Below are 288,358 nucleotides of genomic sequence, written 5' to 3'. Positions count from 1 at the left end.
GTACTAGCACTTCTTTTAAACCTTGATGTAAAGAAGTCACCGGGAATTGATAAAATGCCAAATGCTTTTTTTTAGTACGGTACGCATTATGGTGTGCAAAATATCTGAGTTTACTGTTTACTAAGTCCCTGTCTCACGCCGAGCTCCCAAGCGATTGGAAATATGAAATAATTACATCAATACCTAAAGCAGATAACCGTTCAGCTGCATCGTCTTACAGACCGATATCAATTCTCAGCGGATCCGTAAAAATGCTAGAGCACATCGTATCCAAGCATATCACGAAGTTCGTGGAAAAACACAGTTTAATTAACAACCTGCAACACGGTTTCCGTCACGGTAAACCTACAGTAACGCAACTCCTTCTAACAATGCATGATCTCGCCGCAGCCTTAGACAGAAATAATCAAGTTGATACTATTTTTCTTGAATTCGAAAAAGCGTTCGACCGGGTATCTCACAAAAAACTATTGATTAAACTACGTCCAATACTACAAAATGAGTCCTTGCTTGCATGGATTGAATAATACCTTTCGTGCAGATGACAGAGTGTAAATATCCACGGCACTAGCTCCACTTCCACTGCGGTGAAGTCCGGTATTCCTCAAGGGTCTGTTTTGGGCCCTCTTTTGTTTTTGCTCTTCATAAACGACATTGCCGAGAACATCCCTGTTACAATTCAACTTTTCGCAGATGACTGCGTACTGTATCAAGAAATTTCTTGCGAAAAAGATCAGGCTTTATTGAAGGATACACTGACAAAACTAGACGATTGGTGCTCCACGTGGCAAATGTCTCTGAATAACCAAAAGACTGTGGCGATGACAGTAACCCGAAAAAAAACAACCCTTAAATTTCACATACAACCTAGCCGGGAAACCCTTGAGTATCGTCCATAGCTATATATATTTAGGAGTAATCATTACGTCTGACCTGCGGTGGAATGAGCATGTAGCGTATGCAGAAAAAAAGGGCACTGAAATAGTTGGGCTTTCTTAGACGATCATTGGGCAATTCTACGCCTGAGATACGACTTATAGCATCCGACATTTATCCGACCAATCCATGCGACATTTATCCGACCAATATTATGTAAAGGCGTTTGTTGCACGCAAGCGTTAGAGCCGACCGTTGGATCAGCTCAGGGAACTGCGGGCGCGAGCGGCGTAGTCCGAGCGATGCGCTAGCTGGAGAGCTTGACCCACTAGACAGCTCTGGTAAGGATGCCCCACTGCATCGTCCCTCTTCTTCACTACAATTAGAATATGCGGCATCTGTATGGGACCCTTGGACAGACACTAACATTGTGCAGTTAGAGAGTGTACAAAGGAAGTCAGCCAGGTTTATTTTCAATCGCTACAGTTGGCAAATATCACCATCCACGCTTCTACAAGATGCCCAGCTGGAGCAACTCAAAACGCGGTGGTATCACGAGAGGCTAAAACTTCTGTACCTATTATAACAATAATATTTTACAAATTGACCAAAACACGCTCATCGAACGTCTAACCTTTCGCACTACACGTTCTTACCACCCCAGGAAAATCGCTGAATACTCATGCAAAACAAAAACCTTTAAAAACTCATTCTTTCCTCGCACTATCTCCGACTGGAATGTACTGCCTGCAGATGTGGCCACGAGTCCAACAATTGATGTATTTTTGAGTGCACTTAGTGGTTTTGAAATGTAAACTTTCTACTAATACTGCTTCACATGGTATTCAGTAAATCTACATAGCCTCGTGTTCTTGCACATGTTCTTGTGTACTCCATTTGATCATTCCTATATGTAATACTCGTGTTGTTCATACCTGCATTTTTATTTTACCTACATGGTTTATTCAATATTAAACCGCAATTGGCATGTTTTTTTTGTGAGGGTTTGTGTTGTAGAACTTATACTCAAATGTGTCATTAGTTTTTTTTTTAGATTGTATTTTGAAACTTGTGCTGCTCTTTCTTTCTTGTATTTAACGTGTATATTCCTCAGAGTGTACGTGACAGCAAATTCTTGTGTTCTTATGCTTGTACTGGATTTTCGCGTCTTTTCTGTTACGCAATTAATCTTTTTCTCTTTTTTGTTACACTACTTTGAAATGTATTTAATACCCACTCCTGCCTAAGGCCGTAACTACGGGCCGGCAGTACTTAAATAAATAAATAAATAAATAAATAAATAAATAAATAAATAAATAAATAAATAAATAAATATTACGTGGGCTTATGAGCGCCGCCCTCTACACAAGCGCAACAAAACACTTCATCACGTGCAAGCAGTTTCTTAACAACTGATCTGCACACCGAGCACCATCCGCAAATGACGCTCGCGCCGGTAAAAAAAATTTCTCGTAGAAATATTTTGTGAAAAATGCGTTTTCTCTGAAGGGCAGGCCTCAAGTTTCTTTTAAAAATCGCAGACGGCCGAGCACCGAGTCGGGAACAGGTGGCATGGAATAAACTGTGCATGAAGCCGGGAAAGCATAGGGAAATTTAACATTTTCGCTGAGCTGCAGACCTTCATATGAAGAGATGAAATTCAGATAAAACTCATATTCCTCATATTCTTTATAGAAGACAAAATAAATTGAAGCAATGACAGCTTTCTGCTGACGGCGAACCGAAACCGGAGCCACCAACCACGTGGAACGTGCGATGCTCACAAATTGAGTACTTTGCTGTGCCACTTCAGTGGCACAGCCTTCGGCCTCAGTACTCCATATCTATCGCAACTACACTGCTTATCTCTCACGCGTAGAGTTGACTCACGTATAGCGGTCCTCGCCAAAAACTTTAGAATAGAACACAATTTGAAGCATTTTACTGACGTTGTGCTAGTGTTTCTCAATGAGAGCAAAGTGAATTCCCTTTTCCGCTTAGTTGTCATACCTGAACGAAAAGGTCACCACGCAATTGCTCTATAAATGCAAATAACTCTTGTTAACTTGGTTTAGTGCGATGTCATGAAGTCTTTGTTCATAAACTACTGAATAAGCTAAAAATTCACCGTTATAAACCGTGAAGATGCGGGTTATTTTTTTTATTCGCGAAAGGTATAGAACGTATCGGAAAATGTCCCTCACAGAGAAAATGCTTACATGCTCTAGTGAATCACCTCTTCGTATTCACCGTTCTTCTTGTGGTCATTTTTTGGTGCATCATTTCAGCCGGATCATTGGATATGTAATATGATCATCGCTTTTGTAAGAAGGTGGTATATTCTCTTAAACTGGTTATTTTTTGCCTTTTTTCTGTAAATATTATTGGCATTAAAGACCCATGGCTGCTGTTAACAAACGAGCGAATCTTTAACAAACAAGGGAAATTAATGTCCTAAAACGAATTCTTTGTGTTGCCTGCTATTGCGCCAGCAACATTACGGTCGTTTTTCTTTCGATTCTCCACTGCAAATTTATTAACCATTCCTGTGGATATTTGAGCGTCCCTTTTTAAATTGGGTCTGGTGGCGCACTGCAAGGCCACTTGACTGTCACCCTCATCCATGCGCGAGGACGCTGGGGTGGGGAATTGGTTACGACGTAGTGTCTACAAGAGGTCAGTGAAATCCCCCTCCTAATCCTATTCAAACAAACCTTTTATGATGTGAGCTGTAAATTAGTGTCCTTCGCCCTCGGCAGTTGTCAGTATTCTTAAGCACGGTACGTGAAAGCACCTTGCTCAATGTTGCGCAACCACTGTGGCACCACCACTTCATGCCGGTGGTATCTGTACGGGAACTGTTTGTTGGAGGGCAGCCGGGCGACCCCCAGATGCATGACGAGTTCCTTCGGTGTTTTTACTTGTCAGTGATACTTCAGGCTGAGGCACGTGGGGCGTAAATCGCTGAATGACGGAACGGCACATACAAGAGGCGCCTTCGAGGGCATTTTCGCACACAGGCTTGATAAACTCTGCTTGTGTTGTAATTTCACCCAGCACCTCCAGGGCTATTGTAAGACAGTTGTTCTAACAGCCATCGGCGCTCTTTAATCTACAACCACGAGGGACGCCAATCACGAGGGACGCACCGACGAAAAAGAATGATGATGAGGAATACAAAGTGCACTAAGAGCCCACTGTAGGCTGAAGGTGCAGCGTGCTCAAGGCAGCTTGCAGTCTCAAGTGTCGTGGTTACGCGCACACGATTTCGCCGTTGAGTGGAACTTTATTTCAACACAAATGGCTGGTGTGCGTATATGACTTTGGAGTGCACAAGAGGATGATTGTCGTGAGAAATATGATGCGTGCTTTTTGGTTGCCTTCTTCTCTGTTTTTTTTTTTTTGCGCGGGGTGGTGATCTCCGAAAAGCGAGCTCCATTTGTGAAGGTTTCTACCGGATCCTATTGGGAACCTTTGTGATGCGGCGCGTAGGCAGCACCCACTATGTTGGAGAGAATGGCTGAGAGTCCCTTTTGGTCGTGCAATGACAACATCAGCAGGCAGATGAGAGCCAATCCAGACAGGATTACCAAGAAGGACATCAGGCAGACGCCAGCGGTCTCTGCCTGCCACAGGGCATAGTTGTAGTCCAGATCTTCCTCAAAGCGCCTTGCATGGTGCACTGCGAAGTAGAGACCTCCGTATATAGAGCTGCTCCTGTATGCTGCTGTTTGGCGGTCAATAAAGGTTTAACTGGGGCCAGTTGGCTATACAGCATTCGGTTTGCTGCGCTGTTTTCCGAATGAAGCACAATACTACCAATGACAAGGACGGATAACTGCGCAAGTGTGAAATATTTATTGTACGCATGAACAACGTCAAGTACTCTTATGTATATAAAAGAACAGGTTGCAATGACAGGTTGATTGAAAAGTGATAAAATGGAGTAAGATCCACACTTTCAGTTTCGCAGTGGCAATGATGGCTTTATCTTCTTTTTTTGTCAATAAATTTAGGAGCTGGTTCTTCAAGCGGCCGGCAAGGTGTGCTCACACGCTCACCTGTGTAATTTTTTAGCATCATGTAAGCTTCCGAGATCTCTCGTACTTGCTTCGAACGACAGTAAGCCACAATAGAGGAGGCACCCTTCTATGTGGCGAATAACTAATCATAACACAGCATAGCTAGTTGTTCTTTGGTGGACAGATTCGTTCTCGCCCTGCCTGCTGTGAACGCGTTTGCGAACCCGAATAAGTCTGCCACTGACCTCTATAGGGCTCGGGCTCGGGTAGGTGCAGCGACGACTCGCTACCGTGGCGTTCGACGAAGCCGTTATCCGTAGCGTCGTCTTCCGGCTGGAGCTCACCGTCTACTTCGATGACGGCTGGCGACGAAAAGATCTCGGTAATACTCGCAGATTTTTGAGAGTCGGTGTCCATGTTACCAGCCATTGTTTGCTAGAAATGCAGAGTGCTTGTTCTTGGTCCCAAGCTTCGGCAATACCCACTGCGGGAGACTGGCAAATTAATAATGCTGTAGGCGAATGCAATATCATAACAGTAATATGAAAAGGAAACAGTGAAATAGACAAGAAATATTGATGTATAATTCAGCTATCAGGTCACTTGAATACGTAATTAAAAGAAAGTAAAAAGAACGAAAAGTTTCATATCGCAATTCCGATCACTAAAACAACTTGAAACGATAATAGTAGTAGGAATGCATAGGACACAATTACGCTCGTAAGCATTTTCTGGCTTGTAGGAAACTCAAGTATGAAACGCATCCTTGTGTTTAAGAACAAGAACTAGGACTCCATGGCAGAGTAGACGTAGCTGCAGAGCCTAGATGTTAGTGGCACATACCCACTCTGGGGGATTGGCCAACAACCGGGTGGTTCGATACAACAACAAGAAAGGAGAATTATAAAATAATGTAAATGTAATATTAAATAGAATGAAAGAATAAATGAACGCAAAAAATCCAGCTGACCCAATTGATTTTATAGAACATAAAGTAACCTTCAGTTTTGATTTTACGTTCGAATTGTTTCTGACCCTGCAATAAAATCCTGGATGGCATCGTCAATCTTCCTGCCGCTGTGCCCAAGGGTCGAGGCCCCTACAGATAGTAAATTTTGAACAGTTAGGTCTAATCTAGAAAGGTAGAACGATGTTCCTAATCTCCTTTTTCGAAATTCAGAATATCTTTGGCAATCAACGAGAAAATGATCTATTGTTTCCTGTTCCCCGCAAGAGGGGCAGTTTGGTGAGAAAAAATTTACAAATGGAAATCGGCAGCGTCGTCTCGTGGTTGCGACTTCGAGTGCTCGCATCTGACAAAGTTTACCATTCTAATAATGCGACAAGTGATGGAAATCAGACGAGTTTGTTAATGAAGAGGCGTGAAATTCACGCAACGTCATTTGCCTATAAGGGTGTCATAGCCCCTATAATGAAAGCTGATGCCGGTAGGATTGCAATGACTGGGCCATTCAGGGAAGCTTTCGTCAACAAAGCTGCCAATTCGTTTAGAAATAGGCCCTTATATGCTGGTACGGAAACCCATTAAATCAAAGCTGGGGGGGGGGGGGGGCACTATGGATTTGAAAGCTCGCAAAGCCTGTGAGACATCAGTAGGAGTGAGGGAGGAGCACAGAGAAAGAAAAATTGTCACGACCACTGTGAAACGTATTAATTTATTTAGTTTATGGAGTGCTAGAGCTGCAGCTCAAACTTCTACTGGAAAGATCGGCACTAAGTCTGGGCGGCGAAGGGAAAACCCATAAAGAGGAATAGGAGAAAATATTCCAGTTGTGCACTCTTCTTCATTTTTGGAAGCGTCAGTGGCAAGAGCTGTCTTGATCCGCATGTGTAAAAAGTTATCATTTAGACAGAGCTTAGCATGCGGTAAGATAGTGCCTTTGCACTATTTTTTAGGGAAAATATAATCGAACTGATCTTTAATGCAATTGGTGTTGCAACAAACAGGAGTCACCTCAAAAATTTGAACCCCAGGTGGTCCAAGTTATTCCGGAGTCCCCCACTACGGCGTGCCTCATAATCCAATCGTGGTTTTGGCACGTAAAACTCCATAATTAATTAATTATTTAGGACGTTTAACTAATCTAGGTGAGTTTGAATAAACATAATTTCAGGTATGTGGAATCGCGGCTGGTACAAGCTAAACAACTCCGGCAGGGAGATAAAAACTGTTTGTGAAGATAGGGCATATATAAAGCCTGAAAAATGTTTGTACAGCTAACAATCGAAACTGCGTAGCCAGAGAAGGGATCCGAGCTTCCAGATGTGAAATTGAATTGGCTAGAAATTTGGGTAGCCCTAAACATTGTTCCGAGGCCGTCTGCTCCAGAGCAACAAGGGGGTGAAGTTTATATGCAGGAGCCCCAGAGTAGAGTGCACATCCAAATTTCCATACCGGGCGAACATATACGTGCGGTATATTGATAACAGCGTTCTTCTGATCGACTATTGCTCAGCCTACGAAACAAACCAACCGCACGAACACCCTTTGCTGCAATATAGTCAATGTGCGCCTTCCAAAACAGAGAACAGTCGTGTATCACGCCAAGATACTTGACCGTCTCTACTTGTGGGATAGTATGTAGATGATAAGAGAGACAACTATAAATGGGATCCTTTAATGGAAATGCGAGCACCGAGAATTTGTTAACGATGACACAGAGATGCGTAGCATCAAGGCATCTTCCTATAGCAGTCAAGTATGTCTGTAATATTTTATAAAAATTTTGGATGTCATTTGCCGACGAGAAAAACGCCATGACGTCAGCCTACACGTAAGTATGTACATCATCATGACATGGGATGGAGCTCATGAGAATAATAAATAAGACTGGGGAATGTACTGCGCCTTGTGGAACACCTCATGCTTTCGTGTAGCTAGCCGAAAAAATGCCGCTGAGGAAACAATAACATTTAGTTTCTTAAAAATTCTGCAATCAATGCTTGAAGGTATTTTGGAAAGGTAATGTTCCGAAGCTGGGACTGAGTAATATCCCATGCTCAACGCTATCATATGCTTTTGAGGTTTCTAGGGCGACTAATGCCGCATACTGTCTTTGGCGCTGAATACTGCTTCCAAGGTCAATATCAGCCTGCCATATTGAGGACTGTAATCGGAAACCAGTTTGTTTCGGACTCAGCATTGAACGCTCATTAAGAAAATTTATCACACAGATATTTATCACTCTTGTAATCAAGTTTACGAAATTTTAAGTTAGCGCTATGGGCCTAATATTGTCTAACACATAACCGTCACCCGAAATTTTAAACAAGTGTATGACCTTGGCAATTCTCCACTCCAGTGGAAGCCCTGCCCTTTTGACGGAATAATTGATGATGTCTAATAAATATTCTTGTGATTTTTTATATAAAATTTTCAACTAGTACCAAGTTATTCCATCGGGCCCCGGAACCGCTGATGGAAAGCTTAGTAAAACGTCCGATAATTCTGACTCGAAGGTTTCCGTGAAATCTTCCTCACTTAGTGATATCATTGAAGCTAATGGAAGTTGGGAAGAAAAGCGAAGTTCTAACCATTTAGCGATTACCTCCAATGAATCCTTTATTGCTTCGTGGAGACAAAACTGCGGATTCGGCATTTATCGGCCGCGGAATCATTTTGGCGCGCAGAAAGCTACAGAGTCCACGTTTATTATTTGATTTAGAAAAAATTCAAAATGCTGAATGTCGTACTCATCTTTTGTCCACAACACCATGCGTCTAAAAGTTCTCGCTTGGAATTTATAATCCATCCAGTCTTGAGAGTTTCTTCCAAGCTGCCATCCTTCGCCTGTAGTTCCGCGAACAATCATTTATTCATTTATTTTCACATACTGTAGCCCTTGGTATCATCGTTCCACCAAGCAGAAGAATTTGTTTTAACTGATTGTACTACAAATAAAGATTTTTCCCGGGAATCTTCTAAACTGAACAAATGCTCAAGGCTTTCGATTTGAGACTAGCATCAGTCAAAGAAGCCAATTAGGATCGCAAAGAATTTTGAAATTTACTGTAATTTATGAAACCGCGCACACTGGAAACTGATGAGGTTACTGGACGTATAATATCAAAAATGACCGTTATGTGGATTATGGTCGCCATTTGTAGCATAATCAACTGTCGACATGACGGACAAGGAGAGGCTAGAGCTTAAAAAAGTTAAGTCTAGGGCATAAGCAGCCCGACCTCTGACGAAAGTAAGTCGTCCTGAATTTACACATGTAAGATTGTTGTCCTGAGTCCAATCCCACAAATGAGTGTCAGTCTATGTTTTTAAACCCCATGTAATATGATGGGAGTTAAAGTCGCCCGCTAGTAGAATATCCTTCCCGTAAGTAGTAATTATAGTATCCCTTCGGGGGTTATAAACAAACAAACAAAGGACCCGAGTTATGAACACTTGAATGAAAATATGCATTGGCTATAAAAAAAAAAAACTCAAAACCAAAACTGTTAGACCCCGTTTCAACTTGCTCAGAAAAGCAACTCTGATGATAATGATGATCGAAGATAATGGCACCTACCCACAGCGGAGGTTCCTAGGTTTTCCTACCAAATACGAGAGAGGTTATTCTGTTCTGCCGACAATCGTTTAGCTACAATAGCTACGATAGTACATGCATTTGTCTGACATTCATGCTTGTGAATTCAGATGCGATTGTGGTTTTGTTTAGTATGCTTTATTTGCCTTTATTAGTCTAAATTCTGAGGCCATACTTTCTTTTCTGAACGCAGAAGCTAACTGTGCGCAAATGCGGAATTATTGCGACTTGTTTCGTTTATAGCGTAATATTTTGCCGAAAGCGATCGGTTTCGCAAAGTCACTAAGCCGTTTGAAGCCAGAAGGACGAAGTTTAGTCAAATCGCAAGGGTGGCGGAAAGGCATGTTGGTGAAGTTGCATGTTTGGTTAGCAGTGCGATGATCTACATAGGAAGTGAGAGTAGTGACAGGAAAGTGCACTGAGTTACAATTTTTATTGCGCACATAAACCAAACTTAAATACCATGCTCTATCACAGCAGAAAGTATAGATGGGTGACCAGTGTCCGGAACTTTGCTTCCAACGAACGACATACATATCATGTGTCCAAATAGTCCACTTTATAGCACAGTGACAATTAAGGAGCACTTACACAGCGCTCTCCAGACTTGTGAATTTCATGCGCTTCAATAATCTCTCTAGTTTGTTTGCTTTTGTCGCGACCGATCATTTGTGTGACTTCAGATATGTTTGCCGAGTGTTTTGGAAGCGCAAACAAAGCGCTCCCGTCTTCTCAGTTGCACCGAACGCACGTCCCATTTTCCGGACTTCGTCCGGTTGTTGTCTCGTTGGCCATATTTTGCACCACCGCTAACCACTTGGCGTTCCGAAAGAAGTTATGTATTGTCATGTTGTAGTAATTGCGAAGAACTAGACAGTGGCAGAACTGTGAGTCACGAAACTAATATAAGGGCAAACTGGTGCACAGGTAAAGCAAGTAAGGACAATGAAAGCAGCGATAACAGTCGTCCATGGCACAAATTTAATCTACGGGGTCAAGAGCTGCGGCTCTGTATACACGACTCGTTGTACATTCCTCTGTAGTCGGTATATTTCTCGTGTACGTGATATTTGCACCGCACGCGAAATCTGTATACACAAGATTTCTCCGCTTCAGAATCGGCGACAACATTCTAGGAAGTTTCGATACATGAAGGCGCGTTGCCGCTGCATACTGCGACACATGCGTTGTCATCTTCCGGACGGACATTTATTTAATCCGTGCATTTTGCAGAGGTGCACACATACACATGTACTGCACGCTTCTTTGTACGGCCCCTCGTTATCTTCGTGTTGGTTTCGCTGGCTTAAGAAATATCGTCAGTCCAGCTGCGCGTATCCCCGCTATTGGTAACTGCTGCTTCGTTTTTTGTTCCGTTTATTTATTAGCTCTTCGGGGGCTTGGTGGCGGAGTAATACTATCCCATGGCGATTTGTCATAACGCTCTTCGCTGGGGGAACGGGAATTGCAACTTTAAAATTGTTACAAATGTTTATCATAGCGCTATATAGAAGTGCCGCGACGGTCTCCGGCACCAGCCTGGTGTGCGCATGCAACGAAAGCTGCGCCAATTGAACGCGTGGCGCGGCTCTGGTAACACACGCAAACCAGCTGGTAGTTGGCGGAGACGGTAGCGGCAACGGTATAGAGCGGCATAGGGTAAATGCTTGTTCAATCAATGTTCCGGTGGCAACCTGTGAGCTATCTGAATAACAAAATAAATTGAGGCATATGTGTGCCTATACTCTATCTCAGCGGCAAGTGTTGAGCAAGATCAGAGGATTGTAGCGTTTCACCGTCAAGCTCAAGCGCTGGTAAACAGAACGGTGCGTGAGAGAGTTGTTCCCTGTGATCCACATAACGACAGGCCAGTGTTATCACAAAACTAATTATTATCAAAGGCGGAAAAGGTCATTTCTCATTATTTGATGTCATAGACTTGCAGAAAGGTAGTTTACAGAGATCCACATTTCATGAGGCACCATTTTTATGCTGACACGAGGCCACATATTTTGTTCCATAGTAGATTGCGTATACTGCGATATAGAGTGCGAACAGACATGAAAGCCAGGTTAATAACGTAATGGTTTCAAGCAGTGATGTGACTGTCCATTGCGCTGGTCCTCGTGTTTAGTCCCAGTTTAGTTGAGTGTGCTGTCACCGCTAAGTAGGCTGAGTTTACTATTGGAGGTGAGGTTGACAAGAGGTGAATGCATGAATCCAGCGTCAATAACGATAGAAAAAGAGATTAACCTTTAGATCAACACACGGACGTATAAATACGCGTTTTATTCTGTGTACCTACCATATTTTCCAGTGTATAAGTTGCACTCTTGTATAAGACACCCCCCCCCCCCCACCCCCTCACAACAGCCATTTTTACGAGAAAGTTTATAAGACGCATGTGTAATGCAAGGGTACACCAGAATGCTTTTTACAAAGGCCGAAGGTCATTTTCTTTAAACGCGGAAGAAGCCGTCGTGTAGACGGGACAAGCGCATGGACCATCGCCAGAAGGACACCATCTGCTCGTCCATCCAGCCATTGTCATTGGTCTTGACTTTTACTTCTCGTGGAAAGGGGTCCTTGCGCATCATAAATCATGGGTGGAAGATTTGACTCATCAGCACAGCATAAATTATTAATTAATTATGTGGTTTTATGTACCAAAACCTGATTATGAGGCACGCCATTGTGGGGGGCTCCGGATTAATTTGGACCACCTGGGGTTCAATAACGGGTGCCTAAATCTAAGTACACGGTTGTTTTCTGCATGTCGCCCCCATCGAAATGCGGCCGCCGTGGCCGGGCATCGATCCCGTGACCTCATGCTTAGCACACCAACACCATAACCACTAAGCAACCACGGCAGGTGCGTCTGCACAATTGTGAAGTGAGATTAGAGTAAATTTCATATACAAGACGCACCGTTGTATATATAACACGTACGGCCGTAAATTTTAGCAAAGAAACGTATCTTATACACCGGGAAATACGGCATATTGCTCGCGTCTAGAGGCCTAAGTCGGGTACCAAAACGCGCTTAAGCTAACCGTTTCGAACGGTTATTGCTTGTGAACAAGGCGAGTACAGGTGAGTACAGGTGAGTAGGAGCGGTTATCAGTCATATCTTATATTCCTGTTACAGTTCATACTTTTGTCTTAATTACCTTTTAAGGTGCCGTAACAAGCATCACTAGCAAGAAGCTGAATTTTCTGCGGCTGCATCAACCTGTGCAACTGGCAAAGCCAGCTTCCTGAATCTTGAAGGGACCAAAGTGTAATTAAAGAGAGCCACAAAGCAAAACTCTCGAATATGCATTCGAAACATTTTACTTATGTAGTGGCTTGTTATTGATTTCTTTTATTAAAAATTCTTTGAAACCTATGGCTCCTGTGGCACTTCATTTGTGTGATTAATCATGCTTTGTGTTAAGCGTGGTACTAACATCTGTAATCACTTTTCTGGCCTTGTCAATATTTATTTGTTGCTATAGTAGGTATATAGTAGATGTACGTATGGTAGGTCAATATTTATTTGATGCTACCCTGTGCCTTATATGGCCTTCCCAGCTTCCACCCAATTCACTCCAACCCAACTTTATTCTTCTCTAAATTTCTTATTCATGATCAGGGTTCCCTGTGAGTAATTGACCTAGATAACCATACTCCTTTTCAAACTCTAGAGGCTGAGTGGCGATCCTGAACTCTTGTTCCCTTGCCAGGGTATTGAACATTATCTTTGTCTTCTGCATATTAATCTTCAAGCCTACTCTTGCACTTTCTCGGTTAAGGTCCTCAATCATTTGTTGCAATTCATCTGCATTGTTGCTGAATAGGACAATGTCATCTGCAAACCGAAGGTTGCTGATATATTCGCCATTGATCCTCACTCCTAAGCCTTGCCAGTCTGAGAGCTTGAATACGTCTTCTAAGTATGCAGTGAATAGCATCGGAGAGATTGTGTCTCCTTGTCTGACCCCTTTCTTGATAGGTAAGTTTCTACTTTTCTTGTGGAGAACCAAGGTAGCTGTGGAATATTTGTAGATATTTGCCAAGGTATTCACGTATGGCTCCTGTACTCATTAATTACGCAGAGCCTTATGACTGCTGGTCTCTCTATTGAATCAAATACCTCTTCATAATCTATGAAAGCCATATAGACAGGTTGATCGTACTCCGACGATTTCTCGATTATCTGGTTGATGACATGGATATGATCCATCGTAGAATATCCCTTCCTGAAGCCAGCCTCTGCTCTTGGTTGACTGAAGTCAAGTGTTGCCCTGATTCTATTGGAAATTATCTTGGTGAGTATTTTATACAGTACGGAAAGCAAGCCAATCCGTCTATAATTTTTCAATTCTCTAATGTCTTCCTTCTTATGTATTAGTACAATGTTGGCGCTCTTCCAGTTCTCTAGTATGCACTTGAAGTCGTGAGGCTTTGCGTATAAAGGGCCGCAAGCTTTTCAAGCAAGATATCTCCTCCATCTTTGATTAAATCGACTGTTATTCTATCTTCTCCAGCAGCTTTTGTCCTGGCCATGTCTTGCAAAGTCCTTCTAACTTCATCGCTAGTTATAGAAGGAGCCTCTGTATCTTGTTCACCACTACTTCGAAATAATGTAGCTTGGCTGCTCTGGGCACTGTACAGGTCAGTATAGAATTCTTTCGCTGTTTATACTGTCATGAAAATTGCAGATGATATTACCCTGTTTATCTTCCAGTACATACATCCGGCCTCGTCCTATGCCACGTTTTCTTCTCACTGATTTAATGCTGCGTCCATATTTTACGGCTTCCTGAATATTTCCCACGTTATAATTTCGAATATCCCTTACTTTCTTCATGTTGATCAGTTTGGGCAGTTTGACGAATTCTATCTGATTTGTTGCGTTTGACACTTTCATGCTTTGTCGTTTCTTTATTAGATCATTTGTACTCGGGAGAGTTTACCTACTGGTTGCCTTGGTGTCGTACCTCCCACTTCAAATGTTGCTTCTGAGATCAGCCTATTTACGGATTCATTCATTACCTCTATGTTGTCTCCATCTTCCTGTTCTAAAGCTGCATATTTGTTTGCGAGCACCAGCCTGAACTGGTCTGCTTTTACCCTTACTGCTTCTAGGTTGGCCTGTTTCTTCGTGACTAATTTTATTCTTTCTCTCTTCAAATTGAGAGAAATCCCAGACCTCACTAACCTATGGTCACTGCGCTTTACCCTACCTAACACTTCTACATCCTGCACTATTCTGGGATCAGCAGTGAGTATGAAATCTATTTCATTCCTTGTTTTTCCATTAGGGCTTTTCCAGGTCGACTTCCTGTTGCTGCGCTTCCTGAAGAAGGTATTCATTATTCGGAGTTGACTCCTTTCCGTGAATTCAACCAACATCTCTCCTCTATTGTTCCTAAAATCGATGGCGTAGTCGCCAATTGCTTGCTATAACCAGCCTGCTTTTTCCCTACTTTTGCATTGAAGTCGCCCTTGACTGAGTTTGCACCTTTCTCATTGCTAATTCAACATCTTCATAAAGCTGTTCTATTTCTTCATCATCCTGACTGGAGGTTGGGGCGTAGGCTTGTACTACCTTCATTCTATACCTCCTATTCAGCTTTATTACGACGACTGCTACATTATGGATTAGGAATCCTGCTCCAAATTCTCTCTTATCTGTAAGACTTCTGTAGCAGAGGACGTGGCCGTTAGTCAGCACTGTATAAGCCTCACCAGTTCTTCTAACCTCACTAAGGCCGATAATATCCCAGGCAATACCTGATAATTCTTCAAATATCCCTGCTAAACTAGCCTCACGCGATAGGGTGCCCGTGTTAAACGTTGCCGCGTTCAGTTTCCATGGGCGGCCTGTCCGGACCCAGAGATTCGTAGCACCCGGTGCCGCGTCGCAGGTCTGACCACCGCCTTGGTCAGTTGCTTCACGGCCACTGGGGACTGAGGGCCATGGGTTAATTGCACGAGTGTAGTAAGAAAGTAGTATTCCTACTTGGAAGAAGCCAACGCAAGACACGAAGAACTGAATGCGCGAGCTCATGATGAACGTGGATGGGAGCTCGGGGCCTTCGGAACGAAAGCGGCTGAGCTAGCGCTGCCAGGCTAGCCTGAGTGTGTACGGGTTCGACCTGAGGCACAACACGGACCGAGCCGGTGCTACCAGACCAGCCGGGACGAGACTGGCGTGTCCTACGGTGAACCTGTGTTCCGGCCAAAGCTGAGATGCAGACCAGGCTGAACGGGTCGGTGCTGTTCCTGCGGTGAACGAGCGTTCGAGCCCAGTGGTACCAGATGGCCTTGGTCAAGAGTGCGAAGTTCGGGCGAGCCACGTGAAAGGGTCCGGCACAACCGCCTGCTGGGGTCGTGGCCACGGTGCCGCGTTGCTGACCGCGTGGGCCCGCCGTGCTGTCGCGCGAGCAGTTCATCTTCTCGTGCGCTGGCCGCCTGTACGAGTTCTTCGCACAAACAACGCTGCGTCTGCAAGCGCCGACGCCCCCGCCATCGTCACCAGTATTGTGAGTGACCTTTTTACGAAATGACCGAAGGACATGCACTGTGATAGCTCGCGTGAGTCGTGGACTGCGTGGACCGTTATACAAATAGCCACAGTGTCTTGTTAACTCATCGTAAATGTAATTGTCGCCATCTGTCTTTGATAAAAGTTGGTCCTGTCTATGACTTTGCTTCCTGTATCCGAGTCCCTGGGCCCACGAACCACCACAATTGGCGAGCCTGCCAAGATTGCTTATTAACATCCAAAGCCATTACTCAGATACGGAGCTGGGTCATGGAAAAGGAAAAACTTTTTGCACTCGGCCGAGAGCTAGGGCTTGAGAATGCTGAGCTCACAGACTGGGTAGAGCGAGAGTGCGTGCAAGCTCGCGAATAGCGCGCTAAGGAACGTGAGGTGGCGAAGGAAAACGCATAGCGACAACAGAGACTTTTAGAGCAGCAACAGAAAGTTCAAGAACAGGAGCTTAAGCTCCTAGACCTGAAGCTTCGACTTCAGGAAAGTACGAACAGGTCACAGTCTACTGAGGCTGATGAACCAGGAGGATCTCCCATTAACACCACAGGTGTATGGGATGGCTGCAGTCCTCATAAACTGATACCGCCTTTCAATGAGGCACGCGACGACCTCGACGCGTACCTGCAGCGGTTCGAATGAGTCGCGACGTGTCAAGGGTGGCCCCGTGAGAAGTGGGCTCTTTCACTGAGCCTAAGCATGACCGGAGAGGCACTAACCGTGATAGGCCGGTTAGATCCGACAGCTGCGCTGAATTATGATCAGCTAAGAGCGGCGTTACTGTAGTGGTTCCGATACACCGCGGAAGGTTATCGGGAGAAATTTCGCCAAGCCAGATGACAACGAGTCCGGCCTGCAGTTTGCTGCTAGACTTTCCGGCTACTTTGACCATTGGCTAGAAATGGGCAAGACGGAGAAAAGCTATTCTAGCTTGAGAGAATTAATAATAAGCGAGCAGTTTATGAAAGGCTGTTCTCCAGCACTCAGAATATTTCTCAAGGAAAGAAACTGCAAGGGGCTGAGTTCGCTGTGTGAGACCGCTGACAGCTTTATGGAAACGCAGGCGCTCTCGAACCTAAGTAAAGAACGTATTCCCAAGGAAACAGGGCCGTCAGCGTCGAAGTCGGAGCCGGCGAGGAAAACAGAGAAGACCACAAGTCGTTGTTTCTTGTGCGATAAGAAAGGTCATAGAGCAGCTGACTGCTGGTCGCGGACCAGAAGAGGTTTTCCAGTGCATGACCGAAATGACACGCTGCCTCAAAGCCGTGATAAGTGTTCCACCGGAAGGGTAGACAAGAAGGAAGCATCATGTATGGTCTCTGCAGACAAAACAGATGCAAGCTCAACAGACGTCGAGGGTTACGTAGTTCTACAAGATGGAGAGAAGATTCCCGTCGTGAACACTACGGTGGGCCGAGGTGTTACAGCTGGTGGAAACGGGAACTTGCCCGTTGCCAAAGGGTTTCTGGAAAATATCATAGTTAGAGTGCTACGGGACACCGGCTGTAATACGGTTGTCGTGCGACAAGCCTTAGTTCCTAAGGAGAAATTTACTGGAACAACAAGCCCAGTGTATTTACTGGATCATAGTGTGCGGTACCTCCCGGAAGCCAAAGTCTTTTTACAGAGCCCGTTTTTTGTAGGTGAGGCACTTGTGAAATTCATGGAAGACCCAATGTATGACGTGATTTTGGGAAACATCAAAGGCGCGGCTTTACCGGATACGTTACTTCTCAATGAGTCACAACTTCAATGCTCGCTTGAAGATCGAGCAAGGACAGAGAATTAACTGCAGGAAAGATGATCGTGATAACGAGGCGCAGAGAGTATCCGCTGATCGTACAGCGACCCAAGCAAAACCCAAGGAGTTGCTACAAGATGACGCGTTAAAAACGATTGCCGAACCAGAGATAACATACGGAGGGCAGCGGACACAAAGAACGTGGAAGACACAACCTTACCTGTGATGTCACTGCCTGTTTTGCTTATAGGAAGCGATACGCTTAAAAAATATCAGGTGGACGATGAAACGCTCAGAAATTGTTTCGAGGCTGTTGGCAAGAAAAGTGTGTCGAACCATCGGGAAACGGTGTTCTTTCGTGACGGGATGCTACTCCGGAAACACAGATTACCTTGTCAGAAGGAACTGGAGCAACTCGTGGTGCCACAGCAACTGCGGGAAATAGTGCTGAAATTAGCACGTGAAGGCATCCTAGCCGGTTACCAGGGCATCACGAAAACAGTAAGCAGGGTAACCGGAGACTTCTACTGGCCCGGTGTCCAGTCCGACACAAAGCGGTTCGTGAAGTCTTGTGACGTATGCCAACGGACGGTTCCTTGTCACCTGGTGGGACGCGCTCCCTTGGGAACCATGTCTATCATCGACATGCCCTTCAAGAGAATTGGTATCGACATCATCGGTCCATTGTCCCCAACCTCTGACAAAGGGAATCGTTATATATTGACTATGGTAGATTTTGCAACGCGATACCCCGACGCAGTTGCACTACCCATAATTGAATCGAGGCAGGTTGCAGAGGGCCTCCTAGAAATGTTCTCCCGCGTTGGCATACCCAGGGAGATCATCAGTGAGCGCGGCTTTTCGTTCATGTCGACAGTCATGAAGGAATTCAGTCGACTACTGTCGTTGAAGCAACTGCCTACGACACCCTGCCATCCGATGGCTAATGGTCTGGTCGAGCGCTTTAATGGCACATTAAAACGCATGATAGGGCGCATGTGTCAAGAGCGTCCAAAAAGCTAGGACCGCTACCTTGGGCCATTACTGTTCGCCTATAGAGAGCTCCCGCAAAGTAGCACTGGCTTCTCTCCGTTTGAGCTACTATATGGCCGACATGTCCGCGGGCCCAAGGCTGTTCTCAAGGACCTGTGGACAAACGCTCGCCTGGACGAAGAGACAAAGACGACATATACCTACATGATGGAGCTTCGGCGACATCTGGAACGCACATGTGCACTTGCACACGAAGAACTACAGAAGGCGGGAAAGCTGAAGAAAGGCTATTATGACTAGAAGGCGAGGAAGCGAGAACTCTTTCCAGGTGACCGGGTGCTAGTATTATTGCCAGCCGATAAGAACAAACTGGTGCTCTCTTGGAAAGGTCCGTTTCTAGTTATCGAGAAACGTGGTAAACTTTATTACCTTGCGAACCTTGGAACTAAGGTCACGCTCTTTCATATAAATATGTTAAAGAAATATGAAGAGCGGAAAACACTAAGCCAACAAATGGTTGCAGGCACTATCACCGCTCGGTCGACTGATCGTGCGACAAACCAGGATTCTCCCCGTGACGTACCACATGTAACACCAGGAAAGACGCAGCCTGTGCTGAAATCCACAAACTTGCACAAGCCATTTGTTTTACGCACAGGTGTGTTTTCACGAAGCTTAGGGGCAGGACTGCTCCAGGAACATCAAGGTCGTCTGCACCGAGTGCCTTATACAAACAGGAATTTAAGCCGGTGTGGACAATGTCGGCGCAGACTATAGTCGCTCGGAATTTACTAAACAGTTGTGATGTATTGTCGTTGTACACACACGGCTTTATTCTTTTTAAATGATCGTGGTGTGATGACTTGTCCCGTGTAATATGTTAGTTTGTGTTGGAACTTGTGTCTCACGCCCAGGAACTGCTAGATATGTGTGTACAACGTACTGAAGTTGGGGGAAGTGTAGTAAGAAAGTAGTATTCCAACTTGGAAGAAGCCAACGGAAGACACGAAGAAGTGAATGCGCGTGCTCGTGACGAACGTGCATGGGAGCTCGGGGCCTTCTGATCTGTGCCGAGTATCTGTGCCGAGCAAGCAAGCTGCACGAGACGTGGCCGCTCGGTGATCGTTCCAGTTCGAAGGACGCTGCCTTGGTGTGCCCTGATCCGGTCCTCATCCGGGTTTGCTGACAAGTAGCCGGCGGTTACTTTTCTTACCTTTTTTTGTTTTGTTCTAATCCCCTTGAGAGACAGTGGTGGTTATTGATAAGGTGATGTCTGTCTCATCTCCAGGCCAGAGGGCTACCCTCTGGTCTGCTTCTATTCCCCCTCAGGATCTACCGGTGGAATGGTTTCTTCGCAGTGGAGCCAGTAGCGTTCCTGTGGCTTTGGTACCAAACAATGGAGGAATTATCCGTATGAAGAACCCCAAGGTTATTCAATCAGAACTTCGAGCTATCTCATCCCACTTTCAGCAGATCACCGATGTCAGACAGTTTGGACGTGGGGGAATCCTTTGCTGTTCACCAGACCAGACCTGTGTACAGGATCTACTCAAGTGCACTAACTTTGCCACGCAGCCGGTGAGATCTTTCATCCCTCCTCATCTAGCTTGCTGCAAAGGCCTAGTCCGCGGTGTGGACATAAGCTTAACTCCACAAGAAATCCTAGAGATATTTTCTGCAGCAGGTGTAGTTTCCGTGTACCGCTGTACCAGACTTGTAGATAATAAGAGGGTCCCTACAGAAACAATCATAGCGACATTTGCAGGGACGGCTCGCCCATCAGAGATAAAGGCATGGCCGTTAATCTACAGGGTTGAACCCTTAGCTCCACGACCACAACAATGTCTCAAGTGCTGGCGGTACGGCTAATGCCTGTCGTTCAATTGCTCGATGCCGATTATGCGGATAAGAACATGATGCCAACGATTGCACGTCTCAGGAGCAGTCATGCTGTTTATGCAACGCGAATCATGCTGCAGACTACTCCAACTGCCCTGCCAGATCCAAAGAAATCCAGGTGATTGAAATAATTCAGAGGAGACGGCGCTCTCGTCGAGAAGCTCTTGAAGAAATTCAGAGCAGGACCCAGGATTATGCCGGTGTAACAGCCCGTCAGTCATTCGGCATGGATCAGTCACTGCCCCAGGCAATTACAGCAGCAATAGAAAAAGCGATGGAAAAGGCATTAGAAAAAATTCTACTAAATCTCTCTGAATCTTTGGCTTCAGTAATATCAACGCAATTGGCTGGTATATCTCAGACACTAACAAACAGTGCACAAAATACGACCGCCCTACTTGCAACATCACCTAAATATCAGACACCTCTTCCTTCTAACAGTCACGATTCAGTACGTCCTTCGACTTCCGCTCAGGTTGATCATGAATGCCATTCCGATTCAGACTCTCTAGGCAATCGAGAGGTAGATATGGACACTCGAGTTCTTAAACGCACAAGATCGCCTAACAACAAAATGCCTCGTTCTCCTAACTCCAAAACAAAAAAGTGTGTGAAAGAATCACTTACGAGAACTGACTTTCTAAAAGACAGTATCCTGGAACCAGCAGTGGCGGCTGCTTGTATACCGTCAACATAGGGTGCCTAAGGATACGGCAGTGGAACTGCCGATCTATACTTTCTGCAACTACAGATTTATTATATTTAATCTCCCAACAGTCACCAGACGTTATACTATTACAAGAAACTTGTTTGTCCGCTGACCCAAGACTTTCATTTAAACAATTACAAGTGTTTTCGATTGGATAGGCCTTCACGAGGTGGCGGATTAGCTTTTTTCATTTCGTCTAAATTCTGTCATAAAGCAAAAATTTCGCATCATACCCTATCATCCGAATGTGAAATCTTAATATTAGAAATAACTATTCCGGGTTGCGCCCCACTCTCTATAATTAACTCCTACTTTCCCGCCGGAGTGCAAAACGTACGCCCACTTGATGTCGCAGTAACATACTGCAAAAAGAACCTATTGCTTGCGGGTGACTTCAACTCACATCATGTGTCATGGGGCTTCCGCACAGACTCATCTGGAAAACGTTATGGGATTGGGCTAATGTTAAAAATTTGACATGTTTAAATGCTAAAGTTGCCACTTTCGTGCGTTCGCAGTCGCGATCTGTCCTAGATTTGACATTTTCTAGCTCAGGCATTTCCATTTCTTCTTGGACTGTGGTGGATGCCGCCACTAGTAGTGACCACCGCCCGATTGTCATTGAAATTAACAACCCCCTCATTTCTTTAAATACACATACGCATACTTTCGTGGACTATTCAAAATTTAAAAACAATTTACAGTCAACCTTGTCTTCTAGAACAGATATGGAAACAGATATTAAAGCGATGAGTCTTAGTGCAATTTTGAAGGGTACTATTAAAAAATCAGAATTTGTAGTATCATCAACAAAAGAGCGCATTGATTGTCCGTGGTGGAATGTGATTGCGCACGAGATTATCGACGCAGAAAAGCTGCATGGAAGAAACTTATTTCCAATCAGTGCCCTACTAATTGGAGTAATTATAAATATGCTGCTGCTACGTTTAAAAGAACAGTTTCCTTAGCGAAAGATAATTATGATGAAAAACGGTACAACTTTTTATCGAAAAGTGATAATAAAAAAGCATTATTTAGGCTTCTTCGCTCTCGTAAGGCCTTTCCAGTGCCCACAAATATTGATTCAGTGGTTTTGCCACCAGAAGAATTGTTAGAATCATTAAATAAGATCGCAAAAGCCTTAGAAGAGCGTTTTACAACTCAGCTGCAAGTAAACTTCGTAGGGGTTCTATCAGGGGATGACTTTATTGAGGTATCAATGGAAGAACTTCAGGACGTTATTCGGCTGCTCCCTGGCACAGCTCCAGGTCCAGATCGCATTACATCAGGCATGTTAAAAATATTGTTTGACCTCTCCCCACGAGACCTCTCCAATATCGTTAACTCTCCCTCATGAACGCATGGATTCCTCCTGACTGGAAACTCGCAAAAATAATCCCCCTGCTCAAAAACCAAGGAGCAGGATTGGACCCAGATAATATCCGACCAATCGCATTAACCTCAAATGTTGTGAAATTAATAGAAAGGGTATTACACATTCGTATTATGAAATTTTTAACGGATAATACATTATTGAGCCCATGTCAGATTGGATTTAGACCCGGATGTTCGATATGGTGCGCCCATGTCGATTTAGAGGAACGCATTAAGCTTGCATGGCACAGGCGGCAGTATGCAGCTTTAGTGACCCTTGATTTAGCTAAAGCCTACGATAGTGTAGAACATGTCATACTCCTAAACGTTTTAAATAGCATGGATTTCTCTCGATATATTATCAATTGGATACATGAATTTTTAGAAGATAGAAAATTTTATTGTTCTCAGCGTGGCTTGGTGACACAAAAATATAGTCAAGCAAGAGGAGTTCCCCAGGGATCTGTCCTTTCTCCTATTTTGTTTAACATTTTACTAAGTTCAATCCCATTGTGCGGTAGTGTACAAGTATATGTCTATGCAGATGACATAGCATTCTTTGCGTCTGCGAGTGATATTCACTCATTACAGAGTACACTACAGTCATACTTGGGAACACTTGAAGCCTGGTTTGCGAATATTCGAATGTCGCTCAATGTTAACAAAAGCGCTTTGATTGTGTTTCCATTGAATGTACCAATTAATATCTCTCTCCAATATCATCAGGAAATTATTCCGCAAGTTGACTTTATCAAATATCTCGGTGTAATATACGACACAAACCTGAGCTGGCGAAATCACATCGATCATGTTAAATCTAGGGCGACACGCGCGGTTGGCATGATAAGCAAATTTGGCCGACATCGCTCTGGGCTACGCAGAGACACTTTAATGATGATTTATCGTACGTATGTTCGTCCGATATTGGAATTTGGATGCGTGCTATTCTCTGGTGGGCCAGCGTACAAAATTAACCCCCTGGTTCTTCTAGAGCGGGAGGCAATTCGGAATTGTTTCGGTTTGCCAAAATTTGTAGCCAACAATGTTTTATATCAAGAAGCACGACTGCCTACACTTCCCTGCAGATTCCGCATTCTAACGGTAAAAACATATTTAAACATGCATCTTCTTTGAGAAGATCACAATTTGTATTTATTAGGGAAATGAGGGCATTTTTCGAAGAGCATTGGTCCCGCCTACTTCGACCTCAAGTTTTGTTTGTACAAGCTGAGCTCGATCCATTGAATGTTAATATACGCGAGATCGCTTGCTCAGACAAACCCTTACCTAATATAATGATTGAATTTGACGATATATTTCCATCGAATGCCAAACTCCTGCCCACTGCATACTTAAACGGCATGTTACAAGATCATTTAACGCAACTAGGAATAGATCACGTGATCGCGACTGACGCGTCAATGAATGAAGAGAAAGCGGGTGTGGGTATTTTCTCCGAATCACTATCCTGGTCTTATGCAGTACGCCTTCCGGATTTCACACCCATATTTTTGGCTGAACTAGCAGCGATTATCTTAGTCTGCGGAAACTTCCTTCAAATTACTCAACAGTGGTTATAGTGACTGATTCACTGTCAGTATGTACATCGCTCACTTCATCTGCAGACACTACTGTAACCAATACACTTAAATTGTTAACCCCTCCTAACTTAAGTCTGGTACGATTGGTATGGGTTCCAGGCCATCGTGGTATATTAAATGAAATGGCTGACACACTTGCGCGGATATCTCTTGATGGACCAGTTATGTCTGTCATGCCTAGTTCGGCTTATATCACTGCGGCTAGGTTTAGAAAATTTTCCCTATTACAAGATTCTACAAAACTGAAAATCCAAATGTCGGAATTTAATCATTTTTCCTTTTCGTGGGACAATAAATGGTGCCCCACACGTAAATTAGAGATCTCCATAACAAAATTCCGCTGCCGAATGCCACCATTAAATTTTTACCTACACAGGTCCGGTCTGGCACCGTCCCCTCTGTGTCCTACCGGCCAGGAACCGGAAAACATTGACCACTTTCTATTATTTTGTCATCGCTTTAGGAATGAGAGGAAGAAATTCGAATTTTCATTCCGTAAATTGGGTATTTCACTAACTACTGAAAATATCCTCTCCTTCGGGGCTTCTTCAATGGGCTTTAGCCACAGGAACATCTGCGTGGCCCTCTGTGACTATATCTGTGACACAAAAAGACTACCCAGTTAATTCTCGAAATAAATAATTGGATAACTCATTAAATCGATAATTTGTGTTTCGAAATTATTCTAATACCACCAAAATTTTTGTGCTGTTTTTATACAATTACAATTATTTTAATTCTGTCTCTGCCCTGTAAATCTCTTTCCAAATTATCATAAACACTATACTTCACCCTGATTTAGTTTTCCGTCTAGTTTTTTTTCTCCATCTCCCCCTTCCGTTTAACCTTTAACCGCCGGCTTCTTGGCCAATCCCCCGTAGTGGATAAGCGCCACGGATGAGGATCAAGCAAGCAAGCCTTCGGAACGAAAGCGGCTGAGCTAGCGCTGCCAGGCTAGCCTGGGCGTGTACGGGTTGGACCTGAGGCACAACACGGACCGAGCCGGTGCTACCAGACCAGCCGGGACGAGACTGGCGTGTCCTACGGTGAACCTGTGTTCCGGCCAAAGCTGAGATGCAGACCAGGCTGAACGGGTCGGTGCTGTTCCTGCGGTGAACGAGCGTTCGAGCCCAGCGGTACCAGATGGCCTTGGTCAAGAGTGCGAAGTTCGGGCGAGCCACGTGAAAGGGTCCAGCACAACCGCTTGCTGACCGCGTGGGCCCGCCGTGCTGTCGCGCGAGCAGTTCATCTTCTCGTGCGCTGGCCGCCTGTACGAGTTCTTCGTACAAACAACGCTGCGTCTGCAAGCGCCGACGCCCCCGCCATCGTCACCAGTATTGTGAGTGACCTTTTTATGAAATGACCGAAGGACATGCACTGTGATAGCTCGCGTGAGTCGTGGACCGTTATACAAATAGCCACAGTTTCTTGTTAACTCATCATAAATGTAATTGTCGCCATCTGTCTTTGATAAATGTTTGTCCTGTTTATGACTTTGCTTCCTGTATCTGAGTCCCTGGGCCCACGAACCACCACAACAAGTCATGAGGGAGGTAGTGGCCGAATACTGCACTAGGGAGGCCAATTCCTGTTCTGGTGAGGGAGTGATTTGGTGGAAGCTTAGTGGGCTTTTCTGACAAGTATAGCCCCACTATCTCTCAGCAATATGTATTTTTTTCCGGTGTCAGGCGCCACTCTATGCCTGAAAATGTAGTGGACTGGAGGAGGATTCGATCTTACGACCTTCAGATTAGAAGCGCGGCGTTCTACCTCTGCTCCACGCCACCACATGCAGTTAGGAAATTGGCGCAAGACAGGGGTAATTGGGTACCGCAGGGAGAGGCCTTCTTCTTGCAGTGGAGATAAATATAGGCTGATGATTATGATGATGATGATGATGATGATGATGATAGTAGGTTGTCAGGATTGGGCCTTGGGCATTGGTGCTGCTGGTACGGCCACCCTTTTGTTCAATATTGCAAGAATAGGGAATTATTGGAGAATGTTTGTGTCATAAATATTTGTGTGTATGCCGAACATCCACACAAGCAAAACTTCTGTGATAGTGACCTGGAACGCCGTATATTATTTCGTCTGCAAATCTCCACCATTATTGACATGGTGTGTAAAATGATATTGCGCCTTTCCACACCATCGTTTATTTGCAGCGTATGCCGGTTGTCGCCAGAACACTGAAGCTAAGCAGCATTCTGTTGGACAGTTAATATCGGGGAGAGATCATTTGGATTGCAATGATGTGACTCAATTTTTGCTGCTACTGAATATTTAAAATGCCGTCATGTTTGTGCTAGCATTCCCTCGGACATTCCTGTTCCCGTGCACTGTGATTTGACATGTTTGGTAAAGGTTGCCCTTATTGCAACTACTCCCTTTCCCAATCAATGAGCAGTGTTTTCGAATTCATGGTTAAGGTGCTGACAGTTACATGAATATTAGACAGTCCTGACTAGGCACGGACCTGCTACTTCTTTAAAGAGCGTGTAAGTTGCTTGCGTATCTCACATTGCGGTCTTAAAATACCCGTTATTCAACAAAATCTAGGCATATATTAGCTAAATCACTGATTAGAAGGTGGTATACCATGGTCTTCCAAAATCGGTGTAAACCATTATTAAGAAGTTTTTGAGACAGCTAGAAAATATCTCGCGAAACGTCTTACAGCCGTTCTTAAAAGACGTCTTGCAAAAACGTCGTAAGTCTTCTTAAGGCGTCTTAAGTTTTCTTAAGGGGAACATCTTAAGAAGTAGCGTCGACGAACTGGCAAGGCGCAGGTGTTAGCGCCAGTTGACCCTACGTTCGCGTAGTGTTGCTTCTTTGAGCGCAGCCGCCGCGCTGGCTTAGTCAGCTAAGGCGTTGCGCTGCTGAGCACAAAATCGCGGGATCGAATCCCGGCCGCGGCGGCCGCATTTCAATGGAGGCGAAATGCAAAAACGCCCGTGTGCTTGCGTTGTAGTGCACTTTAAACAACCCCAGGTGGTCAAAATTAATCCGGAGCCCTCCCCTACGGCGTTCCTCATAATCAGAACTGGTTTTGGCACGTAAAACCCCAGCAAGAAGAAGAAGGTTCTTTGTGCGCAACCTGAGCTAAAATTCGATTACAACAGCTGGCGTCACTTCGCGGCCTTTCTCATCATTACGAGCTGTCCGCCTTCGGATGCGGACAGCTCATAATGGTCGTGGAGGTCGATTGAGCGTTGGCAAGAAGCGCTTCACTTCCGGCAAGCGCGATGCCTGAGGAGGAAGACGTGGAATCACAGAATTGGCAGGCAGAAAACTTCAGGCCGACATCCTCTGCGCGAGTGTGCGAGTCTCTCCTAGTAATAGTATATGTGTGTGGAGGCTTGCTTAATTTGCTGCGCGCTATAACTTGGTTGATATCATGCCAGAGTTAATTGAACATGTTGGGATTTCTCTACTCGTTTTTACACAGCTCTTGCTGGTTGGATAATTTGTTTTGTTGCTGGTGCGGCCACTCTTTTATTCAATAATGCAAGAATAGGGCCGTGTCCTCTTAAGCATGTATACGCCAATTGGCCCGAATTTGCGGACACGCGAGCACACGTGCGAATCCTTTATTACGGAACTGTTAACATCATTAGCAGAGTTCTTTTAATAGCACTTGAGGCTCGAGCGTTAAAGCTCATTTTGTAAAACCAACTGTACGTCTTTTCTGTTTAGTTGTTCACTTTATTTATAGCGAATAGCTTTCTTTGCCTCTTTCGCCAGTGTTCGTGGTTAGCGTTTGGTAGGTGGACTTGCGATACGAAGGCGCTGATGTAAAAGGGTGGTACGAGCTCTCACACAGCCTAGTTGCGGGCTGCGTTCATCGCCGAACGACTTCGCACGTGCTATGCGCCTGAGCCTTATAGAGGCTTAGATGCGTTAATGGAGCGGTGACTCGGCAAGCAAAAGGTGCGATCGCTCGCTTGTTTGTTCGCTCGCTCATTCACGAGTGCGTTTGTTAGCTCTTTCGTTCGCCCGCTCGTTCATTAACAAGTCGAACTTTATCCCTACGGAGCGATGGTGCTCGCACTTTCGAGCGAAGTGGAGATATAACGAAACGAGGAGAGGAGGTGCAGAGAGAGAAACAATGAGACAGACAGAGAGCGAGAGAAATAAATAAAACAAAATGAACTTTCTTGGCGAGGCGGGATTCGAGCCCGGGTGCCCACGGTCCGAAGGCGAGCGTCATAACCACTGTGCTATATACATTTTTTTCTTTATTGCCGTATTCGACGTACAAAATCAAGGGTTACAAATGATAAAACGTGCCAGCCACGCTTTGGCTAGCACAGTACTAAAATCTTTTCAGTGACACCAGTTCATCGAGTACAGACATCCATTGTGGTGGATCAGGCAGTACTTTGTACGCGTCTCTCACGTAAACAACACTCTCAATGAAGTGTTCTCGCACCGGTATCACAACGATGTCTGCATGTTCAAATTGCATGCGAGTTTTCCACATCGCGTGGAGGCCCAGGACCATAATGAGGTCATACGGTACTTCCTCTGAGGTATCTACTGGCAAGAAGCGTATTCCATACGGGTCCAGAGGTAACTGTTTCTTCAGCGTTCTCTGCAGAACGTCCCAGTGAAAGATCGGGTCCCAGCAATCTAGGAAAACATGTTCTATTGTTTCTGGTTTTTTACATAAAAAGCAGTCGGTTGTCCAGGGGATGAAAATACCCTTGCTATGAAGCGATGTCTTAACGGGAAGTGTGTTTGTATGTAATTTGAAAAAGAAAGACTTAGTTGATGGCCGTACTGGCATTTTCTTGACTCTTTTTAAAACGTCCTGTCCGGGGCCTCCACGGTGTGGCGAACGGTACAAAGGTACAGGTAGCATCATGTCCACAAAATCCCTCTACAATTTTTTCTTTGTAACGGTGGACAGATACTGCTGCGAAAAACGCACATTCAACATCCTATACGCCAGCACCACTTCACGCAGGTACCCAGTCAAGGTTCCCGGCATTTTCTGAGCCGACGTAACAACAAAACCCAGAAGAAGTCTACCCAGCCGTACTTGTATTAGTGTCCGAAGAAAGAGATCATTTTGATCCCGCAGAAACACAAAGCGTGACACAATTTGTCGCAAAAACAACGGAACTAGACCAAGCCCACCTTTCTTGACCGGGATAAACAAATTTGTTCGACTCGTCCTCTCCCAGGTAGAAGCCCAAATGAAAGTAGCGAAAATGCGGTGAATTTTTTGTACGCTTACCCGCGCAGCACACAACACATTCATGACATACCATATCTTAGAAACTAAAAAAGGGTTACAAACAGTGGCTCTAGAAAACATTGACAGTTGCTTTCCTCTCCAACCGTCAGCCTTTTCCTTTGCTCTCGAAACTTGGTCGAGCCAGTACGGTTCAGGCTCACGGTAACTTCCGAGGGGCCCCCCCAAGTACTGTGTAGGTAACCTTGACCAATTCAATCGAGAAAAGGTCTCCGGTGTGTCTTCCCAACTCCCATGCCAGAAGCCGTAGCTTTTATCCCAGTTTATCTGGGCTCCAGCTGAATCGCAAAAATTTTCGACTACAGCAGTTGCCTCTTTAATGCTGGCTTTATCTGTGCAGAAAATCGCGATGTCGTCGGCATACGCCAATATTTTGACATGTGCTGCCTGTAGTCGATAGCCTGCTATGCGTTCGTTGTTTTTAATGGCCAAACAGAGTGGCTCGAGATAAGCAGCAAACAGAAGGGGCGAAAGCGGGCATCCTTGACGCACCGAACAGAGCACACGAAAGCTATCGGTGAGCTCCCCATTAACAATAATTCGCGTTGAGCAGTTCTTGTACGCCATCATGACACCTTCCGTTATCACACTTCCAACATTCGTGTGTTCAAGTATGCATACTAGAGCCTTGTGCGAGACGAGGTCGAAGGCTTTTGCCAAATCGATCTGCATCATCGCGACGTAATCGCCAATCGCATCGCAACACTCTAGCACACTTCGAGCCACGTGCACATTTGTGGTAATACTGCGACCTTTAATGCCACAAGTCTGGTGCGGCCCTACCAGTGTTTTGATGACACTTTGCAGTCGTTTTCCTAAAACTTTCGTGAATATTTTATAGTCAACGTTGTTATCGGGCGATATGAGCCAGGCAACAAACGTTTCTTTTCATCATCACTCTTCGGGATTAGTACGATATGCGATGTTGTGAAAGACAAGGGCAATCTTTTTCGGTCGTATGCTTCACTAATAACTAGTTGGAGGACATGAGCCAGCGCAGACTTAAAAGTTTTATAGAAAGTGGCCCCTAAGCCATCAGGCCACTGTGCTATATACGCACGCTTTCAGAACATGCATTTATGGGAACCGTATGGTTGCATTGTACCGACAATTGCAACAAAACTTGCTATGTGCGAGAGAAAGAGAAAATGAGAGCGAGAGAGAGAGAGAGAGAGAGACTGAAAGAAAGAAAGAAAGAAAGAAAGAAAAAAAGAAGGAAAGAGAAACTGAGAGAGAAGTAACGAAAAACACTGCCTTAAACTACCGACCAATTTCGTTAACAATTATCCCCTCTCAGATGCTTGAGCATGTAATCTATTCTAACCTTATATCATTTCTTGAAACCAACTCATTCTTCAGCAGGTTCCAAGACGGCTTTCGTAAGCACCACTCGTGCGAAACTCAGCTTCTGTCTTTTACGCATGATGTCATCTTAGCGCTAGATAATAGAATTCCGGTTGATTTTATGTTTTTAGACTTCGCAAAAGTCTTTGATAAAGTGTCGCACCAACTATTACTACTTAACCTCAGCACGCTGAACGTCAACCCCAATATCCTCAAATGGATAGAATGCTCTCTGACGAGCCGCACTCAGTGCGTAACAGCTAGATGATTCTTCCTCCCATCCCTGCGCAGTTAAATCTGGCGTTCCGCAAGGATCAGTTTTAGGTCCTTTGCACTTTTTAACCGCGTAACATCAAGTCATCCATAAAACTGTTTGCAGATGAATGTGTCATGTACCGGAGAATAACTAACGAAAACGACAACTACCTTCTTCAAGCCGACCTTAATTGAATCTCTGACTGGTGTAGTACATGGCTAATGACCCTTAAGGTAAATAAATGTAAAATTATGGCAATCTCGCGTTTTTCTAACACTTTTGAACTTTTTACCTGCACCTTGAATGGAACTAAATTAGAGCAGGTTAGTACTTACAAATACCTTGGTGTTAACATATCGAATGATTTATCATGGCACGCTCACTTTAACTACATTACTAACAATGCTTGTCGTACTCTTGGTTACCTTCGCCGAAACTTTCGCCAAGCGCCAGCACACCTTAAACTACAGCTATATTGCACTTTAATCCGTCCAAAGCTCGAGTACGCTTCAGGCGTATAGGATCCAGGACAATCAACGCTAATTGACACCTTATAATTGGTCCAGAACCGTTCAGCTCGATTTATATTGAATAATTATGCTCGTACAGCCAGTGTCACCTTGATGAAATCCACTCTTCACCTTCCAGACCTGGTAATTAGAAGAAGGATTTCCCACCTCTTGCTTTTTCATAAAATTTTCTTTCATAATCAAGTACTTCGACAGGAGTTCATCTCAGAACCTGCTTACTTTTCATCACGTGTTGACCACCCAAATAAAGTAGCCGTTCCTATGTGCCGCACTAATCTCGTTTTACATTCTTTTCTGCCGAAGACAAGTAGAGAGTGGAATCACCTTCCCCCCTCCATCGCTGCCACTGAGGACCAAGCGTTGTTCAAGTCTGCAGTTGCTGAACAGATATTGGTGTAGCTGCAAACTAATATTGTTGTTTTCTTCCTGTGAATTCCTTTTATTGTTTTGTTCTTTATTTACATTGTACCCTCCCCCTCTGTAACGCCCTCTGGATCTTGAGGGCATACTAATAAATAAAAAGAGGTAGAGATAGAGGAAGAGACACACATAAAGAGAGAGAGAGAGAGAAAGAAGCAGACAGAAAGAGAAAGAATAACAAAACAATATAATCTTTCTTGGCGAGGCTGGATTTGAACCCGGGTACTCACGGTCCGATGGTGAGCGTCATGCCCACTAAGCTACACAGGGACTTTTTTTGTCCTTTATTCCCACATTGAACAGCACAATTGCACAAAAACGTACATTCGAGGAAATAGACTCTCGTAACTGGCTTTGCGCTATCCCGTTAATATTCGGGCATGTTTAACGATGCTTCAACTCCTGGGAACCATTCAGGCTCTGTGGTTTGAAACTGGTATGCAGTAATCATTGTATTGATGCTTTCCTTGAAATATAGCCATATCGGTTTCACGTCTGTGTCAGCATTCCGCACTGCCATCCTAGATCGCCAAATGCTGTAGAGACCCAAGAGCATACTGAGGTCAAATGGAATACCATCCTCCTTTTCAACTGGCAAAAATCGTATACCGAAAGAGTAAACAGGTAGGTCTTTCTTGAGAGTACGTTATAAGATATCCCAGAAGAGAAATGCCTCCCAACAATCTTGGAATACATGCTCGAACGTTTCTGGCTTACGACAAATGAAACAGTGAGTCCCCCAAGGTAAAAAAATCTCTTTTCTTCCAAATAAGTCCTCACATCTAATGTATTTGTATGCAATTTGAAGAAAAATGTTTTAACTCCTCCTGGTACACTCATGCTTTTAACTTGTTTAAGAAAATTTGCCCATGGTCCGGCATAATATTGTGATCTATACAAAGGAACTGGTAAGACAATATCACACAGATCTTTGTATAAGACAGCTAGTTAACCGATTCATGTTTTTGCGATGTATCAGACCCCTTTTTACGAACTGTTTGTAAAGTTAAATTAGTAAGGGCATTGCCAAGCTTTGTAGTCGCGTCGGAAAATAGGCCGGGAGGCCTCGGTGAATACCTAAAGGAGGTCTACACCCTTAGGTGGGTAACCCTTAGTATAGACGCACAAATTCACATTTATAAGGTACATTGTAACTAATACAAAATATAAGGTACATTGTTGCCGTTGAAAAATATGCAGCTTTAGAGGTTACGCTGTAGTCTTTTATTGTAACCTCTAAAGGACGAGTTAAATTTATGGGTTACTTCAGCAACTTATATATATATATATATATATATATATATATATATATATATATATATATATATATGGATATTTTTCTTTTTGATTGCATTCTATTTTTATAGCCAACCTAGAAAATTTACAATGCTCCACTACAAGGTATTTGCATCTCGAACTGGGCCGATATTGTCATGCCTGCCAGTTGTTTCACCTGATTTTTATGTTTCACCTCAGATTGTTATGCTGGTGTTTGAATTGTGGGACTAAAGAAGAGACTTCCACTGTCAATGCATTTCATTAACGCTTTGAAGCGAGCACGTAACTTGCTCGAATTGGTAATGCCGCAAACATTTTTCTTTCAGTCCCATAATTCAAACTTCTGCATGACAATCTGTGGTGAAAGGAAATCAGAGGCAACTGACAGGCATCGCAATGTTGGACCCATTCGAGATGCAAAACATTTTGAATCATGACGTGGTAATAGATTTTATAGGTTAGCTATAAAAATATAGCGCAATCACAATAAAGACGTCTGAATAAATAGCTGAAGTAACCCCTAAATTTAACATAGCTTTTGGGGTTCAGTCCCTGGTTGACCGCCTTATAACTGAGCTGTAGGTTTCAAACATAGGCGGCCTTTGAGTTAGTGTTCCTCCAAAATCTGTTGAAGCCAAAAGTACCTCGAGTTCGTAGAGCATTACTTGTGCACAAAAGCCGCTATTTATTAAAATCCATCTTCAAAAGGCACAAAATTACTCGAAGTACACACTCAATGAAGAAAAACACTTGGGGAAGCAACATCTTCAAGAGTATTGTAGGTTGGCTAGAATAATTTAGTTCAGGCGAGCAAAAGCATACTACAAAGCGCTGATGGCAATAATATGGTGACAATCAGTTGCTTAAATGTACTTGAAGGCAATGTCACTATTTAACTTCCTAACTATGGACCTGAGCATTTGTAATAAGCTGTTTCGTTTAATATTCTGTGAACGTTCTCGAAAATAAGTTGGAGTACTCTCAGGTATGAAATTCTTTATTACAAGTATTTTGTTCAAGATCTAATACAAAAAACACCATCCGTGAGACCTCCCATATACAGTCATCGAACCACAACTGTGTGAAATGACAAACATATCACAATTCATGCTATTTAATAACTGCAATACTAGATTTCTGCACAAGCGCAGAGATATATACCGATCTGCTAGCACTGAGCAAAGAAGGGCAAATAGAGTGCATTACTCTTTGCAAAACAGAACCATCTGCGTGGGTGAACTAAAGGCTTAACCTATGTTTATAAGAAATTCTGAGGCCTATAAATACACAAGTAAAACAAAATTAACTAGCCTTCACCTCAAGTGAGCGGAAGAAATGACTAGATCAAGTAAATGCACTGCTTGTGACTAGACGTAAACAATGTATGACGTGAAAAAAACAGCTGCTAATGGGATAAGCCTCTCCTACCTTTGAAGCTAACAGCATTGAAGTAAATCAAATATGTTGTTTTTTCTTTCACTTCACAGTTGCTAAAAGACATGGAAAACAGCGAGAACAGAACTACTCTCTAGATGACATTTTTCTTGCTTAGGAGCGCAAAGAGACGCTTAGTTCTGACGGGCAGTACTTTCACTAGCTTGTCTCCTGGTAGCACAACTTTTTGCACGAGGGCAAGCATTTGTTAAAACGCAAATTGATATTCTAAGTTCGTAACATATGTCAAAAGGCAAAAAAATAAGTGAACGTTGGAATACAGATGTGGAGACAGTGATCACTTGGGCTTGGCTGCCAGCAAAAATGTGTCTATTGTGGCGGTCTGGGAGCGTCACCGTGAGCAGGGTTCTTATTCTTTCCATGTCAAGTGATGCACCAGTTATACTTGAGGAGCTTAGGGCCTGGAAAGAATTTAATTATTTGCATAAATGGCAGCGCCCCTCTCTGCCCAGAATGTATACAAAGAAATAGACTGCAACACGGATTGTACCAACACGGCCAGTTGGTACGTATCTGAGAGTGAAACAGCGCAAAACGGGACAGCAGAAGAGCACACACAGAAACAGCACCATGCGCCCGAGTTCTCGTGTTGTCCCGTTGTTTCGCACGGTTTCATGCTCAGAGAAATAGACTTGGCATGATGTTGCTTCTAATGCTGATTAAAGACGTTAAGGAACAAACCTGTAGTTCAAAAGCAGCGTTCTCATTTGTAATAGTTCGCGGAGTGCCGGCGACACAACTAAATCTGCACTTTTTCTTGCCCGGTGCTTCCGGACCTTCCTTGCAACTGACAGCCTCCTTATGAACGCGCTCTACAAAAGACAACATTCAACATGTACAAATGCCCGATCCCTCAAAGAATGGCAATAAATATAGAAGCAAATGTGCCGACAACTCACGCGGCGAGTTGCCGTGCCGGTAACGTGGACGGGCCTTAAAAATTCCTTTTTGAGCGTGGCAGAAACACCGATGCGTTGCCGGTAAAATCGCTGCTTACCCTTTGCTTTCTTTTTTTCCACTTCCGTCTCCTCTGATGAAAGAAAAACTGCAGCCTATAGTTATATATTAAACACAGACAAATCAGCACAATGCAAGAACACTTACCAAGTTCGTCTATTCTTCCATGCGGTCCGGGGCTGTGGTCACAGTATTCGCAGCGAATGTTTGTCGAACTGAGCACACTGTAGTTCTCAAGTCGCAAAATGAATCCTTGCAGTGACCACACGCTATCTCAAACAAGTCCCGGTTCGTCACTGCCATTGCCACTAAGAAAATTGGCGCGAAACCAGCAACAAAACACACATGCTCAGCAAACGCCTCCTAATTGAGCTATGCCTCGAACGTGAGCCGCGAATTCGCCGCCCCACCATCGGATTTTTCTCTCTCCCTCCGGTACGGTGGCGGTCAGTCCTGCCGAGACATGCCGGCGCCCATGCCGGCGCAAGGGCGCCGGCATGTCTCTGTTAAAGGTTACATATGTGAGGTCTCGGTTAAAGGTTACTTAAAATTCTATAGGTTACAATATAGAGGTTACATGCTGGCAGCAGATCAAAGTAACTAATAAACAGCTCCCTTCGCACTCAGTTTTGTCATTGTACCCCTTAACATGATGAAAACATCAAAAGGATGGACGATGTAACCGTTATTTTATTCGTTACTCGTCTTTATAGGTATACTTATAGGTTACCAAGATTAGAGTGTACCTGTCATGTATTTTCTTGCAGGCTCGTGTTTCATTGGAGTATCTTTGGACTGTGTCGCGGAAAAATCTATACAGCCACGATTACAGAGCTTCGCTGTTTCATCAGATTACACAAGCTTGGAACTTGCTAAATGTTTTGTTTGCTTGTTTGTTCGTTCATCTACCTAGCTCATATGCCATTATGCGTCTGAGATGCGTTGTTTGAAATAAAACATGCAAACAATGCTCGTATTGTAAAACGTGTAGCTATGTGTACTGACTTGCGCATGCACATCGTTTGAATCTGATAAGATTGATGAGCACGCACAAGCTACATGAAGTTTCTTATTGTTATGTCATTTTGAGCACTACTACAACATCATTTCATTTCTCACAATGCGGGTGTGCTTGCGCGGTCAACAAGCTTACGAAAGTCAAATCGTGCAAATGTTATTTCGGAGAGAGCGCATCCGATTTCTATGGATGCCCCTCTAAATTATTGAGGGTGCAACTCATCGGTTCGCGAAATCAAGTTCATCGCTTCTTGCAGGGACAGGATTAAGCATGATGAATCGTAATCAATCACTAACCTGGTAAAATATACAAACAATTTTGTCACAGAATCTTACTCTTCTCTTTTCTTGCCAGCCAGTTACCGCGTTCACGCTTGCCGCATGCTAAAAAAACGAATTGCATTTTTTATGTACGCATAGTGCCGGCTAAACGATGGGCCGCACTTATTTTAGAGACATGACTGCGCACGCGCACATGCTTCGAATTTGTGATTATGTTTATAAGATTGATGAGAACGCATCAAGACAGGCAGTTGTTATCGTAGATGTAATTCACTGCAGAACCTTCAGAGCGATCTTCGTTCGTGCCTCCTGCCAGCTTATGTGCGCCATAGCTGCTACGCGCCGGTGGTTCACATGGCACGGACGGCGCGGATTATCTCGCTCTGTCAGTCAGCGCAATAAAGTCGGAACAATACGATGTGGACCGGACAGACGCCAGGTTGCAAGAGGATTTAATAGAGTCCGTGACGATAGCATTTGACTCTGAAGCTGTCATTTACAACCATTCGCAACCAAATCTTGCGACACCGGTTTGACAACTGAGTCGTCATCGGACAGCGTTAGCGTTTGCTCGGATACTTTCTTTGCAGAACACTTACCAAAATAGGAAAGATGCAGTTACTAAAGTTGAGAAAGCTAACGACCGAAATCCTGTGCTGCAGATGAAGTTAATCGGAGATAGATTGCTAGCGCGAACGCTTAAAGCGCGCCGGATATGCGCGCATTCACTCGACGAAAGGTTGTCAGCTACGCTGCAACAGAGTAGGTGGCGCCATGATTCTCGCCACATTCTCTTAATAACTAGAACTACAAACTAATAAATGGCATGTAGTCACATTATATGCTATTTGCACGTTTAGTAAATTGCAGAAATCATTTTTCTCACCCTTGCAAATTGGGCTGATGCTGTCTTTTTTTTTAATATGACTAAGCAATTACCTTACTATGTGCATTGCTACGAAAAAGGCAGCAGACTTCGCAGTATCACTGCACATGTACCCTCATATCATATGGTAGACATGCCTCTTTAGATATGCATAAGCTGGCCACAATCAGCCTAGTACCAAAACGAGATCAGTTACACAGCTATATTAGCGACACAGAATCCGATATCATCTTGCTAACAGAAACGTGGCTGAGCTCGGACATAGACGATAACGAAGTTTTTCCGTCTAACACAAACTTCACATTATACCGTAACGATAGACAAGGCCGAAGGGGAGGAGGCGTTCTTATCGCTGTTAGGAAGACATTATCATCTTACCTAATATGTCACGACGGTAACCTTGAACTTTCATGGGTATGTGTCTATAACAATGCGATAAAAACCGTTTTTGGCATTTGTTACGGACCACCTGATAAACAGCAAGCTTTCATTGATCTGTCCCAATCCTTAGCAAACATAAAACACAAGCTACCGAATGCACCGCTTTTTCTTTTAGGAGATTTTAATTACCCCCAGATTAACTGGAGTACGCTGTCTGTATCAACAGGGACCTTTTCCACTGAAGCGAAACAATTTCTTGAAGTAACAGAAGATTTCAACCTCCAGCAGGTGCCAGCATGTCCCACCAGAGGCGTTAACATACTCGACTTACTTCTTACAAGTCACCCGGACGACATTTCCGCCATTACCGCGTTTCCTGGCTTCAGCGATCATTGTCTCCTGCACGTTGTTATTCGTCTCCCACTTAGTAAGAAATCATCTACCCAAAAACTAATCATGACTACCGGAGAGGTAACTATGAGGCTATAAACAGTGGACTAGAGTTATTTTTGCAGAATTTTCAGACCACTTTCTTGTCACTCCCAGTCAACTCCAACTGGGAGCTATTCAGAAACACAATGTTAAACCTAAAGGATAAGTAGATACCCACTATTGTAGCAAAATCTGATTATAACAACCCTTGGTTCACTAAACGTGTAAAATCTGTTCTCAAACGTAAAAAACGTCTCTACAGAAAAGCTAATCAAAGTAATAACACTACAGCGTGGGAAAGGTATCGCGCGTGCGTAAAACTGTATATTCAGGAGGTCAGTCCAGCCAAACATAAATTTAACAGTCACGATCTACTGTCCATTCTCCAATCAAATCCAAATAAATTTTGGTGCATGCTCTCCACGAAAGACAGATCTAACACCATCGAACTCGTTGACCTCGATGGTGAACCTATTCTTAATGATGAATGTGCAACCGCCCTAAATAACTACTTTTCTTCTGTATTTACTGCTCCCATTCATGACCCTGACCTGCCCAAACTCACTGCTACAGTGCATGCTATGCCAGACCTAGAAATTTATGCGGAGGGCATATTTAACCTAATCAATAGTCTTAAACCATCATCTTCTGCTGGCTTTGATGGTATAAGTAGTAAACTTCTGAAGAACACCTCTCATGTATCAGCTCAAATACTTTGCTTATTATTCAACCAATCGCTAGAAACTGGGACCGTTCCCGGTGACTGGAAGAAAGCTAATATCTTGCCTATCTTTAAATCAGGTGACCGCTCGAACTTTGCCAATTAACGCCCAATCTCCCTTACAAGCATCCCCTCAAAATTACTTGAACACATCATAGCCTCAAGCCTAATGAAACACCTTGAGGCAATTAATTTTTTCTACCCATTTCAGCACGCTTTCCGAAAGCACTTATCGTGTGATTCCCAACTCGCCGAATTCACCCACGACATTCTGCTTATCATGGACAGGAACCTGCAGATCGACGCTGTTTTCTTAGATTATTCAAAAGCTTTTGATAAGGTGCCTCACAAGCTCTTACTGCACAAACTATCTGGACTTGGAATCTGCTATAACTTACTCAGGTGGATTGAACAATTCCTATCCGGGCGCACACAATTCACTTCCACAAACAATCACCGCTCACCTCTTACCGATGTCACTTCGGGCGTCCCCCAGGGTGCCTGTCTGTCGCCTTTATTATTCCTAATGTATGTGAACGATTTGCCTACTAGCATAAATTGTAAACTACGACTATTCGCAGACGACTGCGTAGTTTACAACACCGTTAACTCTTCTGACGATGTTCTTTACCTGCAGCGTGACCTCGATGCCATCTCGTCATGGTGCGAAAAATGGCATATGCCTCTCAACTTATCAAAGTGCAAATCGATGTGTTTTACCCGAAAGCGCAGTCCCTTTCAATCCACTTATCACATTAGCTCGGTAAACATCAGCGCCACTTCATCCTACAAGTACCTGGGTCTTATTTTAACGTCATCACTCTCTTGGATAACACATATCGAAATAATACGTCGCAAAGCTGCGCGCTCACTCGGGTATCTACAAAGGAATTTAAAAAAGGCATCCCCGGAAGTGAAGAAGCTGGCGTACGTGACATTTGTCCGTCCAAAACTCAAATTTGCTTCCGCTGTCTGGCATCCATCTCAAGATTACCTAGCCGCACATTGGAATCTGTTGAAAACCGAGCCACCCGCTTCATCACTTCAGATTATTCACGGTACACTAGTGTCACTTCCTTGAAGCAAGCAATAGGTCTGCCAACACTGAAATCACGCCGCATCATATCTCGTCTTTGTTTGCTGCACTCCTTCTATTACAATCCACGCTCAAGGCACCACCTTCTTAAACCACCATTGCGAACTTCCTGTCGCATAAGTCACAGCTCTGCAATAGCACGTTTACCCAGCCGCTCATCCGCCATGACTACTTCCTTCTTTCCTGATGCAATCGTTTATTGGAATGCACTCCCTGACCACTTCGTTACCTGTACTGACCGCAAAAAATTTCGTGAATACCTAACAAATCACTTTGAATAACTTTCTGTTCCCAGTGTACATCGTTCATGAACCCATCACAAAACACTCGTAATAGTCTACCCTTGTCAGTCCTTCCACCTAGTGTATTTTTTTTTGTTCACGAACGTATTGCCGCGTTGCTTATTTAAATTCGGAATTTTTGTTTCATTGTTTAAAGTCATACAAAATCAGCAATGTTTCTTTTTTGTTTTTGTTTTGTACGCAACCACTTTTACACATGTTTGTATGCCCCCCTCCCCCCTTGTGTAATGCCTTCGGGCCTTCAAAGTGATAATAAATGAAATGGAATGAAACTCTGAAAGCCGGCTGGACAGAATGCCAGATCATGCGTATGAAATAAATGCCTGTTTCATTAAAAGGCAGTACATCTGCCTGTAATATAATTATCAGTTCACAATATATATGGTACAAGAACAGAATATACAAGACAACACAATCAAGTTCCCTCTGAAAAGCTGTTTTTTGTCACTACTATATGCAACAAAGTGAGACTTCATAAAGCAAACTAGGGCTTGGGTGCATCTTTGCGCATTGTATAAGAAGTAGAGGTGGACTAATATAATCTTTGTGAGTAAGAACGGAACAAAAAAGTATGAATCGAATATTGAATAGTTTTACAACGACGTGCGTACTCCCAGTAGAAATATTTATTGCCGTATAATTAGAGCCCACGCCTCAACTTACAAGTGCAAGAAGAGAGCTAACTATCGGGGACAAAGGATAAGTTTTAAATGCAAGGCCCCTAAATGTTATTAAAAAAACGAAAGGAATATTCTATCAACAACTTTAGAGCCTGGTTGCAAACAAGCTTTTCAAGAAAGAATGACTGCTGTAGTACTAGCTTTCCAAAGCGCGCAATCAATGTTTGCCAAAAGGTATCAAAGTTGCAGAAAAATAAAACGAACAAGGCTTCTGAAGGGCCTACATGTCGTAGACACATGTAAAATGACCTGTTGCAAGGAAAACAGCACAGTCTTGTATCAATAAATATAAATCTGCTTGATGACTATACCATCAAAAACACTAAATGACAGACTACGAGCAAAAGTCACAGGCTGTCATGTAGGCTTCCACCACGACACCGAAAATAAGGCTTGCGTTACTCATTATTTTCTTTCTGCCTTGTTTCAAAACCTTTTGCTGTTCTTCACTTCATATAATCTGTGACACTTTGTTTAACACACGAAGAACCGTGAGCAGACTTTAATATTCGGTTGCTTCAAAAAAATTGGTTATTCAGCATTCAATAATAGCGTATAATTCCTTTTCATATAAGTATAGTTTGTGCATAGTATTCGAAATTTCGAATATTCGCACAACCCTAATAAGAATGATTTTATGCTGACGTGTGTAATCACACATTTAAGTTACCAGTCACGTGCATGTCCATATGCATGCCAAGTAATCTTATGACTAGTCTTTTGAGGAGATAGCGATTTTTGCTGTGTCTAAATTGGGGTAAAGTATGAGCATTTCATTGAGCGATCGTGATTGCTTGCATTTTAAGTACGTTAATCCCTCAACTGGCCAGAACAGAGCTATCAGAAGGAAGGGACATAATGTGCTTACGTGTTCCTGTGTGTCACATGAGCCGCACAAGTTATACAGTCTAGACACAAATATTCCATTGTGGACAAAACTAATCCTTATTAGTACGGGCACATTGGTTTGGTTGCCTTTTTTCACACACTTAAATATAAATAAGCGGAGTTGAGGTAAATGAGCTTCCATTTTCAGAGTATGAAAAAAAAATTATGTGTATCTGCTCATGGCTCTAATATTGGCCGTGTTTAGAACCATATCTGCTTATGGCTCTAAAGGCGGCAATAATTCGTCCGGTTGTGTAGTAAATTTGTGTTAAAAGAAAATGTAGGGCATTTTCAAAAACAATGTGGTTAATATATAGTCAGTGGATACTCGGCGGCAACTGACAGTCACACCAAAGAAATTTCAAGAGCAGCTCGTCCTCACTGGCTGACTTTGGTCATTTCACTAATGCTGGTGTATTTGCAAGAATTCCTGCCCAGAATATTCACACTGCAGCTGACATTTTGACAGTCGCTGAATTCTAAGGTGCAAAGCACCATGGCTGTGAACCTGTCAACAAATCAAAAGAGACGCAAACGTGTATTTCTTGTGTCCGACGGCGCAGCTGCAATTAGCTGGTTTCCCAAGCGGAACCTCGGCATATGCAAAATAAAGATGAACCGGACAGCCACTTGGATTATCCGGCATACTACACCTGCAAATAGTAGGCAAAAGCTAGGTGGAACCACCACGAGCAAAATACTGTACAGGCATACTCCATGGTTCTTTAGGACTCTGAGTGCCGCCAAAATAAACAGGAAGATAGTACCTAAAGCACTTCACAAGCAGATTACGCTGGTACTAGATGCAAATTTTGTTGGCCTATAATTGAAGGCCAATAGAAGAGACAGACGCTACGAACCACATAATGGACAACTAAGGCAGATATACGAAGTACAAGCAAAGTTTCCTTTGGGCGACTCTGCTGGAATTAGTAAGGTGACTACAGCTAGCCAATCAGTATGAATTGCTGGAAATATTTTTGTGAATCTGCCAGCACAGCATTCACTCCCTATAATCTACTTACAATACCTTGGTCAGAGACTTGCGTGTTTCTTTGTACATGTCTGTGTCTTTGTCAGGAAAGGCATATTTGTAAAGAATGAAAAGAAAACTGCCAGTTATCATCTATATTATGCTCTTCTGCCATGTCACTGGTCTCTGCAGAAACAGTTTTTGTACTTGGGCATCAGCATGAAGAGAGCAGTTAAGGTTCATATCATGCAAGCTGCTTGTATCCCACCAATATAAAGCTTCTTACTTTGCGTAATCTAGAAAAGTACCGCATAAAAAATGAAGGCTACCCTAAATTTTCATTTATGACACCACTGCTATCAGGCGAATCGACATGTTGGTATTAACTGCTGTATTGTTTTCTATTGGCTGAATTTATCATGTGTGCTAATAGATCTTGGTATATGCTCTGTACCATCGATCCTGCAAGAACCCCTGCTATTGGCGTTAGCAGTATTGTAAATAAATAAATTTCACCACACATCTAACTTTTCACTTGCTACCTAAATTCGCCTCAGCGAAACAGTGTATTATAAAGTCCAGACAACTTTCGACACAAACTTGACGTGTACCAAGCAAAAAAGGCCGGTTTGATAGACCTTCTCTACTGCGAAACCTACCGGCAACGCTTACGTTCAGAGAACACGCAGATTGCACAAAACGAACATTTTTAAGCCTAGCACCGCTGCGACACATGGCACGTATTCATTTTCCTAACACGCTTCGCAAGAACTAGCACCGAGCTTTCGAACTTGTCACAGTCTGTGGGTGTTCGAAATCACCATAACGCGTCGCAGCAGATGAAACAGCTCACACGGAGTAGCACATGGCGAATGACAGCGATAACGAGGCAATAAAGCTCGTCGCTACTGATCATATCGTAATTTCTTAAACTTGCAGAGGACTGGCGTTCGCAGACACAAACATACACGCACGCTGTTTCCTGCGATGAGCCGCATACAGAAAACACAAGCAAATCGCATGCGCTGGGTGTGGCGATTGCACACATTTCATTTCACCCCACAATGAACATATGCCCCACTTAGAATGCGCGTATATGTGATGGCCTTCGCGTTTGTTATGTACACGCGACAAAAAGGCACAAACCACACGCAATCGGCGGCTTCACTGCTTCCGACTTTCGCGTAAACACAAGACACTTCCTGCGCTCCATCTGTTGCCGTTGGCGGTCGCGCGCACTGGACAGTACAGGAAGGGTACAAAGGTTTGCCGCGTTCGACGACTATCTATGCGGGTGTGGGATCACTCTTGTAATCACAAAAATAAAAAAAGCTGCCGCTGCAGCCTAGGGGCCTAGGCCTCCCGCTCCTCTTCGAGCAAGCGCCATTTATGTTTCCAAAAATCGGGAAACGCAAAAAAATGTCAGTTTAGCCTATATTCAAAAAATGTTCACCTCTGTTTTGTATCAAATTTCTGCAGCATTATGCATTGTCATCGGCTATCCGTTACACGACCAAATGTTTGCATTATTTCGTACTTATTACAGAATAAAGCACTGTATAGTGATGTATAGTCTGCGGTGTTCGGCGCCCCCGCCACCTGCCTTCTAGATTGTCGCCACCGCGCAAGTATCAAAATAAAGAATGGTTTCCATTTGCGCCACGAACTAATAAGCAACCTCAAGTGCTCTAGAACAAACACAGGTGCTGTTTAAAATAAATACAAAGGCGCAGATGAATTAGCTCTAATTGCGGTGGCCTAATGGATATGGCATTCTCCTGGTGAACACCATGTCGTCGGTTCAACTTCCGGCCGCGGTGGCCGTATTCAAATGGAAAAAAAACACAAAGACACCCCAGTACTTCGATTTAGGTAAACGTGAAGTAGGACAAGTGGTATGATATCCACATACTCTTACTGGGGCGTTTCACATAGCCCCACTGTTGCTTTAGTTAACAATGAAAACACTCTATCGACCAAACAATCAAACCTAAATAATCAAGAAGTGAATCGATTCTTCTTTTAAAGTAGTTTTTCACACTTGCATCATGTATATTTTAGCATGATGCAAATACAATGCAGTTCTACTGCTTGAAAACTCAGTGACGATGGGTAGTGTAGGTCTTCAAAACGCAATAAACGGTGTAGCGTCTTGTGTACAGTGTCGTGGCATGGCCGCGTTGAGTCTTGTGACGCTTCTACTCGATGCATTCACTAAGAAGCAACTTGAAGGGGTTCAAAAAAAGAAGAAAATATATTTAAGAACCTTTAAAGGTAATATAAACGTGGCTAATAGTGGCGAAACTTTACCTCAAACGTCTAACAGCACCGGCTGACTTGATGCGCATGTAAATCGGTGATCACACCGTCCGATGTGACGCTATGTAAAAAAAGCCGGCAGATCCCACGCCCTGTGGGAATCTATGTTATGCGAAGCAGTGTGCGGGGAGCCTACCAAGTTAGCGAAGCGATCATGAAAGCAGGAAGATGTAGGAGGCTGTTTCATGACCTACATGCCACACATGTCATGATATTCATGTTATGGTCTCTCATTTATGTTGGCCTGACACTCTTCTCATACTACGCCAATTTTGGTACATACCAAGTTAACAAAACGACCATGAGAGCAGCCAGACGTAGGCGGCAAGATAGATATACAGATAGATACTCTCAAAGGGCAAATGTTAGCGAAGTGCCTCGCTTTTAAAAAAAATGTCTCGAAGTATATCTGCTGCGGTTTTCGGTGGTGTTGCTCTGTAAGCAGAACACCAAAAAGAAAAATAAGTGCGATGAAAGGGGCAAGTTGGCGGCGGTTCATAATTTCCTCTTGCGCTATGTACGAACCAAAAAGACGAACAGACTGGTGTAGCCGTCCTTGCGCACCATTCGTTTCTCCCTGTTTTCTGTATCTGTCCTTTCACCTGTTTGGTTTCGTACATAGAGCAAAAGGAAAATATGACAAAAACATAGTCTGCAATCCACGCTTTGAAGGCGGTTGGACAGCGAAGCTGTAAACAACCATAACGATAACCCATTGCGACGCAGGTTGAAATTATTCACGTGGCGACATTCACGTGCATTTTACCTAATTATTAGCCAATATAAGACGTTTCGACGGCCTGCCACTTGGCTTGCGCCACTACCTATAAAGAGTGGACCAGAGACAAGAGAAATTCGCCGCGCCTCGTATGTACGCTGCTCTTCAGGAGTCCTCTCTACACGTGGCCTTCATATAGCACTGTCACAACACCAATCAACTGCTAGGCGGGTTTTTCTTTTACGTACGAAACTGTAGTTACGCCACTGCCTGCTTCGTATGTTACAGTCAAGCTGCCGCCGCCGCGGCAGCTTGCGCAAGAGTAATCTTTACCGGGAAACGTATGCCAGGAGAACTACGTGCTTCGTATTGCATGTAGGCGCAGGAGCGCCTAATCATCAATTATGTGGTTCGAATGCTTGTTTTGAGCTTGTCCTTTATTGAAACGTATGCTGATCTGTATGTTGCATGCGTTATTCCAAAGAATGTATGCCCTGTTCGCTTCACTTTGCTGAGTGCTTGTAGCCTCTGCCTTGTGGGTATGAGCCATTGCATTTGGTGGTATGAGCCATGTACGATGATAGTTTCTGTATACCTCATGCCACGAAGAAATACCTGGATCATAGCTTTAGACAGCTTCGCTATAAAAACGAACATCTCAAATTCTCTTGTTCCAAGTTATATTGTTTCAGCGTGGTCGCACTAAAAAAATTCGGCTCTAGTAGAATTTGTTTCCGTGCAGCGATGCAATGAAACGGGTTTCTTTACTCGACCTTTGGATATGGCAGGCTTACACCTGCGGTCCCCTAAAACAACAAACCAGCCAGCCCAAATTGCGATCATAGGCATCGAGGCCATTCTAAGTATCCGTAGACTCGTATAAGCCGTTCTGGCAGACTGAAAAATGTATGAGATTAAGTGCGCAGAAAAAGCAAAGTCTCATCGCATAGGGAAACGAAGAAACAAGGCTGCAACATATTAAGATGGTGCCAGAAATTCAGGCGTTTCCGCTGTGGCAGAAACTGAGTCGCCACAGATGAATTCACTGTGTCCATGTCTGTAGACAACCCTGGTAAGGTTGTCTACATAAGCCTGGGAACGGTGCTTTGCGTTCTTGTGTGTCACGTTCCTGTGGCAGTCTGCGACGCATCTATTGCAGTACGGTCAGCATGCCTTTCATCCTCTCTGTCAACCAATCCCTCTCTCTCTCTCTCTCTCTCTCTGTTGCGGGTGACTCCGACATCATTTACCGACGTTAGCGCTCTGTATATCGATAGGTTACCTTAAATGATGTCTTTGGCATCTGTTATAGCCAAGCTCGCACGTGCTCCACATCGACTGTTTTGATTTTGGAAGATAACTTGTAATAACTGATTTTGATGCTGCTGTTGTTCGTATTCTACTTACAGAGCAACACCACAAAAATGATCAGTAAGTGTAATATGAGTCATTTGTTTTTCATCTATCATTAGATCTAGTCGTGTGATTACCACCACTGATATCCATGTGTGCCAAATCAGCCAGTGTTGTTAGACGTTTGAGGTAATGTTTCGCGACGATTAGGCCCATCGTTACCTTTAAATATTCCTAAACATATTTCCTTCGTTTTTTGCAACGCCGTAAGTTGATTCTTGACGAATGCATCAAGTTGCAGCCATCACAAAAATCCACGACACTGTAGACGAGCTGCAACAACGTTTGTTGCCTTTCGAGAACCTCCGCAAGCCCCCGCCACTCCCTTTTAAAGCTATAAAGCTTCATTTTTTAGCATCGTGTTAAGACATACACTATGCAAGCATAGTACATAATTGGCAAGAAGAATATACTGACTTTTTTAATGGAGTTCACCGTGGCTTGTGGCGTGCCATAAACCTTCATTATTTCTTCGCGCACAACGGTGCGGAAGATTTCGCGAAGGTTGTCATTAGTGTTTCCAATGGCTGTCAAAATGTCTGTACTCGCGTTCACTTGCGATCATAAAAGTTCGAGCGATGCTGAAGCATCTTTTCCATACTTACAATATTTATAGTTAATTGTTTGGTTGACAGTACGTTTCAATTGCCTGATAACAATATTGGGGATATGGGAAACGTCACAGTAGAAGCATGTGGATTGTATTATTAAATCACCTGTGCTACACTATGCATGCCTGAACCTAAGTACTAGGGTGTGTTTGCGTTCGTTTGTATTGATATGTGACGACCGCGGCCGGGGGAGTTGAACCTGCTACATAATGTTCAGAAGGAGAAAGCCATATCCAATAAGCCACCGTAATGAGAGCTAAGTCACGCTTTTGAAGTTGTTGTAAAAATCACATGTGTTCACTTTCTAGCACTTGACGTTGCTTATCAGTTTGTGGCGCAAACGCAATCCATAATTAAACTTGACGTTTGCACGGCGCAGCATTCTAAAAATGGGGCGCCGTACACCGCAGCCTATGCATCAAGATTCATTGCTTTCTTTTGTACTCAGAAGAAAATGATGCAATATGTTTCTCCATACAGCAGATAAGCAATGACAGTATATAATCCTGGGAAAACTTGATTGACATCTGACATTAAAGGCATTTGATTCGCACTTCTAATAAGAAGCTTAGTCATTACGGCATAAGGGGTCGTACAGTGGAGCTAATAAAATTATACTCATGTCATAGGCAACAAATTGTCGAAATAAATAAGTCAAGGTCAAATATTATGAAGGTACTTTGCGGAGTTCCACAGGGGAGTATACGCGTATTAGGTTCTCTATTGTTTCCGTGTTACCGTGTCGTGCACGGTCACGACACACTTTGCGATCTGTCGTGGAAGCGATGTCGCCAGGAAGATCGTTCCAGAGTAAGCTTACACGATGTCTGATGAGTTCGTGTCACGGTTCACGATGCTCACAACGGTTATTTTCCCTCTCGCCGCTATGACACGCTGCGAACAGATGTGGAGCATAACGCCCAGAATTGAAAGGTGTTCCTGACGGTCAATTTGTATCAGCACGCGATGGTGCGGGGCTTGCCGGGCGTGCTCGGCAAAACCACATGCTACGGTTATGACCTCTCGGGCGTTCATTACCAATGGTAGAGGAATAAGTGTGCAGAGCAGAGCTTTCAGCAGGAAACAACAGAGAGAGAGAGATAATCTTTAATAGGTGCTGGAGGTGTTTGCCTGATCATACACGCCTAGCAAACTACTCCGGGTGACGAAGGTGACGAACCACTCATGCGGATTGTACGCGCGCACACGCAAGTAACATGCCATAGCACACACGCTAAGAGACCACAAAAGTGTCTGGCTCTGGCCAGTATATATACCGGAGGAAGGCGCTTTGGTTTCCGCGCAAAGCACTATAGCAACGGTGCTCCAAAGTCTCAGAATTTGGTGCAGGCCCGCCGTGGTGGCTTAGCGGCTATGACGTTGCACTGCTAAGCACGAGGTCGCGGGAACAAATCCTGGCGGCGGCGGTGATCGCATTTCGATGGGGGCGAAATGCAGATTCGCCCTTGTACCGTGCATTGGGTCAAGGTTAAAGAACCCCAGCTGGTCAAAATTAGTCCGGAGTCCCTCACTACGCCGTGCCTCTTAATCAGATCATGGTTTTGACTCGTAAAACCCAGGAATTTATTTTTTATAGAATACTGTGCTGCAGCTCGAAGGAGCTGACCCGTAAATTCAAAGCACATTTCAGGACGGCTCTTGTGGTCTTGAAGCGAGTGCAGAAAGGTAACACACCAAAGCACGAAAATAATCAAGGCACTTTGCGAGCCCTGTGTCCAACCCCTCCTGGATCGACAAAGTCAGAAACCCAAAATCCCTCAAGGTAATTTTAGAACACGGGATAAGCACTATCCGATGTTCGTTTCTTTTCTTCTTCTGTCGTCCTGTGAGCGTAAATACAACACGTCACCTCTGCATACTTCTAACTACGTCCGCATAGCACTCATACCATCACTAATGCAGAAGAATTACCAGCCCAGCAATGTTAATGTTACACTTGCGCACATGTATGTCCATTTCATTTATTTTGTCCTTTGTGTGAACAGTATAGCAGAGTAAACAGAACAAAGCCATCCCAACTAGCCCCAGTCGAATCCTTATTGTTAAATTTAAACCAACTAATCTATCTTCTCGTAGCTACTCACATGCCTTCCGATTCAGTGATGGTGTTTAACGTCCCGAAGCAGCACATAGTCAATACAAGCTGCATTAGAATGCAGATAGCATTATTTGCCTACTTCGGCCATTGTTAGCCTATCCATGTTTCTATCTAGCCTCATACGCCGACCGAGTGGTCCAAGGTGTCTACCTGCTTATGCCTCTAGGTCGGAGCTCCTCGTCGTGATGCGTCGTGGGCCTTCCACTGTCATCCCAGCTTCGTGATATCTTACTCTCGTGATGCCGTTTGATGTCTTACTCTCGTCACGCAATTTCACCTTCCGCCTCAGAACGTACGAGTAATCCCCCGTGACGTTCCTTTATGGCACCCTCTGTTGGTCTCTTCGATTTGGCTGCACTTACTGAACTAGTTTAATTGGGGTGCCGTGAGAATGAAGTGCCAGTTCAGACAGTTCAAGTACAGTGCCAACGCTAGCGCTGCACTTTTGTTTCCAAAATATTTACATAGAAACGCGCAAGCCTTAGCGTCTGCTCGCTCAGCACGTTTGGCAAATTGTTGGCGTATTTATGTTCGTGGCGTCTTCCCTTATCGCCACAGCATTCCCTGGGTCTTTTCTCACTTAATGCCCGTGGTTCGAGAATTTTTTCGCTGTTAAATGTGCTGCGCGCGCACACACACACGAAGTCGGACTCTGCAGCAGCCGCCGTCTGTTTGGAAGCAGCCTATTCTGCTTGCTGGTCTGTGGGTAGCTGCGGCTACTTGAGCAGAGGTTCGTGCTTCCATTACGGATGGCGGAAGACGGGGCCTGTTTACTTTCCTTTGAATAATAAAAAAAACGACGCGTGATACGCCAGCCATGTGCACTGATATCAAAGAGAAAAAAGAAGCTATAACTTCTGAAAGAAAAAGTTACTTTTATGGAACGAGCCCTGGCAGCATGCGGCAACCGCGAGAAGTAGGACCAAAAACCCTTTATAGAAGCTGGTCACATGATTATTGTGGCGCCTAGATAATTCCACTTACTTGCTACTTTGGAAATGTATGCGCGTGTCCTTGTCTTACAGGCGAGCCGTCGGTGTTGCGGAGCCCAAAAACACGTCGCCGAACGCCGTTGACACAAAGCCACAAGCTAGCGGCTGTCATACGCTTCATTTCATTTCATTTATTATACCTCAAGGCCCCAGTTGGGGTATTATATGAGGAATGGGTTTTAATTTCAGTGAAAGAGTGATTCCAGTGATGCCTTGAATTGATGTGGATCGGAGTGGTGCAAGGCAGTTGTAGGTAGATGGTTTCAGTCCCGTGCTGTCTTCACAAAAAATGAGCGAAGATGAGTGGTAGATGAGTTCCGTTCAAAGCTTGGCTGCTGCTCGGCATGGACTACCCCCCCCCCCCCCTAAAAAAAATCACGCAGAAACTCCTCCGGGAGTTGTCGAAGTATGCGTAAGCATTGTGCGACCTGCTCATCTCCACGCAGCCCGGTGTCATTATCCAAGTTACGAAACGTGATCCGACCAGTGCAAACGACTGCGCCGCGGCCACACGAACTGCTGCGGTCGGCGGCGCAAGGGGAATTGATGACGCAAGCAAACTACTGCAGGTGGCGGCGCCAGATGCACTGATAACGTTCAAAACCTTACAAGCCGTTATCGCTCTTTAGTGCCTTATCCAACTGCGTCGAATGATTATGAACCGTGATCAGCCGTACACCGGCGGCGGCTGCGTATGGCGCGGCCGCGCGGGCCCTATTTGGAAAGCAACATGCGACAGGGCCAGAGTGCAGCGACTGCTGATAGCATCGTGTGCGCTGTGTTCTCGCCGCTTAGTTTGGCGTTGAAGCGAGAGGCAGCACGAAGGTGAATTCACTCTGCTGCAGGCCCTATCTTCAAAGCGATCGTCTTACGTGACGAACGGACGCGTTTCCTCGTTTCGTGGCCATAGAAATGCTTACGCATTTAGAAGGAACAAAAGAGCAGAGGGCTCAAGCTGCACTGGAAAAAAAGGCGTACTAACGTGCTGCATTGCCTGAGCGCTGCCAAATTGAAAAGACTTCGTTAATCAGCCAGGAATTACGCCACATGAAAAGTACCGTAGTCCACAACAGGTGGCGCCACTCCGATTTACCATTTCCATCTTTCCCTCGCTTACAAAAGCTGTGTTATCACTACGAATGACGAATTTGTTATTAGAAAAGCCTTATCTTCGAATCTAGTTCAACGTAATGTTTTCCTTTAGTGTCCTTTTATAACGTTCACCGAAAGCTCGGTACACGAGCGGTTTCGCATTCCACCCTTACTGAAATGTGTCCACCACCACCGGGAATCGAACTCACGACCTCGCGCTCAGCAGTAAAATGACATAGCAACAGAGTCAACGTGACGGGTTGTGCTCCGCAAAGAGCTCCATTACCCGAAAAGAGGACGCGAACCAGGCACCCCACATTGAAACCCCTTGCGCGTTACCTCGACCAGCAGTGACATTTCCCCCCCTGCTTTCTCCTATTTCTAGGGTTCAACGTTTTTGTTTTAAACCAAAGAACGTACGTGGAATATATGTGTATATATATATATATATATATATATATATTTATATATAATATGGCAATGTGGGTTTCGTCGAAAACAGCCAGTCAAAGCGAGTAAGCGACAGAGCTCAGACAGAAATCACTGCGCAGCTGAACCGACGAGACTACATGCACTTTTATACGAAGAACTGTGTGAGGTCGAGGTCATGCTTTGAAAAAGTTACCTTTACATTTTGCTCGTATTTGCTTGAGGTTTGCCTGACGCCAAGAGAAAAGAACAAGCAGGGAGTATGCGCAGTGGGGCCGGGGGAGCCCAGGTCCCTCTGCACTGCGGTCACAGCGGCCAATCAACTGGGCAAGTTAAAAATTAAATTATGGGGTTTTACGTGCCAAAACCACGATCTGATTATGAGGCACACCGTAGTTAGGGACTCCAGAATAATTTGGACCACGTGGGGTTCTTTAACGTGCACCTAAATCTAAGTACGCGGGCATTTTCGCATTTCGCCCCCCATCGAAATGCGGCCGCCATGGCCGGGATTTGATCCCGCGACATCGTGCTCAGCAGCCCAACACCATAGTGGGCAAGTTCAGTGATGGTAGCGCGGTGTCGTGCGTCTATTCTGTCCCCAAAGTAATTCGATTTCTGCTCAAAAATTAAATGCGCTTTCTCGATTCTTGTACTGTCAGATCGTTGTATGGATCGTCGTGCGGCATTGTGTCCGTCCGAAAGACTTTTCGATAACTTCGTTAATCTGGTTCTCGACGCTAAATGGCCCTTCACCAGGCCACATAGCAAATTTTGGTTATACGCTTGAAGTTGTTACGTGCCCTCGAGGGAGCGTTCGACCGCAAGAGCTTTTCAAACAGGTTGAGCAATAGCCGAGATGGAAATATTTCAGTGCCGCGAACCCATGATTTCAGGAGGCGAGCGTCACCGCCTAAAGCCCCTATATTTATAAAAGTAGCGCCATCCACTTCCCTCCTCCTCCGTTCCACTATCGCGCTCGGCGCGACCAGCGCGATCTAAAGCCCCTATATTTATAAAAGTAGCGCCATTCTTAGATCTTGCCGCCACCGCGCTCACCCCGGCGCTTCCTCCTCGCCCTCTCTTAGCCGCCTCCTGTCGCCCCAGCCTCCTCCGCTCCCGCATTGGCCAATCCGTGTCACGTGGAAGTTCGCGTCGCGCTTTTGTATATTTTTTTCTTTCCAGCGCGCTCCGACTGCCATTCTCGGGCCTGTGCGACGAAAGTGCTGTACGCACAAACGGATCAAACGTGTTAGGGACAAGAACTTCGTTGTGATGGCATGCTGCTGCGCCTTAAGTTGCCGCAACCGACAAGGCGAGGGCAAAAGGCTTTTTTTTGTTTACCATCCGGCGTGCGCAAACGCTTGCTGCACACTTGATATTTGCGCCGTCTCGCATCGTCGCGTTGCTACTTCCAAAACGGCATTATTAAGACCAGTTACTGACTGACGAAGCAAAATCGCGCCTCAAAAACGTCTCCGCAGGGCGCGATCGAAGTTTTCCTCGGATTTTCTCTGGTAGCGCGTTAGCTGTCGTCTGCCACGGCAGGCCCGACGCAGGCGGCGCCACTGTCGATATCGCGCCTCGATCGCGCTGGTCGCGCCGAGCGCGATAGTGGAACGGAGGAGGAGGGAAGTGGATGGCGCTACTTTTATAAATATAGGGGCTTTAGCGCGATCGAGACGCGATATCGGCAGTGGCGCCGCCTGCGTCGGGCCTGCCGTGGCAGACGACAGCTAACGCGCTACCAGAGGAAATCCGAGGAAAACTTCGATCGCGCCCTGCGGAGACGTTTTTGAGGCGCGATTTTGCTTCGTCAGTCAGTAACTGGTCTAAATAACGCCGTTTTGGAAGTAGCAACGCGACGATGCGAGACGGCGCAAATATCAAGTGCGCAGCAAGCGTTTGCGCACGCCGGATGGTAAACAAAAAAAGCCTTTTGCTCTCGCCTTGTCGCTTGCGGCAACTTAAGGCGCAGCAGCATGCCATCACACCGAAGTTCTTGTCCCAACACGTTTGATCCGTTTGTGCGTACAGCACTTTCGTCGCACAGGCCCGAGAATGGCAGTCGGAGCGCGCTGGAAAGAAAAAAAATATACAAAAGCGCGACGCGAACTTCCACGTGACACGGATTGGCCAATGGGGGAGCGGAGGAGGCTGGGGCGACAGGAGGCGGCTAAGAGAGGGCGAGGAGGAAGCGCCGGGGTGAGCGCGGTGGCGGCAAGATCTAAGAATGGCGCTACTTTTATAAATATAGGGGCTTTAATAGCACCACTATGTCAGCGCCCCCAAACGACCGATCAGTAAAGGCCTTTTTTCGAGGCTCACTCGCGTGCCCTGTCGCTATCGGACGCACAGAGCGAGCGGCGGTGATAAAGGTGCGTCGCGCTTCGACATGATGTGACATAAACATGTCATTCGCTCCACTTGTGGAATGGAGCCTGAAAACACAAGGCAAGAAGAAAAAAAATGAAATGAAGCTCGGGCTTGAGTAGATGTTGACTGCGGAACTGTTTAATCGGGAAGCAAAATGCTGTTGTCATGTTCTATTCGTTCGCTATCATATCTTACTAGCGACAGTGGCTGGCGCGTACCTTGCGGTCACCGTAAACCCCAAGCTCGTCCCGGAACCGCTGCCCGAATACGCGAATTTCATTTCTTGATCGATCGTTTGGCAGTGCTGAAATAGTGGCGCTATCACGTGGTTGTTTTTGTATTTCGCGGGCTTTCTTTAGAGGCAATTACAAGAAGCTCCATCAATGGTACTTTGTTGCAAACACTGCAGTCGACCATTTTTAAATGCGATCTACAACTTTCGTATTAGCACTTTCTTGGTGAAGCCAATATTTAAAAAGTTTGGGAATTAGCCTATGCTAATTGACTTTGCAAAGCGAAAAAATATACCACAGACTAGGACACGCGAAACTCAACACCACTGAGTTGGTTTGAGCCTCCTAACACACTCCGGCGTCTTTTTAACATTGGCTACTTTTTGCTGGGACACCCTACACACACACACACACACACACACACATATATATATATATATATATATATATATATATAGGCAATTCGGTATTCCATTCCGTCGTCGCGTTGCTACTTCCAAAACGGCATTATTAAGACCAGTTACTGACTGACGACGCAAAATCGCGCCTCAAAAACGTCTCCGCAGGGCGCGATCGAAGTTTTCCTCGGATTTCCTCTGGTAGCGCGTTAGCTGTCGTCTGCCACGGCAGGCCCGACGCAGGCGGCGCCACTGTCGATATCGCGCCTCGATCGCGCTGGTCGCGCCGAGCGCGATAGTGGAACGGAGGAGGAGGGAAGTGGATGGCGCGAATTTTTATATATAGGGGCTTTATCACCGCCAACATAGACACTCTTTCCACTTTCCCCCGTCTAGCTTCCGCCAGCGAAATTCCTTCCCTGCGTTCTCCCATATACCGCAGCTGGAGGATCGCGTGACGAATGCGTCACGGGTCCCGCCTTCTTTTTTTCTCTCGCTTTTCAGCTGCGCAACGCACCTCCGTTGACGGTCTCGCACCATGCTGTTTTCGTTTATCTCATTTCGCGCAGCGGACGATTTTGCGCACTGTGCACGAGAACACCTAGCTAGACAGCGCATAAGACAGTGCTACACAAACACTGAGGCAGACGCACGCGGATCACAGGGCAGCATCGCGGTAGAAAATGGCATAGTTTCGCTCTCTGCGTGCGCGACTGCATGACATTGGAACAAGAAGACGAAACGGAAGTACACCTCTCTTGCTACGGTACGAAGTAAAACAAAGAAGCGCAGACATTCGGTTCGTAGGTTTTATTATTTCTCTAAACTTTAATTTGTCTACTGAAGCGACAGATCAAACAAATAACTGCTGCTTACTTGAATAATTCTCAAAATCACGTGTTACTCAAAGTGACGTCACAGCCCGGTGATGTAGGTAGCGCACTTGCGCGATTGACGTCGACTCTCCTTCTGACATCGCGGCGCCCGAGAGGAGAACGGCAAACGACGTTTGGTTTGAAATTTCAGCTCTTGAAGCCTTTTCAAAGCTCTTGAAATTTCAAACCTTGAAGCCTTTCGTCATGCAATTGCTCAGCAAACTTAGGACTGTGTTTCCCGAGCACAAGACAATGGCTAAGCATATTCAGCCTTCACAAATATTTCCGAACTTTATATATAATGCACATATACCAAACAAAAAAAAATGACTAGGCCATCTGAAGCACGGAAACCATGGCTGACTCCTGAGCTTGTAGATGCGACTTACCAAAGACATGCTTGGCATGCGCAATTTTTTAAATCTGAACGTGAAGCCTTACTCGGACTTTAATAAATTTAGAAATACTCTGAGAAATAAGCTCAGGGCTGGATGCTTATTTTTTTAAGTATGTTTAGTGGCCCTGCTCGTCAACGAAGTGATGCAATTTGGCATAAATTGAATACATTGTTAAAGCTTGCTCACAATGCAGCTGTTCAGATATTTTGTATTTAGAAAGTCAGCAACATTCTGGGGATGCAATACCGTTCGCTTTTAATGAATTCTGCACCATAAAACCCATCAGTGCCTCCACAGCTACGCTGAATTCCTATTAGTAAATAGGAATGGAGCATCTCTACTCCTCGCTGTAATTAGCACTCCTGAATTTTTTTCTTGTATGAGCGCTGCAGGAAATAGCAAGTCTCTAGACGCGGATGGTATCCAGGTTCATCCCGTAAAGTATGCGCTAGATATTATAAGCCGTGTCCTTGCCCATATTTACAACATAATATTGTCCTTAGATACATTTCGCCCAAAAATGCAGTTTGCCCGCGTTGTTCCGGTTTTTAAACGCGGCGATAAGACTACACTAAATCATTATCGGCCAATTTCTATAAATCCTCTCTTTTCTAAAGGTATTCAGAAAATAATGCAATCCAGATTGCTGTCCTTCTTTAATCGCCACAATTTGCTTCGAGATTTTCAACATGGTTTTTCGAAAGCACCATTCAGCTAAAATGGCTCTCCTGGCTCAAAAAGAAACTATTATAGATACTTTCTGTCGTAACCATCTCGGCCTTAACCATACACATTGACTTGTCTAAGGCTTTTGAATTAATCATTCCATCCTTCGTAACAATTTAGAAAAGTACGGTGTGCCCCCAAGCGCCCTTGACATTCTTAAAATTTATCTTTCAAAGAGAACTGTTGTGCCCCAAATCGGCAGTGCTCATTTTTTTGGAGTGTTTCCCACGAAGCAGCCCTTTCATCAGCGCCCGCCCAGATACTGATGATGATGATGATTTATTGGCATCCCCTTTGAAAAACGGGGCGGCGACAAATAGTCACCTAGCCTGCTTGATTTAATCATGTATACTATACGTGTTCTTTATCTAGCATTTTTGTATACTTCTCATTATTTTTATTTTTCAAAAATTTACCTTGTACCGCTGCCTATGATTTTAAGAGATCAGGTCGTATCCATCTTTTCCCTGCTTTTTTTCCACCAGTACTCTAATCGTCTCTTGCTGATCTCTGCGGCTGATCTGTTTATGTTTCCTTCCACTTTAAACCCAAGCACTTCTGGGACTTGCACGTTACCTACGGTTCTCGCTGGGTGGATCCCGTCGCATTCCATCAGGATGTGCTGAGTGGTTTCTGGATCTTTACTGCAGCATACACATGTCTCATCTAGTTCTGAATATTTGTTCCGATATGTTTTCGCCCTTAGGCAACCGGCTCGAGCCTCAAATAGAAAGGCACTGCCCTTTGTGTTATCGTACAGATTTTCCCTTCTAATTTCTTTCTTCTCATTCTTGTAAATCTCCATTGTCCTTTTCGTTTCCATTCTTTGCATCCAATTCACGGTCTCTATTTCTCTCACTTTCTTTCTGATGACCCCTGGTTGTCTATTTACAGTTTCGATTATCCTGTACTTGGTTGCCAACTTCCTTGACCTCTTCCTCCATTCTGTGTCTACGCTTTTCATGTAGAGATACTTGTGCACTTTAGCCGCCCATTTATTTTCATCCATGTTCCTGAGACTTTCTTCAAAACTAATTTTTCTCTGTGCTTCTCTGACTTCAAAAGAGGCCCAACCCATGTCACCCTGCACTGCCTCATTTGTGGTATTACCGTGGGCTCCCAAAGCCAACCGGCCTACTGCTCTTTGGTTAACTTCCAAACCCGCCAATATATCCGATTTTTAGCATATAATCGCATTTGCGAATGTTAGCGCTGGCACCGTTACTCCTTTCCAGATTCCACGCACCACCTCATACTTATTGTGGCCCCACAGTGCTCTGTGTTTCATTATTGCGGCATTCCGCTTCCCCTTTCTTTTCAGATTTTCGTGGTGGTTGTTTGAGTAATTCTTTCCTTCGTTTATGTGTACGCCGAGGTACTTATATTGCTTCACTATGGATATTACTTGCTGTTGAATTGACACCACGAGTTACTCGTGTGTTCATTAAAGATCATAATTCCTGATTTCTCTGTGCTAAACTTAAGGCCTAGATTTGTCGCTGCATTCCCACAGATATTCGCAAGTATCTGTAAATCTTTTTCATTGTCCGCTAGTAGCTGATACGCTAGGTACTGGCGGAGCCCCGGCGCCCCCTGTTGCCGGGTTCAAAACAGAAGCTCCCTTCAAGTTGACAGCGACCACCTGATTCTGTAGACGCGGCAACAACCGCGAAGGTCAGGCTTCCCGGGTCTCTGCAAGCTTACCGTCACGGAGAGCCCACTAATTGGTGCAAGGGGCCAAAGTCGAGGACTTCCGTGGGAACTGCATCGACTTCAGGTTCCAAAATTGCCACGTGGTTGCCTCGTATTCGGGGGCGATCGCGCAACGTTGGAGACGGAGCCAGGTGGAATGGTGTGACGTCATGGGAGGGATTTTGTGAACGGTTCGACGAGTATGATTGGCCGAGACACAGTCATCATAATGCTCTCGTCTAGAGACCTTGGGAAGACAACTGTTTTAAAGGCGGACGCCTTTGGTGCAGTGAGTGTGTCCTGACGTGCTGACATGGGTGCGCTCATACATTCGAAGTGGTCCTACATGGAGTGGGCTTTCATACCCGGAGCAAGTGTAAATATACCAAATAAACCCTTTTTCCGTCGCTCCTACTCCCGGACGTACTCATCCCTGTGCGTGGATTCCTGGCCTAAACGCTACTCCGAGCTGCAACAGGCCGCAAATCGTTGATACCAATAATGCGACATCTGCGAGGGAGCCTGTCAGCGCTGGAGTGCCGCAATGAAGCATTTTGGGCCACTGTTATTCTATGGTGCAATTTCTAGAATGCGACGCCTTCTTCCTGCTAAGGTGAAAATTATGCTGTACAACGCTTTAGTCGTATCTTGCATGCAGTCCTGCAGCATGGGTATAAGGCACAACTGGGCCGGTATTTCCTAGCGATGCCTTTCCGGGGATAATGCCTTTTCGCGCTTTGTCAGTGGTCAAGCGACGGTCCGCTGGCGTTATCAACGGGATCAGCCGGCCGTGAGCGGTGGATGATAAGGCTAGTATAGAATAAGTCATAAGGCATCGCTACAAAATACCGGCCATGGTGTGACAAATTTGCGCGTTACATTTGCTACAGAAGAGTACGTTGCTGTACGTTGCATAGCTGATGTACAATGTACTTACCCAACAAAACCTGTTTTTTTTTCACATTATGAAACTGTTCTCGCGTTTTGTTTTTACAATTATAAGTTGACATTGTGCTACAAAGCTTTCGTTAAATTTGGTACTGATTATATGTTTCACTTTGCAAAACTCCAAGCGAAAGTGTTCGTCAGGCTAGACATAAATTCAATTCGTACCCGCTCCTATGATGAACAATATTTGTCTGTCACACTACGTTCGCTACTAAAGTCGTTAAGGCCTTGATTTTTCCTGTAACAAAACTATCTCAATTAAAGTTCTTTTCCAGCTTAATTATATGCAAGACTAGTACTATAAGCCACCTACCTTGTCTCTGTTTTTGTTGAACTCAGCTGTTCATGGTAATGCAATATGATGTTCATGCCAAGCTTTGCTTGTTTAGCCTTTATCACTTTTCTTCTGTATTAATCGATTCCCTGTAACACCACCCATATATTACATAATTCTTTGTGTAGGATTGGTCGTCACCTTGCTTTATTCCCAACTTGCAAGGGGTCAGGACTTTGGCAAGCTATTCATGCCTCTAGTCCTGTACTTCTCCTTATAAAAAGAAATAAAAATGATTGATTGATTGATGATTGATTGATGGTTCAATTTATTGAAACAGATATTTACTTACGCAGACAAAAAAAAACAGAAATAAAACAGTAAGCTCGACGCGAAAAATGTTCTCCCTAATAAAAGTGGGTGCAACGTCATCGAGAAAAATTCGCCGAAAACGAAATTCAGGGTGTAAATAAAAACCGAAATAAGTACGCCGAGCTCTGCGAAAATAGGATCCGAAACCGCTAAACGCTAACCCCCGTGTTCATAATGTATTTAGATCAAGTCAGCCAACACTTGACTTGATCTAAATGACGGCTGTCGTGAATGCGCCGAAGGAACGCAATGACTGTCTTGAGCAAGGTAACGCCAGGCGTCAATTATATCAACTCAAACATGCGCTTCAAGTTAAGATGCATTTCTGAATACGGGGGTAAATATATCGGAGGAAGCATATCCTTCTCATGACCCCCGCCAGCTTTTTTTTCCGTCTCCCTATTTTTTTACACACACACACACACACACACACACATATATATATATATATATATATATATATATATATATTTTTTTTTTCTTTCCAGCGCATTGGTTTTACACAGTCTGTGTTTCGCAGGAATCCACGAGTACACGCTGCTGCTGGCTGTCTAACTGTGCGCTGCAAACTGCTCGTGTGTGAGGTCATCTAGCTCGCGGTCTATGGGCTCACACAGAACTCGTGGTTTCGATGTTTAGTTGTCTTTGCGGCGTGCAGACACGATCGTCGCCACGTGACGTAGTACGCACCACGCTTGCCTGTTTGTAATGTCCCAAAAGTGGTGAGTGGCCCATTTTAATGGCGCCCAGATTGCGGGGCACAAAAGTATTTTTTTCCTTATTTTCTTTTTTTTTTTCAACAGCACGTCGGAATGCAGCCACCTCGGCGGAAATCGAAACCGCGGCATAGTGCCCGATAGCAGAAGGCCACAGCCACTGATGTACTGGGTCGATTAAATGACGGAAAGCAGCCAAAGAACAACCAGTAGCATTTGTCACAGGCAAGCAGAAATCTGTAAAGGAAAATTATGCAGTGGCCTAGTTGTTTAGGCATAATTAAAACTGTTGCGCAAAGCGACGAAGGTACGCGAGTTAAAATAGAAAACAAAACACGACACCCGAGCGCTCGGGTGTCGTGCTTTATTTTCTTTTTTAACTCGCGTCCCTTCGTCGCTTTGCGCAACAGTTTTAATTAAGGAAGTTGTAGTACGCTAAGGTTTTGGATTGTTGAGGCAGGCTGCAGTGACACCAACATCCGTTGGGCTGTCGGCCCGTTCCTTATATTAATGTGCTAGGTGGCACGAACATACCACAGATGATTACTCTATTAATGTTTTCTACGTTAACCCGCCAGGTATCTCCAAAGAGCAGATGAAGAGAAAGAAAACAATAAAGTGAATTATACCGGCCGATCTCACGCATAGCCTCAATGCTATATATCTAGAGTAAGAGAGCACAGTATATCTTCCAAACACTTATGTGTAATGTGAAATACTTAGAGCAGATTAGCAGCACATCTGCACCACCAGTACTGACTAGGCAATCTCAGTGTAAACAAAAAAAAAGGGGGGGGGGAGACAAATTCAGACACCAGAAAAGCACATTCCTTTCCCCTCTCCACCCCACCCCCAACACCTCCATGCGCCTATACTAGACAATTTTTTATAAACAAAGTTAATATTGGTGCAAGTTGACAGAAGCCTGGACAGGTAGGACGGTGACATACGGCGCGCGACCGCTGCCGCGCAGCTGTCACCCAGCTGTTGCTCTGTGCTTCTTTTTTTTTTTAGTGTTTACTGTTTGTTTAGAGGCGTCAGGGCAATACGGCCAAACGTGCAAAGAAGGCTTTCTCTCGGTCCCCCGATAAATGGGTCAAATGGCGGGTCCAGGTTTTCATAAATGCGGTGGTCCGTTCGGTACTTCACGAGTGTTAATCAGCACGGCAAAAGTTTCACTCATAGTTAGAGCAGACGCTTGCGCTGTTTCCTGCAACCTGTTCTCTCGGTTGGCGCCCGAACGAGCAAACGCTGAGGCTTAACCGCTAACTATGTATGTTACATTTAAGAAGAAAACTGAAGAGAAACGTGCAGCGCCGTAACTGTCTCTCAGTGTGAGGACACCTCACCAGCGCGGCACAGGGGAGGAGAATAGAAGAAGAGGAAGGAGGCCTCTCCCGTCGAGCGCCAAGGCCGACCGCCCGAAGAAGGCCATCCGCTATCTGGCTGCACGGGCTGCACGCAGGAGGGGCGTTCGATGAGGAAGCTGTGACGGGACGGCGGCCCCGGGGAAAGTCGCGGCAAACGGAGCGAGGCGTCCAACGCGTGCGGCAGAATGATTTCTTCGCGGGAGCTCGACATCGTCCTTTTCGGAGCCACTGGTATAGCGGGAACCTACGTGGTCGAGGAGCTGCACCGTGCCTCCGAAGGCCTGCGCTGGGGCATCGCCGGAAGGAGCGCCGACAAGCTTCGGCGCACTCTACGCGCGGCCGCCAAGAACCTCGACCTGCAAGGTGGGAAACTCGCGAAATAGGTGCTGACTGAGGAGCTCCGCGTGACCGCAGAGCTCCTCGGTCGCTTCGGAGACTGAGCAGCGCGCGCAGAATCGAAGCAGCGACACCTCGCGCTTGCGAGATTACAAATAGGTGACTGAGCCGAAGTATAGACATCAAAGCTCAAATACTTTGCAAATGCCACATCGCAAACCTCACGAAGAAAAGATAGACTGGCGGAACGCTATCAGTTTATCCGTGTGGGCGCTATGCAGGAAGGCTCGAATTTGGCGAAACTCGGGATATCCCTAGCTCTGGGGCAACACTTAGACGCATCCATGCGTCCAGTTCACAAGTAGGCGGCGCCGCCACACAACACCTACAATTCTTAGAGAAAGGAAACTGCACCTTCCACAGTTCAACACCCGCCGTGGTTGCTTAGTTTCTATTGTGTTGAGCTGCTAAGCACGAGGTCGCGGGATGCCACGGCGGCCGCATTTCGATGGGAGCAAAATGCGAAAACAGCCGTGTACTTAGATTTCGGGGCACGCTAATGAACCCCAGGTGGCCCAGATTATTCCGGAGTCCCCTACTACGGTGTACCTCGTAATAAGATCAGATCATGGATCAGACCCCATATTTTTTTAATTGTTCCACAGTGCAACGGAAATAAGAGTATCGGTGGCGTCTTGAACTCAAGTATGCGACCAAGAGATGGCGCTGGCAAAATCAAAGCTCCCAAATTTCTACCTTAATTAATGTAGCCTTACTCCGCTCTTTTCCACGCCGATATATACAAATCAGCTTTAAATTGCCGTTACAACTCAGGCATTTCGGATCATTATCGTTCGCACAGCTGAAAACGACGACATATATGTCAATGCTTGTGGCACGAAAGGTGCAACACACCAACCAGGCCCGACATCGTATACGTTGCTAAACACAGATCCGATGTCAGGAAAATATTGTGCCTTTGGCAGCAGTACGTTACAAAATATGGGGTTGTTGCATGCCAAAACCACAATCCGATGATGAGGCATGCCGTAGGGGGGGGCTCCGGATTTATTTGGGTCACCTGGTGTTCTTGAACGCGCACCCAATGCGCGGCACGCCCACGTTTTTATTATTTTTCTTTTTTTTTTATCCTCTTCCATTCTCAACCGCAACCGCAACGCCGTAGTCATGAGCTACCGCGGCGGCTGGCAGCAATACCTAAGTGGTAATCATTGTCGCGGCGGCACCGTTCCGTATAGCGCTTAAGACAGCGAAGCGCACGCGAATCCTGCGTAAGCGTGGACTTGAGTAACAGCTAAGTTCAATCCGCGTCTGACAGTGATGAATGAGCGGCGTCAAGTGGAAGCGCACACTTTTCGGCAACATTGCATTGTAGGTAGTCTCCACGCACAGACAGAAACACGCTCGCTCGCATCGCTGAAGGACTTCACACGGTCCCTCAGCCGCCGTCCGCAGGAAATCAGGGGACGAACGCCCAAGGCTTTCCGTTGCTGATTTCCACTGGCCAGCCCGCTTCGCTAATCGCCTGTCGAGCATGATTATTGCCTGGCGCCTGCTTTTACGTCCAAGTGTAAAGAGACGACATAGCAAGCTTGTGAGATTAACCATAAATGCACCCGATTGCAACCGATGCACCCGGGTGCATAAATGCACCCGTGCAAAGAGTGCAAAATCCACTCTTTGCACGGGGCAAAAAGATGAACAAGTGTTTCGTTTGCGCGCACAAGAAATACGTCACGTCGTCAACGGCAATCACGTAGGCCCGCAGATCTTCAAAAAAAGACTTGAGAGCTTATTGTGCGCCGATGAATGGCGCAGTCGGTGCTTTAGGATCATGCCCGTAGATAAAGGCCGGTCATCCATTTGTGCTAATGCGTAGGAGAGTGAGTATATTTTTGTCAAATTGACGACGATCACCCAACAGGTGGTCGATATCAATCGCCACAGACACATACACTGCACGCATCACTGTCAGCAATTCCAATGAGGCCGGTGTTGTAGTCATTGTAATCAGTCCTTGTTCAGGAATGCACTGTCGTTTAATACACGATACTGGCACGTGTGCTTGTTTATGTTTCACCAGTGAACGCTTTTCACCGGCTAAGAAATGTTAAACGTTATCGCTGGGCGCAGGACGCGCCTGCATGTATCGGAAGTTTCTCGAACGTTATCGATGCTTCTATCCGTTGTCTATTGTCACCGACGCTTATGTAATATGATTGTATGAGAGTCGCGAATTTTGTAGTACTTTCTCGAAGACACGCGGGCACCAGGGATTACTCCAGAATCTTCGATGACTCATGTATAAAAGCCGACGCGTCTCGCCGCTGATCAGTTTTTATCGACGACCAACGATTGTGCTCGCCGCTCTTTTTGTAAAGTGAATTACTTTCTTTGCTGGGCACAGTATCGCCCAATAAAGAATCAGTTTCGTCATTCACAGTTTTAGCACTGCTTTCGTCACCGTCACTACTACGTAACAATACTGTCGATTATTCTTCCAGTTACAGCTATACAAGTAAGAGCACTTTCTTTAAAATGTTACTATCTCATTAGACCGACCGTTATATGATACTTATGCACCAATTCCTCCGTGTCGTTCTGGTCCTTTCGTCTCCTCTCCCAGCCTCTCTTCCTTCGAGACGTTCTTCGGCAAAGCCAACCGAAGTTGTAAATTTGAGAAGCGTCGCCGGGTCCGGGAAGCCGTCAGCGGAGGGAATCTCGTTGCGTTCATGCATGGCGGCAGAGTATCGCAACTGACGATACAAACAAGTAAACAAAAAACACCAGTGCCTACATATTTATCAATTGGTGAAGTATCGCGATACTTACTAAAGCCGCGGCTTTCGTAAGCGCCACTGCGAGCCACAACCCATCACGGTAGAGTTGCCTCGTGACTGGGGAGTCCTGCTAGATGTCGCAGCTGTAGAGACGGGTCCAGAGGGTGCAGTGTGATTAGTAAAATCACACGGCCTGAGTAAAATCAACACTGCCCGAGTAAAGTTCGGGCGATTGCAATTCTCTACTGATAACGAATGAGCGAGATGAGGAAGTTAGTCCTTGAAAGTGGGATGGGAATACACTGGCTCTCTTCGTGTGTGTTCTGGCTTCACATGCACTGTCATTGCCAATTTTCCACATTGGGCTGGCAGCCACAGAAAGATAATCGCATTACCTCCATGTACGACGTGGTGACAGAGCTCGATAACTTGGACAGCTGCGTCGTAACTCTTCCTGGTAGTTCTGTCAGAGGACTGGCTGTAGAGATTGTAATGCTGATTTTGAGTCACGAAATGTGACCAATCGCTTCGGAGGCTCTCACCTAATAAACTGAAGAGCAGGGCAGCGTGTTCGGCGCTTAATGAGTCGTGCACGTCTCTTTCTCGGTGGTGCCTTAAGCACACTTTTAGGGAATCCCGAAGAGGTCTTATCTGCAGTGCTTCAGCAACTCGAGTTATTTTATTTGCATCAACAGTATTTGACTCGTGATGAATTAAACTTGCTGCGTGGTGGATTCCAGCCTAATCACGCTAGTGTCGATGGCTCCTCAAGTCGTCTTCTAGCCATTATTCCACACACAGGCGTGCATGGCGCGCATATCTTGCAGAGACCATTTATTTCATTGTTGCAGCACACTTATGATGGCCTTTCTGCCTTTTCCACAATGAGCAGAGGCAATGGGCCTAGAGCTGTCGTATGCGTTGTAATAGAACAGTGATCGTCCTTGACGAACGCGACCTGCGTTATAATCGCGCACTTCGTTGGCAATTTATGCTTCACTTTTTATCCGCTCATCGCTTCAAACACGTGGCGGAAAACATTTCATGATGTGCTAAACAAATAAAGTAGCCGCTGCAGGTTGCGAATAAAGTGTTCAAGCCACACTCCATCAGCGTAAATTTGTGCAATATTTCAGATTCCTCGTAACTAAATACAACAACGCGTAACAAAATACAACGCAAGTCATCGACCTCCGGAGATACGATCATCCGAAAATAAGTTCGAAGTCGGGACTGTTTCGAGGCAATGTATTCAACGTTCATAAGAGGAAGCTTTAGCTCGTGCCCAACTCCGATGCCGTCGATTGAAATACATGTAAAACGCAGAAACGCCTTTCTGAGATAACCCTTGGACTGAATTTAATGAAATTGGTTGCATTTGAGTGAGAAAGTTAAATTCCAGTGACTATTGTAGCGGAATTTCGATTTAAGGCCTGAATTTCTGAAAAAGAATTCTCAAAAATTCGAAAGTTCGAAAAACAAAATAGAAGCACGAAGTTTACAAATTAATATATCTGCATCAAGAACAGCTATCGCCCTTCTGTAAACGGCATCCATTAGATCATTAGAAGCGGACAAATTCGATATGTCAATTTATACCTTACGTGAATTCGTTACGTTGTGTACAAGGATTCTGCGAAGGCTGTATTTTTGTTAGTAAATTTTTTTTTAGATTCATGTGTAATATATCAGTTTTGTCCCCTTTAGATGTACTATTAGGTGCAATGTAGAGAATTGTGATATAATTTTTATTGCTGAGTTACAGAGTTGTAACCTTACTAGTTTCGTTTTCTGAAAATGCGCGATTTCTGCAAATCTTTAATAAAAACTTGGCGACCTAAATCATAAATTCGAAACCAACAGTCATCAGATTTTAACTTTTTCTTTTAAATGCAATGAACATCGTCAAATTTGCTGGAGTGGTTGCCGAGAAAAAAGAATTCTCCTTTTGCATGTATTTTGATAGGAGCACCCGAGCTAAAGCTTCCTCTTAAGTTCTAGTGTTTTACGCGCCAAAATCACGATGTGGTTATGAGGCACGCCGTAGCTAGAGACGCCGGATTCATTTTGTCCGCCTGGAGATCTTCAACATGCACCCAATGCACGGCACACGGGTGTTTTTGCATTTGGCCCCCATCGAAATGGGGCCTCCGTGGCCAGTATTTGATGCCGCGACATCGTGTTTAGCAGCGCAACGCCTTTGCTCCTATAAGCCACCGCAGCCGATTATTCTATGTTTTTCAACAAGCTCATTGTTGGCATCTAGAGTACTAAGCACATTTTTTTTTCTTTTTCCACGTGGATTAATTGTAACAGTCATTGTCACATGGAAGGCCAAGTCGATCAAATTTGCGCGGTTCATGGATGAGACACGTTTTCTCGCCATATTGGTGCATCGTATTACGTTCAGATGTGCTTTTTTTTATTTCTTTTGTCAGCTCATTTGAAACTGCCAGGGTTATCATAACTTTATTACGTCTCCAATACACCTTTCTCGGGCCATCCCAATGTGCTCCGCGGGCCCGCGATGCGCTATGCGGAAACAGTGGACGGCGAACTATATATCAGGCTTATACCCGGGTTCCCGTTTACAGTCGTGGCGCCGTGGGATTTCCTCACGAACAGAACTAGGCGCCGCTTCTTTCTTGGACGCTCCTCACGTCGTAAGTGCGCAAGCCCACAAGCATCTGCATTTGTATCTTTATGCATGAAACGTGAAAGAAATAATGCAGTCAGCGCTGCTATCACCAAGCGGCCGCCCTTTCACGGAGAGCTAATCTCCTCCGTAAATATATCGCCTCTATCGTTTAAAGCTTCGTTTACGGAGTGCCGCATTGTCAGACAGCGCGTAAGCAGCTAAACTGACCGTGACTTGCTCAAATAAAACGTGTTTATCGCTCATCTGCTGCCACAGTGACCCCATAAGAGAAGCGCATATACGGTGGAGGTTTTTTAGAAACCGCCAGGCTGCTCACCGCGGTTGGTTGATCTCAGGGCGGGCGCTCATTTATTCTTACTTCTAGACCAAATTTAAAAGAATAATAAAAGAACATTCAAGCAGAAACTCCTCTGGGAGTTGTCGAGGTATGCGTAAGCCTTGTGTCACTTGCTCATCTCCACGCAGCCCGGTGTCATTGTCAGTGTTATGACATTTGATCCGGTCAGTACAAACGACAGCGCTGCGTCGACACAAACTGGTGCAGACGGAGGCGCAAGGTGCATTGATAACGCAATCAAACTACTGCAGGTGGCGGCGCCATGTGCGCTGATGACATTCCGACCATCATCCCTCTTTATCTCCTTGTCCATCCGTGTCAAGCCGTTATGAACCGTGATCAAAGGACTCCGGCGGCGGCACGCACCGATCGAACGTAAAGTCCCTATATAAGAAAAGTGCCGCCATCCTTTGATCAACGCCGCTTCTCTCTCTCCTGTATCTCCGATAGGACGATGATGGCGCGCGCTTTCACTTCTTTATATTTTGTTGTTGTTGTTGTTGTTGTTTTTTCGCCTGAGCCATGTTGAAAGTCACACTGCGCAGCCGCAGTCGCCGGCGGCGGCGCGCGCCCGGCCTGAAAGCTTCAACGTGGACTTTCTATGGGCGCCACCGTCGACTTGCCTGCGCAAGCAAAAAGTAAAGAAAAAAAACCAAGCGCTTTAGGAGAGAAGGCGGAGGAAAGAGTAGATGGCGGTACATTTACTATATAGGTACTGCAATCTAGCCTAGTCTAGCGCGATTGGAAGGTTATCGTGCGAGCGTCGACAGGAATAGCGTCCTAGGGGCCTGGCGGCTCGTTTCAAAACAGTGAAGATCAAGATTTCGTTTTCTTATCTGCCTCGTTAGCTGTTCCATGCTACAACAATCAACCCCACGACGAATTCGCCACCCTTTCTCTCTATTCTAAGTTTTCCATTCGTTGCGATAAAGCGTAGACTTGGTTGCATGCCTCTTCGCCGACGATAACAAAAGCGTTCAATTTGGGGGGGGGGGGGGGGGTCCAATTTCTGATAATACCGATGAATACGTTGCGCGCAATACTGTTAAAGTACCTCTATATAAAAAGTAGCGAAACGCTTTGAAGAATGCCGCCTCCTCCTCGCACGCCCTGTCCGTCCGAGGCGGACGCCGCGTCGGTATTGGCCTAATGGCATCACGTGGGCCATCGCACCGCCGGGCGCTGGCTGCGTTTGTTAACGATCGCGCTCCATCGCCATTTTCGCCCGAGAAGCGTCTACCAACTGGCGAGGAGCACGATAGTGGCGAACACAGTCGGCGATCGTCGAAATCTGATCAGCGGCGAAACGCGTCGGCTTTCATACATGAGTCATCGAAGCTTCGACAGTAATCGCTGGTGCCCGCGTCTCTTCCAGAAAGTATTACACAATTCCTGACGCTCAATCAGATTACATAAGCGTTGGGGAAAACAGACAATGAATAGACGCATCGATAACGTTCGAGAAACTTCCGATACATGCAGGTGCGTCCTGCGCCGAGCGATAGCGTTTAACATTTGTTAGCCGGTGAAAAGCACCAACGCTGAAAGATAAACAAGTGCACGTCTCTCAAGCGGTGTAGGCGGCGCCACGGTCGAGAAAGGGGCGCGAAAGAGAGGAGAAATGAGGAGCAGGGAAGGCGGAGGAGGAGAGTGTCGCTACTTTTTATATAGAGGGGATTTAAATACTGTCACTGCGGAAAAAAAAAAAACAGTTTTCCTCGGACGAGGGTGAGCGCAGCTTAAGGAACAAGAGCAAAACGCGTTAAAGCCCCTATATATAAAAAGTAGCAACACTCTCCTCCTCCGCCTTCCCTCCTCCTCGTTTCTCCTCTCTTTCGCGCTCCTTTTTCGACCGCTGCGCCGCCTACACCACTTGAAACACGTGCACTTGTTTATTTTTCGATGCTGATCAGATTTCGACGATCGCCCACTGTGTTCGCCGCTATCGTCGTGCTCCTCGCCAGTCGGTAGACGCTTCTCGGGCGAAAATGGCGATGGAGTGTGATCGTAAACAAACGCAGCCAGCGCCCGGCGGCGCGACGGTCCACGTGATGCCATTAGGCCAATACCGACGGAGGTGTTTATTATACATAAGGAAGAGACGCTTAATTCTGCAGCCCAAGAGGGAGCACGGCGCAGCGTCGTAGGGGATAGGGGGAGTAGGAGGTAAAGAAAAAGAGAAGAGAGATAGTTCAGGGGGCTCGTCCGCACATGGGTAGGCAGCAGAGGCGGCAGGGACCGGCAAGGGCAGGTACGCTCAGCGGTATGCTGCTATCCCACTCGCCTCCACGAACTCCACGAGGCTGTGTAGTGCGGGGAGATGGTAGCGGGATGGGAACAGCAGGTTGGTCAGTGAGTCAGCAGGAAGTCCCTGCAGTCTATAGGCTCGGGTGACCTGGCGTCGGCCTCGGACAGGGTGTGCGAGGAGGCGGCGGCATTCTTTAAAGCGTGACGCTACTTTTTATATATAGGGGCTTTAAAACGCGTGAGTGAAGCTCACCTGATACCTTTCATCTCCTCGAAAGAGGATTCTGGGCCATGGCGCTGTTCTTGTTCTGGCGCTGTTCTTGGTTGACGCTCGCGCGATAACCTTGAAATCGCGCTAGACTGTACGGCCATAGAGTAACATATACAAGGATTCGTATGTTACTCTATCGTACAGCCGCGCACGGCCGTACGACCGCGCGGTAAGTATCTTGAAAGCGATCGATAGAGAAAGAAATTCAACAAGAGGGCTCACTCGGCGAAAATTGGCAACAGGAAACACGTCATGCTGTTATTAAGTGTACGGCCAAGCTAGCGGCAAAAACGCGCGCGTCATGCCGCGAGCGGCAAGTTGCCGCGCGTCAGCCCCTTGACGCGAAGGCCACCGTGGCAAGCGCGTCTCGCCGCGCGGAAGCGTGATATAAGATCTCGCACGCTCTCGGAACGCGCGAGCAACACCATGAGCGGAAAGGGTACGATCGGACAGCGTCCAGAAATGCCTCCATGGAACCGCGAGAGACAGGCCCCTCGATTGGTCATTCATCTCGCAGCACGCGGCACTTACCGCAGAATTGGGTCTGCGACCCATTTCGTGCGGCACACCGCAAAACCCCCGATTCCTGCCGCTATTGCCACGCGCGGCATGACGCGTTGCCGCTCGCGGTATGACGCGGGCGTTTTTGCCGCTAGCGTGGCCGTACCTTAATAGAGAGTTTTAGATTAGGGAGACGCAAGCGTAGGTGCCCCCAAGCGCTAAGGGGCCCCTACGCTTGCGCCCCCTAATCTAAACATCTCTAATGCTCACCGTTAATTGCCGTGAGCATCAGAAAGAAGGAATGTGAAATTAAGTTAAGATACATTGCTTTATTATTTTTTAAATTTCTTGCAGCTCAAAGTAAAAAAGTTTTGCCTTACCTAGCGATAGGCCAATGACGCGCCAGATGCTTGCGCCATGCGCCAGACACGCCACCGAAGGGAACGAGGGCGGCTGCGCATGTAAGTGCTCGTTTGTTCGGTGACTCGTCCGTTTTTTTTATTTTTCGTTTCTCTTATTGCGATAGCAATTATATAGACACTTCAACCGGATTTCTGCCGTCGGCGTTGTCCGCGCCGTCGCCGTGAGGTTCCGTATAAAGTCCAAGGGCTATAAAATCATCGCCGCGCGCCGTATGCGCGAGTGAAAGCGCGCGGGGTACGTGCGCTATCACGGAGAGCGAACGCACGGCGGAAAGCAAAAGCGATCGTCGCGCGAAAGGCCGTGGGGGTATGGGAGGGAGGGAGGCGTGGCGACGCTCTGCTGCGGCACCAAAGGCGTATCTTGCAACAGGCCGCAAGGGCAACTGGCCACTCAATCTCCCACACGAAAGCAAGAAATCATGAAGGCAGCGCGGGTGGGAGGGGGGGGGGGGCGCAGCTTCTACTCTGACAACAGCACTCGTACTTTGCCCGGCTGTGGCGGTCGCCCGCACCGTCTTTTATCTCCACATGGCTCTGACTTTTCTTTGCGCTGTGCATTCGCCGCGTAGTTTCCATTGAATCGATAGACCGCGCGAACCTTCGCCCGCTGCGGCAGCTGCGCTTGCTGCCAGCGTTTTGACAGTCGTTGTCTGCGGTCATTCAATGTGATCTATTCATGTTTGCTTGTGCGCGCTGACACCACGCTTGTTAATTCAGTTAATAAGCGAATGTGGCCAAGTTTATGCAGCCGATAAAACTACTATCCCTACTCCGAATAGCTTTCTACTAATTTGCTATCGCAATGTATGCTTCGCCTTGCGGGCGAAACTGCGACATTTTTTATTTATGTAGCCTGCTTTCTTGGGCTCACGACGTATTCTTGCGTTCCTTCTGCACTTCGACGCGGTACCACGCACTGTTGGACTACGGCAAAGTGAAAAATATTGTTTGACAATCTGCGACGCATTCAGGCTTAGGCAGCAGGAAAAAGAGACTTGTCGCGCACTTACCGAAAAACAGCGCGGCCGTCCTGGCGCAGTTAATATTTACAGTTAATGAATCGTTCTGGGAAATGTTTCCGGCGCTTTCTATGGGCCACAACATTTTTGTAACTTATTTCGGTTCTTTTGTGGCACGCTGGCTGCACAGGGCGCTGTGACGCAGTTATCGAGAACCAGCTCCATAGGCGGAAAGTTTTATTTTCCCGGGGGGGGCGGGGGGAGGGGCTGGGGCCCGACCAGCTTGCCTAAGCGGTCACATATATATATATATATATATATATATATTTCATAACCTGAGTCCCCCTCGTACCCCAAAGAGACTCGCGTCTCCCGGATGAGCCATGCGACAAGCCGATTAAGTTATTCCCGTTAGGGAGATATGTGTGTTTTGTGCCTATAAGTCGCACAACTACACATAAATGAAAACAGCCATGTGACGATTTGTGAAAGTTTTAATATACAAAGACACAGTCAAGAAATATTTTCCTGACTAAAGGTCAGTTGAAAAGATAAGACATAACATATATAAAACATACACAATATATAACAATTTCTGTACACAACTTATGACTACAATTATTAGCATAAAACAACGTGACTCCATGACGCAATACTTTATTTACTTGTCAAAGCATGCCTTATGCCACTGGTTTCATTTATTTCCCGGCTGCGGAATAAATTATTATAGAGTAATAAATTATCAGGCGCAGAAATACACAGTCATATTAACAAATAAATAAATAAGACACAACGATATCTCAACAGTGGGAAAGGGCACGAGAGGACGTAGTAAGAGCGTGGATTGCGCTCTTCAGCAGCTAATGCAGCATATGACAAATAAATATTAATAAGAAAAAGCACAGCATAGACTGGGAAGCTTTAGAAATAGCGCAACGAAGCGTCTTTGCGTACCCAAAAGGCCTCACCCTACTTGCCCTGTCATGCACCCCGTTTTCGTTCCTGGAAATAACTTTTTGCTTTGTTTTCTTAGCCAAATGGTTAGCTTTAACTTGTGAGTTGGCAACTTTCTCTTTCCTATTAAAGACATCATTTCGTTGTCTGATGGGATGGTTTCACCTTGAGGGAAAATGTGTTCATTCGGGCACTTGTTCTAGCAATGAAGTCGTTGGCAATTTTATTTAAATTGATTTTGCGGGAAAGTTCTATGTGAGTGTGCAAAATGGTCAGATGGTTCAAACGGGCTTGGCCAGTCGTCGACCGCAGGTACGTTTCAGTCGCCGAAGACAAGAAAAGGACCTCTCGGATGTGCTTGACGAGACCGGTATGGTCAACGCAATTTTTGTTAGCTTAGCCATTTCCGGCAAAAGGTTTCGCACGTGTTCGCCCTTCTCCCCCGAAAACATCTGCACGACGTCCTCGAATGTGTGCAATGGTGCCGACTTTTGTTGGCTTACGATGTCAATGAGCATGTCTTTGTGCAAAATCAGCCGTCCTCGTTCAAGGTCGTCACCGTAGCACTTTGTTATGTATGCTTCGTCTTGCTTTCCTGTGGCAAACTGCTCAATGTGTGACATATGCTGCCACATCTCAGGTGGATATCTGTCGCTTAACGAGGACAGTACAGTGTCAAGTACTTTGTAGTGCCTCTGGCGGTACATGTCCTCCGCTGATGTGAACACGTGAGCTGAGGAGCCTTCTTGATAGTGGTGTGGAGTTTTCTTTCGCCTAGCAGCTGGAACACACGGGTCCTCAACTCCTACTTTACCTGCCTCTGCCAACACCTCCTCCCAAACCAAGGGAAAACTTTGCCTCAGTTCAGCGACGCTTGCAGTGGCGGATTTCACCATTTTCTCCGCTTGGTCAAACCTGAGCGTTCTTTTTTGTAAGGCGGTATTCAGTGCTTCCATTCGTGAAAACACTTTTGTCAGAAGCGTCAACATGAAAAACGATTCAAACTTGAACAGCATCCTTAAAAATCCGCTGGCTTTCGCACCGGCCTCAGTTCGCTCTTCGGATGCTGTTTCAGAGAAAAACGTTATGAGACTTCTATAATTTGAAAGAACTGATCGCAGTGATGAAGCCTTTAGCGTCCACCTTGTCAGGCAGAATTTTCGCAAGTTCACATCCTCTTCTACCTGAATCTCTTGAAAAGAAGCAACGCGCTTTGGAGATCAGGTCACGAAGTTTATCAGTTCAGTGACCGCGTAAAGAAAATCACGGCACATGTCTACTTTCTGACCGACATCATGCAAAACCAAATTCAGGATTTGCGCTAGGCAGTGTACATATAGCGCGCGAGATTCCTGTTCTTGCATGGGAGCTTGTACTCCTCGGTGCTTTCCTCTCATGTTTGCCGCACCATCATAGCACTGCCCGCGGCACTTTTCAATGGGCAGATTAAATCTACAAAGAATGCCTTTCAATATAGCAAAGAGGCTCGTTGCTGTGGTGTGTGTTGCTGTGGTGTCCGTCGTATTGAAAAACCCACAGAACAGCTCCTCTACTTTTCAGGCTTTCTGTGACCACCCGAAAACAAACTGAAAGTTGTTCTTTGACAGAAATGTCTGCTGTCTCCTCCATAATGACAGCGTAGTGCTCTGCCGCACGAACTTCGTCTGTGAGTGAACGAAGGATGTCATGTGCCATGAGTTCCACCATCTCGTTTAAAATCTGGTGAGAAATCCATTTGTATTTTGTTCTTAAAAGCCACGATCGCAATGAAGGAATATCATTAGCCCGGAGTTCCAGCAGCTGCCTCAAATTACTCTCTGTGTCTTCGTGGCCACGTATTGCTAAGCCTTGGGTCGACAGGTACAGTAGTGACGACAGTGTTGCTAGGAGAGCCTGTCGGGCGTCGTCCATTTCTTTCGCCTTTCCCTTGGCGCAAGCATATGCCACATTCGCGCTGCCTTTTGCAGCTACGACGGCATTACATGCCTCCTTATGAAAATTAGACCTCTCATGGGATTTAAATCTGTCAATTGCCTTTTTCCAGTTTGAGAAACCATTTTTCACAAATGCCAGGTAAGAATCCTTGTCTTGGGAAGTGTTAGGGAGCGGCAGTTTCATCTCTGATGCTGTGCAACAGGTCTCGCAAAACGCCTTGTCACTGTGGGCATTGTAAGATAACCACCTGTAGGTACTTTTCCAGGTAGGCTGGAAGCGCCGCCCTTGTTTTTCTGTAGATTGTGCATCAGAAACCTCGCCGATGGATCGAATTTTGGAAGGACCGGCTTCTGCAGTGCACACAGAGCTTGGTGTGCTAGTGTCATCAGCGCGCGGTGGAGCTTCAGCGACTGAACTGGAAATGCTGGATGAGGGACGGCTCTCCTCGCAGTCTTCACCGGGGGCTTTTGTTTCCTGATCAGATATCTTTCCATTGCTTTTGAACAGTCTGCAAGGGAAATGAATAACATTCTGAATAGACGCTCGCATAAACACACAAAGATTGGTATAATATTCATATTCAGAGTTGGTCAAGCGCGTAGGAACCCTGCTCAATTTTTAAAAAGACAAAAGAATCTTGACCATTTCTGAAAGCATGAAGAATTATCCCGCGGTAAAAAACCCCAATTTTTACACAAAAAATAGGATTTGCCAATTCTGAATGACGGCACCACCTGTGGCAATGAGCTGTAAAAATTTTCGGCTACCCATAATATCATTTAGTGCGCGCTGCAATAAAGGTAAGCATCTTCTTGAAATTAGAAATACATTTCTTCAGAATATGGGCCGACCAGCATGCGAATAATTTTATACCCTCACGTGTCAACGAATATGGGACGATCAACCTACATTTGTCTAGAAGCTATACGCGAAAACACATGGCATACGTACTATCACGATGAAAAATGCGAACAGTGGAGCGCGTGGCCGAAGCATAACAAGCCTGAAGGTATAGGGCGCGCCGTCCACTTATCACCATTGCCAGGCGCGCACGTCCGGTTTGATCGTGCTGTGCGATGATGCACCCCCTATACTGCGATATTTTTGTTTGAGCTGTCCAATTTGCGATGTCATCATTACTGCGCCATCAACGTTTCTCTTTTTGAAATAAAATAGAAGCAGAAAACAAACAAAATATCACAGTATAATCATCAGTCGCGAATAGCCAGACACTTGTGATCTCTGCAGCTACATTATTATTGCCATCAAACAAAAATATAAAGCAGATAAGACGTTTCATGTAAAAAGAAGATGCAGGCGCTACATTTGTGAACTACATCCACACGTAATGTTATTTTAATTCGTTGACCGCACTGCCGCACGACGGTGGCATAAGATAACACGCTCTATCTCCTGTTCCTAGTCCATCAAAGTGCCACCGGGCCATGATTGCCCGTTAGATCTCTCACTGGCGTGCAGACTGTGCAGTTACTTTGTTTACAGGCGCCGTGACACCGCGGTACATTAAACCGCAATCGGCGCGTTTGTTTTGCCGAGAGCCGCGAAAAACGAATTGTTTCGATGAGCGATGCGCCAAGCGAATATGCAGCTTGCTTTTTCTTACGCCTGAGTGTCTACCCACTTTCGTTGCTGGCGCTCGCATGCGCGTTTTAAATTTAGTCATGGCAATGTGTGCTGGCTTCACTGCGAAGGAGCTCGGGCTCATAATTTGACACAGGAATGACTTTTCGGGCGCGGAAGCGGCATGAGGACGCTGAACAAAGTGTCACACGTTAAAGAACTACCACAAAGGTGCAGATCACGGCTATTGTGAAAATAGAAATAAGTTGTGTGGCTGTTAGCATGTTTGTGAATACGTTGTGCAGCATGACCATACATTTTGTAATACATTATTCAAACTACATACAAAGCCATTTTGTCAATCTATTTCCACTTGAGGAAACTGTTGCTATTTTTAAAGGCTATTCTCTCAATTTCTTAAACTGGAATAATAGATCTGCCACTGGGAACCAATTTTGCGAGAACGAATAATCCTCAAAGGCCGATTCTCTACGCGATCAAGCATTCCGCGCCTACACGATCCTTACATAAACACAGTAGTTGTCTTACACAGTAATTGCCTCACACAATCAAAACCACGCACGTTCACTTTTCACTTGTTCTTGAACGCCACTGCCTCCTCGGCTCGTATTAGCGCCTGATAAGTTTTGCCAACTGAACACCTCGTACATGCCTTATTGTAGGAGCACTCGCTCTGTAAGACTGCCGTCCTGGTACAGAACGGCTCAGAACTATGCGATAGCTCCCACTTTTTCCTTTTACTAAAACTTACCGCCACGCAATGTTCATAAAGACGCACCCCTCCATTAGAACGAGATCGAACAATTTTCCGAATCAGTCAGCGCCGACAACTTTTGGTCACTCTGGGTGGCTTAAGCGCGGGCACTTGCGCTCCTGCTGACGTGGTAGCCAACTTTGACGCCGCCACATGTGCAAGGCTGCCATAAAGAAGCACGTACGATCGCGCACGTATAGTATTATAGTCAACGCAAGTCAAAGTATCATGACGATGCACTTCACATTGCTTTCGTGCTGACGACGCTTACTGCGACAGTGAACCTCTACTAAAGACTTCGAGTATTCGAAGGGGTATGCGTTAATAATGGAAGACTTCACTCACCCGTTCGGACCGATCAGGTCGCAGACGTCAGTTGTCAACTTGTCTGCATGGGCAGGCACTCGCTTAATTTCACAAGTGAGACGAATGAGGCGCATCCAAAGGGCCTGGACACGATGGTACTACCTCGTTAAAAAACCAGCGAGCTTTTTAATGTCCTCTACATTTCCAAAGTTGTGCGCATGAAAACCACAACGGACACAATGGCGCTTCGCTTGGTTCTCCTATCTCGGATTCTCCACCTGCTCAAACGCGAAGGTGCCTCCTGCTAATGCTCACAAGACATCACTATAGACGGCGCAGTGGCAGCGCGCTAAGCTTAGGGTTCTTGCAAGGCTCAGAGGAGAAGGCAGCGGCGCATGCGCAGAGTACAAGTCCTGAACGCGCGGTCACTTTATCGATAAAGCGTGCGCTTTGAAAAAAAAAAAAAGGGGGGGGGGGGGGGGACAAGCGCGGCGCGTATCTGCTAGTTTGTAGTGACTGCGGCTGTCCGTGCGCCTGGGGAGTACTACATACGCGGGTCGCGCGCTTTATTTTGGCGGTAATCTGCGCGCGGTATCTTGAAAGCGATCCGCAGACGGCTAATACGTTTGTACGCGCTGTGTTTTTTCCGCTCAGTTTCCGTTGAAGCGATAGATAGTACGACGATCACTGCTTGCTGCTGCTGGTGCCGCACTGTCATACGCCAGCGTTTTGACGGTTAGTGTCAGAGGTCATCGAGTGTGCTGTGTTCATGTTTGCTTGGGCGCACTGACAACATGCTTGAGAATTCAGTTAGTAAGCAAATGTTTGCAAGTTTATACGGCCGATGAAACTACTATCCTTACATCATATAGCTGTCTACTAATTTTCTATTGCAATCGATGCTTCGCCGTTCGGGCGACACTGGGCCTCTTTCTTTTTTTCTTCTTTTTACGTTTAGTGCGAGTATAAGCGCTGCTGCGCATGCCGGCTATTGATTCTGATTGCGAGTGAATCCGGCTTAGCCTTACTTCGGTTACTGAGTAAATTACCTTTATTTATGACCGCTGCAGGCATGTGGGGATGTTTCCATCCCTAATAAATGTTGTAAATTATTAGAACAGTTTTTGGATGGTTTTTTTTCGTGAATCGTTAGCATTGCCTACTGGAAACAGTAGCAATACTCAGACACATAAAATTCATGTGCATTTCACACGCCACTGATAAAAGACTCTGCTGAAGGGGCCACTGAAGACTGCAGGTTTTTCTTTTTTAGGGTAAAAAAAAAGCACGCAAAGCAATTTGAAGAGAGGTGAACATTCTTCTTCTTTTGCGGGTTTTACGTGCCAAAACCAGTTCTGATTATGAAACACGCCGTAGTGGAGGGCTCCGGATTAATTTTGATCACCCGGGGTTGTTCAACGTGCAGTAAAACGCAAGCACACGGGCGTTTTTGCATGTTGCCTCCATCGAAATACGGCCGCCGCGGCCGGGATTCGATCCCGCGATCTCGTGTTCAGCAGCGCAAAGCCTTAGCTGACTGAGCCACCGCAGCGGGTGAGAAGTGAACATCATCATCATCATCATCATCATCATCATCATCAGCCTATATTTTATGTCCACTGCAGGACGAAGGCCTCTCCCTGCGATCTCCAATTATCCATGTATTCCAAGCGTATTCCAACTTGCAGGCGCAAGTAGGAATACGCTAGCGCAAGGCAGGGGTAATTGGAGGTGAACATAGAGCAACGTATTCATTCTCCAGGCATAAGCTATCCTTACAATTAGAAATAATTGTTACTTGGCTAAATCCTTCTCTTTAAAAAATGTAACCAACTTATTCCTGTGTATATATTTAAATATATTGTATGTGTGTGTGTAGAGTTCACAGTCGAAATTTAAAAAAAGACGTTGAAGTGAGAAAAAAATGCTTATGAGGTAGTCGCCGCTGGCGCTTCTAATGCGCTTGTCGTCCTATGGTCAGGATTTGCAGAAATAAAGCGAAAGTGTGAATGTAAAGCCGTGCACGTAAGCTTACGTAAGCTTTCAGCCACAATAAAAATTTCAGTGAAACGTTGAGGCAACTCTAAAGAAACCGCAAATGATGTGGGCAACAGAACTCTGGTGATGACACTTTGGCGAGAAATGGGGGGGGGGGGCAGGCTTCGCCTTTGCGGGGGGGGGGGGGGGCTCGAGCCCCAGAGCGCCCCCCCCCCCCCCCCGTAGTCGGCGCCTACGACCAGCTCGGCCGTGGTGCCAAAGTTTGGTGTGTACTGAATCTTGGTGAGGCAAGCGTGTGATGCTTTTTATGGCCCCGCAACAGCATATACCTTGTTTCGGTATCAAAAACGCGACGAGCGATTGCCAAGAGTGATAACACGGGAGTGCGTTGCTTGCGCCGCCAGAACGCGAAGAAAACGCCAAGGAGCTCTAGCACCAGGAACTTGTAACTCCAAAATTCCGTTTTCTGAACGACTGAAAACAGGCTTTGCACCCACGCATTTCTCTTGAGGGCGAGTAGAAGGCATTCTGCGAACGTCTAGCATGGTTAGAGTGACCTAGAATAGGGGAGAGTGTCCAAAGCGACGGCTCCGCAGAGGGCCTTTTTCTGTGAACTGCCGCGCCGCGCCACGCCGCTGCTGCTCCGGACCCGTGGGCTTTTCGCGCTCGCGGAGCGCGCGGGAGGCGAGGGTCGTCTGCTACGCGCTGTAGTTTTTTGCGTTAAGCTTCCACGCAAAGCACTTAAAGTCTATTTAACTTCAACAGTGTGTGCTGCATGGAGCTTACCCAACTTTGAGCGTTTCTTTGTGCTTGGGCAGCAAGATAATGCAAAAACCAACGTATCAAACCACGTGCAGGTCCAACCTGCACGTGTACCTGGGCAGCGATCACAATATCCTGGCCACCTGCGTCAACGTGAGAAGCGGGAACCTCAAAGAGTTCACTATTACAGATTGGGACACCTTTCGCAAGATTAGGGAGGAGAGAGCACAAACACAGGACTCAGTACTTAGTCTAGAGCAGTGTACAGAGCAGTTAAAAGACGATATCAGGGCGGCGACAAAGAAAGTCCAGACTGAACTGGAGGTGGACAGGATGGATAGCCGCCTCGCTCATCTTCTAGAAGCTAAAAAGTCCCCGTTAAACAGATGGAAAGGGCAGAAACTCAACCGAAGGCTCCGAAAAAAGATCGCGGAGCTCAACAAGACTATAGAAGATCACTGTCAAACCCTTAGCAGAAAACAGTGGGATGAGGTCTGCAATTCAGTAGATGGTGAGATGAGAGTTGGAGCTAAATGGACCCTACTCAAGCATTTACTCGATTACATAAATACCAAGTCGAACCAAAGACAAGTGATAGCGAAGGTTCTCCACGAGGCATCACAATCAGACACGGTAGAGACCGTACTTGAAAGACTCGCTCGCAAGTACTTGCCACTGGGCAGCTCGAGGGAAGAAGACTATCCGCCCTACAACGGCTCATCTTGCCCCGAACTAGATTTCCCCTTCAAGTCATGCGAAGTAAGGGAAGCCCTCCAGAAACTAAATGGCAGGTGAGCCCCTGGTCCTGATGACATCCCCAACCGGGCCCTCAGAAACCTGGACGATGGTTTCATAGAACAGCTGACAGAAGAGATAAATGAAACATGGGAACGAGGGGTTGTCCCGCAGTCCTGGAAAATGGCCTCGGTCATCCTCATCCCAAAGCCTGGAAGACCCCCGAGTCTCACAAACCTCAGACCCATTTCACTTACGTCCTGCGTGGGAAAGGTTGCGGAACATGTCATAAACAACCGCATCTCCAAGCACATCGAGCAACAATGATTGTTTCCATACAACATGATCGGCTTTCGTCCGGCCTTGTCAACGCAGGACGTGATGAAGCTTATCAAGTGTCAAATCATTGACAATACCACAAGAGATATCAGAGGCATCTTAGGCCTAGACCTGGAGAAGGCGTTTGACAATGTCTCCCATACGCACATTCTGAACTCCATCTCAGACCTCAATTTGGGAGAAGCTTTCCACAGATACATAAGCTCATTTCTCAGGGATCGCAAGGCCACGCTCAAAATTGCTGACCTCCAGTCTGACAATTTCAATTTGGGCCCCAGAGGCACGCCACAAGGAGCGGTAGTCTCACGACTACTTTTTAACATTGCCATGAAGAAACTATCGAACAGGCTGTCCAACATAGAAGGGATCAATCACACGCTCTACGCCGATGATATAACAATCTGGTGCACCGGAGGAAGCGAAGGAGATGTTGAATTAGGCTTACAGGAGGCTGTAGATCAAACAGAGATGTACCTGGAAAGTACGGGGCTTAGATGCTCCCCGAGCAAATCTGAGCTCCTCCTCTACAGGCCAGTCAGGAGAGGTCCCAAACCTAGGGGCTGGAAACCGTTTTCTGAAATAGACATAAAACGCTACACTAAAAGCGGCTGTACCATCCCCAGAGTAGACACCATTGGGGTCCTGGGCATGTTCATCGAATCCAATGGCAGTAACAATACGACGCTCAACAAGCTCACAGCCAAAACCGAGAACATGATCCGGCTCATCAGCAGAGTCTCGAATAGGCGTGGAGGCCTTCAACAAGAAAACCTCCTCAGATTATTCCACGCCTTCCTCATGAGTCACATAGTTTATGTGGCAGCCATGCACAATTGGTATAACTCCGAAAAGAAAAAAACTTAACACGCCCATCAGAAAGAGTAGCAAAAGAGTACTAGGCATTCCGTTACGGGCGAGCACGGACCTCCTTATGCAACTAGGAGTGCATAACACTTTAGATGAGATAATTGAGGCCCAGGAGTCGGCCCAACTGGCCCGTCTATCCTGCACCCCGGCTTGAAAGAAGATCCTGACGGTTCTTGGGATCAACCCTATACTCATGGAAGAACGAAAATATGAAATCTCAGAAGATCAAAGGAATAATATACGAGTCGCACCGTTTCCCCGTAATGTTCATCCTCAACACATCGTAGGCAGACGCAGGGCAAGAGCCCTCGCTCTCCTCAAGAGTATCAAAGACGATCACCACTCGGCATGTTTTGTCGACGCAGCCCAATATGGTCAGTCGTCTAACTTCGCCACTGCCATCGTTGATCACAACGGACAGATATTGAATGCAGCTTTTCTGAAGTGTTCAACTCCATCCAGAGCGGAGCAGGTCGCAATTGCTATATGGCACTCCTAGATAGCAGCAAAACACAAATGTTCACTGATTCGAGATCGGCAGTCAGGGCTTTCGCTTCAAGGTCCATTGCTGAGGAGGCTCACAAGATTCTCAAGAACAAGATCATCTCTACGCACACCATCACGTGGTTTCCGGCCCACCTCGTCCCCCAGCTTGACTCCTTGCCCAATCTCAATGACATCGCCCACTCCCAAGCGCGCGCACTAACTTACCGCGCGCGGGAACAGGGGCGAGCTCAGAGGCCGGGGTTCTCGAGTTTCGGGACACTCTCATTACTTTCAACGAAATCACTAAGCACTATCACCTGGGTAGGAGGACTTATCCTCAACCTCATAGAAAACTGACTAGACCTCTGTCGTCCACTTTACGCATGCTTCAGACCAAGTCCTATCCCAACCTGGCCCTTTTTCATTCGATCACTCCAGAGGCTTTTAGCTCTACTTGCCCCGACTGTGCGGCTGTTAGCAATCTAGAACACATGCTCTGGCGATGCCCCTCGTTACAGGGGCCCAATCGCATCACGGAAGCAGAATGGAGCTCTGCCATCCAGAGCTCAGAACTGTCACGACAAACTTGGGCTGTCCAGAGAGCCCACGATGCGGCGGTTAGGCTCGGCTTACCCGTCCTCACGTGGGAGCGGCCCGCAGCTCTGCCCTAGGGCAGGGCTTCTCAGGACCTATTTAATAAAGTTCTTTGTCTGTCTGTCTGTAACGCATCAAACTCATCAGCGCGGTCTAGCTCCGGTGCTAGAGTTCGGGAACGGTATTACGGTAACTGTGCGTGCGTAGAAACGCGCTAAATGAGCCCGCGCAAGGAAAGAACGTAAAAAAAAGAAACGTTATTCGCATGGGTACGCGGGCAATAGCACCATGCTTGCAAGAATAAAAGTAACGAAAAAAGTAAATTACTCCCGCAGTCAAGTGAAATACTTACGTACGTGCAGTGACCGCTTCGCTCACCATTACGCGCTTTTCGCTCACGGTCAGTAGTGGTTTACAGCTATATGCGCATGTATTTATTCGAGTATTTGTTAGCCATGCCAATATTTTATTATGAACAGAGCAAAGTGAGAAGGTGTAAGGGAAGCAAGAGAAAGAGCAAAGACGGCCCTAACGCCGCAATATTGTTGGCTTATTTCGCTTCAGAGATTGCGTACACGAACAATTCTTGCTGTACGCTATCTCTTAAATACAAACTTCGCGCATGATGTACCTTAAGGTTCACCGTGAGGGAAGCTTTTTTCGAATTCAAACATTCGAAAGAAAAGCCATTCAATCCAGCCAATATAGCTAAACAAATATATTTTTTCTACATTGTAATGAATAGATAGCTACTACTAGCCTAGCCATTTGCTAATTTGTTATGTAAAAGTTATTACTGCATAACCTTATTTTAATAATCCGCAAATCCTCTCTGAAATTACCAATATGTAACTTCTCATTGTACCATAGTTATTGAGTAACGTGTGATTTTTTACGTAAACTAACAAGCATTCCTGGCGCGTGACGATGTTTGTGCTTGCATTATATTGAGTGGAAAATCGTCTTGAAAATTACTGTCTTTGATACACTACAAATATCGCTATTGATTCTACATATATCCCTAAATAGTTACCTTCAATAACAGTAAAACATGAAAAATTTGTTCTCGTGATTAGTTGCCTCTTTCATTACGTAACTACAAGTACGTAGTTATTGATCAGCAAGTATATTTGCTGTGTACGAACCAGCGAACATACGCAATAAATATTCCTAAAGTTACTTGCATGTTAAACATCGCTTAGTGTTTGCGCTCTTGCAACACAAGAAGGCGAAAGACGAGCTGCACATCCGTAATGAATCACGTTCGTTTTCTGACGCTTGCTCGTAATTATGAAATGAGGCATACGTATACAATGTTGCACTGTTAGCGTTTAATTTATTTCGGTTTGTCTTGTTTTTTTTTGCCGCGTATATTTCTCGCGTACCCTTTACCTATACATGCCGTGCCATCATAGCTTAGTGGCTTTGGTAGGTTGGACTGCTGAGCTCGAGGACGCGGGTTCGATTCCCGGCCATAGCGGCTTACATTTCGATGGAGGCGAAATGCATAAAACACCCGTGTACATAGATTTAGCCGCACGTTCAAGAATTCCAGGTGGTCGAAATTAACGGAGCCCTTCACTGCGGCGTCTCTCGTAGCCATATTGTGATTTTTGGGTGTAAAACCCCAGAAATTATCATTACTATTATTACCCTTTACCTGTGCTCTCAGTTCTTCATGATATATGGGTAAGTTCGACACGTTGAGATCGAGATTGGCATTCATCACGTTTTTATCGTCACACCCACAACATCAGAGGGATTTCTGACCGTCGTCATATGGTCACACATCATACTGTTGTCGTTAATCGCGACGTGAGTGCAAGTATGTCAAGTTACTAATGCCATGACCCATCACTCATCTTAGTCACACATTTGTGCCTTTCCACGCTATACTTTGGTATGTATACCAAGTGAACGAGACGCGAGAGTTACGCGGTTTGTATTTATTTTTGGTACTGTGGCCCCATCGACGGACCTATTCCACTTCTTAAGAGCCAGTTGAAGATTTCGCCTTAATACAGAAACAGCAGAGCGCGGGAGGCAGTGTTGTATAAAATGAATCGAATGCATGAAATAAAAGAAAGGAAACGATAGGGTGTAAAAGCGTTAGCATGGGCTAGCCATATCTGCTTCCTTCTCTTGGTTATTGTCGCGGTCTCCAGCTTATTTTATTCTGCAGCACGTTCACGTTGCTCATTCCACGCATAACTAAATGAAGTTAGCGCGCGGAATGCGTTAATCAAACAGCCGCGTAAGCGCGGACCAAGCGAGCTAGAAGGAAATAGAAAAAATACCCGTATTCACAGCCGGCAAACGCGTTCTCTGTGCGGTGAGTTACTGCGGTATTACCTTGCGGTGACGTGGTACTTAATGTATCCCAAATTATCGCGATGTTGGCTAATAGAAACCAAAATATCAAGCTCGTAGCAGACGCCCGCCACCTTGGCGCGGCTTCCGCAGCGGAGAAAGCCCACGATGATGATGATTATTATTATTATTATTATTATTATTATTATTATTATTATTATTATTATTATTATTATTATTATTATTATTATTATTATTATTATTTATTGACATCCCCTTTGAAACGGGGAGGCGACAAATAGTCACCTAGCCTGCTTGATTTAATCAGGTATACTATACATGTTCTTTATCTAGCATTTTTGTATACCTCTCATTATTTTTCTTTTTCAAACATTTACCTTGTACCGCTGCCTATGATTTTAAGAGATCAGGTCGTATCCATCTTTTCCCTGCTTTTTTTCCACCAGTACTCTAACCGTCTCTTGCTGATCTCTACAGCTGATATGTTTATGTTTCCTTCCACTTTAAACCCAAGCGCTTCTGGGTGTTGCACGTTACCTACGGTTCTCGCTGGGTGGATCCCGTCGCATTCCATTAGGATGTGCTGAGTGGTCTCTGGATCTTTACTGCTCTCATCTAGTTCCGAATATTTGTTCCGATATGTTTTCGTCCTTAGGCAACCGGCTCGAGCCTCAAATAGCAAGGCACTGCCCTTTGTGTTATCGTACAGATTTTCCCTTCTAATTTCTTTCTTCTCATTCTTGTAAACCTCCATTGTCCTTTTCGTTTCCATTCTTTGCATCCAATTCACGGTCTCTATTTCTCTCACTTTCTTTCTGATGACCCCTGGTTGTCTATTTACAGTTTCGATTATCCTGTACTTGGTTGCCAACTTCCTTGACCTCTTCCTCCATTCTGTGTCCACGCTTTTCATGTAGAGATACTTGTGCACTTTAGCCGCCCATTTATTTTCATCCATGTTCCTGAGCCTTTCTTCAAAACTAATTTTGCTTTGTTCTTCTCTGACTTCAAAAGAGGCCCAACCCATGTCTCCACGCACTGCCTCATTTGTCGTATTACCGTGTGCTCCCAAAGCAAACCGGCCTACTGATCTTTGGTTAACTTCCAAACCCGCCAATATATCCGACTTTAAGCATATAATGGCATTTGCGAATGTTAGCGCTGGCACCATTACTCCTTTCCAGATTCCACGCACCACCTCATACTTATTGTGGCCCCACAGTGCTCTGTGTTTCATTAACGCTGCATTCCGCTTCCCGTTCATTTTCAGATTATCTTGGTGGTTGCTTAATTTTTTCCTTCGTTTATGTGTACGCCGAGGTCATATATTGCTTCACTATGGGTATTACTTGCTGTTGAATTGACACCACGAAGTTACTCGTGTGTTCATTAAAGATCATAATCCCTGATTTCTCTGTGCTAAACTTTAAGGCCTAGATTTGTCGCTGCGTTCCCACAGATATTCGCAAGTATCTGTAAATCTTTTTATTGTCCGCTAGCAGCACCATGTCGTCTGCGTACATCAGTCCAGGGACCTTCTGTTGCACCATTTGTCCATTACGCATGTAGGATAAATCAAAACCTAATTCGCTGTTTTCCAGTCGTCTTTCTATGCCCTTGACGTAAAGCGTGAACAACAATGGTGACAGAGGGCATCCTTGCTTCAATCCTTGGTGAATTCCCACCATTTCATTTCCTTTTCGGCCTTCCCATGCCACTTGTACTTGGTTGTCTCGATATATCTCCCTCAGCAGCTCCACGAAATCGTCATCTATGCCTTGGTATTGAAGAATATCCCACAACAATTCCCTGTCTACGTTGTCATAAGCTCCTTTAATATCTAGAAATTCTATCCATAAAGGTCTTTTCTGAGCTACTGAAATCTCTATGCACTGAGTTAGTACAAACATATTGTCTTCTAAGCGTCTGCCTGGCCTGAACCCATTCTGTAGTTCCCCCAATACACCGTTTTCCTCCACCCACTTCGACAGTTCTAATTTTATGGCTTGCATTGCCATTCTATATATCACTGACGTTACTGTAACTGGCCTGTACGAGCTCGTCTTATCCTTATCTCCTTTGCCTTTGTAGATGAGATTCATCTTGCTTTCACGCCATCCAACGGGAATATTCTTTGTTCTAATCACTTGCTCTATGGCATTAGTCAGCAGTGCCTTGCTTTTTGGACCGAGGTTTTTGATTAGCTGTATTGGGATTTCATCGGGTCCTGCTGCCGTGTTGTTAGGGACATTTTCTGCTGCCTTTTTCCAATAAAAGCTTTCTATGCTGAATTTTGATCTCTCAGGCCTCTCTGTTGTTGCTGGATCTGTTGTCTGAACTACGCTTTTTCTCGTACCGAAGTTATACCTGATAACGTCTGTGATGTACCGCAGCGCATCATCGCCTTCATAGATGTTACCGTCTTCATCCCTTATAGCCGTTTGCGAGTTTCTAGTTGGAGCTCCGAGTGCTTTTATATAGTTCCAGAATCTTTTTGGGGCGCCTTTGTCTCTTTTGTGAATGTTATGCACCCAACGTTCACTTGCGGATTTAATCTTCTCTTGCACGAGCTCACTCGCAACCCTTTTCTTTTCTCGGTATGTATTCCATCTAAGGAGCACCTCTTCTTCTTGTAATCCCAACTTTTTGGCTTCTCGATGAACCCTAGATGCCTCTTTACGCTCTTCTATAGCTTGTTTAACTTCCTTGTTCCACCACTTACGTGGTTTCCTCTTTCCAATCCAACAATTGTATTGCCGTGTCCGCCTTATTTCATGCTGCATAACCTCCACCAGTTCCTTATATTCCCAGACTGCTGTAGGAAAAGCCTCAATTTTCTTCTCTATGTTGTTTGCGATCTCTGTTATTTGGTCGTCATTCATTTTTAAAAACTCTGAGGCTATTGGTTCATGTTCTGCGCTGGTATCTCTCCCAAACTTTAATGCTAAACGTCTATGATCGCTTCCCAGGCTATTTTTTTCATTTTCGTCTATTATCATTTGGTCCAGTAGTTCGTAGACCATTTCTGAGACTAAGGCGTAGTGGATACATGACTGCCTGTTTCCGCATTGCCACGTTACCTGTCCATGACACTTATTCTCCCTGTTAACTACTATAAGGTTCTGTTCATCACACAAATCCAGCACTAGAGAGCCGTTGTAATCAGTATATCCGTCTAAATCGTCCATGTGCGCGTTCATATCTCCCACTAATATCACCTGGCCCGAGTTACTGAACTCATTAATATCGCTTCTAATGCAATCCACCAATTCCTTATTTTTTTCCCTGCTATCACTACCTGTCCATAGGTAAGCTACTCCCAGCCACGTCTTTTTACCTTGCCATGTACCACTAATCCATAAATGCTCTTTACATGTCTCGTTTACCCTTCGCCACTTCAGACCTCGCCTAATTAGTACGCCTACGCCTCCGCCTTTCCTTGACCCGGTCATTCTGTTGCACCCTTCCCATACAAAGTTGTCAATAACAGGCGGCTGCTCCAAATCTCGTAGATGCGTTTCGGTCAAGCCGTACACGCTAATCGCTTCATCATTCAGTTGCGTTTGAATTTCCAGCCATGTTTCCTGCTTACGACCACCCTGCATGTTAATGTAGCAAATTTTACCTTCTCTATTCTTATCCTTTCTGCGTCTTTTCCTGACTCCTGGTCGCCTAATTGGACGGGTCCGCTACAGCAGCGCCGCGGCGCGGGAGTTCACACAAAAAGGTCCTCGCTCCTCCCATGCTTCGCGCGGCGCTTTGGGCACTTTCCCATATTCTAGGTCAATCTAGCATGGTCTGGCTGGGAGCCTCTCTGTTGTGTCCATTTCTGTATACGTAGCGTAACATTGCGTCGGCTGAGGCCAAGTTGTTTTGGAAACGTGCAGTCACCCGTGTATTTGTGCTGTTAAAGTGCAGGAAATAATGACCGGGAATGGAGGGAATGCTTGGAAATCAGATGGTTTCTTCCTATTTTATGGTATTGTTTGGGATGAGTCGGGTATTTTCTACGCCATGTACGAAAAAGCGAATTGTTCTTGTTTGTAATGCCACCCATTCACCACTTTCGCACTTTTAGCCTCTACGCACAGTATTCCTACAATGTCCAAATACCGAAATGACACCTACCTGCAATTTTGTTCTTTCAGCTTACGTCTACTTTATTAAATTGCGCGTGGCACACATTCACGTGGTTTAACAGTACGAAGAGAGAGAGATTAGCGTTGCCGGTGTAACGCGCACCAGCTACCATAAGTGAAACCGAAACCGGAAGTGTGGTTCAGGTATTAATGCCGACGGCTTGGCTGCTGGGCTCTATAGGAGTGTCCGCTCTTGTTGAATTTCTTTCTCTATGGCGATCTGCGAAGCGGGCACGCGTTATACCCAGCAGGGCTCAGACATCCGACCACCAATCGCAGCTAATCAATATGCCACGTCAGTGCACTTGCACAACTTCGCGGAACACATTAAACATGTTTCACATGTTCACTCTTAGACGTCCCGCCAAACGTAATTATGAAATGCAGCGCTTCACATTAACGCACAACGATCGCCAAGCGAAATAAATTCAGACGTAAGAAAAAATTGTGGGAAAAAATTTGATGTGAACTGCTCTTCCTCAACCTCGAATTGAAAAGAAATAAAATAATGTTGACTTGTAAAAACGTAGAATTACACAAGGCGGACCATAAACCTAATGTACCTGACAGTCGCTACTGCATCTGTAGAGCATGCACTGGATTTAGTATTCAATCTGCACATTGCCTAATCGTGTGTTTATTATGCCTAATTTTATTTGCCATGAAGGTTACTTTGGCCACCACCCAGGATTCTTCAGTGTCAGAGGGGGTGTGGGCTAAATGAAATGAATGGGGTTGCCAGCTCGGCTAGCCCGACAGCAGTGACGCGCGCAAACACTACACGGATAGGAATCGCAGAGGGGCGAGAGGCCGTCGCAGCAGCACAAATAAGAAGCACTTGTTTGAATTAGGCAGTAACATCCACCACCTTGCCAAATTTACCTGTCAGCAGTTATGCTGACAGGTGCTCGTACGGCGCAGGAAGAAAGCGATAGGACGACGCCCGTTTCTGCGGCCTAAACACATTTCCCATAAGCACTTGCGCGACCGTTCGTGGTACTCATGTGTCGCAGAAAGGTCGATTCCGTGGTAATAATGGTGGTTTCATGCAAGCGGCAGTCTGGAAGATATAAACCTATTTCTCTACACAGCACCAGATAAACACATTATGGCACAGCGAGTAGTTCTGCTGTCTCCATGGGCTGGGTACGACCCAACACTTCCTTTACGGTAGAACTGGATTTGTTATATGTTGTTTGCTTTGTAAACACAATTTATTGCCTGTACTTGGATATTTTAGTTTAGACCCACCACTAGCCTTTGGATATAGGTTTACCAGTGTTGCTTATTTTTCATGCTCTGCAATCAAAAGAACGTCTAATAAACAAAGAAGGAAACCACGCCTCGGTTTCCCTCTGGCTATAAGAAAGTCGGCGCCTGCAACGCGTGCTCCAATGACACCCAGAGCGCATTCCCCGTAACCGGAAACATGCCCGCGAGGATGGTGTGGGCCGGTCGCAGTCAAAGTCAAGAGGAGATTGAGTAAAAAGAGCGAATTTGAAAATAACTGTGAGTGACCTAGTGGAGTAAACAGAGAACGAATTAGCAGCGGCGTGAGGGAAAAAGCTTCATGTATTGTGGCCGGCGTTCATTAAATTAGGTAGCTGCGCACAGGTGATGCAAGAAACGCCACAAGATAAATCCTTGGCTGCTACAACATCACTCACTGGGGCGTTTCATATACATCGTGTTTCAGCTAACTTGGGCCAAGCATTAAAAATACAAACATAGGTGCTACGGATGTCATATTGGCGCAGTATTGTTCGAAGCCGTATGGAGCACGTCATGATAGTTTTCCAATCCGCCAGGCTGGGTAATTAACAAAGATTACTTAATTAACTTTTTAATTATTAACTTTAGTGAAAAATCTTCAATGCAAACGTTGTAGCGCTTCTTCAGAAACATCGGATTATTTCATCTGTGCTAAGATAACTGCCCTGTTTAATGGTAATAATTATGCTACCTGCATAATTAACCTGAATAATTATGCTACCTGCCACAGGCGATTTTTAAAAATTCCGTAAAGCTATAATTTTGAACACCCGGTGTATGGTGGATTCGGCTAACACGGGTGGCCAGTTGTTTTTCGTTATTTCATTTCCCTTTACCTTGTCATTTCTAGAAGTTACCTTAAGATTAAAGGATTCGCCAAACACAATCCGGCGTATTGACTGGTCTACATTCGAAACCAGCATGGAAGAAGCTTGTCGCAAAGGTCTCCCTTCTGGCCTTCAGCAAGCGATCAAAGAAGCAACGCAGAATGCGATGTGCACACTGACATGCACTTCCATGTTCTCAAAATCCGACGTGGACTTGGAGCGACTCCGTGCGATTCGTCGGCGTGCCGAACGAAGATACCGACGCACAAAGTCCATCCATGATCTAAGAATAGCCAGACGCACGCAAAAGAAGATCCAGCGCCGAATGGACAAATTGGAGTCTCAACGGTGGGCAAAATTTTGTGAATCCCTAGACCCCCGAAAATGGCTTTCTCATATATGGAGAACCGTGCGAGACCTACGTACATTTCCTGAACAACGCGTGTCATTCAAAGCCCTGGCGCTTTTCCAACGTCGAGAGAACATGGAGGTTGCAGAAGATTTTTGCAGGAAGATTGCAGGCCAATCAATGTACACAGGTTCTCTTGGTACTAATAGCATCATGCCCCAACCACGGGATTCACGCATGGAGCTGCCTTTCACCACCAAGGAGCTTGATGCGGCTCTTGCGTTGTGTAGTCGGTCGTCGTCCCCTGGACCAGATGGCATATCGTACCGCATCTTGTGCCACCTGGGTGAGACAGCACGAAATGCGTTGCTGGATATATTCAATGAATCCTGGCGGGATGGAAACGTCCCTCAGGAATGGAAGACAAGCCGTCTGGTGTCACTCCTCAAACCTGGCAAGTCACCACTAGAGCTCACGTCATATCGCCCAATCGAACTGGCAAGTTGAGTAGGGAAGGTGATGGAACGCATGATCCTTGCCAGATTGGAGTGGTACCTGGAACGCCACAAAGTTTATCCAAACGCTATGGCCGGTTTTCGACGTCTCCGTTGCTCTATTGATAATGTCATCGATCTGGTCACTTATGTCCAGCATCAAAAGAGATTGAAACGGTTATCTGTCGCCATGTTTCTCGACGTAAAGGGAGCTTATGACAATGTTGCTCATGGTGCCATACTTAACGCTCTTGAATCGGTCAGCCTTGGTGGCCGAGTGTACCAGTGGACCCTCAACTACTTACACATGAGGTCTTTTTTTGTGCAGACCAATCACGGTCCGACCTCACAACACTATACACATACCGTGGTGTTCGCCAAGGTGGCGTCTTGAGCCCCACACTATTCAACCTTGCTCTTGTCGGTCTCGTGGAACGCATACCAAGTGCTGTCCAAATATCAATGTACGCCGATGACATCTGCGTGTGGACGTCAGGTGTAACACATCCTCAGGTGCGCATGAGGCTTCAAAAAGACGCGATTTCAATATCGGCGTATCTTAGCAAACAAGGCCTCCAGATTTCACCTGATAAATGTGCGCTGGTCGCGTTTACGCGAAAGCCAATGACGTCCTACGCCATATCCATCAATGGGCAAAACGTATGTTACGCCAGGACACATCCGGAACACATCCTTTCTTTTTCCTGTTTTGTATTAAGTATTGTTGTATTCTTTTTATATTGTTTATACATTATATTTATGTACTCACCTGAAATCCCCCCCTATGTAATGCCCACTAGGGCCTTTAGGGTATTGAAATAAATAAATAAATAAAAATACATTCTTAGGGGTGATCATTAATCGAGACCTCAGCTGGAGTCCTCATGTGGCCTACCTGAAGAAACGCCTCACGGCCATTTCACACACTTTTAAATTTCTTGGAGGAAAAACATGGGGAACGTCAGTACACGCGATGTTACAACTCTACAGGGCGCTGTTTCTCGGATATCTGAGGTACAGCTTACCTGTACTGAGCAATACCTGCAGAAGCAACATCCGCACAATCGAAAGTGCTCAGGCGCAGGCACTAAGGGTTTGCCTTGGATTGCCACGATGCACATCGACAGCGGAAACGATTGCAATTCAATAGCTCGAGGTTACCCAGTGAGAACTCATATGACATTGGAAGTGCTCAGAGCACACATCATGCACATTGCCGGCGCCCCTTTCCATCACCTCGCCACGCTGCCGAAAGACCGACCCAATGCCTCCTTTTGCCAGGTGATACTGACGTACCGTGACTGCCTCCCTCGAGATTATACGCCTGCAGAGAGGCAGCTATCACCTCCCTGGTGTTTGGCTCGTCCACAAGTTCAACTCTCGGTACAAGGGATTCGAACGAAAGCAGGACTCTCGTCGCCAGCTCTCAAGCAGCTATCTCTACTCATGCTGCATGAGACATACAAGGACCACCTTCACATTTACACTGATGGCTCGACAACTCCTGACGGATCTACAGGAGCTGTGATCTTCCCCGAAAAAGCCGTGAACTTTCAGTGTAAAACTTGTCACCGGACAACGATTGTTTCAGAGCTTGCTGCGCTTCGCAGCGCCCTTCACATTCTTCATGACGATTTACCACAAAAATGGAGCATATTTACTGATTCGAAGGCAGCCCTGCAGTGTCTACTATCCGCTCTGCGTCGTGAACCACAAGACCAACTTGTGCTTGAAATGAGGCTGATATATCACAAACTAGTAGAAAAAGGACATGATATTATTTTTCAGTGGCTCCCAGGCCACTGCGGCATCATGGGCAACGAACAGTTCGATGAAGCTGCTAGGAGGGCTCACGAAAATGCTGTGAAGGAACCCATTCCACTTTCAAGAGCCGATGCAGCAGCACAGCTTCGTATACTCGCGCGCGATGCCACTCGATCCATGTGGAACACGCCAGGTTTCCGATATACTCGACTGCGCCGCTTGGATCCATCCCTCCGACTACATATTCCATCGGGACTTTCCCGAATCGAGACAACTGCTCTCTGCCGACTGTGGCTTGGAGTATCGTTTACGAATGCGTTTGCTTGCCGCATCGGAATGACTGACAGTGCTACCTGTGATAGTTGCAACAGCGAGGAAACAATAGAACATATCTTGTGTCATTGTCCCCGCTACAGCTCTCAGAGACAGACGCTCATGACGACGCTGGCGCGCCTCGACGACCGGCCGCTTTTTGAGCAGACGATCCTAGAGTGCCGGCTGACACGGTCTTCACACCAGAAGGCGATGAGCGCGCTGCTGAGGTTCCTCCGGACAAGCGACCTGCTTGAACGACTGTGACACTCCTAAGTTCCTTTTTGTGTGTGTGTGTGTGTGTGTGTGTGTGTGTGTGTGTGTGTGTGTGTGTGTGTGTTTTCTGATCTCCCTCTCTTTCTATGTGTGTGCATTTTTCTTTATCTTTTCTGTCTCCCCTTACCCCTTCCCCAGTGCAGGGTAGCAAACTGGATATCCACCTTCCGGTTAACCTCCCTGCCTTTCCCATCGCATACCCTAGCAAAAATTCTAATAGAAGTTTGTATTAGTCTAATACAGTTTTCTATTAGTTGTATTAGTTTTGTATTAGACTAATAGAAATTTATTAGAAGTTTGTATTGGTCTAATACAGTTTTGTATTAGTTGTATCAGTTTTGTATTAGACCAATAGAAATTTCTATTAGTCGTACTGATTTACCTATAAGACCAATAGGCCCTGTATTAGTCTTATGCAAACAGTGTTCCGTGTCTACTAGTATCTCTGTTAGACTAATAGGTCCTAATTATTAGTCTTATGCAGATTGTTGCTGGTCTGATACAACATGTATTGCTGGATTCGAGAGCTCGTGTTTGCTGGTGAAAGTTGATGAAAGAAATAGACTAGCGGACCCCTTGCTTGCATGGAGAGGTGTTTCTATTTAATCACTGAATAATTAAAAATCAGGCCTGCTGTATAAATGTGAAGCAGACTTCGTTCGCACGTTTGCATTAGTTTCAGCGCACTAAGCTAGTGAAACTGGCCATCTCTCGGCGACATACACAAAAGCGACGTGCGCCAACATGGTCTTGCCAATTTTGCTTCACTGAACCTCGTCGCGATGAGTCGTTGAGGAAACAGCTAGTGTTTACAGCACAGCGAATACTTCCCCATGAAAAAAAAAAACGAAAAAAAAACGAATTACCAGCTGTAATCTGCAAGGCAGAATCGCGCTGCCCGGTCAGCTTACGAACGACGGTGCAATAGCACTATGGTCCCTTGAAGGGACCATAATAGCACAGAACACCCATGGCAATAGCAGCAACCATATTTGTTTGCGGCTGAAGTTTCGTTAGTGTCGTATTTTCTGTTGAAGTGCGCAAAAAGTACATGTAAAAACTTTTAACCTAAATTACTGACTTGATACCGCATATAAAAGGCCGTAATATTTATTGACATCAAAGAGCAGTATCGCAGAGAAGGGAAAACGGCAGTTGGGAAGGGTATAAAACTGCGACCGTAGTCAGGCGTAGTTGCGCACAGCACGTGTGCAATGGCGGCCGCCATGTCAAGGTGAGGCGTCACGCGAGGCGTGCGTGTTAGTGAATGAACGATGTGTTTTTAAGGAACCCGTGGTGTTAGCGCCTGCGCAATCTCATTCGTGCAGTAATATATTTGGATAGTTTTATCTATGGATGCTGTTAATACTTCAAAACAACGCAAGGCAACTGTTTTACCCCTGTCCTTCGCGGCTTTGTGGATCTATCAGCGTGCATCGATGTGCAGCGTTTTCCCCGGCGCCGATTTGCCATTTCGAGGTAATTATACTTCTTATTTATGCCTCTGTAGTACAGTATGAAGCGTTTTCTTCTTTTTTTTAAAATCCTGACGGTGGACGTAAGTACAGTGCTGTCGGGCCGATAGCTGTGTGCGTTGCAGCAATAACATGCCTGTTTCCGACAACGCTGTGCAAGATTTCTGTCTAGAGTTCCTTATATCTGTCTACAGTTTCGATGGAACATACATCTTATGTTGATTTTGTGTGCTTTGTAATTGTCCTGTCACGTCAGGTAACGTCATTGTTTGTTATAAATATTTTGAGCTAGCATATATCAACTGTCCTAAAATATTGCCGAGCCGCATTTATTCTAATTTGGAAGCAAATATTGCCAGCTTAAACGTTTCGTGGTAGAACTAGCACCCCTGCTTTCAACTGTTTCTATATGTGTGTATTTTTGTACCCAGGTTTTTTTTTAACCACTTCATCAAAAGGACGTCCTCTGGTCGAAGTCAACGAAAAGCTCTCTCAATCAAGATTGCTGACCTGACGAAGATCTCGAAAGAGGAATCTGTAAAAAGATATGCTGTGCTAATAAATGCTTCTAGAAATTTTACCTGTTTTTCGTTATCTGGTGCATTGCAACATTTTCTTTCACCGCAATAGACTTATTAGACTAACACTAATAGGCCTATTAGACTAATACACTAATAGGCCTATTAGACTAATAGGCCTATTAGACTAATACACCAATGTCTATTAGACTAATACACTAATAGACCTAATAGACTGTATTAGTGTCAATAACCTAATAGGCTATTAGTTTTTGTATTAGAATTTTTGCTAGGGTATCTCTCTCTCTTTCTCTTTTCAATTACGACAACCAATAATATCCGCCATGAGATGTTTCCTTGGCTTAATTATCTGTGTGCTTTAGATTGCTGTATTTAACGAAAATCGGCCCCCTCACCCCCTTCCTCGTTCATATATACATGGAGTGCCTACGGCAGGCATTACCAAATCCTGGCTGGGAGCTTACCACTGTCGTTGAAGAGAAAAGTGTACAATGATTGCATTCTACCGGTGCTAACATATGGGACAGAAACTTGGAGGCTAACAATGAAGCTCGCGAACAAATTAAGGATCGCACAAAGAACGGTGGAACGAAAAATGTTAGGCCTAACGTTAAGAGACAGGAAGAGAGCGGTGTGGATCAGAGAGCAAACGGGGATAGCCGATATTCTAATTGACATTAAGGGGGAAAATGGAGCTGGGAAGGCCATGTAATGCGTAGGATGGATGACCGTTGGACGGTTAGAGTTACAGAATGGATACCAAGAGAAGGGAAGCGCAGTCGAGGATGGCAGAAAACTGGGTGGGGTGATGCGCAGTTAGGAAATTTACCCGCCGTGGTTGCTTAGTGGCTATGGTGTTGGGCTGCTAAGCACGAGGTCGCGGGATCAAATCCCGGCCACGGCGGCTGCATTTCGATAAGGGCAAAATGCGAAAACACCCGTGTACTTAGATTTAGGTGCCCGTTAAAGAACCCCAGGTGGTCCAAGTTTCCAGAGTCCCCCACTAAGGCGTTCCTCATAATCAGATCGTGGTTTTGGTACGTTAAACCCCATAGTTTAATTTTGAAGTAAGGAAATTTGCAGGCACATGTTGGAATCAGCTAGCGCAAGACAGGGCTAATTGGAGGTCGCAGGGCGAGGCCGTCGTCCGGCAGTGGACATGAATATAGGCTGATGATGACGATGATGGAATGTACGCGCGCTTTGTTGCTTGCCGAACACGAAAAGACAATTTTCCGGGGAAGATATGGGAGGGGGGGGGGGGTGCTGGGTGTCGGCTAACCTCTGTCGTAGGTTACAAACAAGCCCCCCCCCCCCTTTTTTTTTCTTTCCGTGCACGACTGGGCAGAATAAACCACTGCGGTGCCAGTTGGGCGTACTGCTGAGGTCGCCAGTTAGATTTCCAGCCACGTTGAGCCCATTCTGATTGGGGCGGAATGCAAGTACGCTCGTGTGTTGAGCTTTGGGTGCGATTAAGGAATTTTAGGTGGCAAGCAATATAGTCCGGAGCCTTCCGCAACGGCGTCTTTATAGATGCCGTTTTTCCTTGGACGTTGAGCCCCATCTATCAAACAACAGAACGGCTTTCAAAGGAAGGGGTGCTGTCGAGGAAGACAAAATATTACGCGGCGCGATTGGAATTTTAAATTTGCAGGAATGGGACTGCGTGGTATGACGCTATATATACGGGTAACCGGAGGTCGCTGCGAGAGGCCATCGTCCTACAAGTGGACGTAAAGTTGCGTGACGATGAATCGGCCACAATTGAATGCCATATGCCATGCACGCCCGTAAGTAAACATTCAACACAAAAAAGTTATTGTTTTAATCACTGTTGGTTATCGCCATGTTGAATACAACACCAGTGACAGATTTCCCACAAAATTGTTCATTTACATTAGCCATTTTGTTTCATTCCTAGAGTGGGCTTCAGTTTCTGCAAGTTCCAGTTAGGTCAGAAACAATTAACATGTCTGTTTTATTTTGTCATTCATCACGAGCATCGATTTTGGCTTCATTTTAGATCACAGAAGTAGGTATGTCTATTGCAGTGCAAGAATTGGGTTGAAGATGAATATTCAGAAGACAAAGATAATGTTCAATAGCCTGGCAAGGGAACAAGAATTCAGGATCGCCAGTCAGCCTCTAGAGTCTGTAAAGAAATATGTTTATCTAGGTCAATTACTCACAGGGGACCCTGATCATGAGAAAGAAATTTACAGAAGAATAAAATTGGGTTGGAGTGCATACGGCAGGCATTGCCAAATCCTGACTGGGAGCTTACCACTGTCGTTGTAAAGAAAAGTGTACAATCATTGCATTATACCGGTGCTAACATATGGGGCAGAAACTTGGAGGTTAACAAAGAAGCTCGAGAACAAGTTAAGGACCGCACAAAGAGCGATGGAACGAAAAATCTTAGGAGTAACGTTAAGAGACAGGAAGAGAGCGGTGTGGATCAGAGAACAAACGGGGGTAGACGATATTCTAGTTGACATTAAGCGGAAGAATTGGAGCTGGGCAGGCCATGTAATGCGTAGGATGGATAACCGGTGGACCATTAGGGTTACAGAATGGATACCAAGAGAAGGGAAGCGCAGTCGAGGACGGCAGAAAGTCAGGTGGGATGGTGAGATTAGGAAATTCGCAGGCGCAAGTTGGAATACGCTAGCGCAAGACAGGGGTAATTGGAGATCGCAGGGAGAGGCCTTCGTCTTGCAGTGGACATAAATATATGCTGATGATGATGATGATGATGATGATGATGATTTGCAGTATTACAGTGGGGCTTTAACGTAAACTTTTCGTATCTGTTTCTCTTTCATTTCTTGCACTAGCCCTCAGCGATTAGTCAAACATTTTTGGGACCACGTCCACCTCGGCATACTCTCATGAGACGTCACCAAAACCTCAAGAACTCCTTATCCCCAGATGACGTGTACACACTAATTATGCATGATTAGGATGAAGAAAAAAAACAAACATTGCTTTCCGATCGTACACCATTGTCACCATTAGCCTGTCGCAATTGATGAAAATGTTTTCGGGCCACGCCTAGTTCGCACGTCTGTCACGCGACGTCAGAAAACACTGCAAACATAACACATGAAAGTGACGTGCGTACGCTCTAAAGAGGTGTTAATATGCCGAACAAAACTGATTTTGCAGTGCGATAGCCGGACACTGCCTTGTTCCGAAATGAATGGAAGATGGCTGTCCACTGATCGCTCCAGGGCTGGCTACTCGAAGCTGCCGGCAAAAATTGATTTCTATGCATATAGTAAAATTATTGCTTAGCAGTAGAACGCTGCCGAGCACTTTCGGCACGCATACGATATCGCTGTGCCACATTTTCAATGAGCATCCGTTTTGGTGACATTTTAACACCCCTGTTGCACGCCGCCGCAATCGCTCCACAAGCTAAGCAAGGGGAAGCGGACGAATCAGAGACGCCGCTACCTCTACTCAACCGGTTATCTACTATGATGATGATTATTGTGGTTTTTTGGCGCAAGGGCCAGGTTATCTACTATCACTGAGCAAGCTCGGCCTCACTAAAAGTCTCTCCTCTTCCGCGCGTTCCTCGCCTCTCGTCAGCCAGTTGGATAAGGAAAATATATCGTATTAGGCAATGCTATTCGCTTTGAGAGCAAACCACAGCCACGTCCTTTAAACGATGGGAGCCTTTGATTGTGGCTGTTGAAAGAACCTTGCGGGTCACTGCCCGTTCTTGCGTCGGCGGTTGCGTAAATTTGACATCAGAAAATTGGAATAAAGCAAGAAAGAAATGCATTTACGTTATAGCGCCCCGAGAGCTGTGTTTCCTTGCGTTGCTTGTACGCTCGCTGTTTTTGAAATGAATAATTCAGTGACATTAATTAATTCTTTGCATGCTTCGTGTTGAGCCGTTTAAACTCGTCGATGCGGCGGCCCGATCCTAAGGGCCGCCTGTGCTAAACGCATGGATATCACTCACGCTATCCAAGGCACCTCGAACAAGCCATCTCGTGGCCACATTCGAGTTCACCAGACTACAACAATGACAACCATAACGAAGACGATGACGATGACAACGCCGTAGCAACAGCTCCCTTTTCATGCCATAAAGCTTCATTTTCGTTCAATCGTGCTAAGACATACGTGATGAAAGTATGATGCACGATTTTACCAAAAGAATCGATCGAGTTCTTTAATATTTGTGGCCTACTGTTTGGTTGATACAACTTTTTCATTGTCTCATAGCAACAGCGGGGCTATGAGAAAAGCCACAGCTGACGGTTCTAGATAACACCACATCACCCATTCTACTTCACGTTTGCCTAAATCAAAGCACTCGGGTGTCCTTGCGCTTTGTTCTATTAGGATACGGACGCCGCAACAGGGAGTTGAACCCGCGACACTGTGTTCAACAGGAGAATGCCATATCCAATAAGCCACCGTAATTAGAGCTAACTCACGCATTTGTATTTATAATAAAACGCAGCTGCGCTCTCTTTCTAGCACTTGAGTTTGCTTATTAGTTCGTGGCGCAAACGAAAGCCATAATTAAACATCACGTTTGCATGGGGCAACATTCCAAAAGGCAGGCCGTGATATGCCGAACACCACAACCTATGCATCACTATTCATTGCTTTTTTTGTGCTTAGCAGAAAATGATGCGACATGGTGCCTGCATACAACAGATGACAGATCAGTGTATAATCCTGGGGAAATTTGATCGAAATCTGAGATGACTGCTGTTTTTTTTCAATTCGTGCGCAAGAATGCACGCGATTTCGATGTCTCGTGTAAATTTAGTGCCAAAATTTGAACTGCCAGTAGGCTACAGAGACTAAATGCGCTTTGCTGCAGATTTATTACGCAGCAAAATATGTCTAGAAAAATTCCGAATAACACTCGGGGTAATAAGACGCATTAAAAATTTCCAAATAAGGTTAATTTTATTGCCTGTTGTTAAAAAGTCTAGTTTGCCATTGTTAGTTTGTGTTATGAATTTTTGGAAAGAATAGAGTGTTTGTTATTTTTGTCCGTAAAGCTATTTAAAGTAGGTATATAAAATGTGAAAGCATAGAAAATGTTATTAATTTTTTTAACACTCCTTCAAAGTCACAACATCGTGCAAATACATAAGGCGCATGTTCCACCTTGTCTCAGTTAAGATTTTTCATGCTCTTTTATGAAAGATAAGCATGCTCTGAAAAAATAAGCTCGGTTCTGATGTGTAGAGGTATTTTACCATGTCATATAAGAATTTCGCTGAAATGAAAATATATTCAGGACCCCCTTCTGAACTTGAGGATTTCAGTAGACAAAAATGGAGTTCCGTTGTCCGAAACTATACCTTGCCTGCATGCCGAGCATTGCGAACAATGACTAGAGAGTGTCAGTAAACTGCTGCCGATGTCATTTTGTCCGTTTCTCTCACTTCCAGCCACTTTGTGTATTCGCCTGCTACCACCAAGAATGTACACTATTCGATAGGTACAGCAAAATCAATATGCAGGGTGTGCCAAGGAATGCTCGGTGTTTCTAATTTGAGAATAAGGAGCTCCCTGCGGAGCGCTGAGGTTCCATTGGAAAGGCTTGCCATATTAAGCCGTTGTTTCTATGTCGTAGTCAATACCAGGCCACCACATCTAACTTCTGGCACACTTTTTTTATGGCAGCAATGCCCCGACGGCCTGTGTGGACGAGTGACACGGTTTCTCCACGAAGTGCTATCGCAATCAGAATCAGAAACAGTTTTTGTTTTCCTCAAGGAAAAATGTACCCCAGACCAAAAGCTGCTCATTGAGCAGCTTGACGAGACCTAGGGCCCTGCATACAGCGGCGACAGTGGCAAAACAGCAGTGTATGTCCTACACCCGTGCGTGTACGACATACACTGTGCGACAACTCGCGATCCGAAAGTAACGCAGCCGCGATGAGTCCTCGACTCCGTAGATCTTTCTTCTTGGACAGTTGCGCAGACTTCATTCAATATTGTGCATTCCTGTGTTGATGATGCTACCGTAAGAGTTCTTAGCGGAGGCATCAGCAGCGCTTCGAACGTCAGTACATCTCTAGGCGGGTGTGGTTCTTCTACTGACGTGTCTAGTGGCAGGCACTTTAATGCGTCAGCGTTAGGGTGCTTCTTTTCGGTGTGGCTTATGAGGTCGTCGTCGTACGGAGACATCTTAATGCGCCAACGCATCATTGGCGGTGACATTCGGTACCCTTCATGTTACCGAACAGGGGCCACTAATCAGTTATGAATGACCCTTTTCGGCCGGTAATGCACAGGCGTAAATATTCGGCTGCGTATACGATGGTAACTCTATATTTAGCTGGGTTCAGTTCCTCTAGGCTTGCGATAAGGTGCGCGACGCGAAAGTGATCGCGAGTTTCCGTCCTTAGTCGTCAGCTTCTGGGAAGTCTGCACCCACTCCGAATGGTGATGCGTTGCAGGCTAGAAGCAAGGGGTTTTCTCTCGTCGTATAGTGTCTCAGAACGGTGTACATTTGGAGTAGTCCTTCTAGGACGTCCAATGACTTTTGATGGTATGGCGACCAAGTCTGAGGAACTTCTTTTTGAAAGAGTTAGTATGTGTTGTTGGCCAGAATAGCTCGATGTTTGAACAACTAATCGTATAGAACATAATAGCCCTCAAAATGATTGCAGTTCCTGCTTGTTAGTTAATTGCGTTCGTGCCTCGGTGATTGCCCGCACTTTGTCTTCAATAACACGGACACTCTAAGCCTCAAATCTGTGTTCGAGAAACTTCACTTGACACCGCAAAAAAAGCATTTTCCCCTGTTGATGCGAAAGCTAGCGCTGGCTAGCTTATGATGAACGAGCTCTAAGCGCGCTCTGTGCTCTTCGCCGGAGGCGCCTCTGTTGATAACACCATCAAGGTAGCGCGCAGAATTCCACAACGTGCTGAGTCCATGAATTTCTGGAAGATTGCTGGGGCTGCAGCTAAGCCAAATGACAGTGTGTTGACCTTGTAGAGGCCATTGATGCTGCTGATAGTCAGCAATTCAGAAGTTTATTCGGTTACCGTCAACTGCTGGTAGGCTTGGGCCAAGTTGAAGTTGCTGAATATTTTTCCACTGCGAAGCATGCTGAAGACTTCTTCGGGTGTCGGAAGCGGGTACGAGGATGTGTTTTTCGCAATATTGATGGTGCTACTGTAGTCCCCGCATTAAGTTCGGTCCCCTTTCTTCTCGTAGACTTCAACAACAGATGTAGCTAATTCAGAATTTCGCGTCGGCTCAATGATGCCTTGTTTTGGCAGTCGGGGAAGCTCAGTTTACTCTGATGATCACAGGGCAAAGGGAACCAGCCTGGCCTTCAGAAATTTAGGCCCTGCATCCTTCCACAGTTCCAGGGTGACGGGAGGCCCATGGTGCCCCGGATTTTTTTCCGAGACGCCTGCGTCATGTTCCTCTTGTGGCTGTTCAACTGCAGGGCGGCTGGGTGTTTGGTGAACCCCGTAAAGCATCACTCCAAGTGGGGTGAGCCAGCTTCTACCTATCAAACTTATCCAAACACCTGGATTGCTAGCAAGGGCAGCTAATGAGTCTGACCGTTGTAGTAGACGTCTACGTTGGCCAAGCCCAATAAAGGAATGTGCGGACCACGTCCTAAACTGTGTGTCGTCTTACTTGAGAGCTAGCGCATTTTTATGCCAGGTAGTCCGAAAAGTGCCCTTGCTGATGAGCGTGCATGCTGTTCCAGAGCCCACATCAAACTTTATCAGCTGCTGGTGTGCAGTTATTTCTCAAAAATCGTCGGCCTTGTACCGAGATTCACCACGCTGTTCAAGTCATAAAGTGCCATAAAGTGCCGACAATGTTCGTGATATCATCAGGGTATCATTCTGCGTCTGGCACTCTGGGGCTTCGACGTTGTGATTCTGCTGGGATCTAGTCTGCGATCGGAGCTGGTGCGCTTCGTGATGCATGCTTTCTCAATGTGCCCACGTTTATGGCACAAATTGGAAGTTGCTGGCTGGAATCGACAAACCTGTGGGTTATGCTGGTCGTTGAATCGCCAACAGGTCTGTGCCTGTTTACATGACTGTGCCATAGTTGTGGAGTTGCGTACATGATGCATAGGCTCGACGTTCCGTCGAATATCCTCTGCTAGTGAACGGAACTCTTCGCACGTACGGCGATGTCGTATGCTCTCGTGGAGGTTTGATTTCTCTCTTCCAACAGGTGCGGGTTGGTGCAGGCCTTCGTCACGCAGCCCGCACACAAATAGGTTCCACAACATAACGTCCAAGGAGAGCATAGTGGTGTTAGCAGATGAAGTAGCCAGACCTCCCTCCTGCTCAGTAGATAATGCGCTTGAGCTCAGCGTGACTAAATTCCAGCCAGCGGCAAGCTTCTTGACAGCCGCTACGTAGGCGCTCATTGTTTTGCCTTCCAGTTAATCCCAGCGTTGAAAGCGAGCTAGGTTGTACACCTCTTATGGTCTCGGGTCGTAGTGCGTCTACAATGTCATCCTAGTCCATGGCAGCTGGCGTTATTGGCTGAATGAGGGCACCAACTGTGTCGCAGGCCTGCTACGCATACAGAAATAGCAGGTCGGCTCTCTTAAAAGCTTCATCCGTGGTTCCGCTGGGTTCAAAGAAAAATTCAAGACGTCTGAACTACGATGACCAGGACGAGCCGCTGAATGCTGGTAGCCGGCTTGGAAGCCCGTGCATAGTCATGGCTTGTCAAAAGCGTTGCGTAATGTAGGTGAAAATCCACTTCCCGTTGTCACACACTAAGAAAATTCTACGCTTATAGGTGTTTCTTGTGTCTATAAATCACGCCCTTACATCCAGAGAAAAAGGTGTTTGAGCGAACTAATAAACCTATACGAATGGGTTATTTTTTTTTGGATTTGCACCATTTTCCCCCACTGGGTGTTTCACCGAAATGCACACGACGTTTTCTTTTTACAAGGATATAGTTTATTTTATCACTACCCTAGTATTTCGGATGCCCATCGAAGTAATCCCGAAGTGCTTTCCGAGAGATTAAAAAATTAGGCGAAAAAAGAAAGGCCCAGTGCCCTCCACTGGGATTTAAACTGTATTTACAGATCGGCAGTGTTACCTCTCGGCCACTCCGCTGACAATACCACAGGGAATAATACAGCACCTAATTAGTGCGCTGGTGCCTCTAGCTATACAATAGGTGAAGCACCTTAGCGACAGCTAGCAATAACACATGAAAGGCAGGCTGGAGAGAGGAGAACAATATAATTGCGTGTCCTCTCAATACGACCGGAGTGCTGCACCTCCACAATAACTGTGGTGTGCTTATCGGTAGTAGATTGCTCCACATGTACCTGCGTGTGTTTATTCCAATTAATACTGCACGAAACAGTGCAAGATTTACTGCGTATAATATTGCGCCGGCGTCAATGCTAGACCAGACATAACATGGGGCTGAAGAACAACGATTGGTTGGTGCATTACGATTCACTGACGCTTGGCAGCTGATCTATAAAACAGCACCGAGCTTGAACAATTTAAACGAAGCCAGTAATAAAAAGCGAAAGGCAGGATAGGAAATGAAAGAAACAGCATGGTCTCTCTACTTCCCCACCGAGGACGCCATATATATGAAGTGGCAGGATGAAATCCATAGCCTACTGTGACCGTATGACGTGCTCAAACAATGACTTGACGGAAACCACTGAGAAATAAACAAGTATCGCTTTTGAGCTCAGCTATTAGGCGTTCGTTCTTGCGGCGAAGAAAGCGGATGAGGAGGGTACAGCGGAACCATCAGGCAGATAGCGGAGGAGGGTATGGCAAAAGTTTGAGAAGAAAAGCATAGTGCCGCGCAAGTCGGGCTCTGCGGCGACGAACGTGCCGAGATGGCGCCAGAGTAGCGCACCGTCGTCGGTGCATTCGGCGATCGCGTCATGAGCGGACGTCTGGCTGCGGCTGCTGCTGTGAATCGCGCCACCGCGTCACCCACGCGCTGCCTCTCGCGATCTCCCGATTAGCGAGGCAGTCGCGCCACTCGTCGCTCCGTTTGCAATGTGCCGCACAAGACATTGTCCACGCCAGCCACTACATCGCGCAGTAAAAACACGTCAAGCGCTGCGCTCAAATTTTTCGCACGTATATATATATATATATATATATATACATATATATACAGGGTGTCCTAGCTATCCCGCAGCAAGATTTTAAAAAAGAGGAACGGTGTTACGCGAAGCAAACTTAGCGCGTATCGTTTCCAGTACAGTGGTGTAACTGCCAGTCATTTTTTCGTTACTCAGATTTAATTAAATAATTGTAATTAATTATCTAACTTGATAAGCACTGTCCTAATTATCAAAGTGTCAATGGGAAAGTTGTAGAGCAACGTGAAAAACTCCCGATACAGCTTTGTGTTGCTCAATAACTGCTAAATAAATGTGTTTTTCTGAGCGTGCAAGAAGCCCGCGAATACACGCAGAATTGCCGCGCGACTGGCCGCTCGAGGCATTTTGCGTGTATTCGCAGGCTTCTTTCACGCTCGGAAAAACACATTTATGTGCTAGGTATTGAGCAACAGAAAGCTGTATCGGGAGTTCTTCATGTTGCTCTACAACTTTCTGATTGACACTTTGACAATTAGGACAGTAATTCTGGAGTGAAATAATTAATTGAAATTAATTAATTAAATCTCAGTAAGGAAAAAAATACTGGCGGCTACTCCACCGTACTGGAAACGATACGCACTAGTTTTGCTTCGCGTAACACCGTTCCTCTTTTTTTAAATCGTGCGGCGTGATAGCGGGGACGCCCTGTTTATATATATATATATATATATATATATATATATATATTGAAAAAGGTCGGTCCACCGACCGAAACTGTTGCGTAAATAATAAACCTAAGATAACCGCGAAGTTGTGCTTCTGATTTTGCTAAATACGCTTGGCCATTGAAAAATCCAGTTAGTACTATATATATATATATATATATATATATATATATATATATATATATTGCAATTTACAAATTGTAACCGTGGAGTTCCCAAAGCGCTCCACTTAATTGTAATTAATTCTCAGGATGACACCAGTTTTGAGATATTATTTCCCGAACTTTGCAGAGAAATGCATTGGCGTTCCAGTTAATTTTCTGCCTCAATACATAAAGCGACGTTTTGTTAAGAAACCAACTGGAACGCTAATGCATTTCTCCACAAAGTTCGGGAAGTACCATCTAGAAAGTGGTGTTATCCCGAGAATTCGTTCCAACTGGATCCGCCTTGCACACTCCAAGGCTACAATTTGTTAATTGCAATATGGACCATCGCGTATTTAGTTTAAAAAATGTCACAGTTTCGCCCTAAGGGCGAAGCAATGAATGCAATAGCAACACAGCACTGTCATACGAAGTAAGGTGAGCGGCTTTGGTAGCAATATGAATTGTAGTAAACATGAGCTGATTAAGTAAGCAGGTGTGCTGCGGCGTAAGTAGACCGACATGAAGAGAGACTCGATGAACACGAGAAGGCGCGTGTGAAACGGTGGTGTTGATGAGAAGCGCTTCCCGTGGGCAGCGCGTGCGAAGGGACACACCTGTAGCGCTGCACTGCCGATCCGGGCGCGTATTTCCATTTGCTAGTAGGTACAGCGTTTGACCGCTGGCGCCACGCTGCGCCGCTCGCGCGTACCATGTTTCGAGCCGCCGCCGTTGGAACGGAGGAGGCGTTGACGGAGAAAACGCTGGGCTGGTGGTGACTTAGCCTGCTGTTGGGATCGATGGTATTATAAACGCATCACTGTTTTGATGATCCAAATATAATCTCACTATCAGGGAGGGAGCAATCTACCTGACTGGAGCAGTATTTTTTTATTTGGGGTGTTGCTACGCTGCGCTCCGCAACACCCCAACGACCGCTGCTACGCGTCGGCGCCCGGCACCACGGCTGCCGCCGTGGCGCCGGGGTTCAAGCGACCGCGCTGGCAAACAGTGAGAGAAAAAAAAAGAGAAAAGCGTGATATCAAAAGAAAAAAAAGAAAGAAAAAAAAATGTAGCCAGAGCGGGTTTCGGACCCGCGTACGCAAGATCCCGAAGCGAGCGCCGTATCCACTCAGCCGTACAGCCACGCTTCCAAGGGTTACATTCGTGCAAACCATATCATTGCGTTCGAGCGCCCTCGGTGAACGGAACCACCTAGAAACGTGGTACGTGCGAGCGGCGCAGCGTGGCGCCAGCGGTCAAACGCTGTTCCTACTAGCAAATGTAGTGTTGCGATCCGGGCAGCATTTCATGTGTAGCGTGCGTTGGAAAATGTGGCCCGACTATTACTAACTGAATGAACAAGCGTGGTGTGAGCGCGCCCAAACAAACATGAATAGATCACACTGAATGACTGCAGACAACGACTGTCAAAACGCTGGCAGCAAGCGCATACCGCAGCGGGCGAAGGTACATACGTTCGGTCTATCGCTTCAACGGAAACTGAGTGGCGAATGCACAGCCCATAGAAAGGTCAGAGCCGTGTGGAGATAAGAGACGGTGCGGGCGGAGCGACGAGCGCGGTTGTTGGCAGAGTAGAAGTGCCCCCCCCCCCCCCCCGGATCCCTCCGGCCCTGGCTCCCCGCTTCCTTGCGTGCGCGTGGGAGATTGAGTGCGTTCGCTCTCCGTGACAGCGCGCGTCCCCGCACGCTTCAGCTCGGGCATATGGCGCGCGGCGATGATTTTATCTATAGGGAACCTCACGGCGACGGCGACGCCGACGGCAGAAATCTGGTTGAAGTGTCCATATAATTTCTATCGCAATAAAAGTGAATTGATGCATTTTTGTTAATTATTCGATTATGCATTTCAATTGCTTATGAAAGGAATATCCACCTCTTCGAGTAGACCAACTCACGAACTAGAATTGCGCTATCTGCCACAGGCAACCTTTAAGAATTTTTGAAAGTGTTCGCTGAAACACACTATATATATATATATATATATATATATATATATATGAGACGAAAGGGAACCGAGGGGCTCGATTTTTATTAATCATATCATAAGAAGCCAACAAACAATGACACCAAGAACAACATAGGGGAAATTACTTGTACTTATTATTTGAATTAAAGAAATTATAAATTAATGGAAATGAAAACTGATGAAAAAAAAACAACTGGCCGCAGGTGGGGAACGAACCAATGTCTTCGCATTACGCGTGCGATGCTCTCACCATTGAGCTACCGCGGAGCCGTTTTCCCATCCGCTTTCTGGGGTATTTATGTTTTACAGCTAAACTAACCCTGGAAGTGTTAGCCAGCGCCACCACTCACAAACCTAGGGGCGGATGTGGAACATCCTTTCTGCCGCAGGCGTCACGAGCACGTGATCTTCTTGGGTGATGGCAACTGGTCAATAAACCCACATATGCTACCTGAAGGCATCAATGTTGCCGGATTCGAGCCCTCGTTATGTAATGAACGAGAAGACAGGGATATATATATATATATATATATATATATATATATATATATAATTGGCGGCAAATTTTTCTACTTGCTTGAAATATGGCAGTGCCAAATCACCCTTGAATTTTGTAAGGTGTATTTTTTGCACAAAACAGCCTTTTACCTCCCTGACCCTTATCAAAATGACTATTGAAATGTTGATGGCACATGGTTGACGAATTGTTGACACAATATCCTTTCAATAACGCCTCAATTGTTCTTGAACGTGCACAACAATAAAGTTGTTGAGCACTTCACAACAGTAAAGTCATTAACTAATTGTTGTTGACGTATTGTTGAATAATATTGAGTATTATGGAGCATTGTTGAGCAATATTGGGATTCAATATATATCTGAAAAACACACACACACGTAGACGTGTGTGTGTTTTGCACATATTGTTTTATTGTTCACTTAATCACCACTAAATATATAGAGTATGTCCCATAACTTGAACCAAACGCGTATCTCTCGAGTCGTAAGGCGGGGGGGGGGGGCACTTGCCAACCACCCTTACTTGCCCCCCCCCCCCCCTGCCTTCCAGCAGGTATATACGATTATGGTTCAAGTTACGTGAAACATCCTGTATATATGTAGCATTACTTGAGTCTTCAAGGCGACGAAGAGGAACCAATACCGTAATCAAGGACAGATGCCGCTCGAAAACTTCGAATGCTCACCCGGGATATCACGTTCTCCCTGTGGAACGCAGGAAGTTTTCAAAGCAACCGGCTGCACAACTTAGACTCCTCTCTACGCCTTTGCATCCCAACTGGACTCTGCCGTCGAGAAGCTACCCTACTTTTTCGAATATGGCTAGGAGTGGCCTTTACTAAGTCTTTTGCGTTCCGAATCGGATGGACCGACGACGCCTCGTGTGATGACTGTGGTAGCGAGGAGACTCTTCAGCACCTTCTCTGTGACTGTCCTCGCTACAATTTACAGAGATGATCGCTCGTACACGGGATAGCGCGTTTTGACCATAGACCTCTAACAGAGGAACTTATTTTAGAATGCCGACATCACAAGCCATCGCAGCGGAGGGCGACGAGGGCACTGCTGCAGTTTCTAAGGGCAACAGCCTTAGACAAGCGGCAGTAGCCCGGACAGATGTTTATAGCGCTGCAAGTGCTACTGTGCTGTGCCACCTGTGACCGAATGTGATTGTGTATATGTGCTCCTTTATTTCTCTATCTCTACTTTCCTGTCACTTTACCTCCCCCTCCCCTCTCTCCCCAGCGTAGGGTAGCAAACCGGATCTTCCCATCTGGTTAACCTCCCTGCCTTTCCCCTTTCTTCTGCCTCTTTCTCTCTCTCTCTCTCTCTCTTGAGTCGAGAAGCTGAAGTTGAGGAGGGGAAGGTGTGCTTGTTTGTCGGTGACGTGTGCGGAACGGCAACATTTAGACCGAGCAGAATGTCAACAAGGGGAGACACTATGTAGTCACTGTCAGGAACGGATGGTGATTCCCACAAGATGACACATGTGGTGGATTGTGGTTGTAACCGCACACAATCGATTGATCACAAGTGAAGGGGCGTTACAGCTGAAATACTGGCAAGATCAGGAAATTCAAATAGAGTTACGCCGATAGCACAGTCTATGAGCGCCGATTGAGTCGACGAAATATCCAATCCAAGAATGACGTCATTGGCGTATCGCTCGAGGTTGGCATACTTAGAAAAACATCACCAGTCCTTATCCTGTTGAGAAAATGAGGGCAAGCGAAGCTTGTGGCAAGATGACGCTGTCGCAGGCGTTCCGCTTCGTTTGCCCTAAATTCAGGGTCGGCGGCTCTTCACTGACGTTTGGCCTCAACATCGCGCTCCCACAACTCGGGGTCCGCGTGGCTCCTTGCTGACGTTTCGCCTGGGCTACGGAAGCCGTCACGCTAGAATCAGCATGCTAGAATCGGACGACAAGCTTCGCTTACCCCCATTTTCTCGACAGAGGAAGGGCTCTTGATTTTGTCTCTTTGTATCCACGTATGACAAGGGTAGTTCAAGGAAGCGTTACAGGTCCCCGTGCCCATAGAGGTATGTGCCATTGAGCTTGGACCCTTTCTGCACTGTCGCCAGGATCGGCCCACAGTAAAGGGCTATGTGCCATTGAGCTTGGACCCTTTCTGCACTATCACCAGGATCGGCCCACTTCATCTGCCCCTGTATCTGCCTTTTGAACGTCGCTATTGGAAATGACAAATAAAACTTCAGCGTACTAGAAGTTACAGCTTGAGTGATATTGTCAAGAAACATTGGGAAGAACTCGGAAACAATATTTTTGGGGAATTTGTTTGGAGAGTAACTAGCGTATGTAGTCAAAGGGTTGGCGCCAGAGACCGCATTTTTTTTAATTTGACGGGTTGCCCGGATGATCTCGTTTTTTCTCGCAACTTGTCATAGTGGTTTTTGATGTGAAGCAGACACCATTTACTATTTTGTTTGCTCATCTCTTTTGTTTATATCAAGTACGGAGTATTGCATGTACGGTACGGTATATTGAACTCTACGTTCATACCACAGTTGTACTCGATCGTGCCTACGGGTGACTAAATTTCATTGTCAACTTGCCGGAATGTTCTCGTTTTAGGTGCCCGGATAACGGCTTTGGCTTTTGGCTGAAGGTCACTTGAAGGTCGCCGACAACAGGAGCTAAAAGCATTGCTTGCTTAAAACAGTAGGCAACCTTAAACTTTGACTTAGGTGTCTCTTATTGGCACTCGCACCTTGGCGTTGGTGTTTTGTGCTTTGTTCAGCGGCAGAGGCGTAACCAGGGTGGGGGGCTGATGGGGCTTCAGCCACCCCCCCCCCCGAAATTGGCCCGTTGCATATGTTCAAAAATGTAAACAAGGTTCTTAAATGACATAGATCCATCAAAATACCTGTCCTCAACTTGTTAATTTCATGGCCTTTACGTTTTTCATATGAGCTGCATGCACTGCGTTGCTGGTTTTGAACTGACATAGTTCTGAAGTTCGCGTTATATTTTCTGTACTTATTAAATGGACAACAAAAAAACGCGGAAGCATTGATATCAGTTATTTCTGCCACAATTCTGGGTGCATACAAATATATTTTTTATGACAAAATACATACTTTACTTCAGTGGCGTAGCCAGAAATTTTGTTCGGGGGGGGGGGGGGGGGCTCAGGTTTCAGCGCGGCCTCCTCCTTATAGAATTTGTCGAGGGATGAAATACATGAATAATAACTGCATTGCCATTGCCAATGCCATTGTATATTAGATGCTGTAATCGAATTATTAAATGTTGCGCACTGTGAATACAAGTATGTATTTTTTCATACAAAATATATTAGTATGTACCCAAAATTGTGGCAGAAATAACTGATATCAATGCTTCCGCGTTTTTTTTGTTCATTTAATTAGTACAGAAAATATCACGCGAACTTTAGAACTATATCAGTTCAAAACCAGCAACACAGTGCATGCACCTGATATGAAAAACGTAAAAGCCATGAAATTAACAAGTTGAAGACAGATATTTTGATGGATCTTTGTCATTCAAGAACCTTGTTTACATTTTTGTATATATGCAACGGCCAGGGAAAACCTGAATGACGCTGTCCTTCGTTGCAAAGGATTGCGCGGGAACAGCTGTTACCGGTCGTGTATTGTGAGTAATTGCACCGAAATTATAGTCGCCCCAGTGAGTACGTATAAAAAGCAGGAGTTCTGCAAAATATACATTAGAAATGCGAAGATAAAATAGAATATATAAATGCGAAGATACAACTTAATAAAGGGCAAAAAAGTGTCGCTGGAAACAAAGTTCACTGCTTGTATACACAAAATCTCGCAATAACATATTTAAGTATATGAATAAGTCTCAATAAATCTACGTATTTAAGCAAACGCCACTGTAATAATGCGTCAAACAAACATCTTCTGCTCTCTTGGGTTTAAGTGCTAGGCACGCCATAGCGCAGGGCTTCGGATTAATTTTGACCACCTGGGGTTGTTTAACGGGCACTACAACGCAAGCACACGGGCGTTTTTGCATTTCGCCTCCATCAAAATGCGGCCGCCGCGGACGGGATTCAATCCCTTCAGGCATATAAAGACAGAGCATCCAGGAAGAACAACACTATGAACGCAGAAATCATGATGTGTACTTTGGCCATGCTGCGGTCGCGACAGCACCATATGGGTAGAATAATAGAGGAAGATGCGGAAATCAGTACGAAAATGTGTATTTTAACTGCCTGCACAGCGGCAACAATTATTCTGCGCCCAAAATTAACGAAGGGTATTGCTTCGTTTTAAAAAGAAGTCAAATAAGGTCGATAAAAAGGAAAGAAAAGGACAAACGAAAGCCACAGATGATGCGGCAAGTTGACTACCCAATATCCGAGTGTGCTTGTTCGGAAACGCCGCATGCATGGGCCGGGCTTATATGAGCAAGGTTGGTCAAAATTAGTTATTGATGTCCTGGTAATTTTTGTATTCGCATGATAATTTTTATCATGATGTTAACTGTTACAATAAAAGGCGAAAACTTCTGCGATTTTAAAACCTAATGAAAAGTCAAACGTTTTCATAATTACGAGCTTATGGACGTGAAGGAACAGAGATTCAATTCATTTCACTTCACTTTATTACCTTAAAGACCCCATTGGAGCTCAGCTCACATGCGAAGAAGTGCTCCGAAAATACCAGTATTTTCGGCGGGGGCTTTGCTTAAATCCATAGAACCGCTGTCTCTATAGCCACATACCTTGTCGCCCGCAAAAAAGAACTGTCTCAATAATAGGCCGTTAACTTTCTTCAGTTTTCTCTTATTTAATTTGCCTGCCCTGGTCCAGCTGATCGATCACATTGGGCGCGCTACCTGAAGACGTTTTGAGAAAATTATCAGCTGCCAGCTGACAGTCATGGTGATATTTAGTATTTTCGTGTGTGTGGAAGATTGCGAGCGCATGCTTCCATTTCTGGAACGGCTTGGGCACAATGGCTCCAGTGTGCGCATGTTGGCCCAAGTTTATAATACCATTAAACCCATAAAGTTCCAGAATTGAATATCTGAAGCACGCCTTTGGAAATGTCAGTGCACCTTTCGCGTCAAAAGTTAATTAGAATTTTATGCCCACAAAGTTCGGCATTGAAATCCATGCGCGCCGTAGCTTCCACGGCCGCTGCGAGATGCCGCGACGCGCCCGCTCGCTATATAAAAGTCCTTGAAACTTTGTGCTCGGATAGGGCTCCTTGCGTTATGTGACTGCAAGCGCAGAAGCGTTACCACGAAATCCAGCCCGATTTTGCAATGTTAGTACCGAAATGTCTTTTCGAGCGTGAAAAAGACATTGTAGACAAAATCGTGAATGATTCCCGGCGCCGGTGGTTGTTTTGGGGGGCGCCAGGAAAAAATTTAATATGATATACAATGGCATTGGCAATGGCAATGTAGCTATTATTCATGTATTTGATCCCTCGACAAATTCTATAAGGAGGAGGCCGCGCTGTAACCAGAGCCCCCCCCCCCCTCCTGAACAAATTTTCTGGCTACGCCACTGGTCAGCGGTAATCAGTGACTTCTGAATAATTCTAATTATTCCAGACACTTCAGTAACTCAACTTGTAACTAAGCTTATGCTTTGATATCATGTCCATAATGAAACCCATGAATTTTGCACTGCATATGCACTACTTTTTTTTTCTTTTTTCCGGTTTTATTTTTAATCTCGTCTAAGCTAATTAGTTATAATTATCCCAGACACTTCAGCAACTCAGCTTGTAACAAAACGTATGCTTTGATATCATGTCTATAATGAAACCTATGAATTCTGTACGGCACCATTTTTTTTCTATTTTTTTATTTACTTGGATTGCGTCCCTGGTCGTCTCAGCTAATTAATTCTAATTATTCCAGACACTTCAGTAAATCAACTTGAAACTAACCTTATGCTCTGATATCGTATCTATAATGAAATTCGTGAATTTTGTACTGTACTATTTTTTCTGATTTATTTTCACTATACCGATCATCTCAGGAGGTGAACCGGAAGTGCGGCGCAAAGAACGGGTGTCACTAGATGCTCGTGCCACTAAAAATTCCCGATACAGCTTTCTGTTGCTCAATACGTTCAACATAAAAGTGATTTTTCTTCTTTTTCTTTTTTTCCGAGCGCGAAAGAAGCCCGCGAATACACGCAAAATTGCCGCGCACCTAGCCGCTCGAGGCACTATGCGTGTATCCGCGGGCTTCTTTCACACTCGAAAAACTCTTTTATATAGCACGTTTTGGACAACAGAAAGCTGTATCGGGAGTTTTTCCTGTTGCTCTATAATTTTCTGAATGACACTTTTCATCTTATAATATCTGAGAAGCTGATTAACTATTTAATGCTAATTATCTAATTATTTATCTAATGCCAAAAATAATTTGAGTATCTGTAAGCGACGGCAAACAACATTACCTTGGTTTTGTCCAGTTGCGTGGCATTTGCATATGTTTAAGTTGGTGCTAGAAAGTTGGGACACCCTGTATATACTATGTGTTCAAAATTAGGCCTTACGAAATTTTTAAAAATCGCTTGTGGCAGGTAGCATAATTCTTATAGCTGAGCTTGGTTATTCGACGAGACGGACATTAGTAACACAAGAAATTGAAACTCATATTTTAATAAATAACAAAAATTGACTAATAAACTTCTTAATTAATTACTTTACGACCTATTTGCAATTTATTAATTGTAGCCGGTGAGTTTGGAAGACGCATCCACCTGAAATTGATTTCCAATTTAGATAACACCAGTTTCGAGATATTATATCCCAAAGTGTGGGACGAAATACATGGTCGTTCTAGTTACTTTTGTGCTTCAATGTATAAAACAGCATTTTGGTAACAAAGTAAGTGTAACAGTGCATTTTTACGGCGAGTTTGATGGCGCATATCTCCAAACTGGTGTCATTCTGCAAATTCTTTCCAAGTGGACACGCCTGACAAGCTCACCGGCTACTATTCGTAAATTGCAACATGTGTCGTAAAGTAATAAAATAAAAAGGTAATTAGTGATTTTTCTTAATTAGTTAAATCTATGTTTCGATTGCTCGTGCTACTACTAACTTAACCTGATTGAATAACCCAGCTCAATGATAAGAATTATGCTACCTGCCACAGGTGATTTCTAAAAATTCCGTAAAACCCAAAGATGAACACCCTGTATGGATATATATAGGCACAAAGTTGGAGCAGAAGACAAACGTCTCTACAAGCAGTGACCATTGACCGATGATTGGACACATCCTGGATTCCCATCGGCGTCTATTTATGAGTGCCCTGTCTGTGTTAGAAAACGGCATTGCCTCCATGTTAAATATGGGCAAGATGGTGGGAAAATAAATATGTTTTTTAAAGAGTGCGCTTCGTTTAGTTGTTAGCCCTTAGCGCACAATAGAATGAAACAAGAAGTTTGGGTGATATCTGCGACGTGGTGTCATATTTTACATGAAGCCCTAGGTCTATTCTGTAACACAGACGGGGTGCTGGCCGATGTGCTGGAAAACTTCTTGACCAGCAAGCACAATCTACGCTGTTATACTTTACCGGTGACAAATCGTAGCGCAGAAGCACAGGTACAAATGTTTAAAGAATGGGACAGCATGCTGTCTACCGTTTGTCATGATGTCAAACAAACAAGCACGAACAGCGACAATTGTGTACATTGCTGGTCAATAGGTCATTTCGCGCCTGTTGCTTCACGTATTAAAAAAAAGTATTTCTTTTTAATCCAAACGATGAAAACTGTGCGCGCACACAGGGCGCGACATTTGCGACGTTTGAATTTCGCGCTATATCCCGCGCGCTCCGTACGTGCCCGGCCGGTGCACTGCGTTACCGCGATTAAGAAAATAGTTTCTCAAAGAAGCTAAGAAGAAAACTTTCATACTCTTGCAAACCACAGAAATTGTTGAGAAATACCATTATATTACAAGATTTGTTAATAAACATTGCAATTGATGTCTATGCAAGTGTGTATTTGTATGCGCGTTTTTGTGTGAATGCGCGTTAGCGCTGTTGACTCGGCGCGAGACTAAATACCGACCGCAACATCGCCTAAAGTTAGCGGTATAGAAAACACTATGCTGGCAACTCTGAGCTGCTCCCCAAAACTAGTTCTTTCATGTACCCAGAATGGAGGCCGAAATTCCCTAGTCAAGTCGACCAGTTGAACAGGCGAACTGAAACTCGCTGGGCATATTTTTTCGCTGCTGCCCATGTGATTAATGATGGACCCGCCTATGCGCATTGTTCTGTTTATAATATTTTCTGTGTTTGTTTGTTTGTTTTAGCCAGGATTGCGTTATTTCGCGAGCGCTCACATGAATTCACGCGTAGATTGTTAAATCAACGACTTCATCTTCGGCGATGCCTTATGTCTTGTGCGGCATGTGCGATCATTTGGATGAATCGTCTTGGTGGCGACGATTGTTGACCCTTTTTGTGTATGCAAGTGGTCGATTGTGCGTGATAAGGAATCGGTTGGTCGCATTAACCTGTGTGTGTGTTTATTTGACCAGAAATTTAGTTCGCTCCGCCGTAATGCTTCAGGCTCTTTCTATGTTCTCAAATTGCGCAATCTGTTCACATCTGTGCGCCCACTAACCTCATGATTCCAAAAAGTCACGTTAGAAACATGAACTTTCCGTTTTCTTGAACCAGTAAGCTGTTGCCGGTTAGAGCTACGGGAAGTCCGCGTGGCAGGTCGAAAAAGTAAGGCGACTGTTGCAATGCACCTGTAGATCGTGAGCGCGTTTGTCAACGCAGATTATAGGCTGACTTTATTTGAACTTGTGAATCGATAAGTCGCGCAGTGTGTGCTGCTATGAGATGCAGAATATGCAAAGGCACAAACGGAACCGAGATCGAGTTTTCTCAGACGTGCAAAATTTTTACAGTAATCGGTTCAGGTCAGCCTGCTAGCTGGAACCGTGCAGTGCTGATGACATGCTGATTGCAAAATAAACTGCACCACCATAAGCTTAGCAACTGCCTTGCGGAATAGATAGCATTACATTTGCTAAATGTTTTGAGCATCAACAAGATCGAACGACCTACAGAACGCTGATTTACGCACAGCAAGATATGTCAAGGACGGGTGGGAGGGCAGGTAGGTGAATGGCCTCGAAGTCCAAGCAGAAAAAAAAAATATAGGAATGCTAGGCGCCGCCACGCCGTTCAAAAATCAGGTGAATGTTGAAGAGTGCGACAGTGACTCACGTAACAGAAAATAATTTTAAGAATGGGGGGGGGGGGGGGAGGGGACCGTATAAAAGGCGTCAAGAACGATTCGAGAGAGCGTCTCGTCACTGCCCGATCGCTCAACACCAGACGGCCGTGGCCAGTCGCCTAGCTGAGGCTCACCTACCCTGTCGTTACACGTGCTAACTTAGATTTCTCATAAATAAATGCAACATAGTTTCATTTCTCTTCAGAATAAGTTGCAAGTGTAAACCTTGCGCCCACGTTCATCTCCTGCGTGCACACATGTTGAAATCTGGCGCACGCACGTACGAGGAGGGGGAGGCGATAAGAAGGCGAGCGCGCACGCAGTCGCGTGACTTCACTAGGGACATCTCCGCCTCGCAAATCTAGGGAACCGCACAAGACGAGATCTGGCAACACTGGTGTGTTCTGGTGGGGATTTAGTCGCTCCCGTTGACTCGGGCGCATTCCCGGAGTTTGTGCGTGCGGCGTATGGCGTGCGGCTTGCGTGATGAGTTTGCTGCGTTTTCTGTGCCCTTTGCTTGCCTCGCTGTGGCATCTTTGGTATATTCCAACTTGTTGCTCGCTCTTTATGGGCTACTCATTGCCTCGAAGATCACCATGATCGCCTCCGACTCAGCGACATCGAAGGTGAGTGAGTGTTTCGGATTCCCCTTGCTCGTTCATTGCGACGCGATGAACGAAAGCGCGAAAAAAGTACGCACAACGCCCGTGCGTGTCTTCCACGCGCCTCTTTGCTCGTTTTCATTACTGGTAATATCCTTCCGTTGCGAGAATTGGTTGTGCAACAATAGATTTGTGATATTGAACATGGAGTTTTGTCCTGATTTAACTTCACAGCGCGCTTGTGGCCACGCAAAGTAGCATGTGAAGCCAGCTGAAGCAGGGCATGTTGTGCGCGCCATGATTTTTGGTACGGCGTTCCAGCACCGGTTGAAATTAGCCTTATTAATCAGCGCTAGTGCTGTGCCGTTTTGGTGGAAACAATGCGACGTTAAATCAGCCGAACTGTTCTGTAATCAAGTATATTTCGTTCTTGCCACGCCGGCCATTGACGTGCATCTACTACATGGCGTGTTGGGATCAGCGAAAATATGCGCGGGGCGTTTTGCCGTTCGAATGTATTCTGCTGTGCTGTTCGCTTCAGGATCGAGTGCCCCGAGTCCGCTGACACGCCGAGCGTTAGACACACGCCGTGGCGCGATAATAATAAAGAATTGCAAGGGTGTATATGCGATTCTATATGATAGGTGAGACAGAAAAGGTGAGGTACCGGTGCTAGGTGAGGTACCGGAGCTAGCGAATGCTGTGAAATGATTAGGTTATGTGTGGTTTGTTTTCCGCGGGTACGCGCGTGCTCAACTTTTTTTTTTTTTTTTACCCATTATCTCCCTTCGACGCCATCGAGGGCTTCGCCCAAACGGCTTCGCGTAGGCGCTCTATATTCACGGTAAAGGCAGATTCTGTGGGATTCTATGTTCTGCTTTAGTGGGATAAAACACTCAAGATAATGTTATCGCGTGAAGTTTCAGCCTTTGGTACTACAGTAACTGATTGATATCACTAAGTTCGAAAATCAGTAAAGGAACGATATGCTTGGGCACATTTGTCATGTCATCCCACTGTGCTTCCAGCGGCATGTAGGCGTTATTGACAACATAAATATCAAAGTTAGCAAGGCCTTTTATGACTATAAAAGTAGACAGCTATTTTTGCTTTGAATTCGCACACTATAAAGAGGAGAGAGAGTGAAAGGGGAGCGCATCCTTGTGAACTAAATGATGCTTTGACACAAGCTTGGAACAATGGTTTGTTGGTGGAGCAGTTCTGTGGAATACTTTGAAAGTAAGCAAACTTTAGTAGCAGCAGTACGAGGAGTAAAAAAATTCAACACTGGTTTTATATGAAGCAGCTGCCTTTAAGATGTGGCCACAACAGTTCAGTAGATGAGCAAAAATAATTTTAACGTTTAGGAGAGGAATTAAAAATAATTTGCCCACCTCACACTGCCAGTGACAAGAGCAGCCACGCTTTAATGTTTTCAATCAGTCATTTATATCCATCCATTTATGTCAGCCTAATGGTCCATGTAGATGTTTTGATTGTTGATTTTGACTTATAGTGGCTTCACATTTTAATACTGAGATCTATTTTCAGAATAAAAATGAGCCTGGAGACGCCACAGCCGGGATGCGAAAGGTGAATTCTTTGGCCATTCATTGTCTAGCGTCACCATGATCAAATGCACTGATGCCATAAGAATGTATATTGCTGGGAGCCAAGGAAGAACATTGCTGATGCAACCGCAAGCATTTTCTCCATTGATCAGTTGGTGCGCAGTGCCTTCAGTAGCAGCCATGACTTTGATCTCTCAGCTCAGAGTCCTTGCAACTGCACCAGGACAGGGAGCAGATTTCGTTATCACTTGTGAACAAATTAGATGTAGAATGTGCCTTTTCAGAGTATATGCCTGATATACAAGGGGGGTTCAAAAACTTGATATTACCGTTACCACAAATTTGAAACAGGTGTACACATTAGGTGTCAACGTTAGTGCACGTCTTTCCAGTTTTAACAGAATAAAAATATGTCCAATGTAGTACTGCAATTCACCAAAAACAGCAGTGTCCATTGAGAAAGTTGATTGAAGAATGGGCAGTGATCCAGGCTTTCTGCATTTCAAGGGACAAAATTCCAGAGATTGATGGCGACCTGGATGGTGTGCAGTGTCGGTCATTACATACCATAACGAGCTCGGCATGAATCTTCTTGGCATTGTCTCTTAAAATTGGAGAAACCGGATCGCTGCATTTATTTGACTTTTCAATGCATTTATTTGACTTTTCCCCCACGTTCAAATAAAATGAGCAGCATTGAATAGGCCCTTGGCAGCTACTGTATAAAGCTTCTTACAGACCATGAGAAATGTCCACAGCTCCCACTCGGAAATTGTTGGAAGTGTCTCCTGGGCTTTCTTCAAGGACGCACTTGCCTGTTTACAGCGTTATTATGAAGCAGTGCTCAAGTACTCTGGGTTTATGTTTATCGAAAAATTGAATGGGCTTTGTAGGTGTTCATGTTTAACTCTTTGAGGATCACATACTTTCTGGAAGTACGTCCCCCAATTTAAGCGTTATTTTTTTTTATTCTTTATTTGAAGTGAATACACTCCAGGAAGGAGGCCAAAAGGCACAATGCCTGACGAGGGCCTTCTCCCCATTGTAGGCATGTTGCACTCGGAGGGGTTACAAACAAAATGAAAAGTAAATCAATCAATACATTAGGAACATAGCATATGCGGCAACACTTGTTGGCATAACAACAAAACACAAGCAAAAATAAATATAGGGTCATAAAGAAAAGCAAAGCTTAGAGCCACTCCCATGTCAGGTGCCCGAGGGAGTACAATGGCCCCCAACACAGGAGAGGAGAAAAAAAACACAGGGTTAACAACATAAGGTAGGCATAAACAAAAATAAGCAGCCTCCTTGACACAGCACACGTACCCACCAAGGGACAAGACCCATTATGTCATTAATAGTTGTATAATTTTTCTCTTGTAGGCTGTCAGATTTTTATAGTCATAGATAAGATGCTGAAAAACGTTATTTTCATTCAAAAAGGCAATCATCTGGTGTTTAAGGGTCTTGAAGCCGTAATTTGTTCTTACTTTTGGTGCTTTTATTGCGATATGTCGAAGGTTATATGGGTTTAGGGAAGTCTCTGTGGGAAGAAAATTAGGGTCATTATGAATTGCATGATATGTCTTGAGCGCTAGCCGCAAAGTCTTTAACTGAAATATAGATAATATCCTGAAATCATTCCAATACTGGCCTGTACTTTCTAAGTAACCTAGGTTCGCGATTGCTCTAATGGCTCTCTTCTGTAAGAGAAACAAAGAGTTTAAATTTTTTTGTGTTGTATCGCCCCATATTAACAAACAATAATGAAGATGAGATTGTATAAGAGAGAAGTACAATTGTCTTTTAAGCCATGTTGGTAGTAAAACTCTAAATTTATTAATTAGACCAATTGATCGCGAAACTTTCTTTCTTACGTGGTCTACATGGTCGTTCCATAACAAGTTCTCATTAAATATAACTCCAAGGAAGCATATAACGACTGAACGCGTTGAATGGGGCTTGTGTTATATGATATTGTTGGCTCATATTCTAATGCTTTGTTTTTTGCTCTGTATATTACATACTTAGTCTTTTTAACGTTTAATTCTAAGCGGTTAGCACATAGCCATAGTGTTAATTTATCTAACCAATAATTTGCTTTATTTTCTACTGCTTGCAAACTCGTGCCATTGAAGAAAACGTTGGTGTCATCAGCATATAAGGCTATTTCGCAGCTGGGAGAAATATTAACAATATCGTTTATGTGAACAAGAAACAGAATTGGGCCTAATATAGAGCCTTGAGGTACGCCAGTACGTATAAGGCCATAGCTGGAAGATATATCATTAATGTTTGTGAATTGCACTCTGGACGACAGGTAGCTTCGAATAAGACACAGGGCGCAGCCTCGGATCCCATAAAACTCTAATTTACGTAGCAAGACTTCATGACTGACCGAGTCAAAAGCTTTTCGAAAGTCTAAAAATAATCCCAGTGTGACCATTTTGTTTTCTATGTTGTTGATTATTTTGTCTTTTATGTGAAGTAAAGCCTTTTCCGTGGATTTTCCTTTTTGGAAACCGTATTGTTGCTCTGCGATAGCTCCTGTCTTAGTAAAATATGAAATCAGGCGAGTGTTGATAACTTGTTCAGCGATTTTCGAGAAAATGGGCAAAATAGATATGGGGCGATAATTATTAGGATCGTTATAATTTCCAGATTTATGGATCACGCAGACTCTTGCAATCTTCAGTTTCTCTGGAAATCTACCTTCTTTGAGCATTTGGTTGCATATGTGCGATAACAAAGGTGCGATATCGCAGACACTTTTTACTACCACAGCTTTAATATTATCAGCTCCAATGGCGCAATTGTTTTTCAGAAGCATTACATACGTTGCGATTTCAGCATTAGTTGTTGGGGAAAGAAATATCGTAGGTTTTGGATTGCCTTTGAGGTAAGAGACAGGGTCAATGCCAATTCCTTGCATAGGTTGGTTTTCTCCGACTGATAAAAAATACTCATTAAACTTATCTGGTAAAGAACGGCCTTTATAGGTAACACCTTAAATCACAATCTCTGTTGGAGTGGCTTGAGCTCGTTTCGATACTAAACTATTATACGACATCCAAATTTGATTTGGTGAACACTTATTATCAAACGCTTTTGCATAATATTCATGTTTGGCAAATTTTAAATCGGAGTTTAGTTTATTCCTTACAGCTTTGTACGAGTTGAATATATTGATGTCCTTATGTTTCAAAAAGTCCGCAAAGAGCTTATGTTTATGCCTTATTCTTTTGTACAGATCTTTAGTGATCCATGGTTTTTTAGACTTTTTGTATCTGGTGTAAGGGACAAGAGGAAAGGCGATCTCATAAGCATTTCGAAATTTCTCTTCAAAAATATCGTAAGAGTGACTGGGCTCCTCTTCATTCAGGACATCTGACCAGTCCAGTTCTGAAATAATGCATTGGAAGCAGTTTACTGTTTCATCATTAATTTTCCTGTATAAAGAGTGGCGTTTACTACTTGAAGACATATATTTTTTATTCTCGGTTTTTCTCCAGAGTGACTTGTCAAGAAAAAAAAAATGGGCAAATAATTTTTTGGGGTCACCAAGTGACAAAAGTTTCTTAGTGTCCACACTTTTACACTTTGTTTATTGTAGCATGCAAGACAAACTATCATAATCACATTTTTTAAATGTAATGACATTTGCAAAACCTTAAACTAGGTGAATACTCCCAAACTACTGCAGTGAAGGGCACCATAGAGTAAAGAGAAAGATCAGTTTTGCAAGAAGCTAAGGGGTGACAGCACAATCAGGATTTTTGTAGAAGTCAGAAGGTTACAAAATCTGTAACGTGATGCTAGGGGACACTTCATTCTGAAAAGGCATGCTTATTCATACGTTCTGTTGCCACCTCATATGTATGGCTGTGACCACACGATTTGTTTCCACCACGGTACATGCATGGCAGTGAACCTCAAAGGATTAGCAGAGCCAGTCCACTTGCATATTTCTCTTGCAAGACTGAGCATTTCTTGATATATCTGTCATGTTCTGCCTGTGTTAGTGTAACCAGGTTGGCGCGCAACTGCAGTAAATCCTCGTTATAAGCAGTATTTTTTTAAGTAGAGAGGCATAAGAATGGCCATCATAATGCGAGAAGTGCCCTCCAGTAGCATATGAGCTCGTAAAACAAATATAAATATATCATATTCAATTCTGGTCGCATAACCGCATTTGGAGCAACTTCTGCAAGAAAAACTGCAATGAAGTGCTGCACATTTTGATTATGAAAGTTGAGAGACATAATTTTAGTTTCCAGTAGTCTACTTCAAGTTTTTTTTTCACGAACAGTAGGCAGTCTTTTTTTTTCCACTATTTTGTTCCCAAGCAAGCAAAGTTCACATTTTTCACACCAAGAATATTGATGAAGTTATTCTGCCACAGTGGGCTTTTTCTGCTTGTCTTCTGCATATTGTACTAAGTGGAGTCCTCCGGCGCCACTCCACTTTGAAAGCTGGTCATTCTCTGGAAATAAACTTGCGAAAACTTTGAATAAACAAAACAAATGAAACAGTTTGATTATAACAGGGCGTACTGTATGTTGCACTCTTGCATGTGGAATATTGATCTTAAACCTCATGCTGTTTTTCCTTTTTTTACAGGCTTTACCTGTCACAAGTTTCGTGGGACAAACATGGCCTACATTAAGAACACTGGCCTCAATTCTTGCAAGGGACCTGAAGAAGCCAGAAGAGCCCAAGTCTGTGAACAGTTCAAATGTGGTGTTGCAGCCCTCAACATTTTTTATTATGATGTTTCTAGTCACCTGAAAAGCCCAGGTTGAATGGTTCAGACACGGGTATTGTGTTGTGACTAATAATTAATTGCACAAGTGTTGTGCTTTGTATTTTAGTACATTTTTACGTAAATTTTTAATATATTTCTACAAAAGATAGTGTTTCTTCACTATTTTATTTCATAGGTATCTCGCGTCATTTCATGTCAAGACTGTTCCATGACGGCACCCCATTTCATGTTTGTTTGATAAAGTAAAAGCAGGCACAGTGAGAAATTTTACGGAAAATTTGGTTTCATATGTACACCTGAAAGTGAAATCTGTGCTATTGTCAGAGTGGTGCTGTTGGAAAAACTACATATTAACACAAGCTTGTAGTAATAGTTTATTTTGCTATTTCAAAACAATAATAATTAAGAGGTACAAGTTTGCTTAAATTCAGATTGCAACAGCTGTCGGGTAAGGGAACAATGTGCTTTCTTTCATGTAAGCATAAAATCTGATTTCCTGCAAATTCTTCCATTCTAACTTCTTTTGTGGCACTGATCAAAACTTTAAAAAAATTCCTCATAATAGCCATGGTCTATCAGAAATCTTAAGAAGTCAAAATGAATAAATCGCTTGATATATAATGACCTGCCCAGGAACCTAGTAATTGTGGCAGAAAACACAACTGGATTATGCAACAAGCAATTCAGCACAATAAACTGCTGCAATGGCACAACTTATTGTAATTGCCATGTCGTGTCAGAAATAGATAATGTTTAGTAAAATTGGCACATACCATTTAACCAATAAATAAGAGTGTCTCAGTGGGCTCATGCAAATTGTGCCAAGATTAGTATGTCACTGGCTACCCAATAAAGAAAGCAAGTACATTTTAATGTTATTTACTGTCATGCTAGTTTGCTTGTATATTTATTTTCTATTTATTTCAATTTTGAGAAATGTGTTTTACTTTAGGGCCACGCAAACTTTGCATCTCTCGGTATTCAATTTCGTTATTGTATCAAGCTGCTGGCAGTTTGTTGATTGCATTAAGAAGTTTTTGATCTCAAGGCACACATGACTGTACAATTAACAAATGTTTGGCTAGAATAAACAATTCACCTAGAAAAAATGCTTTTTGTCAACATCAATTTTGAGCTGTTGATTTCGTGAAGGAGTATTGACTTTGTGTGTTAAGCTAATTCAAAAACTAGCCTAATGGTTTTGCTAGCAGCTCTAGAATATAGTTTATTACAGGCTATATCTAAAAGTGTGGTTTTGATCCCTGGGTGACCCAGGTCTGCAATACAGAAGTGCCTGGATTTAAATTTGCCGCTGTCCTCTAGAATGCAAGGACCATATAAATGTGGCATCAATGGTAATGCTATGAGACTCAACGTAGCTCAGCGGTATTTTATGAAAAGTCAAGTGCAGTTTTCAACACAACTCAAGAAAAAGCATATTTCACTAGGCTCTCAAGTGATTTCAATAGTTAAGTTCAACACTGCTCCAATAATATTTCAATGGGGTTTCAATATTGACGTTCAACACAGCTCCAACATTACATCAATGGGGTTTTAATATTGGCACTCAATGTATTTCAACAATGTTTCAATAGGCTTTCAATATTGACATTCAACACATCTTCGACAGTTCTTCAATGGGCTTTCAATATTGACATTCAACATGATTTCAACAATCCATCCATGACTTCTCAAATTGAAACGACCCAGTGATGTTTCGACAAAATGTTGTGGGCCAATTATCAACACCGTTCAACAATTTCCTCAATATTATTTCAACAAAACCTCAATGTGCTTTTAATGTCATTTGTTGACGAACAGTGACTTTTCAACATTTCAATTTTTTTTTGTAAGGGGAAATTATTCCAAGGGTGCACTAAGGGTGTCTTGTAATGTGAAAACCTATGTTCAAAATTTTCAGCAAATGTAAGTGTGCAAAAACGGTGTTTTAACATACAATCTACTCTCAAAGGTATCTTCCTTTGTGTGCAATGTTATGTTCGCATATGTTGCTGGCACACAAAGGTATACACATCTCATGGTAGTCCAAAAGGTATAGACAGCCGGGAACAGTTGAACGCTTGTTTATTGCACCCAGGCACCATCGCAGGTGGGAGCCGTGGTACACGTCGAGGGAAGATGAGTTCTTTTTGTCCCCTGCCGAAAAAAGTGCCATCCGCTGGGGAGCGCGTTTCCCGAAACTGCTCTGGAGGAGAATGCGGTGCCGCGTCGGAGGCGAGACGGACCAGAGCGGAGGCCCTAACAGGACACAACACTCTAGCCGCATTTACATGAATGCGACAGAAGCATAGCATATCAAGTTTCAAGCATACCGGATTTCGTGTAAATGAGGTAATTCGCTAGGAATGTTGTATCAAATGCACCAAACAGGGGTAGTTTGAGATGGAAAATGTGCATTTCAGCAGATCATGTATGTAAATAAGGATATCGAACGTGGGATTACAAGTGCGCATTCGCTGTGGGATGACGCCCTGCCAACCAACCAGCAGCCGCCGCTGCCGCACTGCGGTACATCAAAAATCGCGGCTGCAGGAGCCAGCTATGCACGCTTTCTTTACACTCGTGAGTACATCATGCGCGTCGCAACCGTGTGTTCCTTGGCAATAATAAATGAGATTACCATCCACAAGATATTTCATTAGCAGCGTTAACGTATCCAGGTTCACTTTGGGGAGAAATGAGTCGAGATGGCCTCACTCGGCTACCACTGGACCATCGCAACAGTTGCGGACACGCTGTGAAATTCTAATATCCTGGTACAATATGGTACGTTTCTGCAAAGTGCCTCCTCGCGCAAAATTAAGAAGAGCCTGACCAAATGTAGCCGACACCCTGCAGGTACTTTCCGTGCATCTCCCAGTGCGATAGCAAGAGCAGGCTTACCAGAAGCAGAGTGAGAGTGCTAAATTTTAAATAGGACACTAGGTGGCGTTAGCTTGCTGGACAGTAAAATGCGCATTCATGTAAAGGGTGGAGTATAGGTATATGCGATACGGTAACTTGGTGCGAAACGCTTCTACCATATTCATGTAAACGCGGCTAGTAACATGGAAACACTGGCGCGCAGAGGATGCCCTGGACAGTGTGCCCATCATCGTGGCTGACGTGGCAGACGAGGCCTCCCTGGTGTCCATGGCACAGCGAACACGCCTCGTGCTTAACACGGTTGGGCCGGTAAGTACCACAGCGGCTGACTAGCCAGTGCGTCTGTTTGCAAATCGTCCCCGACTGGTTTCCCTACGCTTCAGTGATCATTGTGAAAGGTGTGCGACTATACGTGTTCAGCCCTAGAATGCCCAGTGTTCTAGCTTTTCACTCATACGAAATGATTAATGAGGTACAAGGCCAGTACCACTTCATTGCTGCAGCAGGGTGCCAATAGGAGCTAGTGTAAACCTCATTGCAAACAGAAAAAAAAACAGCGCCGAACACGTGCTAACATGCTTGCGTCCCTTGTATTTAGTCGCTACCTGATTAGACAAGCAGCGATTCCATCGTTCATCAGTATGCTTCTTGTCGTTTAGAACACGATGCGTTGTACCAACAACCATGTCAACTCATCGGAAATTTGCCCGTTTCATTAATTATACCGCTTTAATCGGGACACAACTTTATGGCGGCATGATCTACGAGCTTTCTCAATTGCGTGTTGCAGCATCCGCGTTAAGCACATGAAAACATACACAGCAAATAAAAAGAAACGATTACAAATCCAGCTTGCATCATTGTAAACTGGGGCAACAAAATTGTTGCCCAAATAACATACATGAAAGCTTAGAAGGATCTACAGTATAGACCACTTATAACGTAACCGCTTATAGTGCAGGACCGGATATAAAAGTCTTTTCAGGCTCCCGTTAATTTTCCCATAGTACTCTATGTATACGCGTATCGCTTATTGTGCAGTTTCGGGAGATGAAATACTGGTTATAATGTGGCTGCCGGGAAGTTCGGCAGTGAACCGAAACGGAGAATGCTTCCCTAAAGCCGCAGTATACTCCGACGTAATGCACGCGCGTTGAGCTCCGTGACATCATGGTGGTGAACAACCGGCGTCTGTGCTCCAACAACACGACGCAACCGGCTTGTCTGGCGCCGTCGGTCGCGTTTCAACGTTGTTGGCACGTGAATAGCTCCGTTCCTATTTTTCACCAGCCATGCCGAGCCGCGCCGGCCACGCATCCCAGCATTCCTCGCGCGAAGCGGGCAGAATGACGTAATGGCGGGGGCGCGTGAAAGCGCGTCCACCGCAGTGGCTCTCCCCTGTGGGTGCGCTTGGCTGCCTGGCTCGCCCGGAGCCCCACCCCCCAGTAGCCTTGCGTGCGCGAGATTCAGCCACGATAACTTGCTCACCCTAGAATGCGTTCACTCGCACATGCAGCATACTGCGCGCGGTGACGATTTTATCGGCCTTGGACTTCATACGAAACCTCATGGCAATCGCGACGACAGAAATGCGCCTGGAGTGTCCACATAATTGCTATCCCAATAAAATCGTTGTTTTGGTTATAGTGCGAATATTGCGACTCCGGCGACTTACGTTACAAGCGGTCTACACTGTACTATGCGTATATAAAACCAATTTATACTTTTGATTACTGCCATCTAAAGAGGCGCCATTATTTGTGTGTGTTCCACATCGAACTATTGTGTATTGCTAATGAACACACTTTGAAATATTGTCTACAGCCATTCTGGAAGTAGTAGGTTTTAGAGAACAGTAAAGTGCTCGAATTTTACTCGTTTGCCCTACGCTGCATATACCAGGCGCTTTAGGGACGTCAACCACACTTGGAAACATTTGAGTAGAAATAAAAACGAAATTTTCGGCAACCTAGAATTTACATGGTCGATTATGCGAGCTGCAGAAGTAAACTTTAGGAAAAAGTAACACGTTTAATCATGTTAGTTTTCAGTAATAGGAACTAGATCATTGCTTTGAGAATACCATCTGTCTATTGATGGATAGGTGACTGAAAGCCAGTGCTTTCTGGTTTACACCAAGACGAGGTATGCGAAGTGGCGGAAATAGGCTTTTTCACACAAATAGGCTATGACTAACCTCCCACTCACAGCATCATCGATAATCGATAATAATAAACGTTATATTTGTGTTTTTTAAATGCCAGAACGGCATAATAATTATGAGGTATACTGTAGGGGAAGACTGCGGTTTAATTTTGACCACCTTGGGCTCCTTACCGTGCACCTAAATAAAAGTAAACCAGTGTTTTTGTTTTCATTTTGCCCCCATCGAAATGCAACCGCCACCACTGGAAATCGCACCCCTGGCCTCGTGTTCAGCGGCTCAACCCCATAGCCACTAGCCACCGCGGCAGGTGATATGCTTGCAAACAGTGATCAACTGTACTCAAAAGATGGTCGCACGAGCCGTACCCACAACTGCTTTATTTCCAATTCTATAGAGACATTCGCCATCTTGTGCTGGTGAAATGAGATGGGAGAGGGGGGAGAGTAAGTGTACTTGCAAAATATGGCTTATCCCCTATTCTTTCCTTAAAGGGACAATAAGGGCAAATAGTAAGTTCAGCTAGATTGAAAGATTAGGCTTCTGTAATGACGAACTTGTGATTCTTAGTAAGAGCTTTTATAAGCCAGAAAATGATGGAAATGTAAAATAGGAATGGCAGCACCTGTTGTTGATTATGGTACCTATCTCATGAGACGTCAGCTTTCAGGGCGTCTAGCTCTGCCGGAAGCAGGGAGACGGAAACGAGGTGTGTACGAGAAGTCAACAACCTGCTAGCAGCAGAACAAGAGAGACTGCGTGCAGCGAGAGAGAGTGGAGGCAAGCGGGAGGCGAATAGAGCGAGCCGAGGCGGGTGATTAGTGGCTTATTCGCAGAAAGTGGCAGAGGAAAAAGTGACGTGGAGGTTGCATCAACTCCTCAGTTTTGGCGATGGCGATTCAAATGGAGGAGCGGTAGCGGTACTTTTGGTGTCAATTTTCTACAGAATGAAGTCGCATATTCACGACAATAAAACGATGGTAGACTTCCAGAGAGATACTCTATCGATCTAACTAAACCTAATAATTTCCTTTAGTGTCCCTTTAACACTTGCGCATGTGGTCTTCTTGAAAAAAAAAGACCTCTTTTTCTCTGTCTTGCTGCAGTACCGCTTCTTTGGACGTCCGGTCGTAAAGGCGTGCGTCGACAGCAGCACACATCACATTGACATCAGTGCAGAACCACAGGTTAGAGACGTTGCTTTCCATTTTGCACGAAAGGTTTGGGTGTTTTCAAATGCAATAATTTGGCGCGTTGCGTAACGTGAATGACAAATGTTTTCCCATTTAGTCTTTCTTTATTTTTTGTCTTTTTTAAACGTTATTTCTCACGTGGGCTACGTTTTCTACATTAAATATTGAAGCCCTCTACTATACAGGGTGTTTCAGCGAACACTTTGAAAAATTCTTATACAGGGCCTGTGGCTGATAGCACAATTCTAGTTCATGAGCTGGTCTACTCGAAGAGGCCGACATTACTTGCATGAGAAACTGAAATGTATAACTGGCGAATTAACAAAATTTCACTAAATAAATTTTTAACTAATTACTGTATGGGCCATACAGTTCGCAAATTCTAGCCATGGAATTCGCAAGCCGGATCCACTTGGAACGAATTCTCAGGATGACACCTGTTTCGCAATATTAATTCCCGAACTTTGCGGAAAAATGCACAGGGGCTCCATTTACTTCCTTAACAAAACGCCGTTTTATGCATTCAAAGGCTATGCTCTTGCAGGCTAGGTTAGGTCATAAATCCCATTCAATATGTGACTGATTTTATTACTTTTTGTGTTTTACTGACAATATTGTAGTAAACATAAATAAGAGTGTTGCAACGATAATTAAAGAAACAAGCTTCACTGGTTAATTATTATTATTGCTGACCATGCTCACTGGTACCCATGCTGGTATTAATAATCAAAACTATGGCCTGAATCAGTGATTACCATCGGCCGACATATATGGCTGTGCACCTCTACTCGGGTACGCTTCATCAGCTTCAGGGAATCATGAGCTCCGCTAGCAACTTTAGGTGCCCGCGAAGCCCATTTTTGGCGCAGAAATTCATACGTGTGATTTGGCACCTAGGAGAAGTACACTTGTCAGACCCAGACGTCAAGGTAACCTCTCGCATTAAAGGCGACCAAAACACTTACCAAATCGTTGGAACTTTTCGGAAGCAAGTCTACGGCAAACACCAGTGATGGCTTTCAACATGTGACAGTGATTCAGCAATGGAAGCTTCAGAAGTATTGTGTGATCCCACTGATGCATCTGATTTAGCTGCTACAGCTTGTCCTGACAACGCAAAATGGTGCCGGCCCCTCTTCCCCTGGTCTGCAAAGCGAGCCACCTTTGCAACCTGGGACATCTGACCACGACTGACCACGAGGCTTTGGATCCGTCAGCATTGCAGTGCTTCATAACGGCTTTACTGCGAAGCCTGGCAAAGATGTTCTTTAAAGGGACCCTGAAACGATTTTGACGATTTTGTACAAATGTACTGAGTCGTTAGAGTAAGTCCTTCTGATCATTAATTGACGCATCTAAGCACTTTACGTAAAGCGTGTAATTTATTATAAGGTTTTAAAAATGTACATTGCTACCGATTGCAGCACGCCAAGCGGCTGATTTTCGTGCCCAGATGACACGATTTGCCCAGAATACGTCACTGGGCCAGCTATCCGATTGGCTGCCCAGGGCGCGTCATCGATAATTTTTCCAACATTATGGTGAACAAATGTTATAAAAAGAAAGTAACAGAAAGAGAAGGCACAAGGACACGTATAACTACACAAAAACCACTTCCGGCCCACAGCAAGTGTCGTCTGCTTGTGTTACAACGTGCTCCGTGTTGAGAGCTGCGTGGTCAGTGTTGGTCTTGTTCTTTCTTTTCGCGAAAACCACGGTTCGCCCTTGTTGCGTTGTGGGCTACAAACGTAGCGATCGGCGACATGTCAAGCTGCGACATCGTGCCCCGCTGCAAGGCAGCAGATGAGCGGAGAGGCTGCAGTGCATCGGACTTAAGGTATCCCAACCAATCCAAACGGCGCCAGCATCTACGCGTTTGTGGCCGTCACTTCATGTCGAAGGTTTGCCACAGTAGAGTTTAGCGCGTCCGGTATTCAAGTAAATGCAAGCGTAAGTGTACTGGCCGCTTTACCACTTTTTACGTGACGAACGGAGGTTCAAACATGAACTGCTTGCACGGTGCAGCCACCTGGCGGCACAAAGCTCAACCAAACACACAGCTAATATAGCAGTAACGAAGTTTTTTTTTCTACTTTGCTGCTGGCTCAAATTTTTGGCAGGAACGTAATCTTGAACACGTCATGTTTAAAATGTTTTATACTTCGTTACAGGAATATTAGCTCAGTTTTTGGCTGGTGAAGCTCTGCACCACCAGATCGCTGGACCACGCATGCCGATCAGGCCGCTCACGTACGTCTACAAAGCTCCTTCGTCACAGCGGTATGGAGGGGCTTTAGTTTGCGCCTCTGGCTATCCGTGAAAACACCCAGCTCGACTGTCGTTATCGGAATACTGGACATGCTCGACGCTGCAACAGAACGCTCGCAACGCACGCTGCTTGATCGCTCTCGCTGGGGATCGACGGCCGGGCGGCTAGCGGAGAGGTTGGCGAGCCTTCGCACCCTGGCTCTAAGAAAACCGAAAATAAATGACAACGTACGTCACAACATGACGTAGAGCCAGCGCAGGCGGAGCTTAGCCCCGATCACTCGCCGAGCGAGTTGAGAAAATGCATGGCTAGGGAGGAGGGTAACTTGTAATCGTCCATAACTCTCATAATATGAGATGCTTCACTTCAATTGTGACGCGAATGTTTTACTGTAGCTGCACCCTACGCGTCTGCAAAATTTATCCGAACCGTTTCAGGGACCCTTTAACATATCCGAGCGTCGAAAAATACCATATTCAGTCTGTGACAGCTAGTTTCCGGCAGTGCAATCTCTGGTGCCATTACTCTTACAACAATTTGCCGGGAACATGGAACAGTTACTCTTTGAATGTGGCTATGTTGTGCCAGAAAGATTGACACATGTCCTCGACTGCAACTTTCTTGTTGGCCTGTTTCATGAGATTCGATCTCAGTACCAACGATCCTGCTACGCCAAAGCCCGCTTTCCATACACGGAGGCACAGCAGTGTGCCTATGCAGGAGATCACCGAGCCTCATATCAGTACTATTCAGTTGGCAGTACCATACGTCAGTTTATGCAGTGTGAACGTGTTTTTTAACACCTTATGAGGACTGAAGTTGATGACAGTGCTACACTTCGCACTTTTCGGGATGGTTCAGCTTATAAACAACAGATGAACACTGCGCTGCCCAGCACAAATGTTAAGATACTTCACATGCTTCTGTACATGGATGAAGTGGAAATTGCTAACCCAATCGGCACTACCGGGGGTGTGCTAAAGCTTGTGGCTGTGTACTACACCGTTCTGAATGTACATCCGACATACCGTTCTCAATTGAAATTTATGCATCTTGCAATCCTTGTGAAGCATGCTGATGTACGAAGATACAGCTTGGAGACTGTTCTGCGGCCATTGCTTAGGAGCTGCAAGAGAGGGGCATAATGGTTCAAGAAGGGAAAAATGAAGTGTACTTAAAGGTTTTATTCCTAGCATGCTGTGTAGATAACCTTTCCATGAACAGGCTTGGGGGCTTTACATGCTCTTTTCCATGAGGGGCAGTTTGTCGCTTTTGCATGGCACAAATGAGAAATCTTGCATCTCCTACGAGGGAAGAATTAGGTCAAATAAGAGCAAAACAGCTCCATGAAAGCCACCTCTTGGCCATTCAACTAAATCCACTTCTATAGAAAAACTTTATGGCGTAAACGAGCCATCAGCAATGGACTGCCTTCCAAACTTTGATGTCATGTCACAGTTTCCAGCAGACATTATGCATGATATTTTCGAAGGTGCATTCCCATTAGTGATGCAGCATGTACTCAAAGGGTTGCTCCAAGACAGTGTTCTTAAACCATCGGACTTGGACGAAGTTTCCACATTCCACTATGGCCGCAATATCGTACAAACAGACAACCACAATCCACAGAAGCCTTCGTACGAGGAATGCCCCGCTAAAGGGCACTGCTTCTCAGAAGTGGTGCCTTTTGAGGCTTTTGCCTCAGATTTTCGCTTCTAAACTTCCAGAAGGAAACGAAGACTGGGAGGTTTACCTCTTATTCAGAGAAATTGTAGATTTGCTTTTGTCTGATGAGCTTCCTTCAGAGTCTCTTCCTTATATAGAAATGAAAACTCAGGAATTTCTCCGTTCATTTGTTACTTTCTACCCAGATGTCCACATAATCCCAAAGTTACATTATCTTGTACACTACCCACGTATCACATCTCTTTCTGGACCACTTAAATAAATCTGGTGTATGAGGTTTGAGGCTAAACACCAGTACTTTAAGTGGCATCAAAGACGAAAAACTTCAAAAACGTTTGTAAAACACTTGCAGAGCGTCACCAACTTTTGCAAAGCTATGAATTTAGCAAGATTGTCTTTAACCAACGCCACAGCATGTCAGGCTTGAAACCTGTGCAAAGATCTGTTTTACATACTTGCAATGAGGAGCATCTGCCTGCAGGTAATGTATGGCATGCAAAGTCAGTCACTATGCAGCATATTGCATACCATGTGGCAGATGCGCTTGTAATGGCCAAGGGAGACGACCCACATTTTCCCACAGATTTCTGGTATTCTTGCTGCTCACAACGAGGCTTTGTTCTTGTTAGACAAACTGGAACTTGTTGAATTCAGGAGATATCGATATACATTCAAAGCATCTAAAGGCAATGCAGTCTGTGTGGCGCAGCCAGGAGATGAGGTATTGCCAGATTGGCTAAGTCTTTATTTAGCAGGGGAGGTGGTCCTCAGATGGGAATTGGTATTGTTTCAATAAAAATTGAAATATTTTCTTAGCCTTATGTCATGATGACTCTACATGGTGCACTTCACAGTTTGTGTTTCAATAACATTGTGTGTATATTCTTATTTATTTTCACTTATGTGTATTTTTCTATTCTGTGCATGTTAAATCAATATTCATGTACTTCTCCCCTGTAATGCCACCCTTGAGGTATTTTTTAAATGCAAAATAGATATGTATGTACAGTTAAACCTGCCTATAACAACCCTCCATATAACGAATTCCTGGATATAACGAAGTTTCTCTATTTCCCGCCGTTACTCCATAGAAGCACATGTATTTGAGACCTCTACGTAAGAAAGAAAGCGTGTGTGAGACGGGCCTGCATCCCTCGACCTGGCGATCTCGCCGCCGCGGGCGTGACCTTTCCCCCTCCCTTCATTCAAACCTGATCCTGCCGCTTGCTGCAGCTGGCCTAGCCCGCCAAGCTGGCAGTCTCCTTTTCCAGTTTATGTTGCCGACACGCTGGCAGACGCTGTGCACATCACACTCGATGAGCGCGGACACGCGCTGTCAAACGCTAGCGGCATGTAGAAGCGCCGCTGCAGAAGCGAGCGAAATGACCTTCGTGCTGTTGTCTATCGCTTCAACGCAAACTGAGAAGACACAGCACGCACAAGCTACAAGCCGTCGACGCACCTACACTGCCTAGACTCTGCCCCATCGCAGATTGTTTTCAACATACATACCGTGCGCCACCGTGCAGTATGCAGTTGATGCCAGAGTACAGTACGCCGCCCGCTATCCCTCCCCCCTCGCTCCCTCGCCGGTGCCTCGAGCGCAATGGAAGAAGGCATGTTTCCTCCCTGCTTTTCTTTCTTGCGGGCGCAATATTTAGATGCGGTCGTCGGCTCCCCATGCACGTTTTCACTCGCACATACAGCATACGGTGCGCGGCGACTGTGTTATCCCTTGGACTTTATACGGAACATCTATGAGCCAAAACCAATTTTAGGGCCACAACGTGTCATAGACACCATCTTTAGATAGCAAATACGGATCTCAAGAGCCATGCTTTTGCTGGCAGAAACCGAAAATACGTCATAGTTGTCACCTTCGGCACTTTGGGCGGCGAATGCCATCGTCAAGCCACCAAGCCAAGCAGCATGAAAAGTCAAAATGGCCGCTCAGGCCGGCACGGGGTGGCTGTTCACAACGTATGATGCCGAAACGGTCCCACAGTTTCGACGCAACAGCGGGGTTACCAATGCATTGGGTTCTATGGGAGCTGTGCCGGGACCGGCCAAAAACGACGTAACAGCCGGGAAAACGCAGCACCCGGGAACGTAACAACGGGTTCTACTGTAACACTATACGACACTACGACACCATCATGATGCTTGCTCTTCGTTTCCGATGCCTTGCGCTTGTGCGAAACGACACGCGTTCTACGCATCCAGTACCTGGTGTGACATTGCAAGGATGAGTGCTTCGATGAAAACGGGTGCGCGTTACACTCGAGGGTGCGTTAGAATCGAGTAAATACGGTAAGCGTTTCTTTTTCAAATTTTCGTGCCGAACCTGCATATAACGAAATCCTCTTTATAACGAAGTTTTTCGGGAATTTGTCGATTTCGTTATATCCAGGTTTAACTTTATAGCGTGTTGTGTATGAATACCATCGAGTGTTTTCACTTTTGCAGTTTAGCGTTGTACAGTCCTGCTTTTATTATTGCTTACTGAATAATTGAAAAACAATTTGTATTTCTTGCTATACTGATCGTTCAGTAATGATGTAATGAAGCACTGCATGAAATACGTTTTACTTGTTGCGGCTATAGTTAAACTCGGGTAGTTATGTTGGTTTCTTTGGTATAGTGAACAAATTATTTCATTGAGTGAGCCAATGAATCCACATAGGTTGCAACCTATAACATCATATATAATGTGCCTATTACTGACTCCCTTCAAGCAGCATGGGAGTCCTCCACTTCATGCACGAGTCCTGGGCCGGTATTTTGTAGCGATGCCTTTCCAGTGCTAATGCCTTCTTGCGCTTATCCTGCTTTGTCAGTGGTCAAAGCGACGGTTCACTCGCGTTATCAACGGGATCAGCCGGCCGTGAGCGGTGGATGATAAGACTAGTATAGAATAAGTCATAAGGCATCGCTACAAAATACTGGCCCTGACTTCGTTTTGCCACTACCTTTGAAAAAAAAAAGGTAGTCAGCTACTGAAAAAAAGAGAGTCGAGGTAGTCGCGACTCTCTTTTGAATCATTTTGTTAAAGAGTGGAATCTACACAGACACACACTCACTGCTGCTTGTAACCACTTTGTTTTCCCCGCTGAAGGGACTGAGGCTTTCCTTCTACAGGCCCTGTTAATTTTGGGTCGTCCACTGCACGTGGTGTCAGTCACTTTGTCCCGGTAAAAACCAGTTTTCTGCGTCGTTCTCGTACGATGATATCTCAGAGATGATTCACCACCTCCGCAATGGCATCGATGAAAGTACGGTTCTTTCGCTGTCAACGTTCGGGCAACTCTCGACTGGCACACCCACGTATGGGGATGCGAAAACGATAGATAACCCCCCACACACAATTCTCGTGTACACGTGCACAGGTTCTTTGAAGTGCGACATCATCGGGTCAACAATTGCTGTCTTGCAGAAAGCCTTTCGATTGTGCTTGCAACGCCGATTGATTTCTGGCAGCATGCACGGGCAGCAAACGCTTTGCCGGCTGTGTGCGACTATGTAAAAGACCGCCCGATATTTTGTTTGGCAGCGACACTAACCAACAGCATTGACCGCACTTGCCAGTTAACCACTCGTCGCCGAGGACGCTACGCTTCGTAGACCCTGTTTGGAAACCGTGCTGTCTCCTGCTGCGCTTTTGCTGCGTCCTAGACCGCTGTCACGTGGAGCAAAAACAGTTACTGAAGAGCAGCGGAACTGCTCACATCAGTGCACAGAATATAATGGTTGCCACATTGCTTAAGCAATTCCTTTGATCAAGAAAAGGGGCAAGCAGCAGCTGAAAATTGTGCCATTCTGTCTCTTGCAGTACATGGAGCAGATGCAGCTTGAGTTTTACGAAGAGGCTCGAAAAAAGGGAATCATGATCCTGAACGCATGCGGATTTGCCAGCATTCCTGCCGAAACGTGCCTTTCCTACATGCGAAAGCACTTCCAAGGTAGGGTGCTCATGGCTTGGCTAAGAATGTTGCTTTTAGGCACGTTGCACTAAATTTCGGCACAGGCATAAAACCAGTGAGAAACACTGCTAGTGGCCTCTTTCCCATTGCACGACAACGCACCAATGCTCATTTTGAAGCAGCGCTGTAACAACAAGAGTTTTACGTCAACTGTCCACAATTATACTTTGAATCACCTTAGATGAAAACTGTAGAGCTCGAATGTACTATACTGTGAAATATAAATGTCGCAGGTTCTTAAGACATTGACTTCACCGCATTCAGTTAGAAAACACGAGGGAAGCACTTAGACTGACTCAGGGCATGTTCACACTAGCCATCTGGCTTCTAGAGCTGCAGTGAATCCAATTCGACGGTGGCGAGTTCCGCCGAAAAGGCCCTCTCCGCACCGATCAGAACCCCACCAATTTCTATGCCGCTGCCGCCCGAATTCCTCGCCGTGGACCAATCAAAGTGCCATTAAGAAATTTGAAATGTAGTGGCCGAGCTCAGTATGTCGCAGTTGTCGAATTCCGTTGCGAATTCCGTCAACTTACTCCATGCATAGCTCCACGTTGCGAGCTCACAGCAGTGGTAGCAGTTTTCTGGCATGACCAAGTTTCTCGTGGTGTTGTATATAGAGTAGTAGGCTGTACCCGCTGCCGTTGTCTCTTCTTCGGCAAATGCCGTTTCTGCTCCTGATGCATAGCCAAAAATGTGCTCGCCAGGAGGCTCACAAGTATCGCTTCTTCTGCCTCAGAGCTTATAATCACGATTGCAGCACAGTGATGAACTGGCGTGAGGAAGAAGTATGCAAACATGACACGAGCGAAAAACTCACCGGGTGTGGAGCCATCCGTGAAACCCGTGCCAAATAAAAGTGGAGCATACTCGGGAGATGATGGTAGCAGTACAAAAATCGAGCAGTCTCATGTTTTCCCTTTATTTCCTTTTCGGTTAACACGAAAGTTAGCAGCAGCTAGGGTGGCATGGTGGGCCAGCAATGTGAACACCACGGCATTTTGACGACAGGAGTGTTCCACTCGCTATAGATGTCGAGGGTGCCAGGGTGAACCAGCACGACCGGTTCATGAAGAAAAACACATGCATTTGGCAAATATGTCTTCTTCACATATATATAATGTAACCTAGTGACGTTGTGAACACAGTAGCAAAAACTGTGGATTACGAAAATAACTTTTTATTGGGCGAACCCGTGCCCAGAAAAACTGGTTACACTCAAAGCACGATAGCGGCCAGCACAGTCAGCGATGATCGAAAATCTGATCTGTGCGTGAAGCACGTCGGAATTTATATATGACTCGTCCAAGGTGCCAGCGTAATCACTGGTGCCCACTTGCCTTCCAGAAAGTTCTACACAGCAGATACAGTCAGATTACACAAGGTTCGGTGAAAACAGACAATGAATAGAATGAGCGATAACATTCAAGAAACTTCAGATAAACAAAGGCACGTCTTGCACTCAGCGATAACAGTGCCACACTGAGTGGGTTGTAAAAAACATTCACCCAAAATATACACAATTTATAGATGGTTTCATCCAGCGCCACTGCACTCTGGCAACGCTGTGCGCCGGCATCCGGCGCCCTTAGGAAACTTCCTGTAGCCATTCCTTTTGCTCTTTTTTGCTAGTATTTGTTCGCTCGCGTGCTTGTCCTGCGTATATTCTGTGTTATTTTTCGGGTATATCGATATAAGTGCGACTTGTGGCATTCCGTGTGTTGCGTGACGGCGAGTAGCTCTTGGAGCATTGACTGTTTTCATTACGTTTACTCGTCATCTGGGGGCCTACTAAGAGCTCCCAGATTTTCTCTGCTCACTTCATCCAAGGTACGTTACTATGTGGAGTAGCCAGACTGCTATAATGCTGAATAATAAAAGTGCTACAGCGCGATTGTTCTGGCCGTATGTCGTGCAACTCACGCGAGAGCAGCTCGACTTTCGCCTTGAGTTTGCCCTCTCGTCCAGTTTCTTGCTTCGGCGTGGATCGCCATGCTACGAACATGAATTTAAATTATTGTTTAGCGAGTGCCATGCTGCCGCCGTTTTATTTTAATGTTTTTCGTATCTTGGGCACAAGTGTACTTCTGCAGCTTTACTACCTAAGTACATGTGTGCATTGGTTTATCATGTTTAACGTCCCAAAGCGACTCCGGCTATGACGGACGCTGCAGTGGATGGCTCCGGATAATTTCGACCACCTGTGGTTCTTTAACGTGCAATGACATCGCACAGTACGCGGACCTCTAGCATTTCGCCTCGATCGAAATGCGACGGCCGGGGCCCAAACCGGGGCCCAAACGGCGTCTTTCGGGTCAGAAACCAGGCACCATAACCGCTGAGCCATCACAGCGGCATGTGAGCATTCGTATCGGTATCGCAGAGCAGAATCGCAGAAAAGTGCAACTTCCGTGCATGCATGTAGGAAGTTTCGGCCACATTCTAAAAGCATTTACGAATTAACGGAGGCCAATTATGGATTGCAATCTTGTGCCCAACACTACAAGTTTCATTTTGTTAGAAGTGTGGTAAATTCGTGAGCATTTAAGTTAGTCCCATTTCAGTCGACCTAGGCTTCTTGCACTAAATGACTTTTGAGAATGTACAGTTATTTGTGAATGCATATTGAAAAGCAGAAACAAGGCAGATGACGCAGAAAACATACGCATGTACACATGCACAGCTTACTACTTCATCCTCCATCTTGCAGCAATAAAAGTGCCATTGCAAAATGCAAAAAGACCCATGTGCTTGCATTGTTGTGCACGTTAAAGAACCCCAGGTGGTAAAAATTAATCTGGAACCCTCCACTACAGCGAGCCTCATAATCAGAACTGGTTTTGGCATGTAAAACCCAAGAAAGAAGAAAAAAGTGCCTTTAAAGTTTTCTAGTTTTCGGCAGTCCCATTACCTGCTTTGAAGACAACAGTCTGCGTTCATTGCATGTCCTCACTAATAAGATGCTCCGCTTGTTGCTCTGGGATTGTAACTGAGGGAAGGTGTTTGGAGCCCGGCAAAAACGAAAATCGCACGACATCATCGTCCAGTGGATCGGGCAGCTCTCTGCCTCGAAACATCAGCTTTTGGTGATACCGATTTCTTGCTTCGGTGCTAAGAGCCTTAAAGTAGTCGCTCGTCATCTCAACAATTTTCACGATGTAGAATCAGCTCATCACAGATTCCACCAAGCAGTGCAAACATCGACACGCCTGCTTTACGTCGTGCATGCCTTCAAACAACATAGCCAGAAGTGCTTCTAGCTCTCCTGCCAGAAGTTCCCATGGGGCAACCAATCAGCGGCAAGCGAGGTTTGTTTGTAAACACTGAAACCGTCTATACGCGTGTCCCAACTGTCATTCAGCAAGATTTAAAAATATGCAAATGCCACGTAGCTGGACAGAACCAAGGTAGTGTTGTTTCCTTCACTTGGACATACTAAGATTATTTTTTGCATTCCGCCTAATTACATAATTACCTTAATTAATTATTCAACACCTCAAATATTATAATTAGTTGAAAAGTGTCAATGAGAAATTTTTAGAGCAACATGAAAAACTCACGATACAGCTTTCTGTTGCTCAATAAGTGCTACATAAAAGTGTTTTTCCGAGCGTGAAAGAAGCCTGCGAATACACGCAAAATTGCCACGCGACTGGACACTCGAGGCTCTTTGCGTCTATTCACGTTCTTGCATTTCGCCCCAATCGAAATGCGGCCGCCGTGGCCGGCATTTGATCCCGTGACCTCGTGCTTAGCAGCGCAACACCATACCCACTAAGCCACTGCGGCGGGTTTCTATATAGGGTATTTCAGCTAAGTCAGGCCAAACATTAAAGCATTAGTGCCATTAGTGCCGTCAAACATGCCACGAACGAATGATCGATGTTGATGAATATTAGCAAAGCCAATTGCAACATCTTGTGACACATTGCCACATGACACAGCGTATTTTTTTGTCGCGTTAGTCTTCTTCTGGAAGGAAAAGAATAAAAGAACTGCGTGTTAATGATTAGGTTGCTAACAACGCTTTACACCAGTAAAGTAGAGTATTGTATGTCACTGCAGTATTTGGTTTTCCGCTCTTGTTGCTGTACACTTCTCAGGCAATCAGGAATTCCACAAACACTGCGTTTATAGACATGCGAAAACTCTGCAATTACGAACTCACTGTGACGGCTCCTCGCCAATTTTCACACCGCACTAAAGGATGAATATAGTGTGCGTGCGTGTTTAGCAGCTGTTGTATATTTGGGCACTGCTAGAGCATAATGGCTTATACGAGAACCTTTATTTACTGTCGATGCAAACCCGTAGAGAACCTTTTGTCATTCTGTTTGGTCAATACACCGCAGGTGACCTGGAAGAGGTTGAGTCCTACCTGCTGATAAAGCAAGGCTCTCTGGTGAGTAACGTCAACGAATGTACCACATTTAGAAAGCTTTGAAAACAGGGAACATATGAATGATTAACCAGGGTAAAACGCAACAGAATCAGAGACGAAAAAACATCTTTCCCAGAAAAATATCGGGTTTTAGGTGCAAAAACCACGATCTGATTATTTATTTATTTATTTATTAAATACTGCGGGCACGTGGTCCAAGCAGGGAGGGCGACATATGGTACATACAATGAAAATCAGATAGACAAAACAAACAGAACCATAAAATTACATGATTAGGAAGTGGGTTCAATTATACAATTCCATTCGGTTACAGTTCGAGGAAAAAAAGAAAACTTATATGTGTTTGTTCTTGCAAAGTAAGGGGTTAATGCATCATGTCTGCGGTGGCGTGTAGTTCTGGTTGATAACTGCGATAAATGTTCAGATGGGTCAAGGGGTAAATTGTTGGTGTGAAGTAGTTTAAGGAATTCAAGTCACTGTTTCTTTCTTCTAAGCTCGAGTGGTTCAATGTTAATTTTCATAAGTTCGGTGGGGGAATCACATCTGGAAAACTTGTTAAATATAAATCTGACCGCTTTTCTCTGAATTCTTTCAAGACTATTGATATTAGTTTTTGTGTACGGATCCCAAACTATGCAAGCATATTCCAGCTTAGGTCTAATTAGGGAGATGTAGCATAGCATTTTAACGTTAGATGGGGCTTTCTTAAGTTTGTGTCTCAATAGGCATAGTTTTCGGAAGGCTGAAGCGCAAGTGTTAGTTATGTGATCATTCCACGATGGTGTATTGTTAAGGGTCACTCCTAGGTACTTATAGCTAGTGACTTCATGAAGAGGTGATGGACCTAACTTATATGTATAAAGCAAGGGTGATTTCTTATGTGTCATTCGCAGTAGTACGCTTTTATCTGTGTTTAGTGTCATTCCCCAGCACCTGCACCATGCAAGAATATTATTTAAACTACAACATAAACTAGTTTGATCATGGAGAGAAACAATATCTTTAAAGAGCACACAATCATCGGCAAATAATCGAATTTGTACACCACCTTCAACCTTGTTTACAATATCATTAATATATAGAATAAAAAGAAGAGCACCGAGTACACTGCCCTGGGGAACACCCGATGTGACCGGAAGGCAGCCCGATTTTTCGCCATTTATCTCAACAAATTGTTTCCAGTTAGACAAATAAGCAGAAACCCAAGAGATAAACATCTGAGGGATTACTGCATTTTCAAGTTTTAGAATTAATTTATCATGAGGGACCGTATCGAATGCCTTACGGAAGTCAAGGAAAATTATGTCAATTTGTCCGTTTTTATCAAGGGTTGATGCAAAGGAATGAACTGCAGTGACCAGCTGTGTGACAGTCGAATACCCTCTTCTGAACCCGTGCTGAAAGTTAGTTAAAATTGAATGCTTTTCTAAATATTTGGTTATGCTTTTTGCTATGATATGTTCGATGAGTTTGCAGCATGATGACGTTAAAGAAATAGGACAGTAATTTTCTACAAGTAGACGGTCTCCCTTTTTATAAATTGGTGCTATTCGGGCTGTTCTCCAATCACTCGGTAATTCGGACGACAATAATGAAGCATAGAATATTATAACAAGAAACTTTGATAAGGTTACAGCATATCTACGGAGAAACAAGTTAGGGACATTGTCAGGCCCACTTGAACATTTCGGTTTTAGATTCAACACCATAGACAGTACACCAGCATACGATATAAAATTCACATCAAACGGTTGGTACACTGGGCAGTTATGTGAAGAATCACTGGGATTCGAGAAGACACTGTGGAAAAACATATTAAAGTGATGAGCAAGTTCTACATTCTCCGTAACCATCTGTCCATTTATTGTCATTTGGGATATTGGTTTCTTCTTCTCGGCTATGTAATTCCAAAATTTACTTGGATCGTTTGTAATAAAATTAGGCAGAGATGAGTTAAAATAATAATCCTTTGCACCACGCACGGCAATTGCAAGCGTGTCTTGCACTTCAGATACTAAGTTTGGCTGCGCATGGGCCTTTTTTAATCTCTTAATTTTACGTTTCATATGAATGATGTTGCGATTGATCCATGGCGTTTGCTTGTGAACTTGTTTTTTCTTATTTGGTATGAATTTATCAAGGCAAAAATGACACAAGTCCTTAAAGCAGGTCCAAAGTAAGTTAACATTTTTTTCGTCAAAATCAGTTAGACAATTTTCCAAGTAATCAATCATGCATGCGTCGTTTGCGCGAGAATAATCTTTGACAAAACGAACAGATGATTTTTTAGTTTTAGCACAGGTAACAAGCTGTAAACAAACACAAACAAGGTAGTGGTCAGATAGCCCTTGCTCGATCACCACCGTGAATTCAGCGAATTTCCTAGCTAAGAAAACAAGGTCCAATACTGAAGATGAAGAACCCTGTACACGTGTCGGCTCAAGAACAACTTGTCTGAGATCATGTGTTAACATGATATCAAAGAGTACATTAACATCCTGACTGTGATGTGACCCAGGCTGAAGACGTATCCAGTCTACACCAGGCAAATTAAAATCGCCTAGAAGAATAATCTTACTGTTTAAATATTTATTCATACAAGACCGTAATTCATGCAAAAATTCAGGAGGGGAGTCAGGAGGTCTGTACATTGCGAATATAACGAGGGTATAACCTCAAAGCGATACCTTAATGCATAAACATTCCGAGGTAGGTATTATTTCCAGAATGATAGCCTCTATCGAATTTTTAATTAGGACTGCAACACCTCCTCCCCTAGAAGACCTATCCACGCGATAAACACTATAGGAGGGAGGAAATATGTCTTGGTCATTAATATCCTCGCGAAGCCATGTTTCGGTAATAACAGTAATGTGAGGATCGTGTTGAAGCAACAGTATTTCAAAGGAATCTGCTTTACTTAAAATACTTCTAGAATTAGGATTTATTAACCGTAGTTCCTTATTCCTTGAAGGTTCATTGTTTCACGATTGCGTTTGCCGAGGGCGACTATCTGCAATCTGCAACCGTTTGTTTTGCGATTCATCCCAAAAGAAAACATGTCTGTCCACTTTGAGCTTGCCGTGTACAAGTGACCCCTTCTTTCCTTGAAGTTTATCGTTTCTTGCACTTTCCCACAGAAGCTTGCGCTTCTTTAAGGTAGATTGCGAGTAGTCGTTCTGGATGAAAATGCTAGTTCCCTTCAGTTTTTTTGCATTTTGCAGTATTTCTTTCTTTTCATTAAAATTCTGAAGATACAGAATTACCGGTCGCTTGTCACCTTGTTTTCCTAATCTATGAATCCGACCGACAGAATCACACTGTACATTCAATTTTTCATTAAATACATCCTTAACAACTTTATCTTTGAGTGCATTTTCTGTTTCATTTGGAATTTCAGGTATGCCATGAATGACCAAATTAGATCGTCGGCTTCGATCCTCAAGGTCTGTTAGCTTTTTAGCCTGGAAGCTGATCAAATGCTCAATAGACTGTAAACTCTCGGTATTTGCTACCGGGGTATCTATTGTTTGCGTGATTTGTGTCTGCATTTTGTTAAACGCGCCGTAAAGTTCCAAAACCAGCTTCTCAGTTTTCAAGAAATGCGTTTGCAGTTCTTGTATATCATTACGAAGAGTAGTCTGCCCTTCTAATAACTGCTTAGGCATCTCGGTCTGTGTAGGGCTGGGATTTTCTTCAACATCACCGCAAAGTAGCAATTTACACACAACGAGACACTCATAAGCCATAGCAAAGCATCGCCGTGGGCACGGCAAGACCATAACACCACGATAATCGCTACGCAAGGAGCTTGTATCGGAACCAACCTGCACAATGAAGAACAAGGCTCCTGTCAGTGTCATGGCCGTTCCTGGTCCGCCGTGCCCACAGAAGGAAAATTCCTGCGGCGCCACTTTTATACGGGCGATCACCGATCACGTCACAGCGCTGCGCTCAAAAGGGGTTGCTAGGAGCAGGGTTGCGTCTGGAGATGACGAGATTGCAGGCACCATATCACCGCCGAGTGTGCATATGCGTACATCGCAGAAACGATGTTCGCCGAGTCGTTCATGAACAGTAGTTGATACCACGGTGAATCCAAGAAAGCCCTGCACAATGACGAACAAGGCTCCTGTCAGTGTCATGGCCGTTCCTGGTCCGCCGTGCCCACAGAAGGAAAATTCCTGCGGCGGCGCTTTTATACGGGCGATCACCGATGACGTCACAGCGCTGCGCTCAAAAGGGGTCGCTAGGAGCAGGGTTGCGTCTGGAGATGACGAGATTGCAGGCACCATATCACCGCTGAGTGTGCATATGCGTACATCGCAGAAACGATGTTCGCCGAGTCGTTCATGAACAGTAGTTGATACCACGAATCCAAGAAAGCCCTGCACAATGAAGAACAAGGCTCCTGTCAGTGTCATGGCCGTTCCTGGTCCGCCGTGCCCACAATCTCTATGAGACATACCATAGACTCTAGATTAATTTTTACCACTAGGGGTTCCTTAACCGAGCGTTTTTGTATTCTGCCCCCATCGGAATGCAGCCGCTGCAGACAGGATTGAAGCCGCGTCCTCGAGCTCTGCAGAGCAACGCCATAACCACTGGGCTACCTCAGCGGATGAGCACTCTGCTGGTGTCTTATTTTGTGCAGGTTATTTCAGCTTCGTATGTCACGACAGAATACCGCTCTCGCGATCTACCTTTTGCACGTGGTACCTGGCATAAAACCGACAAGCAAAAGGCCTCTGCGCGAAGCCCAATGCACGGGACATGTCCTGGCCTGACGTATGGAACGAGGCTCTGCATGTGCTTGAATTGGTGATAAACAATGCACGGGATTTAATTGCCATGACATGGCATACCTGCTGTGGTGACTTAGCGGCTAAGGCGTGGCGCTGCTTAGCATGAGGTCGCGGGATCAAATCCCGGCAGAGGAGGCCGTATTTTGATGGGGGCAAAATGCAATAACGCCCATGTGCCCTGCATTCGGTGCATATTAAAGATTCGCAGGTGCTCAAAATTAATCTGGAGTCCCCCACTTGGGCTTACGCCTAATGAAATGGCGGTTGCGGCACTTAAAACCCAAGAATGTAATTTTATGGCATGGCATATTTTCCCAATATTTTCTGTTGTCCTTCTGAATGAACGGTTACTGTGCAGCCCTCATGGTGGATCAGTGGCCGTGACATTCTGCTGCTCAGCACGATCTCACGGGTTCGACTCCCGGCAGTGGCGGCCACGTTTCCATGCAGGCAAAATGCAAAAACGCTGTAAATAGATTTACGTGCACATTACATACCACCGAGTGGTCAAAAGTGATTCAGAATCAGCACGCAGAAAGGATTCTGGTACTCGTATAACGTTTTACGCTCAACTAGAGTCAACCGGAGCCTCTTGGTGCTGAACAAGTGCCAAGTTTTGCTCTATCATTTTGCTCATGCATTGCTCCATTAGCGGACGTGTTTGCTTCTGGCTCACCTCGCGGAACATTTCACTTTTCAAGTCTCTTCAAGAAAGTGCCATTACAGAACAAAAATTACACATATGGATTTTTAAAGGAGGCTTTTGCGCTAAGACCACTTAGGTATTTTTAACGAGTGCTGATGTCTCAGCGAGGAGGACTTTATTCATTCCAGCGCCTACCATGACTAGGAAACAATGTCATGGCCTCTTCAGCAGCAAAACCCCATAGCCAGTGATGCATTACTGTGGATCATTGCTAACTCGATATCACTTCTAGAAGATGCCATCAAGTGAACAAATAGCAAACAAGTGGGTTTACTGTAAAGGTCAGAGAGAAAGTGAAATAAGGCCTTTCTCATTTTGCTAACTACGGTTTGGTATCAGCAACCCACAATGATATCGGTGCATAAATGTATATGCAGGGCATGAAAGTAAACTTTGGCACATGGAAGAGCATCATCCATATGCTGGCGCACGCATCAGAGCTCGCAGACTTACGGCGGCAGAATCGTGAGAAGCTCTTCACCAAGCCGCTTCCGCAGCGCCTCTCACGCTTGACTCGAAGGTAGGCCTTTCAACATCTCGTAGGTGATCAGTCAGCGGTATCTTAGACTGTAGGTTGCACACTAACCAGAAAGTTCCACCTTAGAGCCGCTGAGCTGATCCCAATGAAACTGTTAAGATTGCATGCCTTTTTAAGATTTATTAGTTCTTAATGTGAAGTTTAAATTTTTTAAACGCATATTTAGAAAACTCCAGTTTTATGAAACTTAAACTAAAGAAAAGCATTGTGCGTCAAAGACGTGAGAACGGTAACAGCACACCGCAAACATACACTCATGCAGCTACATGAAGCAAATTGTTTGGCTTGCTCACCGCATGACAGGAAAAAGTAAAAAGGCATCAGCAAATGCTTCATGTTCGCGTTGTTTCTCTTAAAAATATAGTTTGCACTGGTTGGTCATATGTGATGGCAATAAAATGCAGTGGCGTAGAAAGACATGGACAAAAAACGCAAACGACTGGGCGTACGTGCCATGTGGAAACAAAATGACAACCATATTGCTAAACTAAGCGATCTCAGCTATGAAGCTCTAGTGGATAACGCAAAACATCGCATGATATTACGCATTGGACAGTGTGAAATTAAACAATTGCATTGTTCTGCATTACACAAAACGAAACTTTGACACAAGTTGGGCTTATGATGTGTGTTTTTTTTTTAGATGCTTTATTTCTATTTGCTGAGTGTGATTGCCATTAATGTTTTTCGCATCTCTTTTTTTTAACTTGTATCTTCTTCTTTCTGAGGTTTTACGTGCCAAAACCAGTTCTGATTATGAGGCACGCCGTAGTGGAGGGCTTCGGATTAATTTTGACCACCTGGTGTTCTTTAACGTGCACTACAATGCAAGCACATGGGCGTTTTTGCATTTCGCCTGCATCGAAATGCGGCCGCCGTGGCCGGGATTCGATCCCGCTACCTCGTGCTCAGCAGCGCAACGCCTTAGCTGACTGAGCCACCCCGGCAGGTTTTTTACCTTGTATATTGTTTTAAAGTTAGCTTTGATGATGTTGCATTCTGCCCTATGTAATACCCTCCAACTGAGGGCCTTTAGGGTATACTGAAATAAATACTGAAATAAATTGTACGCATCGCTGATAGTTGTGTAGCATGTAAATAACTGCGCCTTCACAGCATGTGCTACGGGTCGGCAATAAAGCCCTCCACCAGTATTATGGCCATGCAACACACCAGCATAAACGAGTATGCTAGAGTGTCTTTCAGTTTTTTTTTCATGAGAAACTTTGGCAAACTTTGTTGAGTAGGATGTGCCTGTCTTGCATTCTTTCGCACCTCAAAGGGATTCAACCGTCCTATGTTGGGATTGAAATTCGGCCCCTACAGCACAACAGCCATATGCTCCACAATTCCACGCATGCGTCTACAATGCCAGCGCGAGGTAGCTCTTTCAGATGTCAGGCGTGTACGGTGCATTTTATAGAAAGAGCGAATGCGCTTGCACACGCATCAGTTTTTCGTAGGTCACAGACTCGGGAATGAAACGCGTGAGTGAGGGTCAATCTTACTGTTGTCTTTTGCGTGCATCACGTAACTAAGCAGCAACAAGTTGCTGATGCTAGTCACTCCCATTCTTCCCTCATGGGTTCTAGTGCTTTGAGACGCGTGTTAGGCTGCACCGGTATCGGCCCAAGTCGTAAGAAAACAGTTTGTTACGTTTCTTCACTGTAGTACAAAAACAAAATCAGTCGTCACGCCATCGCCTTCATGCTCACTTCGTCGGCATTATGGTCGTCTTACTGTTGTCACCCACGTCATGCACACACAATTGCTTCATGTACATACAAATGTTGGTCAAGCTGGTGATAACGCTTTGCAGAAGCTCGAAAGGTGCTGCATGGCTGCCTGCAAAATCCTTCGCGTAACACATATTCCTGCATTGCGTGTTTCAAGGAGGTGGATGCTATACCTGGCGCATCAGCACGAACGGTAGAACTGCTGCAGCTGAAAGCCAGTTCCAAATCATCAGTGATGGTTGGCGTAGTGGAGTCTTCAGAAACTGTCCAAATTTGGAGGTATTCTTACGCGTCGAGTTGGATGTTTCAGGAGCTTTACAAAATGCATACAGTGCTTTCAGCTTGTTATAAATGTGCATGTCGTAACAGCCGTGAGTTGCTGCAAAACTGCTGGTTTTTTTTCATAGCTGAATTTAAAAAATTAGCACAACAGCTTATAAAATATGTTTGTCAGTAGACAGACTCGTTAAGACCGTAGCACAACCTATCCAAACAGGGGGCCAGGAGTTCGTTGGTCCCAAAGTGCGGGGTAATGTTTTCGCTGTGACTGCTCAGTCGCTCAATTCACCGATCGATTGTGCAGTCTAATGGCTAAATTTCCTCGGCACTAAAGTAGTTCAGCTTTAACTTCCAGCCACTTGGGATCTCCAAGAACTTTTATGAAACGTGTGGAATGTGTCGGCGTTGGTGTTACGTTATAATACACTGTGGCCTTGTCATGTTTATGCGATCGCCAACTCTGCTATTGATTAGAGCTAGCAGTTCAAAAGCCCATTCAAGAGCGCTGCTTACCGCACACGTGAGGCGCGCAGCCACAGGCTCACTATAATTTCTTTGAAAAACGAAGCTCTGTAGGTGAATGCTCCTGGACTTTACTGACCATAGCTGCTGGTAGTCAAAGGATACTGAAACACTTTTCACTCTATTATCAACGACAATGAAAACACCCCTGCCACGTACAATGCGACCTTTGGGATAGACGTTTACGTGAGATGGAAAAGCTTCTGCATTGAAAATACTGTCGTCAAGCCACGACTCGGTACCTAAAATGATGTCAGCATTAGTAGTAGCCACGAGCCCCCAAAACACATTCTTTTTATTTCTTAGGCTCCAACAGTTTACGACGACGAAGACAAGTTCTTGCTGATTGCGGTTTTGGCGTCGCACGGACATTTTTGATTGTTATTGCACCGCTCCTGTTATCATATGACGAATTGTGCATAAATGTTTGCCTCCCATAACCAACTTATTTAGGTGGAGCTTGAAATTTTCATTGTGCTTCTTGGCAAATGCGACCAGCTTTTTCCTTTCCACCTGGATGCTAATTGAGCAATCCTCACTGACAAGGTGGTACCTTTTGGTTTGCACACCTTCGCAAGTACATTTTGTTCTTCTTTGAAGGAACGAAATTTCGCTAGAATGGGTCTGTTATTTGTGGCACAAAAATGACGTATCCTGTGGACGTGCTGAATAACTGATGATGTCACCTGAACACCCAAAGACCTGCACAAACTGACAGCACTTGACACATCAGAATCTTCCCAACTGTCGTTCAACGTGTTCCTCAAGCAGAAAAAGGGCAAATTGTTCCTGCGTGACCTATTTTTTATTTATTATCGTACTCTCAATCACCCAAAAGGCTTTACAGAAAGGAGGGGCAAGAACAAATGTAAGTATTAATGGTGGTCTTGAAATTCTTGGAGTCAGAGATGGCGGTGATGGAGGCAGGGAGGTGGTTCCAGTCTTTTCAGGTTCTTTGTATAAGTGAGTCAGAATAGATTTTTGTGCGACAAAGGGGTAAACCAACTTTCTGGAATGATCAATGCGAGAGGACACGTATGATGGCCAATGTAGTAATTCTTCCCTAAGTGTGAGGTCGAAGTAAAATATTTTATGGAAGAGGCACAGTTGAGAACACTGTCGGCACAGAGCGAGGTCTGGTAGGTCAAGAGTTAGTTTCATTGCGGAGACGCTAGAATAAGGACTATAGTTAAAAAGTATAAACCGGGCGCTGCGATTCTGGATAAGCTATAAAAAGTTTGTTAGTGTTACCTGGCCAGGATCCCAAATTGAGCAGGCGTACTCAAGTTTGGGTCTGACCAAGGTCTTGTAAAGTGCGAATTTTACTGTAGTATTGGCCCATGAGAAGTTCCGATGCAAAAAACCTGGCATGCGGTTAGCGTTGTTGATAATATAGTTCACATGCAAAGTCCATGATAGATTCTGGGCTATAATGACACCGAGATATTTGTAAGAAGTCACGGCGGTTAGGGGTGTGTTATTAAGAGTGTAATCAGCGGGATTAGTTGAGTAAAGCACTCGAGACACGCGCATGCTTTTACACTTGTTAATATTAAGTTTCATTAGCCAATCAGAACACCAGCGGGAAATACTATCAAGGTCAGTCTGTAATGCAGTACGGTCACAGGAGTTAGAAATTATGCGATATATTACACAATCATCAGCAAACAGTTTTATAGAAGAAGAAACTTGGGTAGGAAAATCATTGATGTATATGAGAAAGAGTAGCGGTCCTAAAACCGACCCCTGAGGTACCCCCGATGTTACTGAAGCGAAAGAAGAATCATGACCATTAGCCGAAACATATTGAAAGCGGTTAGAAAGAAAACATATAATCCAACCTAGGATGTCGGCATTGAGGTTCAAACTGTCAAGTTTAAGAAAGAGTAGCTGATGTGAGACTGAATCAAATGCCTTAGCGAAATCTAGAAAGATACAGTCGACAACGAAACCATTATCAAGAGCGCGAAATAAGTCGTTTGTAAATAATAGAAGTTATGTTTCACAGGAAATATATTTTCTAAAACCATGCTGACAGGTAAAAAAAAATTGAGTTAGATTCAAGAAAACATACCACATCTGAATAGATGACGTGTTCCATGAGCTTGCAGGGTATACTGGTCAACGAATCAGTCTGTAGTTCAGTGGAGAGTGAGAAGCACCTGATTTGTGCAAAGGAACCACTCTCCCCACCTTCCAATCACTTGGTATGGTGCAACATTGCAATGACTGTGAAAAAATCTTGCAAAGAATCAAATGATGAATACACTGATGTACATTTCAAAAACTTCGAATTAATACCGTCAGGGCCAGCACTGCTAGAGACTTTTAGGGTTTCAATTAAACGAGAAATACCAGTTCAATCAAACGCAATAGTATACATAGGGGAAAAACCCGAGTCGGGATAATCAGGATATAAAACAGGATTATTATGCAAGAAAAAGGAAATAAATGCATTATTTGTTATGTCACAACAATCCTTGTTATCTACAGCAGGGGTTCTCAAATACAGTCATCCCACGGAACCCTGCTAAGCTCCATAAAGTGCCAAGGAACCCCCCCCCCCCCCCCGAATTAACCGAATCTCGAGTTATCGAGGGTATCAAGAAAACAATAAACAAATACTTCATACGTCATCACGCTTCTATTTACTCCATGAATCGTCAAATCTTGTTTCTATTTAGCACAAGACCAGTGCGGAAGCTGAAATTCTCTTCATCTCATGACTGATTAGCGCTAGCAGCGGCGAAGGCCTCGCGACATCCTTCGCGGCGCGCGTTTTCATCTGAGACGCGCTTTGCACACCAACGGGCGCACATCTCGATTATTTTTTCGCCACTCAGCTGCTCGCCAACAAATTGTCCGTCCATCGCGATGTAGCTGGTGCTTTTTATCTTCGACAGCTTTGCACTGAATCAAAGCGAAACAACCGCGGCCGCTATCGACGATCATGGACGGCGACTTTACGGTTCAGAAGGCAGGCGGCTGACACACGCACAAAGTCTAAACGAAACTACCATTCGCTGCAAGAAGTGCAGACGAAACTGCGGCCGGTCGCTATCGACGCTGCCATGGGAGGCGACAGCGCGGTTGTGAAGACACGCAGCCGACGCGCGCATCGAGTGAAAACGAAACTACTATTTGCCGCAACCGCGGCGGACGAAACTGCGGTGGTTTCGACGCGATTAGAGATAGCGACTACGCACTTACGGAGGCAAGCGGCTAGCCGCCAATGCGGTGTTGCGTGCGGCGATAAACGCAAGAATAAAGGCTTTAAAGGTTAGGCACGAAGCGCTTCGGCGTTGCTGTCAGTCACGTGCCGCTTACGATCGCCGCTGAGGACCACGGCGATGCGGACTACGCCGATTCGTTTCGGTTGGACGCTACGCCGTTCTTGCTCTTCTGCGGCGCGCATTTGCGGCGCTCCGCGCATTTTTTTTTTTTTTCCTCCAACGTATACGTCAGTGCGCACACTATCGGCACCGACCCTATCTACAAATAGGAGAAACGCGCATGGTGGTAAGCTACGGCCTCCGAGATTCAAGTGTGAAAGCTTAGGCGCGCTGCCCGTTCTCAGAGGTTGGGTGGCTAAAAGCTGCTTGCGTATTTATTGCGCAGTTCGCGTGTTGCTTTTACGCACTGTGATGTGCTTTTTGACACTCGGGCATGGGTAATGGAGGTTCTTTCGATCAAGCCTGCGCACCTCGTGTTCGCCGTTTTAGACACTTGTCGAGAGCGGGACCAGGGAAAATTTATCAGTGGCTCGCGGAACCCCGAGCAGGGGCCTGCGGAACCCGTACGTTCCGCGGAACCCACTTTGAGAACCCATGATCTACAGGAATGCCACCAGTATCACAAAGCTCAATCAAGGTTTCATTTTTGCTGTTGACTGTGCACCAAAATTTTCTAGGATTGTCACGTAGAAGTGTTGGTAGTGTGCTACAATAAAAGTCATCCTTGGCGCGTGCTATAGCCTGTTTGTATCCGTTATCTGCGTTAGTGTAAGCAAACCAGCTCGAGGCATTTGTGGATCTTTTTGTGCGTCGAAGTAACCTTTTCTTTTTATTTAAAAGCCGTTTAAATTGTGCGTTGAACCAAGGTGCCCGAGACTTAGTTGTAATACGCTTCAGTGGGATATAACGGTCCATTAGGTATTTTATTTTATCTTTAAACAAAGCCCAGTTTGCTTCCACCGTGCAAGTGTACAAATTCAGCCAATATTCGCTAATGAAGGATGACAATTCAGAATTAATAGCGGTGATGTCAGCATTCTTATAATCACGAATAACTTTGGATGATTTGACCGAAGGGGTGCAAGCACGTAAATCAAAAAGTAGAATGCAATGATCACCACCGCCAGGAAAATGTTGAACACTTGGAACTAGGTTAGGGGTTGTGATTAAAATGAGGTACAAAACGGTGGCTGAATGACTGGAACTTCGTGTCGGTTTAGTGACAAGTTGCGTGAGGTTAAAATCAAGACATAGATTAATGAACATGAGGCACTCAGATCCACCATTTATAACTGTAGGTTGGGATTTCCAGTCAATCCCTGGAAAGTTAAAATCACCCACTAAGAATAAAGGGCATGAAGAAAACTGTTGTGTCAAGTTGCTTAAAATGTCGGGAAGTTCATTGCAAAATGTGTTAGTTAAACTAGGTGACCGGTAGCAGGCACTAAAGATTAAGTCTTTGTGATCGACAGTTATTCGAGCGCATACAAATTCCAAATCAGTAGAAATAGTTATCTCGCGGCAAGATATGGTATCACGGACGGCTATGAGCACTCCGCCGCCTGTCCGCTGCTCGCGGTCTCAATGAAAGAATTTATAGTTACTTTCACATTCAAAAATTTCGTGATTAGCCATCTGATTTGAGAGCCACGTTTCTGTAAGAACGACTATGTCTGCTGAACTTGTGTCTATTAGAGAGGACAAAGATTCGCATTTATTAGCTACGCTGCGCACATTAGAATAGAAGACAGAGACCTGTTTACGATTCGGGTTAGTAATAAGCTATGACGGTGCTGCATGTGCACTGCTAGTACCTCTGGAAGAACGGTTGCTATTGTTAGTGACAGGAGCCACGCCTGAATGAAGTTCATAAACCTGGTCAGTAGTGGGACAATACACGTAGGTTTTCCTATTTATATGCAGTTTGTTAAGACGAAGTGTGTACTGTTGGCCACTATTCTTGCCGAATTCAATAAGTTTCTTTCGACATTGACGTGTAGCTCTGCAAAAGTCCTCAGCCACAGATATGCCTGTACCGCGAAATTTTGAATGCTGAGAAAGGATGCTTTCCTTCAGTTTTGAGGAACCAAATTTTACTATTATTGGCCGTGTTTTGCCCAAGACGTGCGTACCCAGACGGTGTGCGCATGAAATGCTGTCATCAGGAAACGTAAGATTTAAAATATGGGTGAGTGACTCACGAACATGGCACTCGGGCTGCGCCCAGTTTTCCGTAGGACTATTGACAAGCCGTAAAAGATCAAGTTGTCACGTCGCGATCTATCCTCAAGTTCATAGAGTCGTGAATTTAGTATTACAGTTTCATTCTTAACACTGCTCACAATACCAGGTAGGTTCTCGTCATGCCGAGATGAATCAAACGATTCAACAACGGATTCGACAGCGGAAAGTCTGGTTGTTATGTCAGACACCTTTTGTTCCAGTTGTTCTTGATTCCGTCTTACTTCGGTTAGCATTTGCATCATCTCAGCATGACCTGCATCTACTTTTGCTGACAATGTGGCAAACGCAGCCAGAACGTTACTATCATTGGCAGGCCCTGGATTCGTTTCAACGTCGCCAGCCAACAACAACAACATGACAACATGCGCACATTCACTAGCGATATCCAAAAGAACTATTGGGCTTGGGAGGAGCAGCAGGCAAACATCATGTAAGCGTTTAGCATGTAAAGAGGGATATTTACTGACCTGCACAACGAAGCAGAAAGGATTGAAAACCGGCTGCATAGCTGCTGCTCCTCCGTGCCCACTAAATGGAAACGATGCGGCGATGCGTTTAAATCTGTGGTGGTGACTGATGCTGTTGCCAATGACACTGTCCTGGTGAAGCCCGTCAATGTTGCCGTGTGCTCCCTCAGTGGCGAAGAAACGTTTGGAAAAGGCAGCACCGGTATCCCGGAAGATAACGGTACGACAGTGACTGATCCATCGGGCGGCAAGGGCGCACATGCTGATAACAAGGCCTGCACAACGAAGCAGAAAGGATTGAAAACCGGCTGCATAGCTGCTGCTTCTCCATGCCCACTTGGCCATCTTGGCACCTTACGACTTGGTGCAACTATGTTGTTAACGAAGAGTTCTCAGATTTGAGCTCGTGCAAATTAGCTCCTAACTGTTTTAGGCTAGATAATCACAGATATTTGTGCCGTAAGCTTATCGTCAGCGGCCTTCTGGTTTGCTTTGATGTCCTTGAGCGCCTCAAGCACTTTATTCTGACCTTCATGTTTTTTAGGCAGTGAGCGTAATGCCCTATGAAGCTCTTGTTTCTGCTCTGCAGTGAATGGTCCCGGATTTATCTCGACATCACCGGACCACAAGTGCAGAACCGCCCAACAATTCTGCGAAATTTTCTCAGAGAGCCATTGAAAACAAGCACACACAAGACTTGAAAGGTTGGGTTTCGGTGCCGTCGCATGACACCAGTCATATCGATAATGGAATCATGAAAGTAAGGCATACTGAACTGAAGAGCGATAGACTGCAAGTTTCCCGTCCTCTTGACAGCACCGAAACCCATAGGTGGCTGGCAGAGCAAGCACCTAAATAGTTCGTGATCACATGATGACACACGTGGCTTGTCAGGCGGACTGATCAAAGATCTGGTCGATATCCGGAAAGGCGGCAGGTAAACCAATGCAGCGGAGTACCGCTGGTAGCCAGGGAACGTTGGACATGTTCAATGTAGTGTGGTTGGTTCATCCAATTAGCGACAAAACTATTAGTGCTTGTAAAATCTGAAAGCGACAGACCAGAAGTATCCCGTCTCAATGACAGCACCAAAACCACTTAAAAGCACGTTCACGCGCCAGCTTTCATTCACAACAGTGCTAACATTCTAGCAAAGCCGTGTTTCCGTTCGGCCACAGCCGCTGGAATGAAAGTGGCGAATAAATAATGGGGGGGGGTCAACCTCACCACTCTCTTTCGCGTCATACGTCTCTTGGCCGTACACTTCTCACCATTCTTCCCTTGACAAAACATCAAACATCGCCTTCATCCTTATGACATCACTCCAACAACTCACAGTGCGTGTTCGCACGAACTTCTCTTTCCGTGTTGGCATAGCTTGTGAACGGTGTAGTGAATAAACATAAAAACTACATTATATAAAGCTGTGACTTGTGCGGTACAAAACCATGTATTACATGAGAATACACATTGCATAGGATTAAAATAAGGACAATTGTGCACATCGCATTTAGTTTTATAGCATTCAATTTACCACTTCAAGAAAGTTTCGATACCCATAGATTATGACATGTGCGTAGAATCTGCGTAAACTTTCTTTCGTATCTCGCGCCACAGCTTTTAACGCGAAATATACAAAAGAGAAAAATTTAGCGGGCTGGAAACTGTTGAACACGATGTGTTCAAATGCACAGCACAATTTGGCATTTTAACATACGCCATAAAAGCAGCAAATATTAATCTTGATAAATTTTGCTGGCCATAGATAACACAAAAAATATTCCTGGTTTACGGATTGCGACAGCTGACGGAATAGGGTTGGCCTCAACCTAGATGATGATGATGATTTATAGCCACCCCCTTTGAAACGGGGCAGTGACAAATAGTCACCTAGCATGCTTGAGTGACTCAGGTACGATATACATGCTTTTTATTCTAGCATTTTTTTATACATCTCTGTAATCTTTTTTTTTCTCTTCCTCAAAACTTCTGTATCTACCTTGTACCGCTGACTATGCCTGAAACGGATCCAGTCGTATCAATCTCTTTTCTGCTTTTTTTTCCTCACCAATACTCTAGACGTCTCTTGCTCATTTTGTCTAGTTTAAATTCGAGTGCTTCTGGAAGGCGTACGTTACCTACAGGTCTCATTGGGTGAATCCCTTCATATTCCATGAGGATGTGAGTGGTCTCTGGCTTTGTACAGCAGCATACACATGCCTCACCTTGTTGCAAATATTTGCTCTGGTATGTTTTTGTCCTTAAGCACCCACCTCGAGCCTTAAACAGCAAGGTGTTTCCCTTCGTGTTAGCATACAGATTATCTCTTCTAATCTCTTCTCATTCTTGTAAATTTCCATGGTCGTTCTTGTTTCCATTCTTTGCATCCAATTCACTGTCTCTGTTTCTCTCACTTTCTTCCTGATGACTCCTGGTTGTCTATTTACACTTTCAATTACCCTGTACTTGGTTGCCAACTTCATTGACCTTTTTCTCCATTCTGATTCCACGCTTTTCAGGTACATATACTTGTGCACTTTAGCCGCCCATTTATTTTCACCCAAGTTCTCGAATCTTTCTTCAATACTAATTTTGCTCTGCACTTCTCTGCCTTCAAACGAGGGCCAACCCATGTCAACCTGAACCTAGTGTCTCGTAGCCTTCTTTTTAACAACTTGGCCCATGTTAACTGGGACCCAGTGTATTAGTATGAACGCGCCCCTTCAGTGTCTATTTTTGCTCACTTCACTGGCAATTTGGTACCAGAAGGACATCAAAAAGTGTGAACACAATATTTTCATAGCTGCTGCAAGAATAATCAGTGTGTTTTCCAGGTATGCCTTGTTCTGGACTGATGTGGCTAAAAGCTGGTGCGTGCCGTACATGGGCTGTGACCGGTCCGTGATGCTTCGCAGCGAGATGTTTCGACACCAGCTGTGTGGCTTGAAGCCGGTCAGTAGTCATCATCTCACTTCTTTAAGATGATGCAAACATTTCAACGGAGCAGCAGTGCTGTGTTTTCATATGTCATGCTCCAGGCAATCCCAAACTGTGTCTACAAATATTCTAAATCAGCACTGTTAGCCATAATTGGCCCACACGAGAGCACGCCTGTTGTGTTGATATTCCTGTGCAACAATGGTGGAGCACCACTTAGGTATGTTACGTCTCAGATGGCCTGCCCAATATGAAAGGAAAAAAATTGTGGCAGAAGTAATCGAAGGTGGTTGCCAAGTCAGCGATAGCTTTCTTGTGTAACCTGCTACATATTCCTAAAATGTCCATGAATGACGAATGACGAAACCATATGGGCACATCAGCAGGCAGAGGAAGCGTTGCAATCTTGCTTTTAACCACACTGCTGAATGATAACCTTGACATGTTATGTCTTGTTGTAATCACTGCGCCCCAGTTGAAACTCCGTAGCATCCCACACTATCCGTTTTGTTTTCCGATTCAACTTTTTCTGCCATAGCTATTGGTAGCGCTCGAAACGGAGGTGTCTGCTGCAATTGTGGTGCTTTTCCTTTAATGTATTTAATTATACATACCCCTTGTGGTATGTCATTTATTGGCTCATTTATTCTCGGGATTGGCCTAGAACAGGCTCATACCAATATCGCATACACAGTGCTGAAGTTGTGTGTTCGCGCACAACGCCAGTGACCCTAGTTGTCTACTAGGTCAGACAGCATCCAGCAGCAAGTTGTCTATTCAGGCAGCTACCTAGTGACTCATGTTGGTCTGTTTGACAAGATAGCAGCCAGTGCAAACCTAGTGACCCAAGTTAGATGACAAGAAGTAGTTTATTGATTTCAAAATGTACAGAGGTCGGCCGGAATAAGCAGCATCCGGCCTGCTACTCTACATAAGGGAAGGGGAAGAGGGGAAGAAAGAGGGTCACAATGGGGGATGGTAATGGGAGGAACTAGGTGAAAGGACACATTGCATAAATGTTATCTCAAGCGTGAGTCCAGGCCCATGTCGCCTAAGAAACGTGGAAAAGCACACATTGCCTCTATTGTCTGCCAACTCTGTGGCCCTGCGCCTAGCAAGAGGTCCTCCGACAGTGGTCTATTATATAAATGCCTCAAGGTGGCTGCCAGTGTGAGTCTTTCGCGTGCATATTCAGGGCCCACCACTAGCACATGGTCTATAGTCTCTATAACAACATACACTGAACATTCCGGGGAGTCTGTCCGTCCAATGATGTGCAAATATTTGCGCATGAAAGCGACGCCTAATCGCAGTCTGTGTATCAGGCATGCATGAGGGCGTGGAATTCCACGCACAACAGCAAATTGCATATCGAGATCCAGCCTTTTAAGGCGAACGTGACGAGCGTCTGACTGGGCCCAGTATGTTTTCATCGCACTCCTCATTAATTTTGACAGGAGGCATGTGATGTCCGGTCTAGAGAACGGCACTACAGTTCGCAGGCCATTGCTGAGGGCACGCTTTGCTTCAGCATCGGCCATCTCATTACCATTGAGCCCACAGTGTCCCATCCATTGGAACACTATGCGGTGGTGTTTTTCTTCAGCACATGAAAGTAGCTCGGTGATCTGCAGTGCCATAACCTGATATGCAGTGTGGCGCAGAAAGCATCTCAAAATTTGCAGCGTGGGTTTTGAGTCCGTGAAAATGCACCACTGTTGAGGTCTTTCCCCACAGATGTGGCGAATCGCTTCCCATATAGCCACAAGCTCTTCAGCGGTTCATGTTGAATTATGATCTAGAATGAAACCTCGAGTCATCTGCTGGGCTCGTATCACCACAGCTGCTGTCGATGCCTTTGGTGACGCGGACCCATCTGTGTAAACATGAACATAGGCCTGGTATTCTGACACGATGTATGCCAAAGCAAGTTGTTGTAGTCCACTAACGGGAACCAATGATTTCTTTAGTATGCCGGGGACGTTCACGCATACTGAAGGTTGAACCCACGGTGGTTTGACGGGGTCATATGGAAGGGCATAGCCTGATGTTTTGTGGGGTAGATGGCTGCGGAGTGCACTCGTGAAACTGCTGTTGGGCCGCTCATGTAGAACTGACGTCAATGGATGGCAATGGTGACGTGTAAGTAAGCATAGATATACTCGAAGTGGTTCGTGGGACAGGTATACCGATAATGGGCATACGCGGGCTTCCTCAGTGGTGCCTTTGTTGGAGGCACGCTGTGGCAAGCCGAGGCATATTTTGAGTGCCTGCGCTTGAACGCTTTCTAATGTCTGTAAGCAGGAAATACTCAAGTTTGAGAGTATCGGGAGGCTGTATCGAATGTAGCCTACAAATAGAGACTGATAAAGTCGTAGTAGGGAGCCTTCCGTGGCGCCCCATTTCATGCCTGCTACGAAGCGAAGAACATGGCAAATCAGATTAAGCTTTTGCTTCAACATATTCACATGCCTCCACCACAACAAACCGCGGTCAATTATAATGCCCAAGAATCTGTGGTTGGAGACATAAGGGATTATAACACCGTTAATGGAGATCGGATAGCGGCAGACGGATTTTCGCGTGAATGCAACCACAGCACATTTCTCAGCAGCTAACTTCGGTGACTTGGTATGTGCCATTGTTAATTGTGCGAGATCATCAAACTATCCAAAGCGGCCGAAGTAGCTAAAGAAAGCTATCGCTTTAAATGAAAATCAGCCAAACTGTCAATGCACGTATGTTCCCTCACATGTGTTTTTATTTTCTCTAAAAAAAGAAGTTTGGCTGCACTGCTTGCGAATTTCCTCATTTTTGTGTGGGGAGTGAAACCTTCTTAAAATAGGATCTCATTCAGATCAGAGAAATTATCAGATTATCAATGTGTGATATCACAATTATGCAACAATACTGCCGCAGAAATGCAAAATTTGATTTTTGCTTCATCAAAAAGTTTCAGAAGCTTTTTTATTACAGTAAAGCTGTCTGTGGCTATGGTTCTGTGCATTTTTCATGTCTGACAACAGACCTGCGTGTGCAAAATCGCTTCATTCTATGCAAAAGCTTATACATCTCATCACTTCAATATGCATTTTAAGTAGATTAGTTATCAATAGGCACCATTCTCAAGATCAGTAGACCCTCAGGTAGATAATAAAGGTTTCGGAATAATTTGCTGCTGTACATTTCACGTCGGTCATGTGTACGCTCGCACCGCTGTCTCTTTGCTGTCATTCCAAGCGCTTGCGTGCCTAGTTCCCTTCCGCTCTCCCGGCGTGGCAGTAGTATTCCACGCAAATTTATGCTGCGCAACAAAATAAAAGTGTGTGTGCGTGTGTCTTTCTTCGGGATAACCGGCGTCGCCGCTTATGAGAAATAAAATTTGCTTGTCTTTGATCTAAATTACAGTTAAACCTGGGTATAACGAAATTACAAGTTCCCGAAAAACTTCATTATAAAGAGGATTTCGTCATTATGAAGAGGATTTCGTTATATGCAGGTTCGGCACGAAAATTCGAAAAAGAAACGCTTACCGTATTTACTCGATTCTAACGCGCCCTCGATTGTAACGCGCACTCGTTTTCCGTTTTTGTCGAAGCACTCATCCTTCGAATGTCACACCAGATACTGGATGCGTGGACACGTGTCGTTTCGCACAACCCCGAGGCATCGGAAACGAACAGCGAGCTTGACGATGGCGTCGTCTAGTGTTACAGTATAACCCCGCTGTTACGTTCCCGGGTGCTGCGTTTTCCAGGCTGTTACGTCGTTTTCGGCCGGTCCCGGCATAGCTCCCTTAGAGCCCAATGCATTCGTAACCCTGCTGTTGCATCGCAACTGTGGGACCGTTCCCGCATCATACGTTGCGAACAGCCATCCTGCGCCGGCCCGAGCGGCCATTTTCACTTTTCATGTCGCTTGGCTTGGTGGCTTGACGCTGGCATTGGCCACCGAAAGTCCAGGGGTGACAACTATGACGTATTTTAGGTTTCCACCAGCAAAAGTATGGTCCTTGAGATCCGTATTTGCTATCTAAAGATGTTGTCTATGATGTGTTGTGGCCCTAAAATTGGTTTTGGCTCATAGATGTGCCGTATAAAGTCCAAGAGCGATAACGCAGTCGCCGCGTGCCGTATGCTGTATGTGCGAGTGAAAACGTGCGAGGGGAGCCGACGACCACGTCTAAATCTCGCACACGCAAGAAAGAAAAGCAGGGAGGAAGCACGCCTACCGTTGCGCTCGAGGCACCGGTGAGGGAGCGAGGGGGGAGGGATAGCGGGCGGCGTTGTACTGTACTCTGGCATCAACTGCGTATTGTGCGGCGGCGCGTGGTCGCACGGGCCGTATCTTGAAATCAAACTGCATTAGGGCAGAGTCTAGGCAGTGTAGGAGCGTCGGCGGCTCGTAGCTTTGTGCGTGCTGTGTGTTCTCGGGGCTCAGTTTGCGTTGAAGCGATAGACAACAGCACGAAGGTCATTTCGCTCGCTTCTGCAGCGATGCTTCTACACGCCGCCAGCGTTTGACAGCGTGTGTCCGCGCTCATCGAGTGTGATGTGCACAGTGTCTGCCAGCGTGTCGGCAAAATAAACTGGAAAAGGAGAGTGCCGGCTTGACAGGCTAGGCCAGCTGCAGCAAGCGGCAGGATCAGGTTTGAATGAAGGGAGGGGAAAGGTCACGCCCGCGGCAAAGAGATCGCCAGGTCGAGGGATGCAGGCCCGTCTCACACACGCTCGCATGCACACACACGTGCGCTCGCTTCCCATTCTGTCGCAGCGAAGGTGCTTCCGGTTGCTGCTCGCACAAAAATGACAAAATTTGGGGCAAAATCTCTAGGTTGTTGGTGGGGAAAATTCATTATTTCGAGGGGGTCTCCCGCTGCCACTTCGTTACATAGAGGTCTCAAATACATGTGCTTCTATGGAGTCATGGCGGGGAATAGAAAAACTTCGTTATAACCAGGAATTCATTATATGGAGGTTCGTTATAAGCAGGTTTAACTGTATGTGTTACCTCTATGCCGTGCTAAACTGCTTCGCTGGTAAACCACCTGCACAGCTGTGGAACGGCGGTGATTTTTTTCCTTACTTCTAATGTGTGCCGCTTAAAAATTCCCACAATTTCACACGGAATCAGCTACAGTGCAATACAGTCCTCTGAACTCGTCACAGACACACCAGAAAGGCAACAAATCTCGCTCGTTTTCAGCATGCCTCTATACGTTTATTACGTTAACTTGTATAGCATGTATTTTCTGACATCATTGTGCTGTACTGTGTGAACTGAGCTTGGACTGCAGCATTTTTTCAGGTCTTACTATTTGTTGTTGCTCAAGGGTACGAGCGTGTAAGCAAATGTTGCACGTAAATTCTAATTTGTAGGTGCAAAGTGTGCAAAATTGGACATACATAACCAAGGCTATGGCTGCTGCGACCAGTGTGCACATGCGAGTGCATTGTTGTGCTTTAGATCAATGTTAAATCATTCAAGCGAAAGGAAACCAATAGACAAATGAAGAAGTCATCTGCAATCACACAATCAAGCTCATTTCAATCTCACTCAATCAATCTCAGACAGCATTACGGCATGTTTCGCTTCCAAGCACCAAAAGCAGTTCTTAGATCTGGAAAGAGCCCCTAATAAGGCTAGCCCTGGCTAGATTTGTCTTAACTCGAAGAGTATAAACAAACATGATGAAGAGGCTTAGTAATATATTGCCAGTGCGCAATAGTTAAGCGTGAAGGTGATTTTTCACCCAGGACTTTTATCTTGAACACGTAAGGCGCACCTGCCACCTTGCCTCAATTGCAACAAGTTGATGTATTTATGGATAGTCCAGGTTGGATGAAAGCAGCCGCAATTGAGCCCGCCGCATCCCATGCAGATGATAACGCCCATAGGCCCTGCTTGCCATGGGTGCCACAAGACTTGTGCTCAACACTTGCCTATTGAAAAAAGAAAACGCTGGTCTTTATATCCTTTCACCAATCTCTTGATCGAGCTTGTGCCCATGCACGTATCATTCACACACCATAAATCCTGAGAGAAGTTTGTGCCCCTGGAATTTCTTGCTTTCTTATTCGATGATAGTTCCATGACATTCAGTTTAGGCAATGTGCGTAACCTGAATCGTTCTTTTTTATTATTCAGTAGCGCTAATTTCTCAGTCTTTATTTTTGCTAACTCTCAGGCAATTTTGTTGACCCTGTTAAAAGAGGAGTCTTGTACAAGGGCTTCATGCTGTGGTGCAGGTGCAAATTCAGACGTATTTTCGGGTTCCTGACTTCATCCATGGTGTTGGACTTGCCTTCCTGGCGCTCTTCTTTCTCCTCTTCAGCTGGTTCAGCTCTGGCCGCTGGCTGCTCGAGCGGGTGAGTATAGTGCATCCCGACTGGTCAAGCATGACTTTTTTCTCAAGGTTCTCACCAAGCTTCGGTTTCACGGATGCAAAGAGAATAACGTCATTGCCTGACATTCTGTCCACCCACTTAAGACCGAATAGATTTCTAACCCGTTCACCCCCTTCGCGGGAAGTGAATGACCTTGTAGACCTTCGCTGCACTTCATCTCAGCTCGGCAACAAAGTTCGGGCATTATATTGGTGGTCTTTTTGAGATTTGTTCTCGATATCGAGACAGAAAGGCCTTGCCTATGGTCACTTTAAGGAACGAAGTGACTGCGCATCCGCCGGTTGCGGTTTATTGAACCAACTGGTACGATGGCGCTAGCGCGAGCCCTCGTCCTGCATTCTAAACCTCCTCTTCTTCTATAGTTTTCAATATACTCCCGCGGCCGCGTTGCGCGTGTGCGCTTTCAGAAGGTAGACACGATGCACAGGACGTCGGTCTTGTTGGTCGATCGACAGTACTACGTATCAGGAACGACCTTTTAGAGCACTTGAAAACATCCGGTCCACAGTGAAGTGAAGAAGGGTGGCACGTAGAAACTGGCGTTATCAGACGACGCTGGATGCGTTGGAAGCATGTCGAACGTGGTGGATGTTATAGAAGTCGGTCGATCTTATAGGAACGAAACGATAACACATTTGCAGGAAACGACGGTTGCTGTCGGCGGTTGTGATGCTTCGAGTTGACAGAGGCACAGTAGTGCGCGGTATGAGATACGACGTTCACAGATGTGGGCGTCGGGTTGAAGCATGGCAAGCGAACAACGGGCTGAACTCAGGGGCTTGGGAGGACTTCGGTACAACGGGAGTATGGTCCGAAGTCTTTTGGTAAAAGGGCGGTTCTTGAAAGAAGGCTAGGAAGGACGGCGATATGAAAGGACAGGTAGGTTTTCCAGGAACAAGGCAGCAACGTGGTTTTCGATGAAGGGCTTGAAGCTTCGAGAGGGAAGGCTGTGGACCTGCCACTACCTGCCAGTAGTTACAGTGAGCCCTGAAGGCTGGCTACTCCAGGAGCACGACACTGTGGTCGTCGAACTTGCCGAATCTTTTTCTTGTGACGCATGTTGTCGATAGGAAAGCGAACGCTGCTCCAGGCCGGCTCACCACCTTTGTCAGTCTTCTTGACGCAAGCCTTTAAGTTTCCCCACTTGCGGTCCAGCTTGTAGCCGAAGATGGTCAGGAAGCGCTTGAACGAGTTGGCCATGTTGGCCAGGGTAGTGGCAGACGGACCTCGCTCGGTGAGGACTACGACGAGGGCTCTGTGGGATCTTTAGACGCGAAGAGCCTCTTCGGCGGAAGGCTACCATAGTCTGGGAGCGGCAAGCTTCGTTGCTGAAGGTTTGACGAGAAAAGCCGTTGGAGCGCGCTTTCGTCGCGCTCGTGGCATGTTTTCTTTGGTGCAACAGATGCATTCTCTTGTTTTCCAAGTGTGCAACAACCCGACGAGTTGCGGTTGCTGCTGCCGTCCCACCAGGATGGAACAGAAGCCCATGAATCAACCGATAGCGTCCTAGCGATGGGCGGAGCCGCAGTGCTGAGAATGTCACGTACTTTCACTTTACCGTGGCTGAAGTAGTAGTTCGAGTCATCGGGCGTCTCCAGCGGTGGTGGACTTGCCGTTGTCGGCGCGATGTAGCCTTGCTGGTCAATGAAGGTGAGCTGATAAAATCGGTGCAGTCGCATACGATCGGGTCGGGGTTTTCACGTGTGGTCGGGTCGCTGACGTTGTGCTGTATCTGGTCTCGGAGCTATAATTTCTAGATCTGATTTGCCAGTGATGGTCGGTCTTCATGTTGCGGTGGCGGTCGAGCGATGAGCAAGAGCTGTGTCGATTCGGTTCGCTGTGTTGTATTTGATCACGTTGCTCGAGGCTGAGCAGCTTGCGCGATCCGTTTTCTGGTCGCTTTTCAAGCAGCGTTTCGTTTTCGGTTGTGGTCGTGATCTGGGGACCCGTATCGGAGATCACCTTGTCATTGTTGAGGTAGAGCTGACGAGGTACCACTGCATCGGTTGGAGCTTCGGTTGTTGTACGCACGATGTCGGTGGTCTGACCTTTGCGCTGGCCTGGGTCTGGAGCTTCGGTTGCTGTACGCGAAGTGTCGGTGTCGGTCATCTGGCATTTGCGCTGACGTTCGCCTGCTTACCAAGTGTACGGACTGGGTGCACAGCCTGCTGTCTTGCCAAAGGGCTGGCGGCAGTCGGTAGTGATTGGGAATGAATGCGAAAACGAACCCGGCTGATGGCGTGGCGGATCAAATCGTGGTATTCAAGAGCCTCGGCGAATCCCGCTTCGTATTCGTCGTCGTTGATCACGAGCTCTTCGATTCTTGCGTTGATTTCAGCGAGGCCATGGTCTTTGTCATCAAGTTCGGTGAGGAGCACTTGCAAGTCGGTAAGCGTCGGTTCGGTTTCTTGCAAGACTTCGGTTGCGGCGGTGGTGACACGGGTAGCGGCACTCCGAATGGCGTCGCGCTGACGGCGTAGTCGGTCCATGGTCGGTTGTGCGGACGGCAGTCTCCTTCCCGGGTTTCGGCACCATAATTTAAGGAACGAAGTGACTGCGTGTCCGCCGGTTGTGGTTTATTGAACCAACTGGTACGATGGCGCTAGCGCGAGCCCTCGTCCTGCGTTATAAACCTCCTCTTCTTCTATAGTTTTCAATAGTCACACAGGGAGCTCGCGAAGTCACTGCAACAGAACAGTGGCGCTGTCTGTCCCCGCTATAGCAATACATGGCGAAACACACCTTGCGGTGACATACTGAGATGGTGCCACTGTTTAGTTTTAGAAAAAATACGGCATCTTTTGAGCCGTGTCGACACCACGGTGGAAGAACAGATAAGGTGTCTGAACGGCGCCGTCTATCTGCAGAGCAAGCTGACTACAACTCTGTTCGGGCATCATCTCTTTGCTGACAGGAGCGCTGCAGTGTTGGGGGGTCAGTTTCCTGTGGCCTGCTACCCCAGCCCGTCGTGCGAAAAGTGTAATGCCTTGTACCTGCACAAAAATGCGTAATTTGCGAAGTTAAGGCATTTCATCGATAAAATAGGGTAAATGGCTTTATACCGATAAGGAGCACTTGAAACCCCCCCCCCCAAAAAAAAAAAGTGGATCAGAGATAATACCCATAGGGATACTAGAGCTTCATTGAAAATTCATGGGGGAAAATAGCAGTGGGCCAATTTGAAATTGGGGGTGGGGCAACCTTAATTTCCGGGTGAGCCAACTTAAAGTACACGCAAAACCCACAAATACACGCAAAATTGCCGCGCCACTGGCCGCTCGAGGCACTTTGCGTGTACCAAAACTGGGAAAGGGACAAAAAAGGCTAGTCACTTTAAAACGGGAGAAAGAAGCAAAGAAAGCATCAATTTGGCTTATTAATGTATGATGCGCTAGACGGCGTTCATTTGTAGCAGTGAGGTAGCGTTTGTTCGGTCGTTGCGTAATTTCATTAAGAACAGAGCCGGTGACCGGCGCATCGATGGAGGTAGTACAGATAGCTCTACGTACATTTCTTTCATTGGTGCGACACATTCCAGTGCCATATAATTATAAACCTATTTGTGAATATTTTAATTGTTCCTATGGCACACAGCAGCCGCTGTTCCAGCAGTAAGCTAATTTGTTTCAGAAATCAAATACTCCTATTCTTTTGCAATTCCTTCACGCTCGGACAAACATTTTTATGTTGCACATATTGAACAGAAACCAGTATCGGGAGTTTTTCATGTTGCTCAGTAATTTTTCCTTTACACTTTTCATCTAATAGTAATATTTGAGAAGTTAATGAACTAATTAAATCTGGTTATGTCATAAGGCGGAATGCTAGAAATGATCCGAGTATCTCCAAGCGACGGCAAACAACATCGCCTTGGTTCTGTCCAGCGTGGTATTTGCATATTTTCAAGTCTTGGTGCATATAGTTGGGACACCCTGTAAAAGAAAATAGAGACGGAACAGTTGGCGATACTGTCGTGAATGTGTTTCCATTCGCGGATCGCTCGTGCGAGATGCAGTGCAGTGACATTATTTGGCGTGTCCAACAATACCGTTTTCGAAACAAATTAGTTCTGCAGCTGCTCATTCTCATTCTACACCACTGCAGTAAAAGTCAGTGTATATGTATGTTCGTTCTACATATCATGGTTGGCAGTGCACGAAATGAAATGTTTCTCTTTTAAGCGAGGGGCTCTTGACGTCCGATTTCATGGCAAGGCCGTGGCAGGGCGGCCGCGCGTCAGCAAACTACTGGCGTGGTTTAGTAGCAGACGATGCGCATCATGTGCCGCCCCTGCATCATTTCACGCATGTCTTTAGTTTTCACCACTCTCTGTGCATTGCGCTGCGAGTAGCATGAGCCACGGTCTCGCGGGTTCTCTTTAACAGTGGACCGACCTGTAAATGTATGTATAGCTATCTGCACTACCTCCATTGATGCACCGGTCACCAGCTCTGTTCTTAATGGAATTACGCAAAGACCGAACAAACGCTACCTCACCGCCACAAATGAACGCCGTCTAGTGCATCATACATTAATAAGCCAAATTGATGCTATCTTTGCTTCTTTCTCCCATTTTAAAGCGACTAGCCTTTTTTGTCCCTTTCCCAGTTTTGGTACCCGCACATTTTACGCTGAGGGCGCTTGCTCTCGTGCAGTAGAGTTTACGGCCGCGTTCATTGCCGATCGCCGCACATGTTGTCGCGCAATACGTTTATGGCGTCCGAAGGTTTTCATGCTGCTTTCGGTGGTAGCGCTGTGTCGTGTTTCTCAACCGCCTGGGATGATGGTTCCAGGCCGCGTTTGTCGCCGAAATCCTCGGCTCGTTTCTAGTTTAGATGCGCAAATTGTACTCTTCTTTCATTGGTGAGACACATTCCAGTGCCATTTAATTATAAACCTATTTGTGAATATTTTAGTCATTCCTATGGCAAGCAGCAACCGTTGTTCCGGCGTTAAGCTAATTTGTTTCAGAAATCAAATACTCCTATTCTTTTGCAATTTGAAAGTTTACCCTGCGACATAGAACATATCAAGCATGCATCTATGTGTACACATTTACATTTTTTTTATAGTATCATGCGAGCGTCCAGCACACGGCATGTTAGCGCCCTTGTAGCAGGGGCAGCGGCATCAGGGTCAGTATGCGTGGGCGCACAAGGCGATTTCCAGTTCGAATGCATTCTGCTGCGGTGTTCGCTTCAGGAGTGCCCCTCATTCCTGCAAGGCCGTTGACACGCCGTGTGGTTAACGCTCGCACGATATTATTAAAGAAATTGCTAGGGTGCACATGTATAATTTGTTACGTTCAATGAGGTCCGTCATGGATCTGTGATGCGGACGATACATCCACAGATGGCAGTCAGCTGGGTGACTTGGATATAGCTCCACTTTTGACAGGTAGTGACACCTTAACTGCCGCAGTGCCACAAACAATGACAGCGATCACTGTGCGTGAAGAATTTGCAAAATGACCTGCGACATGGCCAGTCCTGGAATATAAAGAGCTAAATTTCTTGTAAACAAACAGTATAGTTAATTTTATTATAGTGTTTTCGCAAAAGTTAATATGCATAGCCAATCTGCAAGTCTTTTCTCTTTCAACTTTATATGCATACGTCTGCAGTACATTTAATAATCCTTGCATCACTCTGCGCAAGTTTTCATGATTCGGTCTGTCACCAGTCATGTTTGTAGGCCCTATCAATCACCAAATTTTCCCCGTATACCAATTCCCCAGCAAGAACATTCCTGCAATAAATGCTGCACGTATGCTACGATTGTACTGAGGATAGTGGAGTGGACCTGGTGATATTTTTTAGGTAAACTAACAATATAAGGAAGTAAGAATTTTGCTCCTATAGCAATACCAAGGGATCCTACCCACAATTTCCATTAGGCATATAAAAAACTGTACTAGCCAGTATTCATGGAGGTTGTCAAAACAAGCCGTGGCAAATCTGACATACTTTCAGGAATGCCAGAGTTATGTTCCCCCTCCCTTTTTCTCCCTTTTTTTTTTCTTGCAGTTTCCTGGAATCTTTTCTGCTGGCACGGTGAATCGAGGCGGACCTACAAAGGAGCAGGTGTGTGAAATATGGCCCATAGTTTAGCTGATATTCCTCCTCTTGCTGTTTGGTCCTTGCCTGTGATCTATTAAGATGTCACAGGTGAATTGTGCTATGGATTGAAAACATGTAAATGCCATCTACCTGGACCAAAGCAAAGCAATTGTGTTTGATGTTTGCTTGTACCAAGTAAGGTATTTTTTAAAGTGAATGGCTTTCCTTGTCCGTTTTTGTGGTCGGTGGTTACTACCAATACGAAGGTGCCAATGTGAAAGGCACGTGCTCTGGCGCAAACGAGTGAGCGGGGCGCATTCGTCGTCGAACGCCAACTATCATAACTCCTGGATACTACCGTTACAGAGGTGGAAATGGTCAACTACTTTGTTTTCAACAAATTACACAATGAAACAACGAAGGCTACCTAAATATTCTCACTAGAGAACTGTACGCCATCAGGGGTATCAATCCTTTAAAATGGTGAATAGCTTTCTAGAACCGTTTGGCTATTCGTTTACGCGAATAATGGTAGATGGTTTTCGCACAATTATTTTTCGCCTAATCATATAAATAGATGTTAGTAATTTACAAAACGGCCAATATATTTGGAGCATAAGTGTCAAGATAGTTGACAAGTATTGAGTAAGTTGTAGACACCTCTGAAAAAATAGCTGATCCAGCCATGTATTGCTTCATATGTTCTACATAAAAACTGTGCTGTGCGCTTTAATGGAAGCCGGTGAAATACACATAAAAAAAGTACCACTTGACTACCATAACTGCTCACACGCCATGACAGCGGGGTACCAAACGTGCAGCGCAAGAACGAGGGCCGCGATTCAAACTAAGCCGCTTTCGTGGCACAACAGGGCACACAGGTGGACGGAGGTGACTGTGTAACCTGTCGGCGGTATCGCATTCGTGCTGCGCAGTAGCAGCGCCGAAGGCGCTGATATAATCCGGCGTTTCCCGCGTGCCAGGCAGTGGCCGGCGAAGACGGACACATTACGCCAGCGGGGCCAGGATGACCGAAATTTTTGGTGTGTTGAGCATGGCCTGCAGCAGCAAGGCCACGGCTAGGTCAGCGGGTATACCCCCCAGGTAAACGGGAATTGCATCACGAGCACCAATTTCTCCCCTGGTGCTTGGTAGGCCATGCTTCTGAGAAAAAAAAAGAAAAAAAAATGAAGCTTGCTGTTATGGCAACGGTTTTGCTGATGCGCGAGGGGGAGGCGGCCATCCTGCTTATCTGCAATGCACTCGACGAGTGTGCAGATGCACACTCGTCGTGTTTTATGCTTAAACACAACGCAATTGCAGGAACAAATTTCTCAGCAGGCAAAAAAAAGAAACTAGCAGGAGTTCCGTTTGCTGCAACAGTCTGCATTATTCTAACGGCTGTCATTTTCAGCCTGTTCTTTTTTGTAATGACAATTTTTTTTTGCATGTGTGGCTCGTGCATTGAATAAATGCCAGCAGTACATCTGTGTTTGCTAAAATTTTACCCTATTTCATCATGACACGTGAGCCAGCATGCCATAGCGTGTGGCTATTGCGTTTCGGCAGAAGAACAGACAGTGAAATGTGCTTTATTTTGCAATTTTATTAGCAACATTTGTACAGCAAGAGATACAATACACAAAAGAATATTGCAGACTTGACTATCTCGCATCTACAGTACAAACTGCAAATTCTACATGCGCATATACATCAAGCTTCTTACAATTTCTGAATAGCAAAAAGTTATGTTTTTTTACTTCACATGAGCCAATCTTACCAACGCAAATCGTTTGCCGCAGCAGTTATTTGTGATTACTCATTAAAAAATATCATTAAGCGAGACCAGTTGAAAGACTGACAGCAGCACATTTCCCATACCCTAACACAAACGAGGTGGCGTTATCCGAGCTGGAGCTGTGGTCTGGAAAAAAATTGAAGCAATACATGTTTTATGCTTAAACACAACGCAATTGCAGGAACAAATTTCTGCACTCTTTCCACAATTCATGTACAGTCTGTTTCACACTTGGGGGAAAACTCGAAGCACCTTGCAAGGTGCTCCGAGTTTTCCCCTAAGTGTGAAACAGACTGTACGTCAACTCTTATATTTTATTGTAGGATTTATGCTAAAAATATGGCACAAAGATTTAACAATCCAAATTCTTATTTTAACTGCTACTATATTGCAATAACATGTTTGGTAATGCTGCTTTCTCAACAGCTGTCTGAAAACACTGATCAGTTTCTTACAGCTAAATTATATTCATCACTAAATTTCCTGTTCACTTGTCAGTAAGGCACAGACGGATTAGTTTGTTCAACCTATTTGTATACTCCTTGTCTTCCAAGTTCTGCAGAACGCCTATTACTGGAAGATAATCTTGCAAATGTTGCAAGCCACTGGTAAACGGTCTATGAGCATTTCCTATTATAGACCGATTTGTTTTGCACAGGCGTATTGCGGGAACACCGGAGCGCATGGCTCGCTCAGCGCCGACGTAAGCACCTTCATACGCATTGGGCGCCACCGTGACTTGACTTAAGGTAAATTCGTTTTGAACAAAAACTGCTCACCTGCTTAGTTTTCAGTTAAAAACTGCGAACATCGCACATCCCAGATGAATATTCGATAAAAAAGAACAGACAAGCAGGCGTTTTCTTTTTTTTTTCGCGACACATTTCGCAGGGCAACGTAAAATGCACTCGGCGCCGTAGCAGGAACGTGAAGGAAAGGGTGCTTGCAATGCTTTCTGCATTAGTGCAGTGCACCTTCAATTGGTCTCCGCACCTTGTGAAGCTCTAGGCGACTTGCAATGTCTAACCAAGAACAGGCAAGTCTTGAACTTAACCCCTTCATCCGTGCAGCAAGCATTCAAGGATCTTCAGCAAAGTTATCAATTTATTCCATAAAGCAAACAGCAGTCGCCGAGATATAACGAAACGCAACTTCCATCAGCGGTTCCGCTGGCACTCATCGTCTCAGAAGGTGCTGTCGATAGGTAACATCAATATATTTACACACCACAGAGATATATACCACGTGCGGAATACCCTTCTTTTCGTCTTACAGCCGTTTCGATAAGGTTAGCGGCTATTCGGTATAGCAACTCCATAAAATGCGTGCTTACCTTTCATTCTCTTGGAAGCGGAAAAAAGTGGCCCGGCCGTCCCATCCCGTGCTCGTCAATCACAGAGCCGCACGGAAACGTCTTGTGACCTTTCTTCTGCTTTTTGTACATTGCTGGAGCCACCGGCCGATGCAGAAACAAAATGTTGCAGCGCACAATAGGAGGCAAAGGCGTGCACGTGTGCAGAGGACCAGAGAGCGGCAGAAGCAGATGAACGGAATGGCAGCCGAAGCGATAAGAACAAAAGCGCCGCCTGTTGGCGCAACATGTGAAGCGTATAAATAAAGACATAGCATGCAAAAAAAAGAAAATGCCAACAAAACATTTTATTTCTACATATCTAAGCTGGTCTTTGCATATTGAGAAGATAATTAACGCTAATCGCATGTTAGGTTACTTGCGCCGTAATTTTTCAGCAGCCCCCTCATCTTTAAAGCTCTTGTTATATAAAACACTCATTCGATCTAAATTAGAATACGCCACTCCAGTCTGGGATCCAAGCACTAACAATTTGGTTGCATCACTTGAAATGTTACAGAATCGCTCCACTCGCTTCATCTGTTCCTGTTATAACCGCACTGCCAGTATAACTTCTATGAAATCTAGTATCTCTCTTTCATCTCTAGTTTCACGCCGAAAAAATTTTCACGTGAACTTTTTTCATCGGCTTCACTATCACCCGACCCTCCGTGACGAATTCATTCTTCAGCCACATTATATATCTGACCGTGTTGACCATCGCTTTAAGGTTGGTATCGAGCCATGTCATACTAACACCTTTCTTTACTCTTTTTTACCTCGAACTTCACAAGATTGGAATCGCCTTCCTTTTGACATTGTTTACATTAATGATAACACGCAATTTACATCTGTCCTAGCTAAGATTGTATAGTTAGGTGTTACCATGCCTTGTCATATTATTGTGCACTATGTTTGTTCTCTACCCACTCCCCTCTGTAATGCTTTGGCCCTGAGGGTCAATAAATAATTGCATGACTTTACTTTATTCCTATGTAGGTTAAAAAAAGAGCCACATATGCAAAAGTTACTGAATTTTCCTTTGGCTACCAGTGTCACGGCGACGCTTTATTGCCGATACCGAAACTAGCCTGACTGTCCACCGCCTGGCAAGGTGGCAAGCCGTTGCCGCAGCGCATGCACACAAGTTCGCGGCGTTTGTGTGCTTTTTTGCTTGGCAAAAGTGCAAACTCAGCGCCATCTCTTCAGTGCACCCAAACTGTAGGCCAGCATGCTGCTGGCCAATCAAGATAGCGCGCGATACAGGGTGGTTTAGTGGCTCCAGTGTAAGAAAAGACAAGCTCTGTTCCCGTGCTGGTCACGTCAAAGCGCGTGGGACGGCGCCAGTCACGCTGCCTGCACGGTGATGCTGAACTGTACAATTTGTGCCTGGCATAGCATAACTGCGCCGAACATTGGTGACAACTGCAGGCAGTTGTCGGCAGCCGAACACAGATGATCAGGTGGTTGGAGCAGACTTGTGCAACGAAAGCAGTTGGCCCACATTTCGGTCGGCGTCTTTGAGATGTGCGCCCTGTCAGTTCTGGCACGGGAACACTCCTGGCATGAGTGGGCCCTCGTTGGCGCGCTGCCCGTTAGAGCGCGCCACCGTCAATGAACTTCTTGCGGGCTTTCTTTAGGGCACAGAAATGACGTTTATGTACCACAAACACATATTAAGCTGGATAGGATATTTTTCAGAATTGTCTTCAAGTTTCTTATTGACGCTTAAAACATTTGAGCAGGTTAATAATTCATATAATATATTTATCTAATTAGGTGATATACAACACATAGCGAGGCTTGCCCCAAGTAAACAACAGCCATTAGTCTAGCTACATGGCGCTTGTTTAGTTTTAAACCTTGGCACAACTTACGCAAGACGTAATGGCCCTAAAGCGTACGTGATTATCAAATAACGCAAAAGAAAGGAATAAAGAACACAGCTGCTGCTTTGCCTGCCATATTTTAATTGTTCATTGCGTATCTCGCTTTGTGTTAAGTTATCCTTAATAGACAAGGAAACGATCACCAGAAGGCGCTGCTGCGCCTCCTGACAGCGCCCCCAATGTGGAAATTTCAAGCAGCGCGGTCGCGCCGTGGTGTAGTCTCCGCTTTGTTTACATTGTTTTGCCCGCGCTTTCCTTCGATGCTCGTGCTCACGGCGCTCCGTTTTCGACGGCAGCAGATCGCCTGCTTGCTGAACAGCGATGCAACGACTGCAGTGCGGTTTCAAGACGGTTGCCGACGCCAACAGCTTTTTTTCGTGGCGGCAACCTCAAGAAAGGGGAGCGTCTGCTTCCACACATGTGTGGTGTTGAACAAATTGTGGGCAGTGATGTCACAGTGAACGCCAAGTGCGCGTCGGAGGTGTCCAACAAGATTGTGTACGACATCGAGTTAGAGGTACACACCGAGTTCAGTAATTTAGTCACTTTTATTTCTCTATGATGCAGTCACAAAGCGTTCATGCATGCTTACAGAGATGTGCAGAGACGGTGACGATTGCAGTTGGTTTCGTTGGTTGCTGGACGCGCACACACGGCTGCTCTCATTTTAGCTCCCAAGGAGTATGTGGTATCAGCACTGTCGGAGCAGAAAGAACACATGCATTAGGCACCAGTAAGGCAATAAAATCAATTAGCAATGTAAGTACTCCATATGTGCATAATGCCTTATATCATGCTGTATATATATTTAATGTATATCATGCCTTATTCAATGCAGATGTTAGAGTCATGGCAACTCATTGCCTTATTGAGCAAGGTATCTTTTCCCTGGTCATCAGAAATCACTCGTCCAAACTGCACCGCAAAATGAACCCAGGTCACGGTAACCAGCGATTACCTTGGGACCAGCAGCACGAGCACAAGAATTAGCGATACCTGCCTCACCAAAGCAAATCTAGTTTCTCGTCGGGCGAATGCCCCGCCGCAGCAAAAGTAAGCTCACACCGATGGCCGGCTACTACACAAAACGAAGATTCTTGGCGGGAAGAGTGAAGCAGGAAGAATGTGCAAGGTGGCAATTACTTTAAAACATGCTTGGATATTGTGAACCCAGAAAGCATGGCCAAGCAACAAACATAACGCTCGCGTCTCGGGCAGCTGCTTTGCAATCTGCCGCTTACCGACACATGCAATGACCGCAGCTTGCATTAAATATGGATTGCCGCCACACAAAAAACAAGTAACGTGCGGCCCTATTTGTTGCCTGTACAACTAGGAATTTAGGTTGCAGCGTTTGGAAAAAGGATATAATTATCTGGAGCCAGTCTTTGCCGATCGCGAGTGAACGAACAGTACAATCAATTAAATTCGTAGGTTTTACGTGCCAAAAGCACAATATCATTATGAGGCACGTTGTAATGGAGGGTCTCATGAATAAATTTGACCACCGGGGGTTCTTTAACGTGCACAAAAATCAAAGTACTTGGCAAGAACTGTATTCTCGAATTTCGCCCCCATGTAAATGCGGCCGCCATGGCCGGGAATCGAGTTCGCGTCGTCGAGCTTAGCAGCGCTACACGTTTGCATTTACTGCTAAGCTAACACGGCGGATGTCACTGTACGATTCAACTACGTGACACGTCTAAACAAACGGCCATGCGCTAAGTACAGGCACATTACTATTGCGTTTTTATTGAGCAGCCGTGATATTGCACACGAATGGGAAAGTACGTGACTTACTTGACTCGGCGCACTGCAGTTATCCACGCTTGTCGTCTGTCCTCCTGGTACTACCTCCGCGGAATTCTGTAAAACTGCACGGGCGGCTTTCGACTTTTCGAGGCTCTTGTGGCAATCAACAACACAGCAGTATTGCGTGCCACCTTTCCTGGTTGATGAGGTCACGCTGGCCCGGCAGTGACCTTCGACACTTCCATCCTTCCACCAGGGGAGTGGCGGCGCTGGTGCCGCGCAAGCAAACTTTAGGTTGCCTTGTCTATGGGGCGATATATTCAACAATAACAGCTCGCATTGTGGAAAAGAGGAGAGAAAGGGCAGGGAGGTTAATCGACCCAATTTCGGTTTCCTACCCTGCATTGAGAAAAGAATAAAGGGGCAAAAAGAGAGAAAGACGGCAAGAGAATCATCATTGGTTGCGTGCACACGTGAAGGGTTGCGGAAGCTGTCAACATGAAATACAACATAATCATCTTGCTGCACCAGCGACGAGCCCTGTCATGGTTAGGGATTTTCGTTTCCGAAAATATTCTGGAGTCCATCTTGTTATCAAGTGAAGAGCAGGTCACTGTATTTGACATTCACGTTTAGGGATGCAGCAGCCTTCTCAAATGAGTCGAACACCAGTTGAAGTTCTGCCAACACCACAATGAGTGCCCTTGCTCCCTCACCTGCGACTGCCATAGAGACGAAGCTGTGCGTAACTTTCATTTTTCCATGTTGGAAGAGCTGCACTGCTGCTAATGCCAGTACATTAGCCCAGAACATTAGTGACTTACTGTGAACAGCATCTATGGCTTAGGTCATGGGCCGATCACATTCGTTCCTTCTAGCTTTCCGTGGTGACGCTTTGTCCTAACAGCATCATCATCATCAGCCTATTTCTTTTTTCCACTGCAGGACGAAGGCCTCTCCCCGCGAGCTCCAATTATCCATGTCTTGCGCTAGCTGATTCCAACTTTCGCCTGCAAATTTTAAAATTTCATCACCCCACCTAATTTTCTGCCGTCCTACACTTTCCCTTCCCTTGGCTCCATTCTGTAACTCTAATGGCCCACTGGTTATCTGCCCTACGCATTGCATGGCCTGCCCAGCTCAATCTTTTCTCTTAATGTCAACTAAAATATTGGCTATAAGTGTGTGTAATGCTGCACATAAAGGACACAGACATAACAAAAAACGATGCTGCACCTTGTGTGTCGCATTGTTCTTGCTTGTGTCCGTGTCTTTTATGCTCAACATTGTGCACACGTATGGCATATCAACAGGCCCAAGTGACTATCGGACCTTAGTCCGATAGTCACTTAGGACTTTAGTGTCAACAGAGTCAACAGGACCTTAGTGAAATATCGGTTATCACTGTTTGCTCTCTGATCGACACCGCTGTCTTCGTGTCTCTTCATGTTCCTGTCCCCATGGTTCCTATAGCAACGTGTCCAACCTCTAAGAACTACGTCTTACATGCTCCAAGTAACTATGTCGGGGCAGTCATTTACACAGTAAAATGATATGTTTAAATTACGGGCATCCGAGAATGTATATGAGAAGAACAATTCACTGATGTCGCTTGGATAAGTATCAGCACTGGCGAGAAGTGAACAAAAATCTAGACATTCACTGTCGTTCTAGTGTTATAGGATTATGGCACAGTTGTCTAAATATATGAATACTTACTACGGAAATACTAAAACTTTAAAAGAACAAGATATCTTCTCGAGTTCAAAATGCACTCTGGTCGAAGCATGATTCTGACAGTAACGCTGGACAATGTTGCTGTCATACGAAAGGAACACTTTAGTTGGGGCATGCTGAAGGACGTCCTGAGAAAGTCAGACCGAACAATCAAGGGAACTGATGGGTTACATTTTTTGTCAAACAACAACATGAAACAATGAGCCACTCAAGTCCAAGAAGGATTATGAGAAATTACCTATATCTTTTTTAAATTACAAATATGATTATAGTAACAAAAACAGAAATGAAAGTGAAAAAAAAAGACTTCTGTCGTAGAAGCCAAACCCACAACCTTTGCATCATGCATGCAATGCTCTACCAATTGAGTTACCGCAGCAGCTGCAGCCCCCTCGCCCCCAGCCTTGGTTTATTTTATTGGGTATTTGTGTACATCTACTGTACCTATAGCCTTGGGACCATTCCCAGTTCAGGTGGAGCGACGCCTAGGGTTGAAAAAATGACCCACATCCGGCACCATGGTCGCAAGAATAGGTGGCTAAAACTGCCGGCATTAGGTTTAGTACAAATACCCAAAGAAAGGTAGGTCAGTTGGTGCAGCATCGCAGGCGTCATGTAAAAATTGTGATTTCGGCTCCTACCAGCAGCAAGTTGTATTTTATTCCTGCTTGATTTCCCTTTTATTATTTCAACATTTAGATTAAAATAAAATTTACTTGGCTTCATTGTCAGCTTTATATGCTGAGAAAATGATAAGCTTACAGGAGCAACAGCTTGTGCAGCCAATGTGGCTAATCCATCAAGTAGATGCAGGCGCGTTTCACGTCTAAGGTGTTTTTCCGCGTAATTGCTTCACGAATTCCGAGGGCGCATACCCAGTCCAACGAAGTCATTCTAACGAAAGTCAATGAGATTCCGTTAGAAAGTAAATAGAATCCTACGTAAACAGTGCGTTTGCCATATAATGAGACAAACAAGATTTCGGTCAACAGGGCCTCTACTCTAGAGCGCCCCGGTAACAAATACTGGTTATGGTGCCAAGGTGTAGTATAATAGAGCCGGAAGTGCCAGCCACTAAAGAACTTGCAGAGCGCTGTGCATGGCAAATAGTGTTCCCTGCAGAGCGTAGACAACAGTGTGCATTTATTTTGAAGGCGGCAGCAAATGTTCCATGCATGGCAATATCACTGTAAAATTGAGAATAATTGTATGAGATGAGGAAAAATAAGGTGCGTAAAGCTTGAACTGAGATGCAGGAATTCACGTCTACACATTGGACCTATGCGTACAGTTTCAGCGTGCTCTTTTGGTTGTTACTTTTGGACAGGCGCTTGATAATTATAACTCAAGACAACGAACATCTGTTTTTAACTGATTTTGCTTCAGAAAAGCAGACGCATAACCCCTCTAGCGCTGCTTATCTCAAGACAAGAAATTAGCTCCATCCCTTGCATTATCAATGACAAGCTTGGCTTGTAAAGTGGGCTTCTTTTTCGGTTCTTTGCTCTGTCCACGTAGTCTTGAAAAATGAATCTTTGTTTGCCTTTGTGAGCTTAACAATTTTGATGCGTTGCGCTTCAGGCGTTGGGCTGCTCTTTCAGCTTGACCGTGCGCGGCCGTGGATGGAAGGAAAAGCTGGCTGAGACAGGGGACCGCCATAGTGGCAAGATGAACCACTCCATCACCATCCGGCTGGACGGACCAGGTATACGCTTTGTTCTGCTTTATGTAGGGCGTGTAGGTTTTTCAACTTGGATAACGTTTAGTATTATAGCATAACGTGATAGCGATCTTCAACAATCCCGGGAAAGTTCATACTTTCTATACAATTTCATAGTCGCACTATAAGATTTATACAAGCCTAATGAATCAGTCTGAACGTTTATCTGCAGCAAGGTTCCCAATGATCTTGGTGGTTTCTATAGCACTGGGTTTGCTGAAAAAGTGTACGGAAACGAGCGCTCAAAATGCAGTAAATTAACAGGCGTCAAATTCAGGAAAGATTGCGGTTATGCTCTATTTACATATTGCAGCACACTGTCCTAAAACGATTGCTAGTCCGGTGAATGCGATAGTTGTTGTTTCTGCACCATACAAACCTATCAAAGTGTGTGTCGGTTGACAAACCCGTGCCGTAAAACGGTGCCTGGTTGTTTCAAAAGACATCGAAACCGTTTTGTTGATTGTGAAGAGGCAGTGGTGTACGAACTGCCATTGTCATGGGGTAGTAAATACATAGAGCGCAGGAGACGCTGCCCTAATAACCGTCTAAGCAAGCATAGCTTAAATGTAACCCATCGCGGTGGCTTAATTAGCGGCTATGATGTTGCGCTGATAAGCACGAGGTCGCGGGATCAAATCCCAGCCGCAGCGGTCACTTGTCGATAGGGGCGAAATGCACAAATGTTCGTGTCCCTTGCATAGACTCGTTAAAGATCCCCTGGTCATCAAAATTAATCCAGAGTCCTCCACTACGGCGTGCCTGATAATCAAATCAAGGTTTTGGCACGTAAAACCCCAGAATTCAAATCAATCCAGCTTAAAAGTAAAGAATTACCGTGATGACCATCTATCTGTTCACTGTCAGGAGTGCGGCTACGCTCTTTTGTTTACTGATTGTGCGATTCTTGCCGGGCACAAAAATAAGGATGTAGAGGCACAGACTGTCAGGTGCAGTGGTGAAATTGTGGAAGGGCTTCGTCTTCAACATTCTTGATGAAGAGATGGCCTTTTTTGGAAAGAGCAGTTTCTTCTTCTTTCTCGGGTTTTACGTGCCAAAACCAGTTATGATTATGAGGCACGCCGTAGTGGAAGGCTCCACAATAATTTGGACCACCTGGCGTCCTTTAGCGTGCACTACAACGCAAGCACACGGGCGTTTTTAACACGAAAGTGTTTTATGCCGGGGTCCACCAAGACTTCACTGACGTATTTCCGTCACGGAAATACGTCAGCTTACAATGTACACGAACATAATACAAAGAAAGAAACCAGAAGAAAAAGTTCCACAAACATGCAAAATTTGGAAATCGAACCCACGACCTCTCGGTCCGCGACGATAGATCGCCGAGCGTTTAACCCATTGCGCCACAAACGCATTTGCAGAGAGCTACACAGACGCGCCTTATATATCTAACACTCCTCCGTGTACCCGCGCTCTTGCTCGGGGCGGTGCCGCCGCCTACGAGCAGAAAAGAGAAGTACTGCATTATGACACTAACGCGCACCGACAGTGAACGCTTCGGTGGTCTCAGCACTACGACGCCTCGATGCCAGCATTCGAAGGGACGCTGGCATCAAGAAGCACTACCAACGCCACCTAGGTGGCGTTCACCGTACTCAGCACAGCGGAGCGTGGCCTCCGCAATTAGCTCTGAAAATGTTTCTGAAGTTGATCGCGGAGGCTGCAATTACGACGCGCTGTACGCGCTGATTTGACTCGGTGACGATTCAGTTACGTGCTTTGTCTTGCGCGTTGTATTAGTGTGTCAGTTACGTGCTTCGTCTTTCGCGTTGTGCTAGCGTGTGCAGCGTAGTGCAGCTTCCATATGCACGACGGTTGCTCATGGTCATCGACGTTGGTAGTCGTGATGGAGGAGACGTGCCACCAGGCGTCAGCGTGGGTGCATCAACGCCTAAGGGCGCTTTAGCCACAAAACACCAATAGACATTATATATCAATGTGCAATAAACATTACACTACTTCTGTGAAGACACGTTTCACTTTCGTGTTCTATACCGATTCCTATATAAGAGGGATCAACCACATTTTTTTTGCATTTCGCCTCCATCAAAATGTGGCCGGGATTCGATCCCGCGACCTCGTGCTCAGCAGCGCAATGCCTTAACCACCAAGCTGGAAATGAGCAATTTGAAGTGTTGGACGGAGTAGTGGTGCTTCTGTGCATGGTATGTAAAAATATCAATTTTCCCTGCAATAAAATGTTGAAGCTGGCGCATCGTGCTGTCTACGTCTCGCCTCTGTCTTTGGTCTTGTTCGCCAGCACTAAAATATTATCCAAGTTTGTTAGAAGATGATCATTCTTGAGACACTTAATGCAGGATGGTTACTATAATGTGTTCAGCAAGTCAGGGTACAGGTGTACATGTAACCTTTTCCAAATTATGTTTGATTGTGTGGCCATGTATAACACGACACAAGTAAAAGAAAGGTGTTACTGAGACACGAAGAACCTACTGTGAACATTGCGCCAGTTTCTTCATGAGACGGGTTTGAAATTGCCTTCTTCCTTGTTGACTGTGCTCTTGTCAATTAATAAAAGGTGCAAAGTGCATTATGACGTAACTCTTCAGGCATTCCGTGCAATTACATCCAGTCCCACCCCGCCCACATTTTTTTAATGGGTAATCCACAGACCAGTGACATAACAGCATGCTGGTCGCAGGTATTTTAGAATTATTCCAAATATGTTTGTGCTGTACTTTCAAGTTTCTATATTTCGTTGCAGGACATGAATGTTTTGTTAAAAAGTTGTATTGCATGTCCATAAACACCTTATGCAGTTTTTTTTTATGAAGTCATCTTTTCCATAGCTGTTTTTTTTTAGGATCTTGAATGCAATTCATGAAATATGAAAGTATAATGTCATTGCGTGTTTGAGCAGCTGGCTTGCAGTGCTGTGGGATTATCCTGAAGTAACTGATGACACCCGTATATGGGTTGTATCCTTGCAAAGTCGTGCATGCTATTCATTTACATTTATTCGGAAGGTCTACTGAAAGCAACATATAGTGAATAGAAACACAATAGTGTTTCTGTGGCAACTTTTGTATGAAATAGCAAAAGGTGATCAGTGTTTCGGCCGTGGCGCCGTCCATGTTCACAAGTTGATGACATCACTTTTTGGCTTACATTAGACGACCCGAGATGTGTCACTTCGTTGCAGCTTTCTGCAGGTTTTTTTAGAACACGCTATATAGTTTTTTTTTCACATATGATAGACGTCCTAAACCGAATACCTAAATAATTGCACGACCGATATTTCATATTCGACTAAATAATTCAAGACAACTTGGAAAGATGTGCCATTCTCAGCCATTTGTGATATGCCACGCTATGTTTATGCAGTCTTATTTAAAGTAATGCCAAACTACCTCCATACACAACTGTGTTCTTATAAGGTCCAGCCCTACAACCAAACCTATATGCGAACGGATTTTTGCGGAAAGAAATATGCTTAGGCTACACTTAGAAGCTACATAGAAACAGACTTTGTGCATGCAGCTGCTGTTGTTAAGAAGGAAATCTAGGATGATGTTAATTGGCGCTTTCTTCCTATATTACCTGAAAAATGCAAGACGGTTGAGGACGGCGCACAAAACCGTTGATTGCCAAGTGATTCACCGAGCCTTCGCGTTGCTTCAGAAATAGCTTGATCTCTGTTGTGTACAGTGCGTTTGTGTTATTGCGCTATGGTTGCTTGCTACTTTCGTTTTCGCGTAGGGCTCAATTTTACTTTTACATTTAATAAAACTCCTGGCGCTCATACAGTGATGTGCCAACAGTCAGGTTAGAGTGGTTGCGCAGGTTGCCTAACTGTGGATGGGCACGAAATCAGTATGCTGACAACAAGAACAAACGATTAATGTGAACGTGTTGTTTCACCTGGCACTCCAATCAGAATGAGATCAGAAGCTTGCAGTTATTTGAAACGCCCTCTGTACGTTTTTGCAGGAGTCAAAACAAACGAGATGAGTTGATAACGGGAATTTCTGCAACAACACGGTAAGCGAGGATGCCGAGTAGAAATGTTTAATAGCTGAACAAAAATACCTTTTCAGAATTCCGCTGCTTCTAAGCGCCATTGTCCGGTCTTTATATGCAACATACAGAAAAGCACAATATTCTTCATTTAGCACAGCAACAAAAATCATTTTCTGAACAAAATAATGCACTGCTACTTGTTTCTCTTACGTAGCTGGTAGTGCGCAAATCTCCTTGTGCTTACCTTTAAGTCGAACCCACTTACAACAATATTCAAGTGCCACAAGAATTGTGTTGTTATAACCAATAATTGTTATAACCGGGTTGCACGAACAAAAAAACCAAATAAGGGAATGGCAGAGCTGTTGAGAGAAAACTATAATGGCGGGGAAGCCAGTGCTCACCACCTTCCTCCATCGGGTAGCTGATTGTGTTGACTCGTTTAGCTGTTTAACTCTGCTTCCTGCGCACTTCAATTGCATGTAACAGGTTGCGACTGTCAGCATTCAAGAATGGCACTGCTGTATGCCAACTGCAAATAGAGGTCACGGGTGGCCACGTGTGAGCTCCTCCAAGGCATTGCTTTGGTGTTCATAAAATGGGCCTGTTAAAAAATGTGAGGAGGTTGCCGTGGCAGCCTCTAAGCTTGAGAAATCTAGAATAAATGCTGGGGAGAGATTGCCACAAACATCTCCCCACGTATTTCTCACTGGGTTGCACGAGAAAACCCCATGTCCGTCAGCCTTCCTTGCCTTACTCGCGCGAAGCTTGCCGACATCCTTCTCCAAGGCATCAAAGTGGTCTACGTAGTGCACCAGAAGGTCCCTCGCAAGAACGAAGCCCCAGAGGGACTGAATCATCTGCAGTGTGCGCATTCTTTGGGTGCTGCCCGCGAGGCAGCCCTTTCATCAGCGCCCACCCAGACAGCGACGAGGCCAGACACCGACTGTGATGCGCAAACAAAGGAGCTCACTTCGAGGTGACAACAACCGCTGCCCGCTGTGGAAGTGGCAAGGACCCCGAAGGCCAGTCTCCTGACCTGCAAGGTGACCGTCATGGAGATTCCCCCAATTGGTGAAAGGGGCCAACGTCGAGGACTTCCATGGGAACTATGTCGACTTCAGGTTCCCAAATTTCATCGTGGTAGCCTCGTATACGGGGGCGACCGCGCAACATTGCAGGCAGAGTCCGGTGGAATGGTGCGACCTCATGGACGGGATTTTACTAATGGTTCGCCGATTATGATTGGCCAAAACACCGTCATCAGATTCCCTCGTTTGGTCACCTAGAGAAATGAACTGCTTTAAAAGTGGACACCTTTGATGGAGTGAGGGTGTCCCGACTTGTCCTGATGTGTGCTCAGACCTGTAGTGAGCTTACACTTCCAAAGTGCTCCGACATGGAGTGGTCTTCCATATCTGGAGCCAGTGTTAATATGTAAAATAAACCCTTTTTTTCGGTCCTACTCCCAGACGTATTCATCCTTGTGCCTGGAGGTTTCCTAGCCTAAACGCTACCCCGAGGTGCAACAGCAGGGCCGTCGGTATCCGATGCAAGCACGTTCGCGACGATCACCTCATCAGTTAGAAGTTTTGATGTTTGTTATGCGTCGTCCACATGTAGAAGCTCTTTGAGCCCAGAAGCATCCTCGTCAACTGCGGATGAAAGTTCAGACATCACTTCGTCGGTGGGAGCTTTGCAGGCTTCGTATAAGTCACTGCTGCCTCGAACAAAGCACGCTTTCCTGGAGCAGTTCCGCACCATAGAAGCGCTTACTTCAGGCCACGCAACCAAAGACAAACCGTGCGGGCATCACTAGATTAATCTTCAAGTCTGGTTGCTCCCTGCTTGTCTGCCTGTCCAAGCCCATCAACAAAACTTATTCAGGACGTGGCAATGGTACATGAACTTAAAATTGGCGATCTCATCGGCGTCCTAAGGCTGCAAGCCTGCCATCGTGTTCGGCGATAGGAAAAAAAACTTATACACTTGAATGCTTAGGCATAGAGTGGTGGGCACTACAATTATCTAGGACGAGTGCCACTTTTCTCTTAGATCACTAGATATGTTGATCGAACTCCAAGAGCCACTCACGAAAAAGTTCTCGCCTTGTCCATGCCTTGCGGTTGTGACCATAGCGTACCGGTATCCTAGCAGCCCCGCGGAAGCAGCAGACATTTTTATTTCCCAATGACAAATGAGGGGCACTTGTCCCTCTCGTGCATGTTCGAGCACACAAGCACAGTGAGGTGCAGATGGCTCTTTTTTGTTGCCCTTACATGTGTCTCCTTTGAGTGCACGCGTCTTGGACTGCAACATCTGGAAGAACAGTCCAATTTCATGGCCATTACAATAAACGTCGGTGTCAACGTAGTTGTCAAGGATGCGGGGCAGCGTTTCCTCCACTCACTTCTGGTTCGCCTCGACATCAAGCGAAGCTCCCTCGCAGATGACGGCTTAGTAAACTATGCCGTGCCTCTCTTTGAAGCGCTGTGCCCATCCGCCACCTAGCTGGAAGTCCACATTGTTGATGAGTAGGGCAAACTGCTTCGCCTTTGTGGCTGGAATTGGCCAGGTGATGGGCAAGTTCATGTGATGGGCACTGAGAAACCACTCGTAGAGGCCTTCTTCCCCCTCCGTATAGGTATTTGGTCAAACACGTTTGTGCCCGTTGCCTACTCAGCAGTTTTCTTTGTCGAACTTCCCTGCCGAGCGGATGATTGTCGACACTGTCGGTTGCCACAGTCCGTACTTCACCAAGTCGCACATTTTTTAGCCTCATTGTAGTCCTTCACAATGCTGCACTTCGTTTCCAAATCTATAACAAGCTTTTCACCGGCAACGTCGTGCATTGCCGATGATCAGCCATCTTCCGTTTCGGCGGTGAGCCAGATGAGGCAGAAAAACCACGTGGCCACGAAGGACTTCGACGCAACCAACAAAGACGAACACAAGCGACTTAATCCGTTGGCAGAACTGCGCAGAATGAGGGGCCAGCGAGCAATCTGGGAGCAGCCCTCTTAGCTCAATTGTCGCGGTCCGTTCGTGTTTCGGAGGGTGGCGTGGCTCATTCGTGTTTGTTATAACAGATATATGTTATAACCCATAACCCATTGTTCTAACTGATATAATGTTAAAACCAATATCGTTATAAGTGGGTTCAACTATATCCGCAAAGATGTCACACCGCAAACACGCAATTAAGCGTGGTTATGTTGAATTGAAACTGTGTTGTCTCTTGTTAATTGTAGCGCTCATATCAGCATAGGTGCAAGGACATGCGAAAGATTTCCAAAATTTGCTGTTGCACACATTTATTTTTCGTTTTTTTTTTTTTCACCGTGCACCATAGATGGTGGCGGTCGTTGGTCAAGTGACGCGTTGCTGCCTTGCTTTTTCTATAAACAAGTGGGCCAATGAAGAATTCAAAAGTTCATTGCAACTATGTTCGTCGTTCGTGGTTGTGTGCTTGCTTGCAGATGTTCCTGTCACGTGGTAAAATAACTGCTTTCGTACTTGTGTAGGGTAGTCAGCACCTAGATAAAAGGAAAGCTAGAAACCTTGACATTGAGAGGGCGCAATGAATTGGTATTGGACTGCGCAATAGAGTTTGGTCATTTGTGATACAGCTGCCAGAAGTGTGCTTGTTCTCTCATCATATTGCAGACCCGGCGTATGTGGCTACATCCACGTGCATGGTGCAAGTCGCAGTGGTGGTGCTCAAGGAGAAAAAGAAGATGGTCGTCGAGTGAGTTGTGGAGTGAATCTGCTTCCTATACCGGCTGCAAGGCAGCAATGACCGACTCAACTGAGCGCTGCATTTGTACTAGCGTAGCTCCATTTAATGAGCTGGGTATTTTTTATGCATGACTTAACAGCACCAGAGCTAGTGCAGTACTGACTGTCCTACCAGAACTTGTAGAAGCTTTATGTCGTTCACATTCAGCCATAGTTATAGCGATCAGCTCTTGATTGGCAAGCTTGTTATTTTTTGTATTCCTGACAAGTGTCAGCTTCAAAATCAAAATAGTGGTTGCTATGCGACAAACTCAGTAAACAAAAAAACGAGCTCAACAGAATTTTGTTATAAATCTCATGAATGTTGTTAATGTAATTTTCTCGGCATTATATGTTTTGAAAACAAGTTTTACCCATTCTGCTATTTTACTGCCTGACAAGGCCTCAACAGAAGCATTGCAGTCTGTGCTGATCCAGTCTGTGCTTATTCAGTTGAATCCAGTTGAAAATTATTTAACTTGATCGCCTTTTCTATTGTACCTGTGCTAGTGACTGCGCTTCCCTTATCTTGGTTAGATTATATTCCTGTCCTAGGTTTGTCTGTTTTGATCTACTGGATTGGCACAGACCAATCCAGTAGATCAAATGATGAATGGGAGAACTTTTTCCTTAGGTTGTACCCAAACAGTTCACACATCTCTATCGCGCTTCGGAAAAGGAAATGGGCTGCACCAGAATTCTCAAAATCTCATTTTAATATACATTTTCATGCTTCTTGGTCCCCGGCCTTTTTATTAGGATATTGCGTCTTCACCGTTTCACGGGAAAACAATATCGCGTGAAGTCATCAGATAGATATTTTTCACACATCATTAAACCATGGAAGATTACACACCCTTCAAAGCATATGTATCTAGTTTGCTAGGTTCGATTCAAGCTCACGTTCAATTCAGTGTCGTGGTTTTGTTTTCCACCATTGCGAGCAGCTGCACTGCCTTTAGGTGGGTTCTTTTCTCGGTGAGGCCAGCACGTTGCCTCGTGCAAAAAGCATCGCACAAGTGCTCTGCGTACCCACAAAAATACGGGTCTTTTTAAAAGTTCAACGGGTTGTACCTGATGTGTTGCCATGCAAAATGTTGCCCATGCTCCGCTGTTTCTACAAAATGTCCTTTCTTGCTCACGCTCTAAATAATTACACTTTGGAGCCTATCTTGTGTGGCATTGTCAAATAGCACAAAAGCCCAACCACACGCACGCGCCGGTACGCGCCTATGTGAAAGAAAGCGTGCGTCTGCATCGGTCGCGGACAGCGTCACGCGTCGCAACACATCAAGATGGTGAGATCTGCCTATGCTAAATGAACTGTAGCACTGCTGTATGTTGGGCATGTTGGTATTGGAACATGAGTAACACTTTAGCGCTTGAGAACAAGGACTATCGAACAGCACTATCACGTTGATATGTCAACATTGTGCTGTCTGCGTCTCCTTTGTCCTTCTTTTCCAGCGCTAAAATGTTATCAAACATTGTCATACATTTTCATGAGCATCGGAGGGCACTCGTCAGCGCCACCAATCAAAGGTAATTCAATTATGGCCCAGTTTCTCACGAAGCACGATAGGCCGGCGTGACCGGCGACCGCGAGCCGTAGCACTGTGATGATATTTAGTGTCGAGTGCGAACGACGCCGACCTGTATATACATGCATAATTAGTCACATCTAAAATGAATTCAGACATGCTGCCAAAGTTGAAATGCATCAACTTCAGCCTTCGCCAGCCGGACACATGGCGCACTTTCAACAGTGGTATGTTGTCGTTCTCGAAGGGTGCCAGTTGCACTCGCCGGTACTTACCTGAATAAAATGTGACAACGTAGATGGGTGTATCTGTACGTATTGTTATACTCACGTATAATTTAATTTTCGAGATGCACTGTATCCTTGTTATGAACTGGCAACAGGTGGTGGCCCCTTCGGTACAACATCGTAAACAACCACCTCATTGGTGTCAGTACTAGCCATCAGCGTTTCTACGGTACAACTACGCATTCTCTAAACAAGTGATGATCATATTCGCAAATTCTTAAACTAAGTCTGCTGTACTGAACTTATGAATTGTATGCATGAAAATCGTACGATGAATAATAGGCAGTAACAAGCGCCTGCTATACGGTCTCCCGGTTGCCGTTTTCAAAGAAGTCTGGTCGCTTACATGAGGAAAAATGTGTGCTGTGATATGTCGTGATATAATTTGACGTCATCAAGGCGTGCTTTGCATTATATTTGAAGGAAACCATGAGCAGTCACTGTACCTCCCGGTGTAAACAAGTACACTGCTCGGTGCCCTCGAATGGCATCGGCATACTTCTGCAAAGTTGTGTGCTTTTTAAATCGACATACAAATGCCGGGAAGCGGCGCTCCAAGACATCTTACAACGATTATGCGAAATGCGTTTTTGACCAGAAGTGAACCACCTAAAATAAGGAGCAGATTGCGCCCGTGACAAAAACACGCGGTGACATGCAGCAATGTGGTGCGTGCTGAGGTGTTCCAACCAATTGCTTTGTGCGGTCGGGTTCAACAGACCGCCTTCCAAAGCTGGAAGATGTCTTGGCACGGCATTGCAAATTGTTGACTACTTTTGTACAATACTCTTATTTGTCACTCTAAATTATAAGCGAAGATCTACTGGTTAGACGGAATATGTTTGAGCGTTCCACGTACATGAAGTTGCGTGATGTTGCAGGGGCGGAGTGCTGAGCCCTGGGGTGGCCCTGGATGGGACATCCTACCTGGACAGGATCCAGCAACGTGGCTTCCACATAACTGTGGTATCTCAGCGAGGCTAAAGGACACACGTGACCAGCAGCAGGGATATTCCGTTGGCAGTGGTGGTTGCCAAGATAATGATGCTATTTTTTAAGATGACGTCATTTCAGGAGGCGGTTTTAGCCTGGCAGCCAATTCCTACAATTTCACCTCCAGGAGCGTTGACTTCAGAGAATAAATTTTATGACGACACGTCTAATATTCCATTGTCTCAAAAAAGCACAAGTAGAAGGCGTGAAGATTTTTTTTCAAGTATCTTGTGGTCTTCTAAAAATACCAAATGCTACACACAGCCGTTTGGGAATTTTCTTAATCGTAGAGCATCGGGAAATAATTTCCCCTCCGCATATAGTGTAACACTGGGAAATCATAGAATGTGCCCCCAAGTCACCGGACAAAAAGGTAAAAGCACGCACAGATTCATGAGAGCCCAAACTAGCATGTACACTGCACCTGTCATGAACAGAAAAGGTATAGACGTTACCGGGCGGCTAACCTACTTGATTACCCAGGGCTCATGGAACCCGCCATGGTTGCTTAGTGCCTGTGGCGTTGGGCTGCTAAGCACGAGGTCGTGGGATCAAATCCCGGCCACGGCGTCCACATTTCGATGGGGGCAAAATGCGAAAACACCTGTGTACTTAGATTTATGTGCACGTTAAAGAACCCCAGGTGGTCTACATTATTCCGGGGTCCCCCACTACTGCGTGCCTCATAATGAGATCATGGTTTTGGCGCATAAAACCCCATAATTTAATTTTTTTCAGGGCTCATACGGCAAAGTCACCTTCCAAAATGACAGAAAATAGTCTCCTGTGCCAAGATGTTTTGTAGCCGTCTTGAACCAGTCAAAATGGGCTAAAAAGTCTACAACTATTCAAGACGGCTACGTTTTTGCACTTCCAGAATACGTTCTGCGAAGAGCTAAAATATATCTTGTTAAGCTGTTTTCTTTCTGCCTCTTGCTTTGACGGCTAGAAACGTTTTACGAAAACGTCTGGAAGACATCTTCATCATCCTTATTCGGTGCTTATGGGTGCTTTGCGCTGCAACTCACGCCATGTTATTAAGTTTTGTACGGCTTAGGGAAACTAAGTAGAAGCAGAAGGAAATTGTGTACACTGGTGCTGAGAAACTGGGAATAATAGTGGCGGCTTATTAGGGATGCCTGTTTGTAAGAGACCAACTACCTACTTTACTAGCAAAGTGATCCCTGGTCTTAATTCATATACAAAGTATTGTGAGAATTTCACAGTGGGTACAGTACATTGGCTTACGCTAATCATAATGATGAGGTCCCTTTCCAGGTAGGACCTACAGACAATACGGATGTCCAGCCGTTTATACAGGGAAAAGGACAAAATATGAAAGCATAGAGTCAGTTGTGAGACAGATTTGCAATTACAGATGAGGTGAAACACACTGATTCATTAATAAGTGTCAAGCAGTCGTGACTACATTCACATATAAGGTGCCTACTAAAGCTACAGAAAGTTTTGCAGCTTACTTGAACCAAAGCACCAGCACAATTTTCACGTCAGCGACCGATTGCATTTGACTTGGTATGACAAAGCATTCCCACGGAGGCAAGAAGAAAAGGTCCAGATAAAAAGAGAGTTCAGTCTGGTTCATGATTGTGACTGGTGCATCCGCTTTGAATCCACTTCATATGATTGCTTCGTTCTACCTTAATCATAAACAAGCAAAATCCTGGTATAAAAAATAAAAATGGCGAGAACCGGCACGGTAGAAGAGCCCGACCACCAATAATTGTGGTTAACGTTTTAATTTTGAAACATCAAAAAAATTCTGTTACAGTTGACGAAAAATTAGGTGCAAAGAATTTCACTCAGTGTTATTCAGTGTTGAACAGTGTTATTTGAACATGCGACGTAAAAAGAGACATCGGAAACAACGCAAGCGGCTAACCCAGATCCCATCATCCTGCCATTGTGGTAGCGAGCTGTCGGCACAACACAATACAGCCGATTGCACGGAAGCACTGATGCAAAACACGCGGCACTCAACATTAGGACAGTTGAATGAGGCCAGTTAATACGCAATAAATGCACATAACAGCCAAAAACGGCACACAGCTAACATAAAGTACTTAACCGAGCCCTCATTAACTTTACCGCACTCACGATCGAGACACCCAGACGTTGCGAGCGCCAGTGGCCGTTTTTCTTTCTTTTTTTTTCAAATTTCCTGCCACAATGCTCCCCAGTGTTGCTATCGCAGAATGAGGTGCCTGATAACTTTAGAGCCTGTCTACTTCACTCCCGGCAAAGGTGACTGCAGCGCACTATGCCACCAGCGTCACCGTGACTACAGTGTACTAGAAGGGGGCAGTGGGCTTAGTCTCTGGCGGAGGCTATGCGATGCAGCGGCTCCACGAATGTCGCCAATATGAGCTTCTCCGATAGCCCGAGCGGTGGCGCTGGCGTCGGTTTCAGTGGAATGTGGGTGCGACGGCGTAGCTGCCCAGTGCCAGCCCAGTGCCCGATCATATTAGTTGGAGTTGCTGAGCTGTGTTGTTTTTTCTGTGGACGTCGTCGCGTGTTTTTTTTCTTTTCAGTGTTTTTTTCGCCCATAGTCTGCAAGAGATTAGTATGCCTTGCAGTAACTGAGCCATGCCGCGGCATCGACAAAACCACTGTTACGTTCCTGGGTGCCAAACAGGCTATGTTTATGTGAAGAATGGGCAGAAGTTGACCTTGTTTGGCGTCCTGAAGGATAAAAATAGGCGGAACGAGTGGGAAAAGAACCTCTCCACAGGACTGACAAGCCCCTGGACGACACGAGCGCAGTATGCGAGCTCCATTGTGAGCCATGTTTTGTGCTAAACTCCAACACGGTTCCTAATCACTGTGAATTGTCTTTTTTTATGGTCTAGTTAGGTCAGTTAGCAAAGGAAACTGCGAGGAAGGTACACTGGCGTCCTTACAGGAAGTTGACTGTCTCGAAGCATCAGGTGACAGAAATGAGTGCAGTCAAACTGCTGCTAGCACTACTGCCACAGAAGCCACACAAAACGTGGTACCCCAGCGTTGCACGGGCCTGCGGGTTTCAAACGACCATAACCAGCACGTGGCCAGAAGCGACTCGAGGCTCACTTACCACATTGCGGGCTATGTTGCGTGGAAGTGTATTGTCAATTCCAGCACAAAATGCCAAGAATGCATAAAGCTGCTTGCCACCAGGCAAAATTTTTTCACTTGCCCGGCTAACAAACTTCTGTGACCGATGAGGCCTCCTTTATCCCTCCAGTCAGCTGTATGGCTTCGTGAAAAAAGTTTGAGGATCTTTTCACAGAATGCTTCTGTCAGATTTAGCTACACTCTGACAGCATTATGGATATGCTGGCAGTTTTTAAGAGTAAGCTCTCCCTCCAAGTTGGCTGCAATGTGCACGCTCTTAGCCTCACAGCTAAAATAATTAGTTTTTACATTGTCACATGTCTGCATTTTTATGTGAAAGGAATTAACTGTGACAATGCAGGAAAGCGGCAGAGGGTCAAGCAGCTGAAGTTAAGCCATTGCACATGAGTTGAAGTGCATGAAACAATGGCTTGCTGTACTTCTTGCAAATAAAAGCTTTGTGTCAGCAACAGCCCTGTTACTGCTATTTTGCTTACCCTTATATAGCTGTACATTAGCATAGGCCTGAGCCTTTTTCAAGTGAACTAGTTTTCACTTTTTGTTCAGGCCTCCCTCCATTTCTTTATGGAAAAAATAAACCTGATTTGATTTAACAAATGTGTGCCGGCGTCATGATGGTTAACAATAAATGCAAAAGGCTACTGTGATGCATGGAACAACTAAAGTGGAACAATAAAATATTTAAGCCATATATACAAATTCATTTTAGCTAAGCAAAGGCACACACCTGGTTAGCATGCCTGATTTCTTTCTTTTTTTTTTTTTGGAGCCCAGCTGGGAAGTATGCGCACACTGTTTTCTGTGTGACAAAATTTTACATTAGGTTGACACGGCATGAAACCGTATATTTAGTCACCGTCCCTTTAATTCAAATTTTATGATTGCCCGATAATTCCGAAAATTCGAAGGCCCCTTCCAAATAAGCAAAATCCGTCAGCGACGACCTCTTCGCACAAAAGGTCTAAGAGTTAGGATAGGCAGCAAATTTCCCAAGAGTTGCCGTCTTCCTTTTCCACAAGGTACTATTATGGCAAATATCATGTGGCCTAAACAAATATCATCATTATCAGCCTATATTTTATGTCCACTGCAGGACGAAGGCCTCTCTCTGCGATCTCCAATTACCCCTGTCTTGCGCTAGCGTATTCCAACTTGTGCCTGCAAATTTCCTAACTTCATCACCCCATCTGGTTTTCTGCCGACCTCGACTTCACTTACCTTCTCTTGGTATCCATTCTGTAACCCTAATGGTCCATCGGTTATCCATCCTACGCATTACATGTCCTGCCCAGCTCCATTTCTTCCGCTTAATGTCAACTAGAATATTGGCTATCCCCGTTTGTTCTCTGATCCACACCGCTCTCTTCCTGTCTCTTAACGTTAGTCCTAAGATTTTTCGTTCCATTGCTCTTTGTGCGGTCCTCAACTTGTTCTCGAGCTTCTCTGTTAACCTCCAAGTTTCTGCCCCATATGTTAGCACCGGTAGAATGCAATGATTGTACACTTTTCTTTTCAACGACAGTGGTAAGCTCCCAGTCAGGATTTGGCAATGCAGGCCAGATGCACTCCAACCCAATTTTATTCTGTTAATTTCTTTCTCGTGATCAGAGTCCCTTGCGAGTAATTGACCTAGATAAACGTACTCCTTTACAGACTCTATAGGCTGACTGGCGATCCTGAATTCTTGATCCCTTGCCAGGCATTGAACATTATCTTTGTCTTCAGCATATTTATCTTCAACCCAATTCTTACACTTTCTCGATTAAGGTCTTCAATCATTTGCTGTAATTTGTCTCCATTGTTGCTTAATAGGACAATGTCATCTGCAAACCGAAGGTTGCTAAGATATTCGCCGTTGATCCTCACTCCTAAGCCTTCCCAGTCTAAGAGCTTTAATAATTCTTCTAAGCATGCAGTGAATAGCATTGGAGAGGTTGTGTCTCCTTGCCTGACCCCTTTCTTGATAGGTAACCTTCTACTTTTCTTGTGGAGAACCAAGGTAGCTGTGGAATCCTTGTAGATATTTGCTAAGATATTCATGTATGCCTCTTGTACTCCTTGATTACGCAATGCCTCTATGACTGCTGGTATCTCTACTGAATCAAATGCCTTTTCATAATCTACGAAAGCCATATAGAGAGGTTGATTGTACTTCGCAGATTTCTCGATTACCTGATTGATGACATGCATATGACCCATCGTAGAATATCCCTTCCTGAAGCCAGCCTGTTCTCTTGGCTGGCTGAAGTCAAGTGTTGCCCTGATTCTATTGGAAATTATCTTGGTGAATATTTTGTACAATACTGAAAGCAAGCTAATGGGTCTATAATTCTTCAGCTCTTTAACGCCTCCCTTCTTATGGATTAGTATAATGGTGGCGTTCTTCCAGCTCTCTGGTGCACTGGAAGTTGTGAGGCATTGCGTATAAAGGGCCGCAAGCTTTTCAAGCATATCTCCTCCATCTTTGATTAAATCTACTGTTATTCCATCTTCTCCAGCAGCTTTTCCCCTGGTCATGTCTTTCAAGGCCCTTGTAACTTCTCTCAATTTGAAGTCTAGGATTTCTCTCAATTTGAAGAGAGAAAGAGTGAAATTAGTTAATAGGAAACAGGCCAACCTAGACGCAGTAAGGGTAAAAGCAGACCAATTCAGGCTGGTGCTCGCAAACAAATATACAGCTTTAGAAAATGAAGATAAAGACAACAAAGAGGTAATGAATGAAACCATAACTAGGTTGATCTCAGAAGCAGCAATTGAAGTGGGAGGTAAGGCACCAAGGCAACCAGTAGGTAAGCTCTCCCAAGAAACAAAGGACCTAATAAATAAGCGACAAAACATGAGCGTCAAACTCAAGAGATTAGATAGAATTCGCTGAACTGTCAAAACTGATCAACAAGAAGAAAGTAAGGGATATTCGAAATTATAACGTGGGAAAGATTGAGGAAGCCGTAAAATATGGACGCAGCATTAAATCAGTAAAAAGAAAGCTTGGCATAGGACAAGGCAAGATGTATGCACTGCAAGATAAGCATGGTAATATCATCAGCAATTTCGATGACATAGTAAAAGCCGCGAAAGAATTCTATACTAACCTGTACAGTACCCAAAACAGCCAAGCTACTTTCATTCGAAATAGTGATGAACCGGATACAGAAGCTCCTTCCATAACTAGCGATGAAACAAATATAGTGCTTGCTAAAGATGTAAAGACTCTCATGTATGCCAAATTTAAAAACAAATAAGAGTGTGAACTGCTTCGAACTGAAAGAAAACGCAAGGAAAATGAAAGCTTCTGCAAGCAACTTCCATTGAAGTTGCCTTTGGCGCCACCTTTAGGAAGGAGCGCTGACTGCGTCAGAGGAGCGGCTGAGTAAGCTCACTGCCCCCTTCTAGTACACTGTACCGTGACCAATGTTTCGCTCCTGCTGTCGGCATGGAAGAATGGTTGCGAGGTGTCGTGTGCGTGCCCTGGGTTGAAAACGATAATACACCCTTGCTTGTTAATTGGTACTGTTATGTTCCGGGCTGAATTTACGCAACATTAACGGCTATTGCGCAAGTGTAATTATGTTGCTTCTTAATTTATAAGGTCGTTTTATACGTGCCGTCTTTTGTTCATTAACACCGACGGTCACCATAGCTTTAACAAGCCAGTTGGCATTTTATGAACTTTTAGAACAAACGCATCTAAAAACGTTCTTTCGTTAGACGTTCTGAATGCGTTTACTAAAATAGACTCTGGTGACACCAGGAGTGTGTTATTACCGCAGATAAAATTATACTATAGTGTATTTCAGGCGCTTAGGTCATGTTTAGAACGAGTTCTATTTTCAGTATTATCTTAGAACAAGACGTCTATAGTCATTTGTAGCCGTTTCGAGAGAGACGTTTTCAAAAGGTTCTGTGTTTCGTGAGTGACGCTTCGGCTCGGCTGATTGCTGTTGAAATTTTTCGATCTTCGTGGGTGCCTGCTCATGGTTGCGTTTTCGAGAGCATGCCGCTTTGCGAATAATTTTCTTTGGCACCACCCACTTATTGTGGTTTGCCTACGTTAATTCGCATCGCCGTTCGTACAGCAAGTCACCAACCTAAACCTGCTAAATCTTGCGGTTTGCAAATAGCAAAACTTTCGGTGAATTCATAATTAAGATTAAATAAATTCTGGGGTATTACGTGCCAAAACAACGGTATGATTATAAGGTACCGCGTAGTGGGGCACTCCGTATTAATTTTCACCGCCTGGGGTTCTTTAATGTGCACCCAATATACAGCATATGGCCGCTTTTGCATTTCACCCTCATTAAAATGCCGCGGCCGGGATTTGATCCCGCGCCCTCTAGGCTACCTCATAGTACGGTCGGTTACAGGTCTGCTGTTCTGTACAACGGCTTCTTTCGGCGCCTTGAACTATGCTAACGCCAAATCTGCACGCGCTGCGCGAGAAATGCGTGTTAATAGTGCCGTGCCGGTATGGCAGCTCTCATACCTAATATACGGCGTTTTTTTTTTATCTTTAGCAGAATTTTTAAAAATCACTCGTGGCGTGCAGCGCAATTCCTTCTTCTTGATCTAGATTACTCTCGGAGGCGGACGGGCATTATTTGCGCGAGAAATCAAAATAAATATTAGACTAATTAACAGTTTTAAATAACTTTTAAACGAATTACTTTACGGCACAACGGCCAACATTGCGACGGAGGACGGAAGAAGGGGCCTGGAGTCATTCGAGCCTAGGCCAGAGCTGTCTCTTTGGTACGTGGACAATTGCTTTTGCATCTTTGGCAGAAAGCACGGTCACCGTTTTCTTCAGCACCTGAACGTGGAACCATCCTTACAGCTCCTGTATCCCGTTCCTGGACTGTGAAGCTGTCATCAAGTGGTATGTCCTTTTCTGTGTACAGAAAGCCTACGCATTAGGGCAGATACCTCGACTTCAAATCGGTGCACCCTACGTCTCACAAGCATTCCGTTTTGATGTCACTTCTGAAACAGGCAGTGCTGACGCGATCTGAGAAGGCAGAACAGAAGGAGAAACAGCAGAACTGAGGAAGATAGAAAATGATCTCAAGCGAAATGCGTACCCATAGTGCTTCATTTAGAAGGTCGCGAGAACCGTCTCCAAGAGAACGTCAAACAGAAGCATTCACAACGGCGCTTCGAAAAAAGTGTGCCGCGGTCCCCTGTATGGTGCAGGTAAGTGAAGCACTCGAGCGCCTTTTTCGAAAACACGGCTTGCGTATGGCATAGCGCACGTGCCGAGCAGTAAACCAAGACAGGATCTCGTTAACGTGAAGCATGCTCTGCCCCGATGCAAGTTCCCAGGTGTAGTGTTCAAGAAGCCATGTATGATTGCAAATTTGTGTATATATAGGTGAGACTGTAAATCTAAACAGACGTTGGAAGCAGCATTAGAATGACGTCAAGAAAGGAAACACGTCGACAAACGCCTGAGCGGCGCTCGTGCAAGCATCTGGACACACCATTTATTTGGACAGCGCTAGCGTGTTGGTGACCGACCGAAATGTGTCATCACGGGTTCATCTAGAATCAATCAATATTCAAACTACGGACAGCACCCTTACCAGAATGGACGGCAATCTTCACCCTATCCCATGCAAAGTCACTTCGTCGGATATTCAAGAGTACGCAAAGATTTTCAGCGATGGCCATTTCATTTGGGTTTTGTAAACAAGGTGCCCGTACAGGCACCGAAACGTCAATTTCGTCGTTTGTTGGTCACTGACAACATTTATCGTCGCTCTACTATGACTTCACCTGGCCAGACAGTTCTCCGTCAAACCCTTGACTTCACTGCTTATATGCCAAATGGCGCGCACAAATTTGAACATGCATATATAGAAGAAAACGGCCTTGCGGCCCGCAGAACCGCTACATGGCCAAGTGCGCGCTGAAATTTTAACAAACCAGCAAAAGAAACTTCGGCGTCCGCAACGCTTGACTTATTACCACTTTACACAATTGCCTTTACGATAGCTGCCTTCTGTTTCAATGTGATGACGTTTCGTTTCCGCTTTCCAATTGGCTCGTCCAGCATCGTGAAACCGGTGAAACGGCGACGCGGTCAGGAAATAGGTTGCACGCTGCGACGCGAACAATGTTCGTCGTGGTCAAGCAGCACGTGGCACACAAAGGAAAGTGTGCCCTCCGAGATTGCACTGGTGCAATGTCTGAGACCACACCTAGCTTCACTAGTCTGCGCGGCGCCGCAGTGACAGACAGTGTGATGGCGATAGTGAGGTGCTGCTTAGCGCAGCTACGCGCATTTGTGAGAAGGACCAGTGTTCGAGGGTGCATTCAACGTAATGACTCAAGCACTGTGAACTTTGGCACCGAGTGTATTGGGCCTGCAAGCGCTGAGTATTTGTTTAATTGTTTCGGAGACAAATCTAGTTTGGCATATCTGTTGGCAGCATAACTTTACTTCGTTAACACGAGGCTTTAAATACCTGGATATCTACGGGGACTTCCAAATGGGAACTTCACTTCTTTATATCCCGTTTCATTGTAACGAGGTTGACCGTACCATATATTTGTTGATACCTTTGTCTGTCCTAATTACAGGTGCTGAATTCTGAGGTCTAACATCATTAGGAATAAGGTGAACTTTCAGCGGGTGCATCAGCCTGTGGAGCTGTGAAAGCCAGCTCCCTGAATCGCGAAGTAGTCATTGTGTGATAACAAAGAGCCAGAAAGCAAAACTCTAGAAGGTGCATCAGAAACATTTGTTTTAATAAGAGATCTTTAAAAGCTTTGCCTCCTTTAGCACTTCACTTGTGATAATTCATGCTTTATGTTAAGCGTTGCACTAACACCTGTTAACTAACCCGCCGTGGTGGCGTAGTGGCTCTGGCGTTGTGCTACTAAGCAGGAGGTCGCGGGATCAAATCCCGGCCGCGGCGCCCGCATTTCGGTGGGGTGAAATACATAAACGCCCTTGCACTGTGCATTGGGTGCAGGTTGAAGAACCACAAGTGGTCAAAATTAACCCGGAGTCTCCTACTAGGCATGCCTCATAATTAAATAGTGGTTGTGGAACTGCAACGTAAAACCCCAGAATTTATTGTTAAACACATGTTATAATTTGTCTGGCCTTGCCATCACAAGCTATTTACGTACGGCCAAGGTTTTCTTCAACATGGCAAGGATTAGAAACATTCGCACTCATTTGTCCATTTAGCACGGAGCAGGGGACACTCAATCCTTTAAGTTTAATGTAATAATGCAAGGGTGTTTTGTGTTTCTAAATTTTTGTGAATGCTGAACATCCATGCAAGAAAAAATTACACCATCTTCCCGTAGGGGAACCCTGAGTAGTATGCGAAGCAGCCATGGGGTCGACTCAAGTTACCATTAGTTTTCAGATCGGCCTGTCGCCGCTGCCGTTTCGTGGCAGCGGCTCGAGCCCTCTTCTCTGTGGCGCTGTCCACGGCGCTGACACTGGCGTTGACGCTGGCGCTGTCCGTGGCACTCATCGCGGCGTTGCGGGAGGAGAATGAGAGGAGCGGAGCGCGCGCGCGCGTCATTATACCGCGAGCTACAGTGGCGCCCCCCAGCGGAGTATGCAGCGCCTACTGTCGCGCCTCTAACCTAAGCTGCTTCGCATTAGCGCGCGCGGAGCCGCAGGTGTTGCCATTCGTTGCGCAATCCGGAGAGGAGCGTCGGAGAGGAGAGGAGGAATGCCGAAAGGAGAGGAGATGAGACGAGAGGAGGATGCGCATGCGCAGTGCGGGTGTGGACGCCGCACGGTGGATGGATGGAGGGAGGGAGTGACATAGCCCGGACCATAAGCTGCTTCGCATCTAAAACTTCCGTGATCGTGTGCTAGAGTCCTTATAATATTCCATCTGCAAATCTCAATCAGCGTTCACAAAGTAAACTGATATGGGGTCTTCCCAGACCATCGCATATATGCAGTGTATGCCAATTCTAGCCACATCACTGAAGCTAAGCAGAATTTCGTAGAACATCTCATATCGGAAGGAAACAGACCATCTGGATTGCAAGGACGTGACTCAATTTTTGCCTCTACAGACTATTTAAAATGCCATCAGCTTTCTACTAGTGCTGCTTCTGACAAACCTGTTCCTACTGTGAATTGACACGTTTGTTTGGTAGACCTTGCAGTCATATTTGCAACTACTCCCTCGCCCAACGAACAAATGGTGCTTTTCAATTCAGATTTAAGCTGCTGACGGTTGTATGAATGTTAAACGTATGCCGCCACATTTTAAATAGCTTTGAAATAGCTGGTATGTTATCTTGGGGTCCTAAAGAAGGGTCATAGCTGGGTCTTCGCGAATCTGTTTAGACCGCTACAAAGACGTTTTATTGCGATAGCAATTATATGGACACTCTGAGCGCATTTCTGCCATCGGCGTCGTCGTCGCCGTGAGGTTCTGTATAAACTCCAACGACGTCGCCGCGCGCCGTACGTCGTGTGTGCGAGTGAAAGCGTACGAGGGTGAGCCGGCAATCGCGGCTCAATGTAGTGCACGCGAGGGAGGAAGGCAGGCCGGAAATGCGCGGACTTCCGCGCGCGAGGCACGGGGGCGAGGCGATTGAGAAGAGAGGGAGGGGGTGCTTTCTGCTCCGTTGGCTGCTGCTCACAACGCGGCCGCGCGGGCGCCGTATCTTGAAAGCGATCTGCGATGTGGGCGAAGTGCGCGCCCGCACGGCCCTCCTCTTCAAAGCGATCTGCGATGGGGACAAAGTGCATGCGCCGAGTGCCGGTAGCTTCGTATGCGCTTTGCTCTCGACGTTTAGTTCACGTTAAGCGAGACGAGAGACAGCGCGAAGGTCAATTTGCCCGCTGCTGCTGGTGCGCTTTCTCACTCCAGCATTTTCAAAGCAAGTTTCCGCCGTCAACGAGCGAGATCAGTTCATGTTACCTGTGCGCACGTGACACCATGCTTGTCTATTTAGTTAGTAAGTGAATGTTTACAACTTTATACGGCCCGTTAAACTACTGCCCTTGCTCGTATAGCTCTCTATAATTTTCTATCGCAATCGATGCTTCGCCTTTCGGGCAAAACTACGACTTTTTTTTGAGACAGCCACAAAACGTCTTGCAACATTTCCTATGGCTGTTTTTAAAACAGCTGCAAGGTGTTTTTCAAAGCATCGTACAGCTATTTTTTTTAATTTATCAGGCACCTTGCAAGATGTCTTATATCCCTTATGTGGCGGTGCCGCGGACGATTTTCACGATGGCTTCAAGATGTGTTAAGGCATCCGACAAAATTGTGTCAAGACAGCTACAAGATGTCTTAAATATTTCGTGAGAATGTCTAGAAGACGTCCTGTAGACGTTAGAAGGTAATCGCCAGGACGTCTTGCTAATTTTGTCGAGATGTCTTGTAGACGGCTAAGAGAGTACCCGTCGCGGTGGCTTAGCGGCTATCGTGTTGCGCTGCTAAACACGAGGTCGCGGGATGCAAATCCCAGCCGCAGCGGCCGCATCTCGATGGCGGCGAAATGCGAAAACGCCCGTGTCCCGTGCATTGGGGGCACGTTAAAGATCCCCTGGTGGTCAAAATTATTCCGGAGTCCCCCACTACGGTGTGCCTCATAATCAAATCGTGGTTTCGGCACGTAAAACCCTAGAATTCATTCATTCATTCACGGCTAAGAGCCCATGTTGAGTGGGTTTGAGTAAAGAATTCTTCGCCACTTTGAGTTTTGCGGGACTGGACTTCGCTGCATTTGCGATTGAATCAGTTTTTACGTTCACCATCATCATTATTTCTTTTCCCTTATAGACCCCAATTTCATAGGGGGGGGGGGGAGGAGGGGCCACGCAACACTACCATGCATGAAATAACAAGAATCCATGAGTGTAAAGATAATAAAAAGCACTGTAAAGATAGAACATAGTCAAGGACACATGACAACATATAGTATATACAAATAAAGCCCGAAATAAAAGGCATAATGTATCATAACATATACGCGGAAAAAGTATCGGTAAAGAAAACAAGACGTACAGCAAGGCAAATAAATGATAAAAAGCCTGTAAGATTATCTCTGAATTTTGTGGTGTTTCTCTCATTGACAGAAGAAGCAAGAACTTGGTTCCAATATTCAATAGTGTTTGGTAAAAAGGATCGGTTAAAGGATTTGGTAGATCCATGAAGCAGCTGTAAACGACGGGAATTGAAAAGACGGCAGGAAGTACAGTTAGGCGGAACCAGGTAAGCACCATGAATATCCGGAAAAGTATCGTATATAGTTCATGTAGGCTTCTTCGAAAACCAACATGTGAATGTATCCACTCAATCTTTATCGATACTTGAAACATACTGTGCGACAAGGCGGGAAACAAGGAAACAAAGGGAAACAGACGAGCGCAATTTGTATCAATGCAACAATGTGCATCCGTACGAACTCACCCAGGCATCAACAATTTTATCGATAATCCTTTGTTTCCTAAGTCTTTCAGTAGATCTACCCATTGTCGACAAAACTTGCTGCACATCAGACCATGCGTTCATTTACAAAGGCACATTTCAGGTAGATAATGACCGTGGTCTGGATGGGGCCATCTCTTCAGTTTCCAGATTGCAGCAGTAATTGCGGCACCTTCTGCGACCGCTGACGAAACAATGTTCTCCATTTCCCTAGTCCAGGTGACAGCGAGGGAAGGAATCGGGAATGTTGCAAATCAGCTATCTGCATCTATGTTGAACGATCCGATGTAAAGCTGCAGGGGCTTCTGTTAAAGCAATTTATTTTAAAAATAACAATTTTAAACTGAATAACCTAGGTACAGTGCAACAATTTTTGGAAGGAAACAAAGAGACAGGAAAGAACGCTGACTTTCAACTGAGTTTATTGAAGAAATTCCAGTCGCTTTTATACAGGGGAGGAACCAGGCGCATGCGCAACAACGTTCCGCCATCACGTGCAACAACATCTAACAGCAACATCTAACAGTACCAACACGTGTGTGATTATACATGATAGCAGTGTTGACCGAGGAAAGAAAACTATCAGATAGGTGAAGTGAAGGTGTGTTAATACATCGATTCGCGGCCTTCCTGATGCACAATGCTTTTTTCAGAAACCTTGCCATGTGGAATAATGGCTTGCATTTGCACTCCTTGCAATGCACAGCCATATGGCTGCCATAACCATTTATTACGTTGTAGGCATGCTGCCTGGCTCGATCGTTAAAGCATTGGCCTGTTTGTCCTACATATATCTTTCCGCATTTCATCGGTATTTCGAAGACGACTTCAGATTGGCAATCAGTAAATCTGCTTTCGTGGGTAATGTTGCACTGTCGAATACTCTTGTTTTTATTCTTATTTAGCACACACACTTAGAAAGTTTACAAGGGGCGGAAAACAGCAGATTGTTTTCATATCTGGCTGCTATTTTTTTTTTTCAAATTGTGAGGAAGTTTATGTATGTGTGGAATGAATGCAATGGTCCTTGGACTTTTTCTTTTCTTTTATGACCAGTTTTTCTGCATTTCACCTTCTGAAGAAGGGTTTCACAAACGGCTATAATAACACTGCTAGAGTTACTCAGTATGAACCAACTCGCCCAAATCAAGCTGTTGTTGAATTTTAAACCGCGTTCTAAACACTGCCTAGAACGCTCCAACTTACTATTTTACGCTGTAGACACCGGGAGTCCCAAACTTCGCACAGCTGTCCCCAACTCGACGGCCACTTCGTAGACCAGGAGCCGCTTGCAAGCAGCCATGTTGCGACGAGTAAATTTACCAAGGAATGAAAAGATACACTTGAAACCCCTAAGTTAGCGCCACGCTGCATCCAGCTGCTCCCGAGACAAGCAGGCGGTCGAGAATTCAACGTGACCTTGTGCTGCTGGCTCTCTCATTCGCATTAGAGCAAAACTAGACTATCCACCCGACTCCAGTGAAGCAGCGGATGTACTTTCATTAGCACGTCTCCATCAGCGTGTCGAACCGAACCGGAACTCTAACAGAAAACCGTACCCGAACTGGAAGTTTAGCCGGAACTGAACCCGAATAGATATTCTTAGAACGTGCATAAACCCGAGCCAAACCTGAAAAAAATGGAAAAAAACGGTTACCAGCTCAGCAGAAAACCGTCCAAGCACATAGAGGAACAACAGGTGCTCAATAGATAAGCCATTCTTTGAAGTAATTACACTTTCTGCCGGAGCACCCCACTAGCATAGATGGGTATGACTCACGAGTTGCGTTGTGGGGGAGAATGGCGACAGACGACAGCTACGTGTTCGTAACTAGCTATATAGGGCCTCCTGGGGGCAGAGACGCTTTCACTTCTGAACTCGGCCATGCCAGTTGCGTTTCACGGCCAAAACATTGTTTCAGGGGTTTCCAAGAAGGATCATTTCGGTTGAAGCTCTCGCTTCGGCGATAGGTCAGCTCGCTACGTTTACTAGATAAACCGTAAAATGCACACACCAGCATACACGAATAGCAATGTAGACGGTGTTCTCGAGAAGGCAAATTGGAAAACCAGCGAGTTCATCAGCACGGCTCCTAAAAAGGCGTGTTCATGAATTCGTTGGTTAATTGCTTATTTTTTATGCGCCAAATCCACAAACCGAAACTAAGTCAAATAAAACTAATGACAAAAAATTTGCAAGTTTCTTCTTGAAACAGTATTGCAACAAAATACGTAGGTCAAATACCGCAAACAAATATCAGTTCATATTTCCAATCCAAAAAGAGCCAGCTATGGCTGGTGTACGGATCAAAATGGGCCAAGTCCACTTACACAGTAGGAGATGGCCTTCAACACGATGTGATTGAGCGATCGTCGCAGTTTCAGTGCATGATCTGTTGTTTATTTTGTTACTGCGTTCAGTCGTGCTCAAGAAAAAATGAAGTCGCAGTTTCGCCCCAAAGGCGAAGTATCGATTGCGATAGCAAATTCAGCTCAGCTATAACTCAGCTATAAGAAGCAAGGACAGTAGTTTTATTGGTCGTGTAAACTTGTAAACATAGGCATACTATTTACAAGCATGGTGCCACGCGCGCACGAGCAAACATGAACAAATCTCACTGGATGAGCGTGGAAACACGCTGTCAAAATTGGAGGACGCTTAAACTTCGCCTTTAATATTGGAACGCGATACCGTTATCGGGCCCTGTTCGCCCCTTTTTTTAATGAGTAGGCTTCACTGCATCACATAACGTGGGAAAGCCAGCTTACGAAGACCAAGCTTACACCGATCCCTTTAAGGTCGGCTGCACTTTTAAACGGAAATGCATTGCTGCGAAGACATTTTTCCAGGGGCAATATAAGCCGTCTTCTGTCACAATGTGAAGGCCCGAGGACCTATTTTTATTACCTTATTAATTGTTTGTTGTTGGCCAGACGCGCGCACGTATCCAAAACGCATTAGGCAGGCTAAGTCCCAGTTTGACCTGCCGAGGACGCGAGCGCCATTGGCATGGTGTTTTAGCAAGCAACCTACCCGGGCGCGCCGCTGTTGTATGGTAGTAGAAATGCTGGAAAAGGGGTTTCTGTTTGAGTGTCCTCGTAACAGAACTATGTTTTCTCCTAGATTCAAATTACAATCCGACGCTATCATGTCTGCAGGATGTGGTTAAGTCGTACTTTATGATTTTCTGACGGATATTACTTCAAGAAATTTCATTTTTCTTCGCTAACATCATGCGCCACACGGAGGCACTGCACGGTCAGGGTGGTTCTGGATAATTTTCATGGCTGGACAACGCCCCCGACGCCCACACTGGATTTTCTGCGACACTGGGCCCTTTACGCTGGCGTGAGGAAGCGCGGTTCAGCGCGTAAATTTACCTTAATGCTCACTCTCACTTCAACACGAACTTAGCGGCGAGCACACAGCGCATACGAAGCTATCAGCACTCGGCGCACTGTGACCCCATCGCAGATCGCTTTCAAGATAGGGCCGCGTCGTACGCACCGCCGCCGGAGTAGAACGCCCCCCCCCCCCCTCTCGGTGCATTGCGCGCGACTGAGAACTGCGCGCTTCCTGCCCGCTTTCCTATCTTGCGCGCGCGAGATCGAGCCACCATGGTCGGCTCACCCTCGCACGCTTTCACTCGCACACACAGGATACGGCGCGCGGCCACGATGTTATCGTACTTCCGACGACGGAAATGCGCCTGGAGTGTCCATATAACCGCTACCGCAATAACAGATCCTGTGATAGATTGCGAAGAAGGTTACCTATTCTGCCAAGCAGACGAACCTCCTTTATATATATTATTGCCAGTGTTCGTGAAGCAGAGCAGTGCCCGTGATTGTGAATGTTCTAAAAGCTTTTCTACTGAAATACCATCAGACCGTTTTTAAAAGTCGTTTTGAACGTTTTCGGAACAGACCCGCACAAAATGGAGTGTTTGAATTTGAAAACAGTGAAATCCCAAGTCTACGCCCTCATTTTGGTCAAATTTACAGAATATTTCTTCATTACGTGTTGCTGTAAATTTGCCCGAACTGATATGTAAAACATACCATATAAAAAAAGCTTGGATAGCATTGTATTTCGGTCCAATAACAAGTTTTTGCGTTTTTCTCAAATTCTGTTTAGGTGGCTTTTGACTCATTCTGAAAAAAAAATTAAAAAAAAAAACCGTAGCCCCTCCCCTGTCGAGGAAATGGGGGTAAGCGAAGCTTGTTGTGTGTTTCTTCAGGTTCCTCTGAACGAATTGCCCTGACGAGTACCACGTTGTGCTCGAACCACAACCGGTCACACGCACTGCAGCTGCTCCGAAGTTCCGGTTGAGAAACTCGCGTTGAAAGCTGGCCGTCGCACCGGGAAGTTGGCGCTAGCGTTGCCGAGGTGTGCACCACCGCTGTCGGGTTCTTGGGGGGCAAGACGACACTGACGTTTGGCCTCAACATCACGCTCCCGCACCTCGGGGTCGGCGGCTCTTCGCTGACGTTTGGCCTCAACATCGTGCTCCCTCAACTCAGGGTCCGCGGCTCTTCGCTTACGTTTCGCCTGGGCTTCGGAAGCCCTCACGCTAGAATCGGCACGTCGACGACGAGCGCTTTCCCGAGCGCGTTCATTCTGGATGGATTTCCATAAAATTGCTTCAAAATTAAATTTGTCAGTTACGTAAGACAATGAATGACTTATACCCCCTTAATTAAGCAATGGCTCATACCCCCGTAAACGCGGCCTCCCCATTACGACGGCAGAATAGGAGTGAAATTCTACGCTGGAATGATTAGCAGCTACGCAGCCAGCTGTGGAAGCAGACGACGACGATGAACGCGGGAGCAGTACGTGGCACGAGCGCGTGGCGAGCACGAGGGCGAACCGAGGGGCGCCAACGAGCCAGCTGCGGAAGAAGACGACGCTCGAGAGAATGCTGATGATGATAATTTTATGCGTACATGGACGCCAGCGAAATCTGTGATTCATAACAAGCTTCGCTTGAATATACTATGTTGTACGAGCAACGGAGCAGGTGCTAGAGCAAACCAGGACGAAGCAGAGGAAGGCGGTGAAGGATCGTGGGAGGCTTCGCTCACAGCCTCTGACCTGGAAGATCAGCGCAAGCTGGTGAACCAGGCACGGGAAGCAGCGAACGCCGCCTTTACGGACTAAGGGAGCAGCCCACGCTCGGCGAGGAAAGAAGTCATTCACCCCGATTCTCTAAATAAATGTTTACACTCTCGTAGTAATAGCACTTCGCTCGCTAATGAACACCGTCATCTCTTGACTGCGCGGTAACAAAGGCTGTGAACAACACTTGAAATCTGCTTTTGTTACGTGCCATGGTTAAACGCACATTTGGCGCCTCCAAGCAGATTACAACCCTCTTAAATTTCTGCAAATTATTCCCGGGGCACAATGTGCGAGATTTGGACTTTTTTTCGCGCTTAGTTAGCGTAAGTGCACTCTGAGCTGCATGATGATGCGTAAGAAACATCGTTGCTGCGTTTAGCACAAACTGTCCTTGTTAATCGTTCAGAAGCATCAATGTCCTCAACTGGTTTTATGTTGTAAAAAAGCTGGAAACTGAGAGAAATGTCAATTGCTGGCTTTTCGATTACTACAGACAGGAAGTCAGGAGTTATAATTTATGTAATACAACGTGAGTCCGCGCTGTCTCTTACATCTCAGATTATATGCCACAGCACGCTCACCGCGAGTACAGTAGTAAATACTTGAAGTAAAAGGATAATTATCTGGCCCAACTATATGTGGCTGCCAAGATGTGGAAGTTAAGCACACCCCATGAAGACACAGACAATCTCACTAATAAACTCCGTCTCTGATATGTGTACACAGGAGTCCTTCATGAAAGGGGACACGCGAGTGCGTGGTGTGTGACCTGCGACGGCTGCTTAGAGCGCCGGCAAATGACAGCAACAGGAAGCATATTCGGTTGTGTCGTCCTCTATTGGTGGGCAGAATAGCGATGCAGGGTCCATAATAGCCTTGGAGATTTGCGCACGCCAGCAGGTTTTTCTCCGGCCGTCCGAATCGCACGTATGGCGTAGTGTCAGAGGTGGGCGTGGCCGGCTATTTATTTTATTTATTAGTACCTCAAATACCCCTTTCGGGGTGTTACATGAGGGGTGGGCATATCTAGTAGGTTACATTTTCGATGAATGCCTTGAACGATGAATGACCTGATTGGTGCACCGCTTCGGCAGGTAGATGATTCCAGTCTTTCGCTGTCTGTACGAAGAAAGAGTGAAGATGAGCGGCGGTGCGAGCGGGGCGGGGGGGGGGGGGGGGGGGATAAACAGCCTTTGAATGGCTATGATGGGATGAAGTTCGATGCGCAGGTATGACGTCAGGCAGTGCGTGATAAAACTTCTAACAGAGACATAGCCTTGCTGTTTTGCGGTGGTGCTCGAGGGTTAGAAGGTTCAGAGATGAGTTAATTATGCTCCCTACGGGAACCCTCTAAGGGGAGCATATACGTTAAGGGCTATTACCAGTGTTGTCAGGTTTGGCTTTATATAGCCAAATGGCGCTACAGCAAAAAAAAAAAAATTTTTTTGGCGTCGACTAGGACGAGTTGGCTATGTGGCTATATTTGTGCCACTAAAAATTTGCGACTTGGCTTTGTTTGGGCTATACGTGGCGCCCTAATCCACGCTCCGGAGGTGGCTCTGATGGAGTAGAAACAAATCTCGAAGGCGATGTTTTAGCTGGCTGAGCCGGCCGCGCGGCTGTGCGTCATGTGCGTGCGCGAACCCCCCCCCCCCCCCCCCCCTCCCTCTGCACTGTTGTCTGAGCCGGTGGCTTTGTTTTTTGACGCACTCAAACTTACACCATGTATTAACGTCAGACACCGAATCCCCGGGCATCGGGTGGCTCTACGTTTCTCTAAGCTTTACTGCCGTTTTCCTTTCTCTGCGAGAGTAATTTTTGTTCGTGCTTACATTCGAGGTTCATTTCGATAGGTTGGACTTAAGATCGCATCCTCCTCGGAGAGGAGAATCGAACCATGGGGCAGTGGGCCAAGTATGCTAGAAAGTATAAAAAAGAACGGCAGCAAGACCCCGAGCTCAAATGTGGGTCCTGGTGCTTTTACTTATAGATGTTTTGCGCGTAACGTCACATATGCAGATACTCATTGTGCTAATATCGCAACATGTTTGCCACGATGACATCAGTGCACCACGTCACGTGAGCATCAACCACCGTGTTAGCTTAGCAGGTGAGGTGTCGCGCTGTTGACTCGAGGACGCGGATTTGATTCCCGGCCACGGCGGCCGCATTTTGATCGAGGCGAAAAGCAGGAACAGCCGTGTACTTAGATTTAGGTGCACGTTAAAGAACCCTAGGGGGTCATAATTAATCCGGAGTCCCCCACTGCGTCATGCCTCCTAATGAGATCGTGGCTTTTGCACGTAAAGCCGCAGCAATTATTATTATTAGCACATCAACATGGTTTGCTTTTTGACAGTAACCGGTTTTCACAGGATAACCACTGTTCTCAATTTGTCGTTTAGCTTTGCACTTTGTGCGCCGTCTCGGCTTTCACCATTTCGAGCGAGTTACGTTCTTCTTCCTGGGGTTTTACGTGCTAAAACCTGTTCTGCTTATGAGGCATGCCGTAGTGGGGGGCTCTGGATTAATTTTGACCACCTGGGGCTCTTTAACGTGCACTGCAATGCAAGCACACGGGCGTTTTCGCATTTCGCCTCCATCGAAATGCGGCCGCCGCTGCCGGGATTCGATCCCGCGACCTCGTGCACAGCAGTGCAACGCCTTAGCTAACTAAGCCACCGCGGCGGGTGCGAGTTACGTTCGGGACGTGCTCGACGCCGAAAACGACCGCGTGCTTCTTACACTGGTGTGCCGTTTTGCCGCAGCAATCTTCTAAAGCTTCGCTTACATCGATTTAGACAGTGAGTGGCATCTTTTGTCTGTCACTTTATTTTAACGCATGTTCTCGGCGTGCTAGAGACCTAGGATGGCAGCCAGGTCGATGATGCTGAGCATTATTTCGCGTTCACTACAGCTAAAAAGTGCAGTTCGTAGTTAATATTACTCTAAATGCCAAAAAATAATAACTTAGTACTATCTGTCATAAAATAAAAGCACTGTGATTTCGCCCTCTGAAGCGATTCGTTAGAAGTGTTCTGAGTGCAAGCATGATGTTGCTGTTGTTGATGTCAGAGGTCGACCGTCACGGCGACACGGACATTTTGTTACGACGGGTTGTGCAAAAAAGTTGTCGCAGTTTCACCTGAAAGGCGAAGCATCAATTGCGATAGCAAATTTGAAGAGAGCTATACGGAGTAATGATAGCAGCTTTATCAGCTGTATAAACTTTGACATGCAGCAGCACCGGCAACACGCAGAACTGTTGTCGACGCCGTCGGCGTTTTGCCCGCGTTCGCTCAAAATGCGTGCGGCGTTGGTGACTGTTGCCGGAGCCGCTGATATAAATAAGCACTGGGTGCCGCAGCTAAACGTCGCCTCCCTTCCCTCCCCCCCCTCCCCCACGGCCTGTCGCGCGTCGGAAGAAGGCACGCTTGCTCTACATATATGGTGATTGTAGAGGAGGAAAGAGACGCCTACTTCTGCAGCCCTTAACGTGCAGAACAGCGCAGAACGCGCGTTTGTTCTCCGCCGTGCGTTCACTCCCCGTGAAAGCGCGCGTCCCTCGCGCCCTTTCACTCGCACATACAGCGTTCGGCCCGCGGCGACGGTTTCATCTCCATTGACGTCATACGGAACCTCACGGCGACGGCGACGGCTACGGCGACGGCGACGCCGACGGCAGAAATCTGCTTTTGAGTGTCCATATAATTGCTATCGCAATAAAAAGGACTGCCGTAGTCGAATATGAAAATGTATACACTGTAGTGACAAATACGGGCGCCAGCAGAAGACGAAGAAGAAGACGTTTCTTGTTGTTGGTGCTTGCACTCACTCCGCTTGGCCGTTGCCTGTTTCTGGCATTCATAAAAACGCCAAGCGTATCTAACCTTGAACGCATCCTATCAATTGGTGGAACGTGCTGGTTCCCTTTTCATCCTGGAACTCCGTACCGGGACTCTAGCCCCCGCCTCGGCAATGCCTGACGACGCGCCACAGCAGGGTGCTCTGTTGTCGACCACCGGTGGTCGCCTGCTCCGGCGTACCACGACAGCGAGACCCTGTCATTTTCAACGGCACCGACGAGCATGACGTCGAGGACTGGCTCACATCATATGAGCGGGTAAGCGCCCACAATAAATGGGATGACGGCGACAAGCTCAGCAACGTCAACTTCTACTTGGCGGGCGTAGCACAGCCGTGGTTCCACAACTACGAAGCTGATATTGCCAACTGGTCCTCCTTTAAAACGACCTTCGCGGAAGTCTTCGGCCGACCCGTTGTTCGCAAGCTCCGCGCGGAACAGCGCTTACGCGGTCGAACCCAGCAATCCGGCGAGAACTTCACGTCCTACATCGAGGATATTGTGGACCTCTGCCGTCGCATCAACCCTGCTATGTCCGAAGCCGATAAAATCAGACACATCATGAAGGGGATCGAGGACGACGCCTTCCACATTCTCATTGCCAAAAATCCCTAAACTGTCACGGACGTGGTCCAGTACTGTCAGAGCTACGACGAGTTGCGGAAACGGCGCATTTCTACACGCCTTCCGAGCTCTGACACAGCCAACATGTCAGCGTTAACTGTAGGCTCCGTTTCTACTGACATCACAATGCTCATGCGGCAGATACAGCAGTTTGTCCGAGAAGAAGTGAAGAAGTGGCACGACAGTTGTCCCTTGCTTCCAGCGTCCCGGACTCCGCGCAGGCCCTTGCTCCGACGCTACGACAGGCCATAGAGGAGCAAATTTCTGAGGCTCTCCCAACCACCTACCAGCATCCGCCTGTTTCCGCTCCTCTGACCTAAGCTGAGGTCGCACGCCGCCAGTCACCAGCAATGCCATTAGCACGAATCCTGTTCGACCAGCAAATACCTTCTCGCTGCGCGTGCGCCTGTCCACCCGAACCCGCCTCCTTTTCGCCGTCCCGCACCGCCGTCCACTAATCCTTGGCGCACCCAGGACAACAGGCCTATTTGGTACTTCTGTTGTCTACCTGGCCATGCCGCACGTTTCTGTCGTCGTCGTGACATCCGTACTAGTGCGGGCGAAGTAATTCAAGGCTACTTTCCTTCTGAGCCACCACACCCGATCTCCTACCACTCAACGATGAACAGCTGCTGACCAAATCGACGTGACTACAGCCCACGTCGGTCGCCCTCACCACGTCGCCGTTCACTTTCCCCAATGGTTCGTCGCCCCCCACCAGTCCAAGCGGAAAACTAGCCCTCGCAGTTCCGGAGGCAAGAACTGCGCTCGTGTCGACAACTTCAAGGCCTCGATTTCTACCTGCGAACGAAATAACCGTGAATATCGAAGGTGTTTCTGTGCAAAAACTTGTCGATAGTGGAGCCGCTGTATCTATTCGTAGTGGAGAACTGTGCCGCAAGCTCAAAAAAATTACGATTCCGCTTTCCGACGTCTCCCTGCGTACCGCAACCGCGCACCACGTTCAACCTTCAGTGGCATGCACAGCTCGCCTTGTCATTCAGGACGTTTTGTATGTAGTCGAATTTGTCGTTTTTTCACCGTGTTCACACGACGTTATTTTGGGTTGGGACTTTCTTGCTACTAACCATGCCGTTGTTGACTGTGCGCGTGCCGAACTTGAGTTGTCGCCGACGTGTCACGCCGCATCTGACAAGCCGCCTTCTCGAGTGGTCGTCGCCGTGGACACTGATATACCTCCTTTGTCTTGTGTTCTTGTGCCACTTTCTTGGGACTATGCTCCCTCTTCCACCGCCCTGTTTGCGCCCTCCGAAGCCTTCACCTCTCGCAAAGACTTCCTCCTCCCTTTTGCAGTTCTCACAGTCGAAAACTCTTGAAGCGCCATTTATGTCACGAATATGTCCTCTTCCTCAGCCACCTTATTCCGTGGTGAATGTATAGGTCGGCTTGACGACGTTGATTCCGCCTACTCCACTCAACTGCCTGACGACACGATAAGTCTTCTCGTCGACAGCATTACTCCTGTTACCACCGCCGATTCGTCCTCCTCAGAAGCCTTCCTCCCGTCAATTGATTCCGAACTTCCACCTGCCCAGCGTACCCAACTCTTGGAACTGCTCGACCGCTTTCGACTGTCGTTCGATCATAAGCAATCTTCCTCGGGCAGCACATCCTCCATCGTTCACCACATTGACACCGGCACCCATGCACCCCTACGCCAGCGTCCATACCGAGTTTCTCACGCTGAACGCAGTGTTATTAATGAACAGGTCAACGACATGCTTCATCGTGGCGTAATACAACCCTCGCACAGCCCTTGGGCCTCCCCAGTTGTGCTGGTGAAGAAAAAGGACGGTAGCATTCGATTTTTCGTTGATTATAGGCGCCTAAACAAGATCACACGAAAATATGTTTATCCGCTGCCCCGAATCGACGACGCTCTCTACTGCTTGCAAGGAGCAGAGTTCTTTTCCTCTTTGGACCTTAGATCTGGGTATTGGCAGGTCCGTATGAATGACACTGACCGTCCGAATACTGCGTTTGTAACCCCAGACGGGTTATATGAGTTTAACGTGATGCCATTCGGCCTTTGTAATGCGCCTGCCACCTTCGAACGCCTCATGGATAACATTCTTAGATGCCTCAAATGGCACACGTGTCTGTGCTACCTGGACGACGTCGTAGTCTTTTCCAAGGACTTTGACTCCCATTTGAACCGTCTCGCAAGCGTCCTGACTTGCCTTTCAGACGCTGGACTGCAGCTTAACCTGAAGAAGTGCCACTTTGCCGTCCGCCGGCTTGCCACCTTAGGCCATGTTGTCAGCAAGGACGGTGTCCTTCCCGACCCGGCAAAGCTTCGCGCCGTCGCCGAGTTCCCCAGGCCGTCTACGCTGAAGGAGCTCCGTAGCTTTATAGGCCTGTGCTCGTACTTTCGCCGATTCCTGCGTAATGTTGCGTCCATAATCGCCCCCTTAACGCAGGTGCTTGCCAACAGCCAAGGCATCTCGGCATGGTCTACAGCTTGCGAAGACGCGTTTGCCACCTTACGCCATCTTTTGATATCCCCACCTATTCTACGCCACTTTGACCCTGACGCTCCAACAGAAATCCACACGGACGCTAGTGGAGTCGGCCCCGGCGCTATTCTATCCCAGCGTAAGTCTGGCTTCGAAGAGTACGTCGTCTCTTACGCCAGCCGCACTCTCACCAAAGCGGAAATGAACTATTCGGTCACGGAAAAAGAATGTCTTGCTATCGTTTGGGCAATCACCAAATTTCGACCTTACGTATATATGGCCGTCCATTCGATGACGTGACTGATCGCCACGCCCTGTGCTGGCTGTCGTGATTAAAAGACCTATCTAGTCGCCTAGCTCGTTGGGCGCTTCATCTACAGGACTGTGACATCCGTCTTGTCTACCGGTCAGGCCGTAAGCATTCGGATGCCGACGCTCTTTCGCGCTCACCACTGCCTGATGAGTATGGTGCTGCGTCTGTCTCAAGCTATGATTCTTCTTCTCTTACATTCGCCGACATGTCATCTGAGCAACGCCGGGATCCTTGGATAGCCTCTCTTCTAGAGTATTTATCTCAGCCGTCACCCCGCACCACCGACCGCTCGCTTCGGCGCACTGCTCGCCACTTTGCCATCCGCGAAGGGCTCCTGTACCGCCGCAACTACCTCTCTGATGGCCGTAAATGGTTGCTAGTGATTCCTCGCCATCTACGTTCCGACATCTGTACCTCTTTTCATGCGGATCCTCAATGCACCCATGCCGTTGTCCTGAAGACGTATGCACGCCTACGGCTTCGATACTACTGGCGCGGAATGTACCGCTTCGTTCGGCGGTACGTCCACTCGTGCTCCAAGTGTCAACGCCGCAAGAGCCCATCTAACCAGATAACAGGGCCGCTTCAACCATTGCCTTGTCCCTCCCGGCCTTTTGACCGTATCGGCATTGACTTGTACGGCCCTCTACCGTACAGCCCAGATGGCAACCGCTGGGTTATCGTCGCCGTGGACCGCCTCACGCGCTACGCCGAAACTACAATTCTAGCCACTGTACCGAAACTTCAGCGCTTCCGGCGGCCACAGCACTTGAAGTCGGCTCGTTGATCCTTCGCAACCTTGTTCTTCGACATGGTGTGCCTCGCGAGCTACTGAGTGACCGTGGTCGTTCATTCCTCTCCGAGGCTGTAGAAGCCCTGCTCCGCGAATGCAACGTTGTCCATAGAACTACGAGCACCTATTGTCCGCAAACCAATGGTATGACTGAACGCTTCAATCGCACTCTCGGCGACATGCTCGCTATGTACGTTTCTGCTGACTACACTAACTGGGACTGCATCCTTCCCTTTGTTACGTATGCCTACAATAGCGCCACTCAGTCGACCAGGGGATTCTCTCCTTTCTTTCTTCTTTATGGTCGCGAACCTTCCTCGTTTATGGACACGATTCTTTTGTATCGCCCCGACGCTTCAGAATCTACGACTCTATCCGAAGCTGCCACCGACTGGTAATGCTGAGTGCTTGTTCTCGTTCCTTGAAAAGTTTCTTTTCTACACCTCTGAATATAAATATAACATTGTATGGGGAGGAGATTTCAATATAAACTTTTTAGCACAAAGTAAAGCTAAGCGCGACCTTGTTATCCTGTTGCAATCTCATGGGTGCTTCAATGCTATCACAGCACCCACGAGAGTTACGTGTTCTACGGAAACGTGCCTAGATCTTTTCATAACTAGCTTTGCGCCATGCAGCATAAAGGCAGGTGTTTTGTCATACAGCGTTAGTGACCACATGCCAATTTTTCTAACTTTTGATCGCGGAAATAAAAAAACTGATTTATGCGCAGATACCACTCAGCTGATTACACCTATCCAGCTTGAGCATTTTCGGGCAGAACTAAGTCTGATAAACTGGGACGATGTCTACCAAACGACGGACCCTGACGAGGCGTTCAATATCTTTCTTGATAAGTTTTGTGTCTCCTACTAAAAACATTTTCCTTGTCGCATAAGAAAAAAGCGATCAGGTAAAATTCGCAAACCATGGATAACCAATGAATTGTATGCTGGTATTCAACTAAAAAATAAATTGTATGACAAATTTAACAAATCCCGTAACATAGCTGACTTCGAAACATTTAAGAAGTTCCGTAATAAGCTAAATTCTCAGCTACGCAAAGCGAAAACATGTAATAATGAGAATTATTTTCAGTCTTGTGAAAATGACAGCAAGAAGATGTGGAACAAATTAAGCTCGCTACTCAACCGTTCACCGAAAGATCGTATGATAGAATGCATCGTACGCGATGGAAAAGAAATACGTGGTGATCGTCTGGCGGACGCGTTTAATGAACATTTTACTCAAATCGACAACCCACCAGTGAAGATGAACACCTGTCAACGCCTGTCAAAGTGTCCGGACACCATTTTCTTGAGCCCGACGACTGTGTCTGAAGTAGCCACCATTTTCCACGAATTAAGGAATAGCACCACACGTGATATTAATAATCTACAAATCAGACCTGTGAAATATAGTATTCACATTGTAGCTCCAGTGCTAATGTATATCTACAATCTCTGTCTTTCTTCTGGTGTGTTTCCCTGTAACATGCAGATTGCTAAGGTACTTGCAATATTCAAAAAAGGAGATAAAAGAAAAATGTGTAATTATCGACCAATTTCAATATTACCTATCTTTTCGAAAGGATTGGAGAAAATTATTGCCTGTCGTATAACAGTATTCACTGAAACAAAGAGACTGATATCTAATTGCCAGTATGCCTTTCGAAAACATTTATCCACGGAAATGGCCCTTCTTGAACAAAAAGAATTCATTCTGAACAACCTTGAAGAGCGCCTTTTAACCCTAGGAGTATTTATAGATTTCAGTAAGGCATTCGACAGTATAAATCATGCTCTATTGTTGCAAAAATTAACATATTACGGTATACGGGGTATAGCTCTAGACTTAATCACTTCGTACCTGAAACACAGAAAGCAGCTAGTGGAACTTGACGTTGTATCCCATGTCAGACCAGTCAAGGTTGGCGTTCCACAAGGAAGCATCCTGGGGCCCCTCCTTTTTAATCTCTACGTAAATGACTTGGTTAATGTTGATTCTAACACAAAATATGTTATTTATGCTGACGACACCACTTTGCTGTTTAAATCAAACAATGCACATAGCCTCATAATGACCGCTAACCTTGTTCTAAGGAAAATCCACGAATGGTCTGTTGAAAACGGTCTTAAAATTAATGCAAACAAAACCAAAGCAGTGTTGTTTCAAGCTAAAAATAAGAAAACTACACCAGAAACAGATGTACTTATAGGGGGCTCAAGAATTGAAATTGCAAAAACAATAAAAACGCTAGGTGTCTTCTTCGATGAGCACATGACGTGGAACACCCATTACGACTTCCTGGCTGGAAAACTGTCCCAAGTCGTTGGTGCAGTGTACTGCCTTAAATATCTTCCACGCAAAATAAAAATACTCATTTACAATGCTTTATTCTTAAGTCATTTAAATTACTGCTGTCTAGTATGGGGCACCGCATCAACAACTAATATACACTGTCTCTCCATCTTGCAGAAAAAAATAATACGCTTGATGTGTAATAAGCCGTACGATGCTCCTACTCAGCCACTATTCACAACACTTAACCTACTTAAAATTCAAAATCTCTTTCAATACCGTTTGGCACTGACGTATCGCAAGGAGCTCAAGCACGCGGTAAGCGGAATCCGAAACATAGCTCGCCTACACGAACATGTTGCAGCCTATGACACTAGGACACCTGAACAATGGAACATTCCGCACTCAAGAACCAATTATGGTCAACAAATGCTTCGACATACACTTCCGACTCTACTCAATAACCTCGCCTTACGAGAAATAGACCTTCTGTCCATATGCAGCCTGCACAACTACTTTACGTCAAACTAATCCTTGTTAAACTAATCCTTGTTTAATGAGTTTGTTTCATATGCAATACTGTATGACCTTTCCCCCCTTTAATTGCTTTAGTTTATGCTGCACTGAATATAGTGCTATGTTATGTTTTTTTCCCTATTTTTTCCCCCCTGTTTTCGTATAATAAGACTTTCTTTATGTAATCTATAACGCTCATGTATAAATTCAATATCTCCTTGTTAATGCAGACTACTTGTTTTTCTAATTGTTAAAGTGTATTACTACCTGTCTCGTATACACATTTTTTTTTGACACCTTCCGATCTATTTACTCACATGTGAGCGCCCGACGCCCTCTGTTGCCTTTGATGGGTTTTTGGGCTGGTCAAGTTGCCTGCGCGCAACTTTTTATCCAGAACCCCACCATGTAATTCTTTTCATGGGAAATAAATTATTATTATTATTATTATTAGATCGCACGCTCTCTTACCGCGCACAACCAGGCCAGCCAGAAACATAGTCGAGACGCCAGCTTGTCCTTTCCATCATATTCACCTGGAACGCTGGTATGGCTCCGCGTTCCCTCGTGTACTCCCGGCCTTTCCAAAAAGTTCAGCTCAATGTATGACGGCCCTTACCGGTTTCTACGACAGACGTCCCCGGTCAACTACGTCACTGAGCCCGTTCAGCCATCTACAGACCAACGGCGTCGCGGATGCAAAACTGTTCATGTCGACCGACTGAAGCCGCACTACGACCCACCAGTGCTGCCTGTTCCATAGGTCGTCAGGATGGCTCCTTTTTCGCCGGGGAGTGATTGTAGTGACAAATACGGGCGCCAGCAGAAGACGAAGAAGAAGACGTTTCTTGTTGTTGGTGCTCGCACTCGCTCCGCTTGGCCGTTGCCTGTTTATGGCATTCATAAAAACGCCAAGCGCATCTAAACTTTAACGCGCCCTATCAACACAAATAAAAGTGCAAATAAACATGGCTATATTTGGCTACGAAATTTCTAGCTCTTTTTGTGTTTGGTTACATTTGGGCTACAATTTCTGTAGCTTTGGGCTACGCCGCCTCGTATGACCTGGCAACACTGGCTATTAGGGACTTTAACGGTTATCCATGCGTCAGGGAGGCTTTCGGGTGCTCTGATACTGTTGCTTCGGGCTTTTATTGCGCGATAAAATAATACTTTAGGGCTGCTATATGACCTTTTACTGATTTGGAAATGACGGCTCAAGCTGTACGAGAGGTAAATTGTATGCTGGAGCCTATTTCTAATTGTGATAGCAATTATATGAACACACCAGGTGAATTCCTGCCGTCGCCGTCGCCGTGAGGTTCCGTATAAAGTCCAAAGGGGGTAAAATTGCCTCCGGGCGCTGTATGTGCGAGAGAAAGCGTGTGAGGGTGATCCAGCGATCACGGCTCAATCTCGTGCACGCAAGGGAGGAAAGCGGGGAGGTAGCGCACCATATGCCGCCACACGCAAGGCTCCAGCGGGTAGTTAGGGAGGGGGGGGGGCATTCTAGTTCGGGCACACTGGGCTGCCGCGCGTGTCCGTCCGGGCCGCTGTATCTTGAAAGCCATCTGTGACGGGGACAGAGTCCTGCGTGCGCTATGTTGCGCGGCTCAGTTCGCGTTGATGCGAAGGCAGGACGAAGGTGAATTAGCTCATTGCTGTTGCAGCGCTTCCTCACTCCAGCGTTTTGACAGCGAGTTTTCGCGGTCATTGAGTCAGATGCGTTCTTGTTTGCTTGTGCGCGCGTGACACCATGCTTGTTAATTTAGTTAATATGCCTATGTTTACAAGTTTATACGGCAGATAAATATACTATCCTAACTTCGCACAGCTGTCCCCTAATTTTCTATCGCAATCGATGCTTCACCTTTCAGGCGAAACTACGAATTTTTCTCGTATGAGTTTAATGTTGTTTTTCTGCAGACATACTCCGGCTACTTCAAGTGAGTATGCAGAAGTGGAATGTCTCCGCAAAAGATCTTCATGTGCTGGAAACGCACTATAAGGCGAAATTAGCGGGCTATATAGATATGTTTATCATTCTGTGAGTCAGTTACAAAGCTTTCTCACCAAAGCAGCCAGTTTCAACGGAGTTTCGCCTGCTGGTGTCGGTGCTTATTTTCATCTGTGCATTTCGCCGTCGTGATAGAGCATGAAGCATGACCCGCCCACAGAAACATGCCGCAATCGTCCGTTTACTTAGATTTAGGTGCACATTAGAGAACCCTAAGTGGCCAAAATTATTTCAGAGTCCCCCGCTACTGCGTGCCTCATAATCATGTTGTTTTTTGGCACGTACACCCAGAACTTTTTATTGCGATCGTAATTATATATGGACACTCCAGCCGCATTTTCACCGTCGTCGTAAGCGTCGCCGCGCGCCGTATGCAGTGGGTGCAAGTGAAAGCGTGCCAGTGTGAGCCAAGAAGGATGGTGGTTTGACCTTACATGCATCGTACGCACAATGAATACAGTATCCAATAAACTCCAATTCAATCAATTAATCAATCAATACAGTATAAAAAGTCACAGTTTCGCACGAAAGGCGAAGCATCGATTGCGATATTAAATTAGTGGGCAGCTATACGAAGTACAGACAGTAGTTTCATCGGCCATATAGACTTGTAAACATAGGCATACTAACTATATTAAGAAGCATAGTGTCACGCACACACAAGCAAGCATGAACACATCTCACTGGATGACCGCGGAAACTCGCTGTCAAAACGCTAGAGTGAGAAAGCATGGCAGCAGCAAGAGCGCCCCCCCCCCCACTCCCTACCTTCCCTACGGAGCGTTGCGCGCGACAGAAGACGGCGCGCTTCCTCGCCGTTTTCATCCCTTACGTGCGCGAGATTGAGCCGCGATCGCCGCGTCACCGTCGCACGCTTTCGCTCGCACATACAGCATACGGCACGCGGCGACGATTTTATCAAACGTGGACTTCATACGGAACTTCACGGCGACGCCGACAGCAGAAATGTGACTGGAGTGTCCATATGATCTGTCTTTTCCACGGCGGGACGGCGCATGCGCCCTGTCCTGGCGGATTAGTCGCGAAACGTTTTGGAAGGGTTGCGCGCGCGGCCGTGCGGCCCCGTCTCGGGGAAACGTCCCCCGAAAAAAAAAAAATTGCGCTCGGACGCGCAGTACTGCAACTGCAAACTCGTGTCGTGTAAATCGTTGGAACTTCACTGGTAGCTCGACGTCAGTGCGGTACCGAAAACTTGCGTAGCGTCAGACTGCAACTCCACTTTAAAACAGAAAGCGGCGAAGGATTCGTCCAGACTGCACAGGGAACCACGTAGTTGCCACCTTGCATTGATGGGTGTAATAGCAAATTCATCGATAAACCCCTGCGTTACACTTGGACGACACTTAAAAACACGTTGCTGACGAAGACTTCTTGCAGCGTCGGTCTTCGGTTACTGGTAGTGGCAGCATGTGCCCGACTTCACGTACTCGTTGAAGGCGCGGTAACACTGGGCCGATACGAGACCGACAAGACGCGCACGCCTACGATTGGCCGACCATTCAGCACTGCGTCGCTGAGACCATTTCATCATACCAGGCCTACAAGACGTAACCAACGAGCGCGAGTTGTCGTACTGCGACGGGCTTTCTTGTCGACGGTACCGATAAAATCAGCGTGCCGACCATCGTTCGACCGAACCCCGCGCGATCGGCCGTCGAACCGATAACGCGATAGCCGCAACGGCTACGTTGGTATATATAAATAATAGCGCTCAAAGTGAGTCAAGACATGCCTACGAAGTTCAAATGCCCAACATTCGACCCTCTCAAGCCTTGCACATGAAGTTTGAGCCAATGTTGATCCTGTTCAGCGAAGGCTAGGCCTGGCGCCGTTGAGTTCGCGCACCCGCTACTGGCGGAGTTGTACTGAAAAGTAAGCAAGTTAGGACGAAGGAAACTGCTTTTATAGTCCAGTTCTAGCCTTAGCGATTTTAAATAAACTACTCTTCGCTTCGATCGCCACGTACACAATAAGCTGCAAGCGGGGACACAGCGCTGTGCCCAACGGCAGTGCCAACATCTGTATACGTCAGCGTTCCCGTAGGCTGCCGGTCGTATTCGCAAAGTAGATGGGTGTGTTTTTACCTGTTGGCATGCTGACACATTTCTTAATTCCTGAGATGTACTGTTTATCTCTGCGTCAAACGCGAAACAAGAGACGGTACATTCGGTACAGCAGCAAAAACAGCTGCCTCTCTCAGTTATATGCCAACGGTGTCAGCGATGGCATCCGCGTTTTTGCAGAACACGGCCTTTAAATGAGCGCTTATGCAAGCACAGTTTTCTTTAATAATGCTTTATGACACGCGCAAACTAACTATGGTGAAGTTAAAGAAAAGCCAGAATCATGCAGTAATAAATTAACAGACCGATATTTGTAACTGGATCACAGTTGCCATTGTTTAAGTGGCTCAGCCGCTCATACTGACTCATCTCACGATGGAACAACGTGGCTCATATGAACAGATATGTGTGTTTTATTCTAGGTTTTGACATTCTTTGATATCAGCGCCTTTTCATATATGCACCCTTTCCCCATTTTTTGACGCTAACACGATCTGTGGCTGTAGATGTCGATGTAAACAAGTGCACCGCTGTGCTAAATCGACGCGGAAGGCTGCGCGTTCGAAAACATCTCATTTATGCGAAATGTCTAAAGAATGTGTAAAAAGAATTAAAAAACGCGAGGGGCGAGTGCAGGAGTTAGCGACACAAACTCCAAAGCAGCCGCGAGGGCCGAGGGAACTCAGCGTGCCTTTAACGGCCGCACTATAAACAAAACAGCGCACTCAGGCCTGCTCACCCTACATGTATATAGTTTGTGAGTGCTACATGGCTTCCAGGAACGACATGCTGCCCCGCAGAAACCATTAATAATTATTCACGATCCACGAAACGCACAACCGATGCGCACTCAACACGGGCGCAAGTTCGCAAATCAACCGGCCAAAGCCCCAGCACCCTTCCAAAACGTTTTTAGCGGCGTGCGGCAGAAGGCAGCACAGGAAAATAAAAAAGGCGGATTGCTATTGCAATAACACAAGTCAAGTAAATGATGCCTAACCCAACTAGTATGCAAGAGAACTGCTGAAAGTCCGGCTCACGTCAGCGTTCTGGAAGACCAGCCCTGTATGCATACTGAACTTTTCGAAATTCCGCGCTGTCTTTACATATGCAACAGGATTACTAATCATGATGGAAATTGCACAAAAGCACACATGTGCACAGCGGTGATATCGCCATTTCTTCTCAGTTGCGTTGAAGGTATAAGCCGTATCCTCAGAAGGCAACAGCGCGAACGCTCAGATTAGGCAGCATGTGAAATAATGAAGGTCGAGTGCACGCTGAAAAGGAACACTAACTGCACCGACCAAACTCGGCATCGATCATGCTTGCTTCTCGCGATGTCCCCCACGCCCCAGGACTGGCGAAGCCCGGTCCTCCTCACCTTCGAGAGGAGGGCGGTGCTGGCAGCGAAGGCGAAACCTATGATCGCATAGGGCACAATGCTTCGCGCTCGCCTGCAAAGTTTCCCACTTTTCCCTTCCCATCTCTCTCCATCGTGCCGTGGAGGCGGGAAGAGTGGACGTTTAGGAGCAAAACAAGAAGCACGAGGCCGGCAAGGGGGGTAGAACCAGTGGCCGTACGCGTAGTGTGAGTGTCGCCGGCACTGCGACGGCTCCGGACTCGAGCTACAGGCGCGTAAGTTAGAGAACGCCTCACCAGGTCTCGCCATTTTGAACTGACAAGCACAGTGCCTACAATGCGCGGTCACGATCGTGTCTGCTAAGAATTAGACCGCTACGCGTCGCGGAAAGAGCGGAAATTTCAAGCTAAACGCAGTTTGCCCTTCTCCTCGCGGTCGCCGCGCTCCAAGACGGGGGATGACGTATATCAGCAAGTGCGCCTACGTATATGTCTATGCTGTGAGGTCGCTCATAGTGACATTTGACACTTGGAGAATAATTCAAGGCAACATTTGTTATTTGTGCACTCTAGTGCTTCAGTAGACGAATTAAAGTTTAGAGAAATAATAAAACACACAAACCGAATGTCTGCGTGTTCTTGTTTTACTTCGCACCGCAGCAAGAGAGATTTACTTACGTTTCGTCGGCTTGTTCCCACATCATGCGGTCGCGCGCGCAGACAACGAAACTATGTCATTTTCTAACGTGTTCCTGCGCGCGATCATGCTCTGCGATCCGCCCCAGTGTTCGTGTAGCACTCACTTAACCGTTATTCAGGTGTTCTTGTGCGCAGCGCGCAAACTCGTGCGCTGCACGAAACGAGACAAACGCATCAGCTCGCGCGTGACGTTAGATTTAGGTGCACGTTAAAGAATTCCCCAGGTGGTCCAAATTTCCGGAGTCCCCCACTACGGCGTGCCTCAAAATCAGATTGTGGTTTGGGCTCGTAAAACCCCATAATTTTTTTTTTATTTATCGCGCGCGACGCCGTCAGCGCAAGTGCGCCGCGCCGCAATGAAGCGAGGAAAAAAAAAAAAGAAGCAGGCGGGGCCCGTGGCGCATTCGTCACGCGATCCTCCGGCTGCGGTATGGGAGAACACAGGTAAGGAATTTCGCCTGTGGAGGCTTGAATGCGGCAAGTGGAGAGAGCGTTTCGTTGGCGGTGACGCTCGCCTCCTGAAATCATGTATTCGCGACACTGAAATATTTTGTATCTCGGCTATTAATGAACCAATTTTAAAAATTCTTGAGGTAGAACGCCCCCTAGAGGGCACGTAACAACTTCCAGCGTATAAACAAAATTTGCTATGTGGCCTGGTGAGGAGCCCTTTAAGCTCGTATGTGTGCGCGCACGGGCACGCGTGTGTGTGTGAAGGAATGGGAAAGTTCAGCCAGGGGGGTGAATCTTCCTATACCTCCCATTTGTTCTCCTATAGCAGACGCTCAGTCGACGCTAGCGCCAAGGCGCACTTCAGTTAGGCCCTAGCGGATGGATGACGGTACTACGGTGGCAAAAAAAAAGAAAAAGAAAAGAAAAGCGGCGCGATTCGTTCGTTGTACGATAAGAACACAGCAGAAGGAAAACTAAACAAAGTTAAAAGTTGAAGTAATTACAATAACGCCAAGCATAAGAAGCACAACGTTCTGAATTCAAAGCATCAAAATCGTGGTTTCTGTCATAATTTGGTTTCTATTGAGGGGAAAAAACTGCTAGCAGACGACACACGCGCGCTACGATGACGTAATGCGCACGAAAGGAGCCTACCCTCCCGCGTATTTCTATTTGCGACATAGAGTTTCTCACTATAACACCTAGAGGGTAAACTGGCGCCACCGTCTATGCGAGTTTCTTAAAGAGCGGGGTGCCCTCATGGGAATGACGGGATATGTGTCTGCGAGGCTTGTGTTGGCTGGTGTTGTACGAGGCTTTGTCTAAAACGTGGCTATGGCAACACAAATAACGCGTTCTTGAAATGAAACCTACATAAAAGGCTTTCATTCACCCATATTATGTCTCTCAATAAAGTTTACTCACCTTCAATGCAGCATCAAGCGAAGAAAAGCAAGAACAGACGACAAGTTGTTCCAAAGCGAGCGAGAATCTTGTCGTCTGCCCTCCAACTTTAGCGGCCAGCTGATACTTTTTACGTTTCATAGAATTGTGCATCCAATGGTATGTCCTCAAATTTAAACAAAACAAAAGCTAAAGTAATTTTTTACGTGCTTTTTTAGCAGGAAATGAATCATTGTGACAGACGGAACGGTGCTAGCCAGGCGCGTCTTCAAGGCGTTCTGGCTCTCCAAGAAAGATGCCAATCCGAATCCAGAATATACCGGCATTCCCATGCAAACCACAGCGCAGCAGCGCCACATTTCCCTCTAGGTTTTATAGTGTGAAACTATGATTTGCGCCCAAGCGCAGAGCCCGATCACTGGCGCCGCCATGCGCCGCTCGCGCGTACCATGTTTCTAGCAGCACGGCCGGGCTCGACTCGCGCGCGCCAGTCGAGCCCGGCCGTGCTAGCCGCCGCCGTTGGAACGGAGAACACGCTAGGCTGGTGGCGACTAGGCAATGCAGTTAAGGGATCGATGGTACTCCTAAATAAACGCATCACTGTTTTGATGATCCAAATATAATCTCACTATCAGGGAGGGAGCATTCTACCTGACTGGAGCAGTATTTCTTTATTTTGGGTGTTGCTACGCTGCGCTCCGCAACACCCCAACGACCGCCGCTTCTCGTCAGCGCCCGGCACCATGGCTTCCGCCACAACACCGGGGTTCAACCGACTGCGCTGGCAAACAGGGAGGGGAAATAGGCGTGATACCAAGAAAAAAAATTCTAGCCAAGGCGGGATTCGAAACCAACGTACGCCTGGTCTCAATGTGGGCATCGTTACCACTAGGCCACACAGCCACTTTTTTTTTTCATGGTATTGAATACATTAACATGTCATCCAATAAAACATTCACTAATTGTGCATAGTCATAGAATGGTGGGTACAATGAGTCACACACAGAAAAACAAAAGAGGCACTGTTCTGCTTTAACATGGTGGTAAGGCTAAGCACCTCACCAAAATGGGGTACCAGTCCGGTTGAACATCAAGTCCATCATAAACATGCTTTAGGTGCACAGTCATCTGGATGAAATTAACACTTGTAGGTACAACCGGTTCGGCGTTGCGGTCCATCATTCGCGTCTTCCACAGACTGCATTCCCATCAGAAAGAACACGTCGAAAGGTACACTGTCATCAGAGGTCGGCAGCACATATCGCACTGTATGGGGGTTGATTTCAAATTCTTTCGTTAGAGTCCGTTGGAGGATGTCCCAAAATAGAATGGCATCTTTGCAGCCAATAAAACAGTGTTTAATTGTCTCTGGCACATCACAAAGACGACAATTAACAGAAGTCACAAATATACCCTTTTTCTGTAGCCATGGTTTTACCGGTAAAGTTTCACTATGAAGTTTGTAAAAGAATGTTTTGCAGCATGGGGATATATACATTTTACGAACTCTCTTCAGTACATCGTGGCCTGGCCATTCAATGTATAGTGATCGGTAAAATGGAGGCGGAAATAGCATGGACAGTAAATCTTTGTATAACCTTTTACGCGACACGGAGTACAAGTATTCAGTGGAAAACCGAACTGTCAGGAAACGAACCGCCAAATACACCTCCTGCATGAACCCCAACAAGCATAAAGGCGAAGAAAATTTTGAAGAAACAACTAAATCAGGTAAAGCATCTACAAGTGTGACTTGCATGAATGACCGAATTATAGGATGCGAAGTATCGCGAAAAAAGAAGAAACGAGACACTATTTGCCGGACGTAAAGATGCACTAAGCCGAGCCCACCCTCACTAACTGGTCTAAAAACATTGTCTCGCCTCATGGGCTCGAAAGTGGAAGACCATATGAAAGTTGGAAAAATTCGGTGAAAGCGTTGGATGTAGAGCCTGGTCCAGTGAATAACTTGCAATATATAGTAAATTTTAGTTGCCAAAAACTTATTGCAGGCTTCAGCCCCTCCGAAAATAGAAAGTCGGCATGGAACGAATGTCTGAGCGTAACTTTGCAAGGCTGAAACTCGTTCTTTCCAATAGTGCGCGCTTAATTTATATGCGTCTAGCGGCACGCCAAGATACGTTGGCGGAACATGAGTTTTATCTAATCGATTACAATTTGCGATGTCGATTCTCATTGGTTCCCATCAGACGTGCGGAATTAGAGGTCGATCAATTCAGACCAACATACATGTCGCCCGTACACTTCTTGAGTACTGTTACGGTTCCACTGAGCAGCTTGCAATGCTCCAAGTAGACCTTGGTAAAGCTTTTGATCGAGTAAGTCATTCCTATTTATTTTCTCTTCTGGAACACGCCAATGTTGGCTCCATTGTGCTTAAAGGCTTTAGGCTTTGCTACACCCATTGTTCTACTCGTTTAGTTATTAGTGGCCATCTCTCCAAACCCTTTGCTATCTGCTCTTCGGTAAAACAAGGATGCCCGATGTCCCCACTACTCTTCGCCCTTTACCTGGAACCACTATGCTTAAGCGTAATTCAGTCAAGTTCCATCCATGGCTTCAACATACTGGGTAATGAGGTTAAGGTGTTAGCTTACGCAGATGATCTAGCGTTTTTCTGCACAGATAAGCCCAGTGTTGAAAAGGTTGTAGCTACAATAGAGAAATTTGGCAGTGTATCAGGAGCACAAATGAACTCCTCTAAAAGCTTAGTCTTATGGTTCGGCTCCTGGTGTTATAAGCCAGAACAGTTTGCAGGTATTTAGGCTACACAGCCACGCTCCCACAGAATGCATTCATGCAAACTTATGATTGCGTTCAAACGCCCTCGGCGAAAGAAACCACCTAGAAACATGGTACGCGCGAGCGGCGCATGGCGGCGCCAGCGGTCGAGCACTGGGCTTGGGAGCAAATAGAAATACGCTACCCTCCCCGAGCATGCGCCCAGATATTGTGGCTGCCGTCTGACGGCGCTGGTGATATAGAAAGCCACGCGCTCCCGCGTTCACCCTCAAACAGATTGCGACTGTACATACGCACATGTAAAAAACATCTATTGTAATTGCTCTAATGGCCAATGCGTAGAATAGCTTCTCACGGCCTGCTTCTCGCTCGGTCCATAAAATCCACCTCTGTGAAGTGCGCCGAACATATTCTGCGGTTGTTGACCTTGTATCTGGGCAAACCCATTAGATCCATCCTTCCAGCGTAGGTTAAAAACGCTTCCATCCTGAAGAACAGTGAAGATCATAAATTATAACATCGCAGTTGGAACATGCAAAACTGAGCTCGTTTCGCGTCACGGCAGAGTACTGGTTGTGATATGTCAACCTCAATTCTCAGAAACGTATTTTTAAACGATGACAACCAATTAGCTAGAAATAAGTGCAAAACGCACACCTACACACGTGTTCCTTGCGATACGCACAGGTGGTACTATATTCATAAGGAGCTTCATGTTGGCTGCTTGTTGACATAAGGATTTACTGCATCGCTGTGGTGTTTTCAAATCAGCTAGCTGCTGCCTCTCCACTGGACAGCCAGTACGACTGCGCATAATTACTATCACAAATAAAAACCGGGAAGTAAACCATTCCCTTTTGCGTCCAGCGCTTTCGTTCGCAAGGTCGCGGTGAAAATAACTCGAAATGGGAACAAGGCACCCACTCCAGAATTCCTATCCTGAGATGGCATCGAACCAGTTCGTTGGTGTGACGAGTTTCCCTATGACCATTCTTCCGATGGCAATTGGGATTGCCATCGGCTCGTTGGGCTCGTTCCCGCACCTGGTAGCCTAACAGCAGATACTGTTTGGTTTTGCTAAGCTTCCAGAACCACGTACAACTCTTCAAAGTACACAAATAATTTGCTAGACATAGATATTAAGGCAAATATTAAATACAACAACTTAAACCACGAGCGGGTGTCAGCAGTCCGAATGCATTAAAATCTTTCAGAGCTGCTAGCCTTCATTGTACAGCGAATTACGGAGGCGAACATGGTGACGACCCCCAATGGCTTTAACGTTCAAACGGGATTCTTATAAGACAGAAAGTAGCCCTGGTTGGGTTTTATATTGCACCTCATCAATATCTGTACGCGATCAAATAATAAGGTGATGTATAAAGGGGTGTGGACCACAGAATGCATCAGCGACCACAATTAGCCCGATTTGCATCCACACATCTCTTGAGCAAAAAAGGATGCCAGAACACCCCTGGTATTTCTCACATTAGGATACTTTACGCTGCGAAAGAGGGGACAAGAAAAAAATAACGCAATACTCACGCGCACAAAATGATCTATCCTTACAATCGATTATCTATGTTCAGAAAACTGAGCAGCTCCGTGCCTTCCTTCGTAAATAGGCCAAAATAAATGCAGTTAAAAAAAACTAACCTTCAGTTAATTTGGAAGATATGGGAACTGTTCCTTCCCCTTGGCTGTGAAATTATAGCTTTCTATTTTATAAACTCATTTTATACACTCGTGACGTGGTGCCACCTCCTACCCATTGGCTGCGCCGTCACGCGCCCAACGACGCACGCACTAAGCTACACCTTTAGTCAGCCAGATGGCTGCGACGTGGCGTACGCAATGACGCACACACTAGGCACAAATTTAGTCAACCAGAACTGTCTACAGCCACCGTGGCGTCGGGTAAGCGTGCTCGTCTCGGGTTCGATTCCCACCCAGACCAAAATTTACCTAATATTCTTTTCAAAGGCATTACTTTGCAGGAACTTCCCTCAAAAATTTACCGTCAATCCAAGTATATTTTTGGCGTGTTTTTACTCTTTGCCGTCAGCCATTTTTGGCACCATCATTCGGTCACGCCGCCGACTACAACGCCGGATTTTCGCGTAAAGGCGCACATGGTGCTTTCGCATTAAAAAGAGGCAGTGCGCACGCTACGTACGCACGCTGAGATCTCGCGCGGTCTGCCTTTCTCCGCTGGCGCAGTAGCCCTCGGCTATGGTGGCTAGAATACCTCGGCTAACAGCGTCCCCTCGGGTTATCGGAGCACGCGCGCTGCATTATTTTGCTGGGGAGCGCGGTGAATGGGGCGGCTGAAGCAACACCATTCGACGCGCGCAAATCTCGAAGGCCATATTCCGATTGAAAAGCACGTGCGCGATTAGGAACATGCGCAATCCTAGCGGCTGCCGGACATCCTAAGTTATTTATTTATTTCCCTCTTTCTGAATTTTAAATCCGGCGAAGCGCGGGAAGTGCTTGTCCTTAAAGTAGCGACACTCGCCTCCTCCACCTTCCCTCCTCGTTTCTCCTCTTTCGCGCTCCCTCCTCGACCGTGGCGCCGCCTACACCGCTTGAGCGTAGCAGACGACCTTTCGCAGAGTGAATGCACGCTTTGGAAGGCGGTACGCTTTGAGCGTTTGCTTTCTAGCTTCGAGTAACTTCGTCTACAGCATAGAATTTCTGTAAGGAGGGTTATACAAATTCAGTGGAGGCAGGTTATTTTTTTCTTCCTGTTTTGAAAAGAATTTTTTTAAGTACCTAAACGAGGGCGAACGCCGTATCATGACGACTCCGAATGTATCGCGTGCGCTACAATTAGGTACGTAACGTTTGTCAAGCGCGTGTCGCAAGATCTTGTTGCGAATTGGTGTAAATAACACGTTTATGATCGAATGTCAACATCTTGGCCTCCCGCGAGCCCTCGGTAACCTAAATAATCCGCGCCGTCCATACCATGTGAATTCGCGTCGCGTATCAGCTATGACGTAAAAAGGCTGGCAGAGGGCACAAACAACCGCTGCTCCGAAGGTTCGATAGGGCATTACAAGTTACAAAGCCGCCAACATGCGTGCTTGCCAATCTTCTAAGCACGCGCGAAAGCAAGCCTGTAGGCGTACAAAACGATTAAGCGCGCCGAATACACGTTCAAATACACCAAACTACACGTACTCGCAACTTACCTCGCATAGTTGTGTGGAGGGTATTGGTCTGAAGTTCTTCCTGCCAATTCGATGAATCCATGTCTTCTTAACCCGTCGCGCTTACCGGACGGTATCGAGAAGAGTTTCTTGCATTTGCTGCAAGTATTTTGGCATCCGATGGCGCAGCAAATCATGGTTATGGAAAATGCCGAGTAGCGACGTCGCACTTGCCACGAAACTTAGTTCAACGCATTCTCAATCTGGAACAACACGGAAGCGCAACGGTACCAACGTGTGCTCCTCGACAGTCGGTAGACGCTTATCAGGCGAAAATGGCGACGGCTCCATAGAGAAAGGAATTCAACTAAGAGGGGACACTCCCATAGAGCCCAGCGGCCGAATTGACTGCAGCGCGCCAAGCGGTCGGTATAAATCACTTCCGGTTTCAGTTTTGGGCGCGCGCATTTTTAACGCAAGCCAGCACGCCGGCTGCGCCCCCCCCCCCTCTTTTTTTTTTTTTTTGCTCTTCGGACGGAATCGGTTTATTATTTGGTAAAAAATGATTGCGGCCGATCTCGTAAAGTCCCATTGAATCTGTGCCACGTGCAATTTCACAAAGTAGACGCAAGACCTTTTGTGCAATGAGGAAATACTTATTTTGCTCTATATAAAAGCTCGTTCCGCGCTTTGTGTGTTCATCCAACGTTGTGACCCCAGGTAAGTAGTAGTTCCCCTATGAAGCTCCACCGGACGGCACCAGCTGAAAAAAAGTAAATTACAAGCATGTTACATTTACAAGCACGTAACAGCATGTTACAAGCATGTGTCATTTTGGTATTTAGACATAGAAATACTGCGTGTAGATGCGAAACGTGCAAAAGCGGTGAATGGGCGGCATTACAAACAAAAGCAATTCGCTTTTACATACATGGCGTAGAAAATACCCGACTCATCAAAAACAATACCATAAAATATGAAAACCTCTGATTTCCAAGCGTTCCTCCATTTCCGGGCATTATTTCCTGCACTTTGGAAGCACAAATACACGGGCGACTTCGCGTTTTCAAAACTTGGCCTCGGGTGACGCGACGGTACGCGACATACGCAGAGACGGACGCAACAGGCACTCAAGACAAATGCGTGGCTGCAAAGCCTGTTTTCAGTCCTATAGAACACGGAATTTTCGCATTACGAGTTTCTGATATGTTCCTCGGCGGTATCTTTTGCGTGTTCTGCCGGCGCCAGCAGCACACTCCCATGTTATCACTCTTGGCAATCTCCCATCGCGTTTTCAATAGGCGTCAGTACTGAAAGAAGGTATATTTTGTTGCGGGGCCACAAAAAACGTCACGAACTTGTCCCTCTATAAGATTCATTACACGCCAAACTAACTTTATCACCACGGCCGAGCTGCTTATCGCTAACTGCGGCACAGCGCGCTGTGCGGCCAGCGTGCCTCAAAAGTACCCCAGAAAGTAACGAAATTACTTTTCGGTAATGTCTGGGTCAGAGAAAACGGCACAAACTTCTCCTAGCAAGATGCACTAGACTACACACCATGGCCGAGTTATAGTTCTCGCTAACTGCGACACGGCGCCCTGTGCGGCCAGTGTGGCTGAAAAACCGAAATAAGTTACCATAATCCCCTAGGAAGCGTCGGAAACATGTCCCAGCACGATTCATTAACTCATTAACTGCGCCAGGATGGCCGAGCTGTTTTTCGCTAAGTGCGTCTTAAGTCTCGGTCCCATGCCGTAAGCCTAATTGCGTCGTAGACTGTGAAACAAGATTTCTCACCTTGCCGTAGTCCAATAGTGCAGTGGTGTCTTGTCCCAATGCAGAAGGAACGCAAGAATACGCCGAGATTCAATCAGATTACACAAAGATCGGCTGCAACAGACAACGAATAGAACTATCGATAACGTTCGAGAAACCGCTGATACATGCAGGTGTGTCCTGCACCGAGCGATTAAATTTAACATTTGTAAACCGTTGGAAAGCAGTCACCGGGGAAAGATAACCAAATACACGTGTTAATGCTCCCCTCTTCAAAATCATCGTTCCGATGCTGCAAACAAACAGCGAAAAACAAAAGTGCATCTAGTACAGAAAAAAGAACAAAGAAACAGAGTGCCGAAGTTCGTCAGCGGGCGTAGAAATTCTTATTACGCACCACGTGGACGACTTCAGGTCGTGCGCGGCGTCGTTGTGATTGCGAAATGCCTTCTGGTACGACCTCATTGTCGAGTGCGCCAATAGATGGGATGATCTTGTAGGGCCCGAAATAGCGCAGCAAAAGTTTCTCAATAAGTCTTCCTTGGCGTATCGGAGTCCAAACACGGTTGCCGGGCTGGGATTCCACGTAGCGCCATCGAAGATTGTAGTGTCGGCTGTCCGTCCTTTGCTGGTCCTTGATGCGCGGGCGGGCGAGTTGCCGTGCGTCTTCGGCGCACTGCAGATAGGCGGCGACATCGAGATTCTCTTCGTCGGTAAGATGTGGCAGCATGGCGTCGAGAGTATTTGTCGGGTTCCTTCCGCAAACTAGCTTGAACGGCGATATCTGCGTCGTTTCTGGCACCGCCGTTTTGTAAGCGATGAATACGGCGTAATAGTTCAGCGGAAATCCGCTAGGTGGAGAGTTTCTCTTTAAGCGATGAATACGTAGGGAAGGAAAGAATCCCAGGTCTTGTATTCGACTTCGACGTTCATGGATAATATGTCAGCCAGGATCTTATTCAGGTGCTCCGTGAAGGAGGAGTAGGAAAGAGAAAAGCAGAAGGCAGGGAGGTTAACCAGAATGACGTCCAGTTGGCTACCCTACACCGGGGGAACGGGAAATGGGAACACATGTGAATGTGACCTGTCTGGCTGCAGTAACGCACCAAGGATCTCTTCCGGGGGGGGGGGGGGGGGGCATTTTTTTTTTTGGGGGGGGGGGGAAGCAAGTACTTTGCATGATATGCAATTTCCTTGCTTTAGCTAGATGAATCTAACAGCAAATGAAATGCCTAATAATTATACTAATATTGACACCTAGGATGATGACGATGTTTATTTCTTCAGCGTTTTACTCAAAGTCTTGAAAGAGCTTCATAGGGTCAAGAAGTCGCTCTGCAGAGCAGTGCACGTGGTCATCCGTTGAAGCTCTTACCTAAACGGTCGTGGCAGCAGTGAGTAGTGGCAGCGTCTGAGGAAGTCAATTGTGGCGGAAAGAGTGGGAGAATTCAGGAGTATCAGTAATGGCGTAGATAGAGCACCACACTCGGCGGGTAGAATTCGGGGGTAGAACCGCCGAATCCCCCCCCCCCCCCCCCCGTCGGTGCGCCACTGTCCGGCTCTATTGCATGATGGCTTGAGTAAGCTCCGCTGTAAAAGCACTTCCTCTGTCTGTGATCAGGACTTCTGGGGCACGATATCGTAACAGGATGTTCTCGACGAATAATTTCGCCACTTCGGCCGCGGTAACTTTGGGTAGGGCTTTCGTTTCGCCGTAGCGGGTAACGTAGTCGGTAGCCACAACAATCCACTCATTCCCGGATGTTGACGTCGGAAATGGCCCCAACAAGTCGATTCCGATTTGCTGAAATGGTCGGCAAGGTGGCTCGATTGGCTGTAGCAATCCCACTGGCCTTATTTGTGGTGTCTTCCGTTGCTGGTAGTCTCGGCACTCCTGACGTTGGCGGTCAGGCGCGGCCACTAATACTTGTCTTGTACCCTCGATAGCGTACGGAAAAATCTGAGGTGCCCAGCGGTCTGATTGTGTGAATAGGGCGTGCAGAACCTCTGGACGCAGTGCTGAGGGGACAAGAAGGTAGTTGGCGCGGACTGGAGAGTTCTTCTTTGCGAGGATGTCGTTTTGCAGGGAAAACGAAGACAATGCTCGCCTAAATGGCCAAAGGACAAAGTCAGTGTTGCCTTCGAAGTAATTGAAGGGGCTTTTTTAGCTCAGGGTCTGCTCGTTGCTGTTCAGCGAAGATGATGATGATGATGCCTCAACACTTGGCACAACCCACTGAGGGGGACAGGCCACGAACCGGGTGGTATTATGATAGAAATTTAAAATAAATTAATTTATAAATACATAAGTATAAGAATAAAAATAAATGACTAATTGAAAATGAGAAATAAAGCAATAATAAAATAATTAAGTAGTCTATACTAAGTTAGTCAGTCTTGCCTGAATAGGAATAGTAATATGAATTTAATAATAAATTAAATACAGTAAAGAAAATACATAGATTTTGAATAATAATAATAATATAATTGTGGTTTTGTGACTTTACTTTTTGAATTTGCTAAAGCTATAATTTATTGAAGGATAAATAAAGCAATCACGTAAAAATGGGAAAATATTAATAAGGCAATCTTTTTGTGTCACATAGAAAATTATAAATGGCTCGGCAAACATTCCCGTGGTCATATCCTAACACCGTGGCTCCAAGTGAGAGTAAAACTGAACTGATTAACGGCAGTCCTAGATTACGAAGTGGGATTTCTAAACATCGTTGTCGATGATTAGAAAACCGCCGACAGGATAATAAAAATTGATCGATAGATTCTGGTTCATTGCAGAGGTAGCATAATGTTGATGCCGCCAGACCGCATCTATGCAAGTAAAAATTTAGTTGTGGAATACGGCAACGCAGTTCAGCGAAGTCTCCCGCGCATATTGTTCCAGGAAGGCGTCGTCATCCTCGTCTTCTTGCAGTGGCGTGTCAAAGGGAATTTCGCGATAAGCAGCCCGCATCGGAGTGCTTCATTCTGGACGACAATGATGTCAAATTCCTGGAGTCTGAAATTGCGTCGTGCGAGGCATCCTGAAGGGTCATTTAACTTTGCCAGCCAACACAAGGCATAGTGGTCGCTTAATACTTTGAAGGGCATGCCGCATAAGTAATAAGGACGGAATTTCGTGGTAGCCCAAATGATGGCGAGGCATTCTTTTTCCGTAGTAGAATAATTGGCTTCCGCTTTCGACAGTGACCGACTGGCGTAAGCAGTGACCCTTTGAAATCCGTATTTCCTTTGGACTAGGACGGGGCCGAGGTCTAGGCTACTTGCGTCGTTGTGGATATTGGTGTCATCGGTATTCATCGAAAGGGGCAAGCACAGGTGGTGACTGCAGGTGTCGTTTAAGCTGTTCGAATGCTTCAATTTGCTGCGTTTCCCACTTGAACTCGACGTCGGATTCTGTAAGATATGTTGATGGTTCGGCGACGTGTGAGAAATCTTTAACGAAGCGCCTGTTATAGGCAGACAGGCCAAGGAATCTGCGCTCTGGCTTCTTGTCGGCGGGCTGCTGGAACTTTGCGATGACAGCTCCTTTCTGCGGGTCGGGGCGGGCTCAACATTGGCTGATGACGTGGTCCAGGAACGGAAACTAATCGTAAGCGAAGCGACACTTTTCCGGCTTCACAGTGAGCCCTGCCTCTAGTACTGTCCCAAGCCGCCTGAGCTGATCGCCGAAATTCTCGGCGAAGACAACGACGTCATCGAAATAGACGAGACAGGTCGGCCACTTCAACCCTGCTAATACGGTGTCCTTCACGCTCTGGAACGTTGCAGCTGCTAAGAACAGACCGAATGACATGGTCTTGCACTCGTAGAGGCCGTCCGGCGTGGTGTAGGTGGTCTCCTCGCGTTCCCTTTCGTCGACTTCTACTTGCCAGTAGCCAGCCTTCAGATGTCTCAATGAGCATTATTTAGCGTTGCAAAACCGCTCAGTTCAATGCGTCGTCTATCCGTTGTAGCGGATATGCGTAATTCTTCGTGATGTTGTTCAGCCGACGATAATCCACACTGAAGGCAGGGTTCCATATTTTTTCTTCACCACGACAACAGGAGACGCCCACGAGCTCTTCGAAGGCTGGATGATTTCGTTGTGTAGCATTGCATCGGCTTGTTGCTTTATGGCTTTTCGTTCCCGCATCGAAACTCGGTACGGGCGCTCTGACGGAGTGGCCGAGCGTAATCTTCGGTTATTGTACGATGCTTAGCAACTGCTGTTTGTCGAATCCTGGATGGCATCGAAAAGCAGTGTTTGTATCGTCGGAGAAGACTTTTGAGCTGTTGCTGCTTACTCCTGGGGAGACCCGGATTGATGTCGAAAGCTGGTTCGGGAAATATGGCCGTCGAGGTAGATGCGGAAAAATCCGAGAGGACAAACGCATTGCTGGTTTCCACAATTTCCTTGATCGTCGTGCCCTTGTTGAGGTTTTTCCGGGACTTAATATCTCCCTTCAGTGGAAGGGGGCCCTAATAGCCCGGCGAGCAGTATAGCGCGTGCACACACGCTTAGTATACTGCATATACATATTGTGAGCGCTAACTGTGTAGTTCACCATCGTCTTTATCTGTATATACCCATCCTCATAATCATCATCATCGTTTGTCTGGTTAGTGCTCGCTGGCTGGCTCGCGCGGCTGCGTTGAAGATACAAGGGCTCGGCCTTCGTACCGGGCGTCGTCTTACAAGTGGTGGAGTGTGCGTTGTTTCCCACGTCCTCTTGCTCTACCGGTCACCCCTGAAGCTCCGCTCTGGTCGACTGTTGTGCTCGCGAACAACAGTCATGGCACAAACCGACGCTTCCACTGCTGCAACCACCCCGGCTCAAGCAGCTCGGCCTACTTGGTCCGTAAACGCACCGCAACGCGACCCTCAGGTATTTTCTTGCCTTCGCGGCGAAGCTGTGAATTGACCATTACGACAGGGTGAGCGCTTACAACAGTTGGGACGAGGCACACTAGCTCCGCAATTTAAATTGAAATTGTTTATTTGCCATCCTGTACATTTACAGACGGGGGGGACTGTAGAAAAAAAAGCTATCCATGACGTTTCTACAATTCCTTGTTTCTGCAGGGAGGCAGCATCACATATGCACACATACATATACACACATATGCATACATATACATGTATAGCAGTATACACATGCTTCGCTGAGATGTTTCTCACTCACACTTTCCTTACAGTGTCAATGAAACAAATGCAAGAACACAGATACATTACACTACTAGATATTACATCGAAACCGTATACATCAGTTTGAGTTCCTTGGATGATGACGTCAAAAGATCAAATCGTACCGAATTATAGTAATTTAACCGTGTTGGTATGATGTATTTAAGGCATTGTTTCCCACAGTTTGAACGTGGTGTTGGTAGTAACCAATCCTCAAAGTGTCTTGTAACGTAATTTGGAGCTTTTCCCTGAAGTAGGGCTAGAGTACGCAGGTCGCTGATATTTCGGTGGATTTTCAGTTTGTAGACATGACCCAGGCGATATATATATAGAGATTGTGAGCTGGAATCACACCTGAATTAATAAAAAAATTTATTTTCCATGCTATGTAGGAAGCGTTATATGCGTGGCGGAGAAAAGTATTTTGTAACAGGTGAATATGTTCTAGATTGGTGGATGTTGTGTTACCCCATACTAATTGGCAATAGTTGATTGGAAAAGTGAATTGCATAGCAAGAGATTAATACGCATGGAAGTTATTCTACTTATTTTGCTTAGAACGTATTTAACGTGATTGTCCCATGACATGTTCGCTGAAAAGATGACACCCACACATTTGAAATTCTCGACTATTTCAATACTTCGTGAGTTTAATACGATGTCTGGATGGGCAGTTATTTGCTTGTTTTTCGATCTGAATATAACTGCTTTTGTTTTGTTTGCGTATATCTTCATTATATTCACTCTCGACCATTCCTCTAAGGATTTCATTGCATTGTTACGTTGTTCTATAAGAACATGAATATTGTTATCGCTGAAAAAGATACTCGTGCCGTCCGCGTAAATAATAAACCTTGCGTGAGAGTTTATATTGACCATATCGTTCAGATTATATTAAAAAGTAGAGGCCCTAGAATAATTCCCTGTGGCACTCTACAATGGACAGCTCTACACTTATAAGTAAAGGTGTCGATTTTCAAAATAACTGTTCGATTAGATAAGTAGGATTTGACAAGAGATGCCTGACCTCGCATTTCATAAATGTTTAATTTCTCCAGTAAAATGTTATGATGAACTAAATCAAATTCCTTAGAAATGGCTACAAAAATACCAACAACTATAGTTTGTTTACAAACTCTGTTAATATATATATATATATATATATATATATATTCTTTCTGCTCTACTAATGCTAACTGGACTGATTTTTTCTAACGAAAACCAAATTGGTGTGGTGTTAGCAGGTGATGTTTTTCAATAAAATTCATCCTTGAATGCTAAATTTTTTCAAGCACCTTTGAAAAGATCGGTAAAATAGATACCGGTCTGTAATTTCCCAAATCATTACGATCTCCTTTTTTATATACAACGGTTACTTTCGTAGCCTGCATTTTCACAGGGAAAACTGTCTATTACAAACACATGTTAAAAACATGGGTGAGTATTGCGGGAATAATTTCAACTGCATGTTTAATTGGGCACACTTTAAAAACATCAATATCGCAACTACTGCCATTGTTTAAGCTTTTTATAACTGACCCAACTTCATCCGGTGTGACGGGCTGAAGGTATATTCCGTTCTCATTGTGAGTGCAAATATATTTACTAGCATGAAAGGGCGTAGCGTGAGTACTAGACATCTCGTGAAAAAAATTTATAAATGCATGAGCTAGTTTCATACCTTTCTACTTAAGGGAGGTCGCTAAAACGTGGTTTTTTTTCAACCATGAACGCGACTTTCCTGATTGGTCAACATTTACTGAGCAGCTGGGTTAGATATTCGGCACGTCTGCCGGGCGCTCCGAGGTAGCGAAACAAAAGCTCCCTACCCGCATCCAGGGAGCAGACGAATCTTACACCTCCTTCATTGAAGACGTCCTGGCTCTCTGCCGTCGCGCTCAAGAGTGACATGTCAGAGGAGGACTGTATCCGCAATATCCTGCAGGGCATCAACTCCGTTGCCTTTAACGCTCTTGTCATTCAGAGCACCACTACAGTTAGTGATATCATCACGACATGCCAACGCCTTGCCACGTTCTACTTCTTTCGTCTTCCACGCGCCTCCTGCGACGCTCGACCGACAATGACAAATCGCGGGCGCTCATTCGCATCATTGTGAGAGAGGAGCTTCACGGCCACGCTCCCGCCGACACAGCGATTGCCTCTCTGCGCGCTCCTCCCAATTTGCGCAAGATCATTAATTAAGAACTGGCGTCCCTGACAAGTGTCACACGTGCCCGGTCTCCTGCGCCTGTTCGCGGGTCTTCTTATGCAAAGGCTGCTTCGCGGCCTTCGGTACCAGTTCCATCCGCACCTGCTGATCTTGTCTGCGACCACCTGGCCTCGATGGCAGCTAAGGCCCCCGTGCAACCATACGACTCTCCCTGGCGCTCTGCCCGCCCAGCCTGTTTCTACTGTGGCATACGTGGTCACATATCTCGTTTCTGCCGCCGGCGCCAGCAAGATGAACGACGTGGCTAATCCGCCTATGAGAGAGGCTATGTGCCCAGATCTTACGCCTACGTTCCAGGACCCGATATATATTCGTCACGTCGCTCACCCTCACCTCCAAGGCATGTCCCGGTCTTCTCGCTCACCCCGTCGTCGTTCCCCGCCACCGTTCCGCCGTACTTCATCGCCCTTGCGTCCTGCCTCCAATTCTCTCGATATCCATTTGGAAAACTAGAAGCCGCAGTTTTTGGAGGAGAAACTGCTTGTGCGTGAACTGTCACAATTCCTCCTGCTCGCCCGACAAATTCGCTCACTGTTTGTGTGGAAGGTGTTTCCGTGAACGCGCTTATAGAGACTGGAGCCACCATTTCTGTTATTCATCGCGAACTAAGCTTCCGTCTACGAAAAGTGCAAACTCCGTACGTTGGCCCGGTCTTATGTGGCGCCAATGACAGTCCGATTTATCATACCGGACAGTGTACCGCTCGTGCCCTCATCAACCGAATTCGCCATCATGGACAGCTTATTGTGCTTTCGTCGTGTGCTCATCCGATGACCTTAGGCTAGGATTTTTTGTCAGCTGCATCTGCTGTCATTTCGTGCGGACAACCACTTATACATATTAAGGACACCGAGCTCTCTGACGCTGCCGATTCCTCGCCGCCCCACCTTGTCACAGCGGCAGATTTTGTCCTTCCACCCGGTCATGCACGTATTCTTACCGTTAGATCAAGAGGCAACATTGACGGCGACGCAGTGGTTTCGCCTTATCAGCGCTGAATTTTTCTGGGAATCGCCATCGCCTCTTGTCTAGTGCGTCTTTCATGCGGCTGCGCCAGTCTGACCGCCTACAACACGACACCAGAGCCACTTCTGCTGCCGGAGGGGTCCATTGTTGCCGTCCTTATCAAAGCAGCACCAGTATGTGTCGTCACTGCTTGACCTGTCTCGTCCTTCGCACAGTGTACGCACACGAACGGTTCACCCAGTGCTCTCAGGACCACTTTAAGTTCAGATCTCAGCCCAACGCAGACTGATGCTTTGCTGACTATCTTCAGGAAACACAAAACTTGCTTTCACGCTTGTTCGGATGTCTTGGCTCAAACAATGGTGGCCGCTCATCGCATCGAAGCAGATAGATCCCCCGTCATTCGCCGCCACCCTAGTACCGTGTATCAGCTTCGGGACGCAAGGTTATAGAAGACCAAGTCAACTACATGCTCGCGCGAAACGTTGGAAGGCCTTCAGCAAGCCCTTGGTCTTCTCCTGTTGTCCCAGTTTTAAAAAAAAATGACGGCTCGGTACACTTTTATGTTGATTATAGGGCACTAAACAAAATTACCCGCAAGGTTACCCGCAAGGATGGTCTCGTATTGGTGATGCTTTGGATAGCTTACAAAGTGCCGAATACTTTTTGAGTCTCCACTTGCACTCTGGCTATCGCCAGATCCCGATGCATGAGCTCGACAAAGAGAAGACGGCGTTTGCAACACCTGGGGGCCTTTTCGACTTCAATGTGATGCCTTTTGGACTGTGCAATGTGCCAGCCACATTTGAACGAATGATCGATACCGTACTGCGCAGCCTCAAATGGAAAACCTTCTTCTTGCTGGGGTTTAACGTGCCAAAACCAGTTCTGATTATGAGGCACGCCGTAGTGGAGGGCTCCGGATTAATTTTGACCACCTGGGGTTCTTGAATGTGCACTACAACGCAAGCACACGGGCGTTTTCGCATTTCGCCGCCATCGAAACGCTGCCGCCGCGGCCGGGATTCGATCCCGCGATCTCGTGCTCAGCAGCGCAACGCCTTAGCTGACTGAGCCACCGCGGCGGGTAAATGGAAAAAACAAAACCTGCCTTTGTTACCTTGACGACACTGTCATAATTTCGTTCAGCTTCTCCCAGCACCTAGAACGTTTAGACGACGTTTTCACTTGCCTAGCCACGACCGGTCTCCAGCTCCATACTAAGAAGTGTCGAGTTGCAAGTCGCAGAATCAAAGTTTTAGGCCACGTCGTCAGCAAGCACGGCATTGAGCCAGATCCCTGTCTCGTTGCTTTACTGCATTTCCCAAAACCAACCACACCTAATGACCTTCGCAGCTTTCTCGGATTAGCGTCGTACTTCCGCCGCTTTGTCCGCGACTTGGCTAATATCGCAGCTCCTCTTCATAAACTTCTGACCAAGACCGCACCCTTTACCTGGACGAATGCATGTGAAGCCGCCTTTCAGACCCTCAAGCAATGTCTCACGTCAAGACCAGTGCTTCGTCACTTTGATCCCACAGCATCTACTATCCTCACACTGACGCAAGTGGGCACGGAATCGGCGCTGTCCTGCTGCAGCGGAACCACGCGTCTGAAGAGCAAGTCGTGGCCTACGCGAGTCGTACTCTTTCTCCTCCTGAGCGAAATTATACCATCACTGAACAAGAATACCTTGCCATCATATGGTCCATACAAAAGTTTCGCCCCTATTTATATGGCCACCATTTCACAATTGGTACTGACCATCATGCTCTGTGTTGGTTATCTTCCCAGAAGAATTTGTCCGCACGCCTCGGCAGTTGGGTGCTGCGTTTACAGGAGTAAGACTACACGGTCACATATAGGTCTGGCAGGCAACACCAAGATGCTAACGCTTTGTCTCGCTGCCCGCTGTCGCCAAATGTCCATGTTCCACCGTACATCTGTTCGGCACCGCCCAGCCAACCGACCAAGACGATGGCTATTAGCCCGCTATGGTTCGTGAGCTCGGTAGACATTCTTTCATTGGGAGACCTCGCCTCCATTCAACGTGCAGATACATACTACCGCACAATTATCGACCGGCTCAGTGGCTTATCCCGTCTTCCCAACAGCCGCTTAAGACGTCTTGCCCGTTTTAAACTTCATGGTAGATCATTATTTCGGCAAGTTTACCACCATACCGTTAACCGATGGCTCCCAGTCGTCCCTCGCTCACTTCCACTACAAGTTTTACAAGCGTTTCACGACGACGCAACGGCTAGCCACATAGAATTTCACAAAACCTACGACCGCATTAAGACTCGCTATATTTGGCCTGGCCTGTCCATTAGTGCTGCCAAGTACGTCGTTTCGTGTGCGTCATGCCAACACCGAAAACGTTCGACATCTCTTCCCGCCGGCCCTTTGCAACCATTGCCGTGCCCGTCCGTTCCCTTATAATAATAATAATAGAAACTGAGCAAATCCTCTCGGCCGCTGACCAATGTATTAGCAAACCGTCACTATCATTGTCGGTGAGAGAGTTAGATTATTTGCATATGCCATGAAAGCTGACCGGCATTTGCAGTTCATCATTTAGGTTCTTGGTGCTTTCTTGATGCAACAGCTTTAGATTACTTTTATACCGTCATGTGCTTATCTTCAGAGTTGATATCGCTGTGAACGCGTTTTTTTTTTTTTGTGTATAAGTACGACCGGTCCCGCAAATAAATTTTGTTGTTGGTAGTTAGCGCTTGTCCTCGTCTTCGTTTCTTCTCATGTCCGTGTTTTTTCGGCGCTATCCAAATACCAATCCATGATGACCGACCAACAAGCCCACAGCGCCACCCTCGTCGGTTCCCTTCGAATTCGTGGGTATCGACTTATACGGACGCCTTCCGCTTACACCCGCGGGTCAACGCTGGATTGTCACCGCCGTGGACCACCTCACTCGCTACGCTGAGACGGCAGCTCTTCCTTCTGGTGCTACCTCCGAAGTCGCCGAGTTTGTCCTGCACGCCATTAACTTGCGCCACGGCGTGCCTCGTGTTCTTCTGAGTGACCGTGGCAAGATATGTCTTTGGCATGTTCTCGCTGAAGTCCTGTAGACTTCTAAGACCATCCATAAGACTGCATCAGCGTGTATATATATATATATATATATATATATATATATATGGTAAGACGACGCCCAGTACGAAGGCAGAGCCCTTGTATTTCAACGCAGCCGCGCGGGCCAGCCAGTGAGCACCAACCAGCCAAACGATGATGATGATTGCGAGGATGGGTATATACAGATGAAGACTATGGTGTATCACAAAGTAAGCGCCCCCCCCCCCCCCCTTCACGAAAGCGGTCGGCAAGGAAGCGAGACAGAAACGGTACAAACGCTTAAGATACGGCTTCAGACGAGACACATGATCTATTTCGGTGCTGCGGCAATGGCGGTCAGTAGCCGATCCAACAGGCGCGACGCGATAGTTTACGGCAGATGTTCTTTCAGGCACGGTGTATGGGCCGAGACACGTGTGAAGAACTTTTTCACAGAGGCCCCGTACTCGAACAGGTGGCCACAGGAGCACTTCGTCGCCTGGGCGGAACAAAATGACACGACGCATCACCGCACAACGGACTTCTCTGGTCCTCTCGGGGTTTGGTGCGGCTCCCGCCGGCGACAAATTATCTGTTCGTCCACTTTCATTTCCCTCTTCTTCATTATTTGCTACATTCCAATTTCAACTAGTTTCCCCGATGCTTTCCTTGGCTTCGTTGTCTGTTGGCTTTATGTGGTTATGTCTAATAAAATCGAGCCCCTCGGTTCCCATTCTTCTTTCGTATATATATATATATATATATATATATATATATATATATATATATATATATATATACATATATAACACGTCTCTTCTCTTTATTATTTTTTACATTTCTATTCCAACCACAGCTTATTTCCTCGATGCTGCCCTTGGCTTCATTGTATGTCGGTTTTAAATGGTCATGATTAACAAAAAATGAGCCCCTCGGTTTCCCTTCTTCTCTATCATTCACATATATGCAGGTGTTTCAGGGTGTTTCATCGAACACTTTTAACATTTCTTAAACGTTGCCTGTGGCACATAGCACAATTCTAGTTCATGAGCTGCTCTACTCGATGAGGCAGACATTGCCTGCTCAAAAAAATTGAGATGCATAATCGACGAATTAAAAACATTCAAAAATTAAGTATTTAACTAATTACCTTATGGCCCATACTGCAATATACATATTCTAGCCGTGAGGGTCGCAATGTGCATTCACTTGGAACGAATTCTCAGGATGAGACCCGTTTCGAAATATTATTTCCCAACTTTGCGGCGAAATGCACTGGCGTTCCAGTTACTTTCTTAACAAAACGTCGTTTTATGAATTAAAGCACAAAAGTAACTGGAGCGCCAGTGCATTTCTCCGCAAAGTTCGGGAATTGATATCTTGAAACTGGAGCCATCCTGTGAATTCGTTCCATGTGGATGCACCTTCCGAAATCCACGCCTAGAATATGTAAATTGCAATATGGGCCATAATTAAGTGATTAGTTAGAGACTTAATTAGTGATTTTTTGTTAATTCGTTGAATATGCATTTCAATTTTTTGAGCAAGCAATGTCCGCCTCTTGGAGTCGACCAGCTCCTGAACTAGAATTGTGCTATTTGCCACAGGCAACCTTTAAAAATTTTAGAGTGTTCGCTGAAACACCTTGTATATAACAGTGAAGCGTTGATAGGGTCCGGCAGTGAACAGGTCAAAGAATGGAAGCACGTATGAAAAATACGAGGAGCAGTGCGAGAATACCTGCTTTCCTGTTTTTGCACATGCCCCATCAACCAATTAAGCGCACTTAAATCATTAATCGAAAAATTCTAGAGGTATTTTTGCCCAGCGCAAGGCACTACTGGTAATACTATCACCTGCCAGATCTTGTCGAATGGGTGCCGCAGTGCTACAGCTGAACTGCGGAGGAGGGGCCGAATCACGCATTTTGTGCAGATGCAAGGCATTACACTTTTCGCGTGACGGACCTATGGTACTCGCCAAAGAACGCTTACGCATTAAAAGAAGCTAATCGTTAAAACGCTTTCATGCGCACAGAAAATAAATTTAGTATCATATATTACTGTAACTAAATTGCCTCATCGCAAGTAAAATAAACAATTACATCTTGTGCAATTTTTGATCGAGGTACCGAAAACGCTCGAATTAAAACGCCAATTCATATTTACTGAAATAGACTGCAATAGCACCTAAGCATTTCCGAGCAAGCTTGTTGAGGCGTACCAAGCACGAAACAATATGCTCGGTCACAATTATTCACGCACACGCATCGAAACGAGTGCCGCGGTGGATGTACAGATACACAGGTGCCTGTGCGGATGCATACACATGCACACATTTGGCCATCCGTTAAGAAAACCGATGTTACTAATAGCAGTTAATGTCACTACTCATGTACAGATATTCTAGACGTTTAAACGGGAAGCGCAGCGAATGCAACTGAAGAGCTCGAATTATACGCGGTCGACGCGTACAACTATGGCAGGCGGCGTCTCCACCACGAAGTTGTGCTAAGTGTTGTGCGGTTCCGCCGGCGCACGGACGCGCGAGCGAGAGTAAAAAAAAAGATAGCTGAAGCGAAGGAGCTGCATGGCAAATCGCACGGAGGAGGGCGCAGCCGCAACTCATTTCAAATCACCCGCCGAATCGAAGCCGCGTATGCGCAATCGACTATCTGCCCAAAAGCAGCGAAAAAAAAAAAATGTCGCAGTTTCACCCGAAACGCGACGCATCAATTGCGATAGCAAATTAGTAGAGAGATATTCGGAGTAGGGATAGTAGTTTTATCGGCTGCATAAACTTGGACACTTTCGCTTACTAACTGAATTAAGAAGCGTGGTGTGAGCGCGCACAAGCGAACATGAGTAGATCAAACTGAATGACCGCAGACAACGACTGTCAAAACGCTGGCAGCAAGCGCAGCTGCCGCAGCGGGCGAAGGTTCGTGCGGTCTATCGCTTCGACGGAAACTGAGCGGCGAATGCTGAGCGCATACAAAGGTCAGAGCCGTGTGGACATAAGAGACGGTGCGGGCGACCGCCACAGCCGGGCAAAGTACGAGCGCTGTTGTTGGCAGAGTAGAAGCTGCGCCCCCCCCCCCTGCCGCGCTGCCTTCCCGCTTTCTTGCTTTCGCGTGGGAGATTGAGTGGCCAGTTCCCCTTGCGGCTGGTTGCAAGATACGCCTTTGGTGCCGCAGCAGAGCATCGTCGCCCCGCCTCCCTCCCTCCCATACCCCCACGGCCTTTCGCGCGACGGTCGCGTTTGCTTTCCGCCGTTCGCTCTCCGTGATAGCGCGCGTCCCCCGCGCGCTTTCGCTCACGCATACGGCGCGCGGCGACGATTTTATCGCCCTTGGACTTTATACGGAACCTCACGGCGACGGCGACGCCAGAAATCCGGTTGAAGTGTCCATATAATTGCTATCGCAATAAAAAAAGCTCTCCCCGACAAATAATACCGTGACCCTCTCGTCGAGATGGCACGCCGCCCTGCGCAGCTCCCAACTCGACGACCAACTCTGGGCTGCCCAGCAAGCCTGCGAGGCGGCGAAGAGGCAAGACCTCGATGTCCCCACGTGGGAGGCCTAGGCCCAGCCAGCTAAACTGCTGGTTTAAATAAAAGTTTGTTCCTCCTCCTCCTCCCCGCGGTCTGGGAACGCGCGGTTGTCGACGGGAGCGGACGCGCTTCACATCGACTCCTGCTATTATGCCAATCAACGCAGCGTTAATTTACAGTTACCGCGATATAATTGGTACCAAAGTGTGCGCGAAGGTGCGGGGCATCGACCGGTACCAGTTTTGACCAAGCGGTACGTGATTTTCTCGATTTACGAGGACTCTTCTCTGGTGCGGTGCGGACTTTTCGCTAAGCCTAACGTAGGCCTACCACGAGTACGCCCACCGGTCGTGACGGGCCCGGCCGCTAGGCCTTACCCGGCGACGAGTACGACCAAGATGGCGTCCGAAATGAAAGTGGTCACGTCGATGGAAGACAACATGGCGTCAACGCTGAGCATCGGCAGTTTCGGCGGGCGCACGTGCATCGAAGTTCACGGAGAGGACATTATACCGGAAGAAGTCGAAGGCTGGTCGGCCTCCGGCAAGCGCATCATGCAGATCATGGCCGGCAAGGAAAACGGTGAGTCCGCCACCATTACTCGCCAGTGTAGACCCAAGACCAGGACCAGCTTTGCTAAGAGAGTTGCAGCTTCGGTAACGAAAGCGGCGAGGATGCCGATAGATATTCCGAAAGAAGACACCAAGGTAGTCATGAGACCACGTGGCGGTCTCAACGTAGCGAAAACGGAGGCTTCAATTATCATGTCGGTCGTCAGGACGGCGGCTCGAGTAACGAAGGAAGAAGCCAAAGCAGACACCATCTGCACAAACGCGCAGCAAAACATCATCGTGGTCAGCACCCCGGACGAGAGGCGCGCCACGCTGTACTCTAAGGTGAAAGCCCTTAACATAGGAAGTAAGACATACGAAATCAACGCCTACCGAACGGTGCCGGACGGCACGGTCAAGGGAGTCATGCGAGGTATAGCCGTAGACGATACCCCGGAGGAGATAGCCGAAAACATCGTGAACCCCTACAACCCCCTAGCGGTGGAGGCGCACAGAATCGGCAATACAACCACGGTGATAGTACTTTTCGCTGGACAGAAAGTACCGAACTACGTCAAGTATGGCTAGATATTGGTCAAGTGCGGGCTTTAACGCAAGCACTTTGACGTGTGCAAGCAATGCGGCAGGGTCGGCCATAGAAGAGACGTATGGCCGAATACCAACGCCAAAGTGTGCTTCGGCTGCGGAATCGCGAACCCCAGAGAGGGTCACGAACGCGAATGCAAGCCCAAGTGCAAGCTATGCGGGGGACAGCACCCAACGGGCGAGAGGGAATGCAAAAACAAGTACAAGATGCCGTACGTGGTCAAGAAGCGGCAATGGGAACGCAAGATGGAAGCCATGCAGCAACAACCGGACCCGGAAAGCTCTCCGCCGCGACGAGCGTCACCTGCCGAGAGACCCCGCGGGGAATCAAAGCAGCGCGACAGCAGCCGCAAAAGGGACGACAGCAAAATAGGCAGGAGCGCCAGTCGCCGCAGACCGTCGCAGTCGAGGGAGAGAGGCTCCTGGGCCGACGCAGTCAAGGCAAACATGGCAGAGAAGAGACAACCACCGGCGCAAAACGCCGCGAAGAAGATCCAAGAAGCGAACGGGGTGGAGATATCCTTGAGAGACGAGAACGAGAAGCTAAAGCGGAGAATCGCCGAAATGGACGCAACCATCAAGGAAATCAACGAGAAGCTAACGACATTAATTGCGATGCAGTAACAGCAGCAACAGCAGCCGACGCCCGCACAACAGAGGAAACAAGAGATGACCGGGGACGAACCAGAGGTCGAGGTGGACCCGAGAGCCACGATAGCGGCAGGACCGGCTCCCAAGAGGAGAGCCATAGAGGGCGCCAAAGAACGAAAGATAACGGAGAGAATCGAAAAACAGGGCGACAGACTTGACCATCTTGAGGCGACCAGCAAGGTAACCAACGAACGCCTCACCGCGCTCGAGCAAACGGTTCAGCAGATGACAACCAACATTCAGAGCACGATCCAGAACATGATAGCGCAGATGCAAACACAGCTGCAGGCGCACATACAGGCACAAATGCAAAGTATGGAAGCACAGCTAGATCATCGCCAAACTGAAGCAATCATGGCCGGGACAGCACGCATAGCAGTAACCACACCGCCAGTGAGAGACCTCTTGGTCTGGCACTGGAATTGCAACGGCTTTACCGGCAAGAGGGCGGTGCTGCTGCAACACTTGCAGCAACAAACGAGGAAACCAGACGTAATAATGATACAAGAAACACACAGCGAAGAGACACCGAGACTCCCGGGCTACCGGTCGCACGACAGCCCGCCGAGCGAAAGGGACACGTCCAAGGGCAAGGGCAGAGGGGTCTGCACCTTCGTTAGGAAAGGGATCACCTTCATGGAACACGAACTGATCGGCAGAAGCGCCATCGAACACTGCACGGTGGAAGTAATTACGGGCAAGAAGAGGAAGGAGAGCACTTTCCTGGTGAACGTCTACAGCAATCCGTCTCACGGACAACAGAAGTTCAAGGCACTACTTCACAAGGCGAGTAGGGTCGCGGGGAGCAATGCGCCCCTAGTGTGCGGAGACTTTAACGCTCCGAACCAAGGCTGGGGCTACCAAAGAACGACGGTCAAGGGAAGAGAGCTGATGCAAGATGCCACCGACGTGGGACTGAACCTAATCACGGATCCGGTCTTTCCCACCAGGATCGGTACATCGGTTACGAGAGACACCACTCCGGACCTTACCTTCGTCAAAACCGAAGGGATAACGAGAGAAGCGAAATGGAGAAACACGGGACAAGAGCTGGGCAGCGATCACTACATCGTGGAGGTCGTCGTACCGCTCGAAGGCCAAGGCAACACCGGCATAAGGAAGCATCGCATTACGGATTGGGACGCCTTTCGAACGGCACTACCCGCGGTGCAACTGGACATTATGGACATCGAACAATGGGCGGCTAACGTCGTTGAGACGACGGAAAGAGCCACCAAAGAGCTGGAAACGGACGAACGGATAGACAAGATGGACAGTCGGCTCGCCCACCTGATAGAAGCCAAGCAGTCCATAAAGGCGAGGTGGCATAAGCAACGAACGAACCGAAGTCTAAGGAAGAAGATCGCCGAGCTCAACAGGCAGATCGAGGCTCACTGCAAGGTGCTATGCACCCAACAATGGAACGAGGCCTGCAATGAAGCCGACGGACAGTTGCACAAGGGCAAGACGTGAAACATGCTGCGGCACCTCCTCGACGAAACAAAGACCAAGGGCCACCAACACAAAAACCTGGCCAGGATCCTACACAAGGCAATCTGCGAACACGGAGAGGACGAGATCAAGCGGAACTTGGACGCCAAGTACCTACCGACCACCCCCACGGAAAGACACCCGGATTACCAAGGCAACGAGAACGAGACGCTAGATCGAGACATCGAGACATGGGAAGTCAGAGCTGCTCTGCAGGATCTGAGTGGCAGGTACGCCGCGGGTCCCGACCGAGTGACCAACAGAGCGCTCAAGAACCTCAACGAAGCGGCCATCGAAACGCTCACGAAATTCTACAAGTGATGGAAGGCGCTCGCTCAAGAACCTCAACGAAGCGGCCATCGAAACGCTCACGAAATTCTACAACAAGTGATGGAAGGCTACCCAAGCAATGGAAAGCAGCCAAGACGATCCTCATCCCCAAGCCTGGCAGACCACCAAACATAGAGAACCTCAGGCCGATCTCGCTCACTTCGTGCGTGGGAAAGGTCCTCGAGCACGTTCTCATGAACAGGTGGCAGCGTTACCTGGAAGAATCGGAGCTCTACCCGAATTCCATCATAGGGTTTCGGAACAAGCTCGGGACGCAAGACGCCATGATCTTACTGAAGATGAGATCATCGACGATATGACGGCCACCAAGGACAACAGAGCCTACTTGGGCTGGACCTGCAGAGCGCCTTCGATAAAGTGAGGCACTCGGCTATCCTGGCCCAAGTATCCAGGCTAAACATGGGCAGAAAGACATACGAGTACACCAAAGACTTCCTGACGGAACGGACCACCGAAATCTGCGCGGGAGACCTGCAGCTCGAAGAGAAGAAGCTGGGCAGCGTCGGAACCCCGCAGGGCTCGGTGATCTCCCCATTACTCTTCAACCTCGTGATGATCGGAGTGGGCAACCGGCTAGAAAGAGTAACGGGAGTCCGGCACACCATCTACGCCGACGACGTTACGCTATGGGTACCGGGAGGAAGCGACGGACACATCGAGACAACGCTGCAAGAAGCAGTCAACGCCATCGAGGAGCAGCTGGACGGGTCTGGACTCGTCTGCTCTCCGGCCAAGTCAGAGCTGCTGGTGATTCCACCGAAAGGAGCGGGCAGGAAAAGAAAGAATATGGAATTCAAGTACGAGCATCCCAAGATCGCGATCAAGACGGCGGGAGGACAAGTAATACCGGAGGTCGAGAAGATTCGAGTGCTCGGGCTGCTCATCGAGCGAAATCGAGTCAACGGTGAAACGGTGAACAAGCTCGCGGGCAAAGCGGCCGCGGCAATGAGACTCATCAAGAGGGTGTCCAACAGAAGAGCGGGGATGAAGGAGGAGAGCCTGACTAGGCTCGTTCAATCCTTTGCAGTTAGCCACATAACGTACGTCGCCGCCTTCCACAACTGGAGGCCGAGTGAACGTAACAAGATAGACGCCACCATACGCAAGGCGTATAAGGCGGCACTCGGTCTCCTCGGGAGCACGAGCACCGAAAATTTCATGGCTCTGGGAGTCCACAACACGCTGGACGAAATAGCCGAGGCACATAGAACGGCGCAACTCGAACGTCTCTCTGAAACGAGAACCGGAAGACAGATACTGCGGGACCTTGGCCTCGAGCCGAGGGAAGGCAAGCAGCAGAACAACGTACCTATACCGGATAGCATCAATAGAAAGCTGAGGGTCTGCCCGATCCCGAAGAACGTCAACCCCGAGCACAACAAGGAGCGGAGGTTGGCGAGGGCCAGGGCTCTCGTGGACCTCCACGCCAGAGAAGAAGGCGCCGTCTACGTGGACGCGGCGGAGTATCGAGGCAGCAGCGACGCATACGCGGCTGTGGTCGTCGGAGCATCGACGGGTGCAACGAAGACCGCAGCGAGCGTCCGGACTCGAGAAGCGCACCAAGCGGAGGAGGTGGCTATCGCCTTGGCTGTCTCCGACCCCGGATGCACTACAGTGCTGTGTGACTCTAGAACGGCAGTGAAGAACTATGCCAACGGTATGGTATGTAGTGAGGCCGTGCGCATACTGCGCAAGGTCAAAGACATCGGGCGCAAAAGTGCTGCTGTGATCAAGTGGTTTCCGGCCCACATGGGCAGTGACGCGTCGGAACGCGGGAACGCGAACCACAACGAGACGGCCAACGCGGCCGCGCGAGGACTAACCAACCGCGCGGCTGCAAACACGGCTGACTTGGAGTGTTGGTCACGGTACAGTGCCAAGGACAAGATGACCACCTTCAACGAAATAGTGAAATGGTACAAACTGGACAGACAGACTATGCCCCCACCTCACCCGGGGCTTACCCGGAAGGAGGCAGTGTTATACAGACAATTACAGACAGGGTCCCGGCTCACCCCGGTGCTAGCTAAGCACGTGTGTCCGAGTGTGTACACGAGTGACGTGTGTAGACTGTGTGCGAAGGAGAGAGCTACCGCGGCTCACATCCTTTGGGACTGTGGTGTAAATCCGAGAGAAGCCAGTGAGAAGACGACGATCCCGCCGCAGCTAGAGGCTGCAACGAGGATCTACGATCAAGAGACACAACTCAAGTCCGTCCAGCAGGTCTCGGCAGCTCTAGGAAGGCAGCGACCTAGCGAAACCGAGGATTAGGGGGGCGGCACCCCCAGGAAGGGGGCGGCGGCCCTCTCGGACCCGCGGAAGTAGCGAGGGAGCAAGACCTCGAGGAGCATAACGCACGAGACTGACGTAGTGGCCGCGTCGCGATGAAAGCTCGTCCTCCCTGCGTGGAGGGAGCCTAATCGACTCTGCAGGCATTCTCAATAAAGTTATTCTCTCTCTCTCTCTCCCCGCGGTCTCCGACGGCGCCCGGCGTCGTCTGCTACTGGCCGCTTGCGCTGCATTGTCGGACGCCGCCGAAAAAGGCTAGCGCCAGCGCGGTTTCCGCTCAAGAAATGAAAGGCCTGTCGACCGTTTCAGTATAAATATTTTAAAGCGAAGCTTCATGCGGCTAGGCGAAATCGTCTGTGTACAGAAATCTATCATCATCAGCATCGGCTCGAGCGTCTTCTTCTCCAGCTGGCTCCGTTGCCGCTCTTCATTCCAGCGTATAGAATTTCATTTCTCTTCTGTCGTCGTCGGAATGGCGAGGCCGCGTTTATGACGGTGTGAGCCATTGCTTAAGGGAGCATGAGCCATTCCTTGTCTTACCGTGACGGACAGATTTAATTTTGAAGCAATTTAATTTCGAAGAATCGCAAGAGGCAATTGCGGGAGAATGCTGCTAACCACGCCGCCGAGCAAACTCGAGACATCGAACGCAAGCGACAACAGCGGACTGCGGGCATACTGTTTGTGGCGTCGTTCTCTCCGTCACAGCCGAACATGCGTTTAACCTCGTAATTGAGAAATACTTTAATGAACCTTCGGGATCAACCCACCGATAAACACCGGGGCCGCACGTTTCAGCCTCGCTGGTTAACCATCTTCACGGAGTGCAAGGGCCGACGAATTGTTTTTCTCTAAAATTTATATTATTGCGATAGCAATTATATGGACACTCCAAAGCAGATTTCTGCCGTCGGCGTCGCCGTCGTCGTCACCGTGAGGTTCTGTATGACGTCAATGGAGATGAAATCGTCGCCGCGCGCCGCCGAACGCTGTATGTGCGAGTGAAAGGGCGCGAGGGACGCGCGCTTTCACGGGGAGTGAACGCACGGCGGAGAACAAACGCGCGTTCAGCGCCGTGTAGTAGTGATTTTATTGAAGAAGAAAGTGACGCTTATTTCTGCTGCCCAATAGGGAGCACGGCGCAGCGTCAGGGGAAGGGGAAAAAGGAGATAAAAATGTTGAAAGGAAGGGAAGAGAAGAAGAAGCAGCAAGAGTCTCATCCGATCATGGAGGAGGCTGGTGATGGAGGCGATGGCCTGCTAGGGACGAGCGCTTAGCGATGGGCGGAGATTCCGTTCAGTTCCACAGACTCCAGAAGGCTGTGGAGAGCTCGGAGGTGGGGAGGCGACGGGAACAGGAGGTCGCTGGTTGTCGCAGCAGGTAGACCCTGTTGTCTGTAGGCAGTGATGACCCTTGAGCGGTCCTGTGCCAGCGCTGGGCATGCACAGAGAAGGTGCTCGAGGGTCTCGGGGTCGCCACAACGTTCGCAGGCTGGTGATGTGGAGCGTCCCTTGGCGTGCAGCCGCGCCGCCGTCCAGACACAGCCCGTGCGCAGTCGAAGCAACGTTGCGCGTTCCCTCCTGGTAAGGCCACACTCTGGAAGTGGCCTGGGACCGTTGCCATTTGCCACTCTGGCATCCGGGTGGACGATTGTGAGCAGTTTTTTCAGGCGCTGCCTTGAAAAATCTGAGGAAGCGACTGCTCGTGTGAGCGGCACTTCAGGATGGTGGGCGGTTTTGGCGAGGGTATCCGCTGCCTCATTACCGGCTATTCCAACATGGGAAGGCAGCCAATGAAATGAGATGGTGACCCCCGCGGCAGCCAATGCCGAGAACTTCGAGCTGAGCAGGGCCCCCGTAAGCCCTGATCGGCGGTGGTTGATTAGGCTCTGGAGCGCTGGCTTCGAGTCGCAGAGCACTTCCACCGGTTGCCCAGGAGGGTCCTCAGCCAGGACATCGGCGGCTAGGTGGAGACCTGCTAGTTCTGCCGCGGTGGAGCTCGCGGCAAAGGGGATCCGACATTGTCTGTGGACCGCCCTAGCCGGGATGGTGCAGGCTGCAGCGGCCGATCCGTTCGCCAGGACTGATCCATCTGTGTAGACCAGCAGACTTCCTTCCAGATCCTCGTGGAGTTTGCAGGCAGCAGCCTGTTGCAGTGCTGCAGCTGGTGTCTGTCGTTTATGCGCTCCACTGAGCGAGAGGTGGACGTCCGCTGGTCGATGGTGTGGTGGAGGCGGCACGATTGTCACAGGAGGGTCCGTGATCATCTGTTCGTACAGCTGGCACAGACTTCCCATCCGTGAGGACGGCTGGCTGTGGAGTCTAGCCAGCAGGTCTCCGCCATCCGAAGCACGATGAAGGCGGTCAATGTGCCCCAGGGCGCGTTCAAGCATCCTCAGCGAGAGTGGCCATTCACCAGCCTCTGCCAGCGTTGCAGCGACCGGTGAATACTTTGGGAGCCCTAGGATACTCCTAATAGCACCTCTGTGCAGACCCTCCAGCTGCTCTCTCCTGGCCCGAGTGAGGTTGACCAATGGAAGGGCATACAAGAGCACGGACGTTGCTGCGGCCTGGTTCAGCCGCAGCGCCCACTTTGTGTTGCAGCCACGGCCATGTTGCTGCAGCTTGCTGACAGCTCCCTGCACGCGGCGCACCTTGGTAGTGGCGGCTTTGGCTGCAGGAATCCACGTGAGCCGGTGGTCAATGGCGAGCCCCAGGTAAGTGACCATTTGCTGCCAAGGTAGGGCACGGCCAGCAATCTTCAGCTGCTTTGTGTAGCGTCGAGCTGAGGCCAGTGGATGAATCAGCATGGCCTCGGTCTTGGCTGTGGAGACGGTGAGGCCTATGCTACCAAGGAATGCGGTCACCGCATCTAGTGCCCGTTGTAGCGAGCACCGAATGGATGGCATGAACTTCCTCGGCCCCCGGGTCCAGAGTGCCACGTCGTCGGCATAAATGGAGCAGCGAACAGGGAACCGTGGGTCCGCCGGGAGAGATGCGGGTAGGCCCGCGAGAGCCATGTTGAACAGGAAAGGGCTGAGCACCGATCCCTGTGGGACGCCAGTCGTGATATCCCTGGGCTCGCTGAGTTCCTGTCCAACGCGCACCCGGAAGGTTCTGCCGGTCAGGAATGCGGAAATGAAGCGTCTGAGGCAGCCGCTCAGGCCGAGGCGGTCTAGGCAGGCCTCGATGACCGCGTGTGGAAGTCCGTCAAAGGCACTCTTGACGTCCAGAAGCACCAACATTGCCACGTCCCCCGTGGCTTTGGCATCCTCCAGGGTGGCCACCACATCGGAGATAGAGTCTGCCGTGCAGCGTTGACACCTGAAGCCTGACTGCTGCTCCGGGAAGTACTGGAGTTGGGCAGCAATCCACTCTAGGCGTGCCAGTGCCACCCTTTCCATCGCCTTGCAGGCGGCTGAAGTGAGGGACACCGGCCTATATGAGGATAGGGCTATGGCAGGCTTCCGGTATTTCAAGATTGGTGTCACCACTGCAACCAGCCAGCTCTCCGGGAGGACACCAGTGTCCCAGATGGTGTTGAAACACTCGAGGAGCCGCTCCTTCTCGGCATCAGCCAAGTTGCGCAGCATTTGGAATGTGATTCTGTCAGCTCCCGGAGCACTGCGTCGCCTGGTCTGATCAAGTGCCGCCTTCAACTCGTACACGCGGATTGGTTCGCTGCACAGTGCCTGTATTTGTGCAGCCACCCAGTCCACATGATGGCAGGAGGATGGGATTGACAGGGCGGCTGCCTCTGGAGGTGGTGCCTGCAGGGCTGGGAGTCTGGCCGCGAACTGGTCCGCGAGAAGCTCGGCCAGGTTACCCGCGCTGATGCCCATGTGGACCGCTACGGACAGTACCTGGCGATGTGCACGGGGCGCCAACAGGAGTGACGTCAGGAGGCGCCAGGCTTGTGGTCCGTTGGGAGAGCGGTTGATGGAACAGCAAACGCCCTGCCAGCTCTGATTTCGGCGTCGCCGAGCATGACGCCTGCAGACGGCGTCTACACCACGGAACGCTGTCCAGTGTTCCGGTCGAGAGGTGCGCAGTGCTATGCGCTCTGCGCGGCGCCTCGCGGCTCGCAGTTTTAGGTGCTGGATGTCCGGGACTGGCTGGCCCACCTGAGCCGTGGAACGGATGGTGGCCGCTTTTGCACTGTATGCTACCAGCTGGAGAAAGGTCCCGGAGTCAGCATCTTTCTGGCAGTGCTTGCGAAAGGCCCTCCAGTCGACAGTGAGGCACTCCCTACTCCTAGCGGTCTTGCCTCTGAACGGGTTGAGCAGGAGAGGAAAATGGTCCGACCCCCAGCTGTCCGGAAGTGGTGCCCACGTGTAGTTACAGCCCTCCGTTGCCAGGCTGACATCGATGGCAGATAGGACCACCTGCGCCGCGCGCCGGATGAATGTGGGTGCTCCGGTGTTGAGAATTGACAGGCCTAGTTGGTTCACGACGTCCCACAGTCCTTGGCCTCGTGGGCAGCAACGGCGGCTTCCCCAGGCGGTGTGGTGGGCATTGACATCCCCGCAGAGGAGGAAGTCTTTCCCGAGGCGTTGGGCCAATGTCAGAAGGCTGGCTGGGTTCCATGGCCGGCTTGGCCGGACATAGATGCTGGCCACGGTAGTGTCGGAGTCACCCTGTCGTACCCGAACAGCACAGCATTCAATAGCACCGCTCAGCAGGTCTGCCACGTGGACTTCCGTCTGTGACAATTCTCGCCGCACGTAGATCGCACAGCGTGGTGATCCCTGCTGGTGGCCCTCATCAAGGCAAGGGGCAGACTGGCAGGACTCTCGATTGCAAGAAGTGAGGCTGCTGTAGCCCACGTATCCAGGAAGGCGCAGGTTGGCTGCAGCAGCGTAGACCTCCTGCAGAGCAAGCACATCGTACTCGTTCCGCAATAGGTGCATGGAGAGGTCTGCCTGCCGCCGCCGCAACGAGTTTGCGTTCCACTGGAGCACGCTCGGGCGGCGGCGGCAATGTCCTGCTGCAGGCGGGAGGGGACTAGCCATGTTGACTACTGGGTGAGGGCGCGCCACCTGCCTTGAGGCAGATAGAACGCAGCTGTTGGTTCTCTGGAGGCAGCAGGTCGGCGATCGCCCTGAGGAGGAGTCGCAGGTTCTTGTTCTCCTCATCGCTGGTTGACTTAGGAGCCTCCTTCGGGGACGGCCCTAGCTTGATGCTGCCCCGCTTCTTTGCGCCTGCCTGTTGTACATGTTGCTGCAAGCGGGGTTGGGGGTGGTTGATAGAGGTCGTGGCCTCCTTGTCAGGAGCACCGAGTGCTGCAGCGTAGGTTTTGCCTCCTGTCGATGTAACACGTGGCGGTCCAGAAGCAGCTGCTACTGAGCTGGTGGGGGTGGCCCGTAGTACCGCCTGGGCCTCGCGATGCGACAGGTGTGTGGGAGCTGACGCCTTTATCGTGGCCAGGCGCCGTTCTCTCTGCCATAGCTGGCAGTTAGGCGAGTCAGCTGGATGTGGTCCCCCACAATGCAGGCATCTGACCCTACTCGAACAGCACGATTCCGTCTGGTGTGTGCCACCGCACCGCAGGCACCGTACCGGTCTCTGGCAGGTTGCTGTGGCGTGCCCGTAGCACCCGCAACGTAGGCACTGCAGAGGGCGAGGCCGGGAGGGTCGCACCTCGAAGGGCATGCTGAAGAGGTAGATCCTTGCGGGGGGGTAAGGGGCAGCAAAACGCAGCACCAGGGTGGTGCCCTGTCGCTTAGCCGCGACCACCCGTACCTTCGACGATACGGCAGCCAGCAGGTCCTCATCGGCGTAGTTGCCATGTACGCCTTGCACCACGCCACTGCTCTGGGTGCGGTCGGTTGGAAGGCGCGCGGTCACGGGCATCCCGGCGATCTCTGACGTGGCCAGCAGGTGCTCCGTCCATTCCGGTGATGCCGCGTCCGCAGCCACAATGTTCTTCTTCGTGTTCACGCGAACCTCCTTTACTCCAGGCAGCGCGGAGAGCGCCTGCGCGATGGCGAGGCGGGAGGTACGGGGAAAGGCGGCGCCGTTGTGTGCCGGACGAAACAGCACTGTGCGGGATGTCAGTGGCGAGGTGGGCACAGAAGTTCTGGGAACCCCGGCAGTAGCAACGGGATCCACGTCAGGAGGTGCAATAGGCGCAGGTGAACTACAGGGAGCCGTAGGTCGTGCGGCAGGAGCGACGGTAGGCTCGGTCCCGGGAGGAGGGATGTTCCCGGCTAGGCCCGGTGGTAACGCAGAACGCTGGCGGCGTTTCTGCGCCTTTGACAGAACCTGCTGAAACTCGCCTTCGGTGGTAATGCCACTAGCCAGGGTGAGGTGGCGATCGTCTTCACCTGTGACATGTGACGGCAATTTAGTCGTCGATGCATTGTGTGGCGCAGTCCCGACTGCTTGCACCTTGCGCGAGGCACCCTCATCATCACTACCGAGCTCGCTGGGACGCGAACGCTTACGTGTAATAGTGGTGTCCATATCTTCGAGGTTTGCGTCTATCGGCAGTGGGACGTACTGCGGTTCGACGAGAGACGCACCCGGCAACCCAGTAACAGCGACGAAATCCCCTTGAAGCAGTACATCCGAAGAGCTCGTGGGGGTTGACGAAGGCGCAACGGCTGTATCGAGTGTGCCGGCCGATAGTGTCTGCCGAGCCACCGCAGTGGCCAGGGAGGCAGCAGCGGCGGTAGCGGAGCAGGAGGATCCCAAAGTAGGCGGGTTCCCGGCGATCTCGTGCAGCTGCTCGGCCGGGTCATCCGTCAAAAGAGGCGGCGTCGCGAACATCCACGTTCCGGAGGTGGTCGTTGAGGAGGCAGTAGATGTCGGCCGTCCGCTGATGGCCCGGCACAGGCGTTGCGCCTGCTCGTGTTGCAACCGCACTGCCTCAGCGCTGGTGATGAGCTGCCACAGAGATCGTGGGCAGGCGACGCTCACCGCGCGTTTGCGCGACGAGCCGCGTACGAAGGAACGCCGCGGGTGGTCGGTCGGCTGCGCCGGTGAAGCTGGGGGCGCCCCTGCCATCCCAGCCGCGAAAACGGCTGCGTCAGACAAGCGCACAAATGGCAAGAACCAAGTCCAGCTCGTGGATAGCAAAAGGCGAAGAGGAAATCTGCGGAGACGACGTCGTTGGCCGTGCGAGCAGGCAGCGAGGACGACGGTCAGGCGAACGGGCTCGGCGAAGTCCACTCACAGTTGCAAGAACGCACCAGTACGTAGTAGAAACGGGGGAGCATTGCATGAGACGCCACAGCGTCTCCCGCAGACGCGAAAGCTCCGAAAGACACGTCCGATCTCCTCGAACGCTCGAGCGAAACTCCGTTCAGCGCCGTGCTCCCTTAAGGGCTGCAGAAGTAGGCGTCTCTTTCCTCCTTTACAATCACCATATATGTAGAGCAAACGCGCCTTGTTCCGACGCGCGAAAAGCAGTGGGGGGAGGGGGAGGGAAGGGAGGCGACGTTTAGCTGCGGCACCAAGTGCCTATTTATATCAGAGCCTCCGGCAACAGTCACCAACGCCGCACGCATTTTGTACGAACGCGGGCAAAACGCCGACGGCGTCGACAACAGTTCTGCGTGCTGCCGGTGCTGCTGCATTTCCAAGTTTATACAGCTGATAAAGCTACTATCATTACTCCGTATAGCTCTCTACAAATTTGCTATCGCAATTGATGCTTCGCCTTTCAGATGAAACTGCGACAATTTATATAGGATCACATATTTTTTCCCTGTCTCATGGCGCTCTGGCCAGCTTAGCGAAAGAACGTTGCTCACCGGGGATGCGCTTGCGGCTGAGCGCGTTCATAACAACGCGCCGTGCGTCCGCAACTGCAACGCGCAGCGCGTTCGTAACAGCGTCTCCGCCGGCGTTGATGTCTATCGGGATGGACAAGGGTTTGCCGCCAGAGGGATCAGAACGCACGTTGCCGTGCGCCGATTGACATCGACCCGGAGTGGCGGTCTTATAGCTTTTGACGGCGGTCCTCTCCAACATTGTCCTCGCTCCTGGGAACTGCACCACGGCAAGGTAAGGCAGCAACCCTGATTAGCAGACATCACTATGTAAACGCCCATTGTGCTTCAATGCATAAAACACTGTTTTCCTCAAAAAGTTAACTTGAACGCCCACGCATTTCGTCGCACACATTGAAAATTATATCTCGAAACTGGTTCAGTCCCGAGAATTCGTTCCAAGTGGATACGCCTTGTGCACTCAGCGGCTATATTCGTAGATTGAAAGATGTGCCGTAAAGCAACTAATTAAAAGATAATTGGCATAATTAGGTTAATTATTCAATTAGGCGTTTTAATTTCTCGTGGAAGTAATGACCGCCTCATCGAGTAGTTTAGATAGAGGATTATAATTGTGCTATCTGCCACAGGCAACTTTTTAAAATTTCGTCCAGCTAAAATGAAACACCCTGTATATAGAATCACCGGTAACATTCGAGTAAGTTCCAAATCACGCAGCCGCGTCTTACGCTGAGCGAGTTGTTAGCGGGTGAAATGCAGTTCCCGGAAAAAGGATAAATAAGTACACGCGTCAACATATTTCGTCACATACTTGCCTTCTGTTTTGCGCATTCTCAATACGGATGACGATAGAAGCCACCGTGGTTGACCGCAGGGATGGACATTCTGAAGCCGCCGCTACGCATGCGCATACTCTGGGTAACGCCACTGCCTAATCAATTATAATTTATTAGGCGCGTAATCGACGCGTAATGAACGCGCATTGACGCGTAATCCCATCTATCCGATGGGATAGATGGGATTAGGTGGACGATTGTGTAGCTGTAGAAAAATAAACGTGGATAACTGATGATCACATTAAATATCCATTGCGTTCTACCCTGTGCCAGGGAGTCCATGTCTGCCTTACCCCGAAAAAACTTGCGCACGCGGCCAAGTCGAATTGCGCATCATGTGATGTCACCCTGGGGGACTGCGTCGAATGAGTCGAACGCGCCGAACCGGTTGAAGCTGTTTTCGAAGCGCCTTAATTTAAAGCGAAGCTTTATATGGCTAGGCGAAACCAAAACGCGTCTGTTAGTCGCCTGTCTACAGAAAATTATCATCATCAGCATTGGCTCGAGCGTCGTCGTCTCCTTCCACAGCTGGCTCCGTTGTCGCTCATCATTCCAGCGTAGAATTTCACTTCTGTCGTCCTTATCGAGAGGCCGCATCTACGGGGGTATGAGAAATTCATTGTCTGACGCGACGGATATATTTAATTTTGAGCCTATCTAAATTCGAAGTATCGCAAGCGGCAATGGCGATCGAAGGCTGCTAACCACGCCGCCGAGCAAACTCGAGACAGCGAACGCAAGCGACAACGGCGGACTGCGGGCACACTGTCGGTGACCCCCCCCACCGTCGCACGGCTGCGCTGCACCGCTTTGACAATTAAGGAAGGCAAAAAAAAAAAAAAAAACACGAGGGAGCGTCACGTGCCAATATTTAGGTCTAGTCGGAAAAAAATTTAGAGGATTGGGTTGACGGGAAAGAGGCCCTCACGTGATACGTTCAATTTTACTCGGTCCGCTTCGGTTGTGTTACTAGAGGTACCAGGCTCTGATGGGTACAGCGTGACACGAGGGTCAAAGGTACGGGCTGGAGGAGACTCCGACAGGGACGAGGCAAGAAGAACCCAAATAATAATGTGTTTACTTCTTAACGAGGACGAAGCATGACGACGAAACGACGCCGAACGCCAGAGGCGCCGGCCTTTTTACATCCACCACCGCAGGAGGCTGCAACTCTGCGTGTCCGGGCACGAGAGGGGGGGGGGGGGGGGGGCAGCGAGGCAGAGAGCTCTGCTGCACGGGGGCTGCAGCGTTCCGACACGACCGCTGCTCGGCGGCCAATCGTCACCGGGGAAGCCTTTGCGGCTGAGGCCCGCAGTGCGTTCGTAACAACGCGCCGTGCGTCGGCAGCAACGCGCAGCGCGTTCGTAACAGCGTCTCCGCCAGGGTTGATGTCTATCGCGATGGACAAGGGTTTGCCGCCTTGGTCCAGAGGGATCAGAACGCACGTTGCCGCGCGCTGACTGACATCGAGGTCGAGTGGTGGTCTTAGCTTTTGGCGGCGGTCCTCTCCAACATTGTCCTCCATCCTGGGAACTGCACCACGCCAAGGTAACGCAACAACACTGATTTGCAGAATCGCTACGTAAACGCCCAGCTTCACATTTCCTCCGACAGTTGGGAGCACTGAAAAGCGGTTCTGTCCTCGGTCTTCGTTGTCAATTGTGGTCCCGTTGCCTATGTTGCTTCAGTATAGGTATGCCGTTGAAAACAAGCAGCAAGTACAAGACGATTCGCCCAGACGAGGCTAATCTTACGAGGAAGCTTTAGCTCGGGCCCAACTCCGATGCGGCCTTATTTAAATACATGTAAAACGCAGAAACGCTTTTCTGAGATAATCCCTTGACAGATTTTAATGCAATTAGTTGCATTTGAGAGAGAAAGTTGAATTCTAGTGACTGTTACAAGCGGCATTTTGATTTAATGCCTGAATTTCTTGAAAAGAATTTTCAATCAATCGAAAGTTTGAAAAAAGTAGAAGCCCTAAGTTTACAAATTAATAGCTCTGCATCAAGAGGAGCGATCGCGGCTCTGTAGACGGCATCCATTAGAGCATTCAAAGCGGACAAATTCGATATGTCAACTTCTATTTTACGTGAATTCGTTACGTTGGTCTTGCAAAAGCTGTATTTGTATATTAGAAAATTTGTTGAAATTCATGTGTAATACATGAGTTTTGTCCGCTTTAGATGTACTATTACATGTAATGTGCAGAATTGTTATATAATTTTTTATTGCTGAGTTACAGAGTTGTAAACATGATAAGTTTATTTTCTGAAAGTGCGATTTTTGCCAATCATAATGCAACAAACCTCGTCAAATTTGGTGGAATGGTTGCTGGGCTCACGAATTCTCCTTTTACATGTATTTACATAGGAGCACCCGAGCTTTAAGCAAAAAAAAAAAAAAAAAAAGATCAGAGCCATTCCACTACTGTGAAGATGGAAGCCACCGAAGCTGTAACTATGGTGTGGTCTGCTATAGTTAATATTGCTATAGTGAATTTATATATAATCATTATTGGTTACATTGAGCGTCTTCGGCATATTCCTCAAAGCATATTCGGCATGTTCAACACCGGCGTCTTGTCTTCGCCCGGCGCGATGGCCAAATAGCGCGTTTGCTGCGCCAAGTCCGACTCATCGTCACTGACTAAAGTATGAGCCACAGCGGTAATAGCCCCAGCACACTGCACGGCAGCGTCCGGATCCTGTGAGATCTCTCCTGCTCCCGCTCTCGGCGGCTCATACCCCCATATCCAACGCGGGTATGAGCCACACGTGATTTCTTTCTTACCTTCCTTCCTTCTTTCTCTCTTTCTTTCCTTCCCTCTTTCTTTCTTTCCGTCCTTCCTTTTTTTCTTGTCCCTGCAGCTCATACCCGCATATCCAATGCGGGTATTGATGTCATAACCTATCAGTCATGTAAGTCATGCGTTTTGACACCGGTGCTAAGGCACAACTTGCGGGAAACGGCAGCGAACATGTAGCCAAACCACCACGGCCATGTAGCCGAAATTGCTGCACACGCCGGTCGGTTTACGGTCGCGATTTGCACGTTCCGAGCACGAGCGCGTGCTCGCCACGGCATCCAATGGCACAAGCGCCAACCAAGGGGCGTCAACGAGCCAGCTGCGGAAGAAGACGACGCTCGAGCTAACGCTGATAGTTTGTATCTGTCCCTATTTCTTTCTCTTTCTGCATCTCCTCTCTCGCCACTCTCCGAACACCTGTGGCTGGTGCTGATCAATGCACGGCACGGTTCAACCTCGGCCTATCGGTGCGATTGCACGCGTCGCAATGCGATTTTTGAGGGCTCAATTTACATGATTGCGATTTCAGCAATGCGACTGATGCGACGCCTATGGTTGCTTCCTGCCAAAATTTGTGGCATGACTCGTGTAATTTTTCAAATGTAATGCAAAAACACGTGCGTTACAAAGTATTGACCAGTCTTTAATAGGAGGAAATAATACGCCGTGTTTTGTGTTTTAAAAACGCGTCAAAGTTTAATTTGTTTTGGAGTGCGCAACAGCGGTTCATGAAGTTTAATACGAGGAGACATGGCGGACGTAAACAGCTGTTCGTGAGCTGGTCGTTCAGCGCTGTGTCCTGTCTCGTGTGTCTTTTATGCTCGTGTCGTTCTTCCTGCGATACAACAAATTCCAAGAGGACCTATCAACAAGCCCCTATAGCTGTTGTCATCGCATATGCAGTATTCGGAATTCGGCTGCAGCGAAGTCGTCATGTCAACGCAGAGACCCTCGCGCTACCCGTGCTTGACGTCAGCTTCTGAGGAAAGGATGTGTGTATATTGCTCGTGATTGCGCATAAGCGGTTCCTGCTCCTAGCAATATTCTTGCACCAAACTTGGCAGCAAGCACCAACCCAAAAGCTCAACTTCTGCCCCTGAAGGAAGCCGCAAATGATCTGTGTGTAATTACTGAACGTGCAATGGAATTTGTGTTGTGAACGTTAATCTTAGCGCCAGCCTGGTTCGTCCATCGCGGCGCGTGTGCTGTAATTATTCATACAAGTGCTCCCTGAATATTTCGAAAGTTGTAAAAGCCGACACCACATTTTTTTAGGAGCTGCAATCACTTGTGTACGTAGTATCATATCATTCTGACAAACATGGGCGTCGTCTATTTTCTCGTCCTGTTTCTCGCGCTGTTAGTGTGCTGTGAATCTATAACAAGAAGCTTAAGTTAATATGATGCAGTACGTAGCGCAGCCCCGTATAGCTCTACGGCTAACATTAAAATACCTTGTCAGGAGTATGTTTTGTTTGTTTAATAACAAAATCGAACGCTAAAATTTTGTATTTATAGTGGCAAGTGTAAAGTAAGAAGCTATCGAAACTATCCGCTATTAGCATACGTGTGCTTCTACCTGCTTGAGCACATTATCTTAAAACTGATGCTGAAAACCCCAGATAACCAAAAACATATGCAACTGGAGCAGGCACTATGGTTCCTTTCCTGGACGTGAAAGCCAGCATCCCAGTCTGTTAAGCTAGTCATGTACTTAACCTATATTAGACCAATATTAGAGCATGCTAATTGGAGCCATTTCAAACTAGATTATTTGACCAAAATAAGAAAGTGCAAGGAAAGCGTCAAAGCGCACAATCTCATCTGGTATTCCCGAACCGATTGTATTAGCAAAACTTTATGCCTCCCTGAATTGCCTGCGTTAACCCAGTGCAGAAAACAGGGGAAGCTGATTCCCGTTCTTGCTGTTGAAAAGCTGTTAGAATCTCAATAACAGAAAACTTATGTTCTGAGGGAAAGTGATCGGGGCACTGACAATATCTATAAGCCTTTGTATGAGCTTTCACCTTAAACGAGAATGGAATAACAATATTTACCTTTGCAAGCCTCACAATCCAAACATTCTCAAAATTTTGAGGAGCCACATTAATTTTTTTGAGATATAGACAATAAAAATTGTGCCTAAGTACAAGTACACACTGAACACACTTGAGTGGTTGAGTGGCCAGCTGCGAATGCAAAAGCGTCCATAGCTGCTACCTTGAGGTAACTGCTAAGTTGCACGTGTTTCTCAGGTCCCTATCAAAATGCCGAAAATCAAGAGGTCGAATTATGAAAAGGCCGACGTCAGAACGCTGAAAAATTGAAATGCCGAAAAATTGAAGTGCCTAATAAACGAAATGCGAAAAATCAAAATGCCGAAAAGCCATAACGCCGAAAACCATGTGAAAAAGAAATGACGCGCTTTGTGACTACCACTTGTTCGTTTTCTGCCATATCACTTAATTTCCGCTGACACGAGCCTCTTTAACTCGTCCTACAAAGGCACCAGTATCAGCAGATTCAACTTACGTAAAATTTAGTATTTTTCTATTTGTCGTAAAGCTAGCCATATCAGTCGGACAGGACAGCTCTTATGGGTCAGCAGAAAAAACTGCGTTGGCCAGTGTTCAGAGTACAAGAGCAGCAGCAATGTGCGGCAGTAATCATTTCATTGATCCGGAGGGAAATGGACGAAGACGCGGTTGTGGTGTGCTCCCAGAAGGGAAAAGCAAAACTTAGCTGCAAAGACGGTTATGTTTACGTGCTTGACAAGAAAGTAGGTTCCAGATCTATTGGAGTTGCGAGAAGCGAGGCGAATGCCACGCCAGAGTGATTAGCAACCGTCCTGTAGAAAGTACGCACAAGGTCATCTCGAAGACAGTGACCCACGCAAGCCATGCTCCGGATATCTGCAGAGTTACAGTTCTTCGTACTCGAGAACGGATCAAAGCTCTGGCGGCAGCCTCGGGCGAGGCACCTGTGAAGATCGTGCAGCAGGTCATGGCTGATGTAGCAGCGTCTTCAAGGCAGCACCTTCCAAGCGATGAAGCCTTGCGCCAGATTGTGAGAAGGAAGAGGAAAGTAGACTGCCCACACGAGCCGTCTGCCGTGCAGGAGCTCATCATCGAGGGCGAGTTCAAAACAACTTTAGATGGCCGGGAGTTTCTGCGGCACGACTGCACCAGCGCAGATGGAGCTCGACTCCTAATTTTTTCACGGACGAAAACTTGAGGAAATTGAACGACGCTCCGATGTGGCTCATGCACGGAACATTCATGTTCAAAGAGCGGCGACTGTGTCGCCGCTCTTCGAACAGTTATACACAATTCACGGTTATCTTCATGGCCATGTGTTCCCTTTTGTTTACTGCCTAATGACTCGACGAACCCAGATGGCGTACGAGGCGCTGTTCGAAGAAGTGCTCAACTTCACCGCAGATATGGGACTTGCACTAAATCCAAAAACTGTGAGTACAGACTTCGAACTGGCAGCAATCAACGCTATTCGGTCGTTGCTCCCGTTGTTGGATGTGCATGGTTGTCTGTTCCACTTGTGCCAATCTGTATGCAGGAGAGTGCAGCACCTAGGACTGTCAGTGCTCAACAAAAATGGTGTAGGTGGCTTCGCCATCAAGGTGAGGCAGCTTGCAGCCCTTTCGTTCTTGCCCATCAAAGAAGTACGAGATGCCTATGCATCCTTGAAACCACTCTTCCCGCAAGAATACTCCGCCCTGCTGCAATGGTGGGAGGACAACTACCTGCTTGGGAAATCACGCCGCCGTGTTACCGAAGGTAACACCGCCGTGATCATACGAGCTCCATCGGTATTAATGCCATCCCTCTGGAATGTGCTTGCCCTCGCTCAGAACAGATTTCCAAGGGGCAACAACGCCGTTGAGGCATGGCACCAACGATGGGAGATAGTGGTTAGCGGACACCACGTAAGCGTCTTCCGGCTCATCACCACCATGAAAATGAGCAAGCTAGAGTCGAAGACGACATCGAGGGAGCGATCAGAGGCGAACCCCGCCGCTCACAAAGCAAGAATCAAAAGTTACGCGAAAATCGTTTGGCAGCTGCTCTGGGCAACCGGGACAATGGGCTTCTTCGATTTTCCACTTCTGGCTACCCGCGGGCTGCCAGAGCCAGCCAGCGCGCCTTCGTTTTTCTCGGGTTGCTCCGCTTACCGCGTGACGCACTTCCGCCGCGCGTTCGTTTTACTCGGGCTGGACGGTTCTGGCTACCCGCGGGCTGCCAGAACCTGCCAGGACGATTTTGTTCTGGCTGCTCTCTGGAAGTTCTCTGGCTAGCAGACGACAAAAAGAGGCGATGAGTGCTCGCCGCCATCTTTGTGGGGACTTTACGGTTTGCAGCGCGGGCGCTTGAGGACTTTTACCTCGCTCAGCCAACTGGCTTGCGTCGAACGCTAGCGTGCGCCGCCCCGGTTGTTGTGGTTTCGGACTTCGTCTCGCGTACTCGTCGGCGTGGTGCGTGGGTCGCTGATTGCGTTGCTTCTAGTGTTATCTTATTAGGGTTCTAACGCACCATTCCGCCTTGCGAGGCGGTTCCATACGAGCGGCGGCAAACCATACGAGCAGCGGCGAAGCTTTTTTTTTTTGTGTGTGTGTATGCCGTGAATCCTTCTTCACCGCCGTAAACAGCACGCACGGCGCTGTCACCGGCGCTGTCAATTATGCTTGCATGGTATTTTCATCGTGTTCCGCGCAAGTTGTTCGCGAAGTTGTAGACGCACATCGCGGTGCATTTTCGGTTCATCTTTCTCTAGTGGTATACCTTTTCACATCGCTCGCGTATATGCGGCAATATATTTTTTCTGCAGTTATATAGCGAAGGCGTCGCAGCTAGCCCACGTTCGCTCCGTCTATCCGCCGTATGCTTGGGTGGCAGCTCGAAACTGCCGTTGATGTTAAAGGAATGCACTGAGATGAGTAGTGGCCACACGTATATTAGGTTAATTATTGCTCTCATGATAAAGCTTTTTGATGGTCACAGGTGGCGTGCATTTTCATGCGCCAGCCCAACGCCTCGTTGGCCAGCCGCAGCCCCCAGCTCCTTCAGCACAGGAGCAGAATTGAAAGGAGCACTATCAACCGAAACAAACTTTCTGAAATCGAATTCAAGCATGTCGATCGGCACGAAATTTTACGCGTAATGACCTACCCGCTTTTTCGTGTCTTGTAAAATGACTTAAAGTGTCGCCGGTGGCCGATCTCCTCGAGGCATCCTCGAGCGATCGCTTTTGCGCGATTATTTACGTGCGATTTTGCGTCTTGGCATCGGACTCGTCGCAGGCCGTTTCTTACGCTGTGCAAAGTGAGATGCCCAGTCGCGCGAACTCTCGCAAAAGTGTTTTCCCGAATACAGCTGTATATTTTCACGGTGGCAACGCAGAAATGGGCCGACTATGCCGAGCGCGCGCCGCCCACGCTGGTCGCTGCCATGTTGGTAGCTTGTTTACATTTATCCCGCGGCCAGCGCTGTCCCGGCGTTCGATTTTGCAAACTTCGGGCAGCTCCGGGTTGTCGTGGGATCCCAGCTCACGTGACTTCCTATCACAACCGGAACTAGCTGGCTGCCGTCTGGCTGCCAGCGGGCTGCCAGAACTCCGAAAATCGAAGAAGCCCAATGTCGACGTTCTAAGTTTTCTACGAGGAATTGCACGCAACTTATGTCTGAAATGCAATAAACAAGGAATCGTTCTGCTATGAGATATGCATGAGATATGCAGAAATATATTTTGCCTTTTTTGAAAGCTTGAACCATGCGAACGGAACCTCTCATATCTATTAGAAAAGACGGCGAAAGCGCGTGCAATCGTACAAGGCCGGTGGAGCCTTTATCTTGCTGTGATACATTATCTTCCACTATAGCTAGGTGAAGCCAGCATTTTGTTTCGGTGTTTTGAGTTTTCGGCATTTTAAGTTTTCGTTTTTTCATATTTTCGGCTATTTAAATTTTCTCTGTATTAAATTTCGGCATTCCAATAATTCGGCATTTTGAATGCCACCCGTGTTTCTCCTATAGACCTACACCATGTTTGTAAACAGCGGTAGGCACCGTCGATATACTCACCTGCTTCTCACGCGGAGACTAATAACGCTATTTCAAAACTTTCACGTGAAATCAAATCACTAACGGAAAAATGTGTAGACGCCGAGAACCGCCTCTGTCGATGCAACCTGGTGTTTTTTGGGGTAGAAGACGTGAAAGGAGAAACGTGGGCTCAGTCCGAGTCGCACATACTTTCTTTTTGCAAGGAAAAACTTGATGTTCCCCTCGAACTCAACGCTAGTGAAAGAGCGCATAGGCTTGGCCGCTTCTACAGCGGTAAAAATCGTCCCATAATTGTTGAGCTGGCGCATTTTAAAGATAAATAAAAAATTCTTGTTGCAGGATCGAAACTTAAGGGCTCCTAGTTTTCAATACGCGAAGACTACTCTGCGCGTGTGCGGCAGGCGAGGAACAAATTTTACTTATATGCTCAACAGAGGAAGGTTCCCTTCAAAATCCGGTTTGATAAGCTCCTTATCGATAATAAGCAGTTCATCTATAATGTCGACACTGACTCAGTCACTGAACTGAAGCCATAGCTATTACGACCTGTTCTTGCACCAGCACGGTCTCTGCCTTCCTTGTCAACACCCACCCAGGTCACATCACTGCGTTATCACGGCATGCCTTGCATGCTAACAAATGCCCAAAGCTATCTGCCTAAAAAAGACGTTGAAGATTTCCTCAAAGACAGCAGCACTGATATAGCCGTGATAACCGAATCATGGCTTACTTTGCAAATAGCTGAAGATGAACTTTTGCACGACAAATCACTTTTTACGACTTACAGGCTTGACAGGAGGGGGCGCAGAGGTGGTGGTGTCTTACTCTTCATAAAATCTAACTTGCCTTTTTATCTACTAACGTTTAATTGTAACCACAAAATTATTTGCGTTAAACTGTCCGTTGCCTCGAGTACACTCATATTAGTAGCCATTTACCGCCCACCTGAATCTGATCCCTCTTTCCTCGCCGAGCTGCACTCTGTGTTACTGGAATTATTTTCCCGCTTTCCTCGTGCCGAATACATTCTTTGCGGTTACCTTAACCTCCACGATATTGACTGGGTCAATTTAACTGCAGTGTCACGGCAGTCTAAAAATTTCATTGATCTCATCCAACTCTTTAATTTTACCCAGTCTGTTAAGAAACCAACCCGCGGTAACGACACACTTGACCTTGTCATTGTTTTCAATCCAGAGCTAGTTCATTCAATGTCTTGTGTCGATGGTATTAGCGATCACAGGATGGTCCTATTCAACATATCACTCGATGTTCCTGTGCGCCACCCGTCGAAAAAGTAGATTCGCGACTATCGAAATGCATATATGCTGGTCATTAACTCAGAACTTGAAAAATTTTGTAAGTATTTTTCTCAATCTGCCCTAACTAGATCGGTCGACCAAAACTGGTTGCTCTACAAGCAAAGAATACTAAGCCTAACAGACAAGCACGTACCCCTGGTCCACATTCGAAGTGATTAAAATAAGCCCTGGTATTCTAACATGATCAGTAGATTATCGAAAAAAATCGTCTTTACCGCGCAGCGAAAACGTCACCCTCGATAAATAAATCGAAACAATATTTCGCATGTCTACACGAATATACTAAACTCCTAAGATGCTCTAAAAAGAATTTTTTTCATAAAAACGTGTTACATCTTGTGCGCGTTAACCCCAAAAAATTTTGGAATATTCTAAACTCCAAAAATCGCTCTTCAAATATGTCTAACCAATCCCGATGGGTCACATGTTCCTCACGAGGAACGCTCAGATGTAATGAATGTGCACTTCACGGCAGTTTTCACTTGCGAGCCAAATGGTGGTGCACCTGTAGTACCAAGATCAGGATTTGCCCAGATGCCTCCTGTCACTGTTACTTCCAATGGTATATTTAATCTAATTAACAAGCTTAAAATATGATGTGCTCCCGGACCTGACAATATTCCTGCCAAAATTCTAAAGCCTACTAATCCCGTTTCTAGTCGCATCCTATAGGTAATATTTATGCAGTTTATCTCTGATGGTACCAAAGGACTGGATAACTATGAAGGCTGTACCAGTATATTCAAGACCGGAAATCAATGCGACCCTTCTAACTATCGCCCCATCTCACTAACTAGTGTAGCCTGCAAGCTTCTGGAGCACATCATATATTCACACACAGCGCAACACCTCGACGATAATTCATTTTTTTATCAAAAACAACATGGCTTTCGTCCTGGGTTATACTGTGAAACGGAGCTTTTAGGGGTGAAGCTCCTTAGGGCGTGGGTCTGTCCTTCCTCCGATGTAGTATGTAGCCACCTGTAGTTTTATGAAGTGTTCACTAGATGGCGTTCCGGTTCCGCTTCCACTTCGGGTTCCACTTTGCGCGCGTTCGGTGCGAACGCGGGCAAAACGCCGACGGCGTCGACAACAGTTCTGCGCGTTGCTGGTGCTGCTGCATGTCCAAGTTTATACAGCTGATAAAACTACCTTGAGTCGACCCCATGGCTGCTTCGCATACTACTCTGGGTTCCCCTACGGGAAGATGGTGTAATTTTCTCTCTCGTTCCCGACGCGCGCTCTCTTTATCTCTCGTCCGTAGATGTGGTTTACCCGAATGATCCCCCGGTGCTTCGCCCACTCATCATCATTCACTTCATGGATATGCTGTGATTTTTTTCTAATTTACTACTGACCTTCATCTTAACTTAGATTTTTAGTTTCAGACTGATGTCATATACATCGGTTTCTCGAAAGCATTTGATCGCGTCGCTCACAAACGGCTTATCAATAAACTCGCAGCACTCAGTCTTGAACCATTAATCTTATCGTGGATAAAGTGCTTCTTAACAAACCACACACAGTTTACTGTCATAGGAGGTCAGCATTCTTCAACAACACAAGTAACATCCGGTGTCCCCCAAGGCTCGGTTCTTGGCCCATTGCTTTTCCTAATATTTATCAACGAATCAACGACATACCTAACGGAATTCCACCTACTATCCGTCTATTCGCAGATGACTGCGTGCTTTACCGACGCATCATTAACCACCAAGATCACGTACATCTGCAGAATGACTTAAAACTAATTGAAAACTAGTGCTCAAAGTTGATGATGAAGCTTAATGTTTCGAAATGTAAATTTATGCATGTGTCTTGAAAACGTTCTAATTCCATTTATACATACTCGTTGCACTCGACACCGGTGTCGCAAGTACAGGAATACCGGTACCTAGGCGTCCTTATTACTACAAAACTAACCTGGGCAGAACACATAACAAAGGTAGCAGATGCGTCGAGGTCGCTGGGATTCATCAGAAGGAATCTATATTTGTCACCACCCTCTGTTAGACAACTGGCCTACGAAACATACGTACGCACAAAGCTTGAATATGCTGCATGTATTTAGAATCCCATCAAATTTACCTCATTAACACCATTGAAGCAGTCCAAAACTGCGCAGCACGATTTATATGTTCTAATTATGACTACAAGCACAGCATCAGTACAATAAAAAGCTCCCTCAGTCTCTCTTCCCTAGCATTACCGACGTCGAATTGCCCTACTCTGTTTATTTCACCAGGTTATACTACACATTTCCGCATTTACATCGATCGCTCCTTCTCCCACCGATCCGCACTTCTCGACGTCTTTTCAATTCACTGAGCATTCAGCGTCTTCACGGTTCTACTAACGCCTTTAACAACTCGTTTTTGCATGTTGCGATAGAGAAATGGAATAAACTACCCGAATCGGTCGTTCTTGAACGTGATCACGTAAAATTTTGTGATTTATTATCCACACAACCTATGTAATCCTTGTATTTACAGCTCGCCTTTCTTTCTGTTTGTTTCAATCATGCTTTTTTAAATGTTGATCCTCTGTACCAACTGTTCATGAAATGTATTTCGCTCCGGCATGTGTATACTGCGTATAATACGCTTTTTCTAGTAAGTCTTAGTGATCCTTGTTAAACCATGTCTACCCTGTTTTTTTCAACTGCTTTTTATTAATTGAATGACTTCTCATGTGTTTTCCCCGCTTTGATGTTTTGTTATTTTGATCACTGACCAGCTTTAGTGTAATTTGTATGTGTACTCCCCACCCCCCTCATGTAATACCCCAAGCAGGGGCCTTTAAGGGAACAATAAATGATGATGATGATATATTTTAGGCCCTATTGACCCTTTTCGCGGCGATCCTATGGGCGCTGCCATGTTTGATCACGTGGTGACGCGTCCATTGCTTGCCTCAACTGCCTCCGGTGCCTCCTTGTTTACAGTGGAAGTGTATGACGCCGGCGCGGCTTAGAAAAGCTCTGTTTTCGGAGATATGGTAGACGGTGACTAGGTGGAGGACACGAAGGTTTGATCACAGCTTCAGAGAACATGCACAAACGCTTTCGGAGCTGATTAAGCTAAGTCCAAACGGCGCAGGCAGCGCCGTTCCTAAAAGCGGTGCTAAAAGCGGGGCTAAATATGCATTCCCAGCTATCCAAAAATTCCGCTCATGAATTCAGTCAGGATTAGTGTGCTTTGCTATTTGTTCTTTATTCGGTAAATAGTTTGAAGCAGTGGCTTGTCAGTTCTCAGTGAAGTTCCTAGGTGCAGCCATTATCTGACTATTTTCTGCGTAATCGCTCGCGGGTGTGCTCAGTTCCGATAGATTTGTTCTTGCTGCGCACAAGGCTTGAAACGTAGCTGTTTTGCACATTGTAATACCTTGTAGCAAATGTATATTACAGCTAGAAACTCGCTTACTCTTGTGGACCGGCACGAAACATTCAACTTCGACCATTAATTCGTGAGCCATCGGTGTAGTCAGTCATTTATTGTGCGTATACAGTGCGCATATATTCAAGTGTGCGCCCATTCACTTATTCTTGATACGTTGGCGATAGAGTGGGCGTAAGTTTTCCTGCCATTTCGGACAAACATGCGCGAAACTTACTGTGACAGGAAGCGGCGCTACTCCCTTTGTCGTTGTTTAACGAGTGGTACTCACTCTTGCCAACGTTCTGGGGATGAAGGCATGAAGCCCTTTCTTTGAAGGTTAGCGATACAAGGCTGGCGGATGAGCAAATTTCTTTATCCTCTAGGAAAGCCGTACATCTCGGAAATGCTGGTAACACGTTCGGATAGTTGCAGCAGAGGTTCGCGAACTTGGCCACACAGATTCCTTCCTTAACAGATTCCATTCCTTAACATGCCAGTCACTATTTTTGTAGCTACTACTGTACACCTCTTCAATCCAGCCAACTACTGCACACGTCTTCAATCCACATGATTCAGTCTAGCATGATTGGAGCACAGTGTGTTAGCGAAAACTCAGTTGCATTTCCAACAGCTGATCGCACAGAAGCAAGGTAGAAGCGGTAATGGTTTCGTATTCGTGCGCGGTCGCTGAGGGACGTATGGATAGATGGATGGGTGGATGAGGCTGTACCCTTTAAATCGGGCGGTGACATAAGCCACCTAGCCGTGACTAGTATGGCGCGCCGCCGTGAGCGCCATCTCGTTTTTCTAAAACAAACTGCTCCGCGAAAAGGGTCAATAGTCACGTCACGTAGGCTCCGCCCACGTTCGCCGCCACTGCGTGCACGCGTGGATGGCGCATTTTTTTAAAATGGATTGGGGGGTGGGGGTGCTAAAACCACGATTTCATTATGAAGCACACAGTAGTGGGGGCGCCGGATTAATTTTGATTACGTGGGGTTTGTTAACGTGCACCCAGTGCGTGTTCTTGCATTTCGCCCCCATCGGGATACGGCCGAACGAGATGCTAGGCCTAGCTGGTTGACCGCCACAGTGACGGCTGACAGCGCTTGCGACCTGGCCTGCTGCTCATCATAGTGCGCTTATTTTTGACAACCCTATTAACGTGAGCTTAAATGAATTGGTTTCGTCGGTGCCGTTGGTGCGAATAGAAAACGAAACGTAGTACGTGCAAGTCGGCCGAGCCGCCTCGCTGAGACGGCCGGTGCTTGGTTTTCGTCTGCGAGACGAAATGCCGTCGGATCGTTGCCCCCGATCGCGCCAGTGGCACTCCTTTACGAAACACGCACAAATTCGAGATTTTTTTTCTATTAAGAGCTATTTCATGTTGAGAACAAGCTGTAGCCGATTTCTACGTCGCCGTGAGCGGTGACAGAAGCGATCGCCTCGGTGATGGGACCGGCAAGGTACCGACCCTACGGCGACGCCGCCTACGTAGGCCCGCGCAATCTGAGCTGATGTACTCGGCCGTCCGATCGCTCCAACTCTGTACTAACACTGTACATATTATTTCGCGCTCGAAATTTATTTGACCCGTTTAGGCGCGTTTATGACATCCACACTGCAATAAACGCAGCTGTGACCGTGCTGCCTACGTATGTGAACGTGTGATAGGATATCTACACTGCAGGTTGGTCAATTCTTTGAGAAGAAAATAAATTTGAACGTGACATGCTTAGTGGGGCATCTGCTCGTTCGACCTACATTCAAGGCTAATCCTAATCTAGCTTTCCCACAGCGCAGCAAGAAATTGTAATGACATGCCAATAACGATTCTAAGATCGTATATAGGTTGGCTAGTGCACGCGACTCAAAATAAAAAAGAGGCTTAACGGTTACGAAATGTTTTGCGCATAATGGATGATCTGGTTCAAAATCCAACTTTCGCTTTTTACCGCGGCGGCCCATTGCTTGCGACGATTCATTAACAGGAAACCTATGAAAACTTCAGCCTCTTGCATATTTCGACGCAACTCAGCTCGTCCACATACTGTGTTTCTTTCATTGTAAAGTCGTAGAATAAAGACCTCAGGAATGGAACCGCACAACCACCCGCGATACCCAGCGGCTGCTGTGGTAGGCGCGACACGGGCTGCAGCTCGGTGGCGGAGTGCCTACCAAGCGAAACTAAATTCCGACGACAGCGCCACCACATTTTCGTGACGTAGCGCCGTGGTACCTGGCGAAGGGAATGGTTAT

At 46.4% G+C, this 288,358-nt stretch overlaps 1 protein-coding gene and 2 pseudogenes across 3 annotated transcripts; all 3 read left to right on the top strand.

The window, feature by feature from the left end:
* Positions 1-63,626: 63,626 nt before the first annotated feature.
* LOC119437531 (saccharopine dehydrogenase-like oxidoreductase) lies at positions 63,627-198,375 on the top strand. 3 transcript variants are annotated; one of them, XM_049660671.1, is made up of 14 exons: positions 122,355-122,527; positions 124,055-124,096; positions 128,698-128,795; positions 131,931-132,037; positions 134,999-135,079; positions 142,870-142,999; positions 147,373-147,422; positions 153,311-153,453; positions 164,787-164,904; positions 171,138-171,257; positions 177,323-177,379; positions 187,464-187,587; positions 195,274-195,355; positions 198,094-198,375. In XM_049660671.1, the coding sequence occupies exons 4-14, from the start codon at positions 131,996-131,998 to the stop codon at positions 198,194-198,196; spliced, it is 1,050 nt and encodes a 349-aa protein (XP_049516628.1). In that variant the 5' UTR covers positions 122,355-122,527; positions 124,055-124,096; positions 128,698-128,795; positions 131,931-131,995; the 3' UTR covers positions 198,197-198,375. The 3 variants fall into 3 exon arrangements, with proteins under 3 accessions (XP_049516627.1, XP_037560464.1, XP_049516628.1); XM_037704536.2 differs by lacking the exons at positions 122,355-122,527; positions 124,055-124,096; positions 128,698-128,795 and adding an exon at positions 63,630-63,913; XM_049660670.1 differs by lacking the exons at positions 122,355-122,527; positions 124,055-124,096; positions 128,698-128,795; positions 171,138-171,257 and adding an exon at positions 63,627-63,913.
* A 59,738-nt stretch (positions 198,376-258,113) lies between these two features.
* LOC119446433 (uncharacterized) lies at positions 258,114-260,188 on the top strand (annotated as a pseudogene).
* Positions 260,189-260,646: 458 nt separating this feature from the next.
* On the top strand, positions 260,647-264,236 carry LOC119437530 (uncharacterized; annotated as a pseudogene).
* The last annotated feature ends 24,122 nt before the right edge of the window (positions 264,237-288,358 follow it).

The sequence above is a fragment of the Dermacentor silvarum genome, chromosome 1 (assembly GCF_013339745.2).
Source record: "Dermacentor silvarum isolate Dsil-2018 chromosome 1, BIME_Dsil_1.4, whole genome shotgun sequence".
In the NCBI taxonomy this organism is placed as follows: domain Eukaryota; kingdom Metazoa; phylum Arthropoda; class Arachnida; order Ixodida; family Ixodidae; genus Dermacentor; species Dermacentor silvarum.
This window is presented reverse-complemented; position numbering and strand designations above follow the sequence as displayed.

What these genes read in the sequence shown, in the direction of transcription:
- LOC119437531 (XM_037704536.2), top strand. Translation starts at nt 63,736, where the DNA reads ATGATTTCTTCGCGGGAGCTCGACATCGTCCTTTTCGGAGCCACTGGT. An exon ending in GCCGCTGGCTGCTCGAGCGG is followed by an intron (nt 171,258 to 177,322) that starts GTGAGTATAGTG and finishes TTTTTCTTGCAG; the next exon opens with TTTCCTGGAATCTTTTCTGC. An exon ending in GCGGACCTACAAAGGAGCAG is followed by an intron (nt 177,380 to 187,463) that starts GTGTGTGAAATA and finishes GTTGCGCTTCAG; the next exon opens with GCGTTGGGCTGCTCTTTCAG.